This window comes from Neomonachus schauinslandi, chromosome 9, assembly GCF_002201575.2.
Source record: "Neomonachus schauinslandi chromosome 9, ASM220157v2, whole genome shotgun sequence".
NCBI classification, from domain to species: Eukaryota; Metazoa; Chordata; class Mammalia; order Carnivora; family Phocidae; genus Neomonachus; species Neomonachus schauinslandi.
The window spans coordinates 68483258-68771615 of record NC_058411.1 but is presented as its reverse complement, the minus strand read 5'-3'; the positions used below and the strand labels follow the sequence as shown (position 1 = coordinate 68771615).

Genomic DNA, 288358 nt, shown 5'->3' with positions numbered 1-288358 from the left:
AAATTGTAGGACACTCAGCTGGTGTTGGGATATTGCTTGTTGGTGTGGGGAAATTCCACACACACACACACACACACACACACACACACATACACACATCCATACAAACACCCACATGTTGGAATTGGTGACCAGAGCCTTTAATGTATAAATATAGAGAGTGTGTATTTATATATATTTGCATAAAGTATTTTGCTTTCTTGAAAAATTGTTCTGAAGCTATATGTTATGTTCATTTATATTTATTGATAAGAAAGATATTTCTGATCTTATTTCTATTATATAATTTTATGTTGTTGACCTTTTATAGAATTTTAAGGACACTTAAAATCCTGGTCTCCTTTCTTATTTTATTTTTTATGTGTAGTTCTGGTAGTGATGAAGGTTTGTCCTTTCTTTCTAATCATTATTTCATAATTATGACTTAACATGATTCCCTAATTATCTATGTCTTTTGACATAATTATCCCTACTTTGAACAATGATAAAATAGTGTTCCATTTTATTTCTTCTTCTCTACTTCCTGATTTTTGTTGATAACATTAACTGTATTCAATATTTATGTTTATATTTTTAAATACATCTATAATTACATTACTGGTTTTTCAGCTTTGAATGATTTAACTCCTAGCTAATAGAGCACCTTTATAATCAGTGATCTTATGTTTCATGTTGTTTCCTCCTTTCCAATTTTAGTTAGCTGTCTCATTTCTACATATATAGGCATATAACTTTCACATTCTGTTCTGTCACCATAAACCCCACGTTTGTTTGAGTCCTGGTTTTATAGTTACATATGTTCAATACTCAACAAAATAATGTCATGAATTCTTTTGCCACAATTGCCCCAGCTCATCTCTTGGTTTAAATTAATTTTCCAGTGGTTTTTCTCAAGAAAGGCTCATGGGAAAATATTCCTTGGTTTCTTACATATTCAAACTTGTTTATCTGAAGTCTTTATACTTGAAGAACATCTCGGTTGAATAAAAAAATCCTTGGCTCACAATTTCTTCCCTTGAGTATTTTGTAGCTCTTCCCCTCTGTCTGTTGCTGTGGAGAAATCTATGGATGGCTAGATTTTTTTTTTTCCCCCTTACAAGTGTCTTGTTCTTTTTATACCCCTGCCCAAAAGATTCCTTCTTTATCTTTAGAGTCCAAGTAATTTACTTGTCCATGTCCTAATATTAAGTTTCTGGTCAGGGTTTTTTTTTCCCCCTGCATGAGATGTGCCCTTGCACTATATAGATTTGAGTGTTGTTTTATTTTGTTTTTCAAATCTCAAGAAAGCTTTTTTGAATTGTATCTTGAAGTTGTCTTCTGTTCCTTTGTTTTGATTTTATTTTTCAGATACTGCAGCTATGCATCATGCAGATATCTATTTCCTGTCTTCTAGAATGTCTTTTTCTCTATAAACTTTTAAAATTCTTTCTTTAATTTTGCATGATTTTGTTCCTCTTTGCTCAGCTATTTTGGGAAGCTTTTATATGTGTTTCCATGTTTATGAATTATATGTGTCCCTAGTTTTAATGAAGATAGAGAATGTGGGTCCTTTTTTCATTTAAAAAAACTGCTGTTAATTTTGAGCAATTTCCAAAGAGAGATGGTGTCTTATGAAACCACGTTTATATAAGAAGGCCCTCTAAGTATTTAAATTAAAATCAGTAACAATCTATAACCACTGTTATTTAAAGTTTTACTATACAGATCTCGGTACACAGTAAAGAATGAGAAAAAATGTCACAAAGATTGAAAAGGAAAAAATAAATGGTCATTATTCACAAATGTATGACTTTCTACATAGAAAACCCAAACTAACTTGCTTATAAATTACTAAAATTAATGAAAGTTTAAAAGAAGCTAGATAAAATATAAAAAAATATATTCAATTTCATGTCTGTGCCACAAAAACAAACAGTACAAAAATGCAATTCAAAAAGTTTACAATAGCAACAAAATTTATAAGGTACCTACAAACAAGTCTTAAAAAATATAAAGAGGCCAAAGACCTATATGGAGAAAATCATAAACTCTATAGAACAACAGTAAAGAGACCTCAGTAAAAGGAAGTCATATGCTCTTCATGGTTAAGTTGGCTCAATATAAAGAGGTCAAACCTGCCCACATTGAGCCAAAGGTTTAATAATATTAAAGTCATAAGCATGGCTGGATCTTATAAGGAGCTTGGTAAATTAATACTAAAATGCATACGGAGTCCTGAAGAAGAAGAAAAAGGGGAAGGTCCTTGCCCTACAAATTATCAAGACATTATGCATTTACAGTAATAGTACAGTGTGATATTGGCATAGGGATAGATAAATATCCAACAGAGAGTCTGGAAACATGCCTACGTATACAAATTTGTTATGTGACAGAGGTTGCATTGCAAATCAGTGGGTAAACGAGGGCTGCTTAATGAATGGTGCTGATATAATTGATTGTCCATATGGAAAACAAGTCTATTGTACTCCTACTTCAATTCCAGACAGATTAAGACTTACATGTGAAAGTACACCTCTTTCAAAATAATACAGAAGATTATCTGTATGACTGTAGAATAAAGAATGATTTCCTAAATAAGACACCAAAACTATTAACTATAAAAGAAAAGATAATAAATACAACCACGTTAAAATTGTAAAACCTCCATTCATCAAATGTCATCATTCAAAGAGTAAAACAATAAGCCACAAAACAGGAGAAGATATTGCAACACATTTAGCCAATAAGGGTTTTTTTTCCAATAAGTCAATAGAAATAGAACAATCCATATAACAACATGGAAAAAGCAAATCACAGAAGACTACACACAGTATATAAGCATTTTTGGTAAAGCTCTAAAACAAGGAAAAGAAAATAAATCCTGTTTAGGATTACAGAGGTTCGGGATACAACATTTTTTTTTTTCAAGAAAAGGAAAATCAATAAAAAATGCAAATCAATATAGCAGTTACCTCTAAGAAGAGGAGATAGAAATGGATAAAAGTGGGAGCATATAGTTAAGTAAATTCAATGGTATTGATCATTTTTAAGTTATTTGGATAATGCTTCCTGGTACTTCTAAGAGTTTAAAGAAATCCTTAAAGATTTTTTTGTATGCCTTATCTCTTAAATATATATTACTTATATCCTTCTTAAAATCAACTGTGTTTTTGAATTATAATATATACACAGAAAAATGCATAAATCATAAAGTATATAGGTCAATGAATTATCACAAAGTGGTCACATCCATGTAACTACCACCCAGGTTAAGAAATAGAACATTATCACCACAAACCAAAAGCCCCCCTTCTCATTACCCTTAACTTCCTCCCCCAATAACCAATTTCAAATATTCTTTTGTATGTATGCAATTGTATATAAAAATATCATGAAGAATGTTAAGCAAGGAGAGCATGTTTCTGCTGAAATCAACTATTTCTAGGAAAATTTTCATTTTCAACCAGGTAAGAAATTTTATATAATAAAGAAGAAAGAGGACATCTGCCCTGCTCACAAATCAAACTACTATACCCTATTTGTCAAAGGGATGGTAAAAGATAATAGTTAGAGTCCGCTAATATTTCCTGAGAAACTACTATCATAGTTTGGTCTCAAGAAAATTCTGAGATTAGGTCTAAAGCCTTTTCTGCTTGAGAGTTCATCAATGTTTGAACACAACTATACTATGTCCCCAAATCTCTTTTCTGAGCTACTGATGCTCTAGTTTCTTTAGCCATTCTTTATGCAAGTTCCATTTTTATCGACCCTTACCATCTGGGTGTTTTCCTCTGGGCATATGGCAATTAGAAAACGCCTGTCTTAAAAACATGATGCCAAGAACTAAATCCAATATATCAGCTGTGCCCATTGCAGAATCCACAGGCACTATTACCTTCTTGGTATTATGTAGTATTAATGTAGCATAAACTCATATTAACCATATTTTTTATACCAGTCATTCTTATATCCATGCTTGGCCTTGTCTTGTCCATCTTGGACAGTCATCTCCTAGTGTTTCTGTCTGGGAGATTAATTGACATTGAATCCTAAATGTATATGGTGACTGCTTTCCAATATAAAAAAAATAATAATAATCACATGTGCTATTTTGTTTTCACAAAGTCACCTGAGAAAGGACAAAGGACTCTTATTTCCATTCAAAAATCAGAGAAACTAAAAATCAGGAACATAGGCAACTTGCCCCAAATCAGGTTTATTAAGTGGTAGATCCCATTCTTGAGCCAATATATTTTGGATCTAGGGTTCTTTTCACTGAAAGACACTCTCTTTCTTAGGCTACATTATTTTAGACTAATTAAACTTATCTTTTAAAAACTCATTAACTATAAAAGACCTAGAATGGAAAAATGTATCCTGAGAAGAATCCCAAAATCAATCCCTTTCATAAGTAAGTGCTAACAATATTAGTGACCTCCAGATCATGCAGAGAGAATTACACCAGACATTTTGATAGCAAAAGTCACACAACACACATGTCACGGAAAATAATTAGATCATCTTGGCTTCAATTTAGGAAATTGTTAAAGTTTTCACAACCCTCTTAACTTGTAATGCAACTCACATGCTGATGTTTCTATCCATTGCAAGAAATAAAGCAGACTGAGATTGGGCAATCTAGTTTGGGTTTACTGGCAGAAAGCCTGAAAAGTCAGGCAACAGATTCCTCAGAGGCAGTTTTATGAGGAAATGCGGGACAGGAGCAGCGCTCTAGAGCTTGTTTAAAGGGCAAGTCTGTGTACAACAAAGTAGATGTTTTGTATATCTCAATTTGGCACCTTTCCAATAGATAGGCCGTGAAAGATGGCAATGATCTTTGTGACTTTACCAGTCATTAGGGAACTAAAGGTGATTGGTGGTTCTTCAAATTAAAGAAATTTAGACTTGAAAACTAAATAGTACTCATTGAAAAGAAGCATAATGTACTAGGATGGACAATGAATAGAAACTAGGGTGTGCCCTTGGTCAAGTCATTTCCCTATTCTAGAACTTTATTTAGCATCTGTAAATTAAAGTGTAAAAAACTCAGCAGAACTTTTTTCAAAGCAAAACCGCAAAGAACGTCCCAATATACTCAGATAAAACTGATGTAATGAGAGAATGGAAAACCAATGGAATCCTAAGGTCCAGGAAACAAACAAACAAAAAACAAAAACACACTGGAATGGTTCCATGTAGCACCGAGCTCTAAGTCCCAATAGCACTAATACATCACACTGTCCTCGTGAATCAAAAATGAGTCTATGGAGTCAGTACTATAAGCATGATATAATTGGGTAAGAACTGGCATAAACAGTCATGGATGATACCAGATTTGTACTCAGAAGGTGACTTCTGGCAGCTATGTATATGTTGAAAGAACAAACAACCGGAGGCCTTTGGAAACTTTCGTCTCAGCGAGACTGACCAGAACCTGACCAAGGAAACAGCCCGTCCTGGGAGACCTTTGCAGCAGCATCATTCACTGCAATTCTCCTCTTCCGGATTTTTTTTCCTAGTACTATCAGCAAATCTATAAGCCAGATTTACAAGTTCATAATTTCTTTTCTAAAAACCTTAAGAGGCTCAACAGAGATAATAACCTATGTTGTCTTAACCCGAACCTCCTCCAGTAAACACAATGGCTAAATATAAAATTAGACTTCAGACTCGATCAAATCTAGCTTCACCAAACACATCTGACATTTTGCTCCTAGGAAAATGGATTACTTCATTTCTTTTTTTTACATTTTTTAAATTATCAGAAAAAAGCAGAACCAGAAATATTTTGACTAGCTCCCTGAAACCCCGAATTTTCAGTTAATGAAAATATTCTCATTCTAATGGCTACAAAGAGTGATAAAAAGAACAAGAATACAAGTTTGGATGTGTCAGCTCCATTCACATTGAGTTTCCTACCTGGTTTGAAACATAAATACACTCCAACTTATTAACTCAAGCCCTCCCTGTACGTGCTTTCATATGCCTAGAGGAAACAAGCAGAGCCAGGATTCAGCCAGGACTTACATCTGTGAGGTCTGAGCAATTCACATACACCAAGCATTCAGAAAAGGCCTAGGGATCTATTTCCCCATCAATGCCAGGGGCATTGGCAGATTCTGCTTAGCACCAGTAGGACCACCTGGACCCCTGAGAAGTCCCACGTAATTAAGACATTAGGTCCTAACGTACCGAAGAAAGCTTCCTAAATTCATATGCGTTGAGAGTGAAATGAAGATTTCCTCATTGAGACATGCTGAAATCCACTTTCAACTCCGTTTTGTGTACAGCAACCTGCACTGCGTCAAGTGTCAGCCCGGCCTCGATAACTCGGTTAGAGGGAGGGCCAATAACAACACTCAGCTGATTATAAAAGAAAGGGGAAAGACTGAACGATTATAGAATTCTTATAATGTGCATAGTGTTATTATGGCACTCTGCCCAGGGCTCATCAAAGATAAATGAGGTTTGAAGAGTGGAATTTTTTTATGTTAAACTTAATAGACATTCCCTTTTCTTTCTTTCTTTTCTTTTCCTTTTTTTTTTTTTTTAAACTGGCAAGGGAATGGAAAAGACATCAAAGCAGTTTTCCTATAAATCTATACGAAAATGAATTTCAGAGTCAACTTTTCTGCTTTTATTACTTACGGTGTTTTTACTTTTTTGGAAGCTGAAAGGGAACATAATTCAGTGTCTTTCAAATTGCTTTGGAGAAATATAATAAATCCAATATATATGGAAAAGTTTATAGGGTTGGGGTTTTATTTTTTTTTTTTTTTGCTAAATATATACAACTCTGAGATCTTTCTCTGATATTAAGATTGTTTCCAAAAAAATTTCTTCCAAGTTTTTTCATACATATTTCACTAGATTTCCTAGACAGTTGTTTATAATTCTGAAGCCCAATGACAGGAGACAAGGTTTAATATTTTGACTATGTGAAGCTGTTGTCTTTTCTAAGCTGCTACTCCTAAAATCCTCATCCAGGCTTTAAAATACAATAGCAATCTCACATTTTAGTTTCTATGGCTAAGAATTTTGATGGAAATAGGAAGGGGGAGAGTGTCCATTAATATTGCAACATCAGCCTCTGAATGTGCTCCTTGTGTGTGAAATTATATTTTTATGACACTTCTCTGGTTTTGTTTGAATCAGCTCAATTGAAAATCATCTTGAACCCAATTTTTATCCAGTAACTGCCTCTCAATACACATTACTCTTGTAACTGTTAAAGATTTGTTGGTTCAGCTTTTTAGGCAAGGCTATTTGAATGCACAAGAGGGTTGCCAGAGTGTTCTTATGGCTATGTCAAAGTTAAACAAATCCAAAGTCACAGAGTTCCATCAGTGGCTAAATCTCCGTTACAAAACCAGTACTTTAAGAGGAAGTTCAAAGTCCACCGAAAAAAAGGAACTTAGCGCTAGTAACATAGTGTTAAATCCAAATTAGTAAGTCATAGTACCCATGAATTTGAAGAAAAGTTTCTTTGAGCGGAGGGTAGCTTCAGAGCCTAGATAAATCCTTCTGAATCCCAGGTAAGGATCCTAATGTTTCTCTGACTGTCTGAACACTGGGTTCATCATTTTATAAATGGCCCACCATGTATAAAAATAAATACCAGTTACCAGACACATATGATTAATACCAGAAACCATCAGCTTTCCTTTATCTATTGGACCCAAGAGGATGGTGTCTGTACTGCTTGGAAGAACCATGGGTCAGAGACAAACATTTCCCCAAGTTTTCTTCATTCACCTAAATTGCACTTGCCTTATTGAGCGGGAGGCAGGAATTAATAGACATGGGTAAGAACATACTAAAGAACTCTAGTGCTTTCTATCAGACTCCAAATCATTAGCACAGCAAAGAAAACTTTAAATAGATGTTAAGGAATTGAAAAACATTTACCCTTTTGAAAGTCTACCTTTATTAAGTGTGCAGAACAAAGTTGGCAGCCATTCAGCGTGCGAATGGTAGTGCAGCTCTCCCAGAGTTAGAACAGTACTGCATAGATGGTTCGCAGGATCCTTCCTAGTGGACTAGACCAGTGTTTCTCAACTCTGGCTAAACATTACAATAGCCTAGGGACCCTGCAACTCAAAGTGTTCAGAGCTGGAGAGGGGTGTGTTTTTAAAGCTCTCCTGTACAAAGCACCAAACAGATTGGAAATAGTAGAGAAGAATTTCAAACTTTTGACATTTAAAATACAATGTATGCAGGGTCTTACCACTTCACCGCACGAAACAGCATCCCTCTCAAAGAAGGAATAGTTTTCCAAAATGCATGGAAAGAAAATGATTGCAGTAGTAATCTGGTAAAGAGTAGGATAATTTCTCCTTTTCATATAATCTCCACTGCGTGTATCAGTGTTATAAAATTTGCTACACTAAGTTAGATACACAGAGAAGATATATTGCCTTGATTGTGTCTATAGCTTCCTTCAGGACAACATCCTCTGGTTAACAGGAAAAACTATGTATTTACGAGACGTTTAAGCTTAGTTTGATTCAGTAATCAAAGTAGTTCTCTTAGTATTGTCTTTCTTGAACAAAAACAAGAAAAGCTTAATTTCACAGATGTCCTCCTCATTCCCTACTTCTTTTCCCAAGATGCTAATTGAACATATATGGTGTCAGCCTGTGTCTTACTGACATCAGACAAGGGTGGAGGGAAACTCTAGTATCTTATAGGTCCCAGGAGTACATGGATAGCATCATCTGACCTCTGGCAGGATGGCCCAGGTCTACTGTTCATTAGATACCGTACTTGCTTTTTGCTCACCTCTGCGAGTGAATACTTTGATGGGCTTCAGTCAACTCCCTCATGCTGACTTGGCCTTTTTCCATCCTTAATTTCTGCAGGCTCTTTGGCATCTGCAGCATGGCCCATCCAACCTTCCAGCTTCATAATCCAACCCTATTGTTCTCTCCTGTAGGTTCAACTTACCCTGCCATACTTTTTAGAAGACAGCACTCCTTCCATCTCTTCATTTTCTTCCTGGAAATTATGATTATTGGATATTAAAGAGATGTGGAATAAAATAGAATAACATTCAAATATACTCAACACTTGGAAGACTCCAATTTCATTACTTTACTGCAAGCTTCCCTCACTCATTGCTCATGTTTTCCTGTCTTACCTTTTTTTTTTTAACTTCTATTTTCTCTTTTCTTTCCCTAGAAATTTGAGAATATAAAAGCTGTTTAGAGTTTATCCTATTGTTTAGGTAAAGAGGTAAAAACACATTGCATCAGTTCTTATTTTTCCTAGTTCAAGGGTCAAAGCACTGTGTCAGGACAAACCCAAAAAAGATTTGTCTGCTTGAGACCCCAGTCAATGACAAGAGGAGAGACAGCTTTTTGAAGGAAAGTGTATGAAGTTAGAGATACAGAAGTTACTATGTATTTGACACATGTGGATATTTTAAATTATCTATTTAGACATGGGGGTGAAGGTTGATAGTTATTTTCTGAAAATACTATTTTGGGGGGAAGCAGAATTTGTAAAATTGCACACTAAAATTAAATGGCTATTAGAATTTTCAAGGCTATATTTCCTAAAATGCTAAAGAGCAGGGAAAAAAAAACCCATGTTCCTATGGTTGCTTATTTATGTAATTTAAAATTGCAGTTTTCTAAAAATATCATAATCAGTCTTTCAGAGAACATAACACTTTTGGCAGAAATGCATTTAAAATTTTAGTAATATGAGTATATAATAAAGGGTGTGTGTGTGTGTGTGTGTGTGTGTGAGTGTGTGTGTGTGGTATTTGTAAAGAAAGAGAAGGAATTAATCCTGGCTGAAAATACGGAAGTTAGACTACAAAATCACTCAATGAGTCAACATCACGGTGCAAATGAAAACTCTTTACGTATTTGCTTATTTAAAATCACCCCAGGGTGCAGACTCAAGTAGTAAGAATTAATTAGACTACACAAAATAGAACACCAATGACCAAGAACAATTCATATCAACTAAAGATGAATTTTTAAATATCCCTCATTTGTTATCCTAAAAATTTGTATACAGTGCATCTATCCAACCAGCATAAGCAACTAATGTCTTTCATTGTACAAGTTCTATAGCCCATTTTTTGTGGCTCTGGTCTATGCTTCAATTTCTCCAGCTATAATTTAGAAATCCTAAGAAAATACTTTCTCCCTAGCTCCGTCACTGAACCCACAGTATGGAATTGTATTGATAAGGCTAATACACTATTTGCCTTTGATGTTTTGCTGATAAAAATCATTATACATATAGGGGTGCCTGGGTGGCTCCATCGGTTAAGCGTCTGCCTTCCACTCAGGTCATGATACCAAGGTCTTGGGATCGAGCAGGGAGTCTGCTTCTCCTTCTGCCACTCCCCCTGCTTGTGCTCTCTCTCTCTCTCTTTATCAAATAAATAAAATCTTTAAAAAAATCATTATATATAAAAGCATTATATATATATAATCATTATATATGATATATAGAACATTATATATATATATATGTAATGTGGATGTTATATATATATATATATAACATCCACATCTTTTCTTAAATGGCCTGAGTTTGTGAACCTCATAAAGTAGTTTCTAAATGCCAAGAGTTTGCTTAACTACATGACAAGTTCTGGTTTATTTATAGCTCTATGCTAAAAATATATTTTTTAAAAATATGTAACGGGCTACAAAAATCTCATGAAGCTACCAAATGTCTCTGTTTATCACTGATAGTGACGTGTATGAAGAATAACTTGTGTTCATTGTAAGACTGTCTTTTGATGTATCCAGCTTCTCTATTATTCATCAGAAACCAACCTTAAGGAAAAGGAGTCTGAGGGGGAAAAAAAAAACAAGAACACATAACCGTAAGATGTACTATTTCCAAATGATTCCATGGAGTTTTTGGAGTGCGCCGTCATTTGCCTTGTTCACTAAAAAAGGTGCAAAACTATCTATCTACCACCAAAAAGGAGATTTAAGTTCAACGTTGTGATAAATGATTCAATCATCAAGATGGTAAAGCAGAGGAGGACCTGAGGGGGAGGTGGATGCAGCTTCTCCATCCTAAGAGATTAAGTTGGTTTAAGTACATTGAAAGAATGTATTTGGGGATTTGGATGGATCAGATGTTCCCCCAGAGCAGGAGGGAGTGTGAAGACAAGGCCCTGAGGTTCTTTCAACAACTATTTCCCACTATTTTTATTATCTCATCAATTCTGCTAATTTCCTTATGAGGCTGGTATGTGGTATTATTAGATCTATTTTACTGAAGGAAAAACCCCAGGAAAGATGAAATGAAATGATGTGTTTATGGTCATATGAGTCATCAGCCAGGCCTGGAATGAGCCACCTATGCACCTTTCACACTAATTTTAGTGTCTGTGGTCTCTCTGATAACAGAAGTTGCAGGATGATTGATCTCTAGACCCAGTTTTCTCCAAGTTGATCTATTTTTTTTTTCAAAAATGCTAATGTATTAGAAATTAGTCACAAATGAGCAAACATCATGCATGGCTCCCTAAACCAATTAACATGTCAGGTCTAATTTACTGTTAGACAAATAATTTGAAATATTTGCAAAAGAGCAGCATGAGAATTTATTCTCTGCAATTAGGCAGAGATTTCAGTAAATTCTTGATCTTCCTTGAGGGAGCTCACGACCAAGAAAGAACCACCATGTTTTGCTGCCTCAGGTTGTGTGAGGAGAGGGACAACGCTGGGAATCTCCACAGATTCCAAATCCTAATATTAGGAAAGAAACATGACATTGGTTTGATAAGGAAACTAGCCAATCAAGAGAAGTACCTAATGTGGTCATAAAGCTCAACAGAGAGAGAAGGTGAAAATCCTTGTAGGTTCCAGAGATGGCATAATGTTTTCCTTGGGTCTTAAATAAATTTCTTCTACTACAGCTACAGCCTATTTCTTTGAATCCTATGAAATGGAATAACTATGGGATCTATAATTTCACATTCAGTTCCTAAAAATATTAACCTAATTGCTCCTAGCATAAATAATCTCAAACTCTTTTCACTTCCTTCACCAAGGGTATTTACCAATCATTTTATCATTTTGATGACAGAAAATCTGGAGATACATTGTAGTCTATATCTGTATGATTATAGGCTATAGTCTTTCTTTTGTTGACCTATATGGTTTCCTGGCCTGAACAGGTGGTCAGCTAAAGGTCAGATTTAAAAGGAAGTGAAAGGACAATCATATAAACAGACCTCTTTCTTACTATTCTCTTATATTCTAAAACAGCCATCCTATTTATTTTGGGTAAGGTATGAGAGTATCTTGTTAAAATGAAAATACTATCTAGAATGAGTTAAAGGCTCAGCTATTACCCAGAAATTATCTATTATTTGGTTAATTAGTTAAAAGACTTCTATGATTTAGAGGTTTGTTTTTTTTTTACACCATTTAATTAACTCATCACATTTTGGGCTCTGAAAGTCTGGACACTGAATAAGTATATTTTAAGGGAAGTTGAAGAAGATTCAGCACAGCCACATGGAAATTGCCAGGAGGCTTGAATGAGTGCCACTGTACCTACTAGGACTGCACCCAAAGGGAGACTGAAGACCAATGAAAGAGGAATAGAAAGTTTTTGAGAATAATCTCACTTTATACCTTTGCCTGAAGTTGGTCATAGGTGTTATATACCCTTAACTGAAAGAGCGAATTACACATTGTATACAGCGAAGATGGAATTCATTGTTCTCTGCAGTTTTCTTCACTTTAGTTCCAAGGTTTTTAAAATTGTACAGGTAAAGCAAAGGGAGCCTAATGCTTTCCCCATTTATTTCTCTCTTCATCCATTTCCTCCATCCCAATGATTTCCTGTTGTCTCCACTTCCAAATCCACACGCTTTTTATAATTTTATTTCTCTGACACAGGTTAGTCTAGGAGATTTACATTTATTGTCAGAAAAATAGGGTGATACTGTGAGACTCTACCAACTTCAAAACATGAAGTACAGAGGAGCAAGATGGTGCAGGAGTAGGAGACCTAAATTTCATCTGGTCCCAGGAATTCAGCTAGATAGGGATCAAAAAATTCTGAACACCTACAGATTCAACAGGAGATTGAAGAAAAGAATAGCAGCAACTCTCTGAACCAAAAAGCAACCACTTTCTGGAAGGTAGGATGTGCGGAGAAGTGAATCCAAGGCGATATTCGGGAAGATAGGTGGTGTGGAGGGGGCCTCTGTCAGCTGCTATTGGCAAGTGATAAAACCGCGGAGCACAAAATCAGAACTTCTAAAAGTCTGCTCGGCTGAGGGACATCGCTCCAGTGGCTAAGCAGGGGGTGGAACCCCCACTGGGAGAGTGTGGTCTCAGGACCCTCAGAGTCACAGAAAGACCGGAGGTGCCTGAGTGCAGCAGAGCTCCCAGGTATTGGAGCAGGGAAGCTGGCTGCAGAGACAGAACCAAGGAGCGGGATCTCAGCGCGGGGTTGCAAAAAACCATGATCAGCGGCACAGTTGGGCCACTGCTCTTCCAGTAGGGACCCAATAAGCGGCAGATCCGGGGAGACTCCCCTTCCTCCCCTGGGAGGAGCGGCGCGGGAGCGCACCACAGGGATCTGCTGGGTTTGGAGACTCCACACAGAGTCGGGTGCCAGAGATAGAAACGCGCGGTCACAGGCCAGGTGAGCATGGAGTGCGGCCGGAGACGGGGGAGACGGGAGTGATTGACTGCTTTTCTCTGGGGGCGCACTGAGGAGCGGGGCCCCAAGTTCTCAGCTTCTCTGGGGTGGAGATTGGGAGGCTGCCATTTTCACTCTCGGCCTCCAAAGCTGTACGGAAAGCTTGCAGGGAACAAAAGCCCCGGAAAGCAAACCCGAGCAGATTACTTAGCCCAGACCAGCAAGGGCGGGGCAATTCCGCCTCCGGAAAAGACATTTGAGAACCATGGCAACAGGCCCCTCCCCCAGATCAGCAAGAACAGCCAGCCAAGATCAAGTTTACCGATCAATGAGAACGGCAGAACTCCAGCGCTAGGGGAATACTGCACATAGAATTCATGGCTTTTTTCCCCCTGATTCTTCAGTCTTTCAAAGTTAATTTTTTTAATTTTTTTTTTCTTTTTGGATTTTTCTTTTTCCCTTTTTCAACCAACATCTTATCAATCTGTTTTATAAAAAATCTTTTTTATTTTTCATTTTTAGAGTCATATTCTATACCTTCATAGTAGTTAACCTTATTTTTGGTATATATATATATATAAGTTGTTCTCTCTTTAAAATTTTGGGATACAGTTTCTTCTTTTTTTTTTTTAAAGATTTATTTATTTATTTATTTATTTGAGAGAGAGAATGAGACAGAGAGAGAGAGCATGAGAGGGGGGAGGGTCAGGGGGAGAAGCAGACTCTCTGCTGAGCAGGGAACCCGATGCGGGACTCGATCCCGGGACTCCAGGATCATGACCTGAGCCGAAGGCAGTCACCTAACCAACTGAGCCACCCAGGCGCCCTTTTTTTTTTTTTTAAGATTTTTTAGGGATACAGTTTCTTCTAACAGACCAAAATATACCCTAAATCTCTAGTGTATGGCTTTGTTCTTTTTTTTTTTTTTTTTAAGATTTTATTTATTTATTTGAGACAGAGAGAATGAGAGAGAGAGAGAGAGCACATGAGAGGGGGGAGGGTCAGAGGGAGAAGCAGGCTCTCTGCCGAGCAGGGAGCCTGATGCGGGACTCGATCCCAGGACTCCAGGATCATGACCTGAGCCGAAGGCAGTCGCTTAACCAACTGAGCCACCCAGGCGCCCAGTGTATGGCTTTGTTCTATTCTCCTTCCTGATTACATTCTCTCCCTTTTTTTTAATTCCTCTTCTTTCTTTTTTCAACCAACTTCTTATCTTATCAATTCCTTTTATAATTTTCATCTTTACAGTCATATTCCATTCCTTCATCATATTTACCCTTATTTTTGTACATATATAAGTTTTTCTTTTGGGAGGCACTTTCTTCTAATACACCAAAATATGCCCAAAATCTAGTGTGTGGCACTGATCTGTATACCAGCCTGATCATATTTGATCATATTCTGGGTTTTTTTTTAATCTTTTTCTTTTTCTTTTTCTTTTTTCTTCCTTTCCGTTTCTATTCCCCCAGTTTCAGGTCTCTTCTGATTTGTTTAGTGTATATTTTTCTGGGGTCATTGTTACCCTGTTAGTATTTTGCTCTCTCATTCATCTATTCTCCTCTGGACAAAATTACAAGGTGGAAAAAAAATCACCTCAAAAAAAAGAAAAAGAGGCAGTACCAACTGCCATGGACCTAATCAATACAGACATTAGTAATATTTCAGAACTAGAGATCAGAATGATGATTTAAAGATACTAGCTGGGCTTGAAAAAAGCATGGAAGATATTAGAGAAACCCTTTCTGGAGAAATAAAAGAACTAAAATCTAACCCAGTCGAAATCAAGAAGGCTATTAATGAGGTAGAATCAAAAACAGAGGCTCTAACTGCTAGGATAAATGAGGCAGAAGAGAGAATCAGTAATATAGAAGACCAAATGATGGAAAATAAAGAAGCTGAGAAAAAGAGAGATAAACAACTACTGGATCATGAGGGCAGAATTCGAGAGATAAGGGATACCATAAGATGAAACAATATTAGAATAATTGGGATCCCAGAAGAAGAAGAAGGAGAGAGAGGGGCAGAAGGTATATTGGAGCAAATTATAGCAGAGAACTTCCCTAATTTGGGGAAGGAAACGGGCATCAAAATCCAGGAGGCACAGAGAACCCCCCTCAAAATCAATAAAAATAGGTCAACACCCCGACATCTAATAGTAAAACTTACGAGTCTCAGAGACAAAGAGAAAATCCTGAAAGCAGCTCAGGAGGAGAGATCTGTAACCTACAATGGTAGAAACATTAGATTGGCAACAGACCTATCCACAGAGACTGGGCAGGCCAGAAAGGACTGGCATGATATATTCAGAGCATTAAATGAGAAAAATATGCAGCCAAGAATACTATATCCAGCTAGGCTGCCACTGAAAATAGAAGGAGAGATAAAAAGCTTCCAGGACAAACAAAAACTAAAGGAATTTGCAAACATGAAACCAGCCCTGCAAGAAATATTGAAAGGGGTCCTCTAAGCAAAGAGAGAGCCTAAAAGTAACATAGACCAGAAAGGAACACAGACAATATTCAGTAACAGTCACCTTACAGGCAATACAATGGCACTAAATTCATATCTTTCAATACTTACCCTGAAGATAAAAGGGCTAAATGCCCCAATCAAAAGACACAGGGTATCAGATTGGATAAAAAAAACAAGACCCATCGATATGCTGTCTGCAAGAGACTCATTTTAGACCCAAAGACACCGCCAGATTGAAAGTGAGGGGGTGGAGGGTATTATGCTCAGTGAAATAAGTCAATCAGAGAAAGACATGTATCATATGATCTCACTGATATGAGGAATTCTTAATCCCAGGAAACAAACTGAGGGTTGCTGGAGTGGTGGGGGGTGGGGGGGATGGGGTGGCTGGGTGATAGACATTGGGGAGGGTATGTGCTATGGTGAGCACCATGAATTGTGTAAGACTGTTGAATCACAGACCTGTACCTCTGAAACAAATAATACATTATATGTTAAAAAAAAAAAAAGAAGATAGTAGGAAGGGAAAAATGAAGGGGGGAATTAGGGGGGAGACGAACCATGAGAGACTATGCACTCTGGGAAACAAACTGAGGGTCCTAGAGATGAGGGGGGTGGGGGATGGGTTAACCTGTTGATGGGTATTAAAAAGGGCACATACTGAATGGAGCACTGGGTGTTATGCACAAACAATGAATCATGGAACACCACATCAAAAATGAATGTTGTAATGTATGGTGATTAACATAACATAATAAAATAAAATAAAATAAATTAAAAAAATTTTAAAAAGCATGAAGTCCAAGTCCCCACACTGAAGAAAAAGATACACACTTAAAAAAAAAGAACAGTATAAGTTGTCATCACTCTAGTTAAACTTCATCTTTTATGTTCTTACTCTTTTCTTATTGACAGCCCTAAATAGTTACCAAGAACAGGGCTTCTAGAATAATTTGGACCATAAAACCAGCAGTTTTGAAGGTAAAGGAAGGAACATTTCAAGGTAAATACAGTGAGCTCCCTGTTTCCTATTCTTCCAGCCATTTAAGACAATGAGCCTGGGGTTCTAGGCCCAGCCACGTGCTTAACCCAATGTCCTATTATTGTGTACTGAGCAGGGCCACTCATTAACCAGCCTTCTCCTGACCTTGTATGGGGAAGGCACTGAGGCTGACACTTCTCAGTTCCTTGTTCCTTGATGAAATTTCACCTCAGGCACTTCGTTAACTACTCCAAAGAATAACACATGAACAATGATCAGGTATACTCAGAAAAAAAGCCAAATATAATATGTTCTAAATAATGTTAGACTATTGATGTCAACATTACCCTGAATTTGCTGAGCTCACAGTGAGTGCTTATGATACTTTCTCCACTGTCTTCTATGCATTATTTATACTTTATCAAGCATCAAGGCAGTGCTAGCTATGAGTAGACCTTTACAGGGAATTATGTGGCAGCCATGTAAGGAACTGACATAATTATAGCATGAAAATATTTGACAACTCAGTTAATGGCTAATAAAGGAAAGCATAGATAAAACAAATAAATCATATTACATTGAAAGATGAGCTTTTAAACGACCATTTTTCATTAGTTTTCTTTCACATCAGGGCTTATCATAAATTTAATGGGAAAAAAAAAGGAGGGAAAAAAAAGAAGCCCAGTGACCATCACCAACTTAGTGGATGCCTAATAATGAGAAAAAAATTATCAAAAGCAGTAGGCCACTGTTCCTTCCCCTGTGTCTAAGTGTCCAGTAAAAACAGTTTAAGTATGGACATTCTATACTCCCATTTGTTCTGCCCAAAAGCATGGAATCATTTTTTAACTTTTCCTCTCAGGCCAGATCCAGTTCATCAAGAGATTCTGTTGGCTCCATCTTTAGAATATACCTGTAATGTGGATATAATATGGATATATTGTGGATATAAATATGTTATATCCATGTATGGTTACATATGCATAGATATGTGTGGATATAATGTGGTTATATTCTGAAGCTGGATTCCTATTTAATATAATTGACTGCCTTTGTAAAAACATTATTCTGAGAAATAGTCCACAGGCTTCACCAGATGGCCCAAGAGATCGACAACACAAAACTTTTTAAGATCCTCTGATTTAGAAGATCTGGAGTCAGTGTCTATCTTGGACCCTACAGAAAGCTAATGTTCAGACAATAATGATCACCACCTTAACTGTGAAGAAAGGCCTTTGTTTTATTAGGATAGGAGTCTTACATTTTAATTCAAATAATCTCATTATCTATTTCACCTCTTCCCTAAGACTTTCTTTCTTTGCTCTACATTCTTAAATATTCTTAAAATCATTTCTCATTCTGGATGTTTTCTGGGGTACTATTCATTTTTAATATAGTTACGACCCTAATCTCAGAACATGCCTAAGAACCTGGAACAAACTTTGAATCCAATGCAACTACTTACATAAAAGGAAAGTAGACATACAATCCCAAGCAGAGAAGACTACCCATAGGTCCCTAATGCTCATAGCTCTAAAGTTGGAAAGAAAATTAAAGTGATTTTGTATATTTTTTGCAGGGTGCCAGTCACCAGATTTACTTTGTGTGTGTGTGTGTGTGTGTGTGTGTGTGTGTGTGTGAGAGAGAGAGAGAGAGAACCTTCTGCAAGTGGTGCCTGACCACTCACTGTAGCTACATAGAATACTGTTAGCATTCCTTACCAGACATGAACTTCCCATGGCCCTTCAATATTCAAAGAAGCCTGAAATTTCCTTCAGAAATTTTTGTAAGGCTACAAAGACCAGGGCCTGTTTTCTGCATGTGTGTGTGTATGTGTGTTTTCTGTTAACCTTTTTCAGTCCTAGCTTGATTTTCCACAAAAGCTCATTTCTCTCATCCCCGCCATCCTTTTTAATTCTGATGGTATATTTTTTGCAGCTTGCTTCCTTACAATTGCTTAAATGGTCTATCAGTTCAATCTCTTCAGTTTATTGGTAACATGTGTTTTCTACATTTAACTCTTTCCCATATTTTTTGAGCAGCATGCAGCAGGATGTGTGTTTACGTGTGTACATTTGTATGTATGAGCTATAAGTGACTAAGATCTCTGAATAACCTAGGAATCACACACAGTTTAGATGCTACATCTTAGAAAATCCTTTCTTGGTACCCTACAGTGTGTGAGCAGGAAGACTGGTGCTTTATCTTTTCTATCAAGTTTCAGTACCGCTAGGTAGCTTTGATTTTAAGTAGCTCCAGTTTAGGCATGCATAGATGTGACATATGTTAATGGAACAAATTAAATGGAAAATTTAAGTAGAGGCTGTGGCCACATCTATGATGAAGATGGCCAAAATTTTTCATTCTAACCTTTTGTGTTCAGTTAATGTCGAACTCTATAAAAAGCTCTAACTTGAAGAAAGATCTTCCTTGTCCTTTTCTTGGCTAAAGATGATGACATTTTGAAAAAATTGATAAAAATTAGTTCAGCAAGTATTATAACTGAAAAGAAGCAAAAGCCGATCTTCTGATAGTAAACTCAAGAGCCGGTCAAATGTCAACTGACCAAAACGGCTGAAAATCAAATGTCAGAATTGGTAGCCCTTGCTGAGAACATGGCACAGGAACAGAACTCTTAGGAGTGACCGTGGACATTCTGGGTACAAGAAAGTGCTCTCCAGAAATCAGAGAAGTAGATGTGCATTTCTCCTTCTGCAAAGGAGAGACTTATTCAAAAACCACATATCTCTGGGCCCCTTGCTTTCCTCCTTAGAATGGACCATCTTCAGGGCCCATCAATATGGCAAGCTCCCTGTCATCAAGAGTGTGTGCTGCAGACTCTGAACACCCAACACCCGTACCAAACACACACACACACACACACACGTACACAGGTCTCCACCCCCACCCCACAGCCAGCATATGCTCTTGTTACTAACTAGATGCAACTTGTTAACTTGTCCATGGACTGTTTTTCTTATTTTTCTCTGAGGACATTTAGTGTCTTTGGCTCTTGTGTAGTTCAAGTTCAGACTTTCCTTGCTGGACCCAAAACCCATTTGTTAATTCAAGGCTGAACAGCTCTCTTCGCAGGTCCTCTCCAAAGTCAACTCTGTTTTTCTCTCAATTCTTGATTCCCTTGATTCTCCCTCAACCAATTTTAATCAAGTTTCCCTGCTCTGATTTTTTTTAATAATATCTCAAATAGTAACACTCTGTGGCAAATCTGGCAGAGTAATCTAGTTTGTCCTAGGATAATTCTTTGCTCTTCTTATTTCTACCTTAAAAAAAGCAAAACAAAACAAAAGTCATGTTAAAATCAATTGGTTCTGAAAAGAATATTAATCTCTTTCTTCTAGAGCCACGTTTTCACTTTCCCTATATCTTATTTTGGTTTTACATTTTTTGTAAAAAAGACCAAATACAGATTTCTCAGCTTCATTCTCTTTAAAGCCCAATTAAATTACTGTTATTTTTCTCATACCTAAAGAGTGTTACATTTAACTCACCTAGAATAAGGGCCAAGGTGTTCATCAGGCTGCACTACATATGTTCTTAGAAGTTGAAAATGCGCTTACAGTTTTGAAAACTAGTCACAGTGCACTTAAAAAACTCATCAAAGCTGCTTATAATTTGAATTTTACCACATAATTTATCTTCATTGTGAATACTAATATTAATACACTTGATTATTATAAAGCAAGGCCCAGCTGTACTTAATTTATAGGTACTTTGTGACACTAAAGATAAAGGCATCACTTCCTACTTCGACTCTGCTCTGCTCACTTTATAAGCTAAGGATTCCCAAACGTTTTGGTCTCAGGATTTCCTAAAATTCTGAAAAATTATGGAGGATCCCAAAGACCTTTTCTTAAAACTCAAAAAATTTAAGAACATTTATTTATTAATAGCTTAAAATAACAATAAACCCATCACATGCTAACACAAACATACTTTATGAAATACCCCTATATTTTCCAAAAGAAAAAAATTAGTAAGAAGATGAGCACTGTTTTACATTTTTTACAAATTTCTTAATTTCTTTAATGTCTGTTAATAAAAGACAGCTGGAACCTCATATCTGCTTCTGAATTTATCTGTTAAATTAATAAATTAATTAAAATTATTAACTCATTAAAATCAATTTTAAAAATCTGTGAAACCCTTTATGTTGCTTATGGAAAATTCTACTGCACATTAGTGAGAGAATAAGAGTAGAAAAGACAAATAACATTACAAAAGCATAGGTTTGACCATGAGGACCTCCTCCCTTGGGAGAGCCCCCAGACCACGCTTTGAAATCTGCTGCTTTTTGTTCTAATTAGAAGTAAAAGCTAAATAGAGTAGGGAGAGTTAGTTGAGACTGTCATTACAGAACAGCTTACTGTAGCTAACTGAGAGAAGACAAAGTTTTGTTAGGGATGGAACAAATTCCATTAACTGGCAGAGTCATGCTGAGATATTTTTCTTGGTCTCAGTTATAAACAGGGTTGGAAGACTTATTTGATGTAAGGGATAGGTGGTATGGGGTGGTGGAATGCTCTAGGAAGTTTAAGTCTGTCCTTTCTTGTTTCTCTGCATTTCTGTGAGGAATGATCACCACCTTCTACTGGCAAAGGCCATCCTGTCTGAAAGAGTTCCATTTTACCAGATCATAGTAATAGGTTATTTTCTTAAGGATATGATTATACTTGTCTCTCAGCGCCAAGCACCACTCTGCCCCTTTGTTCCAGACCAGAGTGGGGAGAAATACTTCCCTTGCAAAGTAAACACAAAAATCAAAGTAACAACACAAAGTGAAGCAAGCGAGCAACACACTGACACAGAAAGCCCTTTTATAACCTTCTTGTAGAAGAGAAAACTCTGGAGCATCATTAAGTTTCATTAATTTCCATTCAACAAATTCCAACTTGACATCATAATTTTCTATTGCCTTATTTCTCCAGTTGCTGCTTTGTTTTTCACTATGGAAACAGAAAACACCTAAATAAGCCTACCCGCAACAGAAATCAGATGTTTTCCTGCGAAGATGTACCATGGCCTTTCCCTCACCCTTTGATCTTTCTCCTTGTAGGCTTCTGATTTCAGGGAGGACAATGCCAGTGGGGAGAGTGATACTTTCCAAATTTGGAGATGAAGGGAGGGCCCCAGTTGTAAAGTGGGTCCTACTTTGGGTAAATGGGTACAGCTCTTCCCACAGCTACTGAAAAGTCATAGGAAACGTAGGACTTGCCCTACAAAGTCCACTCGCTGGGCCTGGTTTTTTAATAATGTATTTAGAAATGAGTTTCTCCACTGACACAATGATTACACAAATTTTTTCCTATAGTCCTCATAAAATGAGGAGCAGTAGTTACTTAAAATTTTTAATTATTAAAATCATGTGTGTGTGTGTGGGGGGGGGGGGGCGTGTGGTGTGTGTGAAGAAAAAAAGAGAAAGAGAAGAAAGAAGGTTGATTTTGTTGCCAGGATTAAGAGGCTATGTCAAAAAAGATTGATTGGACTAACTTACCAAGGTCATATATGGCTTGAGCTAAGAAAAGCCAATCTTTTGTTGAATCACCTAATGTAATAAATTGCATTTGGAGGGCTTCAGATTTCCGTACAAACTTTTCAACCAGATCTAATTGGAAGTGCTACTCACATAGCCAGGGGCATTCTGAAAAAGACAGCGCAGTGGATTAACACCATTTTTAAAAGTCAGGAAGTCTTTTCTCCGCATTATCTTCAACTGCCAAACATTATAAAGAAGGTCTCCATCTCTCTCTTTCTCCCTTGATCCTATAGTCTTTCTCCTTCTTTCTACCCTTCCCTCCCTCCCCTCTTCCCCTCTCCTCCTTTCTCCATCCCTGCCAGTCCTCCACCCCACCCAAGCCATGAGTGAGTGCTGGATTGGAAGCAGGATATAGTAAATGCCTTATCAATCAGCTGTGTCCTAGATATTGTTGATGAAGGAAGCAGGGATTTGAGAACTAAACTGGGTCCCAGTTGAATAATAAAATGTTCAAATATGTGTTTGAAGCTTTTGTTAAACTAGATAGTTAGAGGGAAGGATTACAATATATACGATTGCAAAAACATCTTTTCATCCTTTTTCCTAACCTACAAACTTTTCTTACGTAGCAACACTGGATTTGCCAATCTATCTCACTAATCTGAATAATTAGCCAGGTAGACATAACCACACTCAAAATGACCACCTTAGAAAGAGATATTTAAATGAGGACAGCAAAAACTTCTCCAAACCTTCTTCTTATTCTCTCTCATTCCCACGCACCACTACATTGTCTCCAGATACTGCAGTGGATCCAACAAGTGTCTTATGATAATAAGAGCCAGGGTAAGATATCAGCAGTTTCAAGTTAGCAAAGTAAAGTTTGAAAATGAGAAGTAATACATAAAAGTGAAAGTCTGTCTTCCAGCATTTTGTGTTTTCTCTTCACAATATTTGCATCGTGTGCAGAGGATTTGCAACATAGAAACCTGAATATTTTGATTAATCACAGAAAATATAAGAGATGGCAGAGCTTGCCAGAGGAAAACTGAATACATGAAACATTCAAAATGTGTGACCAAAAACCCCAAATATTGATGTATCCTCAATATTCTTAGCACGTATCGATTTTGAATGAACATTTTATTTTCTTGTCAGTGATTCAGAATTTCCACTGCTTCTGTTGAGCAATGAGGGAAAATCATGCCAACCGGGAGAAAGCTTTATTTTAAGGTTGAAGGCATGAAATAAGCACTAAGAAGACAATTGTACACCTGTTTTCAAGAGTAAAAAGGCATCTCAAATCTGCTTTGCTTTTGAAAATTTGGCCAAGGAGTGTATTTCAAAGGCCCAATAGCCCATAACATTATTCCCAGGGCTCTATGCTCTCTGCCTAATTGGGAGTCTACACATTTGCATAAGCATGATACTTCATGATTAATGCATAAGACCCAGCATGAAGCCCAGTATCAATCCGTCTGTGGAGGCTTTTCCCCCCACTGAAAACAATCATTGTTCCTAAAATATAATCCATCAAATTTGTAGATATGACTGCATTGTAGAATATCAGGCTACTTCAATGCCATGACAAAACCTTTACAGAATTGTAAACCTCCTCTGTGTAAGAAAGATGTTTTATTTTAAGATGCCCATGACACAGCTGCCTTGGGACCATCATTGTTGCCAGAAAAGGTGTATTTGCAAAATGAAGTGTCAAGCCCACAGATTTTTTCCTCTTTGGCCCAGGCACCGAATATAAAGGGAAGACTATTAAAACAAACACCTTATGATTACTTTTGGACTGCAAAATAAACGATAGTTCTTCCCCTTGGTAGCTTCAAACACTAACCAACAGCAGTGATGACTTCTAGTGTGAGGACTCCACGACGATGAGGGAAAACTTAGTCAACAATGCTAGAAGGCATTGCAGTTCAAGAATGAAGTCAATTCTCTTTGAGACGGACTGCCCCCCCCAGTTAAGGAGTACAACTCTCAGGGTGCACCCAGGTATTCCAAATGGTGTTGCCTGTACCTTCCCTGCAGTCTGGGTTGCTTAATTAAGCAGGAATCCATTCCCACAGGAGGAAGTGGGAATGTGAAGTTCGCCAACAGATCCCAATGGGCTATGGGAACCAATGTAAAAGAACTTTTGAGAGACTGCTTTCTACAAACATGTGAGATGGAGTTTCTTAATTACTAAAAATTAATATATGATTATGAGAAAAAATAAACCATTTAGAATTCTATGAAATAAAGAGAAACAGTCTGACATCTCCCTCTTTTTCCAGGCAACTTCCCAACAATGATCTCTTGAATGAAGTATATATTCTTCTAGATGTTTTAGTTTATAGGCACATGAATGTGTTTGTGTGTATGTCTGTCTTTGTGTGTGTGTGTGTGTGTGTGTGTATCTTTACAAACTTTGGAATAACACTGTACTTGCATACTTAATGTGACTTGTTTTTCTGTTTTCACAATAGTTCACGAACTTTCCCGAAAAGTACATTCATGCTTATCTCATTCCCTTTAATAATTTCATGGTATCGTGTTGTATGGATTACCAACACACAAAGATTCTCCTAACATCAAGTTTGTTTTTTTAAATCACTACAAGCAATGCCACATTTTAGATAGCAGATATCTTACAGGCAAAGACCATCTTGGTCACTGCTGTATCCCTGGTATTGAACACAGAGAACAACACATAGTAAATGTTCAATAAATATGTGCTTAATATATAAATGAAATACTCAGGGAAATCTCTAGTCTTCCTTTATAGGATATATGAATTTAAAGTTTGTATTGAAACTGCCTATTTACCTCCAAAAAGATTATACCATTTTATACTTAGACCAAGTGTATTGTCACTGTATTCTATTTTACCAACAATGGGATTATAGACTCGTTTCACTTTTCCTGATGTGATTTAATAAGAAAGTGTGTTTCATTATTTTCAATCACATTTCACTAATTTTGAAGAATGTTAGGACTATTCCTAAGGTTATTAACCACATATTTTTCCCTTTGACTATTTGTTCATATCCTTTGACCATTTTTCTATGGATCATTTGTTAATCTTTTTCACATTGATTTTGATGTGCTCTTCTGTCTGTTGAAAGATTCAATCCTTTTGCTTGATACATTTTATAAATATTTTTTGCTCTGTGAAAAAAAAATTGTCATTTGATTCTATTCATCCATCCATCCATCCCTCCATCTTACCTAACAGAAATTTTTTAATATTTATGTTCAAAATCTATCAGTTATGTTCCTTTATAGTTGCTGGGTTTATTCTTAAAAGAGCTTTCTTCACTTAAAGTATAAAAATGAATTTACTCATGTGCCCTTTTAATATTTATAATTTTAACTTCTACATTTTTTTAAACTAATTTGGAATTTATTTGGTTAAAATGAGAGAAGGAGGGATCTGGATTTATTTAAATTTGTGTCATACAAGTAGCTAATTATCCTATTACTGTATGTTAAGAACTGTATATTTTCAAAGATTTGAAAGGTCAACTGCATCATAGGCAAATTCTCCTAGGTACATGAGTTTATTTTGGACTTCCTGCTCTGGTTCATGGTCAGCCGGTTTAGGTACATGAGCTTATTTTGGACTTCCTGCTAGGTACATGAGTTTATTTTGGACTTCCTGCTCTGGTTCATGGTCAGCCAGTTTATTCCTGCATCAGTGCCATACTGTTTTAATTACTGTTGCATTCATGTTACATTTTATTCTTGGATATAGTTAGACCACCCACATTACTTTTCTTTTTTGTTCTCAGTATTCACCCAAATTTGTATTTTAGAATTATTTTGTCAGAATCAAAAAATGAAAAATAAAATTAAACATTTCGGTATTTTGATGAAAATGTACGTATGGTTTTAGCAGATTAATTTACAAAGGATTGATATCTTTGCAATGTGAAGCTTGCCAACCAAAAAATAAGATACGTCTTTTCATGTCTTCAGTCTGCTTTCTAGCCCTGGTCGGTGTTCTAAAGTTCTCTTCATGCAGGTTTGCACATTTTCAAAAACTTTTCTCTGGCTTTATTTTTCTCCTTTCTTTTGTGACGAAGATATTTTCTTTCATATCAGTTATTGTTTTTAAAAGAAAAAGCTAATTATTTTGTAACCAGGCACTTTATTAAATATTCATATTGTGTCTAATAGCTTTTCAGCTGATTCTTTGGGGCTATATAAGTACATTACCATAAGAAACAAATTTGTCTCCCTCTTTGGAAAATTTACACCTGTTATTTCATTCCCTTGTCCTCCTTTGACATATTGATATGATAAATGACTTTGAGATGAGCCCCAGTTACTCATGATTTATTACTTACAAAAGTATTCATTAAGTTCTGTTTTTATTTTAGTATTTTATATAACATTTTATTTAGAAGTTTTGCACTGACATTCATTAATAAAACCAGTTTGACATTTCCTTTTTATGCTGTGTTTGTCAAATTATGGGATCAATTTGAGCAGGCTTTATAAAAACAACTCAAATGCTTACCTTCTGTATCCATCAGATTCCAATAAGAAGCACAGAAAGCATTCAGGATATGTCAAGCAGAGAGGGAGTTAAAATAGGAAATTCAGTCTCAAGACATTTGGTAGGGCTGGAAGAGCAAGATCTCACCCTGAGATCAGGACCTACAGGAAGCAGCTGCAGGCCCAGAAGAACCATCCACATAGTGGTTGTGGCCACTGCTGCCTTTGAACCCCCCACCCCTATCACTGCTACTCTGGAGCCTGCTCACACCAGCCCTGGACCTACCACCACTGCCAGAAGGAGAACTTGGCTTCTCCATTCCTCTCCCTTCCTAATCTTACATTAGTGCCTCCAATTGGCAGAATTAACCGGAACCCTGCTAGCAAAAGCCCTGCTTCCAGATCCTCGAAATACAGAAGAGAATACAGATGGTCAGAAAAGAGGCTGGATACCAATAAATAATAGCTGGCACACCCTTTTCTCAATTTTCTGGGACTGTGTAGATAACATTGGATATTATCTATTTCTTGAAGGTTTGAAAAAATCAACTGTGAAACCATTTGGACTGGTGCTTTTGTAGGAAATTTGATATTCTTAATTTGCTTCCATAGAGGGATTTTTTTTCCTGCCTCTTTTCATGATAAATTTAGTAAATTACATTTTCTTACAAAATCATCCATTTCAGTAGGTTTTCACACTTATTTGCATAGATTTGTGCCTTATAATTTATGTTGTGTTTTTCTGCATCAGGGGTTATTTCTCCTTCCTTATTTTTTTATAGTAGGCAGATGAACGCCCTCTCTGCCGCCATGCCCTAAGCCCCAGAATTTTTTAATATGTTATGGTACATGCAGATAAGATAAAGCTAGAGACCTTGAGAAGGGGAGTTTTTCTTGGATTATCCTGGTGGACACAATCAAAGCACAGAAACCCTTAAAAGCAGATAACTTTCTCTGACTGGAGTCAGAAAATATGGCAGAAGGAATGTGGCAGGAAGAACATGAGCGAGATTAGAAGTGTGAGAAGGATTTGACGCACAACTGCTGGTTTGAAGGAGTTGAGAGAGGCTCCCCGCTGAAAGCCAGCAAGGAAACAGTAACTTCAGCCCTACAACCACAAGGAGGTTAATTTTGCCAATGCTTAAATGAGCTTGGAAGCAGGCTCTTCCCCAGAGCCTCAGAATGAGAGCCCAGGTTGACTGACACCTTCATTTCATCCTTTTGAGCCCTGGGCCAGAGGAACCAGATGATCATCTAAGCCCACCTATACTTCTGACCTACAGAACTGTGGGATAATAAGTTTGTGTTGTTTTCAACCACTTTGTGGTAATTTGGGGCACCTGCGTGGCTCAGGCGGTTAAGCGTCTACCTTTGGCTCAGGTCATGATCCCAGGGTCCTGGGATCAAGACCTGCATCAGGCTCCTTGCTCAGCAGGAAGTCTGCTTCTCCCTCTCCCTCTGCTGCTTCTCTCTCTCTCTCTCTGTCAAATAAATAAATAAATCTAAAAGCAAAAAACAAAAAAGCCAGTTTGTGGTAATTTGAAAAAACAGCAATCAAAAACAGATACATTTTTAATTGTATATATATTTGTGTTTCTTCTATTTTGTTTCTTGATTACTCTAGACAGCTTTATCTAGTTTATGGTTTGGTTTTGATTTTTCAAAGATGCAACTCTGATATTTATTCATTGATTTTGCCACTATTTTTTCCAGCTCAATAATTTCTGAGATACTGTTTCAAACTTTGCTTTGCATACAAATAGAATCATATCCTATGTATCTTGCCATGATTTGCTTTGTTCCCCTCAAAGTTATGTTCCTGAGATTTTTCCATGTTCTTATACTAGAGGCAGTTTCTTCCTTTACACAGGTTTCTGGCATTCATGGAATGCATCCACAAAGAATTCATTCATTCTATACCCAAGTGGTATTTGGGTATTTCCAGTGTCTGTGTGCCCGTTTGTTTTTACTTCTGGAAAACGTACTGCTACAAACATTCTCATACTATGTTCTGGGGCTCATGTACATCATTTTCTCTAGGGCGTATCAAGGAAGCAGGGTAGCTGGGATTATTTATGAGATAATACAAACTGTTTTCCAAGATGGCTGTACAAATTTATATTTCCCCCAGCAATGCCGAAGAGTTCTGATTGCTGTAAACCTTTGCCAACACTATCTATAAAGTGTCTTTTGATAAACAGAAGTCCCTGGTTTTACTTGAGTCAAATTTATCCAAGTTTTTCCCTTTATGTTGTACCCTTTTTTTATGTCTTAAGAACTCCTTCTTTACCTAAGATATTAGAGTTTTTTTCTTTTTAAAATGTAATAAATTTATCATTATATATGTAGGTCTTAAAGCCACTTGAAATTTATTTTGGCATAAGCATAAGGCTGGAGTCCAGTTTCTTTCCTTTTCCATGTCTAACCAATTATCCTAGCACACTTCAAAAGTCCATACCAGCAGAGATTGAAAAGTCCATTCCTCATTACTGACCTGCAGACCAACTCTGTCATAAATCAAGTTTCATTATAGAAGTTGATATGTTTAGGGATCATCTACTATATATTTTTTTAAAGATTTTATTTATTTATTTGAGAGTGAGAGAATGAGAGAGAGCACATGAGAGGGGGGAGGGTCAGAGGGAGAAGCAGACTCCCCGCCGAGCAGGTAGCCCGATGCGGGACTCGATCCAGGGACTCCAGGATCATGACCTGAGCCGAAGGCAGTCGCTTAACCAACTGAGCCACCCAGGCGCCCGGGATCCTCTACTATATTACACTTGTATATTTCTTCCTCCTGTGCCAATGTCACATCGTCACAATTATTCTAGAAAATTGTAGCTCTGGAAGGCAAGTCTCTTCCATCTTGTTCTTCAGGAGCCTTTGGCTATTATTTGCCCTTTGTGCTTTGGTATGAATTTTAAATTCCTTGTCAAGTTCCATATATAAATGAGTGTGCACACACATATGTGTGCACAAACCCATTCATGCAAACTTCAAATTTTTAGTAGAATAACATTAAATCTATGGATCAGATTGATTATTTATCCTTGAGGGAGATTTCCACTTTCTGAATTTAAAACCAAGGATTTTTTTTTTTTTTTTTTTTTGTAGGGGAAGGGGCTTGAAATTCAATAATCTTTCCCAGGATGTGTGTTTGCATGTTTTTTGAGAACGGTTTTTCCTGGTATAGGGTAACACATTTTTGATGTATAGGATTATATTGCCTTTCATTTCAAGGGAGTCTTCTATCACATCTTTGAAAATAGACCATTTTCTTCCTACATTATTCTCTACTTCAGGGAACACCAATTATTGACACATATAATCTCCATTTTCTGGCTCCATATGTATTATAGCCTCTTTTGATATCATTTCTTTATCTTCTCTCCTCTATTTCATCTCATTTTCCTAGGAATTTTCCCATGTTATTGATTTGATTGGTACCCATGTTGATTCTATACTGCTCTATTTCTAATTTATAAATTAATCCAGTAATGTAGCTATTTTTACTCAAGGCCTTTTTTTTTTTAATTGGCTTAGCAATATCCTCTTCTAATTTACACTATCTTCCAAATTGTTAATCTTTTTACTCTTCACCCTCGTGTATTTAATCACCTTAAATTTAACAGTTCCCAGCATTTGCTGTGGAAAATTCTCTTGTTTTCTGTAACACATGTTCTTCTGGGATGGTCACTTTACCTGCAATAATTATATATTTTCTCTTTTCTCTAGGCTTTTTAAAAAGATTTTATTTATTTATTTGAGAGACAGCATGAGCAGCGGGGGGGGCGGAGAAGGGGAGGGGAGGAAGGGCAGAGGGAGAAGCAGACTCCCTGCTGAGTGGGGAGCCCAACATGGGGCTGATCCCAGGACCCTGGTGATCATGACCTGAGCCCTGGGCGGCAGGAAGACCCTTAACCAACTGAGCCACCCAGGTACCCCGGCTTTTTCTTTTTTTTATAGTTGCATGTTTCTTTCACCATGCACATATTTATTCAAAGCTTCCATAATAGCTGTTGTTGTGCCTCCCCAACACCTCTTACCCTGCTTTTGAAATGTGTAGTGCTCTGCTCCGGGAGGGGGCTGTGATTATTTTAGACCAGTTAGAGCCTTCCCATTTCATCTGTCAGAGTTATTGGTCACAGGCATATGTCCGGTAATTGACATTGAACCCAATTTGTGCCAATTAGTTCTGAGAAAAATGTTTCCTGGAGGTTTCATATCTAGAATGTTTCTCATAATTATGAGAAAGCTACTAGTCCACAGCCATCTCCTTTCTTCTAAAGAATTGTGTGTATGTGAAGTCTGGAATTACTGCAGCCATTTTGCTGCTATGAGGGAAGATTTATGGCTGACACTCTAAAAGCAAAGCTGTCTTGGATGACAGAGTGGAACCCCAAAATCAAATCCAGAAACCTAGCCCATCATCTCTGGACTTTTCAGCTAATAAGTCAATAATTATTTTGATTGTTTTAGTCTGTTAGAAATAGGGTTTCTGCCATTTACAACACAAAGTGTCCAAACTGATGTAATTGGTCCCTGTAGTGATGTGGGTAAATTGTCTTCACGGCGATCCCCACCTTCTCTTGGTCCTGTCTGTATGCTGCTATTATCGGTTAAACTCAAGGGCTCTAAATGATGGTTTGTGTCCTATACTCTACTTTGTACTGTGTTCTTTAAAAATTCTGTATGTGTGCATGCATGTTTTTATTGAACATTATATATCCTGTATGAAAATGTGTACAGTCTTGAGATAATATCATTTGTCATCTTCCCCACTCAGCTAGAGAAAAAACAAAATGCCTTCATCTAATCCACAACTGAGCTGAGCTGAGACTGGATTTCAGTTTTAGTAAGCTTCAATTTACCTCTCTTCCCTCTGCCCCCACCGTCCTGGAGTATAGCCTCCTAGAGATCCTGACTGAAAGCCTGGCATTAGGGCCCTTCTTCAACATATTCTGAACCCTATTTTCTTTCCTCTCCTTGAGGCTATGAAGCTGCCAACAACTCCACATTATTTTTCAGCACATTTTTGTTTTGCTTCTTAAGTTCTAACCCTGAGCAGCTTGAGAATTTAGCATGTTCTGGGGGCGCCTGCATAGCTCAGTCAGTTAAGCATCCAACTCTTGGTTTCTGCTCAGGTCATGATCTCAAAGTCAGGAAATCTGGCCCTGAGTCAGGCTCCATGCTCAGTGGGGAGTCTGCTTGAGATTCTCTTTCTCTCCCTCTACCTCTGCCCCTCCCCCTGCTCGTGCTCTCTCTCTCAAATAAATAAATCTTTTTTTTTTTCCTTTAAGAATTTAGCATGTTCCACAAACAGACAAAAACCTGAGAGTCAGGCTTACTTCTTTGTGCTTTTCTTTACTTCAGGAACTTGGACCTTCAGGTCCTGGCTGCTTTGACAGCCCTGAAATCTGAATTTGTCTCTCTAGCCCCATATGATTGCCAAAGTTTCACCAGCTCCTATGTCTCTTAGTAAGAGCTACCCCAGATTCTCAAGCACAAAACTCACACCAAGAATCAGCTAACTTCCAGAAGAGACAAATGAAGCACAAGATGATGTTCCCTTCTCTCTGTAATCATGGTCCCTCAAATACTGGCTGGTTCTCGCTTCCTCCTTCAAACAATTGTTTATTATATTATATCTGATTTTCTAGTTATTCTCAGTGGGAATGTTTGGTTGATGCCAGCTACTCTGTCACATCCAGAAGTGCAAGTCCGAACTCTGAACTTCTCAGAACCTCTACTTTTTTGCCTCATTTATTTTTCTAGGCTTATCTCCCACTACTCTTGCCTTCAGCAGCGCATCTAAAAATTGTAGAACACGTAGTCATACAAGTTTAGAACTAAAAGATAAGATTATCTGACTCGAGTGTCTTATTTTCCAAATGAGGAAACTGAGACCCCAAAAGATTATGTGTCTCATCTCAGACCACATAGCACAACTGGAACTCAAGCCCAAGGACACTTGTCCCTGTACAGGAGCTAGCAGAGCAAGGTAAAGAGCAAAGCAGAATTGAGAATGGCAAGCTTATCTTCATGCTTCACATCAAGAAGAAATATTTCAATTCCTTTCCCCAGTGAGTCAGATCTGTTGCTTTCTAACACACACCTCTACTGACACCACACTTGTCTTCTAGCATAAACTATGATTTTCCCCAGTTATTAATTATAACTGTCATTCCTGAGCACAGAGCCAGAGGTAATCATCATGCTGAAAACTAAGCTGCTTTTTACACCAAGAATGAGGGAACCTGGGAAGACATCTATAAACCACCTTCCAACCTATTTTAGTCAAAGAAAACTGTATCTCTCATATTTGATAGCCAAGCCTGTAGGGATACCAGCAGGATGGTCATATAATTTATTGTCTAAATGGGATATTTTTGAGAGTGATAGAGGATGCTATTAATAATTACTCCAGAACAACAGGCATATACCTGTACCAACCTGGGCACCCTAGTCACCAGATAATTAATCTCTGACTTGCAAAACCAGTTCTTTTCTTTTTTTTTTTAATTTTATTTATTTATTTACTTTAGAGAGGGGGAGAGAGAGAGAGTGGGGGGGGGCAGCACAGGGAGATGGAGATAGAGAATCTCAAGATTCCCTGCTGAGCATGGAGCCCATCATGGGGCTCAATCTTATAACCCTGAGATCATGACCTGAGCTGAAATCAAGAGTTGGATGCTTAACCCACTGAGCCACCCAGGCACCCCAAAACCAGTTCTTTTCCAACACTGGCTTCTAATAATTCCTTCAGGGTTCTAATCACTTTCATATGTGGAAAAGAAGTATGCATTGTCAGAGAATGCATTCCTTTAAATTAATAGACTTTATTTTTTAGAGACATTTTATGTTATAGAAAAAAATGAGCAGAAAGTACACAGAGTTCCCATACACTCCCTGATCCTCCAATTTGTTTTCCCCTATTATTAACATCACACATCAGTGTGGTGCATTTATTATCATTGTTGAACCAATAAGGATACATTTTTAACTAAAGTCCAGAGTTGACATTATAATTTATTGCTTGGGTTTGTACATTCTATGAGTTTTGATAAATGTATAATGTCATGCATCAAGCATTACAGTACCATATAGAATAGTTTCACTGACCTAAAAATCCCCTATATTCCATCTATTTCTCCTTCCTCCCTCCCTCCCTCCCCCTAAGCCCCTGGCAACCCCTGATGTCTTTACTGTCTCCATAGCTTTGCTTTTTCCAGAATGTCATATAGTTGAATCATATAGTATGTAGCCTTTTCAAACTGGCTTCATTCCAATCATTTGTTTTTAAAATTTTAAATCTTCGGTGTTAAGTGGAATCTCATCATAATGAAGAAAGTAGAGGGTATTTCAAATGAGACCATAGGATTTAAAGATTTCTGTGCAAAAACTTAGGGAGAGCAGAAGTATTTTATAAACAAAGAATAAAAATGTATATAAGAAAATAAATGAAATAAAAAGACAAGCCACAAATTAGAAGGTATTTATAATCCTTACATCTAAAAACAGATTATAATTCAGAATATATAAAACTTCCATGAATCAATAAGGAAAAGACAAGTAACCCAATAGAAAAAAAAAATGGGCAAAGGTATTAGGAAATACACACAAAAAAGCACGACTTGTTGATAAAATATTTAAAATTTTTCAACTTCACTAAAAATCAAGGACATAAACATTCAACAATGAAACACTATTTCATACCCATTAGGTTAACAGAATGAATAGCCTAGTATACTATGAAAATAAGCACATTGGAATATGGAAATTTTGGTGAGAGTGAAATTTGGTACCACCATGTTGGTAAGCAATTTGGAATTCCCTTGGAAGGAGTATTGGTGCACATACCTTAAGACCCAGATATTACTCTTCTTACATATCTACCTTAAAGTCTCTCAAATGTATGGAAAAGGAGACATATAAAGGCTGCTTACTGTAGCAACGTTTGTGACAGAAAAAAGCATAAACACTCAAGTTGTCTCAGTTAGGAAATGCAATGTGGCTTATTTATGCAATGAAATACTAAATAAGAGTATAAATGAATGAGTTAAATCTTCACATCATGATGTTGAAATGAAAAAAAAAAAAACAAGTTGCCAATTAAAACACATGGCATAATACCCCTGCTCCCAACACAGACTTACATACATAAGTTTTTAAACCCAAATAATATATTTATTATAGAAGACATTAAAGGTATAAATACATTTGGGAATAATATAATACAACTTCAGAATAATTCTGGAATAAGAAAAAAAAAGGAATGAAACCGAAAACCTTAGACATAAATATTCCATAATATTAATTGATGTATTTAAAGATGGAGACGTGAAATGAATTTTGCAAAATATTAAGTTATTTAAATTGATGGTTGATATAGAGACATCTATTATATTATTTTCTGTACATTATTTTTTGTTAATTTCGAATGTCTCATATTTAAAGGATTGTGAAAGGTCTAACCTCTTTTTCCTCTATACTCCCTGCTAGAGCTTCTAATTAAGGAAAAAATGCATTATACAATGGAATACACAAAGAGAACACAGAATATTATTCGGAAAAAAAAAAAACAGTCATGAGATTTCAAGTCCTAGCTCTTATACTTGCTGGACATGAAGCCCTCGAGCAAGTCACTCCACAGTTAACTTCCTCATCTGTAAGATGGGGACATAATACTATTAATAATATTAATATCTACTTTAGAATGTTGGCAGAATCAAATAAAAAGATAAATGTGAAAACATTTTAAAAAAGTCAAACATAAACATTGATTTTCATTATTGCTGTTGTAAGACAGAATTAAATTGCTGGGTTGCACCTTTTTATTTCTTCTGCCTGGATTCTGGTGTAGACGTTTATGATTGAAGAAGTGACAAAAATAAATAACAGAATAAAGAAAAATGAAATTAAAAAAGGGATATGTAATTCACAAACTATAAATATAACATGAATATATGTTACATATGTTATACATAATATCTAATATGGCATATGTAATATAATAGGTATATATATAATATAAATAAAATTATCAAGGGCCTATTTTATTCTAAAGTTTCAGACAAGCTTAAGATTCTCTTACACTTACCCTGTAAAAATTGCCAAGTATTGTCAATATGTAACATACAAAAGTAACACACTTTTTTAGATCTTTGGAAAAGAAACACAAAACATTTTCTGTGTTTAACTTAGTTCTTTTTATTTTTTAATTTAAAATAGTACTGCAAAAATTTTATTTCTGAATTTTTTTCAGCTATGATTAGATTTTCCTTGTTTATACCTCACAATGCATGCCATGGTATAACATTTTGAAAATTCACATAAATACAAATTTAAAAAGTACAATAACCTAAAATTACAATTATGCCTTGCAGTATTTCAGATATAAGTTGTGGACCAAAATAAGAGTTGTAGTGGTAGAAATTAAAAAAAAAAACAAAAACAAAAATTCAGTTGATTCAACAAGGATCGTTGAGAGAGCCACATTCACTTGCTTTTACCTCATATATTTTTCTTCACATCTCCCCTTCCACTGCTTCCTTTTGGCGCCCTCCAGGGCAACTGACATCAAAAAGTAGGCTTGTAGACTCCAGGGATTCCTATGCTGATTCCCTGGGGTGTGGGAAGAAAATACTAGATTGTTCTATTTTTTGCCTAAAGCTAGAGAAAAGATTGAGTTCTACTTTTATGTAATATACAAATTTATTCTGTACCCTTTCTTGGTTTGCACATCAGATGTTCACACATCATGTCAGATTGGCAAAGGAATCTTGCAGAAAGAGTGAGAGTTCTACAACACGGAAGGGCTGGCGTTGCCCTACTGACATTTTTATTTACTTTCAACTTATCCCAAGCAACATAGTACTCAACAAGTGGATTTCCATATCATATTATCTCATTTTAACAAAAGCAGGTCTCACTGCATGACACAGGACTTAAAAAGGATTACTGCAGAAAACAAAAATGGACATAAATTAGGAGTAATCCCAAAAATGCAGGCAGAAGCAAACCTCAAGCAAATGGAAGCACAAACCATTCCCTATTTCCAGAACAAGGTCTTTGTCAGCTGCTTTAGGAGTTATAAACGATGGACATCTAGTCACACCTGACAAAAATTCAGAAAGTTTCAAAATTATAAAGACTCTCTGAAATAAGGATTTACACCCATATCTTCCCAAGGTATGTATTACGCTTTGAGATCCTGGTTGGTTATAGTAGAAGAAAGCATGACAGAAAAATATTGTGGGTTGTTTTTTTTGTTGTTGTTGTTTCTTCAATTTTATGGCATCCTTTCTTATTTCTGTTTTTGTGTATGTTTTATGATGTATACAGTACATGAACCCAGCATACCACATTTATGACATGAGTCATAAACTGCCATGTTTGGGGGGCGGGGGTGTGAAGTCAAGAGTTTTATTCTGCTGTGGTATGATCAAAAGTTTTTCAAGACAATTACACTTAACTAGTCCTCTTGACTTAACATTTTTCCAACAACTCATCCTGCACACTGCAAAGAGGGTGGTTTTTAAAATCAAAATAAATGAATTATCTGTCGAGTGCCCATCATATGCCAGACCCTGTGGTGATGGGTAATCAAAAACATTGACTGCAGGGAGGAATAAATGAATTGGCAGTGAGGGAGGTGAGAGGTGAAGAGCTAGATGACTTTTGGAGTCTCAGTAATTTGCATATTGGTTCTAGCAATAAGCAAAAATGGGTCTCAATAACATCAGCCTAGTGAAAATTAAATAAATGTTTATTTTTAATCCATTTTAAATTGGGGCATTATTTGAGTTAGACTTGCTGATTTTGGAGTGAAAATGGAAATCTATAAAGCAGTCAATAAACATTTATTGGGAACCCACTGTATAGAAGTGGACCCAAAGCACAAGAAGAGTAAGATTTTAAAATATAGATTTAAAAGAATATATTTTCCTTCCTACATTGCCCTATTCTTTTCTTCCTACTCTCCAGATAAATTAGCTGGTCTGACTCATAACAATAACGCAGTATTTCCTACTTATCCCCTACTTCACTGTTGTTTCTCTTGTTTTGGCCTGCCAATTCATTTATTATTCATTCAATAGTGGTTTAAGAAAGAAGAAAACAAATAATATCTTCCTGTTACTGAGCTTAAAATCCTGTTGTTTAGATGATAGTCATTAGAGATAATAAAGTTGAAACCGAGTGTTGTAACTGCCTTGATCTTAAAAGGGGATCAGAACCATGTCAAAGGAAACTTTATTCAGCAATTATACATTATTTCCTTTAATCTGTTGGTGTTCACTTAGCCATTGGCTCAGCAAATATAGACAGAGTACTTGTTTTGTGTCTAAACTGCTTAGACACTAGAGACAAGGCAATGAGCAGAACAAGGCCTCATCCTCATGGACACTACCTTCTGGTGGGGAAGCAGGCAAACTTTGTCAGGAGATATGATTGGGAGGTAAATACTCTTACCATTCTCTAAGTTTATTTTCTTCTTTGTTTTTAATTGATCTGTCTTCTAACCATATTCTGCTCTATGTTTTTCCCATTCTCTACCAATTAACTATTAAAAGATTTGCTGATAACAATTGTAACTATTCCTAATTTTATTTGCTTTTTATAAAGCCTCTTATGCAATAAAAACTACAAAAGGTAGAAATTTCAGGCACTACTGTCTGGCCCTAGGGATACTTTAATGTATTTGGTTCTGTCAGAGTTGTTTTCCCAGAGCCCTGCAATCCACAAGAGGCTGGTTGCAGACTGGCCAGTTATTTTATTTTATTTTTTTTAAAGATTTTATTTATTTATTTGACAGAGAAAGAGACAGAGAGAGAGCACAAGTAGGCAGAGTGACAGGGAGATGGAGAGGGAGAAACAGGCTCTCCGCTGAGCAGGGAGCCGGATGCGGGGCTCGATCCCAAGACCCCAGGATCATGACCTGAGCCGAAAGCAGCCGCTTAACGGACTGAGCCACCCAGGCGCCCCAAGTTATTTTAAGAGAATAACCATTGCATGATAGAGTTTGGGTTCCTTGGTCAACAGCTCCTAAAGTCTGGCAGATTACCATGGAATCTTTCAAATATGGGTGACTATACATTTACCTGGTTCTCTTTTTTTTTTTTTTATTTTAACCAATTATGAGGAAAATCACTCAGTGTCACTCAAAACATTGTGTCCAAATCCATCTGAAAACACAGCATACACTTTTGACTTATTTCTCTTTCATTTGACGCATTTAGGGTTTTACATCAGGTCTCACACATCTACTTCAACACATCTACTATATTTGACAGAGGGACAGAAAGCTGGAAGCTAAGACAGTTTCTACATCTGCTCTGAAAAGGTTTATTTATCATCAGAGAAGCCATTAGAGTCTTAGGGTCACGAGATATCTAAAATATGAAAAACGCTATTCAACCTTGCTATCCTTCATATTGCTTAGGTTGAAATCCCAGCCCTATAGCTTACTAGCAGCATGACTTGGGCAAGTCACTTTCCTCAACTTCCTCATCTGCAATATGAGGCAGATAATAGTATCCACCTATAAGTATTGAATAAAACCAGTGCATGTAAAGGGCTATGAAAAGTGCCTGTTATGTAGTGATTGTAGTGTAAACATTACCTCATTGACCAAAATGCATGAGCTGTGAGGGCAAAGGTTTTTATTTGCACTTTTTTCACTGATTATCTCCAATACTACAACAGTGCCTGGCACAGAATAGAAGTTCCATCTGTTGAGAATAAATGAATGGCAAAACATAATGCAATTAGACATGTGGACAGATTTATCTGATGTATGGAGTTGTAAACTGAATTGTGATTGTGTCTCTCAGATCTAAGTGAGGGCTGCTCAGTGTGACAGCTGAGAACTCCCAAGGCAGAGAGGAAAACAGCAGACAGGAAAGTGTGAAGGCTAAAGGGAAACACTGAGTCTCTCTCCTTCCCAGTTCTCTTAGAACAGTGAAATAAGTGCCTTGGGACACTGGGAAGTAGAGAGACCAGGAGAACAGAATCTAACTCCCCACATAGCGAGCCTATGCCTATTCTTGCCAGGAGCCCAAAACAAACATTGGCGATGACCTAAACTGACATCGGTTTCCTGCAAGATAAGAAGTGTGTCAGGAGAAGGCTTGATGGCAGATTTAGCCCAAGAAAGTCATACTGATAATCAGCATTTTGGTGCTGTCCCACCTCCCCTTTGAGCACCAAGCTTCTCCATCCACCAGTACCTGTGCTCCTCAGCACCTGACTACGGTTCTTTTCTTTGATGAACTCAAGACCCTCCTGTGTTCTACCACTCTACACAATGAAAATCCACGGGCCCTGCATCTTATTATACTGAGTTTTTCTCAGCTTTCTGATCCATTCAGAGAATTTCACGAGCTACCAGAGTAAAGTAGACATGAGTAATAACAAGTTTCTGTTAATTGCAAAGGAATCAATCACTGCTGGGTTGGCTCACACCAGTGGTGAAAGGCTGGCAGTGAGGTCCTCCATGTTAAGGGAGTCCTTACTAGACTCTCAAAGCATACTGCACTGCCAATAATCCAGCCTTCTTAAATCATACCAGCCTGCTTCTAAGTACAATCAAATGAGAAAAGGAGAAAGATGAGCCTGGACAGTCCTGGAATACAGTTCAGATGAGGCCTGCTGAAGAGCAGAGAGTACAGCACACATGTTTAAAGTGGACCTATTAGAAATAAGGGCACACCATCTGAGAAAGTTTGTCCTACTATGGAGGGGAAAATGTACCACTACATCAGTTTTTTGAGCAGAAATTATACGGAATCTGGTGATTACAAGTTAGCTCTCTCAGTTGCATTTGTATTGGTGATAGAAAATACAGCTAAACTATTTGCTGCAACTCCTAATCCTAAGGGCAAATACTGTTGCTGAGATGTTCATCCCCACATCCAGAATGGATTAGGTACATGTGCCTGGAAATAAGAACACTCTCAGCCTAAGGCAGGATTCTGGCTCAAAAATAGGAAGGCCTAGTAGATGGGAGAGTCACCACAACCATATACTAAAAAGGTCAGACTCACTAGAAACCATTTCTAATCCTCAGAAGACCCCCTGGGAACTATTTTCATCCCCATTTTTCAGAGGAAGAAATGGAGGCTCCAAAAGTTAACTTACTGCTAATTGAACCCACATCTTGCTAGCTCAGTGCACAGTCACATCACAAACATCCGTCCTACCTAACTCAGATGATGTGAGGATAAAGCAAGATAACACCGGTAAAAACACTTGGAAAATTAAACTGCTATATACCCATGAGAAGCATTATTATGTACAAACTTTTCTTGGATGGGAATAGACATTAAAATCTTGGCCATGTGCAAAATTGTTCTTAATTTAGGAAGTTGTTCAACTCTGTTTTTAGCCCCAGGATTCTATGCTTCTATGTATGAGGAGGAAAATGAAATATAGTCATGCAAGAGGCTATTTCTTTAATTTTCTGGATTGTCACATTCATTCAGCATGAAATTTTCTACGGAAAGTCAATTTTGGAAAGTTCCAAACTTAATTAGATCTTGCAGTTGTGATCTTCATTATAATTATCAAATACTGAAGAGCTAATAAAGGATCAACCTCTGGGCTGCAGAATAACCTAATCTATTCATACCTCAGTGACATCCTGAATTAGAACTGGGGGCTGATGAACTCCAGTGCACCAGCCAACCAACCATAGTTAGCAGATTACAATACACAACTGAGCCTTGATCAGACCAAGATGAACACATGATATGTAAAATAATCCAATAGTTTATCAATAATACATGGGCAATTCAGGTGAGACATACAGTGGTGTAGCAAGTCTAATTAAGAGCATTTCTATGATAAACTGAAGCCCTATCTCCTGCTATCATGCAATTATTCATTTGAGTCTATTGTTGCTAGAACAATGAGCAGTGAGCATCTTCCTTATTAGTGATCCTTCTTCCTGATACTGGCAATTTAACCAAATAATACATAGCACCCTTTTAATATTCCAAAGTGTATTTCAATACCCAGACATTTTCCTTAATGTAGATTCTGTAGGAGACAGAGTGGTGAATTCCGGATCATTTGTTTTGTTTTTTTGTTCTATTTTGTCTTTTTTTTTTTTTTAAGACTGCTGCAGATACTTCTCAGAAGCATCTCTGTAACTTTTCTTGGCTAAAAATATCTTATAAATAAATTTTACCACAACAGAGCTCTGATTCTAGCAGTACCACAAACTTCATTAACTCCTTCAGGTTCTTAGCACCTTTGATTTTTGATTTAGTATCACCTCTGCAGTTATCTCCCAGACTCTTTTTTTTTTTTCAGATTCTTAATGTTTAAGAGCCAAGGAAGTAACCCAAAAATTGCATAGGAAACATTCTAATTTGACTAAATGTAAGAATGTATATTAGTGGAAACTTAGATTCTAATTTGGGGGAAAACTTTGAAGATTGGAAAAGGGCTGGGGAAAAAGCCACAATCATTTTAAAAATTTACCTTTTCTCCTTTAGAGGTATAAACTTCACATTTGGAAAAACTAAGCCCTTTGAATAAGCCATTGAGTTGTGTATATACTAAACGTTTTTCTAACTATAAAACAAATAAACTGAATTATCTCTAATATAGGTGGACTAAGATGGTCAAGCCAGGAGCAACTCCTTAATATTTTACCCTTCTGAGAGGTGAGTAGGAAGAAGAGGTTACACATTCTTAGGGGAAAGGGTCATGGTACTTTCTTTGTATATGGATAGAAAAAATATTGTGTCTGAACTGTTGTCTGATTCTATGCAACACATATGGTTTGTTTTATGTTGCTTGCATTTGTCTGTCTGCTTGTTTTATGTTGTTTGCATTTGTCTGTATTCTTTTTTGTTTGGGAAAATCATTGAAAAGTTGCTTGCAGGAGCTAAAGAGAGAAAAAAATACTGAAAAGGCTTTGTGAAAAAATTTCAGATGTTCAACAACAGTATTACTTTGGGTCCAAGAAACAAAGTGTGCCCCAGATCCAGGTGGAAGACTGTTCTCCCATCTCCATACAAAATCCAATATATATACTACCCTGAGGAGTGGCAGCTTTGAAAGAGAGGAATAAAGCATCCTTGGCATGGACACTGGCAATCTCATGAAAGCTGTATCAGAAATGGCTAAATAAATAAATAAAACTGCTTCTGCTACTTTGGGGGAAGATGACTTTGGCCAAGGGCAGATTTAGTAGGAGTGGAAGAACATGGCAGATCCCTAAGATGACAGTCAGCCATGTTGGCTTATAAGCAAACATGAAGGGCTAATATGGGAACTTATCTAAATGAAAAGGTGAGATTTTATTGGTAGGAGATACTAGAATCAGGTAATACATCTACTTGGGTTTGAAGTGATTGTAACTGGGCCCTAAAAGTTGGTTGTAATCGTAATGGATTATCATAGGTGGGTTTCATCAATGATTCCAAACCAGATTTTCTAGCCAATCTTTATGTGTATTTCTGAGTAAATTCCAAAAGATGGCTAATCTATTAAGACAAAACATTTTTTTATCCAGCATCAATTTCTCCCAAATTGTGAATTCCAAACTATAGTTTAAGTGCCTTCTCAGAGAATGTGCCTTTCATTAGTTTAAAGGTATTTTACTCTTCCTATAAATAGGCCATGAAAACAATTATGTTGTTGTATTCAACCAAACTGATCTGCTTGCAATTCCTTGAACTGAACTAACATTTTTTACTCTTGCTGGAAAGAATGTTTTTCCTTTTCTTCCCTGTATATCCAAGCCTATTACCTCACTTTAAAATTTGACCCACTCAATAAAAAACCCAGGACCAACTGATGATAAATTCCTTCTGTCTCCTCACAACTCATTCATTTATTCATTCAGTATATATTTTAGTGAGGATGACAATGTGCCAAGAGTTCATTAGAGTTCACTTATGCTTTTGAATTGTCAGTTATCTTGTTATATGTCTGATTTTGTCCCTTTAAACTAGATTATAACCTATCAGGAAAAGGGACAGCGTTTCACCTATCTTTGCTCACTGTTTTAGTGCTTAACTTCTCAGACACAGGAGCCATTCAACAAAGTATGATAGATTTAACTCAGATTTCAGTCTTTAAAGAAAATGGCAACTTAATTATATTTCTTTAACAAGAATTAGAAGACAATAGTTACCATTGATTGAGTGCCTCTTGTGTATCAAGGTCTTTTCATAAGTGATCTCTAATCTTTACGGCAGTCCACCAAGATAAAATTTTGCTAGCCCCAATGTGTCTACGAGGGAAGAGATACTAGGAGAAAAGACATTACCTTGGGTTTCTCTTCTGGCCAGTTATAGAACTGATTCTGGAATCCAGGCCTAGATGATTCTTTTTTTTTTTTTTTTTTAAAGATTTTATTTATTTATTTGAGAGAGCGAGAATGAGAGAGAGTACATGAGAGGGGGGAGGGTCAGAGAGAGAAGCAGGCTCCTCGCCGAGCAGGGAGCCCGATGTGGGACTCGATTCCGGGACTCCAGGATCATGACCCGAGCTGAAGGCAGTCGCTTAACCAACTGAGCCACCCAGGCGCCCCAGGCCTAGATGATTCTTAAAAACCAAGAGGAATTCTCAACTAGGGTGAGATTCTGTCTCTGCAGTTGTCACCATGACAGTTTCCTTTATAGATGAGCCAAGAGAAATACATCTTAATATCATTTGGAAAATGTCAAATTTGTCCAGTTCTTTCTGTTCTTTTGTCTTTTTATATTTCCTTAGTTAAGATTCCAATGAGATGTATCCTTTTTAGAAAACCGAAAGCCATGAAACAATATGTATAATTCTCAGGCTGTAAAATAAAACCACTGAGTAAAAGAAAAAAATGTTAATAAAAAAACACTTTCTTTAATCAGTGAATACATGCTAAATAATCGAGTGTTTTCTATATTTCTATATTACGCTTTGGTATAAATTTATTCAAGATAACCATACATATCAAAATATTGTATCTAGGTTATAATGACTGGGTTTATTATAATTGTTTTGAAACTGTGAAAACATAGGAAAGCATTTTATATAATCAAGATGTATACATTGAAAAGAAGTGAGATGCTAAATTGATTTTCAAAGTAGCTGCTGCTCTTCATATACAATAACAGAGTAATAAGATGGAGATTAAAGATTAAGAATTTTACCAATTTAAAATAATTCTTAATTATCTTAAAATAATTCTTAATTATGGAGCATTTATAATTATAGATCATTGTTTTTAATGAATTTCTTTATAAATGGAAATTTTTCAGATGATTTCTATAGCTGTTGCCAATATCTGCAGAAAGTTGACCATAAGGGCTTCAATGCTTCAAAAGATCCAAGAAGAATAACATAACTGATAAAGGATTAGTATCCAAATCTATAAAGAATTTATCAAACTCAACACCCAAAAAAAAACCCAAATAATCCAGTTAAGAAATGGGTAGAAGGCACGAATAGACATTTTTCCAAAGAAGACATACAGTTGATGAACAGACACATGAAAAGATGCTCAACATCACTCATAATCAAGGAAATACAATCAAAACCACAGTGAGATACCACCTCACACCATCAGAATGGCTAAATTTAACAACACAGAAAACAGCAGATGTTGGTGAGGATGTGGAAAAGGGGGGAATGCAAACTGGTACAACCACTCTGGAAAACAGTATGGAGGTTCCTCAAAAAGTTTAAGATAAAACAACCCTATGACCCAGCAGTTGTACTACTAAGTATTTACCCAGAAGATACAAAAATACTGACTCAGGGGCGCCTGGGTGGCTCAGTTGTTAAGCGTCTGCCTTCAGCTCAGGTCATGATCCCAGGGTCCTGGGATTAAGCCCCGCATCGGGCTCCCAGCTCAGCGGGAAGCCTGCTTCTCCCTCTCCCGCTCCCCCTGCTTGTGTTCCCTCTCTCGCTGTGTCTCTCTCTGTCAAATAAATAAATAAAATCTTAAAAAAAAAAAATACTGACTCAAAGGGGCACATGCACCCTGAGGTGCCAAATTATGGAAAGAATCCAAATGTCCATCAACTGGTGAATGGAAAATGGTGTGTATATAATGGAATATTACTCAGCCATCAAAAAGAATGAAATCTTGCCATCTGCAACGACGTGGATGGAGCTAGAGTGTATTATGCTAAGCAAATTAAGCCAGTCAAAGAAAGTCAAATATCATATGATTTCACTCATATGTGGAATTTAAGAAATAAAACAGATGAGCATAGGAGAAGGGGAAAAAAGAGAGAGAGAGAGAGGGAGGCAAACCATAGGAGACTCTTAACTATAGAGAACAAGCTGAGGGTTGCTGGAGGGGGGGTGGGTGGAGGGTGGGCTAAATGGGTAATAGGTATTAAGGAGGGCACTTGGGATGAGCACTGGGTGTTATATGTAAGTGATGAATCATTAAATTGTACTCCTGAAACCAATATTATGCAATATGTCAACTAACTAGAATTTAAATAAAAACTTGAAACAAACAAAAAAATCCAAGAAGAGATGGGCTCTATTGGGTATATGCTTGGTGAGGGGAAGAGGAAAATGATCTGCAGTCCCCAATCACAGCATCTAGAAAGGCACAGAGAACTTGGCTCTATTTGAATAATTCAGGTTTTGCTACTCAAGGACTCTGACTTAGTGGGTAAAACTAGGAAATAAGTACCTCAAGGTCAATGATTCCAAAATGAAAGAAGAAGTCAGTGGCATATTAGAAATACCTGGGGATACTGGGGGCATTTTACTAAACTATTCTTAGTTCTCCAGAGATTTTGGTACACCCACTCCCCTGCCAGTAGCTATTCATCAGTAGCTATTTATTGTCATAGTGATTCACTATTCTTAACACTCTGGTATGTTAGAGATGAAAAAGTTATAGCTGATAATTACTAGTCTAGTCACTAGGGAAATGTGTAGCCAAATGAGTGCTATGAGTAATAGCATCCACGTTGCAGAAAATGATGCTGATTTGAGGCAGGTCTATATCCTTAGTCCATCCCCTACGAAGGAAGGGTTGACAAAAATAACAAGACACTGGACCCAGAATGAGAGGGCTCAGGCAAGGATCAATTGCCAGCAGTTTGTGTCTCAGGAAACAAAAGGTTTTGGAAGAAAGACTGAGGGTCAGAGGCTTTCACCACAGACTCAGGACAATATGTAATTCCCAATTCACCAAATGTTGGAAAGGGGCCCTGTAATATATTTCTGGACTTGGTTGTAGAAAATTAAATATAACTGATTCTGTAAATTGGGATAGTTGAGAAGGTCCGGGAGGGGGAGAAACTTAGAGATAAACAATATAAAGCCTTGATCATGATCATTACTATGATAACACAAAATCTCTAGTCAGCAAAATATTATTGTAAAAATGTATGATAGGCGAGAAAATAATGTTTGCTGCCACTACTTCTATATAAATCTTCCCTGGAGGTCCCAGGCACTGCAGAAAGATAAGGTAAAATAGAAATAATTATCAGAATTCAAAGGAAAAACAAAATTATTCTTTACAGGCAATATGATTTTCTATATAGCAAATCAGACTCTGGAGATAAATGGTGAGAACTAATAAGAGAATTCAACAATGATACTAGATGCAAGATAAACACACAAAGAACAGCTGTGTCCCTGAATGCCTGCAACAACCAATAAGAAATATTCCATTCATTAAAGACACAATAACCATTAGGTATGTAAAGGAAAAAATAACAAAAAAATGTGGAAACATGTATGGAGGAAATTAATTCAAGAAGACAGACCTAAATAAATGGAGCTATTTACATATACTATCATAAACATGCCAACTCCTCCCAAATTAATCTCAAAATTCAACCAAAAATTCCAAAAAGGGACATCATAGATTTTGAAGAGCACAGAAAAGCCAAAAAATGTTTGAAGAATAATATTAGAGAGAGCTGAGGGCTCATTCTACCATATGTAAAGACTTACCATTACGCCACAATAATTTGATAAGGTGGTTTGGGCACAGATGTAGATTAAATAAGCTAACAACACAGAACTTGCAGCAAAACAATCAAACTGTACAGAATTGAATAGTGCTCCCCCAAGAACTTCAGAATATAAGCTTATTTGGTTTCCGTAGTGTAGTGGTTATCACGTTCGCCTAACAGAATATAAACTTATCTGGAAATAGCTGGCAGATGTAAATAGTCAAAATGAGGGCATACTGGACTGGGCTGGGCCCTAAGCCAATGACTAGTGTTCCTATCAGAAGGTCATGTGAGGACAGGAATCAGTCAGGAGAGAATGTCATGTGATGATGGAGGCAGAGATTGCAGTGACTCATCTACAAGAAATGCCAAGTTTGCTGGCTACCACCAGAAGCTAGGAAGAAGCAAGGAAGTGTCTTCCCCCAGGACCTTCAGAGAGAACATGGCCCTACCAACACCTTGATTTAGGACTTCTAACCCCCGCAACTGAGACAATATATTTCTGTTGTTTTAAGCCATGCAGTTTGTGGTAATTTGTTTTGGCAACACTAGGAAACTAATACACAAGCAATCATATATAGCAGAGATTTATACAGGGCTGCCACATTCCATATAGCTCCAGGGGACACCATTTACATTATATTCTACATGCTCTAAGATTGTGCCATTCACATAGACTATGATATGAATGGTGCCCCCTGGAGTTGTGCAGAACAACCCCTCTCTTTATGTATGACAGAGGAGGCACTACAAATTATTGTGGAAAAGGCTAACTTTTGAATGATATGTGCCAGAACTGAGGGCTAGTCACGCGAAAAAAGATAAAGTCGGAACCTGGTCTCACTCTATACCAAAAAAAAAAAAAAAAATTCTAGACAGATTGATGGTCTGTCTAGACCTTATCCTTGATAAGGAAAGAAAAAAGGTAAATTTTAAAAGAAAATGTTAAAATAGCTTTACAGCATCAGGGTTGAAAATTATTTCTTAAACAAAACACAAGAAACCCAAAACATTGTTTTGATAAGTTTGAGTATATTGAAATTAAAAATTTCTGTATAACAAATGACATCATGAACAAAGTGAAAATACAAGCAACAGAACAGAAGACATTTGCATTATGTAGTCCTTATCAAAGAGTATATCCAAAATATTTAAAGGACTCATAAATCAATAAGAAAAGGTAAGTAAGGTAAATAAGCCGAAAGAAAAAAAAAAATCAGCAAAATGTATGAACAGGTAAGTGGAGAAAAGACACCATGTTTATGAAAAAAATGTTAAGCATTTTTTATGTTCAATAGAACTACTCTACGATCCAGTAATCCCACTACTGGCTATTTACCCCAAAAATACAAAAACATTAATTCAAAGGGATACATGCACCCTTATGTTTACTGCAGCACTATCTACAATAGCCAATTATAGATATATAATAAATATATATATATATATAAATATAAAATATTACTCAGCAATAAAAAAGAATGAAATCTTGCCATTTGCAATGACATAGATGGAACCAGAGAGTATAATACTAAACAAAATAAGTCAGAGAAAGACAAACACCATATGATTTCACTCATATGTGGAATTTAGGAAACAAAACAAAAGAGCAAAGGGTGAAAAGAGAGAGAGATAGAGAAAGACAAACCAAAAAACAAACTCTTAACTCTAGAGAACAAACTGATAGTTACCAGAGGGGAGGTGGTGGGGGATGGGTGAAGTAGGTGATGAGGATTCAGGAGCGCACTTGTGATGAGCACAAGGTGATGCATGGAACTGTTGAATCCCTATATTGTACACCTGAAACTAATACAACACTGTATGTTAACTATACTGAAATTAAAATTAAAAAACTTAAAAAAATAAAATAAATTTATAAAACACACTTTTATGTTTAAAGAAACACACGTTTAAATACATGAAATTCTATTTTATATCCTGAAGATTAAGAACAATTAAGAAGTCTGATAATACTAATAATTTGCTAGAATATGGAAACATGCAAATTCTCATACATTGTAGTATATATAAATAGCATTATTTATATCACTACAATGCTTTATAAGGCCATTTGGCAATCTGGTAAAGTTAAAGATGTGCATTGCCTATTATCAACAAATCCACTTTTAGGAGATTCTAGAGGAACTTGAACAGGGACATACAGAATCATGTAGAAGGAATTCACTGTGTGCCACTTGTAGTGGGAAAAGACTGTAAACGATCCAAATGACCATCCATAAGGGAGTAGCTGGCAGTTGGAAATAGCTGGCAGATGTAAATAGTCAAAATGGTGAGATAAATGGTGAGAACTAATAAGAGAATTCAACAATGATACTAGATGCAAGATAAACACACAAAGAACAGCTGTGTCCCTGAATGCCTGCAACAACCAATAAGAAATATCCCATTCATTAAAGACACAATAACCATTAGGTATGTAAAGGAAAAAATAACAAAAAAATAACAAAATAACAAAAAAATAACAAAAAATAAATTATAAATAAATATATAATTGAATATTTATGTATTGTATGATTACATAGGTATTATATATTTATAAATGAACTAGAACTACATTTACATGGAAAAAAATCTCTAAATAATAATAATATTGATTTTTTTAAAGTATACTATAAGACATCCGTACTGTATAGCATCACTGTGTAAAATATTAAATCTTACAAAATAATACTAAACATTGAAAAAATATATCTTGTTTTTGGATAAATACATATGTTTTAACAATATAAAAATGGCCTGGAAGGATTCATACTAACTTCAGGATAATATTCATTTATGAGAAAGATGAGCAAGGAATGAGATGAGGTGCCTTTAATCAGATATATAATATTTTGATTACATTTTTAAAATCTAAAGGAAATATAAAAAATATTAACATTATAAACTCTGGTGTTAGGCAGTACATGGATATCTGATTTATCATTTTCTAATCTTTTAGTATAGTTGAAATATTTGGTAAACAAAATAGAGACAAAGAAAGAAAGGAAAAGGAGAAGGAGAGAGGAGGCAAGAGGAAGAGGAGGGAGGAAAGTGGACATGGTCTTTGGACACAGAGTGCCCTGCAAGCTAATTGTGGCAGGTAGTGTGGTTTAGTGGAAGGAGCTTGGCTATGGGCTCAAGCAGACTTAATTCTAGGTCCTTTCAACTTGGACAAGTTAACTATTCTAGGACTCCATTTACCCACTTCTAAAATGGACAGATTAAAATGTAACTGACCATGTTCTATGAAGACTGTTCGGGGTGGTATGTAAAATGTCCTATGCAGTGTCCACCAGGTACACAGAGTGCTCCATGAATAATACAGCCTCCTCTCTCTTCTTTTTAGCAGTGGGAAACAATAAAGTCTGTGCAGAAATTATACCACCTGAACTCACTGAATGGAACTAAATTCCTCCTTCTGAGGCAGTCTTTTTTTTTTTATCTCAGTAAAAGTAATTTTGAAAAGAGATTAAATGCCTTTGGCATGAACAAAGATGCAGACTATAGAGAAAACCGTAGGGCTTTGGTTTCCACCAAAGCATCCATTATAAAGGTAGGTGAGGAAGTTCCCATGGTTCTGCATTTCAGCTCAAGTCACTTATTTAAGGAGATCACGGCACAGGCCCTTCACCCTTGGTTGTTAATGACCTTACTTTGAAGTACTGAATGGAACATGCAGAAGGGTCAATTGCAGACGCAATGACAAGAATTAAAGCGCAAAGCTCCCTAATGAGATCTGGGCTTATTTCTTGTAGTTCAAGGAACACTGTGGTTAATAGTTTGCAGCCTACAGGGTCAAACCCCTTGCAGAAGCAGAGGTAACTTAGGCAAGTCCTGGGCTGTATAAACAACACTGTCTGTAGTAGAAAGCTTGACCCTCCTTTTCTCATGCCAGGAAATTCTTGGAATGTAGCCACTGTCTGGTATTTATGGTTCCATAAGCGTTTGACTCTGAAAAGTCTCTAATTCTGGAAAATGGCCACTGGTCAGTTGTGAATGCACAAGCAGTAGGGAAAAAGTCACCCGTTAGAAGGAGAGAGAGGACAAAAGGAACAGCTTGTGAGGCTAAAAGTGTGGCAAGAAAGACGTCTACCTACAGAGGAAGGTGTATCTGCATGTTTAATATATACATACCAAAGTCCTAGATGTGTATTTCTACATATAGAAACTAAAATAGTGAAACAAATGCTTAAACATACAAATTTTTTTTAAATTTACCTTTTGTTTGTATAAAAAAATTGTGGTTTATAGTATTTCTTAAAATAGTAGAATAAAATAGTCTAAACTTAGGGCGCCTGGGTGGCTCAGTCATTAAGCGTCTGCCTTCGGCTCAGGTCATGATCCCAGGGTCCTGGGATCGAGCCCCGCATCGTCCTCCCTGCTCCGCGGGAAGCCTGCTTCTCCCTCTCCCGCTCCTCCTGCTTGTGTTCCCTCTCTCGCTGTCTCTCTCTCTGTCAAATAAATAAAATCTTAAAAAAAAAAATAGTCTAAACTTACATAGGCTTCTGTCCCTGTGTAAACTTATTTTCTTGAGCTTTTAGAGCTGAAAGGAACCTTGAGAGGTCCTTTCATGCATTTTTCTCTTCTTTGCACTAACAGGGATCTTCAGGGCAACCCAGACAATTGTTCACCTTACTGTTTAAAAAAAAAGAAAAAAAGACAATTTTTTTTTTTTAAGATTTCATTTATTTATTTGACAGAGAGAGGCACAGCAAGAGAAGGAACACAAGCAGGGGGAGTGGGAGAGGGAGAAGCAGGCTTCCCACTGAGCAGGGAGCCCACTGTGGGGCTGGAGCCCACTGTGGGGCTCGATCCCAGGAACCTGAGATCATGACCTGAGCCGAAGGCAGACGCTTAACGACTGAGCCACCCAGGTGCCCTGAAAAAAAAAACAATTTTTAAAACTTCCTTGGATATACATATCTCCATGTCTAAAAAAAAGAAAAGAAAAAAATCCTCCATTCTGAAATTCATTACCAATCCTTTCTAAAGGATTTTTAAATTAAGCATAGAGAATCACATAAGATACCTAACAACTGAATCAGAGGTAGTGGTTTCATACATTTTCCAAACATCTTGTCTCCAAGGTAACCTGTTCCTTCCTGACAGGCTGGAGGGCTAGAGAGAAGTGAGAAGATGGAAACATGATGAAGTCACATCCAAGGATGAGGTGGCCACTGGCTGATGGATCGATTCCGACAAGAATAAAACAATTCATAGGAATCAATGTCACCGGCCCGCAGATGCATCTCACAATTCCCGCTGCTCTGGAGAGGAGTTGCAAACACTGCTTTCTTTTCTCAGTAACACTAGCATCCAATAGTCAGATACTACCTTTTAAGCCTGAACTCCATAAGGGGGGTGGGGGGTGGAAACCCTGAACTCCGTAATAAAAAGTCACCCAGAGATCTTCAGCAGGTTATTCTGGCCTATAAAATCCAGGCAGGTGATGAAGAAATCAGAGGTACCTCGGCAGAAATGAGTGAGGGACGGGCCGGGCTAGGCAGGGAGAGATAGATAGGGGGCTATGTGATCAGGCTCACAGAAATCCCAAAAATGTGGAGGTGTGGGGAAAACCAGAGATAAGGGAACAAACTGGACCACCTTAATCTGGCCTGTGGGGTGGGTGTCTTTTTTATGATAATCACCTGTGACGAACAAAGAATAACCAGACCCTAAAAAGGAAGCAAGCCCCTGAAGGTGTTATCACTAGTCCTTGCTCAATGGTGATATCAATCGAGATGCTAAAAGGATTTAAGTTCTCTGGTTTGCTTTCTATAAAAGACCAACCCTAAAGGCCCCCAGTGGCAACCCTCTTGGGACCCCTCTGACTCCTGAGAGCTTTTTCTGTATCCTTGTTTAATAAACTTCTATCGCTTTACTCACCCTCCTTTGTCCGCAAGATTCATTCTTCCACTCTGTGAGACAAGAACCTAGCTCTATGGCTTCAAAATAACTGATATCTTGCTAGGAGTTTCTGGTATTATTCAAGGAAATGTGGAATCTCCTTTCCAAGAGTATTTGAAAATATCCAACTGCACAGGGATGTCCTCACCTGGGAAATGGCCCAAGTTTGAACAGTGGAGACTGGTTATTATAGGGCTGTTCGAGGTGGAACCACCCCAAACTTGGCCCGGTGTCATGCATTCTGCACTTTCGGTGGGTTAAAAAACGCAGGCAGTGTTTGTGATAGAAGGAAACTCAGTTCTTGGCCCAGTGGAACCCAGCAATTAATGAATTTATACATGTAGGACCTTTCCTGCTTCAGGTCAGCTTCCACTACAAACCCTGTGTCTGCTTCCTAACACCTACTCCCACCTGCACTACCACCAGCAATGTGAAGACACAGAGCTCCCAGTCTGAGGGAGTTAGGGCATCCTGGAGACAACTGGCCTGCAGAGGCAGAATACTCAATAATACCAGCTCCTGTTTCCTGAGCAGCCACTACATACCTAATACTGGACACTAGGCTGCATGTCAGTATTTTCATAAGATCCTAATGAGGGAGTATTATCATTATCCTTTTCTTTCTTATTTGAGAAAGAGAGCAAGCTCAGGGAAGAGCAGAAGGAGACAAGCAGAGTTTGAGCTGAGTGCAGAGCCCGATGCAGGGCTCAATCCCACGACCTGAGATGATGACCTGAGCTGAAATCAACAGTCGGATGCTTAACCGACTGAGCCACCCAGGCACTCCTATTATTATTTTCATTTTAAGAAGAAGGAAACTGAGGCTTAGAGAAGTTAATTTATTGAAGGATATGCAGTGAGTAAGAAGAGCTGGGAATCCAACCTTGGGAGTATTAACCTTGAAGTTGGTACTCTTAATACCATGTTCTACTGCCTAAATTTAGTAAGACTTTCCTACCAGCTAGATGTGGAAAGTTGGGCCAAAATCTATCTGAATCTTGACCTTTTTATGCACAAAACGTCTCTTCCTTTTTTCAAAAGAATTTTAAGAAGTCTATGTTAAGACACCCGGGCTACTTACTGGAATTAATAAGTGAACAAGGAGGGAGGGGGAAAGGTAGACTTAAGAAAGAAAGATGAGAGATAAGAGTGTGAGGGTGATAAAGATGCCTTTGTTATGTTAATGAGGAGGCTGGGAAAGCCCCTAGATCACCTAAGTGTGGAGGCTGGTCATCAGAAGAACCAACTAAGTGATTAGAAGGTTGGAAGTTTCAGTCCCATTCCCCCCCACCCCACCCCTGAAGAAGGAGACAGGGCGGGAGGTTAAATCAATTGCCGATAGCCAATGATTTGATCAATCTTGCCTGTCATGAAGCTTTCATAAAATCCCAAAAGGACAGGGTTCAGAAAGCTTCTGGCCGGGGAACAGGTAGAGGTGCTAGGAGAATGGCCCGCCTGGAAAGGGCATGGAAACTCTGAGCCCTTTCCCCACACCTTGCCCTGTGCATCTCTCCCATCTGGCTGTTTCTAAGTTAAAGCCTTTCATAATAAACCATAAACCAACATTCTAGTAAGTAAAATGATTATCTTAGTTCTGAGAGCTGCTCTAGCAAGTTAATCAAATCCAAGTTGGGGCCATTGGAACCTCTAATCTATAGTGGTCAGTGAGAACAGACCAGATGACAGCCTGGGCATTTGACTGGCATCTGAAGTGGGGGTGGGGCAGTTTGGAGAGACTGAGCCCTCAACCTGTGGAATCCGATGCTATTTCTGAGTCAGTTGTGTCAGAATTGAGTTGCATTGTAGGAAACCCAGCCGGTGTCCACACAGCATCCCTCATTTATTGGTGTGAGAAAGTGCCTCCCAACCACATGCACACATTGGAATGGGGTTCAAGGAGCATAAAAAAGCCATTCCTAGCAGTGGGGATGCCATATGCAAAACCCCTCAAAACAAGAAGTCAGTGTAACTGGAAATGAATCTCAAGTAGGAAAGTGAGGGGTATGGGCCTGGAGGGTTCTGGAGGTTATTCTGGGGAGTTTGGATTCAAGTCTATCCTATCCTTTAATTCAAAGGATATTGATCTATTGCCTAAACTTAACCAATACAAACAAGATTCCTGGAAACAGTAATGAAAAGTATCTGATGTAGAAACCTAGAGATGTAGAAATCGATTGAGGGTGAGTGTGAAAATGCTTTTGGAAAGCTAAAGTTTTAAACCAGTTTAGAGGCACCTGGATGGCTCAGTTGGTTAAGCATCTGCCTTCGGCTCAGGTCATAATCCCAGGGTCCTGGGATCAAGCCCCAAGTCGGGCTCCCTGCTCAGCGGGAAGCCTGCTTCTCCTTCTTCCTCTGTGCTCTCTCTCTCTCTCTCAAGTAAATAAATAAAACCTTAAAAAATAATAATAAAATAAAAAAAATAAACCAGTTTAAGTTATTACTGTGAGTGTTTTTGGGGGAAGGAGGGGTGTTTGTTTTCCTTTTGTTTTGTTTTGCTCTTGCCCTTCTCTCTGTCACTGGAGGAAATACACAAACTGAGGTGGCTGGCGGTAAGGCACATTATTCTAAGAAGCCCTGAAGGTGTTGTGGGGCTCTGATGCCAGGCTACTAAAACCTTCATTAATTCATCTGACAAAGCTTTATTAAATGTGTGGCAGTCACTGACACCAACTGGCCTTGGGTTCCTTGCTCATAGTACCCTGTTATTTTGTGACATTGTATTCTCTGCCCCCAACAGTGTGCTCAATTGCACAATTCCCCAGCTTCCTTCCCAGGTAGGGAAAACCGTTATGACCCAGTTCTGGAGAGCAAGATGTAAACGAAAGGTTTCTGGGGAAAAGGAGGGCTTACCTAATATTAAAGTGCCTTGCAGACCTCCAACTATAGGGGACATAACTGACTGAGGCCCCATCTGCTGCACTCTGAAATTTATCTCGATGTTTCCCAGGAGTCCATGCTATCCCTGGCTGCTTCCAGATCACAATCCAGTGCATCAGCAACATTCCTGGAAGACCGGAGATTACTGATGGGTGACTCTGGCCAAGGGCTCCTTGACACTTTTGCCAGACTGGATTACAGTCTAGGACATACCCAACTTGCCTTCTGTCTCACATTTGGAAGCAGACTTGTATTGTGATCTGACAACGCTCTTACAAACCTTTTCCCACTTTCTCTTACAGGCGTTTCGTGGTGAATACTGTCTTGGCATCTGCTTCTCACAAGACCCAGACTAACACAGAAAATATGTAATGTATGATATGTTATAAGAAAATCTCCAGGATATATTGTTAAGTGAAAAAAAAAATCAAGTTTCAGAACAGTATGTAAAATGTGCTACCTCCTGTGTTAAAATGAAGGCGAAATAAGAATAATATGAATGTGTATTTGTTTTTGTATGCAAATACAGTGGTTATTTATGATGGTGGGTTAGAGTAGGACCTGGAAAACAGATGGAAAATGGAGAGGAGGAGAAATTCTCTTTCTATCCATTTTTGGTTTTTAACTAAGTGAAGATACTATATGTACATTTTTTTAAAGATAAAAGAGTCAATGTCTTAAGAAACTAATACAGATTTTCAGGGTTCTGGTTGCTCTGGAACATGTGACACATATTCTTAATAAGGCAATTTAAGAGTTGGAAAAGCTTTTTGTAAGCTATAAGAAGACATCAATTACTCAACGCAGTTGCATGCTAGAGCCCCAAAGCAGCAACACTCCTTGAGAAGCTGAGAAAACTATTTAACACCCTTCTAACAGGATTCTGCCACCACTCACAGTACACACAGCCACATCAACAGAGCCTCTATTCAGAATCTGAAGCTAATGTCTTCTGAATCGATTCCTGCTTAAGTTTAAATATGTGGCCATATAACCTTCCATTCTAATCCACAAATCCTAAAGATGGCAAGTCTCATGATGACCTGGATTAATTTCCAGTCAAGGAGGTGGTTGCTTAATGGGAAGCAATGCTGTTCCCCTGCTGGGCACATCATCAGGAGCTGTAAGATGGGCTTTCTCATCTACCTCAAACCAGTTTGCAAGACTATGATACTTGTAAGAATGGATGTCAAATTATAGATAAAAATGCTTTACTAATAGGCCTGATAAAAGTTTTATTAAGGCTTGATAAATATTCAGTGGTAGACAGTTTTGGAGAAAAAAGTGTTTATGGTCTTTCGTGCATTTCGCATTAGGGGAGAAATTATTTGATTGGGGGAGAGAGGGTGGGTAACTTATACTGTCAAGCTTAAATCTTTCAAAATTTTAGTAATTCATCTAATATATTTGGGAAAAGAGACTGCAGATGGTTTTAAGAGTAATGGTATAGGAAATTTAGGCTATACAATTACTCTTTTTTCCAACCGTCTAAAAATTATCTGTCATGTCTCCAAAGATGAATCCTGTGTATTATAAAGTAGCTGTGTTCTGTAAAGAAAATTTTACCATCTGGAGCCCATTTCCCTATTAACTCTGGTGAGAACTTTAGAGGTTTTTTTGAGGATGGTATTGGGAATAAGGGCTACTCTTTATTGAGCTCCTACCACGTTCTAGGCCCTATGTTAGAAACGTTACATATATTATGTCCAAATTTCATAACTATGAAACACTATGAGCTAGGTATTATTTTTCCTTTTTCTGCAGATGAAATCAAGTGACCTAGATGGGGCAGAACAAGATTCGAACTCAGGGCAATGTGGCTGCAAAGCCCACACTCTTTCCCCGTATGAATTGCCTTACGGCACAGACAAGGGGCATATACCCCTCACGGTATCTGCCACAAAACAGACAACTGGAAATTTTTAGTTTCCTTGGTATTTGTGCTTTATTCTCTAGGCACGGAATTCACCCATTTATCCAGAAGTTGTCCTGATGATTGTATTTCTGTCCACCCCAGTTGGATTTGTAGTGGATCCAGGGAAGCCCAGCAGGTGAATGCACTCTTCCATGTCATTTGGGTCATATTTTCCAGCCAGATTGGAACCAGTACCACTGAGTCTCACTCTTTGAGGTGAGGCCTCCACATTGTAGGGAAGACAGAGCCAGAAGTAGCTCTGCAGGAAGACTTTCTCCATCAACATCAGAAAATGAATGTTCCATAGACAAGGTTGTTCAGCACACCTCAAGGGCATCACCATGGCCCAGCTCTAGTTACCACCCGCCAGGCCTCCAAGGAAACCTGAGTTCATGGGATGTTAATAAGAGCCCTGGGGAGTTAAAAACATAGGAATGAAATACCTCAGAATTCCTACTTTTGGACACTGGGTACCATTATATGGTATGTTATTTAAAATTTTATTTTACTACATAACACCTTGCTACATGGCAATAAAAAAGAAAACATAATCCGGGAGGTGTGTTCAAAATGAAAAGTAAACACATTATTAATTATTTTTTGCATATCCTTCTATCTTAAACTTTGTAATCACATATAAAGACATATCCTTCATACGATACTCATTATTCTGCATCTTTTCACTAAATGATCTTTGAGATTTTGCTATATATATAAGGACGTAAAAATTGCACCAGTCAAGGTTGCCAGTTGTAAGCAACAGAAATCTGTCTGGTTGAAACAGATGATGTTTATAGAAGTTAAAATGGATACTTGAAGAATTGAGAAGGCCTGAGCCCCAGGCACAGAATCCTCCCCACAGGGGCCATTCTGAAACTTCAGGGTGAAGCTGGTCTGCTCAAGGCGCCACTGCTGGGTGTCTGGGGCCACTGGGACTTCCTCAGTTGCCATCTCTGAGACTGCCTGAGCCCTATGCCTCCTCCTGAAACATTGCCTCTGCTGCCCCTGCAGGAAGAATGAGCTCCCACCTCTATCACCAGCCTCGTCAGAATGGACTCCTCAGCCCCACTTCTTTGCCTCACAAGCTTCCACTTGAAAGCCTGTGGTAGTTTGTTCTGAAGGGGAGAGTCTAAGACCATCACAGTGAAGGGAGGCTCTCCAGAAACCACAAAAAGCCACAGCGCCTTACCGGTGAGGATCTTTCCTCCAAATTAAGTCAGTGGGAGTAAGGGACAGGTGGGGCTAGGTAGGGAGAGATAGATAGGGGGCTATGTGATCAGGCTCACAGAAATCCCAAAAATGTGGAGGTGTGGGGAAAACCAGAGATAAGGGAACAAACTGGACCACCCTGCCCTAGGCGGGGGGGGGGGGGGGGTCCTGATAATCACCTGTGACGAACAAAGAATAACCAGACCCTAAAAAGGAAGCAAGCCCCTGAAGGTGTTATCATTAGTCCTTGCTCAGTGGTGATATCAATCGAGATGCTAAAAGGATTTAAGTTCCCTGGTTAGCTTTCTATAAAAGACCAACCCTAAAGGCCCCCAGTGGCAACCCTCTTGGGACCCCTCTGACTCCTGAGAGCTTTTTCTGTATCCTTGTTTAATAAACTTCTATCGCTTTACTCACCCTCCTTTGTCCGCAAGATTCATTCTTCCACTCTGTGAGACAAGAACCTAGCTCTCTCGCATCAAGTGTCACCTGGAACATACTGATTTCAAGTCAGGGATCACCTGTATCTGTTAAAGGCTGGGTTCCTGGAGAATAGTTGGGGAAAGAAGGAAAAAGAGACTTCTTTTGTTGAGTCTAATATTTAGCCTTACGATGAGAGTAATGCTGCATAAAAGTGTCTCCCTTATAAAAGCTCTCCAATAATTATCACAATTTTATCTCCTTCCCACCTTCTAAAGTGGGGCGATGAGGAGACACAAGACCACACCAGCTCAACAGCACTACCTTTAATTTAGCATTTCTCATCATGCAAGACATCAACAAAACCTGTGAAGTTGGGCAAGTAGAAAGAGGTGACGTTGCTTGTTTAAGGTGGAGTTGTGTTTGCAACATGCATGCAAGCATCCAGATTGGGTGCAGACAAGTCATAGATGGGTGTGCTCAAAGTGGGGTCCCAGGGCCAGCAGCATAAACATCACCTGGCAACTTCATAGAAATGCAAATTCTTGAGGCCCACCCTAGACTTTCAGAATCTGAAGTTTGGGGGGTGGGGAGCAGGTCCCAACAATCCCCTTTTTAAATTTATTTATTTATTTATTTATTTATTTATTTATTTATTTATTTATTTTTAAGATTTATTTATTTGAGAGAGAGAGCACAAGTGAGGGAAGGGGCAGAGGGGGAGGGAGAGGGAAAGAATCTCAAGCAGGCTCCCCGCTGAGTGCAGAGCCCGACTTGGGGCTTGATCCCACATCCCTGAGATCACGACCTGAGCCAAAACCAAGAGTCCCACACTCCGCCGACTGAGCCACCCAGGTGCCCCCAACAATCCACTCCGAAGAGACTTGAGGTGATTCTAATATAGGTTACTGTTGAAGAAGTGCACTGTGTAGAAAAAAGCTGCCAGACTTCAGCTTTTATCCCTCCAATGGCAGTCCCTGTGTGCACGTGGCCTTGAAGAAGAAGACAGAAGAGGACTCACTGTCCCCCAAAGCAGCCACAGATAGTGCCCTGGCCAAGCTCGCCCTGCCCAGGACTCATGGTAAACTGCCAAAGCAGATACCTGGAGCGAATTTGACTTTCACCCAAGCTCTTGCAAGTTTTGCTGTGACTTTAACTCTGACATACCTATTTAAGAAAGAGGTGTTCAAGGCATGTCTATTTACACATCCACATACATAACTGTGTCCATCAGTAAAACCACCTGCAGCGTATAGCTGTCCAAGGGAAGTGAAAGATTTGCCTCCATTAAGTTTGCTCACTGTGTTGCAACTATATTTTTGGACTTCCCTTATCACAGCGTGACGTCCATTTGCACAACCGCATTTTTCCAGTGACTGAAAAGTGATCGCCGCAGCTTGGCAGCCTACACTGCAGCACAATCATTTATTTCTCACAGCACTCCATCCTGGACGTTCCCATTGAGCACAGAGCCTTTGAAGTCCATGGTGCATATAATTCAGCTGACAGTGGATTGGATTGGAGTCCATCTAAATAAAGCCCAAGCCTGAGCCGGCATCAAAATATCTCCCCGCATAATTGGCAAGCACTATTATTCTACTGAACTATTTTTTTTTTTTAAAGAGAGACATTTTCTTGGCTACATATTTTATCGACTTTTGCTATAATGAATTTCTCTTTACTTTTAAAGGTGTTTTAGTTTTTTTCTGAGTCAAAATCTTCTTCCACTCTAACAAGCTCTCAAACTTTGCCTCGGTTTATGTTTACTGATCTGCCCACTGGAAAAAACAAGGGAATATTTTAAATAATTTCTCAGGCTTTTTGACCTATGAAGAGCACTTTGGTGTCCCTGGAGCTTTTCCATCTAATTTGCTTAAATCCTTTTTAAACTGGGGTTCATTTACTTAATGTTTGATGTCTGCATTGACTTCCTAAAGCTAATTTCAGAAGACAGGGGCGGTTCCAGGAGAGAGCTTCTTCTCTGAATGGCCCTATAAAAATGAGAGAGGATGGGAGGGAAATTTGGAAACACGGAGACCAGGGATGCTAAAGACCAGGGATGCTAATTTATTGTAGTGGTAATGTGGTAAACACGGAAATAGTCACAACAATAACCCATAGCTTTCTACTTCTTCCCCTCATGGACCCTAAGTTAGGATATGAAACATTCTGCCTATGTTGGTATGTTTAACTCTGTGTTGCAATATAAGTAAACCTAGCCTAAGAAACACCTGGGGTAATTTAATAATAAAGCAGGACACAGAGGATGCTAACAGTTGGCACTAGGGCATAAAAACACAGAGAATATAAAATGTAATAGCAATTTCAAAATGTAATACAATTGCATGAAAATGCAATTAAATCAGGTTGGATAAATAGCTTCCAGGATATAATAGCAAGAAGAGAGAGTTCATTTCAATGAAGTGAAAATGGCAAAAAACTGAATAAATAATTTAAAGCTGGAAATGAAAAAAGTTCCGTGTGGAGTTTGGGAGACAATTGAGCTCATCTGACCTTGTGCAAGTCGGTTAACCTCCTGAGGCTTTACTTTCCTTATTAGGAGAAGGAGGGGACAGGAGGGAGGGTTAGACTACATGATCTCAAAGGTCTATTCAAGTTCTAAATTCCTCTCCTGGGCATGGAAGAGAATGGAAATGTAGGGCATCAACACAACAACATTAATGGCTCTGGAAAAAAAAATGCACTTACACAAACTGTGAATTTGGGTTTCATATGAAGCATTGATTTTATCTGCTGGGATCTCCTGTTATTCTTTATAAATATAAAAGATAAGAGCAAATGCCTGCAATGGCCGAATTTCCCTGTTTCCATCTTAGTCTGGCTACAGTTTTCCCTTATCTGGGGTTACAAAAAGGCAGTCTGCATACAGATAAAACAGTCCATGTGGATAATGCTAAGTGGAAGTTTTGGGCTCAATCACTCTCTTTCCTTTCTGCCCTTCTGCCACTTTTCATTCACCTGATCCTCCAGAGTAGGAAAGTTAGCTGGGTGCTAATCAGTGAGTAGGGAAAGGGGAAGCCTGCGTTATTGCAACCCAAATGGATCATGGATCATGGGTCAAGCAAGCAAGGACTCCAGTGAGAGTTGTTAGAGATTTAATTCATTTAACTACAAAGACATGGTGAGGGAAATGAATGCCCTCACGCAACACATATAGACACCAGTCAATCACAGACCGAGGGGCAAATACTGCATTTATAATGGTTATTTATAGTGGAGGATATTCGGAAGAAAGGCAGGCAGGGGCAAGGGGCCCCCATCCTAAGAGGAAACTACCCTTAAAAGGAAAAAGATGCCATCCTGTTATTCTACACCACCCTAGAAGGAGCCCTGATAGGTAGATGAGTGCATGGACAAAAACCTGATTGGGTGACATGCTCACGGAGGGTTAATCAGATTAAAACAGCCTGCCAACATTCTCATAAAAACTCCTAGATTTAGAAACTCCTGTGGCAACCCTCTGGGGTACCCTCCCTCTTCAGGAGCTTTGTACCGTCGCCCAATAAACTTTGCTTTGCTGGCCACCACTGCTCGTCTAGTCTACCTCTTCATTCTTCGAAACGGCGGACCAAGAACCATGGGCACTAAAAGAAAAGAAATCCTGAAACATTCATAAATCCACAGGATCTTGAGAAAAAACAAAGAGGTGTCTTTTTGGCCCACATTATGTTTTAATAGAAATAAAAAAAACTAATCAGTACTCTGGTCTTCATTGTCATTTGAGGATCTATTTTCTACGCTTCTCTACTCCCAAGTAACTAATCAACAAACATGAAATTTAAACCCAAACTCTGTAAATGAAAGGCTGTTGACTACGCCCAATGGTTTAATACTTCAATTCCTGATTGAAAATGCATCTATTTGCCAGTTATGTGCTGCTTCTAACAGTTGGAAGATGATTTAATAGCATTATTAGTTTCTCCTTAGTTGAAGAAAGACAGAGGGTGTTCTGGAGATGTATATCACCGCAACGCGATCGCCAAGAGACCGGGTGATGAATCCTGACATCGGACTACCCAGGTTTGAATCTGGGTCTGTCACCAGCTACATCCCAAGACCTGACTTGTACTGCCCACGTGTCTGTACTCACCCACCTTTGTCCCACATTTTTTCTTAAACTCTTCTTTCCAGATTATCTCTTAACTCAGGCAAATGGAGAGTGAAGCCATCCCTTGAGCAGTAATGACTGCCCTCATACGACCTCGAGCCACCCCAGACTACCCAGACCAGTTTGAGCTTAACCTGTGACTCTCACCTGCACAGATGGACCATAGAATGACTTCTAGAATGACCGACAACTACCTTTACCTCATTATAATACTAAAATCTCTGCCCCAGAAGGAGCACAAGCCTCATTTACATAACATACAATGTGTACGTAGGCGTGTTTCCTGAAGGCACACGCGTGACCTTATACCCACCTCTACACACGATGACAAGGCTTCCCTCTCTAAATATTCATCCTAAGCCTAAATAAAAGGTACCCATCCACCCTTGCTCTGGAATTCATGGCTTTGGAAGTTATTCCCTGTGATCTCCTTACTTGCTGCAAGTAAAGTTTTCTTTGTGCCACAACTCAACCAAGGAGAGAACTCACTTTGGTTCTGATATAGGTTCCTTCCTAGCTATGTGACCCAGGCAACATACCTAGGTATTAGTGTCCACAAATGTAAAGTAGGTAATATTAACAATAAGCACCTTTCTCATAAATGTATTATGGTGATTAAATGAGCTACTAGAGGGTAGATGTTTGGAACAGTGCCTGGAATATAGTTAAGTACCCTGTGTGAGCAATTATCACAAGAAAGAGGTTTTGGGAGAGCCAACAGTAGCAATAGCAATAGTCCCATATCTTAATTTCAGGACTCAAATAGTTCTGAATTATGTGCAAAAGTCACAATTACAGAATATCTGTCTAATATCTTGTCCTTCTAGATAAATATTCCCCATCCCCAGTTGTATTATAGATTATTTGCAAAGGAGTTTGAAAAGGAATCCTGTGAGCATATACTACGAGCTATTGTTGGTGTTTTGCTTATGGGAGCCAGACTGGGGAAATTATAGTACATTCCCAACAGAGACACTTGAGCTTGCCTGGTTCTCTTCAGGATTCAATAACATTCTCAGGTTACCAAGGATAAGACGAGTTAATCTTACAGGAATATAAGGAATAAATGTAGCTCAGGAAGATGTCTAGCTTTAGAAAACAGCTTATGAAGAACCAAATTATCATTCAGAATAGAACCACAGTCTAGAAGTTTCCTTTTCTCATGACTCGGCTTCTCCAGCTCCAATTTCTCTTTCCACTTGTTTCCACTACTTGAAAATTCCCACAAAATATGATCAGTTTGGTTAGGTTTTGTGTTTTATTTGTGTGCTTTGTTTTTGTAGGAGAAAATGCATCCATTCGACAGAGTTTCTAATCCAAAGCCTCCAAAAGGTCCCCCTCTACCTTATTCATAGTCTTAAATTCAGGCACCGATCCCTGGTCTAATTGGTTGTGTTCAGTAAAAGAATCTTGCAGTATAAAGCACAGCAAATCATATGCAAGGAATGGCTTCTTTGTTGTATTGTTCAGAAGGTGGAGGCTGTGGGTGTGGCAGATATTCATAATGTCATAAACATCTTTCTAGTGAGACCCACAAGATCTTTGAGAGGTTAGACTCAGATTAGGAGCCACATCTTGCTTTATTGATCATGATAGGCTAAAAGGCAAATGTAACTAGCCTATAAATTATCTCTAATTCCCCACTATTTTTTGATTTTTCCAAGGCCACAACTAACAAGTAGGTGTCTTAGCACTAAAACTAACAATGAAAAAAAAAAAAAATCCTAATAGCAGCAGCAGGAAAACTTCGATGCTGATGAGTTATACAGGATTTTACAAAATGTATAAACCAAGATAAGCTAAGTTACTAAACCAAAAATAGCTCAATTACTCCTAAGTACAAATAAATATTATTATGAAGAAGGTTCTTTTCAAAAGAAAGAATTCTGCCTCTCAAATAAGTTGAAACTTTGAAGTATAGAAAAGGCCAAAACAGACAAATGAACAGGTGCAGCCTGTGGCCATATTACTAATAAGACTTTACCTTTCCAGGTTTCACTTGTGCTCATCTCAGAACCAAGTTTCACAGGGCTTCAAAATATGCAAAACACATGAGATTTGTTCCACTTGGAAAGCCAAAAATTTACACACATGAAGATACTGAGTATTATTACATTGAATTTGTAATTTGTAATTATATTGAGTAAGTACATCAATGACATGGTTTGCGAATTCTCTAGGACAGTGGTTTTCAGTCCTGACTCTAGCTTAGACCCACCTGAAAGCTTTTAAACCATATAATGGCAAGAATATATGATTTAATTGATGTGAGGTAGTTCCACACATTGGTATTTTTATTAAATGGGAGTATTTATCAAAGTGCCCAGGATTCTTATATGCAACCAGGACTCAATGAGGTAGAGGGGATTCCTGTGAGCCAGAAGAGTCTGATAAGACTGTGAGAAAAGGTTTTAGAAAAGACCCTTAAAGGATTCTATGGATGTAAGAGAGGCAAAGTCTATTCTAAGACGAGGAAAGTTTGAGCAAAATTGAGAATCATATTGTGATAAGTGATTTGTTTTGTGACTATGTGAGGTAGTTATGGTGGAGCAGGAGTACAGAGAAATACAAACAACAAATTGAGGATTTGGAGCTTAACAAACAAACCAGGGAGACTAAAGGAGGAACAGCAGAGGCCTTCAAAGGAAAAGCCAACAGGACTCTGGAACTGATTAGATATAGCTGTTGAAGGACTGGGACATCATCAGTTCTCTATTGCTTTGAAAATATGAAACATTTTTTCATTCTGAGGGATTCTCTGATTCCACTCAAAGCTCAAAAAATATATATCAATTTAATGTTTGTATGCCTAGAGTATCTAGTTAATGCTTGGCCACAGTGTCACCTCTGGCTGGGGGGTTCTACTCTGAAACAGGATATAACCAGTCTATGAAGTCTTTAATATTGGGGAGTCAGGAAATAAAAAATAAATTATAGTTATTTCCTATTTTTCAAGTTCATATTACTCCAATGAGTAATATCTGTACTATACATCATGTACAAGGACATATTCTTTCTTGAAGCTTTCTGTATCATTTAAAATTGAACTTCTAGTTGGGTGGCTTTTGGTCTAGGTGCAATATCAGAAGACAGCAATCTCATCTTTATGAAAACCTTGAAATTATATGATAGAGGGAAAGTAGCAATGGATTTAAATCAAGTTCTCTCACCAAATAACTGTCTAGACCCTGAGCCAGTCAGTTAACCTTTTGGGACTTCAATTTCCTCATCTGTGAAATCAGGAAAGTGACCCGGATGAAGTCTAACATTCTTTCTAACTCTAAAATTCTATGATCCATTTGCTCCCTTAAATTCTCTTTCACTGGGTGGTTAAAGGTTTTGAAAATAAATATTCTTAGGCTTAACGACTTCTCTTAAGATCTTTTTTTTTTTTTAGTCTCCCAGAATTTGTTTTCTTTCTATTTAACATATGTTAAAGCAAATATTGAATGAGTTTACTCAGTGTACTCAATGGACAGGGTGAGATGGGAGTTGATCTCAAAACTTTCCAAGTAAATAGCCAATTGTGTTGCCACCACCATTGCCCAATCTCATCAATATCTCCTTTTCTGGTACAGTCAGAAGCTAAGAATAGATGTTCTAGAAATGCCATACCCTCTAATTTTCCTGTAAGGATTTCCCTCTGTGTTCCTTCCCTGCCAAGCATTTTCAGGGCTCCATGAAAACAAAAATGTTGCCTTCATTCAAATAGAAGGAATTTTTGATACTCATTGCCTGGATTGTGATCATGAAAAGGATAAAAGGCAGAGACTAGAGTTGACAGGACAGAGTGCAGAGATCATTCAGAAATGTTTACCATGACCCTAATATAGTATAGTTAAAAACAGCATTCTTACGGTATAACTGCCAAAGTGACTTGGGCCAATGAAAGTGTAATAGTGTGATATTGTAATTTTCAATAAGAAATATATGTTTGACAGAGCTCTTAAAACCCCTGGAATTGGGCACCTGGGTGGCTCAGTTGGTTAAGCGACTGCCTTTGGCTCAGGTCATGATCCTGGAGTCCCGGGATCGAGTCCCACATTGGGCTCCCTGCTTAGCAGGGAGTCTGCTTCTCTCTCTGACCCTCCCCCTTCTTGTGCTCTCTCTCTCTCTCATTCTCTCTCTCAAATAAATAAATAAAATCTTTAAAAAACAAAACGAAACAAAAAACCCTGGAATTTCCTAAGTGATATGAGTGATAAAGGTGCTTTTTGTTATGTTAATGAGGTGCCTTTTGGCCTGCAGCCTGAGGATGGGGGAAGAGGGGGCTTGTTGCCAGAAGAACCACCAGGTGATTAGAGGGTTGGAAGTTTCAGTCCCACTTCCCACCTTCACCTCCCCACCCTTAAACCCTGGGAAAGGAGGGGAGAAAGACTAGAGATTGAGTTCAACCAGCAGTGGCCAATGATTTAATCAATCATGCCTATGTAATGAAGCCTCCATAAAAACCCAAAGGACAGTGTTTGGACAGCTTCCAGGTTGGCAAATGCAGAGATTTGTGTAGAGTGGTGTCCTGGAGAGGGCATGGAAGCTCCAAGCCCTGTCTATGAACCTCAACCTATTTACATTTTCATCTGGATGTTGATTCATATCCTTCCATATCCTTTGTAATAATCCAGTAAATCAAATGTTTATCTGAATTCCATGAGCTACTCTAGCAAATTAATTGAACCCAAAGGGGGACTGTCTTGAGAACCTCCAGTCTGTAGCCAGTCGGTGAGAAGCACAAGTGATAACCTAGGCTTGCAATTGGCATCTGAATCGGAGGGCAATTTTGTGGGATTGAGCCTTTAACCCATGGAATTTGATACTACCTCCTGGTAGATAGTGTCAGAATTGAGTTGAATTGTAGGACACCCAGCTGGTGTCTGGAGAATTGCTGGGTGTGTGGAAAACCTTACACACACACACACACACACACACACACACACACATGCATACATGCTGAAATAGGTGATCAGAACCATTATAAGTAGTAATGACAAGTTAGGTCATGCAGTAAGCAACCCCATAATCAACAACAGTTTTTTTTCTTGCTCAATCTACATAGACTCTGCATATCATTTGCATCTGAACACCCAGGCCAACAAAGTAGCTCCTATACCAAATGGTTACTGCCAGTGTGCCAGAGCAGACCAAGACCCTCAGGTCTTGAAGCAGCAAATAAATTCTCAGCTCCAAAGTGACACACAGCATTTCCCTTTACAATACATTTTCCAGAACTAGTCACATGGCCCCTATAGCCACAAGGGCCCAGGAAAGGCAATCCTACAGTGTGTTTAGGAGGCAAAGAGCTGGAAATAATCAGGGAGTGGCACCAATGACTACTCTAGAATGTAACCTTAGAGATAATATTTACATACTAATCTCCTAGCGGAATCTGAAGTTTTGAATCACTGGAAGTCCTACCCTGGTGCCTAGGAGAATTCCTATATGTCAAATAAATGAATTTTAATAGACTAAAGATCTTAGGCTCTATCTCCTTAAGAATCATTTGTGTTTATCATTATATTATCATGTCCATGGATAAGAGGCCCTGAATAAAACTGAGTGAGGCCAGATGGTAAAGGATTGACTTCAGCCAGTATCACAAAAAAAAAAAAAAATTCCAAGTTCTTTACCCACCCTGCAAATGTATTATCCAGTTAGCATTTCTACATACACATTTGAATTGCCTCCCTTTTAGAATAAATCCATGCAAAAATTCATTAGGAAAAAGAAAAAAGGTACTACCTTGGTAGGCATTGTTTCTTTGTTATTTCACACATCCTATGACCCAGAGTTTATATTTTGTAGAATGGAAAAGAAGCAAGATGTGAAACCTCACATTCTGAGCTGGTCTCAAATATGAGAAAATATGGAAAATTGTCTGTCTTCTGCATTTAACCCACAACTCACAAGGACTCAAGATATTTGTTGTTTCATTTAATGTTAAAAAAGTAAAAGTTGAAGGGTAGCCATGAAAGTGATTCAATCAATATGATTAATATGGAGATGCATGCTATTTCAAACTTTTAAAATCCATATTGTAATCGCAATTTAGCTGGACTAAGTTTCTTCATTGATTAACTGTAGATTAATTGCCCCTTCTCTTTTTCATTTTGTATGGTCTTAGAAGTACGATTCTGGTTAAAGAGCAAATTCCTTTTCCCTGTAAGGAAATGGCCCAGGCTAGAAGAAACTACAGGAATGGTTGTCTCCAGTGCTTTCTCTTTAGAACTCCCTGTCTTCTATCTGGTCTGTTGCTCTTCTTGTCCTCTTTTTCCTTGAGTCTGATGGGGCCCCAGGGATTCCAACTGGCTTCAGAGAAAGGTGATTTCTGACAAGGAGTACTGAGCTCTAGACACTCTATTCATCTTCAATTCAACATGCAGTCAAAGACAGAAGCCCAGGCTAACACTGGAGTAGTTCACAAGCTTATACAGATTTCTAAATTTAAACAATCCTGGGTCAAATCATGAGACTCCAGGGGCTGGGATCCTTAGTCCCTTTTAGAATCTGTCTCATTTCCTTCTCTTCCTACCCACTTCCTTTCCCCCATTCACTTTAACCTTTCTCTTTGTAAAAATATTTTGTTACAATTGATACATGCACATAATATATGCAATGTAAATATATAATTAAGCAAAATAATGAAATAAATAGTCATGAATCCAACACCATAATTAAAAGTAGAATGTTATCAATCTCACTATGCTACCTGTGGGTTCCTCCCCCCACAATCCCATTTTCTGCCATTCACCACCTTCATGCATTTTGTGTTTATTGTTTTATTGCTTTTATTTATAGTTTCACCACATACATAAATATCCCTAAATCAATGGTTTTCCAACTGCAGGTTATAACTATGAAATCAAAATAATGGGTCACTACCAGAATTTGGTTTTCGTGATATACAATACAGTGGAATGGAAATTGCCACAGTACACTGGGCATGGTGAGGGTAAGTAATATGTGTGCTTGTGTGTGCTTGTGTGTGTGTGTGTGATTGTTTCCTACAGTGGTCCATGGATCATAGTGTAAAATGGATTTCTTCCTTTGGCCAATTGTCAAATAGTTTTTAAAAATACTGCCCTAAATACTACATTACCAATTCTGTTTATTTTGAGCTTTATAAAAATTGAAAATGCTGTATGTATATATTCTTTAGTGACTTGTTCTTTTTGGTCTAAGTTTCATTTATGTTGATTTATTTTTACTGCCAAATTATATTCTATTGTAGGACTATAATGCAATCAATTTATACAGTCTTCTGTCACTCATCATTTGGGTTGTTGCCAATATTTCATTATGACAAAAAGTGCTGTTGTGAATATTCTTGTGATCTCCTGATGTACTTGTATAATTGTTTCTGTAGAGAATATATCTAGAAGTGGAGTTGTTAGATCTTAGGGTATGTGCATGATGTTACATATGATAATACAAAAATATCTTCTAAAATGATACCTTCCTTTGTGTACCTTTTCCTCTTCTACTCCCATAGGCACCCAGAAAATACCATCATGGTCTAGAATTCACAGCTCTGCACTAGTACTCTGAAGCTACACTGACCCTAAAAAATTTTTTCCTAGTGCCTTCTCTGCCACACATGCAAGGCATTTTCCTACCTGAGCTATGAAACACTTTCTTTGAGATGGATTCTTTTGTAATTCTGATAGAGGCCTGAGCAGCTCTGGGCCCCTGAGAAGTCTCTCCCTTATCCATGATCTGTTTGATTCTCAGGAAGAGTATCATACAACTAGCTGCCATTAAGTCAAGCCCTGTCCCTAAATTTAACTTGAGTTCCCTAGTATTTGTCGAGAACTGCGAAGGGTCTGAGATTTTACCTGACTTGCAAAATAAGATACTCCGCCATAATTTCACGGATTGCTGGCAGAAGACAGGAGAATTCCGGGTCATAAACAAAGATGTTTATTACTCACAAAATAGCAGTAGCCCAAATATCAGCATTTTTTTGCCCAGGTCCCCTAGCCCCAATATCCACAGGGCAACATGAAGAGGGCCAGGTAACACCTGCACAGGCAGTGGGTTGTATTACAGAAGAGGAACTCTCAGGTTAGGGAACCTGAAATTCTTACACTGGATATAATACAGAGTCGCTGTCCATTGTTCCAGAGTGATACACTTATCTATTATCTTCCAAGGCTGAAAGTAACCCTACCCTTTGCTGCAGAGAGGGACACTATTTCTATTTTCCAAGGATGTTTGCTATACAAACATCCCTAAAAAGAGACTACAGGAAAAGGCAATCAGTTCCTCTGATCAGAAGACAGGCAGACATACGGGAGATCCACGGAGGATTACCTCTCAATAGGAGAATTCAGATCTAAATGTCCTTGGAGAAAGACATCAACTTACCTGCATTAAATTACTGTCATCCGATTTTAAGAAGGACATTTCTATTTCATTGTTTTTTTTCTAAATCTTCTCTATATTAGGATAATCTAGATTATGCTGCAATAACAAACACCTCCCCAAATTTCAGAAGTTTAATATAAGGCTTTTTATTTCTCACATTAGTCTGCACAAGGCTCTGTCCCATACTGTCACCTAAACCGATAGAACACTACCCTCTTATAGATGCAACATGTACAGCGTCATCGCTTCAGTTGCCCTGACATCAGAAGAGAGAAAGACTCATGCATAGGCTTTTCACTGCCTTATTCTGGAAGTGACACATGTCACATTTTGTTAGTCCAGACTGTTGACATGACCATGTCTAATAGCTAGGGTGCTGGAAAATGTGGGCAAATTGATGGAATACTGAGTGAACACTCCTCTCTCAGCCACACTCTATTTGGACCTCCCAAACATTTTCCTATTTTCTGTCTTATGGGCAATTCTAATCCACTTCTTACCTTAGATTACCAGATCTGCTTTGTCCAGGTTCTATAGAAATCTTTTTGATGATATGTTTAGTCCTCCAGAACATGAAATCACAATCCTATCCCTATGCATTTTTTATTAAATGGGCTTTATGTTGGTCATTCTTTACCAATTCTTTACAAAAATATACTTTCCACCAAAGGGAAAGGAAGTTTACCCTATCAGAATCTGAGTTTCTTCTTGGTTTGATCTACTGTATGCCAGATATTAAGCTAGACTTCAGGAATAAAGAGATTTAAAAACAGGTGAAAACCAGGATTCTAAGAGTCCACAGGAGCAGTGAGAGACACATGTAAGCCAATACGGTCAAACAACAGTGTGGGATATTTGCTTTAACTGAGGTGTGCATAGGGTCCTGTGGGACCTCAAAGCAGAAGGTATTATAGCCCAGATCAGGGAGTTTTGAGAAGATCTTCTGATTCTCCAGGACACAACTGCAGTGAATGTTGAAGGACAAGTAACAGTCAGTTATGCTTACCAAAAAAAAAGTCAAGGTGGCTGGAAATTCGGTCTAGAGGTAGAAAATAATTGGACCAAGGGCAGAGGCAAGTACTTTGGTATAACTGGGAGCAGGTGAGTATTAGGTGAGTATTAGGTTATAAGAGATGCAAATGGACAGAAGAGGCCAAATAGATTCTGCATGAAAACAATGGGGAACTATTGAAGGATTTTAAGCATGATGGGAATTTTGTATTAGAAAGATCACTCCGACAGTAAGCTGAGGGATTAGAAGTAAGTGAGACTGAGTCGGTAGAAGTGATAGGAGGATTTTACAATATCTGGGATATTGTAAATAGAGAGGTTGAAGTGGATATCTATGATGTTAAATAGACACAATATCAGAACATGGTAATTAAATGGAGGTTGGGGATGTGAAAGAGAGAAGACTTAAGTATAACTCCAAATTTCCAAGATTAGAAGAAGAAATACAAATTCCAGTTTGAAAATAGAGTTTGCTCTTTGATTGGCAGCTATAGAACATCACGGCATATATTCTCGTGTGGAGCTCAGCTGAGGCCGTGGATGCTGACATCAACCCGGGCCAGGCAGATGAAGAGAGAAGAAAAAGCGGAGATCAGGGACATGACAGCATCCTAACTGAGGAAAACCACAGTAAGACTGTGTCTACCAATAGTATGTACAAGCTCCTTGTGCACTTACGAGTTAAACACTATAAAAATTTTTTAAAAGAATCACCAAAATACTTTTGAGATGTTTTGCCTCGCCAACTTTCACCTCCTAAGCGCATTCGGCATGAGCTCCATGATGAAGAAACTCAGAAACTTACAGGACGTGGCAAATTGGAAGCACTGTTAGTCACCGGCTAACACTAAATATATTTTATACTTCCAAAGCTCTTGTCTTCTCTGGTGCACTGCTGGAATAATCATGATAAACCTCACAGAAGTCCCAGGAGGTAGGAACCGAGCGTGGCAGTACTCTGTAGCATTCTTGTAAATAAGAACAGATGCTCATCCATCCATAAAACCATTCTGTGCCAGACTGCCTTAGGTCGTAGGGTGGTTGAACAAAGGAAATCCCAGTTTTCTACCTGTCCCGGCTCAAAGACATTGGCATTAGATGTAACTGCTGTTGAGCCAACTGGAGTTGGGAAATCTTGCACAGAGTAACACCTTGGGATATTTGAACCCTGCCAAGGAGCTCAAAGCACATCTGAGTCATTGATTCACAATACCGGGGAGTCCTTGTGGGATAGGAAATGGTTTTGTATACAATTTTAAAAGATCTGAAGCCTTAAAGTCAGCAAGTTAGTGGCCAAGCCTAAATCCCAGTAAAGTCCCTTTTTTTCCTAAACCCAAATACTTGGCACTATCAGAGAAGTGCCTAGAGGGATCTTGGAAAGTGCATGCTTTAAAAACTCCCCTGATGAGCTCCGTCACATCCCCAATTTGCTTGCTACAAAGCCATTTGACTCACCATCTAAAAGCTCTCAGAGAGGTGACCCCATCGTTGGCACTACGCCGCCCTTTCTTCTATCCTCTCCTGAACTGCGGCTACTCCTTTCAGCCTGGTTCCAAGCCAGAGACCCTGCTGTTTTTACTGGATGCAGAAAATGAGTAAGGAAGACTGACAATTCCCATCAACAAGTACGCTGGGACGTTCACATGTTGCTTTGCCATGGCACCTCACGACATTCTGAGCTCTCACTTCTCTCCAATGGGGATTATGATCACACTGTCCTGCCTCCAAGGCATATTCTGTGGTTACTTAAAGACTAATCTAAAAGCATTTAAGCTCAATTGCCTCATATAGTTTACAACTTTTGATAGAATAGAACATTCTCAAAAATATGCCTTTCAAATAAAAAAGAAAGAAAGAAAGAAAGAAAGAAAGAAAGAAAGAAAGAAAGAAAAAGAAAGAAAGAAAGAAAAAGAAAGAAACATCACTTCTTTAAAAACAGGAGAGTGGAAATTGCATCAGTCATTATCCATTCTACTCAGGGCTGAACTGTTCTTGCGAGAATCTTTTTCCATGGTGCTTTTACATATTGTATTATGCGACATCAAATCCTGTTTTAATGCAACATATTGATTCTCTTATAGGCTAGGGTATTATCGTCTTAAAGAGAGTCAAAGTAAATGATTAAATATAGTTTATGCATTGCAGTCACCAGCAATTTGGCATTCTCTTCTGACTGGTATGTTTAATGGCAGGCACTTTATACTCATGGCTAAGAAAGGAAAATAACAGACACCCCAAAGCCTCTTGCTGTTCCCACCCCACACCTTTTCACAAAAAGCTAACTGCATTAGTTTTAGATATACCATAGGCTTAGTTCCTTCAGGGTAGATTTATTTCACCACTATAGGTAGAGCTGAGAAAGCAAAGAGGAGAAAGTGAAAACATCCTTTATTTCCTCGATGAAACTTTTGTGACAATGGCTAGGGTTATGCTGATGTTCAGCAACCTTCAACATGCTTTCAGTCAAAGCACACTCGCTCCGTCGTTTTAGAAAGCACGGCTCTGAGGGAAAGCACCGTGGTCAGAATAGGATTTCCATACTGGTAGCAACGTATAAAATGCAGGCTGTGTTTGTATCACAGAAAAATGCTGACTGGAGAAGATCTGGGAGGACAGAAGAGATCAGAAGCACTGCTCACTGACTAATTTGGAAAGAGTGGTCTGAAAGCACCCTTACATGAATGGCACGGTCGCCTGTCTTCTGAAGGATACAAAATCCAAAGGGAGCAGCTCCCTGTGGAAATGGTTGGAGACTGCTTGCCTAGGATGGGTCCTTGAGAGCAACTATGTAATTCAGCTGGATTTGAGCTTTCTTCATGCCAGTCACTCCTGGGCCACCAGCATCTATCAGATTTGCCAGAAAGCGCAGTAATGGAGAAAGAAGTAGAATCAATATCATAGGGGTTATAAAAGTTGAAAATCAGAAGACATCACCACATAGAAGACAAAGAGGATGTTGGAAAGAGGCGTTTTCTTTAGGGCAGGAGTGTTTAACTTTTTGACTCATTTGGAGCTATCCCAAAGTTGGTATCCCAGGAGGGGACACTTCCTAAGGGTGCACCGTGTCCCTTCCAAGGATGATTCTTGAGAGATTGTCTAACTCAGCTTCTCAGTTTATGTTGAGAAACATAAGGTTTTGATCAGTTGCAATTTGGCCAAACTCGCTCAGTGGGTCCTTTGCAGAGCTGGGGCCAAGCCCCAAGCTGACCATGCAGTGAACCTCCCCTTTCATACTGACATTTCTATTTCAGCCCTCTGCTTTTTGGCTGAAGGACAATCTCTGTTTTTCAAAATATGCAGCCCATTTTAGGTGTCTTGAGGTAAACATAAGCACAAAATCAGAATGGCAAAGTGAAGGAGATAAAGGATAGTTCCAAAGGACTGTTCCTAAATTAGCAGGGGATTTAAGAGTTTGGGGTAAGGAGGGTCAACCATTTCTAAGAAAGAGATATGCCCTTTGGTGGGCAGAGTGGGATCTGTGACAGAGTGAGGAGAATAGTAAAGAATAAGTTAGCATATGACAGCCCAACACAGCAAATGAGGCTTTCCTGCTTTAAGATGGGTGTGTTGTTCAATGGGCATTTGGGATGAGAACTCTAAGGAAGAAGGAGAACATGATAATTTCTTGAAGTAAGCATTCTGGAGAAGCCTGACTAGCTTTAGAAAAGGGCTATCTAATTTTAAATGTAGGTTTTGTTATTATTCAGGTACGGTAAGGCCTACACATCAGGAGATGGGTGCCTTTGAAAAGACAGTTTGTTACTTACAGTTCCCATGAGGCTGAACTGGGGACAGTCACACCAGGATGCACCAGGGTCAGTCAGCAGACAGAGTAAGCAAGGAGAAAGCATGGGCATGAGCCTTTATTGTGGTTTCTGAGGGAAGAAATGGGCAAGGTAGGGTAAGCCGGTTGAGGATCGGGTAGTTTGATGAATTTTAGTGGGCTCTGGGGTGTAGGGTTTGTCTCTAGTTGTCTGGTCCATGGTCCTGCAGTGCCTGGAGTGGGGAATAGTGGCCTGTAGTGTAAAAACCTGGTTAAGAGGTAGGGGAGAAAGGCCCTCTAGCAGGTGAGTCGTTTACTAGCTCTAGGAATAGGCTACCGAGTTAGCTAAGCCCCGGATGTCCAAGCATCAGAAAGAAAATAAAAAAAAATTATTGAAGGGTGATGTCCCTAATTTAAAGAAGGAAAGAGATTTCTGGTGACATACCAATAAGTGGTGTCCCTGTGGAAAGAAAGTGCTTGATCTAATTGGACATATTTTGAGGGGTGATAGTATCTGAGAGTGGGAAGGCAATCCTGAGAATGAAAGAGGTTGCCCCAGGTCGGGTAGGAACGGTCAACTGTAGGAGAATGTCCCCCCAAAAGGAGTCCATGGATATTCTGCTGAGCGTCATGAGCGCAGAGGGAAACGGACCCACGGCAGGACATGACAAGCCATACACGAAATTGTAGCTCAGACAGTAAGCGGCCACCCTGTACAAGAAGCACCTTTGAGTGCTGGCTTGGTACGGGTCGGATCACCACCGCCCCATTCTCCCTGCTGTTACAGCCACAGAAGCGGAGTCTCCGAGGGCAATCTTGCTGGTTGGGGAAGGCGGCATCTGCTCGAGCCACACGACGGGGCTGCCTACAACTCAGCTTGTACTGTTGGGGTTATAGCAGTATTCTCTGGGCCCTGTCCAAGGAATTTTACTTGTACAGTGTTGAGCTGTTAAGGAAAATTGACTTTTCTATTTATTATTTGAGAAAATAGTGAGAAGCAGCTCAGGGGGAGGGAGTATATGAAAATAAATAAGGCTTAACCAAAAAAAAAAAAAAAGAAAGAAGAAGAAGTATTCTCTCTGCTCCTCCTCTCCAATGCATGTTTCAAACAGGAACGCTCCCTTGGAGAGTCTGTGGCAATAGGGATCCCTCCGGATGCAAATCTGGATGTGAACACTTGAGTGTCGTAGTTGGGAAAGTGGCTTTCAACCACCTGGTGAGTAAGAAGTGGCAGCCAAGGAAACACAACCATGAGTCTACTCCCAAATCAGGAAAATGACTGACTTCTCATTTATTATTTTAGTGGCTTGGGGAAAGTACAAACTACAAAGTGATTTGCAATCAGATTTCCACTGTACCTCTAGCAGTTACAGTGACGTAAGGGAGGGCAACACTTGATCTTGGTAGGCAGGTTTTAAGGCTGCATGGGGAGAGGAAGGCAGGGGTAAGCAGAGAGCCTGGGGATGGAGTGACGGACTTTGAGTCCTGGTCCATCCACCTCAATCCCCCCCCACACACCTGGAACGCCCCCTCCCCCACTAGAAAAATCCTCCCCGGAACTGCAGTATGGCTACACTATACAGATAATGCAGCCACTGGATACTAAGAACCACTAGGTGGCATTTGTGATTTATTACTTTCGAAGCTGAGATTTTAAAATGTCTCTGCTGATCCTTTGCTTAGACTGAACGAGACATTTAACATTCCAAAGCATTTCATTCAAGAAATGCATAGTTCATTCTCTTTATCGCGCTCAGAAGGGATGGGGGGCAGGGTGACTGGTTTGAGAAGCTGGATTTCAGATCATCTACATTCTTCTGCAGGTCCTCTCTGACCCCACACCATCAGCTTACATAAGTAATTACTTGTGTACAATTAAGCTGTAAATAATGCAATCACTCCATTCTTGTCCCGTCACTCCAGTCCCAACCACAACAAATAGTGCTAATCACATACTTATTCAAGTGTGTAATTATTCACAGTTAAACTTCTGTCACTTTCACCCTGTTTGGAAACAGCAGAACACAACCTGTAATTAGCAAATGTGGCTCCAGGCACTTTTGCTTGGGAGTACGCCAGGGATTCAGCACCTAGGTGCTCCTTTGATCTGGAAGCTGGCAAGGCGCCTCACCCTGAGGCCAGAGTGCTATGAGCACTCTGCAAGTCACCGAGATCAATGAATATGTCAAAGGCATCTATCCCAAATCACATATTACTTCTCTTTCTCACTGTGGTTTCTGCCTTTAGTATATATTTCATAGACTCTCCTTTTCTTTTTGAACCCTTTGACTTCAGTTTAAAGGGTTACCAATAAGGTCTTCAAGTCCCTGTGTTTTCAACTCAGGTTAAAAACGAAAGTCCCAGAAGTCCTGCTTGATGGTCCCGTTCTTTCTTAACTTGGGAGTTTCCTTGAACACAAGCACAATGGAGAAAGGACGAATTTTGCTGCCTCGCCTGGACCACAGGAAGGGGAAACCACAGATTTTGTCCAGTCCCACTTTTCCCCAAGCCCCAGCTAAACCATCCAGCACGCGGGTATCCTGGATAGAAGGGAGACCAGAAGTTTCAGAGCAAACCCCCTGTATTTTGTCCGAGGAACAACTCAGCATCACAGACCCTTCCCAAGAAGGGCTAATAGTGTCCTGCTAGGTAGAAAACAGGACTCGGTAGCCAGCTTCTTTCTCTATAAGAAATTGAGATCTGAGGTATCCCTTGAGATATCAGGTTGTGCTTTGCATAAAAGTATATTGGGCCCATAGAAAGGAACAGTGAGGCATAAAGGTTCAGTATGTACACCCATGAATTAGACTTTTGTTTACATGTTATATTAAGAGTGATCATTTGCTTGTTTGAGGAAAGTCATTAAGACTCCAGCGCCAATTACCTAATGAAAACAAGTTTGCATATCTAGCCTGGGGACATCTTCCTTTCCTGACATACCCAATTAGGACAGAGGTTTTTCACTTCAACCAAACATGAATACTCTTCACAGTAGAAGGGTAAACAGAATTGCAGTTCAGTTCCTTGTATGTAAACACTAGTCAGCCTTTGGTTCTAACCATGACAAAGCCAGTTTCATTTTTATTTATTTATTTATTTATTTTTAAAGATTTTATTTATTTATTTGAGAGGGAGAGAGAGCATGAGTGGGGGAAGGGGAAGAGGGAGAAGGGGAGGGAGAATGAGAAGGAGAGGATAAGGGAGAGGGGAAAGCCGACTCCCTTCTGAGCAGGGAGCCCGACATGGGACTCGATCCCAGGACCCTGGGATCATGACCTGAGCTGAAGGCAAATGCTTAACCCACTGAGCCACCCAAGTGCCTCATAAAGCCAGTTTTAAAAATACTATTTAGAGGTGTCAGTGAGAAGAACACCTATGTGAGCCCCTCTATCAGAGAAGATTGTCCTCACAACTGCTCCCGAGAGTAGAAGATGGAGTGTGAACAATGTAGGGGTGCTGCCTGGCCAGCTAACTTAACCAAATGAGCCAAATTAGCCCTGGCAAACAGTGTGGTGACAGATGTGTGAGCCAGATTGCCATGATGTTTTTATTTTATAATTTTTTAAAGATGAAATACTATGAGTGCTTCTATGTGAGCAAAGTGGAACGCTACTGAGTAGTTAGTTACCTGATGATTTTGATTAATCCAGACTGACAAGCAATCTGGAGGATTAGTTTAAACACAAGCCAAAAGGACTCCTATTTTCTCCAATGGCAGTGGTCTGTAGCAGAGCCTCACTGAAAATAATACTGAGGATTCTAGAAGCTCCACTTAATTTAGCCCACATAGGCACAAACAAGACTCTCATTGTTATTTTCAGTTAATTTTTAAAAGATCTTAACATACAGTACACTCACATAGTAATAGTGTGACAAAAAACACCAGCACTGTGGATTTGGAAAATGCGTGCTAGATGTCTTATCAGCACTGCTCTGTTCTGCTTCCTGTAAGGACTAAGAAACTTTTTACAAACTCATTTCCATCCTGACTTCAGGGCACAATTATGGCATTTAGTTAAGAAACTGGTTTCTGGGGCGCCTGGGTGGCTCAGTCGGTTAAGCATCTGCCTTCGGCTCAGGTCATGGTCTCAGGGTCCTGGGATCGAGCCCCGCATCGGGCTCCCTGTTCGACGGGGAGTCTGCTTCTCCCTCTCCCTCTGCTGCTCCCCCTGTTTGTGCTGTCCCTCTCTCTCTGTCAAATAAATAAATAAAATTAAAAAAAAAAACTGGTTTCTGCTTTTATGCAGGTATGTATGTGTAACTCAGCAGAGAAGCAGAGAACATAGGCGTGTTCAGCCCCCAACCAGAACACATTGCTAGTCAATCTGCTTTCTTCCATTCCCACAGCCACCATCGTAGCCCAGACCACTGTCATCTCTCAGCCAGTCTCTTCAACTGGTCTCTCCATTTGGACTTTAGTACTCTGTCTAGTGCTTACTCACCAAAACAGGGACAGTGATTTTTTTTTTATTTAATTTAATTTTATTATGTTATGTTAGTCACCGTACAATACATCATTAGTTTTTGATGTAGCGATCCACGATTCATTGTTTTCGTATAACATCCAGTGCTCCATGCAGTACGTGCCCTCCTTAATACCCATCACTGGGCTAACCCATCCCCCACCCCTGCCCCTCTAAAACCCTCAGTTTGTTTCTCGGAGTCCATAATCTCTCATAGTTCGTCTCCCCCTCAGATATCCCCCCCCTTCATTTTTCCCTTCCTTCTAATACAGGGACAGTGATTTTAAAACATAAATCTGATCACATCATACTCTGATTTTAAAGTTCTCCAGTGCCTTCCCATTGCATTAGAATAAGATTCCTTGCAATGAGTTATGAGGCCCCACTGATCCTGTTCCTATCTGATTCTCCATCTTCCTTTTGTATTCTACTCCCTTGTCAGTCTCACTAGTCTTTCAGCTGTTTGAGGATGGCCAGAGTCATGCACATCTCATACCTTCCACTGGACTGCTCTTCTTTTAGCTCTCCAAAGAGCCTCAGCTTACAGGGCTGGCCCTCTGTGACCATCCTCTGTAAGATGGGTTGTCCCATCTTACAGCCCTGTGGTTGATTCTTTTCATGACATCATCATTTGTAATTAATCTATTTATCTGCTCATTAAATACTGGTACCTACTAGAATGTGAGCTCCATGGGCAGAGTCTACAACTATCCCATTCACTACTGGATATCCAGTGCCTAGCCTAGTGCCCACCGTAGAGCAGAACCCCCACCCCACCCAATTCTTTGTCAAATAAATGATAAATAGAATTTAATCAATCTAAAGACCAAAGCATGTAATGTAGAAACTGCCTTTTGAGAGTTCTTTGAGTAACTGCAAGTGAACTGAAGCAGTAACACTTTTTCCCCTTACATTTTATTTTGAAAAATTTCAAACATACACATGAAAGAACTTTATAGTGATCACCCTCCAGATTCTACCATTCACACTTCATTATGCTTACTTTATCACATAGGTCTTGTTTTAGCAATTGTTCTATCTATACTTATAACCACCAGATTTTTTTCACCTTTCAAAGCAAATTGCAGATAGCAATACACTTCCTCCAAACATTTCAGCATGCTTATTATTAACTAAAATTCTGTATTTGTTTAAAGTTTTTCTTTTGGTATAAAGTTCATTGTTCGTGAAATGTATAACTTTTAAGAGACTTTCATGAATTTTTAATAAATGTACACATTGCCCAAATTGCTATCCAGATAAAAATAGTTAATTCCCAGCTCCGATAACTATTATAGTATTTTCTTTCTTTTTTTTTTAAGATTTTACTTATTTATTTGAGAGAGAGAGCAAGTGAGAGAGAGAGCAGGAGCAGATGGTAAGGGGTAGGGGGCAGAAGCACAGGGAGAGGGAGAAGCAGATTCCCCGCTGAGCAGGGAGCCCTACGAGGCACTCAATCCCAGGACCCTGGGATCATGACTTGAGCCAAAGGCAGACGCTTAACCGACTGAGCCACCCAGGCACACCTATTATAGTATTTTTCTACCATAGATTAATTTTACCTATTCCAGAATTTCATGTGAATGAAATCATACAGTATTTTTCTTTTGTGTATGGCTTCTTCCCCTCAAAATAATGTTTTTGAGATTCACTGATGTTGTTGCATATACCAGTTATTATCTCTTTTTCCTACTGAGTAGTATTCCATTGTGTGAATACATCATAGTTTGTTTATCCATTCTCCTGTTGATAGCTACCCAGGTTAGTCCCAATTTGGGGCTATTATGAATAAAACTTCCATGAACATTTTTGTACAAGTATTTTTGTGAACATACTTTTCATTTCTCTTAGGGGAATACCCAGGCATGGACTCATGGGTTATGGGTAATGTTGGACATATGTTCAGTGGTATGTGAAATTTACAGAAATTCTACCAAAGTGATTACACAATTTTCCTACCAACAATATATGCATTCCTTTATAGCTTTACCAACACTTGCTGCCATTGGTGTTTTCAATTTTAGCCATTCTCATGGTTACTAAACAAGTATCTCATTGTGGCTTTAATTTTTATTTCCCTGATGACTAATCATGTTGAGCACTTTTTAATGTGCTTATGGGCCACTTGTATATCTTCTTTTGACAAGTTTTCAAATATTCTGTTTATTTTCTATTGAGCTGTTGGTGTTTTTATTATTGAGGTGTATAAATTCTCTATATACCCTGGATAGTCCTTTGTCAGATATGTTTTGCAAACATTTTCTCCCTGTCTGTGACTTACCTATTTATTTCTTAAACGAATTTTTTAATAAGCAGATGAGAAGTTAATTTTGATGTAATCAAATGTACCCACTTTTTACCCTATTTTCTGTGACCTAAGAAACCTTTTTTTATCCCCAACTCATGAAGATATTCTCCTGTGTTTCCTCTAAAAGCTCTTACCCTTAGATATGTTCCATTTTGAATTAATCTTTGTGTATGGTGTAAGGTAGGGATGGGGCTCATGGGTTTTTGTTTGTTTTTCCATATGGATATCCAATTGTTCCAGCAACATTTATTAAAAAGACTTTCCTTTTCCAATTGGCTTGCTTTGACATCTTTGTCAAAAATAAGATGACTATCTAAGTATGGGTTAATTCGTGGGTGCTCTATTCTGTGCTATTGATCTACATGTTGATGCCAGTGCTATTCTTGATTACTGTAGCTTTATAGTAAATCTTGAAATCAGACAATTTAAGTCTCACTTTGCTCTTTTTTTTCCTTGAGAATGTTTTGATTATTCTAGGTCATTTGCATTTCCATATCAATTTTAGAGTCAGTTTGTCAATTTCTACAAAAATTCTGCAGGGATTTTGATTGGAATTACACTGAATTGTGCATAACACCTCTTTGATGTATTCGTAAGGTCCCTGAAAGACATCCCCTTGACCAGTCCTCTCTTGCACATGGGAAGGTGGGTCCAGTCAATTCTCCATTAGAATTTATTTGTTTGGATTAAGATGCTGTGTCATTGGATTTCCTCTGCTACAAATAATAACCACTATTTTTAAGTGCACTTAAGAGTATTATATTCATAATCTTATTAAATCCACACATACCAAAAAGCCCCCCCAAGTGAGAAATTATTTTCTCCAAATTACATGTGAGATGCCTGAGGCTCAAGCAGTTTAAATAATATGACCAAGATCAGACAGCTAGTAAAGGAGGCTTTGAATTCAGATGCCTCTTACTCTGAAGCTTAAATGTTCCAGGAAACTGAATTTTACTATCCTTTCTTACCCATTATCATATGAGTGTGGGTGTTTTGTATCAGCTGGGATCCAAATACTAAATGATAGGAAGGTGAGACAAGGTCATTTCTTGATAGTGCAAAAAGCAGAGATCTTGTGGGACAGAGTCCGTGTGCTTTGTCTTGGGATTTCCAGGGTCAGAGGATACCATTGGAGGCTGGGATCCTAGAGCTAGCAGGACCTTGAGGAGACTGAAGGCAGACAGCCTCTCTCCCAGATTGGCCAAGGGAGGCCCAGACTAGAGGTAACCATCTAAAAAAAGCCTGTTCCAATGCCTTTAGCTGCCTGGGAATATTTATATCTTGAGAAACTCACATGTGATACACTTGGCAATAGCTGCGGGGCATGGGTCCCTCCTCCTTCCCTCAGACGCTCTCAGGGCAGCAGAGACAACATAGAGATTCACAAATGAGCTTTCTTTGTAGGGCACTGGCTGCTTTGAAATTCTTCATTAAATCTTTTTCACAAATAAATTGCCCAATGTCCATGGGGAATATTTCCATCTTTTAATCATATGCAGTTTGAATTGACTCTAGAGGTGCAGTGCGCGGGGGCTGGTAGGAAGGGCCTTGGCAGGGGTGGGGGGTGCAGACCCTCAGAAGCCCAGCCCTGGTGATTTCTTTTGAACGTAAGTAACAAAAGGAGGGGCCTCGAGGGGAGCAACTGGGGGTGAGCTTATATTTCGTGATAGGTTTAGTACCTGTCGCAACTATGGATTTCTGAAACTGTGAAAGTTAATTATGCACCTTACCTATTGGTTTGGTATTGGTTCCAGAAGTGAAGTCGTAGGTTTTGACTCTCCTCTCATAGGCTGGCGAGCCATTCTAGATTAATAGTTTAAATAAAATGTCAAGTATCTGATTGCCATGGAAACATTAATGCAAAGTGAACCCTGTAGCACGTCGTGCTGGAGAATTACAATGATATGAATTACCTCAGTCTCGAGACACCTTCTGAAATGGCCAGAGCTGCATCACTGAAAAATGAGTCATTCATGCACAAAGCAAGAAATAGTGTGAAATGCTCCCACTCAGTCATGTCACCACGCACAAAGTTATGAGCTGGACAAATAAATGTCAGTTTCTTTCAAAGGAAAGAAACAGGTAATAGAGGCAGAACTTACTGTGGTGTGGTCGTTGCTTATTAGGGAGGCACCTGTGAGGACAGGGTGCCGGCTCTAGGGGTCTTCAATCCTCGAGAGAGGGAGCATCTCAAGGGGGTGCGCCAGTCCCCTGGGGTCAAGCTCAGGAACGTGCAGCAGGCACTTTGGGGTCTGCTCCAGGACCTCTCCATGGAACACATGTTCCGACTGCCTCCCCCAGCCCGATTATCAGAGCACTGCTGATTATGTTATGCAAATTATGGGAGATGGATTTCACATTTCCCCCAGCCAGGCTTCACACAGCTTTGCATTTATTATCCCCCTTTAAAAATACAGAGTCCTCAGAGAAGGGGAATGGCTCATTTTTATTTGTTCGCCAGCAGAGTTGGCACAGACCTGTCAAGCAATCATCCTGGGCTGTGATCTGCAAAGCTGCCCTTTGTTGTTCCATTCCTCCACCCCCTCGATTGTTTACAAGACACACACAGACATCTGCACGCCTCAAAACAAGTTATTTCCTGATTCGGCAAAACTTGTCAGCCTGGGTGATGAAAATGTTACAGCATTTGCTGACAAGCCATCAGATAAACCTAGAGTTACGTCCCCAGCACCTTGTCCTCATTCACATCTCAGGATGGTAAACACTTAGCAGGTCCTGGTTCTAGATGATTGTGCAATCAACCATCTGCCCCTAAGCACTTCTGATACTGCTTTCCACTCATAGGTGCTGGTCCATCACCAGGAAAACAGTGACTGCATTTCCCTCCTTTTGAAAACGGAAGATTAAGCTTGTTTTTGCTATATTACTAGTAAGATCTAAAAACCAAAGTTGGGTCTCTTGATTTTTAGATGAAAGTCTAGCCTCCCTAGTGGAAATATATCTGAACCACATATATCCATGGTAAGATGTTTCCCTCTATTCTTACTGTAGCTGCGAAAACCAGGAAAACATAGTATTGCTTTCCATTAACTCTCCTCCCTCCCACACTCTCCCTCATTCTGCCTTCAGCTCCCACCCCAGGGAGGAACTAATATAATCTGTGTAAAATGAGCAACTGGAAATTAATGGGGCAGAGATCAGCTGACATATCCAATTCCTCCAGAAGAATTTGTATGATGATTTCCCCTGATTTACAAGATAGAGCCCACCCATAGTATGAGCTCATCAAAGTGGGGAAAAATAGCCTCTTGTCACAAGTTGGTAAGAGCTCCACAGATCTTCGTCGAGTGGGAATAAAACTCTGTGGCACTAGAAAGGTTTATTAAATCAGAGATTTATAATGCAGCTTTGCAAATAGCTACTCGCCACCTACCTCTGGTGAATCATGACTCATTCCAGACATGTGGTACAGAATACTTACAGGTGTGTGTATACGTGCACACACACATCATAGATGTACATGTACATATATATGTGTGTGTGTTTTTAAAAATCATTGCTGACAACTGCATTGCCCATAAATGTGTAAAGCACTAGGACTTGTAGATTAGTCTAAATTGATAGCTGATGATAACAGCAGCTAATATTGGTTGAACCCCTCATGAGCCAGGAGATGTATAGATATCTTATTGTTATATAAACTCTGCAAAATTGATGTTATCTCCATTTTTCAGATGGGAAAATCAGAACAGAGACTCTGAGTTTACCTGACTATTCAGATTATAATGGGATGCAGTCAAGATTCAAATACAGGTCCATGCTGACTCATAGTCCATGCTGTACACATCAATAAGGAGCCTTGTTTTCAGTGGCAGCAAACCCAATGCAAAATGGCTCAAACAATAAAGAGAATTTATTGTCTCATATACTGAAAAAGCCAGAGGTTGGCTTCAGTGGAAGCTTGCTCCTGCAGTTTAAATGATATCACCAAAAGCATTTCTTGCAGTCTGTCCACCCTTATCTTTCATAAAGGGTTCCATTGGGCATAGCAGCTCTATCTCTTCCACAGGATGCCAAAATGCCTCCCCAGTGGTTGTAGACAGCACGTCTTCAACGTGCCAACCAGAAAAGAAAGACTGATTCTTACCCTCAGAGAAGAGAGAAACTCCTTTTTCCTGAATCCCAACAAATATCTTCTATTAACTCCTTGAGTATGGTAAGATTACATTCCCATCCTTGAGCCAATCCCTTGGCCAAGGGAAGTGGACCAAACAGAGCACACATCTGGAGTTGGGGGTGGGTCAATCTCACCCAAACCACCAGGACAAGAATGAGGAAGACAGATGTTTTGTCCCCAAAACTAGTTCAGAAGAGCAATAGCAACAACAAATTTCTTGCTAGTATATCAATTAAGGAAGATGTGATAGAGATAAGGAAGCAAAAGATACACCTGTGTAATGGATTTAAGAGCACACACAAGGCAGGGGCACCTGGGTTGCTCAGTGGGTTAAGTGTCTGCCTTCCCCCGGGTCATGATCTCAGGGTCCTGGGATGGAGCCCTGTGCATGTCCAGCCCCGCCTCCAGCCCCCCCTCCAGCCCTGCCCTCAGTGCAGAGTCTGCTTGTCCCTCTCCCTCTGTCCCTCCCCCTGCTCATGTGCTCTCTCTCTCACTCAAATATATAAATAAAAAAATATTTAAAAAAAAAGCACACACAAGGCAGCCTTCAAACAGGGATAGTAAGCAAAATTTATTTGTCAGATAAGAAATAAACAATGGTAGAATCCCAGGACAGAAAGTTTGAGCAGTTTTCTTATTCCTGTTGTTAGTTTGTTATATTTTGTTTTTTAGTAGGAAATAGCTCAGAATTGGAAGAGAAAAGTTAAAGTGTAAAAGCAGAGACATCAATCATCTGGGGGTGGAATGGGGGAGATGGAACCACGTGCATAGTCTTTTGGGTATAGCAGTAAGGAGTTTTTTGGTGAGATTAAGTGATAGCAAAAGACTGAGCAACATGGGCATTCTGGTAATATAAAGTATCAAACTACTGCAGACTTTTAGACTGAGAATTAACAGGGGAAAATGCTTTTGAGGAATCTTCCATTCTGTATACCATTGGGTTAGAGAGGAAAAATGATCAATGTAAGGAGAAGACAAGAGGAAGGAAGTCAAGCCAGCGCCCAGGATGTGAGGACATCATCTCAAAAAAACATGTTGAACACATACTAGACCATGTGTCGGGCTGTGCACTAGGTGTGTGTATATGTGCACACACACGTCATAGATGTACATGTACATATATATATGTACATATATATATATATATGTACATGTACATACAAAACTAAGAGAGAGGACACAATAATGAATTAGGTGTAGAACCTATCTTCAAGGAGTTCACAGTCTTAAAATGTAGGTAAATATGTAGATACCAATTACAATCCAAACTGGTAGATAGTATATGGAGATAAGAGAAAAATATCCATGGGTGCACAAGAGCAACTGACTCAACCTAGAGAAATTTGAGGAGTCCACACTTGGGCTGGTTCTTATAGAGGTGACAATAGCCTAAGTTAGCATGGTGGCCTCAGAATGTGAGCAGTATGTCCTAGTGAAGCTATGTTGCAGGGAAGGCAAGTTGATTTTCTGAAGAGGAAGAAGAAGGAGGAGGAGAGAAGGAAGGAAGGAAGGAAGGAAGGAAGGAAGGAAGGAAGGAAGGAAGGAAGGAAGGAAGGAAGGAAGGAAGAAAGGAAGGGAGGGAGAAGGGGAGGAAGAGAAGGAAATAGAATTTTTTTCTTGCTTGATTACACTCGTTTGTCTTATGGCTTAACAGTCCAAACCTTTTCTTTTTCTGTTTTTAAACTTTTCAGTAGGCTCGGCCTTAAAATGTCACCAACGGGAGCAGAAAATGGTAAGGAATAAAATAATATTTACAGTTAAAGTTAGCAAGAGTTGATTCAGGGTATTGTAATAGAATTTAGTTTGTACCCATTTCATATTTTTCAAACCTCAATCTGTGCCATATGGTAATTCTTTTTTTAAATTTTTTATTTAAATTCAATTTAGTTCACATATAGTGTATTATTAGTTTCAGGGGTAGAATTTAGTGATTCATCAACTGCATATAACACCCAGTGCTCATTACATCATGTGCCCTCCTTAATGCCCTTCACCCAGTTACCCCATCCCTCCATCTCCCTCCCCTCCAGCAACCCTCAGTTTGCTTCTTATAGTTAAGAGTCTCTTATGGTTTGTCTCCCTCTCTGTTTTTACTTTATATTATTTTTGCCATATGGTAATCCTTGATATAATGTGTGATAGCACCTAGAAAAAAGGGATGCTTTTTTAAAGCTGAAACATTGATTTGGCACTAGGGAGGGAAGGCACAGATCAATTAATGATATTATTTTTCCACTAATTGATACTCTGCCAAGACACTAATGTATGCATATTAGACAGAGAAAGGGAGGATGACAAACTGTTGTTTTGACCTTGTTAAAAAAAATTATAGAGAAACAATTACAGACATCAATAGTTTCAACTGAGAATTTTTCTCTGTTATGACTGAGAAATGTCACTCTGTCAGAAATTCTGGAAAGTGGATCAGAGGTGAGGAGTAGAAGGCCAGCAACAATTTTGCCTGAACCTGAGATGTGTCATTCCCTAGCTCTGGAGTTCCTTGTATTCCTACAAAAATTCACTCACTGTAAGGTATTACTAAGAAGCACATATGCTGCGTTTATATCCTACTGAACCCATCACTTATTAATATAGCATTAAAACAGTGCCAATTATACTGTTTCATCTTGCATTTTGTGGTTGGCAATGCAAACTTTCTGTTCCCTTTCTTCCACAACTCATTTTTGTTCAATTATTCATTGAAATAGACTCCCCAGAAATTTGGGAGAAATTAAATGCTATATCCACATTCATACCAAATTAATTAATCATGATTAATGTTCCTACAATGAATACAAAAGGAATTAATCAGGATTAGCAAAATATTGAAATGTGCAACTCAGAATTTGAAGTTTCCCCTGCTCAGTAGTTACTGTAGAAGCCTTGAGAGGGCCTTCATAAGTTTCTGCTTCTTTGTAGCTGTTCTAAATTCTTGACTAAGGCTTGAGGAAGAGTGTGTCAATAAATAAAAGTGGATGGTGAGTTTTTTTGCTCCTGGGATTCAGGAGTAACTAACTCTTTTATAAAAATGGCAATCATAAGCCATTAGACTAGGAATCAGCACACGATGGCCTGTGAGCCAAATCTGGTCCTCTGTCTGTCTTTGTCTGTCATTTATGTATTGTCTGCGGCTGCTTAGGTACCACTGTGGCAGAGTAGAGTGATTGTAACAAAGAGACACCATATGGCCTACAAAGCTGAAAATATTTACTCTGGTTCTTTACAGAAAAAATCAACAACTTGCCAACCCCTGCGTTAGATGGGCATCAGGGAATAGGTAGACAGATTTCTTACTTATGGTTTTTTTTTTTATTATCTCAACTATTTGAGGGTAAGGACATTTAAGTGATTCTAACTGAAACTTTCTTGAATATGGTGACTCTGAATTTGCCTTCCATACGCAGTGGGTAGCATAGCGCCTGGCACATAACAGGCCCTCACTATGTTGTGTTTGAGTGAGTGAGTGAATGAATGAATGAATGAATGAATGCTTTACCCTATAGATTTTGAGTAAGGACTTCATTCTATTTTAATGCCTGACTTTCATCCCTATGAAAAAAGGGAGAGGTTTTTGTTGTTGTTGTAATTTATAGCATGTTTTGAGATTAGATACAATTATATAAGATGCTATACAGTTCTGCAGCATTCATTTCTGCATTAGCTATATAGTAAACACATGTAATGACAACCATGTGCTGAGCATATGTGCTTGGCAAATATTAAGTCATTTAAATTTCATGCAACCCTTGGCTATAGAGTTTCAGATAAGAAAAGTGAAGTATAGAGATGGGAAGTGATGCCGTCAAAGTCACACAGGTATTAAGTGGCAGAACCAAAATTTGGACCCTAGTGAGCTAGCTTCAGAATCTGGCTTTTCTCCACTGTGCAAAGCTGTGTTGCATTTTGTGTAAGAAGATGCATTACTTTTTTAATGACTGGGCCCTCTTCTTTGAGTAATGAAGCAAATGCTTTGATCTCATCTGGTTTCCTTTGTCTCTTCTCATTTAGAAAGGCCCTACTGAGGCTGATATGTTAGTGCTTGGTGCCCCCAAATCTCCAAAAGTACATATGGATGCAATAGCTCCTTTTTATAAGCTGGCCAATCCTGGTCAAAAGAAATCTTCCAGAAAATATTTAATCCTTCAGGACACTCATTATATTCTATTAATTCCTGATGTGAAGATTTCAAAATTAGATAAGTAGAATTTCAGATGTTCATTCAACTTATCCATGTGATTCACGTTAATATCAGTTTGAAGGGTTGAATTAAATGAAGAAAACCTAAAAATATGTGATTCCCTATATCAGCCAATGCTCAGTTGTAAGCATCAGGGAGTAACAAAATTCAGTAGGAAAGAAAGTTCCTGAGAGGATAGTAGATGGTTTACAGACTTGACTCCTGAGAAACCAGGCTCTGGTAATGAGTAGGAGTCTGAGCATCAGGGACAGGCTAATTTCATAATATCATAGCTATCTGGGTAGGAATACCATCTCAGACTCTACTATTCCTAGCCACTCCCCATTGCCCTGACTCATAGGAATATTACTGCCATTTGCTTGCTGTAAATATTTTCTCAATTATCCATGTGTTTTTACATCATTCTCTCAAGAATTAAAGACCTAGAGGGTCTTGGGGATAAACTCATCGATACACTAGAAGCCTAATTCAAACTTTTAGTGAAGAATTTAAAAACTGCTTTCCAAGTATGTCTCTGACTTTACTTTTTGCATTTATAATTGGACTATATATCCCTATTTCTTCTTTCATTTATTCAACAAAAATTCATTGAGCTTCTGCTAAGTGCCAAGTATTGTGCAGACAGAGCATCTACTAGTGGCCACATGATGGAATTAGAAAGCAACACTTCCAAAAAATTTGTTTTATAGAATGCATTTTATTTTGATCAAATACGTGATTCAGAAATATTGTAGATTGTTAGGATAATGATCCCTAATTATAATGGTTGTTGTTGCTTCTTCCATCAAGAGGGGAGGGAGGTAGGAGGAAAGAGGAAATGGGTGAAGGGGGTTAAGGGGCTAAAAAAGAGGTAGGATCTATTTAACAACTCCTTAAATCTGAACCAAACATGTTATTTTCATTGATCAGAAAGTGGCAGAAATGATGAAGTACAAATTCTGGAGTTCAGATCTTGATAGGCCCTACTACTTCCTCTTTCACCGTCTTGGAACCCAAAGACTGTACCAAGCTGTGAAGAAGACAAGTTTAGCCCACTTGGAGGCCAAATGACATGCCCCGACCAACAGCCAGCACCAACTGCCAGACCTGTGAGAGAGGCCATCTTGGACCTTCCAGCCCCAGTGAAGCTGCCAAATGACTGCAGCCATGTGAGTGAGACAATTGTGAGAAATAATGAAATATTGTTGTCTTCAGTCGCTAAGTATGTGGATGGTTTGTTGAGCAGCAATAGATAACTGGAAGGAGAGGTATTTATTAAATAACCATTAGCCCTAAATTTGCCATTCTTAGATTCAGATTCTCTGACCAGATCTAATTTCCTCATTTGTTTTGTTTTGTTTTGCTTTTTAAGATTTTTTTTATTTATTTGAGAGATAGAGAGAGAGTGCGAGCATGCATGCAAGTGCACACAGGAGCAGGGAGGAGGGACAGAGGGAGAGGGAGAAGCAGACTCCCAGGTGAGCAGGAGCCCTATGATTGATGATGATGATGATGTAGGGCTCCATCCCAGGACCCTGGGATCATGACCCGAGCCGAAGGCAGACACTTGACCGACTGAGCCACCCAGATGCCCCAGATCTGATTTCTTCATATTCATCTATTGGCCATTTCCCAAAATTGGGTAGAATTCACTTACCTGATAAAAATTAACTATTTCTGATTAAGATGATACTGAAAATTCCTGTTTTCTCTTTCTGTATTTACCCGTTTTCCTTGGAAAATAATTGTAGATTTTTACACAGTCTCTTATAGATATTTAGAAAAAAATTATATGTTCACTTTTCCTAATTACCTACAATCGTGATTCAAGGGAAGAAAGAATATAGACAGAGATGGAATTGGACAAAATCTTAAGAATGACATTATTATAATTTCAAATGTTACTCGGAAAGAATATTTGTGAGTCTCCGTGCCAGGTCCTGTTTCTATCAATGTGAAGTCTGCCTGTATAACCATGTTTATACCTTACCCAACACAAGTCACAAATACCCATAAAAAACTGGGATTTTAATAAAAGCTAAAAAGTTTGTTTAACAAAGAAGGGTTTTTATGACCTGCTAAATGATTTGCATGACAACCACACACAAATACAAAAGAAAAAAATTAAAAATACAAGCCCCCCCCCCCACAAAAACAAAAAACACTTTTCTGTGTATGTCCTTCAAAATATGCATACATATGCTCAGGCCCAGGAAATCCCAATAACTGTCCCTGTCTCCAAAGCAGGGAAACAAAACTGGCTTCTGGGACAACATCTCTAACCCTTTCGACCTGAGTTTATGCCAGAAATGAATGTGTACATTTTGGAGCACTTGGCAGAGTGGATGTGAGCATGAAAAAGCATCAGAACTATGCCTTTCCATGGTGAAGCAAAAACTGTTTTTTTACCTGTAGGTAAAACATTGGAGACTTCTTTCCTGTTTATGTCTTTTTTTCTTTTTTCTTTTTTTTTAAAGATTTTATTTATGTATTTGACAGAGAGAGACACAGCGAGAGAGAGAACACAAGCAGGGGGAGTGGGAGAGGGAGAAGTAGGCTTCCCGACGAGAAGCGATCCTGATGTGGGGCTCGATCCCAGGATCCTGGGATCATGACCTGAGCCGAAGGCAGACGCTTAACGACTGAGCCACCCAGGCCCCCGTTTATGTCTTTTTTCATTTTGAAGCTGAATCATTGTTGCCTTCTGCTCTGCCCTGGAAAGAAGAGTAGGACATCTATACAAACCTAAGCTCTTATAGTCAGTGAGGTATATGTGAAGTGTGTTCCTTACTGTCATTGCATGGGGCAAGCCAAAAATAGCAATCCCCCCTGCACTTATGTATGACAGGTAAGCCTATTAAACAGTGCCTCAAATTGTCTCATGGAAATTAAGCTCATTTTTCTAAAATTGAAAAGATCCACCCAATCTTGCCTTAATTACGTAGCAAATTGATAGGCATATTGAGATCACACTTTTTCTTTTTCAGCTGTGAACACCTAAAGTTCATCACATTTTTAGGTAGTGATTATTAGAAATCTGCAAGACAATAAAAATAATTTGAAAAATTATATTATAAAAAGAGAACATCAATTTTAAGCACGATCTTTTAGAATTTGAACTGTTGACTTGAATTGCATCTCAGAATTTAATACATCCAGCCCCAAGGTAAATACTGTTAAGCAAGCTTGAACTAAGCTTAACAGAGTTTAACATGCTCAGTTATAATGTTTACTTAAGAAGAATTATTTCTAGCTCTTCTTACAGATATGCATTTGCTACAACTCTTTAGAGCTTTGCTTTCCAGATGCAATCCCTATGCTTGAATAAAATGTTCATTACTTTATCTGGGAGGGAGTGTGTGTGCTTTTGCCTTTATTATCAGGATAACTGGGCAAATATTTTGTCTCAGACTGTGTGAATCGTATGTAATAGAATAAGTTCATCTTTCAAAGTGTAAGTATTTATGATAAGCTACAGCTTGTTGGATCCATCCAAGCAATAGTAACTTATGGTCGCAGTATGTATCAAAATGACCAGAAGGAAACTTTGAGTTATCTCCAAGTACATAATATGTCATTCTATCGGTAATATCTCCATCTTCTCCGAGGACAGAGTACTGTGCAATGGGTTTACACTCTTTTAAAGGAATCCAACTTAGATTTTCCTCCTGATGACTTGTGGTATATTAGAATTAATTGATGAGGGAAACTAACTATATGGTCTCCATAACAGGATGTAAAATACTACTCTCTCTCTTACTCTTTCTCTGTCTGCCTATTTAATCTTATGGCTCAATGATATTCAAAAATTCAGTTGAGGGAGACACTGCTTACGAAGGCTTGCCTACAGAATGTGAAGTTCATTATGAAGAAATTCTTCCAGATTATCCAGTTTCCTTAGGATCGAATAGGATTTGAAAGGAGCTAGGTACTTGAAGCATAGGCAGTTGCCACCACCTTCTGTCCCTATAGAATTATTTTACTAAATTATACTTTGGTGTGCTGCTATCACGCTGCATCAGAAATTGGTCTCACAGTAATGTCCATGGCAAAGATGCTGTCAAGATAATTGTTTTCTGCTCTACACAGTCTACTCTTTATGAGGGTCCCTCAGAGAAATGACTCCCAAGTCTTAGTAACCAGGGTGGTTCCACCTTCTGTAATGATTACTGTTTGTTGAATAAGCACAGTGATTGTGTAAATCCCATTTTATGGTGACAACTAGAAAACCTAGATCCAGTTTTGTGGTATATCCACGGGCAGACACTGTAAATACATTTCAGCAAATTTCCAAGCTTAGTTTTATATCTCCATCCATATTGTTCTTTATTTTTTTATCCCTGCTTTTAAATTGTACCATTTTATAATAATAATAGTATTTATTATAATAACAACTTCCATTTATTGTGTGCTTACTACCTGTAAGGATATATGTTAAGAGCACAATATATAGCACTAATTTAATTCTTACAAAATACTAGTAATAATCGTCACCCTTTTTATATATAAGGGAACAGAAGGTCAGTATCTATTAGTATTTCCTGTAGCTATTAGGGGAGGAATTGACATTTCTTTAAAGATGGGCTTTCAATAGTAAAAACAAACATGTGGAGGGCAGAGTCTAAGTACCAATCATTGTAATAAGTGCCTTATATGGGTTATCTTAATTAAAATGAGGAAAACCCTATGTCATAGCTGCTATAAGAAATACTTGTGTCAGTACTACTTATTAATAATAAAGACTGTTATCTTCATTATACTGATGAGGAAACTGATGCATAGAGAGTAAGTCACTTTCTGAGGTCTGAGGTCAGGGTAGAGCTAGGATATGAGCCCAGGTAGTTCAACTCCACACTCTAACAGGATAACTGTGACATCATCATGCTTATATTTTATATATCCTTGTGAACCACTCAAATGCATTCTGGAAGAGGTGAGGGGTATTCATATTTAAGTATCTGTGTACGTGCATTTACGCACACACACGTATGTGCCCTTTTCATCTTTCCTCTGTGGAAGTGATCTTACTCAGTGCTGAGGTAAAAAGGGTTTCTCTACATAATGGAATAAGTAGTTCTGCCTGCAGTCTGGGGGAAGGGCTAGGTAACTCTTAAAAGTTCCTTTCTGCCCCAGTTCAACTGGGTTAAATGCTCCTTGAGGGCAGAGACTATGCAAATGTGCTTTGAGCAGTGATAAGCCTAAGCTGCTTTTTCCCCACTTGTTCGTGCCCCTTGGCTTTTCATGGGTCCCAAAGCTGGACAATTTTCATGTTCCTGACGTGCCTCTTCATTAACCAAGAATGACTTCATTTCCTTTGTAATGAACTCTGCTCTGCTCTTAGGCCACACCCATCTGAATCATCACGGTGTGAGGGCTGCCTCTGAACAGCTCTGTCTTCAGGTTCTGAACTTTTACCCTGTAGATGAAGCTTTTGGCCCAAGAATGCACTAAGGCACCTGGTTCTTGTTGACTGGAATGACGTGTGTTGGATTATCTTCTTGCAAATCTGGGCCAGGTCAAGACAGTGACGTCAGTAAGTCAAGTCTGAATTAATTAGTACTTTGGGTTGCAAGTAAATCCCAACCAGGTTAAGACAAAAATGGAATATATTATAAATCCACCAATATCATGGGACATCCAAAGTGAATGAATTAGGGTTTTTTGTGATTTCATTCCCAAGTTTTTCTGCCTTTCTTACAAACTTAACCAGATACTCAGCAAAACACAATGGACCAGAGTCACTTATCAAAAGAGAGGGGGTGGATTTTGCTTTAGGTTTGTTTGTTTGTTTACTTTTTTGTATGAAAAATAAAATAGAAGTTAACAAATCAAGTTAACAACAGTGCTTTTAGGATGCAAGTATTGGGCTAGAATAGAAATGGCTCCCTTAAGGGTAAACTATTATGATTTGATCCTGATTCCAGGGAATCTGCCACATCACAAGTAAATAAAATGTTTAATTTAATTTGCCTTTGGTGGATATTTCCTCTTTATCATCTGCAGGGATACAGTCAAGAAAAGTGTTTTGGAAGTGGTCAGTATTTCTCAACCCTGGAGAAGGAGCTGGCTCTTCTGGAAAATCCGCAATTCTCTGCAAGCATTGGCTCTCCATTAAATGAGGAAGTCAAGAAGTGCATGTTCTACCAGCACCTAGGCTGCATTTCTCTAAGGCGACTGATCCACTAACTGTGAGCCATGTGCTTTACAACTGTAAGGAAAAAGATTGTTCCTCAGCGCTCAGCTCTCTGTGAAATAATTGATAATGCCTATTCATGCCACCACATAAAGCTTATAAGATCACATTGGGATGACTATTTACCATGAAGGGCAGTAAAATATATATGGTACAGGGGTTAACAGCAGGGACGGTGGACTGAGACGGCCTGGGTTCAGCTCTTAGCTCTGTTGCTAACTACCTGTGTGATCTTGGCAGATTTTCTAAGCCCTTTGTACCTCTCTTTCCTCCTAACAGCGTTCACCTCACAGAGATAAGAGAATTACATCTGTATAGCGTGCATAAAATACTTAGAAGTGTAGTAAGTGCCACGTTTGTGTTAGCTGTTACTATAATCAGTAAGTCTTCACACAAACATCCTTTGAGTGCTGACCTCATTTCCATTCTCACTGCTTTTACCTCCTGTGGATCCTCATCACCTCACCTATCCGTCTAGGATAATTGCTTCAAAACTGGTCTCTCTTTCCCTCCTCCTTTTGAATCAATCTTCCACGCAGATTTCTTATTAATCTTTTTTAAATGCTGCTTTCCACTTCTTTCAATGAAAAATCACTTTCTCCAGGGTAGAGTTTACTTGTCTTTGCCTGATACTTGAGACACTCTCCAGTTTTCCCCTGGCCTCATTGTCAACTTCTGTTTGCAATGATTCTATCCTTTTACTGAACCATAGAAGTGGCTGTGTCTTTTGTGGTGGAGGTAGGGACAGGGAGAGATCCAGCTGAAAGGAAGAGGCACAAAATAGATATTCCTAATTTCTATTTAATAAATCAGTGCCTATGAGGCTTGTTCTAAATAAGGCCTGTCTGCATTAATATTAAAGCCTGAGGCCGGGCCACTCCCTATGCAACGGAAGAAGTCTCTGTGGACAGTGGGGCCCCAGTCACCTTGTGACACCTACAGTGCTCCTAAACCACCCTGGGTCATGAAAAGTTGGGCTGAATGGCGTGTGATGCCTCAGCAGCTTTTCTGAGTGCTTTCTTGCACAGTGAGAGGTAACCACATTAGCTGCAGTTATAACCTGGCCTGTACGTTTCATTAATGTAATACAATTTTATAGCTTTAAGAAATATTAAACAGGAATGAAGGCAAGCACTGCATTCCTAATGGGTTTACAACATCTCTTTTTCTTACTCCTCCTTCTCTCTGCCTACCTGAAGTCAAAATTATTTTCTCTCTTTTTTGGGGGAAGCATTTCCAACCTGTATTCTGCTATAGTTTCTGATGGAATCTGTGCATTGGGAGAGGCAAAAATACTGATATTATATTGATCTCATTTCTCATCTGCAAAATGTGTGAGTGCTGTGTATTGCATCTCTGTGTGTGTTTCAGTTACGTTTTAGAAATTTTCATAGTTGGCAGGGGCTCCTCGCTATGCTTCTTGCTTGTCTTATTATGCTCCCCATGAAACTGATCAGGTTGCCAAGTTCTTACTGACATCAAAGCAGGCTCTGGGCTCAGATCATCTCTGTGGGATGCAGAGGAAGAGGAGAAATAGCTCTTGCCCAGAGAACATTTCTCTGACCAAATTCTTAGTAAATTCTGGAGCTTATCTGACAGTTTTTTCACTGGCCAGGCTCCTAGTGAGGTCAAATATTACAGCTGACGTCAATCGGCTTGTGGCCAGGTGCTGGGCTATGCTGGGCAAAATCTCAGGGCAACAGATCCACCCCCTTGGATCTTGATTTTTATAGTTCCGTTTTGCATGTTTTTTGAAATAGCAATAAAAACAGTAAACAGATTACAAAGTGCAAGCCACCCATGCGTACATTCCTTTCTCCTGAACCCAAATGAATATGATGCCAACCCTAACAAAGGTTAATTAATAGCACAACAGAGATTCTGGTAAAAAAAAAAAAAAAAATCCTTCTTCCCACAGGCTGCAGAACTGGGTGCCTGCCAGTCCTGTGTTTCTTAGCCGCGTATTTCTTTGCACTTATTCTTCACATCTGTGCAAAGACGCTTGATTACTTTCATGCCTTCCATTCAGAGATAGATGCAAATCTGAGGCTGGTGAAACTGAAGCGAGTGACCTTAATTTCTGTGTCCAGGATTTCCCCACATGTGGATACATTCCTATGCATTTTGGATTTCTCCCTTATGTTGCTCAGGAGCCCACTGGCACGTGCTGTCCCCTGATTTTTCTAGGCCCACTAGTGAGAAACAACAGAGCCTTGTGCTGCTAAACGTATCTTTCAAAATCACCAAAATCTGTATGATTTCTCATCCCCACAGATCCTTACCAATTGATGGGTCATCATTGGTGATGATGAGTTTGTGTTTAAGGAGAGCTACTTGGGAAAACATCTTCTATGTGAGACATACTTTGTGGACTGGAGAGATATTTCTGGTTCCTAGTTTTAAGCAGGGGACACAGTAAAACACACAAAGACAGGAAAGTCACCTTTGGGCCTAATGCAACCCGTGTATATACAACCATTCACAGTGGGCAAAATAATCTAGAACCTTGCAGGATTTGGATTTCCTTTGAGAGCAATCAGGCATTTATCTGAAGTCTACTCATGACTTGGTGTGTTTTTTCCTTTCGGGTGGAAGCAGAGAGCTCACCACCCCTGGAAACTCTGCTTAGAGTTTTTCCATCATGGATGTTCTCTTGACTATGTTGTAGAGATGAAAAAAAATAGAAATTTTTACCTTGTTTACTTGGCAGACCCTCTGGTGTCTGTTTTTGGTATGAACAGCCCATCAATAATGCTTTAAAATATTAGAAAAACCATTAAGTGATATCATCTCATGGTTTTAGATTTTTATAGTATCTCAGGGACCACCTATTCAGCCTGTTTATTTTACAGCTTAGAGAAATATGAGCCAGTTAGTAGAAAAGCAAGCCTAGAACCAAGATCTGTTCAGTCCCTGTATCACACTCACTTTAGGAAAATTATGAATACAAGTTATTCTTGTGAAAATTTTCATAAGCCCCCCAAGTTATTTTTAACCCTTTGAATAGAAAGTTCTGTGCAATTTAATGTTGTATAACTCACGAATTTATTTCTCTAAAATGTTTCTCATACATTTTAGAAAATAGTGTGAGTAAAATAAAGCAAAGGAATGTAGCCAGTTACTGTAGTTGACAACAGAAATGTAATCATGCCCTTTACGATTTCATCGTTAATGCTTTATCCTTCGTCTTTCAAATGTGCCATGGCTATTACATGCATAAAATTGAAAAACTGCCTTATTCTTTTCAACATGAACTGATATGTTAAAGACTACCTAGATACTATGTAACGTGGCTCAACTTTTATGTGAGAAATAATGTACATAATTACAGCTAGTCCTAAATACTTTATTCTTATTAGCTATCTTTCTGTTCTACCCTACCCCCAAACTAACCCAATTGGGTTACTCTTCTCACTGTCCCACATTCACTTCTGGTGCTAAGATCAAGGTTATGTGGTCTTTTTGAACTGTCTTTCTTTTCCTGACCCCTAAGTTGTATGTAACGTCAAGTTCAAGATCAAACTCTACCTCTCTCCCATTAATTCTTCTCTCTAGAAGTTATGCTTTTCTTTCCTTTAATTTAGACCCTTAAGAACATACAATCTATATCACAAAATTCCATGCTTAATTATATCCAATCTGATATAAATTGCTGATTTATGTTCATCTAGCTAAAATTTGCACTTAGATTGTGAAAATTTTCATGCAAAGATTATACGTCTTCTCTATCACTACAATAGCCAGCACAATAAAGAATAAATAAATGCCCAGTGTTTGCTTTTGATTAGCCTATGACTGAATAAGTGGTTATGTGACACGAAGCACAGACCTTGCTACTCAAAGTGCAGTCCACAGACCAATAGCCTCAGCATCCCCTGGGAGCTTGTTAGAAATTCAGAATCTTAGACCCCGTTTTGGACCTGCTGATTTAAAAAATTCCATGATTTGTAAAGTTTGAAGAGCAACAGTTTAGAGAGAAGGACTTCCCACTGTGTTCTGGCCAACATGATGCAGCCGCATCTCTCTTCTGACTACTGATACATGCTCACAGAGGGAAGTGATTCTTCAAAATTTGTGGTCCTCAGCTCCTTGGAGAATCTGGTGAAAGCTTCAGACACTCTTTCAAGAAAGTGAATATAAATACACACACATAATATTTTACATGTATTTTCGTGAGCTTAAGAACACATTATGCTTACAAAGAGACTCTTTAAGGTACAACTGATATGGCTATGAGTCCGTTTGAGGAGTATAGTATATGAAGGATAAGGATCATTTATCTGTCTGCTCAAGTATGTGGTTGTGTGTTGTATATTTACTGTTGGAAAACAAGGAGGATCTAATTGGCTTTCCTCTAAGGGGGACAGTCTGGTATTTGCACTAAGTGTTTGGATAACAATAATAATCACATGTAATGTTGTTCCTGCAGGTGGCATGATCAGTATTAGTGCATAAAAGCTAATTTAACCATGAAAGAGGACTTCATGTAATAGATTTCATTCATCTCAGTAACACAGTAAGCTTTGATTTAAGTAATCAAGATTGTCTTTCTACCTAATTGTGTACCTAATTTTTAAAAAAAATTTCTCTTTTTGTCTTTCTTTTAATCCAAGCAAAGAACTATATGCTTTTCATGTATTTTTAAAAGTCCTTTGGGGTGATGATCTGAATTGCTCTTAATTATCAATTAAATTTTCTCCAAGTAGATTGTTAAAAGTTTAGGTGAGCCCAATTAGTGAGAACCTCACTCTATCAGCAAGAGTGAAGTTGGTTATTTTAAGTCTTTATTACATAAAAAGAAAGGATCAGACATCTCAGATCAATGTTAAGTGGGGATTATGGAAATGGATGCTAAAATAAAAGACATAAATTAAAAAGGTATGACCAGGAAAGTCAAAGAAGTGGACTCTCTTTTTGATATTGAGTCTTGACAGATTCTAATAATATTAGTTTGAAAATATGCCCCAATTTATGCTAAAGGGAGTGACAAATTTATGGCTATATTTATATTTAAAAACTATACTGTTCAATATTCCTTACTAGTGATTTTTTCTTGAGAGAAATAATATCTAAACCTGTATTAAAGGAAATTTATATTTGTCAGCCAGAAATGTATAAAATTGGGGGTATGCTTTTATTTCTCCAGGGCGTCTGTGGACACGCTCAGAAGATATACAGCCTGATATTCTCCTATCGGTGAAATCCTAAAAGCAGTGTCAAAGAAAACTTGGAGAACTGTAAAGTACACAGAGTTTCTCAGAATAGATTATGCCTCAGGGAGAACTAATAGTTGAATAAAGAAGAGAGTTCTCACTAGCCATAGAAGAAATTTTGGAGTTAGTACCAAGGGTTGGCTAGCAATGATTATTCAACTCTGAAGCAAGTTTTAGACTATTTCACATTCTTTGTTATTGAGGTATTGGGTGAAAATCAGGGCTGAAAAGAAACAAAAACTGAAGTCCACTTAATTGGATTCAATTGTATACATTTATAGAATACAAGATATACGTCAGGCACACTTCTTGGTTAGTGGAGGAAAAGAGAATGAGCAAAAGAAAGGGTCAGGGCTTGGTACAATTAATGAGACATGTTCTCTATGCTTAAGAATGTTGCTCTCTAGTTGGGCAACATATATACATGCAGGATTAAATAACTGACAACGTCTAGAATTGTTAACCATTGGGAGACCAAGGAAAGTGAAGAAAGGAGGCTGCATTATTGTTCTATTTCAATTCTTTATGCCTTTTATTTCATATTCTCTCCTTATTTCACTGTATTTTTATAAGGATAACACTCATTAAAGAAGTGAAACTCCATACAATATCAGCAAGGGCTATACATAAGAGGGGCTGAGGTATCTTTTGAATGGCTGGTTTCCATGGAGCCCCTGAGATCATGTCGCTCAGGCAGTCACATCTTCAATAATAATCATGGAAGCCTTAGTAAAATGAGTGAGACCGGAAGGCAGATCAACAGCTTGGGGTGTGAATTCTAAAGATGGCTTTTGAGATGGTTTTGGAGAAACTCAACCAAGACTGACCTTGGTGCATTTCTGAATCAGATGAAGTCTAAATTTGGTGTGTTCCCAAAGGTAGTCCTGTTCAAAAATCCAGTTAGTACAATTAGAAGGGAAAGGAGGAGAATGATGTGTTAATAAAATTCTTTTCATGCTTTTTATTTTTTTTCTTAATTTGCCTAATGCTTTAAAATCGGGAAGCACTTACATGAAACTTAATACAGATCAATTCCATTTCTTGTTGCTCTTTCCTTAGTGGAAAGAGAGCAGTTGTATACTGTCATGTTCAGATACTTAAGAAAGCATCTGGGTTAAGTCTTACAAGTGGGATAATGTGACCTGACTTGTTTGGGAAGAGGTCATTTTTTCACATTTGTATCATTGCAGCTTAAGGACAGTTCCATGCCAAAACCAAAGGCAAATGATTATTTGATTTCCCACTCATTTTTCAGAAGGCAGTTGGTTCCCACGAAGGGAATTATATTACAAGAAAAGAGCCCTGGCTCTTGCCTAAGCTGGAAAATATCTTCTTAGACATCAATGAAAATAAAGCGGGATTTGCAGACAGTAATGACCACAGTGATGATGGTGGTGATGATATCTATGATGATGATAAGGCTTACTACTTTGAAGTTAATTATCAATGAAACAGAATTATAACAGTATAACCTCTGAAATATGAATTCTCAATTGTTTATATCTCTGGGACATGCTATTACTAAAAGCAATGACCCTACCGGCAGAAGCCCTGATAAATATTAGGACCAAAGTAATAAAAATTTGCTAGTAGAAATTCACTATATTCCAGCTCTTCTTTTACTTACCGTTGGGAAACTAGGCTTGGAATCAAGAAAGGAGGGGAAATTCAAGGGTGAAGTAGATAAATGATAGACCACTTCATCTAAGACTGGAATGCCAGAAAGAGAGCTGTGAACAGCTCAATGGTAAATTTGGACTACAGATGAATTAGTGACAAATTTACATGACGAAATCTAAAACGAAGAGAAAAGGCTAGTCATTTTTGGTAACTCTATGTAAATCTGTAGGTAAGCATTATGGCCTCAAAGTTAATTTCTATAACTAAAACATGAAATGCTGTCTAGAGCTGGAAGGCATCTTAGAAATCATTTAGACTCTCTCATTTTATAGAGTCCAGGCTTTGAAAGCTCGGAAAAGTTAAATAACTTGACGACTGTCATGTGGTCACTGGCTGAGTTGAGGCAGGAATATATGCCTAATTTCATTCTGACAGCTTTGAGAGGAAAGTGGGTTTTCACAGAGGCTTCCACTCTGTGAACAGATTAAGCGGAATGTGACAGATGGACTGTGTTTATTGCTGTTCCCATCAACATGTACAATTATTGAGATGTTACATGGTGTAAGATTTAACATTTACTTGTCGACATCTATTTTTTTTTTCTCCTTGTTTATTGTGTTGCTTGGAGAATGCTAAGCATTTTGTAAACAATACAATTTATTTTCCTGAAAGGTTATGTAATCAAGTAAAACCACTAACGAGTTTGAAACTGCAGTTAAACTTTATTTTAAAAGCAAATTACTTTCTCTTTTTGGGTGACTTGCTTTTTATAAGCCACATATAGGGGTGGAAAAAAAAATCTGTTGTCCCATTGTGGTTTTTGTTTGGGTTCTGTTAGTCCAGCATGAATTCTGAAACTTGGATCTGTCTCCTCCCCCACACTGGAAGATTCTAATGTAGTTAGTGTGAATCTGAATATTTTAATTTCTCTTTTGAGATGACATAATTGACTTCAATGCCTTTAAACTTGTGTTTTTGTTTCTAGGGTTTTGTCTTTTTTGTTTCTAAACATACTCATTCTTTTCGTTGTATCCTCCATGCCCTTGGCCATAGAACAAAATAACCGCCATTGCTGTCAGGCCAATTAGCCATCTGGTCTTTTTTGTTCTTTTTTTTTTTTTTTTTATTCTTTTTTAAACCCCCAGTAAATAAGTTTTATTTGCTCGTTCATTCATTCATTCACTCATTTATTCATTCAATTGATTGTTTAATTTACTAATTTAAGCATTAGACCACTGTTATTTCTGGGGCTAGGAAGATGAATGCGATAGGGTATCCTACCTGAGGGTGTTCAAAAGTTGGTGGCCAAAAGGTCATTTCAAGGGAGTGTGTAATTGCTTTTTATATGATTTACCTCATAAGGTCTGACATAGATTATAAGCACTCTTAGCATCTCTTCATCATTAGGATTTATCAATCATGTTTTTTGCTCAGACTTCTTAACTTATTTTTATTTCTAGGCTGTAATCCTAGGAATAGAGGCTCTTCCATAAGTTTACTACTTAGCCCAAGAAAAATATATCTATATTTTCTCATAAAAAGATCCCAAGGTCCACAGAGCACTGGTCCCAGGTCTTTCATGCATGAGAAGAAAATATATGATACTAATTTGACTACATTTGAAGGTCTTATTTGGTGAAACTTCCCTTAACTTCTTTTGGTATGGTGTTAATACATGCATGATGTTGTCTGGATAAGAAATCCATTTTGCTGAAAAAGGACATTAAAAAATTAGCTGTTTTTTTTTAAAAATCCCAGTTCATTCTTTATACTAGATCTGAACCAGACAAAACTGAGGGGCTCAAGGGTAGAGAGGGGTAACAATTAACTCATAACAAGTGTTGCTGCTCTGTGAGATTCTACGTCTCGTTTGAGATGTGCCGTCCTGACAATGTATGTATAGTGAGAAGGAATTTTCCTTTGATTGAAATACTATGGCAACTAAAGATTGCCAAACAGACAACCAACCAGATAAATTAGTTGTTATCCACAATGAAGTTTGCATTTCTTTTCTGTATTCATGAGAGGACAGAAAAAGGAATAATTCCTACAACACTTGGTCAGTTTTTTATGTTTGTTCTTACAATGTTATTCTTACAACATTTCTTTTTTTTTTTTTTAAGATTTTATTTATTTATTTGACAGAGAGAGACACAGTGAGAGCAGGATCACAAGCAGGGGTAGAGGGAGAAACAGGCTTCCCGCAGAGCAGGGAGCCCAATGTGGGGCTCGATCCCAGGACCCTGGGATCATGACCTGAGCTGAAGGCAGATGCTTAATGACTGAGCCACACAGGCGCCCCTCTTACAACATTTCTTAATAATTAAATTCAGAATCTAATGGATTAAAGTGATGGGCAATACACTAAGGTTTAATAATAATTTATATTCTAAATAAAATTGAGGAGATTCAGGAATTAAGGTTTTGAGGGAAGAAACTTGTTATCAAGGGATTTACAATTTTAAGGAGGCAGGGAGTGAAATGAGAGACATGTATTTCGTTATGTAAAATGTACTTTGGCTTGAAATTCAATGACTATAAAAGGAGTTTAAACATACAATTTTTGTGTATGATTGATTCCACAGCAAATAAGTATATATGTAGGTATATATATATATATATATATATATGTATATATATTTCATATATATACATATATATGTACACACATATGCACCAAAACTTGGATCCTGCACTCTGTACCATGCATTCTAGACAAGACAGTATGATTGTAAAGGTAATGAATTATAATACTAAGAAGTGGAATCTCTCTTGGGAAGCAAAAAATGCATCAGGAGACCTCTTAGTTTCATGCATTAGCAAAGTAGAGCCTATAAGTGGTCTTTGGCAGGAGTTTACATAAGCTAATGAATAAGGAAAATGAAATTTTATACTCCATTAGGCTGACAAGAAATCAATCACATATGATGAACCAGTAAGTTAGATTTAAATGCTAGGGAGTTCCCTACGAGTACCCAAATCTGATCCACTTTTGTGCATAGGTCAGACAGGTACCTGTAGTTAGTACTCACAATGTCAGTGCCTTGGAGTTCATGGAAAAGCACATTCAGAAACAGCCTATTCACTCTTTTGAAAATCTGTGTGTGCACATCTTGGCCATTCTTTGAATTGTTTATAGCAGCAGCTTAATTGCTGCCAGGCTTCTTGGGCTCTATTACTATCAGTTGCAAGAAAATGTATCCTCCTAAACACAATGTAAAGAGAAATAGAACATGTTAAAGGCAAACGCAACATTATACAACATTGGATTAGCTGTCGTTTTGTCTCCCTGGCCTCTTCACAACTAGCACAGATTAAATATTTCTAATTTTACCTCACTTATTTTGGTGATATCTCTGAAAGGCAGTTAATTGTATACATTATCTTTCATTTTAAGATAAATCAAAACTTAGGTGACTTCTTCCAGTAACATATAAGAAGGGGCTGTCCTGAAGTTTTTTTTCTCAGTTCTATGAGCCAAGCTATATAATAGAAATTGGATATCAAGTTTGGACAAAATAGTATGGTAGGAAGAACAACCAGCATATGTATCAAACCCTAGTCCAAAGGTAATCTGTCTTTTTTCTACTTCTAGAACAAGTCGTGTCATCTTGGGCAAATTATTTTATCTCAAACTGTTATCAGTTTCCTCATCTGCAAAGTCATTCACTCCTTTGATATATGTTCTTGTTTGTTTTTTTGTGGTTTCTTTTGACATAAGTTCTTTTAACAATATGTTTTTAAAATGTTTTTCTCTGACTCTAAAATTTTGTGGCTCTATATCATTACATTATTTTTCTAACTAAAAAAAATTTTTTTTTAAATATAAGAATGGTAACTTAAGGACCAGGAAAACCTCGATGTGAGAGATGAAGAGTATACTGTTGTACTTATTAGCAATACTAAAATAGTGAGCCTGAATTCTTCCATGGTGTTTGTCAAGAATTTTAAGATTATATAATTAGAACACTAAAAAACCATGGTCATACCTGATTCCAGGATTATTTGTGCTTTAAGTAGAGGATTTGTTGTGAATATAAATGAATTATTATAATAAGAGGTATAAGCCAACAAGAAATGTCAACTGTAAAATATCCTCATGTGGATAAACTTAATCCAAGATTATAAAACACACAATGGATCTAATCTGTCCTAGGATGAATATCCCTCTTTTCTCCTTCCTAGATACATCTTCACACTTCTCAACACTTTATTCATTAAATATTAATAGAATACTTATTATGTGCAAGACTAAGAAGAGACACAGATGCTGTCTTTAAGGAGAAATATTGCTATATTTATGCGCTCACTAGAGTTTGCTGACTGATAGACTGATGGTTGGAAATAATCCTCTAGAATAATAAAACTTGTTTGGAAGTGACTACTTGAAGATACTTTAGTTTCTTAATTTTGTGTTAAGTTCAATATGAGGAGACTTTGAAAAATTATCAGGGTGCCAGAAAATCTGCTTGAGAATAAAATTTAGAAAGCCACTACACCATTTTGCTGCCATGGAAAAATCTGTCCTTATGATAACTCAGAAGAAAATATGACTGCTATATTCTTAAAATATTCCACAAGAAGTCATTTATGATAAAATATCATAATACTGCATATTTCTGAGTGAATCAGTTTCCTTGACCAGGTAACTTCGTTTTAAAATTTAAGACTATTCTAATTTGTTCCATTCTATGAGAAATAGAATACAATTGCTTAGGAACTCACCTGTCATGGTCTTCTACTCTTTTTTTTTTTTTAAGATTTTATTTATTTATTTGACAGAGAGAGACACAGCGAGAGAGGGAACACAAGCAGGGGGAGTGGGAGAGGGAGAAGCAGGCTTCCCACTGAGCAGGGAGCTGCATGCGGGGCTCGATGCAGGGCTTGATGCGGGGTTCAATGCTGGGCTTGATCCCAGGACCCTGGGATCATGACCTGAGCTGAAGGTAGACGCTTAACGACTGAGCCACCCAAGCACCCCCTGCCATGGCCTTCTAAAGTTATTGTCAGCCGTCTCTCCTCCAACCTAAGTCTCTCTACCTTTCCTCACTAGGACTTTAATTCTGTATTATAGCTAATTTTAACGAAGAATCTCTTTAGAACTTTCCTACATCACATTTCAATGCTGATGAGTTTTTTCAAAAAACATGTTATTTTTTTAAAGATCTATTTATTTATTTTAGAGAGAGAGAGAGAGAAGGAGAGAGAGCACATGAATAGGAGGGTCAGAGGGAGAGGGAGAGAGAATCTCAAGCAGACTCCCCGCTGAGTGCAGATCCTCACCTGGGGCTCCATCTCAGGACTCTGAGATCACAACCTGAGCCAAAACCAATAGTCTAACGCTTAACTGATTGTGCCCCCCAGGTGCCCCCCAAAACATGTTATTTGAAGACAAAATAAACAAATAAGGGCGGGTGAGGGCAGTAGTACAAAAAAAAAGGCCATTCACTCACATGATGTTCCAGACATAAGTGTTAGAAGAGATTGGGTGTACCACTGGAATGGCTGGACCTGAGGCAGTTCAAGAAGATAGCTGGAACCACTGGGCCCACGCGTGCTGGAAATTTAGTCTAGGTTCTAGAGGCTGTGTATAGGCTCCTCACTATGAGTAAATTCCTTTGGCATGTCTCACCACCACACTCACAACAGTAACTCAGTGGGGTGGGAATATATTTTTGCATTGGGTTTCCTCATCAATTTTTCCAAAGTCAACAGGAATGCAGTAAAATGGAACAGTGTAGAATTCTAACTTAAATTCTTTCTGTTCCCAAATATGAATATTCACTGTAATTTAAGTCAAATGGATGCTGGAAGGGGGTTCCTTCATTTAGGATTTATTTATCAAAACAATCAACATCATCTAAAAAACCCAGAACCTGACAGTTTTTACATTTGGAGATGTTCTTATGAAGTGGATATATTTCCTATCAGTGTTTTTAAGATTTACTTGTTTAAATCTTTATACTATTATGAAATACTATTTCAAAAAGGAAACTGTTGTTACCACAATAAAGAGAAGGCAAGCATTTTCTCTCAGTTCTTTTACTTGACCTCAGTGGTCTGTTTTATATTCTCAGGCCTTCAGTTTGGTGACTAGCATGGTTGTCTCTTTTGTCACTGTGAGTGTGATTCAAAGCTGACTCTTGGCAGCTACTGGCTAGTGTGACTGTATATTGTATGTTCCAGTTTACTAGGAAACCCTGGTTATGTGTTTTGTAACACTGTTAATTATTAATAGCTCACCTTTGACTTGTGGTCTGGTGTGGAAAATAAATTATATAGTCACTGATTAATATAGTTTCTTTCTTCCTCCCAACTGTGATGGCCTCTTGTGTGAAGCCAGATTTATTACTGAGAAATGAGGGGAAGGTTCATTATAGACGGTTTCATTATTTGAGTAGGTTCTGACTGGTGACCAGCATTGCCCTCCGCTTTGCCAGTCATCAGGCTAAGCTGAGTTCTGATACAGGACACCCACATGGGATTGGATCTTTTCACTGGCAATGTTCTTGATTGAAGAGAGTGGAAAGAGATAAAGTAAGAACAGAAATATGGTAAACAGGAAGTAGGAGAGTGGGAAAGAGCAGATGAGGGAAAGATTTGGAAGAAGGAAATGAAGTAAGAACAGAGCACTCAAGAAATACATAAGTAGGCATCCTATGAAGAAAGTGAACAGTACTGTTGCTTTTCCAATATCTTTCACTGCTCTTTCTCTAATGGCATTCCATCCTCTCATTTCCCCAATCAGATATAAATGGATTATCACCTGCCCCAACATTTTGTTTTTCCTTTGCAAGATCCTGGTTTTGGCACTAGTGGGCTTGTTTACTTTTTGGTCATTTCTCTTGGTTTAAATTCTTCAGATTCTATTTATTCAAATCTCTGCCTTCATTAGGGTCAATAGAATAAATTAATTCCCATAATAATGAGAATGACTTAATATGCCTTTTCTAATAAACTTGCATTAACAGAAACCTTCAATGACATTTTAACCTACCCAAGAGTGTGTTATGTGGGGGGGTCTGTGATAGAAAAAAAGGAGGAAAAGGTATTTTGGATCAGTAGACTATTGATTCTTTAATTCATACCCAAAGGCCTCTGCCTACTTCATATACTCATAAAAGAAGCTCTTACTTAAGGTCCCTGCTAGGTCCAAGTCTGTGTTTAATTGTTCACAGTCTTATGGCTGATGCTTCATGGTATTGTTGGCTTTTGAAAGTAGGACGTTTCTTTCTAAAAACATAGATAATTTAAATTGTTACTATCTGCTTCAATGTGTAAAAGCCACTCCCACTCCCTATTCTATCTAGCTTTAGAAAATGCAATTATTCTTCTCAATGTGTACCTGGGTTTCATGAATTTTAGAACAGAGTACGGATCAGTTTATGCCACTATAAGGCTGATTGTGGAAATACCTTAAATGTAGTAGTTTATATATTAATGTACAGGAAGTTTTTCTTTTTTAATTCTGGTCTCAACATAAGAACATTAAATTTTTCTTTTCAGATTCTTTTTCAGTCATTTCTGGATTGTAATATGCCTTAATAAATGTTAAAAACAGGCTCCCTTTTATAGAGGCATTATATCAACATGAACTTTTCCACAATTAGATTTATGGATGTGGAATGGATTACTAAGAAGCAAATTTGGCTGAGGAACAGAAAACCTGATTTCAATTCACAACTCTGTCATGTGTTTGCCCATGTGATCACTAATCTGTGATAAATAAATGAAATGAAATGAAATAATATAAAATAAAAGTCTACTTTACCCGGTCACTTCTCCACCTACTAGCGTCACTTCCTTTTGTGTCTTCCTATGCATTTTGTAATGATCCTATCAGAAACTTCTATTGTATCGAGTGCTATAGTGTACTATAATCTTTGGTTTCCCTTTATGTTTCCTCCAAAGTCAGGGCAAGATCCGTTTCTTTTTCATCTTAATAAACCCAAGACTTATCTCAATTCCAGGCATATTACAAACACATAATGTTTGTTGAATTAAAGAATGAAGATCACAGATAAAATAAGCAGTCTCTGCTATGCATTTCTGTGCTCATCTAAAGATAGGGAATAATTTAACCTCCTCTGGCTCTTTCTAACTCACAAGGCAGATTGAATGACTCCATAAAGGAGGTCTTGCCTTCTTCAATTGGCCTTCTCCAACTCCCCTGTCTAAAGTTATCCCTCTTCCACCTCTCTCCCATGTGATTTTCTCTTCCTTTACCCTGTTTTATTATCTTCATGGTTTGGTTTTTTACTTCTCCGCTGAAATGCTAGCTCTATCAGGTAGGTACTTATCTGTCTTGTTCCACCTAGAATCTGTTGTGCCTTATAGAGAGACACACAGTAGGTGCTCAATAAATACTTGAGTGAATAATGGACTTCCATATGTGACACTGGGGAGACTCACTCAACAAATGTAAATGCCCTATATTTTTATGTGACAAAATTGTTATGAAAATGCAAGCTGCTTTTATTATCATTAACCTACTCTGAGACTTCACCTTCTTTATACAAGAGAATATATGCTAAAGGAAAAAAAATCTTATTTGGTGCTAATTTGTATCTTACTTAGGTTTGTAGCTATCTTTTTTTTTTTTTGAAAACATAAATATAATGAGCCTTTTAAAATGCAACTTCTTATTTTCTTGAAATTTCTGAATCCTTTTCAGGGAACTAAGGGATATTTCTCGAATCCTTAAGTCTTTTTTCAAAGTTGGAAGATAGTATTTAATATGAGAAAAATATAAGTCCTTGTTTCAGGAACTAAACATACGTTCATTTTTATTTGGTATGAGGAATTCAACTTGATAACTCAATTGTAATATTGGTTTGTGGTCTGAAGGTGACTTCAGAAATAACACACAGGTGAAGGTGATTTCATGTTTCTTTAGGGTTGGTTTTTTGAATTTGAATCTGAATGTGGATGCTTACATAATTTGTAGAATCAAAATTGTGTAGTTTCGTCCTAGAAGCAGATTTTTAGTATTGGGCTTTTGTGTCCTGTGTGTTTTAATAACGTTAGTGTAAAAACTTACCATCATAGATGTGCATTTGTTTGATGCTGCCATCAAGTAGTGTTTGACCCAGTCATTTCTCATTTTATTTTCACATCTAATCAATGACGATGTTGAGAAACATATGAACATGAATATCACAATTATATTCACATAGTTTTATAAGACAGTTGATCATCTTCATGCTTAGGAAGAGAAACACCATATCTGTTTGTGCATAATGTGGACTTTGAACTATGTCTACAGGGTGAAGGAGTTTTGTATTTGTGGCATTGTTTAATTTGATAGTCATTTTATAGTCTATAAGCAATAAGCAATCTCCAGTGTCTCCTCCCCTGAAAATAAGAGCGCGTAGAAAGCTTTTAAGTATAAAGTTGATTAGCAGCCAGTTGCTTTATATCCAGCCAGGAGATTTCATCCTACCGTGCTTCACCATATCATTCAGCAGGAAAAACATTTAAGATCAAAGTGGGGAAAAAAGGGTGGAGCCGGCCTCAACCAGTCATACTTCTTGGAGTCAGCTGCCATGGCCCCAAATCTGGGCTTGTTTAATGCAAAAAGGAAAAAAATCTTAAAAGAGATATAATAAAAGATTGTACAGTGGGTACTACACAGCCCATTTCCCACTTTCTATGTCTTAATTTACTTAATTGTTCTATATGAAATATATAACATCAAACGGCCATTTAAAATTTTAGTATGCCAATGGTGGATATTTACTCATTGCTTGGAATCAGGTCTCTATAATGAACAATAATTTAGGACATAAAGAGTATTATCCAAGCACACCTTAACTTACCTTCTCAGACTCTGGATTATTTTTGAGAGCTGCTGATCTAAGTAGGCACCAAACAGGTTAAAATTTTAATACAGTACACATTTAAATATTATTATTGCCACTGTTGCTGAATAATGTGTCATACTCTTCATGCACACTAAAAGTTAATGGACCCTCAAAGATTTGTCTTTAATTGTCAAGTATTCAGCATATGTATTGTCAGAACTTTAGGTAAATATATATGTAAAGATTCATATTTAAGATTAGTTTTTTTTTGTCTTTAAGAGAAATACAAGGAAAATTATACTTGAGTGATACTATACACTACAATGTAAGGGTATATGTAGGAATCAGTATATTTTAAATTAGTTGATATTCACATTAAGAATTTACACAAAGTAATTTTTGTTTTTACTTTTTATTTCAAAATCAATCAAACAAAATTTATGACATTTTATAAAAGATAAAAGTGGTAAAAGCAGTTTTTTCTTAGTTTTTATTATTATATTTCTTGGTTATGCTGAAAGCCGGGACACAAAAATTCCAAATATGTAGAACCTGAAATAACTTTATCAATTTAGAAATGAAATTTGTGAATAGGTCAAGAGAAATATTCTTTGTTCAAAAATTTGGAATGATAAAAGTAAAACAAGCTTACCTAATACTCCTCGAATTTCATCAGTATACAACCCATTCTAGGCTTACATGTTGAGGGGAAGGGTGCTATTTGGGATTGTTTGTGTTTATTTTTCAGGTACTTTCTTCGATCTTTATACTAAGGGAAGAGGCTAGCCTGCGTAAAGCATTCCTATCTGTTAACTTTGTTCCTCTGATATTTTAAGTTCAATAGTACTAAAGTCAAGGCATATTATAAACAGAAGAATATTTCATTATTTTCTTATTGGAGGTTTTTCTGAAAAGGTTCCTCTAAAAACAGTGTAAAACTGATGACAGTGCATAAATTTGAGAGAACCCAATTTATGGGCTAGATTTTGAAAGTTTAATTTTTTTGTTTGATGCTTTAAAAAATCTACGATGTGTGATGTACACTTTAAATTTTCATATTGTTTAATTAAAGTGAATTTTGCTAAAATTTTAAAGGAGTGTTATGAGAGATCAAATGAGATAACAGCATTTCCTGGAGTAAAATGCAAATGTAAGGTGATACTGTCATCTTCATCTTTGTTTTATGCATCCTGAAGATCATCTTCAGTCTTCTCACTGCCCACAGTGTAGAACTGCTGTTTCTCTAAATATGCCAGGCCCATATTTCATATTTTTCATGTATTTGCAATTTTCCCTAGTGAATGTTCTTACCATGTTCAGACAGAGAAGTCAGAGAATACTAACAGCAAGAAAAATAAGTTGGATCATTCTTTTCATGTACATTTCTATGCTATGGCTCTTCTAACAATAATAATTGTAATAAATTGTAATAAAATAATAAATAATAAATAAATAATAAAATAAAAAATAAAAAAATTGTAATAAAAGTTTCCTTCTATTGTGTAGTAAACAACTTGACATATAACTTTAATAGATTTGGTAAATGAAAATTTTTTTAAAATCCTCTAATTAGATCAGTAAACATAGGTCTTTGGATTGAAATGCTATTATCTTCTTATGTCTTTGAAGGAAAAAATATTTCTGGTGAATCAAAGAAAGTGTCTCTAGGCTTTACATTGAGAATTTCCATTTGAAATACCCAAAGACTGAGATTGCAAAGGGTTCTGAGTCACAAATAAGGAGATTCTTCAAATTCACCTCCCCCTTTTAAAATCATGGTTAAAATTTTGCAGAGTTAAAAAATATATTTTCCTTTCAAAGTTACCTCTTAAAAATATTTGGTATGATAATCCTTTATTTGAGTGACTATTTGTAATTCATTTTTACTGTACTTATTGTAGACTGTTTAGAATCCATATTCTATTACATAAATCACTTTTGAAACTAGGTTATGTTCTAGAACTATCTGTTGGCAATGATAAGAATTGGTCACTATATTACATTCATGACATTAAGAAATAATTTTTGAAGTGTTGATTTTTATATATCTAGGTTGTAGAATATTCATTTTCTTTTTCTATCTTCTTAATGAATATAATCACCTACCCAAAATGATTAAGATGATTACCATTGCTTCTTACATACCAGAAAGAGTAATAAGCTTAAATAAGCTAGGCTTCATAGTTTAATTTGAGAATAATTCATTTCATTTTTTGCTCCATTAACTGTATATTCATAGACTTGTTTTATTCAGAGACCCTTTCGTACCATTTGAAAAACAGTGCATTTTGAACATTTATCACAATATTCAATTTAATGCTTTTAAGACCATTGCAAGGAAAATTCCCTGAGATTACTATTGCCTGTATTTCGATTTAATGAGAATGAAAAACTACTTAACTATTAAAATCTTGTTGTTTTCAAATATTAAGAGTTATTAACAATGCCTTGCTTATGTTTGGATATACATCCTGTCCTTTTATCATGTTCCTAATGTTTGCTTCTTTCCCATTACCATTGGTCTTAGGAAACATTTTAATGGCAGCAAATATACTTTACTTTTACCCAGGAGAGCTAGGCTCTTATGTAATAAGTTATGCTGAAAATCATTTTGGTTAACCTCTATATAGTGCTTGATACATCATCCTTTACAGTGAATAATTCTTGCCCAGAGTGGAAAAGCAATTCTGTGTCCTTGAGTTTCCATTTTGTAAGTTTTTCAAAAACATTTTTACATCATGTAAATTTTGTAATCAGATTTCTACAAAACTAGTAACATATTATGTCCATAATAAAACAACACATTTTAGCGGAAAAAAAGCACTGAACCATGTTTTAAATCTTTGCCTGTATATCAAATCATACGCATAATGATGATTGCTTCTTATCCAAATATGGTAACTAAACTTAAGAGCCAATTTCAGCAAAGGTATTGATTGTTTAAATTAGATGGGGCAATGAGTGTTTTAAAAATATGTTTTCATTAGAGTTTTAAATATTCGACAACCAGTAGCTATCACTAAAATGATGGATATTTTGAGGATTTATAAGCCCGCTTAATACTAATTGAAGTGCCAATTTTTCCTGTGGGATTGTTCAAATTACTTTTCACTTTCTGTTTTTATGCTGGTGAAGAACCTGACCATAATTTTTAAATTCTAATATGGGATTTTTAACTGCCCAAGAGCTACCTTTGAATACCTCAACATGCAATGTGGTGTGTGTTAAAATTCCCTCAGTGAATAAACAGTTATGTCTACTCTGCCTTTCTCCCCATTATTGAAATTGGGTAAATTATTATCATAGCTTAAGGAAAGAAGATTAAGCTTGATACTGGTTCTGCCATTTTCAAGAAATTATTGTAAAGAAAAAAAATTAAAATTGATTCAGTGTCAAAGCACTTTGTAAATTTTAGGGTACAGTTATTATATTATTGTAAAAGTGTAGGAATCTGTTGGCTTATTAAAACCTTAAATGATCTATGTAAGCAGTAAATAAACTCTGTGGAATGCAGTATGGATAAAATTATTCCACAAACTATACCCTACAAAGACTGCCAAAAATTCCTCTCATTTTCCTTGTTGTGTAACTTACCTTTGGCCGCTTGCAATCTTTTAATGACTTGATTTTTATCTGCTATCTTACAATTCTTCCATTAAGGAAGAGAGACATACCTCAGAATCCTTTCATTAGCTTTCAGTTCTTTCTTAGAAGTAGGTACTTATTATCTTAAAAATTTTCTCAATCAAATTTCCTTTTACTTTTAGTAAGGCATGTGCACTAGACATTTTAAATTAAAGGTCCATGGTGTTTTTTATTTTATTGTATACTAAGTTCACTAAAGATAAAATAATAAATAAATAAATAAATAAATAATTTACGGGGAAATTATTTATTTGAAATGTAAAACACTAAGTACTAAGCACACAAAACTTGTTGAAATATTACTAGTCAGATTTTATTAATGTTAAATATAGTACAATTATTGATGAATTTCTAGCTCTTTATTATTCATTCTTTTATTTACATGACATGATAAAGCAGCAGTGTGGGGGTTTTTTTGGGGGGAGAGGTTTATGAAAGTTTTAAATTAAAATAAGACTATTAATAAACAATTTGATAAACTTGTCAGTTCACTGAACTTACTGTCTCAGATAAAATCATTCATTGCCAGTGTTCATTTCATTTCAGCAGGTCTTTTTATCAAGTGTAAGTTTTTTCTATAATAAACTTTTAGAATATTACAAGAGTTCAATTTCTCTCATTAACTCATTGAAGTCTATGCATAGGCAAAGAAAAATAAGTTAAAAAGTGTTTTCCTTGAGTGTTCAAAAACATTCCCTTGTACCTGTAATTAGGATTCTAATTTTATTGAATTAATAAACCAGGATCAAAAATCTACATCTTTATATAATCAGTTTTTCCTACTCCGATTAATTTAGGACATTGCAGCTGGGTTTTTTTAGTCAATATGAGCATTTCTATTAATGATTTAATAAAATCTGTTGTAATATGTATATGGGATCATCCAGATGGAAGTATAATAAATAAATGGGTATGAGAAAATATTTAATGACTCTTTTGTGTTTGTATTGTATGTAGGTATTTTTCTATGAGATCTAAGTTTTCAAATTTAGGTCTTCATCTTAGGTTCCTTCATGCTCATATATTTTGTAAAGTGTATTCACAAACTGTACCAGGCTCTGATTCAAATTTTACTACCTTATAAATTTGTTCCCCTTTAGTTTTAGAAGGAATTGATATTTATCGATTGTCTTGTCTCCTTGAGGTTGAATTTAGGTATTGAGAATTAGGTATTTAAAGCAAATATCTCATTTAGTTTTTATATCCTGAGGTAATTGTGATCTCCATGTTCTATACATGATATTGGCATCTACAAAATGTTCAGTAACAGTAGGAGTGAAACTAAGGTTCAAATCCCTATTTGCCTACTCTAAGACCATTTTCCTCTATATCAAGTTCTGTTGGATTTATATTCTCTAGCTGATGTTCTTTAGTTAAAACTTCTGATAATAAAAACTTAACTTCTTAAGAAGAGTCACAAAACTTTTTCCTAATTATGAAAATAAGCACACTGACATTCATTGTTTTTATTTTGAGATTATAGATACCATATCTGTAACTCTTAAATTCTTAACCATGTTTCATTTTGGATATCAGTTATTCTAGAGAATTAATTTCAATTCATACTAGGATAGACCAACTATACTTCTTGCCTAGGACAGTACAGATTCTGCTTTAGGGTAGACTAAAAATTGGAAGATCTAATAAATGATTTATCTGACTTTTCATTTGGAGAGCCATATGCAGGAAATAATTGTTTTGAGATTTAAATAATTATGATCTTCCTAGTAGGACATGCTATTGATTAATAATTACTATTTTAGAGAAAAGAATAATTATCCATTTACAGAACGGCCACACTAATCCTAAAGTTTTTGCTATCACTCTAAAGTGTAAGGCAAACAGAATGTTTTATAAGGAACATTTTCAGTGATTATATACTTTTGCTTTTCATGAAGACCTATGAAAATGCACATAACTATATTTTTAATAGTGAATATACAAAGGTTGCTTCCTAACTGGAAAACAGCATCATCATCCAATGAAAAATTAGGAAATTTTTTTTTATTCCTTTAATACTAATGGAATGTGTGAACAAAATAATCCTTTTAAAACAATTCAGCTACTTCTAGGACTTCAAATTTTAAGTGTACTTATTCTACAAAGAAATAAGTATCTCTGGATGTGTTAAATGTGATGATAAAATTGTCTATGACAGAGTTAATTTGATTCTCATAACTATTTTGATAATCAAATAAATAAGGAAAGATGAAATATATAAAGAATGCATTTGACCATTAAGGATACTAGAAAAAAAATGATCAGTTTACACCAGCTATGGAGATTGCCACATATTTTTAACTTTCCTACCTCTCAGAAAGAGAAAGGAAAACAAATGATAGACCAAGAATTATTATTCCAAAATTTAAAAAAAAATTTCTTTAGATCTTACTCATATTTTAAAACTAGTCTCTCATAAAATGTCATTTCTGAATTTTTTATAACACTTAACTTTATAAGAACACATTAATAATATATTTTTATACAATAATCTTTATAATTTAGTATGCAAGAATTTAATAAATGAAAAAATATGACAAAATGCTTCTTATAAATGAATACTTGAAAGTATAGATTCCTGGGGCACCTGGGTGGCTCAGGTGGTTAGGGGACTGCTTTCAGCTCAGGTCATGACCTCAGGGGCCTGGGATCGAGCCCCGCATCAGGCTCCCTGCTCCTCGGGAAGCCCGCTTCTCCCTTTCCCTCTGCCTGCTGCTCCCCCTGCTTGTGCTCTCTCTCTCTCTCTCTGTCAAATAAATAAATAAAATCTTTAAGAAAAAAATAAATGTTAAAAAAAAAAAGAAAGAAAATATAGATTCCTGACAGAATTGTCAAGAAACCGGTACTCTCATGTATCTTGAAAGAAATTGAGATATAACTTCCATATGAGGTTATTTATTTTTCCAAACACGTGCTATTTATTCAATTTAATATTAATGTTATTTATCTATTAATTATTTATAATTGACATTGATATATCATTATGTTGATAATATCAATTAATATTAATGTTAATAAAATTAATATTAATCCTTTTGGCTTTAAAATGTGTACTTCCTAAATAAATTAAAACACTTTCTGAGTATGTATTTACTCACCTTCCTTCCCACAGGTTTAGAAGATAAACTATCCATGTAAATGTTATTAAATTTTCCATCATTTGATTCTTCTGTATCAAGTGCATTCTTTGGTAGTTTTAAATAATTTATATTTCTTTTTTTAAAAAGATTTTATTTATTTGACAAAAAGAGAGACAGTGAGAGAGGGAACACAAGCAGAGGAGTGGGAGAGGGAGAAGCAGGCTTCCCGCTAAGCAGGGAGCCCAATGAGGGGCTCGATCCCAGTACCCTGGGATCATGACCTGAGCTGAAGGCAGACGCTCAATGACTGAGTCACCCAGGTGCTCCATAATTTATATTTCTTAATTGAAAAAATACACTAAGTGAAAAAACTTTTTAAAAAAACTTCTAAGAACAAAGTTGACCAACAATAGTACTTAGAAATAGCTTTGAAACTCTGTAGTAAATTGCATCTTGTGAGCACTCAAAATGAAATAATATAAATTTTCTCTAGGGCCACAAAAGTAATCATGCATTAGACAGATGAAGAGATACACATTTATCCCAAATAATTCCATATATCCCTACGATGTTATTCCAATTGCTTAAATGTGTTATTCCCATAAAATGCTTTAGTTCTCATAAAGCTTATGGCTTTATTTCTCTACTTTTAAAGTACTCCAAAGAGGTAACATATACTGTGACAGCCCTGAAGGTACAATTTAAATGGAAATACTAGAGTATTTTGCTTTTTATGAAAGATATGGTTCTGAAAGTTTCAGACTATTGAAACTTTTTGGAAACAAAAACACAACTTGTGTTAAAGTTACTATTTTTTTTTAATTTAAATTCAATTAGCCAACATATAGTACATCATTAGTTTTTGATGTAGTGTTCAATGATTTTCTAATACATTTTCTTTATAATTTTAATTTATAAATTCGAAATCTTTATGTTCTCAGTAAAATGGGATAAATCCTCAATTTATTAATTTTATCTTAGTGTCTTGAGACTCAGCAGTTTATATTATTCCACTTTCAAAGATATAGGGATAAGATTAATATCTATACCTTACAATATTGTGAGAATAAAAAATAATAATATGTATATGACAGAAGATAATATAAACATCAGTTATTATAATCTCACCACATATGGAAATCATTTGTGAAAATACTTGTCCTAATAATACTTGTGAGAAAAATTCTTGTCTCCTTTTTATTTAATTTTAGAAGTTCAACCTTAAATATACTTAAGGGCTAATGGCAATAGAGTTTGTGCTAATAAGGAAAATATCATAACTAATATTATGTTTTAACTGTAACTTTGTCTTAAACACTTGAAATGATATAAAGAGGCATGATAAGCTTAATTATACCACTCTTACTATTTTACCACAGACAAGTGATGGCATTCTTATTGTTAGCGAAAATAATGTACTCTCAAAATCAGAATCAGTATATACAGAGTATATAATCACAATTGTTATATTTTACTATTCAGAAAAATAGTAATTTTGTATCTGCACTTTTTATTATCAATTTTGTGCTCTTAAGTATAATACTGTGCTTTAGATTTAAAAATTGGTGTAGGTCTCTCTTCTCCATGATTGCCTCATGTCAGGATAAAAAGTGATGCAAGTATGAATGAAGAAAGAAAATAATCCAAAAATGTGTGTAAATCTGTAAATATTTTTGATATAATGAAGATACCTGGGCAGTACTACAAATATAATGTAATAACATGTTTTTTCAGTATCCTTACATTCCACATGCCACTTCATTGGTAATTTAATTAGTGTTTATCTTTACTTTTCACTATAGTAATGCTTTGAAAATAATACTCAAGATATAACAAACCCACAAAATACGAAAATGCATAACAGAGATAACCTCACATTGTCATCAACCTCTGTATGCCTAAGCAATGTCAAGGTCTCAGAATGAGGTATCCTTGGTTGGCTCGGGTCTCTGATTTGATTATTCTGCCACTCTTCAAAAAGACTGGTTCTCCAGTGCTTTGCCTTCTTATACCAGTTCCCCCATTTTTGTCTGAGTTAGGTATTTAGAATACTTGACTTCGTTTACAGTGAAAAAATCCACATGAAAACTAATGCCTAAAAGATTCAATGTTCGTTAGCATACCAATGGTGACTGGATCCATCAGTATCTATTTTCTTTCCAGAAAGCTCCAAAAAGGTACACCATTATAATCATCTATCCAACCTTCAAATATCTTTAATAGCTAGAGAAAACTATTCTAAATAATAAAAGTTAATGTATAAACTAAAAACTGAGATGCCAATGAAAGAAATGTGTGATTTTTTTTAAAGCTATTAAATTAAATTATCTTTAATGAAGTAGTTCCTAAATAGGACAGATGACAAGAAAATTTTTAAAAAGTCCTAAAAAAAGGCTTTAAAATTTCACTGAGTTTTTTATGTTCAAAAGTAACTACATCGGTGATTAAAGCTTTGAAATTATAAGCATGTTCTTAAGACAATGAACAATGGTTATATTTAGCTATCTGCTAGAATGTGTAAAATGCCTCATGAGTTTAATATAAAAATGAATTTTATAAAGTTCTCTAATTTAAATTAAGCCTTTGTAGTGTATACAGAAGTAACATTTTCTAGAATCCATGAAGTCAAACTTCAGAGGAAGTTTAACCTCAAAAGTTTTTCTCTACTGGCAAAGCAATGGGGAAATCGCACTGAAACTAGCTAATTGAGAATTTGGCCTTCCAAGTGATTTTTTTGTAAAACAAGTAGTTTGAATGTAAACAGTTCTGATAATTGCTTTTATCCTCTATCTGCCTATGTATAAACAGTCCCCTTCCCCCAGAAAAGAAACCCAAGATATAATCTTGATGTAAGATAGAAATGTTAAAAAAATTCTAAGAGCTGTGTCACCTAAGTGGTAAATTTATGAACAAAATACTTTTTACTAAGGACTTGAATACCACAAAATACATCTTGTACAGAACTGGGGAGAGTTTTTACTTTTTATTCTAAGATATTTTGGAAAATATGATGGTTAGGCTTTGATTTATTGGACTCAAAATTGTTTGGTTTTCTTTTTATTTTTTAAAATGATAGTTTAATTTGTACCTTGCTAATATTTTTTAAAATTACAATTAGATTCTTGTCTCTGCTTTAAACCCTAAAAGTAATGGTTTATTTTACAATAAACAATTTCAGCATGGATTGGTCTCACTACAAGTATATGGGTTTCCTGTAATCAGAAACTTTTTCAGCACTTATATTGTAAAATAGGCAATGTAAAATATATAAATAACATAAAAGGATAAAATCTATCCAAGATGTTTTGGTAAATATATTGAAATATTGTTAATACATTATCTATTAAAGATTTGATATGTATTAGTATTTTTAAAAAATGACATTACATTAAAAGTGTGGAAATTTTGAGAAGTCATTTTGAAATTTAGTTTACGATAATTTCTTACAAGAAAAAAAAGATATAATTACCCACCACCTTAAATATTGACAGAAACACTATTTTTGTTATTGATCAAAAGCTATAAAATTGGATAAGCCAATGAATGACAATCGTAGAAAATGCCTTAAGTTTTCATAAGCCAGATCTCCTAAAACATTTTATTACTAATAAAATTAATTTGGTAAAGTCAAAGACTTCATTATAATTTGAATGCTCTTTGTCATTTAAACAGTATTGGAATACTCAATTGAGTTCTTAATCAAAAGCTTAGCATTTCTGCTCAAGCAGAATAACAATTAAAAAATATATATATAGTATATATGTACATATATACTATATATATATGTATATATATAGTATATTTATCTTCCACAAGACAGTTTTTAAAAAATGGGGACTCTACATGATTTAAAACAGAAATAGAGACTATATTTTACCCTAAAACATTTTCAACATAAATTATTATAAGGTCACAATTCAAGGGAAATATATGTAATTTATATAACAATTTCAATCATAATATGTAAATCACATTAAAGAAGATTGAGGCACTGCAGTTCAGAAGAGTTCAAATTTCTTCATTGCTATATGTAAAGAAGTCAGTTATCTATATCAAATAATCTTCTTATTATCAACCATTCGAACATGTGATTTCACTTATTTTTTGCTGTTTTCTTTGATATGGAATTAAAGCTGATACAAATTGGCCTTTTATTTTTTGGGAGTGGCCAAACTGATGTGATTGGGGAGGGGTTGAGAAGTGTTTTTTGTAAAAATTCTTTCTTTAATCATTTCATAGAGGTAAACATACTTGAATGCTAAATACCTGACCTTTTCAAATAAATGCAGACCTACCTTGATTTTCACAATAAGCCTCTATTAATTTCCATGAGACAATGTTTTCACAAATGTAAGGCAAAACAGATGTTAAATTACTTAAGAGAACTCATAATTTAAATAATTAAAACTAATTTGTGTTTAAAGCTATTTGCAGATTTATTAGAGAAACAAATACAAATATGCATTTCTACAGAACTGTTTTTTTTTTTTCCAAAATGAGCTTAAAACTTGTTCCACAGTTTTTACTTGTTTATATATCTATGGTAACCCAAGTATTGGCTTCTGTACCACTTGTAATGAGACAATTGCCCTTCCATTGCAATTATAAAAAACTATTTAAAAAAAAATTCGGCACATACACGTTAAATATTTTTCCTTAAAAAAATAATCTAATCAAAATATTGAATACTTTAGATTTAAACAATATTTTATTTACAAATCTGTTTTGATTACTTTATTAATTACACAAGGTAATGCTTCAATTTTCAAGAACAGTTTTTTTTTTTAATATATAGACCAGTGGAATGACATCCTATCTAGTAATATGTACTACACTTCATTTTTTTCAAAATTAACATGACAAGTTTTCTAATACTTTCATTTTTTTTTGGAAAAAATGTTATTTTATTGGGGCACATATCTGATGAAACAAAAAATAACATGCAGAATTCCAAAAATAATCTGTTAAAGTAATATGATACTTACCCTTTATGTAATAAGACATCTATGAACAACAGTGCATAACAATATTATGTATTCATGTTTATGAGAAACCAAGCAGGAGGCAAAATGAGTTCATTCTGCTTTCTAATCATGTGCAATTTCATATGGCTGTTTGCATCATTTAAATAAAGTGTGTACATTAAATTTCTAAGACTGCATTGCACCCAAAATTATTATGGATAGCCATGCTTGCCCTGTATTTAATGAGTGATGAATTTCTCCTACTAACAGAGTAACTGGTCTCAAATCGTGTCTGTGATGTAAAAGGGTATTAAATTATATTTTCATCTCTTTTCAATTGCTGCCTTGGAAAGCAAGAATTCCCTTCTTGGAGAAGACTTACAGTAAGTAAAATTTACTTAAGGACTCAGTGAGGAATCAGCATGTGAATCAAGAATGTAATATAAGAATGGATTAAAAAAATGTGATTATCAGTACCTTTGTTGAAATCTATTACCACCATTAAAATTTCCAAGGAAAGATAGGGCCTGTAACATAGGGGTTCCACTCATTGTTAAATTACTAAAATCTACCAATTTAATGCTTTCATACTGTTTATTTTTTTCCAATAGAAAAATAAATCTCATACATTAGAAGTGGTACACAAAAAACTGGGATAAAATTTATCAGATTCTTGATAGCACCATTTACACATTCTTAAAGTAAACATTAATATGCACTTTCTTAGAAAGCGATATAAATATATAATACAGGACTTGCTAACCTCTGTTAACCATCTGAATACGATGGAATAATCTATCTCTACTGTGCAGGTAGGCTGTGCATGGTGGTGTGGCAATATAATTTTAAAAGTTTGTTACAGATGTGATGGGAAGCTGGAAGGAGTCGAATAAGCAGAAAAAAGAGCTTAGATCTATTGTAAGCAATGAGTCGAAATGAGCCGTTACAGGTTAGAATTTATCTTTGTTTCTGATCATTCAATGAGAAAATGACTTCCACAGAAATAGATACATTTAACTGTTTCAGGAGTGGGGTGGGTGAGGTGAAGTAGGATTGAAAGTCCTACAGGTAATAGCAATAACTGGAAGTGCAGACGAAATTGGTCTTCAGTGCAAAGAGGAAGGCAGCCGTTTAAAAAGTCTAGGTGCAATGTTGTGGTGCTGAAAGAAAAGCTCCCAGTGATAAAGGAAAAAAAAAAACTGCAATGCAACTTCAAGCAGTAATTTTGTGGTGCTGAAAGGACAGCTCCCAGTGTTGAGGAAAAGATCTTGGATCTAGAATGAGGTGTCCAATCTGTATGATAAACAGCACACTGTGTCTCAGAGCGCCCATTCAATCTCAGTAAGTAAATGAAATATTGATTGAAAGTGACCCTGAAACAGAATGCATTAAAAAGACATAGAAAGCTGCAGAACTGAGGTAATTCGTATTCAGCATGTTCACCAGCCTCCCTATAGCAAAACAAGTCTATAAATAGTTGCATTTCATAAGATGTTTGGCCCTTGTATCATCAGTTTTCTCCATTTTGGATCAGTATAGCTGAACAGCCATTGTTACATGCCTACCTGTGGCAGTTTGAAGCCATACTAATTTTCTTCCAGTAAATTAAAGCATCACATCACAAATCAATTCTACATGGTCTATAAATTTCAGAGAATAAGTTTTTAGACAGCATGAAGCTGATTTACACATAATGCACACAAACCCTTATCTGTTACCATAAATTAAAATGTAAATATCTTCAATTTAGCTTTCAGATTTAACTAACATATAACCATGCCAACTAGCAAAAGTTTAAAATTCCCATTTACAATTAAAATTGAACTGAGTGCATTTTCAGCAATACTAGCTAATAAAATACACATAATTGTTTAAATGGTTTGGCTTCAAAGTAACATTAAATTCCAGATGAAATGCATGGGCTCCACAGTGGACTACTGGAATTTTGAAATAAAAGGTTGAAGATTTGCTAAGACTGAACAAAACATTTTAAAGACCCAACATTTGAAATGCTTCTAATACACATCCTAGATTACTTCCTTTCTCTTTTTCAACTAAGTGGGGCCCCAATCTTTGCCTTTGTTCACTGCTGACTCTGAGACAGCATGGTGAAAGAAATTTACATAGATATTATTTACTGTTAATGTATTATAAATGATCTGAGACTTGTGACATGCAAGGAAAAAATGAGACGGGAGACAAGTGATGCTACATGATGAACTAAGCACATTTATAATGATAAAATGAGTAAATATAATAGCGGCAATGCTAACCACTGATTCCACGAGATACACTATTTGTCAAAACTTACACAGCTACAGAGTATCGACGATAAATAGTCATTACCAATTAACACAGTTTACTACAGCTTTTCTCTTTCATTTAAACAAGCATATCATTCCCTTTTAAAATCATTCTCTAAATAAATATTTAGAGATAGAGAACTCTAAATGAAATAACAGTCCAATGTTAAAAACTAAAAAAAAAATGAATCTACTCTTACAGTTTGACAGAAATGAATTATTAATAGTGGAAGGGGAAGGGATCAGGAAATAATTTCAAGTTCTCAATGTCCAAAAGTAAATTGCACAGTAAATCAATATGAAATGAAGAGTCCATATAGTTCAATGAACAAAAGGGAAAGTTCATGAGGACAAAGATCACAGTTCAGAGAGAGGCTGGACGAAATTCAGACATGGAGCATCACACTCATTGTTCTTTAATTGGTTGCACAGAAAGGAGCAGCTGGGATGCCATTTAGCTTGCTAGGATGGACGTAATCAATGGGTTGAAGTTGAGATGGAAGTAATTCTCTTTTGTAATTCAGTTGCTCAGCCAGATGATCCAGAGGTAGCCAGCATTTTATTTTTGTCCATTGAATTTAAGACTGCATGCACAGCATGAGGAGGTGCTTGGGGATGGATGCCCCTATGAGTGGCCTTGAGTGGGCAAACTCAGAGGTTAACAGATGGTGTGTCAAATGGCCTGGACAGTTGGCACTCAGGAGAGGTACAGAAGAGGGTGACAGTTGTTGGGTCTTGGGAACAAAGGCTTACTTTGAAATGACCTGTCAAAAAGCCTGACAAAGGTAGATCACACTACCTCTCAAGATAAACTGCCTCTTCTAAATAAGCATGCAGGAAATACTGTCTGGTTGGTGACATAAAAATGCTCCACAAAACATGCAAATTACCGAGTATTAGAAACTGCATTGGCTGCTAGCGCCATGCTGCAAAGACTCCATCATGGGAGCAAACAGCTAAATCACAGATAGCTTCACAGTAAAATCTACATTCACAATACTAATAGGTTTCTAGTGTTAACAAATTATACACAATTATAAGCTCTTAAAATGCAACATACTTATCAAGCAGTTGCAGATAATGAAACATTATCAGCTATCAATAATTTGTTGGCACTTTCACTTTTGTTTATAAAATTTCCAATACACTGTACCACAGTTATGTGTCTAAACAGTGAGGATGTTAATGGAGTAATGACTGTTCTACTGGCCAGGCGATGGGATCAGTAGTGAATTCAGTGCTTAAAAACAAATGTACAAACCTCTGAAGAGGTGGGACTCCATGTGAGAACTTTTGTTGAACTTACAAATGATGAAGAATGGGCCATGGCCAGCATGCAGCATTATTTCCATTGTCTAGTTCAGATGGAGAACAGGTGCTTTTATTGATCTGTAAACTTACCAATATAATTTTCCACAGTTTTAACCTTTTAAATATTTTACAGTGCTTTTATGCAACTATATTGCTTTTTGATCATTTTAAATTTAAAACTTATTTTCAAAATATTGTCTCCTACTTCACTGTGCCCTAAGCAGGAAGTAAGACTTACATGACAGTGCTTTGGCCTCACTCCATTTTAGGTCACTGACCCCACCATACTCAACCTAACAGTAGTTAATTTAGTGTTATCTAGAACTAATACTGAAAACTATACGCATATCCCTGTCTACATTCAATCATTAAACTACAATAATGCTGGTAAAATGGCAGGCTTAAATCTTACACTAGAAACACCTCTGACAAATATACACAAGCAAAGTATAGAGAACAAAACAGATCAAGAAAAAATTCTTTCTATGAAACATCTGGTAAAACACATATTATTTACATATACACATTGTCAACATAGTCGCATTCATTTGCATAATTATATATTAATAACAGAAAAACTTCACTTCTGCAAAGTACAGTACATCCTTCTTGAAAATGGGGTAAAGGAGGGGTTAAAACAATCTGATGTATAATTGGGGCACTCAACCCACTTTCTGAGGATTGGCAGCCCGCACTCCTTGCTCATATGTGATCCTTTGTGTAATTAAATACTGAGCAGCCTGTGTTGCAGCTGGTGTTCCAGTAATGGTTACCTTCCGATTCCTTGTGCCAGGTACGAATTCTCCTTTTTTGGAGATCTGTATCCTTGCACCAGTCAACTCCTGGTATTCCACTAATGTTTTCCCTCCTTTGCCAAGTATTGCACCAACTAAGTTTTCTGGCACTGCTATTTCAACTACATCCTTTGATCCATCTGTGGATTTTTCTGTTCCTAGAATGGCACTGGCAGCTAGGGGAGAAGCAGCTCCAAAATATCCATTGGTTGCAGCAGTAGCAGCAGCCAGGCTACCTAATGCAAATGTCCCCGCCGTGCCACCAGCTGTGCTGCCACTGGCTGAGGCTTCACTGGCATAGGTGGCCAACAAATTGGCTGCTGCTGCTGCTGGGTTGGCACTGGCAGCTGCTGCAGCCAAGGCCCCTGTTGCTGCTGCTTGGCTGAGACCTAAACCTAATGTGTTGAGATTATATCCGTAGCTGGCTAAAGTATTAAGTGCAGAGGTGATGGCCACCAGGTCATTGCCTGTGAAGCCCGATAAAACTGCTGGAAAGGCTGCAACGCCAGCAAGGTTAGCGTGTCCTAATAGCCCTGCGGCGGCGGCAGCAGTTGGTAACACTTCAGCAGTGTTTGCATAAGGAGATCCGGTTGGATTGGAATTTGCCACTGGACCTGTAACATTGGCATAACTGATATTGAGACAGCTGCCACTCTGTGGATCCTCTTGTATCTTCTGGATGATAAGTTCAACAGCTTTTCGGTTTTGTTCAGGTTCTCCACTCACAGTGACAACCCTCTCTTGCAAGTTGATCCCATCAGGTTTCTGGGAAAGCTGCACCCAAGCCCCTGACTGCTCCATTATAGCCTTCACAGTAGCACCTCCCTTCCCTATTATCAGACCTGCTGTGCTGTTGGGAACTATAATCTTTACCTGTAATTAAAAAAAATACGTATAAATAATACTTCTGTTCTGCGCATACATATTATATTACTTTGCTATCCTAGAAAAAGTAAAATAATAAATTGAAAATTAGTTTAAACATAATTTATGGACGATAGAAATATCACAACTTCTAAAGCGACTTTTGCTGCATTTTAATACAATTATCTTGTAAAATCAGAATTTCCAAAAGAAAAAGCAATTTTCAGTTTAAAATCATTAAAAATTTTCCCAGAGTCTTTGTGCATTGCAGAAGTTATAAGAAATTAGTATGTTCTAAAAAATGGGTATCAATATACATCAATGGTAACATTTTTATATAGCGCCAAAATAAAAATAACTGTTGATATTCTTCACCTCTTGTAGCTTTAAGAATACCTTTGGTCTAAAACATACAAAAGCAAAGAGTGCAGGATTAGGATGCAAAGTTAGTAAAGATAAAAGCAGTAAAGTTTTAGCTTGAGTCCCTTCAGAAAATTAATTTCATGTTCCTTATCACCTAGCAATTTTTGTGTTATTCAAACCTTATTTGTTTCATGACTAATATTTTCAGAGGTCAACAAAATTATTACTAGTGGTATTTTGATTTTTCAATTAAACTGACACACAACATATAACTTTATCAAAATAACAGACATTTCTAAATAGTTAAGATAAAAAATTTCAATCACTTTAGGGAGGTGAGGAATGATATTTGAGTATATTACCCAGATGTTCTACTTAAATTTGTAAAATGACTATTTTAATTACATAGATAATTCTCTTTTTTGGCAGCCGTAGCTACATTTTAAAAAATAGGGCTTACAACCATATTATCAAAGGTTACTGAAAATTTACTGAAGTCACAGGAATAATTACAACAATACGATGTGACCATATGAATAGAGGCATTTTCGTTAATTTGTATAGAAACATCCATCCACAAAACCTAGCCTATTTGGATTTATTTAATTACAATCAAGTACTATTATAAAAAGGATAAAATCAGGAAGGTATTTTTTCTACCCCCTGAAATTAAAATATAAATATTAAAAATTTTATTTTGGTAGCACAAAGATATGCGTGGCACTGTTTTGTGACTCACTGGGAAGATCAAAAACTGGGAGTGTTGTGTCACTGACAAAGCACTAAAGTAATTGCTTTCCTTGTTCTAGATATTAAAACAGGCAGGTTGAAGTGACTTGTTGAAATCTGAGCAGGAATTTAGTTGAGATAGTCTATGAAATATTTCATTAGCTAGTTTTCAGCCAATATTGCCATGCTATATTTAAAACACAGATTTGGGTAAAAATATTTTAAAGAAATACAGCCATGCCTTTCTGGCAATTTTGCTCTTGAAGGAATCAAGCAGCAAAAATATAAATTCGAATTCTAGTCTGGGTCACCTCATAAGATATGTTTACATGTATTAACACACATGTACACACACACACAACTTTTTTTCCCACACATATAATTTATAGGAATGGGATTTTGTTTCATTCCAATTTGTCTATAAAATAATTTCATTTTATTGAAAACAATCTAAATTTTCTAGAAACATTTCTTAGGAATGTCAAATATATCCTTCATATTCCTCCTGATTAAGTGCATTCAGTTCCAAGAAGTAGGCTGAGAAATAATTTTTTAAAACATGTTAATTTGTTAATTTTGTTCACAGACTTTTTTGTAGAAAATTATTTGTCTGAAATGCTGCAGTATGTTAAAGTATTATAATTAGGAAGTTAAACCATGATTACTTCTTACACTAATTATAAAGATGAATTAGAATCATCCTTACATTTTATCCTGTGCACATGAAGTACTGAGAAAATTTACTTTTAAGGATTTAAATATCTGAATGTTAAATATGATTATATTTTATAAATAAGTACTTCTTTTTAAAATCAGAACATTTTTTATATAGTTGAAAACATTTATATACTGGCAAACTATAGTTTTTAACATAATTTTTATGTTTTAACATAATTTTTATGAATAAAAATACATTAGTTAACCAAAACTGTCATAAGAACTGTTCTTAAATTATTTTAAATTTTAATATCACTATTGTTTTGCCCAATGTAATGATTACCTGCATGATTATAACCCAAGAAGAGAAGAGCACATGAAAGGTCAACTATGGGAACTGTCCTACTGACTGTCAGTAAAAAGCAATGAAATATATAAATTTATAACATCCATTCTAAAATCACCTTAAGCTTCTATGAGATGTGTGAAGATGACATTAATTTATACTACACCACACACCAGTCTCATACTATATTTACTGCATCCACAGCTTTTTTGGTAAAAACTCTTGTACTAGTTCTATTCTTCCAAAAGAACTTGCTGATGTGTGCACAACACTGCCATTATTACACATTAGTTTGTCCTTTATTTTCTTGTTTTCTCCTTTCCTCATTTTTCTTTCTTTTCAATATTCAAAAAAAAATCTGAAACAACGTATAGTTCAGAAATGGTGTGTGAACTTCTCATAACCATAAACATCTTCTAAAAAATCTGTCTCTTTGGAAATGGAAAACGACACCATGCCATCTATCTTTATATTAAAGATGTCCTTATAATTTGAATTACTGTCAGACCACAAAAAAAAAAAGAACAGAAAACAAACTTCATGTAATAAGTACTCTTCCCTGGATTTTAGTTTTAACTATTTGAAATAATCTTATATAAATTACTGTCAGCCATAATTGCTATTTTATCAAATACTGATGTGGTTCCCAATTTTTGTTTGTAGAATTTACATTTGTCCATATATAACTACATAAAGGTGGGTTATGATTTAAGAGAAAACATTAATGATTGCATATTAATATTTATAGTAGCACTATTTAACTTTAGATAGTAGTAATTCTGCATAAGGTCCCTGATCTCAGATATTAAATTAAAAATTAAAGAAAATATCAGTATAAAAAGTTACTAAATTACAAATTTTTTAAAATGTAAATACTTAATAGCCTAGCCAAGGGAACATGTCACCTAACTTTTATTTTTGACCCAAAGAAATGAAAAACCTCTAAGATTTATACTTTTTTCCTTGAAGACTTAAAAAAAATGTTATCTATTTGCACACTTAATCTAATATGGACACAAAGAGGAAACAAACTCTGAAAAAAAGAAGCTGAGGCAAAAAGAAAAATTGCATAATATCTTAGAAAAAGTAGTATTCTATTTCCATCTTATGTGTCAGGTCAGAGCCAAGAAGTGAGGCACCAGTGTGAAAGCTTGGAAATAGTGGGCTACTGAATACTGGGTGGGGTAGGGGAGAGAAAGGGAGGGTGGAAAATTATGTAAGATGGCTACTTGTTTACTTCTTAGACACAGGAATACAGCATTTACCGAAGAAAAAGTCTGTGCACTGATAGTGTTTGCTTCCCCAATGAGATGATAAATAGCAAATTTTAATTATATGTATGGCTTCATTTTCATTGGTGAAGTCTGTCCACATACTGACTCACATAAGTATAGATGTACTTATTCTAAAGAATTGAGAGGAATTAAAAAAAAAACAAAAACCAAAAAACTGGATCCTAAACAGCATAGAAATTATTTGGTGTAACATACACTAACTAAATCAGATAAGCTGTTGACAGCTACAAATCAGTTTTCAGAACTATTCTATAGTTGCTATCATCAATTCAATCATTAATGGAATGCTTACTGAGTGGTCCAGGCCATGTGTTGGGAGCTAGAAATAAAGGATATATATGACACTGCTCCTGCCTTTAAGGAACTTTTAGATTACTTGTGGAAAAAGATGTATAAATGTAACAGTGCAGTGAAGTCTTAAAAGTGCTGGTATATAAATACATGAAGAGTACAAAGTAGACACAAAGCCTAACTGGAAGGAGAAGGGGTAAGAAAATCTTTGAGAGACAATGATTATTATGTATCTAAATGTCTTTCACATTTTGTGTTCTAGAAGTATCCTGTTCTTTATCAGACATTCCTGTAAGGTTGACCAGTTAGTTATCTCTATGTTGGAGAGGTTCCATTCACACCTAAACCTATTTTAATAGTGATCATGTGCTTAAGTATTGTTTTTAAAGAAAAAAATACTTAAATTTTCCCTGTTCCTAGATTTATAATTATATATTATCAAAATATTATAAGATTAACAATATAATTATGCTAATTTTACTAGTATCAACTGCTTTTCAGAAAAAATAAAATGACTATTTCTCTATTTGCAGCCAAAGAAGAACCTCTATGGGAATCCTATAAAAAGTATTAAAAATACCAAATAGGTAGGTTTTAATGTTGATATGTTTCAATTAAAAATAAATATTAAGCAAAACAAATTTACTCCTTTGCCAAATAAGAACTAAAACTCATTATGGTCTTATAAAACAATGAAAGTGTCTGTAAACATAATTCTTCATCATCATGGCAGGAAAATTAATTATTTCATAAAGCCATATTTTCATATAAATTCAAAACAAGCTCCATTATAATTTAGGATACCTCAATTAATAGTATGGACTACTTAAGGGCTGCCATATTATATACCATATATGCATGGACTTATATCTATAAAGCAATGCCTATCAATAGTGGATACCTTTCTTTTATTCTTTCATTCAGCCATGCTGATCTTCCTTTTTCTGGCAACAGGCCCTAATCTTCCTTTGGGAAATACCCTCTCTCACTCTTAGTGCATGTGCTTCAGGTAAGGCTGACAACCTTCCAATGCTCTAGGAGTGGAAACATAACAGAGCCTGACACATCACAATTTCCATACCCCTGGCAGTTACTGATTTGGGATTGAGCATGTGGCCCAGGATGGTCCAATGAGTTAACCTGAGAATTTGGTAAAACCACTGAGACAGAGATACCTGTGTTTCTAATCTAGTAGAGCACAAGCCTGACATTACTAGTGACTATCTTGCCACCATATGGAAAAAGGAAGAACCTGACTGAAAATAAAGTTAACCTGGATAAAAGGAGTCTACAGAAATGGAGAGAGAAAAATTTCTGACAGCATTTTTGGCATCTCAATCTAATCATGTCTAAAGCTAGCACAGATCAATATAACTCCCTTTTTAAGTCACTTTGCGTTGGATTTCTATAATTTATAACCAGGCAAGTAGAATATTAGAAAACGTTTTTACATTCTTGTTATATCATATATTATTTGCCTATCCAAAGGAAATACTGACATTTTGTTGTATCTCTTGATGCTCTAAAAGTCAAAACATTATAGCTCTGGTGAAGAAACACAAGTGGATTACTTAATTTACCTTTTACCAAGATATACCCTACATGATCTAACAGAATAAATCTCTAATATTTCCCCAATGTATTACACCTCAGGCTACTGAGGCAACATTTCGTAGTGTCCAATGAAGATGCATGTGTCATTTTGGGGATCTATATTGAACTGCAGACCAAAGTAAATTGAAAACCTCATATCTTTTCTTTTGATTATAGATTTTATACACATAAATAACTGCCATCCTGAAAAGTACTGATTTGACAAAATATGTACAGGATGGCTACATGAATACAAGTATCCAAATAGTACAAAAAAGCCGCTCTTCTAACTCTCTACTAGTCTGTTTAATCTACTCCACTTTTGATAATCAAATCAAAGGCAACACAGTTGTCATAAGCATGCATAATATTATTGTAAAATACCATGCTGTTTTTTCTTATATATCTTCACCAGTCCTTCCCTCACCACTGCCAACACCAGGTTTCAAACCTGGGAGCCATCTGTGACTTTTCTTGCTCCATGGATCTCTACATCTTGTTATGTACAGTTTTATTTTTTTTTCTCCCTAAAATGCTTCTTGCCCAGACCTACTGCTTTATCCTATCTAAAGAAATGTGTGGTATTATAAAGATAATCTAGAGTAGGCAGTTTGAAGGTACAGGCTCTCACCCTGGCTCTGCTGTGTGACCTTTGTCAAATCACTTCAGTTTCATCATCTATAAAATCAGAAAACTTGGTAAGATTATGGATGAAGAGTTTTTATTTTAGCATTATAAAAAACGCTACTCAACAGCTGTCAGTGACGACTCCCCCATTCAGTTACCTACTGAATTATCTAGAATCCGTATTCTCTGTATCCTGTCCCTGACTTGTCTTCCCAGCTTCATCTTTTAAAACTGGTATACCGTGCTGAATCCAAACTTTACCTTCTAGTTCTTGGATATACTCTATATTAGTCATTTTTCCATGTCTTTGCTTATTACTTACTCATTTGGTCCAACTGACTCAAATGTTATCTACCTATATTCCCACACTGTTCTTTCCCTGAAAATGTATACATTTTTGCCTCCTGAAATCTTATATGTCCTGCAAGAACAGTTCAAATGCAATATAGTTTGTAAACTCAATCCTGGTTCCCTAAAACCAAAATATTTTTCTGTATTTCTTATTATGTTACTTATCCAATGCTGGCTTATATTAGCATACAACAGATATTTACTTCTCTTACAGAATTTTATCTTCCTGAAGGCCATTATCTTATTTAATTTTGTCTTTATTATTTGCACTTAGTTGATGTTATCAATTGGATAACTGTTTAAAAAATAAAACCAAAAATATAGATTAATAAGAACTAAATAATAAACTATTTAAAAGATTCCATCATGGCTATACAGTCATGTATATGTGCATGTGTGTAAAAAATATGACACTGGGTTCTTAAAACAAGAATAGCTTAAAACAAGAATAACGTTATCATCTCTAAAATCTAAATTCAAAGACTATCCTTTTGGCCAGAGCCACCATCTTCCAGTAATTTGCCAAAATGACCAACACAAAGGGAAGAAGGAGAGGTACCCGCTATATGTTCTCTGGTCCTTTTAGAAAACAAGGAGTTGATCCTTTGGCCTCATAACATGTGAATCTACAAGAAAGGTGATATTGTGGACATCAAGGGAATGGGCGTTGTTCAAAAAGGAATGCCCCACAAATGTTACCATGGCAAAACTGGAAGAGTCTACAGTGTTACTCAGCCTGCTGTGGGCATTGTCGTAAACAAACAAGGGCAGGACTCTTGCCAAGAGAATTAATGTAAGTATTGAGCATATTAAGCACTCAAAGGGCCGAAATAGCTTCCTGAAGCATGTGAAGGAAAATGATCAGAAAAAGAGGGAAGCCAAAGAGAAAGGTACTTGGGTTCAAGTGAAGTGCCAGCCTGCCTCATCCAGAGAAGCACATTTCATGAGAACCAGTCGAAAGGAGCCTGAGCTGCTGGATCCCATTCCCTGTGAATTCATGGCATGATAAATGTAAAAAAAAAATAGAAGACCTCAAGACCGTAAAAAAATAACTCAAAGATTATATTGCAACCATGCTGAAATACACAAAAGATAAATGTATAGATATTTTAATCTTATCATAAAATTACTGAAACTAGTAACACTCACAGATTTATGGTCATTTAAAAAACTACTAACATTAAGAATGGATGTTGTCCTTTTTAAAATGTTTTTTCTGCATCTATTGAAAATGATATGGTTCTTATCCTTTCTTTTATTAATGTGGTGTATCATTTTGATTGATCTGTGAATATTGAATCACCGTTGCAACCCAGAAATAAATCCCACTTGATCATGGTGAATGGTTTTTTTTAATGTATTGTTGGATTTGGTTTCTAGTATTTTGGTGAGGATTTTTGCATCTATGTTCATCAGAGATATTGGCCTTTAGTTCTCTTTTTTAGTGGAGTCGTTATCTGGTTTTGGTATAAGGGTGATACTGGCCTCATAGAATGAATTTGGAAGTTTTCCTTCCTTTTCTATTTTTTTGAATAGTTTGAGAAGAACAGGTACTAACTCTTCTTTAAATGCTTGGTAGAATTCACCTGTGAAGCCGTCTGGCCCTAGACTTTTGTTTGTTGGGAGTTTTTTGACTACTGATTAAATTTCTTTGCTGGTTATTGATCTGTTCAAGTTTTCTATTTCTTCCTGTTTCAGTTTTGGTAGTTTATACAAATGGTGTTGGGAAAACTGGACAGCAACATGAAAAGAATGAAACTAAACCACTTTCTTAAATCATACACAAAAATAAATTAAAAATGGATTAAATACCTAAATGTGAGACATGAAACCATAAAAATCCTAAAGGAGAACACAGGCGGTAACCTCTTTGACATCCGCCACAGCAACTTCTTTCTAGATATATCTCTTGAGGCAAGGGGAACAAAAGCAAAAATAAACTACAAAATAAAAAGCTTCTGCACAGCAAAGGAAATGACAAAACTAAAAGACAACCTACAGAATGGGAGAAGATATTTGCAAATGAAATATCTGATAAAGGGCTAGTATCCCAAAATCTATAAAGAACTTATCAAACTCAAAACCTAAAAAACAAATAATCCAATTATAAGATGGGCAGAAGACATGAACAGACATTTTTCCAAAGAAAACACACAGATGAACAGACACATGAAAAGATGCTCAACATCACTGATCATCAGGGAAATACAAATCAAAACTATAATGAGATAACACCTCACACCTGTCAGAATGGCTAAAATTAACCACAGAAGAAAAAACAGGTGCTGGGAAGGATGTGGAGAAGGGGGAACTCTCTTGTACTGTTGGTGGGAATGCAAACTGGGGCAGCCACTGTGGAAAACAGTATGAAGATTCCTCAAAAGGTTAAAAATAGAACAGCACTATGATCCAGCAATTGCACTAGTAGATATTTACCCAAAGAATACAAAAATACGAATTCAAAAGGATTCATGCACCTTGATGTTTATAGAAGCATTATCTACAATGGCCAAATTATGGAACCAGCCCATGTGTCCATCAACTGATGAACGGATAAAGAAGAAGTGGTATAGATATACAATGGAATATTATTCAGCCATAAAAAAGAAATTTTGTCATTTGCAATGATGTGGATGGAGCCAGAGTGAAGCAAAATAAAACTAGTTAGAGAAAGACAAATCTGATCTCCCTCATATGTGGAATTTAAGAAACAAAACAAACAAGCAAAGGGGGAAAAAAAGAGAGAGGCAGGCAAACCAAGAAACAGACTCTTAACTATAGAGAATAAACTGATGGTTACCAGAGGGGAAGTGGCTAGGTGCAGGGGGGATGAGTAAAATAGGCAATGGGGATTAAGGAGTGCACTTGCTGTGATAAGAAAGTTGTATGGGTGAATCATGGAACACTTCATCTAAAACTAATGATGTAATGTATGGGGATTAACATAAGAATAAATAAATAAATAAATAAATAAATAAATAAATAAATAAATAAAATTCTTTTAATAAATACTTTTTTAAATTAAAAAAAAAGAAAGTTGTATGGGTATGTTGATCACTATACTGCACACCTGAAACTAATATTACACTGTATGTTAACTAACTGGAATTTAAATAAATTGTGAAACATTAAAAACATACAAGAAAAAAGATATACTTTGAAAGTAGTAAAAAAACGAGAAAAAATCACTAACATTATAATAGTTAAATATTAAATATGCACTATATCCTTTTTCTTAAATTTTCACTGATGTATTGCTTTTCCTGTGATATTTTTTAGTTTCTTACTAAGGCTTTATGACTACTCTTAGCCATAAAAAATGTAGCCAAGTTGGTTATAAAAGTCCAGAATACAAATATATCAGTGTTTACTTGATTAAGTGATGAACATGACTCAAATGATAGTTTCTTACTGAGTCATAATCACAATTTATAAGTGGTGCAATTACCTCCTATCCCTTTCCTTGCTTCAAACAATTGCATTTTTACCTCAGAATAATTAACTCCAAAAGTTTTGTGGAGGTTGTACTTCATTTTATGTCTTTTTTCAAAGAACCTTACTTTACTTGCCCCTCTGGCTGCTAGATATGAGAGAGAATGACAGAGAGAGTACACCTCTTTTTTCGTGTCTCTTTGGAAGAAGACAGAAAATGAATGATAATCCCCATGAAGTTTCTAAAGGCAAGTAAAGTTCAACTTGACTATTTTTTACTTAATACATTATTTCATGTTGCCCCTTCAAGTATTATTAAAAGTTTTTTTTTTCTTTTGATCACTGCTGCATATTTTAAAGGCATATCACATCACATTCCAGAGAGGGATACACTTAGGTATAAGAAAAATAGGAAAAATCAATTTTTTATAGGTAAGAACAAGGAAAAGAGAAGCACTTTAAACTACTTCTGTTATGTTGAGATGCTAAGCACTCTAGACATAATTATGTCAAAAAAAGAAAAAATACTAGAAATCAAATAATTATAAAGAAAACACAAGGGTTGTAAATGATAAAACATTTTAGGGCAGCCTATTATTTACAAATGAAAATAATTTCGAGCACTGTCATCTTAATGCTTACTAAACTATATTTTACTAAAATGAGGTTAAATTTCTGGAAGTCCTATTTGTCATCATTGTCCATGTGTCAAATTATCAAAAGTCTCTTAGAAATCATTATTATTATTGCTGTTATTATTTTAAAGCATCTCTTCTTTGACCAGCTCTTTCAGAGTATATATAATAAGATAAATGTTTAGTGCTCTTAATTCTGATTAGTGAAAAAATGTATTTGAAATATTTGGGGTTTTAATATGAAAACTAATGTTTTTAATTTAATATCTTAAAAGGCTATAATGTCAATTTAAAAAGTAAAAAATGTAGGGGCTGTGTTCATGGAAGCGGATGATGAAAAGTGATGAGAGATAAGGATAGAGGAAATCAAGAATTCTATTTTGGATATTTTAAGTTTGAAATCCCCATCAGACATCTAAGTGTTGATACCGAGCAGGTGATTGGCTATGGGTCTGGAGATCAAAGGAAATTTGAAAGTTAACATAGAGATAGTTATTTTATTTTATTTATTTATTTATTTTATTTTTTTAAAGATTTTATTTATTTATTTAATTGACACAGAGAGAGAGAGAGAGACACAGCGTGAGGGGGAACACAAGTAGGGGGAGTGGGAGAGGGAGAAGCAGGCTTCTGGCTGAGCAGGGAGCCCGATGCGGGGCTCGATCCCAGGACCCCAGGATCATGACCTGAGCCGAAGGCAGTCGCTTAACCAACTGAGCCACCCAGGCGCCCCGAGATAGCTATTTTAAAGCAACAGGAATGGATAGGGTAGTCTAGGGGACCACAAAAGTGAATAAACAATTCATTAAATAGTGAACAGTAAAGAACTGTGTTTGACAAGAAAATATTAAACTGCTAAAATCAATCAAAGATATTCAAGGTAATCAGCAAAATTAATCACTAAAAAGAAGTGAACCGGGAACGGTCTATTAATCTCTTTCTTTTAAAAAATGTGTGCCAGTATACACTGCTTTTGGAAATCACACTGTAGTATACATTAAGTTATAAAATGAGCATAATCTTTACCTTAGTTTCTCTCCTTTTGTGATCCTTCTGGGAAATAACCCAAAACACAGAAAATATATACACAGAACAGTGCTTAGGCACTACATGCAATTATAAAGGAGTGTGTAAAATAGAGGCGCCTGGGTGGCTCAGTCATTAAGCGCCTGCCTTCGGCTTGGGTCATGACCCCGGGGTCCTGGGATAGAGCCCCGCATCAGGCTCTTTGCTCGGCGGGAGCCTGCTTCTCCCTCTCCCTCTGCCTGCCACTCCCCCTGCTTGTGCTCTCTCTCTTTGTCAAATACATAAATAAAATTTTAAAAAATAACTGTGTGGAAAATAACACAAAATTCTAAAATATATATAAATATGTATGTAGATTTTGGATTAAGTAGTGTAAAATTATATGCAGGTAAAACTGAAATGAAGGGAATAATAAAAAGATCGAATTTCAGGTGAGCTTTTTTTTCCCTTACCATATAAACTTTGTCTTATTTTAATATTTTAAAAGCAGTGTAACAAAAGGAAATAAAAAAATTACTCCCAAATTAGGCACTGAATAAATAAATCGTGCAAAAGCAGAATAATTTGTTTAAAATAGTTTTAGTACATTTCCGGTATTTACTACATAATTATTTATTTAGTGCCTATTGTGTGCCAAGCACTGTTCCAGATGTTGGGAATTTTATAGAAGTAAATAAAACGGATAAGATCTCACTTTATGAAGCTTACAGTCAGGTGGTATCATAAGGACTACTAATTATTTAAATTTATATTATAAAATTAGTTGAGAAATGACATGAGATTTAAAATATACTTTTAAATTTTAAAATAAGGAAATTTAAAATTATAGTTTTAAATAAGAATCATGTAATTAAAATAAATGCCTGTTTATGAAAACTACAAAGGTAATTTTGGAATTTAAAGCATTTTAAAATTCTGAGTTTATTCATAGATTGACTTGATACTCTACAACGTAACCAAACTAATTAGATATTTTTAGAAGTAAATGTCTCAACTATGTTTGAAAATCAATCTCTACTTAAACTTACGTAACTAGATAATTAACTATAAAGAAACCTTTCACAATTTGGGTTTTAAATTTTGTTTTTACAAATTTTTGATTAAGCCATTTTTACCCTTAAAATTAAATACTGTTACTTAATTGAAAAGATTGATGTGCCATATTTTTACATGACTTAAGATATTATTGAAGCAAATATAGGTGCTTGTAGGCATTTTAGATTTACTAATCAAGCTCATACAACATTTCTTATATTTAATTTTACCAACAATTTTTCTGAAGCCAATACTTTTTTTAAAATAATACATGTTTGCATTTCAGTATCTTACTAGTAAAGTTTGATAATTTACTATCACAAATGACCATTGTTAAGAAAATGAAAATTTCATAAATTATTCGTATTTAATTAACACGGGATAAACAAACAGATATTAACTAAATAAAAGGCTACAGAAGAATGTCTGTAATTTAACAAACTGTATTATTAGTCACAAAGCTAATCTTTTTCCCTATATATGGATTGAAGTAGTTCACTTCTAATATTTAATGAACCATAAATAAAGATACATTAATTTTATAATTTCTATTATTTTGCTAGAAACAATTTGCAGTTAATGAAATAGAACATTTCCTTTTCCAAAAATATTTTTAAAGAGTAACTTAAAAAACTGTATCATCTAATTGAAGAAAAAAAAACAGCTAAACAAACACTTAAAAAATGAATTGTAAAGATACTAGGTTTAGAAGAAAAGATGTAAAAGATCAACTTATTATCTCCTAGAATGTTCCCTAATCACAGACAAAAAAAAATTAGAAAAGTCAACAATGAGAAACAATTTTTTATTCTATAGTGAGCAGGAGTCAAATTCTCTCAACCGGTAAAACTACTCTTATCTTAAAGAAAATGCAAAGACATTCATTACTACTTCTAAGCATTTTAAAAAGAAAATAAAAAGGTTGAAAATAAACTTGATAACTACCCCTTTTATTTGAAAGATTAGAAAAAATTCTATTGAACTGTACACTCCCCTCCCCCCCACACACACAGAGCAAGAAGACTAATACATGTCTGGAGCAAAGAGCATTCAGGGTTTTGGTTATATAAACACATGTATAATGTTCTGTCTTGAGAACATACTGTGGTATAAGAACTACTACAGCCACTGCAAGGAAAACGTTGATGAAATACACAAACCACCTTTACCTAGTAGGTAGTCCGGAAAGACCAGAGTATTGCAAGTCTGCCTATTTAGGAGCCAATGCCTGATTTATTTATGGTATGTAAAATAAGCAACGTTACAGAGTGACTATTTCATTCTTTTTCCCTGTAGATTACCACTTTCTTCAATCAAAATAACTGAAAAGCCCTAGACTTTCCATAAACATTAATATATCTTCATATGAAATCATACCTTCAAAGGGGACTTTAAGGTCATATAATCTGGTATTTACCATATGGTGCATTATGAAAATATAAATTATGTCCTTTCAGCAGCAATTTTTGTCCTCAGGCAGATCCTCTGATTCCCATCACTGGGTAAAAACACACTATCTACAGCATAGCAAACTAACAAACTTAGAAGTTGGCAATGGAATGAATATGGTCAGGAAACACTCATTTAACCCTTTTCCATAATTTTGGGCATGAATATTATTGCTAAATAATCTTAAAAAATACTACTGTAATCTGTATATAAAAATCTCCAAGGTAAGAGAACTCCCGACCATACCTGGGAATTGTCAAAGACTACTAATGCTATCTGAAAAGATAATCATCCTTTATAATAATGACCTTTCACAGATTTAAATTGTACTAGTTAGTAAACTCTACTGTTCTCAATGCTAAACCGAACACCTACCCTTCAACTTCTGCACAAATCAAATATTTTTCTTTAATATTTTTTCAAATAAAGTGTGTTATCTCATGACAGAAGTTTTGATAAATTAAAGTTCGAGAGAAGAAACAGTGTTAATATAGTACACAATCATCATCATTTTAGTCAACTAATTTGCAGTTTTCATATAGTAAACAGCCTCAGAAAACATTTCTCTATTCTTTAAATATACATGTCCAATCTTGTGCTAGACCTATTAAATAAATACCCCCATAGGTGATTTTGATGTGAAGCTAGGAATGAGAACCTTTGATGGATTAATTAAGAAAGAATGAAGAAAAATATTACAAATATTACACAATTTAATTTGACATAACTTTAAAATATGAAACAGTTGTCATTTCCTTTGCTAGTTAATAAGTGCCTTCTCTAGGCCTGAAACTTCTCTCTTGTGACCCTTCTTGAAACTCCTCAATAAAGCATTCCACGACTATAAAAAGGAGGAGCCCAGTAGCTCAAATAAATATATAATGTCAAAGACGGTCCAATCTTCCTCTTGGGAAATTCCCTCTTTATACCACAACTGAAGCCATTATTTTCTCCATCTTGTTTTACATTCTCTTAGTTAACATTTTAAAAACAAAGTAGAGAGATAAACAAAATAAGTTGATAATGTCTTGTCATCACCCTGATGATACATGAACACAAGATGTTTTTTGACTATTAAACATAGGGCCATATGTTTCTTACCAACTTCATATTCTTTAGATAATATATTATGAACACTATTCTAGGCCATTTTATGGGGCTCTAACTCATTATTTTTAATAGCTTCACCACATAATATTCTGCAATACTATAATTTATTCACTCTCCTGTTAAAGAGGTCAGGCTGTTTCCTAACTTTTGCCATTGCAAATAATATTGTGATATACACCCTTTGTCCCTATATTCCTGTGTATTGGTGCATTAAGTTTTACCGGATAGAATCTCAAAAGCTGCAATTTTATAGCATTTCTTTCATCAACATTGTATAAGAATGATTATTTTCTATATCTGTGCCAGCACTTTTTTTTTTTAAGATTTTATTTATTTATTAGACAGAGAGAGAGAGAAAGCACAAGCAGCGGGAGTGGCAGGCAGAGGGAGAAGCAGGCTCCCTGCTGAGCAAGGAGCCTGATGCAGGACTCGATCCCAGGACCCTGGGATTATGACCTGAGCCGAAGGCAGACGCTTAACGGACTGAGCCACCCAGGCGTCCCATGTGCTAGCACTTTTAAATTTATAAATACATATGCACACACATACACACATATTTTTGTGTTCCCAAAATATGTGTATTAGTAACACACATAGAATTTTATCTATTTGTTAAAAAAAAAAAGTATAATGTTGTGATGTTGATTCATATTTCCCTGATGCCTAGTATGTTCATTGGATATCTCCATTTCTTTTTCCGTAAAGTGCTTTTTCATAAACTTGGCCTGTTTTTCTCCTTTTTTTCCCCCTATATAGGAGTTCTCTGTAGAGTTACTAATTCATTGTCATGTGTGCAATGTATATTTTTTCAAGGATACTGTCATTTTTGCTTATTAATGGTGTATTCTGCTATACCAAAAATATAAAGTATTTATATTCCAAATCTTAACCTATTCCTTTGTTTTGTGTTTTCTTCTTGCTTAAGAAAGTCATCCTCAACTTAATTTCACACACTTTAATTTACAGTTTCAATCTTGAATGCATTGAGATTTATTTTTGCATATTGTACAGGGTGGAGGTCTAAATTTATTTTCTTTCAGGTGAGTAGTCAAGTGTACCAGCACCATTTATTAAATAAAACATCCTTTTCTAAAATGAATTAAAATGACACTTAAATATTACTCTGGACCAGGCAGCGTTCTAAACACTTTTCATGTATTCATTCATTTAAGAATCATGCAACCCTATGAGCTAGGCACTATTATTATTCACATTTTGCATTGAGAAACACACATGGCAAAGTTAAGAATGTTTCCTCAAATCAGAAAATTAGGAAGTGGCAAAGATTTGATTTGAAGCCAGGAATAATGACTCCAGATCACAGTTCTCTTAACGCCTAAGTGATACTACCTTTCTTAATGTATAATAAAATAAATTTTCATATATACTTGGATTTCTGAAATCTCTATTATGTTTCACTGACTATATCTGTTTGTGTTAGTACCACATTCCTTTTATTATGATAGCTTTATAGTAAATTTTAATACTGAGTGAAGTATGTCATCCCACAAAATATTATTTTTCTTGATACTCTTATTAATAGCCTTACGGTAATTCTTAGGCACTTATTTTTCATATGGATATTAAAATCACTTGCCTTTGTTTCTCTCTCAAAACCAAAAAAATTTGGGAGAAAATTAAAACTACATTTGCGTTTTAATTTAAAAGTATTGATATTTCTATATTAAACTGTCTCTTCCAAAATTATTTTAAGTCTTCATTAAGGAAGTGTTTTATGTACTTATCTGAAAATTGTACATTCCCTTGATAGGGATTCTACGCTTTTTTGGTTCAGTTTATTCTTGGGAAGTCTTGAAGATTTTGATATGTATATGACATTCACTAAGAAACTGCACTCAAATATTAGCTATTTTTTAATATTAGCATTTCATAAGGCTCTTCCTAGTAGTAAGCAAATTACATAAACTCTCAGGTATATAATAAAATCAATACGTTCACTTAAAAAGGACATTTGGATTTCACTATTTTTCTAGAACTTTCTTAAATACACTTCTAAAGAACACTATCTTGACATCTCACACACATACACACACATGCTGAAGGAAATGAAATTAATTTTGATATTTTGGTGGAGAACTGTAATTCTTGAGACAAGAGATAAGAGCTTGACTGGCTTTCACACTGTGTTCTGAGTAAAACAAGTCTAATGAAGAAGGCTATATCCCTTTAACTTAACCTTTTTATTCAATACAGAAACACATAAATACAGAGAACAAACTGGTGTTGCCAGAAAGGAAGGGAGGAAGGATAGGTGAAATAGGTGGAGAGGATAAAGAGTTACAGACTTCCAGTTATAAAATAAATAAGTCACAGAGATGAAAAGTACAGCATAGGGAATAGGGTCAATAATATTATAATAACGGTATGTGGTGACAGAAAGTAACTACACTTTTCATAGAATTGTTGAATCACCATGTTGCACACCTAAAACTAATTTAACATTGTATGTCAACCAAACTTAATTAATAAGAATTTAAAAAAAAAAAAACCTTTATCCAGTTGGTTTATATTTTTAGAGAACTTATGTTCAAAATTTCATTTGAAGAGATTTTCAAAAATAAAGTTTTAAACATACAGGCTGTAAGCCTATTCTTCCTCCTAATACTAGTCATTCAACAAATATTTATTGAGAACTTATTATGTTCCAGATTACTGCTTCTGATAGATGAGAGAATAAAACAAAGATCCTTGTAATCATGCAACTTACTTTCTAGGAAAGTGAGAGAGACGACACACAGTAAATATGACAATACACAAAGTATATGGTATTCTATGAGGTGATGGAAAAAAAAAAACAGGAATACTGGGAGCAGGGGGAGGTCAGTTTGCAGTATTATATGGGGTAGTCAGGTAGGCCTTATAGAGAAGGTTTAATCTGAACTAAAACTTGAGGGCTATTAAGGTGTTAGTCAAGTAGATCTCAGAGATAAAATAATTTCATGCAGAAAGAAAAGCAAGAGCTAAATACTGAGGCGAGAGCATGTCTAATGCCTGCAATGAAAAGCAAGCAGGTCAATTTGGCTGGGGCGGAATGAGTAGGGAGGTGAGGTAGGAAATGAAGTGAAAGAGGTAATGTGGCGAGGGCCAGATCTTGCATGTTAATGGGTGTCACTTTGGGGATTTTGGTTTTTACTGAGTGAAATGGGAAATGATTATAGGTACAGGCAAAGGAAAAAAAATCTGACACATTTTAAAAGAAATACAGACTTTATGGAGAACAGACTTTTGGAGAGCAAGGGTAGAAAGGCAGGAAACCCTATATGGAAGCTGTTGCAATAATTCAGACTTGGCTAGGGTAGCAGCAGATGTAATGAGAAGTGATTAAGATTCTACATCCTTTAGTAAAGGTAGAGTCACAATTGTTTCTTATAGGAACTGGACTTGGAATACAAAAGAAAAGAGATGAGGGTGAATCCAAGATTTCTGTTCTGAGCAAGTGGATGTACGGTGCTGTCTTCTACTGAGATGGTAAAGGCTGATATAGATGGAACAGGTTTGGGGTAGTTTTTTGGATTGTTGAATCTGAGAGGTCTATTAGATATGCAAATGGAAACTGCTGCACAGGAAACTGAATATAGTCTATAGTTTCACTGTCAAATCTGGATTAGAGATAAGTATGAACCCAAGTTATGTGGAACCTGAATCATACAATTTTAAGGGATATCTTTGGGAAATACATTCAAAATTATGAACATAAAATTAGGTACAGTGTCTTGTAGTAAGCTTGAGGTGAGAAATCTTAAGGCTTAAGCTTCATTGGTTCATAGCAAACCTGTCTCACACTAAAGACATAAATTTTGCAGATTGTCAGCATATGAAAGACATGGTATTAGATAAGGAGAAAGAAAAGTATAAATCCAGAAGTCATTTCAAGTATTAAGATGTGGAGCACTCCAGACATTAAGTGGGATGAGGGAAGGAACTAGCAAAGGATTTTGAGACAAAGCACATGGTATGATGCAGAAGACAAATCATGAGTGTGCAGTATCCTGGACGCCAAGTAAAGAAGACATACCAAGGAAATGGAAGTGATAAATTATGACAAATACTGCTGATAGGCCAAGTAACATGTGCACTGAGAACAGACAACTGGAATTAGCAATGTGGTCATCACTGATGTCCTTGGCAAACACAGTGTTGGTGGAATGGTGGAGGAAAAAATCTTGCTGGAGTGGATTTAGAAAGAATGGGAAGAGAGATATTAGAAAACAGTAGAGAAAATTTATGAATTTTGCTACAGAGGAGTATAAGGAGGGGGCAATGTACTGTATAGTGACTAACATGACATAATAAAAAAATATAATAAAATAAAATCCATCAAGCTAAGCACAACTAAGCAAGCCACAAAAAAAAAAAAAAAAAAAAGGAGAGGGGCATTAGTTGATGTCAGGAGTGGGATTGAAAGAAGTTTTGTTTTGTCTTTTAAGATGGGAGAAAAAACAGATATATGTATGCTGGTGGGAATGATTCCACAGAGACAAAAAACTTGAAAGATAAAGGAGAAAAAAGGAACTGCTGAAGGGATGCCCTTGAGTAAAGGAAGAAGGATGAGATCTAATGTATAACTGAAATTACTGGCTTTAGGTTGGAGAAGGTAAGATAACAGAAGAAAATGTAGAATATGTGGGTAAAATACTGGCTCAGTGAAGTAGGAAGTAAGGTCATCAGTTGGGAGTGAGGAGGGAATAAGAGATATTGGAGGGTTTGATCTCTGCCTCCTTGATGCTACTTTTTGTGCAATTCTCTCCATTTGAATGTGGGTGAAAATTGTGACTTGATTCTAATCAACAGAATGTGTCAAAAAGATGGAATGTCAGTACTGTGATTAAGTTATGTTGTATGGCAAAGGAGGTGAGAAGTCGCTTCTATGATTAGGTTCAATATATAAGACTCCATCTTGCTAGCACACACTGGAGAAAGATTCTCCTGCTGGCTTTGCAAGATGCAAAAAGCCATCGTGCAAAGTGCCCACTGGAGAGAGAGTCATACTGCCTGGAACTTGGGCAGCCTCTAGAATCTGATGGTTGCCTCTTGCCAACAGACAGTTAAGAAGTCAGCACCCTCAGCCATACAACTGCAAGGAACTGAATGCTGCCATCAACCTGGATCCCCTTAGAAGGGGATTAGGCTCCAGTCAAGTTTCTAGATGAGAATGCACTCCATCCGATACTTTGATTGCAGTTTTGTGAGACCACGAACAGAGAACCTGGTGAAGCAGTGCCTGGATTCTTGACTACGGAAAGTGTAAGATAATAAATGGGTGCTGTTTGAACCACTGCGTAATTTGTTACACAGCAAAAGAAAACTAATACAGGGGTTGAAAGAAGAGAACTTATGAAATAGCCATCTAGAAAGTAAAAAAGTGAAAGGGCTTATGACTGGAAGAATTAAAGGTCCATTTGAGATCTACAGCCATGAATTTAAAGAAAGACCAGCTGAGTTTTACCTGTGTTTTCCTGTAACCACAGCAAGGGTGCTATATATGAGTTACCTATTTTCATGTTTTATTATATTTTGGTATATAATTTCAAATTCATCAGTCAGTAAGTAAATGTCTATAAAGCACATATTTCTGCAATCATTATTTTTCCTTTTTCTCTTCATGAAATTTGAGAAGAATCCCAGGAGAGGTAAGAACCAGGAACCTAAAATTAAAGCTGGAATTTAATTTTTGGCACCATTGACTGATTAACAAAACCATTTTGTTGAATTTTGAAGTAACTGAAAAATTTAGTATCAATAACTTAGAACTGATGACCAAACCCAACTAATTGTTTTTTATTTTGTGTTTTAAGGGTTTTGAAAACACATTGCTTAAAGAATCTAATTATATTTATTATATCTTTATATTTGCTTCATAGTTAAAATTCCACATGTAAGAAATTTCAAAGTTGCACCTTGCAATATGCGACACATGCAAAAAACAGTCCAAGTTGGAAAACTATTAGCCCTACTAACTTTTCTTTCTCATTAGGGAAATAACAGCAATTTGCTTTATCATTACACAACATACAACTTAGTACTCTCACTAGTGAAGAAAATAACTGTAGAGTAGTTTAAACTATCTAGAAAAAGAATAGAGAGACTTCGATTACAGAAATATTTTGGAGTTAAAAAAGCAGCAAGCAACACTAGTATCTTAGAATTCTTAGAATTCTTCAGTTTCAAAAGCTCTATGCTATGCTATTTACCATCTTAAAGAATATTCTTTCTTTTTCATATCACTTGGAAGATACTTCAGAACAAAATAAATTAAATAAACAGAACCTAACACTTATGGTTAACATTACATTCTAGATACTGTACTGTTCAAGAACAATGAATTTATTTCATTCTTTAACCCTATGAGATGCTACTATTTGGATTTCATAAAAGGGAAAACTGAAACCCCATTTACTCAGCAAGTAAGTGCCAGAACAAGGATTTGATCATAGGCAATTTGGCACCAGTCTTGACTTATAACCACCATTCCTTAGGACTTCTCATATGATAGTCCTTCAATTTTCAGGGGGAAATTATTATAGACCAACAACACTGTAGATATAGTCTGCCTCTCTGACCTGTGGAAATAGTCTGGCCTGTAGAAACATGAGGGTAGAAAAAGTAAAATTTAGTATGTACTGAAACACGTAATCATTTTTAAAAGAATAGAACAAGTTTTTAATGTTGAAACTGCAATAAAACTTACTCCTTGGTGTATTTTCTGTGCTTCTTACTTTTGGGTTTTCTGAATATTAATAGTCCCTTAGCCCTTTTTATCACATTAATGTGATAATGTGACATCACTGTAACATAGATAAACTATTCTGGAAATGGAACTCAATCATAACTCCTTTAACTGTTATTGATGAAAATAACACAAACAGTTGTCTGGGCATATTTTATATTGGTTTATAAAAGTTCACAAGGAGAAAGTTTATAGTTTTAACAGCAGAGGGTATCATATTAGCTGTAACACATGAAAATGATTCTCTTATAGGTTTAAAAGTTCATTTTAATTATGGAGATTTTAATATGATCATATTAGAACCCTTTTTTCTATCTTGGTTACCCTTACAGATCTAAGCTAATATAGAGTGAATTTGAATTCACTGGGAAATACGGAGGGAATAAAATGATCACAAAATACTAATAACATAAGGATGGATGATGACTACAATTCCTTTAATAAACTTAAAAATCTTGTTTTGTTCTTCTTGTATATCTTGCCTCATGTTATCCAGGAGATATTATGCTTGTTTGTATAAAAACAGAAGAAACCAGAATATAAATAAAATATATTTAACAACTATAACTGAGTATAGTGGACAAAGTACAAAACCACAAAGATTTATTATTTCAAATATTAGAAAAAGAATTGGTAGAAGTGGATATAGTAACATATCTAGAGGGCAAAAATATTACCAGACTTCAACATATAAACTAGCCTTTTTAAGAAATCATTTAATAAAAATTCACATGTTCATATGAAATAAATAAAAGAAAATACAAATCTAACTTCAAAGACAAAATTACTGAGATAGTTTTTCTTTCCAGATCCAAGATTTTTTACATTGTTCGTTGAGAAAAATCATTAGTTTTGTTTTTATTGCTGCTGCACTCATTTGTCTTGTTTTTGTTTGGAAAGGAAAGAATGATAAAGTACAAGAGAAATATTTAAAAAATAAAGTTAGTTGTTGTCCCAATAGTTTTCTATATCATGTGGCTAAAGTTCACTTAAGAGATAAGGTATATAGAGTAAAAATGTATAAACACTTTTTTTAACCTCATGCATTAATATTACAAGCTTTGTTCCCACTTTATGTCATACCATTTCCTTCAACGAGAGGTGCTGGGATTCATCACTAGAGATATATGTAGTATTTTAACCAAGTTATTGGGACTAAAATGTGAATATTACAGTTTTGTCTAAAGGGAATGCTACTGCATAAAATGAAAATCAAGCTCCTACTATAGAATAACATCGTACCCTATGTTAGTTTTGCTTCCAGTTATTATTTTAACATTTTTCCTGAGGTTGCAAAAGTATTAGACTCAATAACTAAGCGAAATAATTCTGACAGCCTTATATTAGATTACATGCAAAAGGCACATTTAATATAGTTAGCAAATATAGTTCAAAGTTAATAATTTATTGGTCAACTATATGAAAAATATATTAAAAAGATAAGCTTTTGTTTAATAATTGAATAATCCCATAAGGCCTTGTATTAGTGGAAAAGTAGAAATATTAAAGAAAATAACATCTCTCACCTAAATGAAGCTCAACTCAGACAAAATGAAAATGTGTTTAATCATTTTAATGAATATATTTTCAACATTTGTCAAGTACAGTATGGCTCTGTTTTACATAAGATATTTTAGATGAATTATTTAAATGTGCCAAAAATAACTACATTTGAAAAATGACCTACAAATATTCAGTACCAAAACAATCATCAAATCAAACTAATATATATCTAATTGCAAAGTCTGCCACTCCACTAAAGAAAATGGTCATATTAAATTAGAAGACTATACCATTTCCTAAGTTGTAAAACAGAAATAAAATTATCACAAACACCAATTTTCAGTTACTTTTAGATTGCTAGAAATGTTTTTCATTGAAAGTTGAAAATTGTTTACACAGTAAGGTATGTCTGAAATAAAAAATGAATGAAAATGCATTCACTTTTAAAGATATACCTTTGCTCAATAAATCATATTTATACATTTTTTTACATATATGATATTCTTAACTTATATACCAATAATCCTAGGAAGAACCAATAATGGAGATTATAAACAATGACTCAATAAATAACACGCAGAGCTCCAGAAAGTCATAATTTTAAGGGAAAAACCCCAAATTCGAGGCATCTACCATCTGAATATATTTTTGTTATCTAAAGTTAAAAAACTGCATATAAATATTCAGGAATAATCAATCTTTCTTTCTCAGGTTATTTGGAATCTGACCATGGTGCACATATGTGAATGAACGAATACATCCTTAACCCACCATTATCCTTCTCTCCAGTGTGCAGGCAATCACCCGTGAAAAGTATGGTGTAGATGACAGGATGATACTGTACCTGATTAGCTCTGGAGGTGGTCATGGGGTCAGATGGAGAGGACTTGGTGGTAGTTGGGGAAGATGGCAATGTCTGGGAACAAAGCAGTTCAGGAGCAAATCAACCTTTAAAAGCCTTAAACTGATCATTTAAATAAAACAAAATAAAATAAAATGTAATATAACGAGAACAAAATCCTAGGAACAAATTTTTCTCCTACTCATTCAAATTTAATGGAATTTAAGATCAACTAAGTAACTAATGCATGTAAATATGCATGCATAAGCATGTAAAAATAAATTCATGACTTGAAATCATGATGGTGACAGATACAAAATCCACATGAGCATTAAAGGCATCCTGACCATATTCATGAATAGTAGTCTCTTTTCTTTCCCTCTTGTTTGCTTGGGGGAAAAGAGATGTCAAACAAAAATTCAAGAAATTCAATGAGTAAGACTGAAAGAGTCCTTTTCCTATCAATGAATACAGCCGGGGATTGGAAGAAGTGGTGAAATGAAGTTTACTTTGGTATAAAAGCATCCACCTACTTAATATGTTGAACATCACCAACAAGTTGATTCCACATGAATTTAGGGATCCATACTTAAAAGCAACTAAATTTGCAGTTCTGAGTTCTTAAATCACATTATCTTCTAAAATATTAATTTTTAACAAATTTAGAGCCCGTCTGAAAATGTAAACATTAACCTCATATTAATAAACAAGTAACTAATACATTTTAACAAATTGCCATAATATTTTTATCATTTCTGTTGAAGACTAAAAATTTAATATAGATGTATTGTAGCATTATCAGCCTGTGTTGAATATAAGCACAAAAATATTAGGAATCATATTTATTGTTCACTTCATTCCGAAATGCTTCTACATACTATATATAAAATATGTTGTATGAGACCATAATATACTTGTTGAATAATCCATTAATATATTTTAAAAACTTCTCAAGTCTAATAGAATAACCTTGAAGTGTAAGATGTTAAACTTTTCTCTTTTTAAAAAAATATATTTTCACTTAGCAAACAGCATTGCTTAAGTAGCTCTCTCAATAGATAATATTTCCTAATAGGTGAAATGGGGTAGTTTTATAATAAGACACAATTCTATGTGGACATTTTGTTTTATATTAATAAATATGCATGAAAATTACTCAGATATGAGCAAAAGCATAACTTTAAAGGTTCAGCAGTGTCAGGAAAAGCAGATAAAATTACTTCATAAAATCACATTTCTTCATTTGAGATTTCAAAAGTTCTGATTTGGGTGGAACAAAGCAGTTAAGCATAAAAGAAAGGATAGGAAATTCACAGGCTTCTACTTAACTTACTGTTCTCCAGTAACAAAGTACGATTGGTTCTAACATCAAATCATGTTATAAATAGTCCACTCCTCAAGTGATTCCTGGTTCTTCTAAGTTAAAACCTAAAATACTTTGAGGAAAACTACACTTCATGTTGAGTTATACCAAGGTTTTTGTTCAATCATATTTAAAAAGGGGGCAGGAGCTACATTCAGAAGTAAAACCTCATAAAAGAAGAAACAAAATCTTCAAATCCTTTGTTTTCTGTTTTCACTCTTTGTAATAAATTCCGCCATTTCTCCAGAGAGACTTTCATTTTCAGTTATTAAAAATTGCTCTAATATTTTCTTTTCATGCAATTCTATGCTGGAACATATATTATTGACTTCAGGTTACTATATGATGAATAGTAAAGATTTTATTTTCCCACCTCTGGTTATGATTGTTATTACAGAGAATTCCTGGGAGTAGTTAACATACATTTAAAAATCTGTTCTGTACTTATCTCAGATTATGAGGTTGCTGATGAACAGACGTGAAATAAATATAGAGGTCATTTCTCCCCAAATAGGTTAGAATTTAAGTTCATTAAACTACAGAAGCACTAAGTATGTGTTGGAGTCTTGTATTTCCATCAGGGTAAAATCAACCTGAAGTACCACAGGTTCACAAGGACATCCACCTTGCCCTGGATATGAATTCTCAATAAGGTACCAAAACACTGCAAAGAATGATGTGGAAAAAGTAGTAATATCAAGTGGCTCAGAATTTGTAGTCACTTAGATTAATATTATCTTCTGTTAGTTTATTCAATCCCTTTCTTTTTGCTTGGCATATATATGAAATATTGGACATGTATTATTAGTAACTGATACAACTCATAGTTACATCATTGCCCTTAATAATTCTGATGCTATTTATTTCTCACAGAAACAAAAAACAGTAACTTTAAACTTCAGGAAAAATATTAATGTGTCTAAATCATTAAAATTTGCTTATCAAATATCATAATCTGATAAGAAATTAAAGTTTAATATTTCAAATAAACTGGTGAAAATCATATAAATTTGAGCTTCAAGGGATAAGATTATCAAAATATCACAATAAATTGTTTCTAAATATATTTTCTTCATTTAAATTCCTAGAATAATGAGTACATAATGAAATAAACACATAATGAGTTTTGTAGCTATTATTCACATAGATAGTTTAAACACAAAATGTCTCCTCCCTTTGCCAACTTAAGTTATAACAATAAAAAGATTCCAGAAAGTTTTCATTTTGGTTGATTTCGTAAAGTACTAGCTACAAAAAATTGTTCTAACAAATAGATAAATGTAAATATATTAAAATAATGCCTTTAATTAAAAATGTTTATTAATTAGATTAATGAAACAGCTTTGGTAGTTTTCTTAACAACAGAAATAGAACCAAAGAATCCATAAGAAATATTTCAATGTACAATGTAAGTGTATGATATGTTTGTTTCCCTATATTTTATAAACAAAACATTTACTTCTACTTACTACACAGATTTAAAATTTAGTGGTTTCAAGTTAAAAATCATTTAGTAAAATTTCTGTTACACATCATGAAGATGTAACTGACTGAATATCCATATAAGCAACAGTATATTAAAATATTTATTATAAAAAACATGAACAAAGGACACTCTCCTCTAAAAATGCTTTCTTTACATTTATGAAATAGTGATTGTGAAGGACAGTCATTTTTTAAGCACAATTTTATCTTTCAAATGGAAAGGTATAATATGTTTTTATTTACACGAATTGACTAGCTGTTTAAGAATTCTGCTTTAAAGATTGAAGGCTGAATTACTTGTTGCAGAAAAATTTAAAGTATTTTACAATTTCAAAATAGTGGGTCCTTTGAAATAGTTTTAAAATATTCATGATTTAACAATAGACATTTAGTTAAAATGTAGATATAATTAGGCTTCTGGGAATAAGAACTAGAAAGTAATTACAAATTGTAAAATGCATTCTTGTTAACAAGTGACAGTTTTGCTGGACCAGAAAATATTACTATAAATAAACTCTAATATACATAGCTTATCTCCAAGCAAATCTACAGTAACAGAGTGTCAAGAACCTCTGATATTTATAGATATAGTGAGAACAGCAGTAAACAACAAATCTCAATTGTAATTCAAAATCTATTACTAGCTGAGTAATATTACTCAAGTAATCTCCTTCCCAAACCTGTGTTTTGAGTTCTGTTAAATAAATCTGTATAGTGCTCTATTAAAAAAGAAAAGATAAAATATGTGAATATGTAACTGTCATCTTTGGTTTTTCATTGTGACAAGTATCCTCCCCTTCTTCCAATGTCTGAACTACCTGGAACCCCTCAGCACTAATATAAACTCATGTTGTCCAATTTACACAGGTCTTTCAGAATTTATTCTTATTCCATAGCTTATTTTCCTCATAATTGCTGTCCTGTACCTTTATCCTTTTCTTCAATCCTTCAATCCCATGTGTTTTATCTACTTTTCAACTGATAGTCTTCATTACCTGAAAGAAATCATGATTTTTCAGAATGAACTTCCTTACTACAATTGACTACATTTGAACTTTTTCCATTTTCCAAACTACCTTTTTTCTCCATCTTCTTATTCTTTTCATTATAGACAAAACTGTATACTCAGACCTCCCATCCTTCATAAGTTAGGACCTTAACACCCTAAATATTAACTTTCTACCACTCCTGAGACATCTTGTACCCTCACAGTAATCTCATTTCTAATTTCTCTGCCATTTCAAGCTCCTTTTTATTCTTTAACACAAGCCACTCCCTCTTGAGTGGCAGGGGTTATGTGAGCCTCCCTTATCTAACTTGTATTTTACTCCTTTGTATATCCAAAATTCCAAATCAGCATTTCTACCCTTCATACCATTTTTTCTCCTTACCTAACTGGACTGTTAACTTTTAGGAAATAATATTAGTAGGAAATAATGACTTTGCTTTCACCATGTGATTAACACTAGCTTTTAAATCACCAATAATTTTCTATTTAAAAAAATTTTTCTTGTATTTTTCTCTGGGTATTTGATCCTTTTTAGCAACTTAAACTTTCCCTCCTTATTTTATCACAGGGAGTATTACTGATTTCCTTTTTATCTTTATGATTAATAAAGAGCACTTGCTAAGAACCAGGTATAGTTCTACTCAGTTAATACGATATCCCTATGAAATAGATTATTACTAGTCCCATGTTATAGGTAAAGAAGTTGAGGTACAGAGAAGCAAAACAACTCACTCAAAGGTACGTAGCTGGTCAAAAAAAGAGCCAGGAATTGAACCTGGGCAGTCCTGCTCCAGATCCTATGCACTTAACTATACTATACTATAATGCCTATGACATACTTTTTTCTGGTAACTGCTTCTTTATCTCATTTTTTGCTTTCTTTCTCTTCTCCTACTATGAAGATGGTAAGTGAAATTATCGCCTTGAATGTAATTAAGGATCTGTATTTTCAGTTTTACATTCTCACCTGTACTTCTATAAAAGACTACTTCAAGAGAAAAGCATACTAACTTACAACTTATTCAATCTGTCTGCAACACATGAAAATATTATCTCAAACAGGCACCTAACTAAAATTCACTTACTGCTTTCTAGGCTTCACCATTCTGCTTGGCTCAAAGCCATATATAATAATTTTTCATTCTTTTCTCACCATTTTGGAACTACAATAAATCAGTCTCAAAGCCTTACAGATTTTACTTCGAAATATCTTTCAACTTCAGGTATTTGTCTCAACTTCACTACCAAAAGAGATTAGGTGTTTGTCATCTTCTTAAAATATTGCATAGTCTCTTAACTTTACCCTGACCCAAGACATTCTATTTTAAATGAGGTTCTCTTCTTGGATAAACTTATTCCAGACACTGAAAAGTCCGCAAAGAGAGACATCTATTGGATTTCGTTTTATCAGCATTGCTCAAAATTGGAGGCCATATAGCCCAGCGTTAAGATCAATTACCAGTTACATTTCCTTGGGTAAGTTACTCAATTCCTTTAAACATCAGCTTCCATAAGTATAACATGGATTCTGTACTCTTTCCCTGCTTCATAGGTTTTTGTGAAGATGGATAAAACGTGAGACTACATGTAAAGTGCATAGCACAACGGCTGGCACAGAAACAATAAACACCGTAGATAGCATTATTATAATATTACTCATCCTTCATTCTTGACCACCAAACCTTTATTTATTTAGCCTGACAAAGCTTAACATTCCTTAGATTTGTGAGTGTTACATGAAAGAAGTTTAGAAAATATTAACTTACAAACTTTCAAACCTAAAGATCTGCATAGGAGATCACTCAGCTAATTGTCATAGTTCTCTTCTCCAACCAATAGTTGAACCTACAGGCAGCCTAAGAGTCGGTCTGGATTTTTATCACAGAAGGTAACAAAATGCAGAGGTGCCTCCTTTTGTTCTAACTTTCCAGAGAAATTAAAAGAGCTCTTTTGGGAAATATTAGGAAGTATCCATAGTCTACAGAATGCCCCTCGACCAGACACCCAAGGCTCTTTATTATCTGGTCCCACCCTATCTAACATTAATTTCCTCTAAACTCCAACCCAAATGTTTCATTTCCATCACAAAAGTCTCCTTACTATTCAACCATTATATCTTTCTCCTCAAATCCATATTGTTTCACATGCCTAAAATAACTTTTTCTTTCTTCTCCTTTAATTAGGAAATTCCTATATACTCTTCAAGGCCCAGTTCAAATCTTCGCCCATTTTATAAGACCAAATGTCACTCCTGCCTACATTTGTTTCACACGACTCTGAACTTTTATAGTACATTGTTTATATTGTACTTTAGGTATATAATACGGTTTGACATTTTTATAAGTTATTTTAATCATTTATGATCTCTCCCAAACTAGTTTTAGAGAGCAAGGGCTATAATTTAATATATCCCGCAATTCAGGAAGAAGGAATTTAATAAATTCATGACAGAATGGATGAATAGTGAACACATTATGTGCTATTTTTGCCAATTTTTCATGACAGAAGTAAAATTTTTTGACGGAGTTAAGATTTCTTATATCTTCATTTGATTTTTTTAAATATAAGAGAATGCTCTAAATGCCTATAATTGCTTTGCTCTTAATGTGGCTTTTCTTAAAAATACATTTGAGCCAAAAGGGAAAAAAAACTGCTGAAAATCTGTAACAGACAAAAGAAGTTAACAAATGCTAACTATATTACTGGTTTGCAGTTCCTACCTTGTTTTAGGGTTTATTGTATTGACTCATTATGTACAGACAACTATATTTAGAGAAGGATTTGAGGGACTTAAAAGAAGAAAAGTTTCAATAATCCTAGGAGGGGAAAAAAGTATCATGCTCAAAATACAAAAAGGTGGAAATGGGTAAATGTGTATTAAATAATCTGGGCTAAAGACGTGCTCCAGAAATGAGTTCAGAACTTCTACAAACAGGGTTTAAATTATTTGAAGATCACTGAATGTCTCTGTTATTTGTGTGTCCTAAAGATAAAAAATAGTATGTTCCATGCTATAATTAATGTTTAACTTTGGTTTATTGGCTCTTGCTGTATATCAATTTCTTAGTATACTGACTTGTAAAATAAGCACAGTGATATTAGGTACTTAATAATCATAATAATAATCTTAATAATCCTAATAAGGTTATAGAACAAAGACTACAATATTTTGATTATTCAATACTGTTAATTATTATTACTATTATCATTTGAATATATAAAGTATTGGAATCCCTCTATTAGCAAATAAATATTTTTAAAATAAAACAATAACAACGAAAAACATTTGAGAGGGAACAACATCTAATATCTGAAGTTGGATGTAAGGCTGTCATGCTAGATTTCATCATTCCACTATATGAAAGACCTGCAAGATCAGTTTGCACTATTTTCCTAAGAAACTATATTTGTTTGAGCACTCATTCACTCAATAAGGATAGGTTTCATTTGGGCAGAATATTCTGGTTCATGCAATTTATTCAGTTACCAACGGTACCTAGATTACATAATTCAGAATATAATATTCTGTTAGAGGTCCATGACATATGGTTTGAAATTAGAACTTTTAAAGCAACTTTTATTTGTTTAGAACTAACTTTGATTTCCTATTTTAAGTCCAAGTTACATACAAATTATACATTTTTAGGAGGCAAGACCTTAAAATTATCAATCATAACAATAGACATGCAGTAATAAACATTAAGAAAATCTATAATTTCATATTCAATATGAATTCATTTCTATGCAGAAGTTATATTTTCTAGCTCTCTCATTTTTTAAAATCCTAATTTTATTCTTTGTACAATTTAACTAAAGGAAATTCTAAAAAGATGTTTTAAAGAAATTGTTTTTAAAATTAACTTCAGGACTAAATAAAGCCCAAAGCAGAGATTAATGTTATCAGTTAAAGGAAAGACCACCATTTAAAAGAAATCTTACTGTGATTCTATGTATTATAATCTACAACATATATAAATATCATATGAAATGTTTTTATATATTCTAGAGCAGTTTATTTTGGACATATTATTTGATAATGGATAACCAGCATTTTCAGAAATAAAATTGTGGTCATTTAAATTTATATGCTTTACTTATTATTTGCAGAATAACCCAACAAAAAATCTTACATTGTTAAAATAGTAAACTTAGAACATAAAAAACTCTGTTGATCAATAATATTTTGGAAATATTTTTGATCTTTTTTCCAGATTTTTCAAGTAAAATTTTCAATTTTTACATTTACAATGAAAGGGTTTAAGGGTTAAATATATTGTCCTACTGGATTTAGTGTACCTGTCTGATAATTTTTTAAAATGATACTCTAATTGCATACATTATTGATTACATGAAAATATTAAAATCAACAATAATTTTAATTCCATCAATATCTACAAGGCTTACAAATGAATGCAAATACACAAAAGTCAATCAATCACTATTTTTTTTAACACTTATCTTGAATTTAAATAACATTATCTGAACAAAGCAAGTAAAAATAAACCAAACATTTTCAAATTCTGGTTTTCATCAATCTATAATGGTACTAGATATGTGGTAGCCTTCAAATTTCATATTGCATAGAGAAAATCAAAATTTTAACAATGATTCATATTCCATTATTTGATGGTACTACCTATTATAAAAATAATAAATAATAATTCATATCATTGTCCTAAATATACCAATGATATCATACTACTCAAACTACATTGTATATTTTACTTTTTAAAAAATCAAGATGTTCACTCATCTCTAAATTTTTGAAGGTTTCTCACAGAAGTTATAAAAGAAAAGAGAGAAGTAATAGGCTGGAGGAAGGCAGAAAGTCAATAAATCCTACACTTTAGGGCCAATTCTGTAAGTTCTTAGCCCTGGGTGATTTTAACCCAGAAGTCTTTAACTAAACTCATAGTTTTAGAATCTGACCACCTCTAGAGTCCTGGGGTCAGTTTTAAAAATATTTCTTGTATTCACTTAGCATAGATAAACTAAACATTTCAAAACTATAAATGGCTGTGAAGAATAAAAAAATCTATTGATGTTTAGAGCTGTAAATTATTTACATTCTGCCATGCATAAATTAAAATATACTTCCTTGAAAAGTTGTAAAGGGTATACAAATTGAACCATTTGACAGTGACAAAGAGTATAAAATGGAATGATTTTATATGGAATAACAGCTACCTGATGTAAACATGGAAAAAAATTTTTAATGGTAATTAATAGAAAATTGAATGTTAGCCTGTAATTTGAAAATATATTACCTAATTATTAATTCCTATGTTTGCGTATGATTAGCAGGCTTATTTTTATCTATATGTTGGTAAAATTATAATATATTCATAACACTGTTTAGTATAAAATTTTTTCTCAATTCAGAAACATGAAATTAATAAGATTTTGAGCTACATTTCAAATTTATTACAATGAATATAAAATTCTGTAAATTAAATATTCTGTGAATTAATGAAGAATAATACATTTCTTTTGAAGCATAGTTTACTGATAATATGATCACAAATGAAGTAGCTGATTATAAAAGGGCAAATGCAGAAACAATAATCATAATCATAAGGCATTAAAAAATTTTGAGAATTTAAGAGTTTATGGGGAAGAATTCATCTAATTTAACATTAAAGAATGTCATTTTTCTCCTACATCATGTCAGCCATTATTCAACCTTAAAAACTCACACTTTTATCAAGTAAAATTTTTGTTACAGAAAAATCTCACACATTAAAAATGAACATTGGCCCTTCATAACATATATATAAATACTACATGTTATACAGAACATAAGAGCTGTTTTCTAACAAAGGACTATTTGCTAGGTATAAAAATCTACTTATACATATTTGTTTATAAAAAAATGTTGAGTATAACAGATTAACAAAACAGGAGTTTATATGCATAATAACTATACTAAAGACTACAAATATCATTAAAATATGGTATTTGAAATTTTGAGGATATAGTTTCATTTCAATTTGTATACTTTATTTAAAAATTGAATGTAATTTTAAATAGATTAAATTCCTATAAATCAATCATATTTGTGCCTATAAATTTTTTAAAAGGCAATCACAAAAGAAATGAGCCACATAATTGCTCCTCAGTGTAACATGTTTTAGTGTTAGTCATTTTTTAATGAGATATTCAATTAATCAATAAATCAACTGATCAATCTAAGGAAGAGACTCTGATAGTCTTTAAGTAAATAAAATGACAACTTTGTTATGTATTAAGCATGCTTAGGAAAAGAAAAACTTTATATGCTAAGATGTTAAAGCTTCTTTTATAAGGAATTCATACTATGCTGTGGATATTTCTCTTTGATTTCCCAACTAAACACTCACTTGTTTGATGCGATCTGGATTAACGGTGGTTTGGGGTTGTAGAATGCTGACTGGTTCTGTCTTGGCCACATTTTGGGGCATTTCTCGAATTTTTTCTGCAATGAATCCATGAACTGCATTCAGTGCTTCAACTGTTCCCTGGATCAAGCATACTCGTTCAGTAGTACCTGTGGATAAAAGATTAATTTTCAGAAAACTTTCCTTCTTATTTTATTATTTTTTTCAAAAAAGCTATGAAATAGGATGATACAGTAAGGCCAATAAAATAATGTAAGATGTAGAACTCTTAATTAATTAGAAATGTTCATTTGAACCAAACAGAGTGAATGCATACATAAATGTTCCTTTCTACCATTTTTTAACCCATTCTTTTCTAATTGTCTCAAAAAGGGCCTTGGGTTTTCCAGTAGAGCCAGAGATCTTAAGAAGTTCTGAGCATATCATTCATTCATTTGACATAAAAAATACTTGCTGAGCACTTATAAAAGGGCTTAGGGTTAAACACTGGTAATACATAGATGAAGATCGATGGATCCAGCTTTCGGAGAGGATATCTTATGGGCGAAAAACTAAACTAACATCAGGCCAGACAATTATACAATTGTATGAAATGAAAAATAATGGACATACCTATATGGATGGCACAAATGGATGATCTAGAGTGAAGAGAGCATTTAAATTGGTGGGTAGAGGAGGTCTTGGAAAGATTACATAGTAGGTAAATTTCTTCATTTCTACCACCCTCTATTCACTTTCCCAGTTCTTCTTTTAATCATAGCAACAACACTACCCGATATTTTATATTTGTTAATTTTTAACTTTGTCACTAGAATGCAAGCTCTCAAAGGATAGTAAATTAGCTTGTTTTGTTTTGTGCTGTAGTTTCCCCAAAGGCTTTAACAGTCCCTGGTACATAACAGGTGCACAATAAATATTTATTAGATAAATGAGTCAACACTGTCTTTATTATGTAATTTTAATAATAAGACAGAATATCAGAGTTAAGAACAAAATTTTAAAAAGCTTATGGGGTGCCTGGGTGATTCAGTTAAGCATCTGACTCGATTTTGGCTCAGGTCATGACCTCAGGGTCATTAAATCAAGTCCCGTGTCAGGCTCCATGCTCAGCGTGGAGTCTGAGTGTCCCTCTCCCTCTCTCTCTCAAATAAATAAATAAATAAATAAAATCTTAAAAAATAGTTCATGAAATTTGAAATTTATGGATAATTGATAAAGATTAATTAATAGTGTTCATTTCACATCTAGTAAATAAAATGTAGATATATGTGAGATATGACTAAAATGAAATTGGTTGGGTCTAATACACAGGTCCTATAACTCATTTTATACACTCTAGATAAACTTTAAGGCAAAAAAAAAAAAAGATTAGTTTTCAGACTATTCTGAGCCTCATTACAGCAGCTTGATATTAAATTCAACATCCCAACATAACACATAATCTTACTTCTCAGAAGTATTTCTTTACTAAACAGTTATAAAAAAACCCAAAATGATTATTTTTAAATTTATAAAATATTTGTTTTTTAATTAATATGAAAACTCCCAAATATTTAACACATTTCTTTTTGGTATTACAGTTTAAAAATTCTAAGCTACTCTATAAAACATTTTTAAAGTACATTTGGAAGGAAAAATTTGCGAAGCTACAAACATTAAAAAGATCATAAGGAGTTTATATTGCTTTAAGGATTAACTGCCTCAATAAACTATTTTTCTAGTAGTTTATAATTTTTAAAAGAACAGTAAAAGATTATCATTCTTACTTCTACAAAAAAGACTTAGATCACAAGAATTTAAAGAGTAATATTATATGGATACACCTAAATTCAATCTTCATATTTTAAACAATGAAGATTCAAGTCAATGAAAAACTAAGTTTCTTAAGTTGTACAAAATATTTCAGTAGAGAGCAAGTATGTCTTTCATCTGTAAAGATGAAGAGAATCTGAAAAATATAATGCGAGTTTGAAGGTTTAATATTTCCTGTTTCTCCTAATCAGCTTTTCTTCATCCTTGTCTACCTTGATGTATCTCTGTGGTTCTTGGGTAAAATGATCTAGTTTATAGGGATATTCTGGGGAAGTCTTTACAAGGTTGTATTAATTGTCCAATAAATGACAAGAAAGTATAATAATAATTGATCAATGTAGCTCATTGCAATATGTTCTCATCTAAGTCAGGAAACAAAATAAAACAGATCAGATTACATTCCTGCTTTTGGAGACAAACACAGAGTGCTCTTTTGGGGATGCCAAAACAGGAAATCAGCTCAACCTCAATAGGGATTGTGAAACAACAACAACAACATGACACTAAGTAACTGAAGAGATTATATAATCCACGTTGCTTTTAAAATTCTAATTTAATTCAGTACATATCATGTCAGACAAAGTAACCCCAACAGAGTGACAACACTCTTTAGAGTATATAGACCAACAGGTAGTAAATGGAAACCACTGAGCCATAAAGAAATACGATTGTCTAAAACTGAATTTCATAGAGCATATAGGAGATAATTTGGAGATAGTTTATAGGTTCAGACTTGCAGTATGTATTCTTTGAGAATTAAATTATATCACTATCATTAGAACTACTCCCACAAAAAAAAAAAAAAAAAGGGAAAAAAGGAGATTGTACATCCACCAATGGGAATTGCTGCAATCCTCAGAAGAGATGCTGTCAAATTCTTCTACTGAACTCTAATGGCCTTTTCCCTCAGATAACACAAAACTATAATTTTTAGGAGAAAGTCACAAAGAGAGAAAACTGTCAGGTATATGACCAAACTATGTAACAAAAATGCACCTATAAATCATAAAAGTTGCTGTTTTTGTCATTTTAAAGCCTTTTAGGCTCCATTAGTGTCTAAACTAAACTGCCAGTTATTTATCATTTTATTTGTTTAGCAGTAGCATTTACTTCTCTTTGAAACAGACTAGCAACAAAAGCTGAAAAACAATTACATAAAAGTATATGCCCACATTTTTTATAATGTAAAGATACAGATGTATAAGACACATTAATTTAAAAATGCACTTTTGAGGAAGAAATTAGAAAAACTCTAACAAGTAGGGTCAATGTCAAATACAGAAAGTGAAACTTAAAATGGCTTCAGTTTTGATTTCACATACAATATCAAATATTGAAAATGCATGCTTCTAAAATTAGGTTTAATTATCAAACAGATTCTATAGCAAAATTCTGATAGAAATTTAATAAAATATATTCACTCTGTGCTACTCTAACCTTGAATAAGTAAGTCACTTAGACTGTTCCTGCTCCTACCTGAGGTATTCTAATCACTTATGCAGTGGACTCTATTCCTTCTTATCTACCAAGTTTGCCATTTCTCCATGTATTGGAGTTCTTTCTTACATCATAATTTTTCCTTTTCTATTAGATCATCTCCATCAGCAGAAATGTTATAATTTATTCAATTTTTAAAGACCCCCCCCCCTTTATGGCAGAACTAAAAAATTACCCTTTGGCAAAGTAAATGAAATAACTGATTTAGGCAAAGACCATCAAATCATAAGATGAAAAGTTAATGGATAATTTTCAATGGAAACATGAGGCAGTCACCAATTGACTTCCCTGATCACCATTAGCATAAGTAAGAATACAGAAGTGAACCATGTGCCTCTTGATGTGATGAAATATGACACACAGGGCACTGATTATGAAGTATGTTTCCCAAAGTAGATGAAGCTAAATCTAATCAAACATTTACACTACATTATAGTTTGAAATAATATTGAAAACAGAAAAATAAATGAAATGACACCATGAGGAAGCTAAGATACAAATCAAGAATGTAAGACAGTCTACAGGTCAATTGATCTAGCTTCCTCAATAAAAGAAGGACCATTCTCTATCAAATGTAAATTAGAATTTGACTGGATCTAGAATCAAAAAACTTTTACTTTAAATAATTATAGCAGTATGATAAGAACTAGGTATTAGTATCAAGGAATTACTGTTAATTTTAACAGGTGTGATTATGGCATCAGGTTGCATAAAAAACTATTTTTTTCCTTTTTTTTAGCTGCATACTGAAATATATACAGCTAAAATGACTGGGATTCACTTCAAGATATTTCTACAGCAACAACAAAAATGAGTAAATAAAATAAGTCAACAAAAATCTTGATATTGCTGATATATGTGAAGGGCATAAGGGGGTTCACTGTACTATTCTTTTATTGTATGTTTGGAATTTTTAAAATATAAGAAAAACATCTCAAAAGCTTCCTTGGCCTCATACCCTTCTCTCCAGTTACAGCTCAATTTCTTTATCCCTCAAAATTCCTTGAATGAGTTTTATATATCTATCTATAGATATATTCTCTTTCTACTTCTTCACCACTTTCTTTTTTCTTGAATCTACTCTAATATGGCTTTCATTCCTCACCCCATGCAAACCATTCATAACAGCTGTACCTGGGTAAATCCAATCTTCATGTCTGTATGTTGTTTGACCCATCAGCAGCATTTGACACAGTTGACCATTTGGTTCTAAAAACATTTCACTTAGCTTTCAGGATATCACACACTCCTTGTCCTCATTTCATTCAATTCATTCATTCATTTGACAAAAACCTATTAAGTCCCTACTTAAAGTTAGGTACTGTACTAGAAGCTGAGTGACCAGACAAATCTTCCTTTTTTCATGGGAGTTCATATTCTAGTTCCTGTAGATACTATACATAAAACAAAATATATAGAGAGAATACAAAATGAATTCATGCTATGGAGAAAATTTGAGAACAATAACAGCATGAGCAAAGATAAAAATTGAAGTAAAATATGAAAGGGACCTTGTGTGTATGTTCACTACTGTATCCTCAAGTATCTAGAATAGTGCCCGGTATACTGCAGATGTTTAAGAAGTATTTTTTGAATAAATGAAAAAGTGACTCTAAATGTTCTTATCTGTAGATTGAAAACATATGTGATTGATTTTAAGAACTATTTATTCATAAAATGTCTATCAAACCAGTTACCTTCTTTGGGTTTATAAGATCAGTCAATGTGTATAAAACAGATATATCTGGGGAAATAATTTCAAAAAATACAGTAAGTTATAAATTATCATATCCATTAGAATGAATCTAGTCTAGAATAATGGGCATATACTAGTGATTTGATCCACATATTTCCAATTGTCAACTATAATGAAAATTAGTGAACATTTTGTTTGGGTGTAAGAAAATCCATTAGTTTATAGTCTTATGGAGAATATAACCTAGTATCTTATGATAAGAATGCAAATATATAATTCTTTAGGAAATAACAGTATCAATCTAAAGTAAGGGATCTCGTTGGATGAATGACAGTGAAACATCTCAAAATGAAAAATCAATATAAAATAAAGTAGAATATTAGTAATTCTAGGATAGCCTATTGACAATGATTTTGGCCTTGAAAAGGACTGAGAAAGTGGAAGTGCCAGTTAACTTTGCAATAGGCAAAAACTGAGATTTAGAACAAAACATGACATATTTTGATAATTTTTACAGTAAGATAACAGCTTCTTATTAGCACTGAGAAATTACTTATTCTGGGCAGCATATATTCTGAATAAAGATTCATTTTTTCAATATAACATTAGTTTCTACCATTTTAAGAAGTATCTCCCAATTTATTATATATTTTCAAATATATTTAACATTTCCATAATAACTTGGACTCAACTATATAGTTCTGGGCAGTAATAAAGTGGTAATCCCAAGATTTATGTAAGTCAATTTATCTTAAATGAACAACAAAAAATATTTTAGAAAGGCAAAAACAGACTCATAAATACAGAAAACAAACTGATGGTTGCCAGAGGGGTATGGGGTGGGGAATGGGTGAAATAGGTGAAGGGGCTTAAAAGTTACAAACTTCCAGTTATAAAATAAATAAATCATAGAGATGAAATGTATAACATAGGGAACATGGTCAATACTATTATAATAACACTGTATGTGACAGAGGGTGACTACAATTATTGGGATGAGCACTGGGTATTGAACAGAATTGTTGAATCACTATGTTGTACACTTGAAACTAATATAACATATTATGTCATCTATACTTCAATAATGAAACTGAAACAGAGAGTATCATTTTTTTGAATGAATAAAGCCATGAGAGACTATGGACTCTGAGAAACAAACTGAGGGTTCTAGAGGGGAGGTGTGTGGGGGGATGGGTTAGCCTGGTGATGGGTATTAAAGAGGGCATGTACTGCATGGAGGACCAGGTGTTATACGCAAACAATGAATCATGGAACACTACATCAAAAACTAATGATGTAATGTATGGTGATTAACATAACATAATAAAAAAAACTAATGATGTAATGTATGGTGATTAGCATAATAATAAAAAAGAAAAAATAAATGAATAAAGCCATTTTCAAGAAGTATTTCACTATTCTCAATCTATAATCATGGTAATTTAATTACTCGCATGTTTTTGTGGTTTAAAAAAAGCAGAAGCATTAGCTCGTTAGCTTTCCTTCAGTTTAACTATTAAAAATATACTACAGATTACCCATCATTTGTAATAACATGCTATACAAATTTCAGGTTAGACAGAACAAAATGTAAATTATTTTAAAAGATGAAAATAACAGTAATAGTAATGATAAATTTAACAGATTAAAACTGTTGAAAGATTTTAATACTTGAAAATACATGCTTTTAATATACTACCTTTCAACAGATAATGTTACCATGTCTTTAATATGTATCCTCTACAATGATCCATTTATAAGAAACATCTATTCCTATTAATGCCTTTATAAATAGTTGATTTACACACATTCCATATTTATTGCTGTAATTATATCAGGAAAAGTCCCATTTAAGGGTATTTAAGGTAATTACACCAGCAAAAGCCCCATTTAAGGATATTTAAGGCCTGGTAGGTGTAGAAATATGGTATTACATTCTTTCAGGGGAAAATATATACTCTAGTCATTTCAAGAAATGAAGCCATTCAAAGGTCTCCTCTGAAGTTCACAACCATACATCTTTTCCTTTGGCTTGCTTTCTTTTCCATGTCCCTATTACTCATTGGGAAGAGCTAACTTAAAATTTTAAGCAATTTTACAATACGTATCTCAGAATATCATTGTAAGCTGAGTGCTTTAAATGTTGATTATACTTAGTTAAATTAACAAACCATCTTATGATTTATATAAAATATGTATGTCATAATACATGCATTTAATATATTATTAATATAATTGTACATTATGTGTTATATACTATCTCATTTAATACTCACAATAACCAGGGCAAATATTATCTTGAAGCAGTTGGGCCAAGGACACATAACTAACAAATGCAGAGAGATGCAGGTTTTGTCAAATACTATATTCTTTCCATTACAACATATACCTTCTGAAAATGTAATGTTAGCTAGCTACCAAATTACATCCGTTTAAGAAAGTCACATGTTTCAGCTTGATGATGGAAAAATAATTTTCACCCAAGTCTGATAATTTTTTTATATACACTGAGTTAGTATCACTTCACAGATTTATTCCAAATCTGGCATAAAATGAAAGAAAGGATTGACCTTTCTTACAGAGAACAGACAACCACAGGAGATGGTTAACAATTGTGTGGACTGTTAGCAAATTTTTTAAAACAAGTTTTCAAATCAACAAAAGCACTTAGGGAAATTTCTATAAAAAGTAAGTTCAATTTGTAATTGCAGCTTTTATTACCACTGTACAGTTATGCACATTTGATAATATTTCCTCCTACCTTACAATTTCTAAGGAAAAAATATACCATTTCAAGAAGAGGCTTTTTTTAAAAAGGAAATCATAGGAGTTGATATCTTATGCTACAAAGTAATTGCTTTTCTTCTCCAGGTAATTAACTCTCCACACAATTATGTCTCTACTTCTAAGCTGTAAAAATTTGAAAAGGGCCATTATAACAAGCTTTAGTCACAAGGTAGCAAAGCCTTGATTCTGTTTACAGAGCATGCTTTAACACTGATATATACACTGATATATACTCAGTCAAGCCAAATAATGAAAGTATACTTTTAAGAAAAATCTGAAAATACTCATTCTTCAAAGAATTTAAGATGAGAGAATGAATGGGAATTAGAGTACATGTCCAGCTTCTTATTTACTCATTCTCTGTCCCATCCATGCAAATGGCATGGTCATTTACTTTTAAATAGCCATTCCCATAAAGTAGCATCGGGAGCATAGGAGATCCTAACTTTTGAAGAACCCCAAGGTTTGAAAGCAGACATCTGAAAATTCTAAGTAACAATTGCAATTGTTTTCATATATATTGTAATTCATTTGCAGTTTTTAAATTCTGAGGCCATGCAAAAGGTCCTACCAACAGTTATAATGATGACTAGTTGTTCATTCAACCCACAATCCTAGTTTGGTCAGTATTATTACCTTTTAACTTCCATCACAGATTATAGGAATATAAAACTGCCATGACTAAGTTTTATTAAAAGTTTAATTATGTTTTTATATGTATATGTAAAATAGACTTCCTGACTTTCCTTCCACTACCAATTACTGTTACCATTTTTGACACTGATTTTTGTATTCTTAAATTTTTGCTGTCAGACAAATTGCACTTAGAATTTTTCTAGTTATTCCTTACGTACTAACAGGAATTCACTTGCAGAAGTCTGCAGACCATATTTGGAAGCTGGAAAAACAGCTTGCAACAAACATGTGATATCAAACTAAGCGTAGAAACTCAGAAGTGTAACCAGTGGGAGCATGCATAGCTAATCAAAGTCATCTGAAGGTAAGGAAAGAAACATACCACTGGATATGCAGCATCCTAAAAAATCTGAGAAGTGCTGCTGATGTAAGCTGAGAGCAACAAGATGAACATCTCTGTTGACAGTCCTGTTCCTAACATATAAATTATCACTTTGAGGTCCAATATAGATTAATGCATTACCAAAGTATAAGCAGAGACTTTATTCCATATTTTCTTTAAAAATAGAGTTATTTTGAAAAAGACTCCCATCTTTATCAGGAGCTTATAAATCAAATACAAAGACAAGGCCCACATTTGCATAGGTTTTAAGAGGTAGCAAATTATTCAAGTTAGTGAAAGATAACAAATGTCACACTGTTGCTCACATGCACTATATCAAATGAATGTAGAGGAAGGAGAAAGAATTGTGACCCATTAACTTGCTGGGGGGAGGAATATGGGAAGGTAAATTTGTAAAGTTTGGGAAAATGATAAAAATTTCAGGAGTATATGGAATCTTCATTAAAGAGGATTATTTTCTTAAAAAGGTATTAATTTTGAGCACAGTTTTAACTTGTGTTGAGATGATACAAAACAGCAAAATATTTTACAATTGTGGTAAATTACATATAACATAAAATTTGCCATTGAAACCACTTTTAATTATGCAATTCAGTGGCATTAATTATATTCACAAGGTTGTACAAATATCTCCATGTATTTCCAAATTTTTTTATCATTTCAAACAGAAAGTGTGTAACCATTAAGAAATAAATCCCCATCTCTTCCTCCCCACATTCCTTTGTAACCTCTAATCTACTTTCTGTTTTTATGAATTTGCCTATTCTAAATATTTCATATAAGTAGAATCATACAGTATTTGCCCTTTCCTATCTTCCTTTTTTCACTTCACATATTTTTTTTTTCAGTTATGTTGTAGCATATATCAAAACTTCATTCCTTTCTATGGCTAAATAATTTTCCCATGTGTCTATATATCACATTGTTCATCCGTTCATCTGTTGATGGACACTTGGGCTGTTTCCATCTTTTGACCACTGTGAATAATGCTGCAATTAACATTAAGGTACAGGTATCTGCTTGGGTCTATGTCTTCAGTTCTTTCGGGTATATATCTAGGAGTGGAATTGCTGGGCAATATGGTAATTCTATATGTAGATTTTTGAGAAAGAGCTTAATCCACAAGTGCTGCACCATTTTACATTCCCACCATCAATGTATAAGGACTCTGATTTCTCCATCTCCTCACTAACACCTATTCTTCCTTTATTTTTAGTAACTAGCCATCACTTGTATAATTGATTTGCATTCCCCTAATGATTAATAATGTTGAGTATGTTTTCATTGCTTATTGACAATTTGTATATTCTCTGTGGAGATATGTCTATTCATCCCCTCTCCCCATAATTTGGTTTTTGTCTTTTTGTTGTAGAGTTTTAGTTCTTTATATATCCTAGAAACCTTTATATTTGATTTACAAATACCTTCATGTATATAGGTTTATTTCTGGACTGTCAATTACATTCCATTGGTCTTTATGTCTATCCCTATGTAAGCATCACAATGTTCTGATTACTGTAGCTTTGTAGTAATGTTTGAAATTGGGAAAAGTGAATCCCCAACTTCGTACTTTTTCAAGATTGTTTTAGATATTCAAGGCCCCTTGAAATTCCACATGAATTTGAAGACTGTGTTTTCCATTTGTGTAAAAAAAGGCTGTTGGAATTTTAATAGAGAGTTAATTGAATTTGTAGATTGCTTTGGGTAGTATTGGCATCTTAATATTAAGTTTTTGTACCAATGAACACTGGATGGTTTTCCACTTATTTAGGTCTTTGGTCTTTCATCTCCTTGGTTAAACTTATTCCTAGGTATTTTATTCTTTTAGATGCTGTTGCACATGAAATTGCTTTTTTAATTTCCTTTTGGGATTGCTCATTGCTGGTGTACACAAATACATTGATTTTTGTGTGCTGATCTTTACACCCTATAAATCTGCTGTATTTGTTTATTAGTTCTGGTAGTTTTTTATAGATTCTTTGGAGTTCCTATATATATAATATATATGCATATATATTATATACATAGGATCATGTCATCTGTGAAAGAGATAGTTTTACTTCCTCCTTTCCAATATGGATGCCTTTTAAAATCTTTCCCTGTTCATTCTGGCTAGAACTACCAGTACAGTGTTGAATAACAGTGATGAAAGCAGGTATCCTTGTCTTGTTCTTGATCTTAGGATTAAAGGTTTCAGAATTTCACTATTAGATGTAATGTTAGCTGTGGATTCCACAAATGCCTTTTATCATGTTGAAAAAAATGGCCATATTTTATTAAGAAAGAAAATACAAACTTACCAGTAAGACATCCTGCCAATCTATACTCTCTCACCGTGCATGATAGTTTTGCTATGACCATAATTTTGAGAATAAGTAGAAAAATCTATTTAAATAAATGACGCAGCATGCCACAGCCTCCACATATTTGGAGGCTGAAGGTGAGGCTCAGAAGTTTTTCAAAGCTTTTCACTCAATTGCTAAAAATTACTTTTGTATTCTCTGTTGTGAAAAGACAATGGAGTATGTTGTCAATTCATTTTTTCAGCAGAGTATTAAAGAATTATAAACTAAAGAATATCAGAATTTATTAGAATTACAAGGACTAAAGATGAGATATGAAAATAGATAATACATCTAACACCAGTTTGACTAGCTCAAAACAGGTAGCTACTGTTCTGATGAGTTTCTGTGATATCATGAAATAAAATTAATTGACTTACCTATTATATTCTTAGTTTCAAAAATATGTCCTAGAAAATGGCAAAACTGTTTTTCTATAAGAATAATTTTCTGTAATTCCAATTCCTGTTTCATATAAGCCTGTCTCGTACCTTTGTCTCTGTTACTCTGAACTACTATAAGGTTACAAATAAGGTCTGTCAACTGGAGAAATCTCAGGCTAGATATTACCTGCATGTAACAGAGTGATTCCTTGTCAAGATATATTCATGCACTATCATAGGAATACATAAGTCTCCATAGACTTAAACCTCCTGACCCTTTGGATAGTCCTCTTGACTTCTAATCCACTTGAAGACAGATCCTTGGACTCCCAGTCACCCACTGGCTTCTGATCCATGTGAGGACAGATGACTGGCTTTCTTTCCTCTGGCCTCCTTTCTTTTAGAAGGGGTTCAGGTCTTTGGTTTCCTGTTCACTTTCTATGTAGTTTCTGGCCTCCTGCTTTTACTCATTAACCTGCCCCTGTAAATAAGTCCTGGAGTTTCCTTCAGTTAGTTCATTTGAGTCAACTGTTCCCCTGTCCAGTGGTTACCACACCTCAGTATCTCACTACCCCTGCTCCTCTCCCATTAAAGAACACTACATCATTTAAGGAGCAGAAAAGAATGGTCAGTGGTATCAGACCTTTCAAATAATAAACAGGACTAAACTTTAACTGTTCGTCTTCCTATAAGAGATTTCCATTCCTCATATTCCTATATATCCACATTACCAGCAGAAGTCTCTCTAGTCATCACATCAGATTTTTATGTTAATAGTCTTCTCTATGTCTCTAAATTTGACCCAATTCCCTACCTTTCTCTGTCCCCTAAACCTCTTTATTGTGCCCTCTGTTACTTCAGTTTCAACACATGCTCCATATCCAAAACCTCTTTTATGAATGTTCCTTTTAGTTTCACCCCTTCATTATATTTGTCTGTTCCTTTAGTTCTTTATGTACCACGGAACACTCTCAACTGGGGCAGTTTTTATTCTGTCATAACCCAGGTTACTCGGGGTCACAAACTATTTAGATATTTTCCTTGCTTCACTTGGCCACTCCCTTGCCGTCTTTACCATTATATTTTCTCTCAAAGTTTTTGGAAACAAAGGCTGAACAGGAGTACAGGTATAGAGGTAGATAGTAAATCAGACGCTAAAGTTTTCAGTCAATAAGGCAGAATGATAGGGATGTTGGTAAATTACAGCAATGAAGACAAATAATAACTGGTATAGTATTATGGTATTTTATCTTTTCTCTCCATACCGTAGCCTCAGTTAACCATTTCTGCCTTATGCAAACACTTTCTTCCTTTGGCTTTCTGGCTGCTATACTCTTGCTACATTAACTACTTAGTTCCATGGTTGTAAACATCATAAAAATATATTACGAATTTACTCTCTACTGACACCTCCCTAGTCCAAGCCATCATTGTCTCTAAACAGGACAGGCTGCTTCACTTCTTGCATCTCTATAAATCCACTCCTTGTTCAAAATAATTTCTTGAATATGCCAATTATATGTAATTTACCAGTTTAAAATCAGTGTATTCTCATCTTAGAGTTAAATCCAAATTTTACTCTGGCTTTCAAAACCCATCATGATTTGGCCTCCACTTAGTTCTCACTCCTCATCTCATATTACTCTCCCTCTCTTTTTCTTCACTCCAGGGAGTTGGGTCTTTTTTAGTCACTGGAACATGCCAAGGCTTGTTCTTGCTTAGGCCTTTTTTTCCTACTGACTTCTACCTTAGGAGCATAATTCTCTGTCTTTTCTTACATTGGCCCCTTTCTCACAGTAAGACCATGGTTCAGTGACACCTCATCAGAGAGGTCTCACTTAACAACCACACAATAGCTCACTCTCATTCACTTTAAGTTCTTTACTTTCTCCATGATTCTTACCACTTTCTGAAATTCTTGTTTGTTGTAATTTGTTTACTTCATTGTTGCCTCTCTCAATTAGAACAAAAAAGGTCAAAGAGAACAGAAACCCTGACTGTTTTGTTCTCAGATATATCCCCAGCTCAAAACTTAGCAGATTGTTAATAAAGAATTATTCATTTAATGAGTTAAAGTTATGGCCTTGGATAAACCACATTACAGTAAGATTTTATTGATCCATATTGATTACATTAAACTCTATTATAAATACCAAAAGAAGAGGGAAAATGTATATAGAGAGAAGTATTAAACAAATGAACTACCAACAGAACCATGTACAACAAAGGACCATTATTAGACGATTTTCTATTTACTAAGGGTCATTATCATACATGATATCCTACTAAAATCTACAAATGAATATATCCACCATACATTTCTATTTCAAAAGATATGTTCTTTCTAACCATTCTTTTAGAAACATCAGTGGATCAATGGATAGGAACTCAGCTCAATGTCTTATGATTATTCCTTCTAAGGTACACCCATTTCCACAGAATAATTTTATAAAGGGTTTTCCCAAGGAAAAAAATCCAAGTAAACCAATTCTCAGTGAACCAATCAAACCTAATAATTGTAATGATAAAATATCAAATCCTGACCACAAATTAAGGCTTATAATACTGCTACATATCAAAGGGTGACATTTTAAGTTTGGCACCTACTAGAATACCAAAACTACCCACTGCTAGGAAAAAAAAAATAAATGTCTTTTTCAATTAAATTATCTGACCAAAGTCTGCTAGTTTATATTAGAGCTAAATCAAAGTTTTAATGTATTGATCATGACCACTTCTATGTAAAAATTTGAGAACATCTGACTTTAAATAAGAGTTCATTTCTATTTAATAAATGAAAAAGAAAGTGGTATTATGGGATATTTCTAAAGGGCATAAAAACATTATTTATTTATTCAATGAGTCTCTAACAGATCCAATGGAACCATTATTTTGTAAGCATCTATAATCAACTCAAATATTTTGAAAATAAAATAAATGCCCACTTATTAACCTTAATAGTAAAATAATTTTATTAGAGTAGAACTATCTTTAGTCTTTTTCTTTTGTTGAATCAAAATTATAGGCATCTGCATATGTTATAAGCAAATACAGTGTATTACACCAAGGTGAAATATCACAGAAACACAAATGAACACAACACAAACTTGACATTAGGAGTAAATTTGTCTGAATACTTTATAAAGAGCCTTATTTCTGAATAAGACCTATAAAAGAGCCCTGACGGGTTAAACCTGGGAATATTGTTAAGAAATTTTCTGTGAACTGATTTAAAAGGAATAAACATTTTGGAAATTTACCCACAGTCTTCTTATAAATTGTTCTGGCGTATTTAAAATTAGAGACCAACAACCTAGAACTATACATAAAACAATGTGAATGTGCTAGACATAACAGACTGGTTTTTCTTCTGTGTCCAATTTCTAATAACATAGGGGACAAAGTCCCTACTGATAGGAAACTTTGAAGCTATAGGCTACTATTCTTTTTTTTTTTTTTTTTAAAGATTTATTTGACAGAGAGAGACACAGCGAGAGAGGGAACACAAGCAGGGGGAGTAGGAGAGGGAGAAGCAGGCTCCCCACTGAGCAGGGAGCCCGACGCGGGGCTCGATCCCAGGACCCTGAGATCATGACCTAAGCCGAAGGCAGATGCTTAACGACTGAGCCACCCAGGCACCCCTATAGGCTACTATTCTTTACCTGTAATTCAAAAAAAGGAAAATAACAAAGTGATATAGAAACTTCATGGGTACAATAGTATGTAGCTGCAAAAAAATTTACAAAGACTTTGAGTACACTTAGTCTGGAGAAAATATACATGACTTTATGCACTCCTTTGTTCCTCAGATACCATTTTAGCATAAGAGGTGTACACAACTAATCTATTCCAAGCTTGTTGAAAATTTGCTCTTTTATGAAAATCCAGTTAGGGCTTCCTTTCTATTATATAGTTGTATGGCTATGGTATAGAGAAACAAATTCAATATGTGTGACTTATAAAATGTTACAAACATAGTAGAATACTACCTTATTAGTCACAGTCAATTCCAACATGGTCTCAAAGTTCAGACCTAGAGTTTTCAAAGCCACAGTATTTGGTAATATTATAGTACTATGGTTAATACTATGTAACAACTACACCACATAATTATCAATGTCTGCTTGACTATTTCCCTAGTAATTTCATGTATTTTCAAGTAAGTACATCTCTGTTTTTAACTTTTTTCTTAGATGTTCTGCTTGCAGTCATCCTTTTACCTCAGTAAGCCCTATTTCTCTCTTAAATCTCTGACCAGTTATCAGTTTCCCAAAGTGTTACTGCGTTTCCATAGTCTAGGTTAAGTGCTCTCCTTATGTGTATCCACAGGACTCTGTACTTGCCCAAAGTAGCAATTATCATGGATTATTATAGTTGCCTATTCACTTGTCTGTCCAGCCCATTGAGAATGTGAGCTCTTTGTTGATACGTTTATATTGTTCACCCTTACACCCAAAGCATCCAGGCATACATGTATGTGTGTCAAATACTTAATAAATATTCATGATCTAATAAGTGACTAAATGGAGGTATAAATAGATGGCAGGTATTAGCTCAGTAAAGCTTTACTGAGTGGGTCTCAATCTGAGTTCTAAGTCATATGAAGGAAGAGTTCACCAGCAGATACGAAATAAGAAAGGCCCATTCTAGGAAGAGAGAACTACATGTGTTAAGGTAAGGAAGTTTGAGAACAAAAGGTTTGTCAGAACCATGATGTCCCATGTAAGTAGCTCCACAGAGTTGGGAAAAACGTTCAAGTGAAATATGAAAAGAGATGAAGACGGAAAGAAATGAAGAACCCAGATCATACAAAGTATTTATAAGAAAAACAGATATTATTATGAGTTGAGTAATATGACTGCATTGGTAAAAGTTTTGAAGTTGCCACCTCAAGAAAATTCAGGAATTGTGAGAAGTAGTTCTTAAAAGAAAAAAAACATAATTGTGTTATATAATCACCTTTTTAAAAGATAAGTTGAAGAAGGAGATCAAGATTTTTTAAAGCATTAAAACCCCCAAATGCTAGTCTAGCACTTCTCTAAGTAAATTTTATATAACACTTATGCTCCATGAAAAAAAGGAATTTCTGGTCCAATACTTTTGAAGGGAAAAACTGAATATAATAACCTCCTCTCTGAATGATTCATAATACATATTAGCATATTAAAAAATATGAAGTCCTACAATAAGGAAACCCATTTAACTTTTTATAAATAAATTTATTTATCCATGACAGCTTTTTGCATGTAACACCTGTTAACATCCTCCCCAAGCAAGCAATATTTTGCAGATGTTACAAATCAAATTCATATTTGAAGGGCTCACCTTATAATTTTAAAAGTAGCCATCCACTATTATTTGTAAAACATAAAGCCAAGATGTTAAAAAAGGAAGGTATAATATCATCTTAAGATTGGAAATAATTTCCATTACCACTGTCCAGATATTGCTAAGATAATATTATTTTGCTAGTATATCTAGGGCCAGAGAAAATAAAGAGGCTGCATAATGACATCTAGCTGTACAAGTGCTAGGAAAGAAGGGCTACATGTTGGTTTAATTGCATATGAACAGGTATACAAATCCCATATGCAAATACATGTATGTGTACAACACAATATTAAGGGCTGATGAATGCCAACTGTTAAGATTATTATTATTTTTTTTTTAAAGATTTTATTTATTTATTTGACAGAGAGACAGAAGAGCACAAGCAGAGGGAGTGGCAGAGGGAGAGGGAGAAGCAGGCTCTGCACTGAGCAGGGAACCCAATGCGGGACTCGATCCCAGGACCCTGAGATCATGACCTGAGCCGAAGGCAGACGCTTAACCATCTGAGCCACCCAGGCGCCCTGTTAAGATTATTTTAATGAAAAATTTACTGGAAGTATGTCTAACTGAAGTGATCAATAGATTTGTTTTGAATTTTGACATAATTTTTAAGTATAGGGAAAGAATGGTCAGATTAGTGTAGCTTCTTGTTAATACAGCTAGGAAATTCATTTTTAATTATTATCGTACTAAGAAAAAGACACAGGTATTGGTAAACAATCAGGTACTATCTCTTTTTGTATTGAGAGTTCTTCATTCTCATTTTCAGTAAACTTCGAGCAAAACTGATACTATATTTGATACAACAGATTTTAAAGTTTAGTAATTATTTGAGCAGAACAAAATATTCACTATGCTGTTATAAAAATTTCGTCTATTAAAATAACCAAATCTTAACTTGAACTGTTTATTTATTATGAATTCAAAGTTTTCAGTCATTCTTTTCTCATTTATAAAAATGAAAATAAGGGAAAAACTCACATGGCCTAGAAGTTTATATCATTAAGTTTTACAAGAGCTATGTGAAAATATTTCAGATTACAACAAAATGAGAAATTTCAAATAATTGTATTAGTTGCTCAGAGTAATAGTATCAACTAAATCAACTTCATCAATACTGCTAATATGATGAAAATGGTTTGTTTTTACTGTTATTCAACTTTAACAGAAACCAACTAGTTTCTTCTTTCTTTTTTTCTCTTTCATCATTTCCTATTTCTCTTATATAGCCTGCTGTTCATCTGAATTTTATTTGCTTTGCTAATCATGGATATTATATGAATTGTGTTCCATCTTAGAACATGAGCCTTTCTATATTTGTAAGTTTCTTGCTAACATGTCATGGAATGTAAAACCTATGGGACTTTGGGACCCTAATTTAAGCCTGTGGTGCTAAAGATGCAGCTGTTCATTTGCAAGTAATCATCCCTGCTATTAAAGCCATAGTAGAGCAAAAAAAAAATAATTCATTCTATACCACTTTTCATTGTATTTACAAGTACACAACAATCAGCACTACATAGTATTAGATTTTTTTAACTTGCTAAGACCATATTTTCAAAAGAAGACAGTAATTTAAAATATCATTTACCCAAGTATAAATTTTATTACAAGCTATGCATATAATTGATTTTGAAAGTAATATGTTTCTAGAAATTAAAAAAAATGACATGTACAGTTAACTATATTGCAGAAACTGGAGAGTTAAAAATTTAAAAATTTACTGTGCAGCAAAGTTCAAATATAAGCAATTATATTTCGTTAATTAAATGGTTCTGACAACTATACTTTCCTAGTAAATTCTAAAAAATCTCATCATTTCACCTTACTTGAAATATGATATATACAATGATAATACTGTCTTCAAGTTTTGTGTTACTGTTCTTACAATGACATTTTAGAATTAGAGATACATCATTTAGTTCATGTTCTTCCTAGCAGTTATTCCCCTTAACTGAACATCAATCAAGGATTATAAATCGTATTTCTTGCCATGTCTGCTTAGTCTCCCTTAGTGTCTCATCAACAATGTATAAACAGTTTAACATATAATTTAATACTTCTGTAGACATGAAACAAAATTAGAAGTCTAAGATCAAACTGGGGGAATCTGCAACATATGTGATAAATATTGGATTGATATCTGGTACTAATTCCTTAATATATGAAGTATTTTGAAAATCCTTAGGAAAAGATAAATATCAACCAGAAAAAAATGAACAAAGTACATAAATGGCCATTTCATTTACTCTCTTGTAACACACACACATACATATGCACGCACACTCAGACATACGCAAATATATCCTCCTATCGTGATCACGCCACAGAAAGGGAAGCCACAGGAAGGAGTGAGGAAAGTCTGATTTGCTAATCAAATGAAAAAATATTCAGTTCACTGTATTCAAAAAAGCAAATCAATCACATCCTACTATATAGCTCTAATTGGCAAATAATTATAAAGGTTTGGTATGGATATGTAGAAATGGGTACTCTAGCATAAATAATACTGCTGGAATTAGAGGTTGGTACACTCTTTCTGGAAGGCAGTTTAGCAACATGAATCAAGAGTATTAAAAGCTAGTAATCTCATTTACAAATTTTTAAATTTACATGTAACAACTGGAAAACTACACAGATGCAAATACAAAGTTGTTCATGACAACATTTTTCTTTTTTTTTTTTCTTTTTTTTAAAGATTTTATTTATTTATTTGAGAGAGAGAAACTGAGAGACAGAGAGCATGAGAGGGAGGAGGGTCAGAGGGAGAAGCAGACTCCCCGCCGAGCAGGGAGCCCTATGCGGGACTCGATCCTGTGACTCCAGGATCATGACCTGAGCCGAAGGCAGTCGCCCAACCAACTGAGCCACCCAGGCGCCCTATGACAACATTTTTCTAATGGCAAGAAAATTAAAGTTCAACAACAGAAATTTGGTTAAATAAATTGTGATTAATCATGATAAACCATAATTAAATTTATAATGAAGATATTTATTTACTGGTATGGAAAGAGGTTCAAGATGAATTAAATGAGAAAAAATAAATCAGACAACATAATAGCAGGGGCAAACCAAAACATGGAGTGCCCTGGGCATGTTTGGTACCTCTTTAATAACATGTTTTAAATAGTTGTTCAATGTTTAGTGAGAGTAATCTTTATAATGGAATTAAGGGATTGTATAACATGAAATTTTCTATACCAGAACTTTTTGGAAGGCATACTAGCCATTTAATACCTAGATAAAAGTGTAAGTTAATCATTACTATAAACAACTCACATACTATGCATAACTCACTTGTAGAATGTCAGCTGGCTTTTCTAATGTCAGGTCAATGTCAACTAACTACCTCATGGTCCATAACACAGCCTATAACTGTACCACGCAGCTTACATGTGGACATTATAAAAATATTCAAAAGATTTTATTTCCATTAAATAGGTATCTATTTTAGTGGTAGTGTACTGCTTACAGTTTTTATACACATTATTTATATACACATATGGAAACCCAAGTTAACAAAAAACTTATTTCTAATTTTTTTCAGTGATGTTTGCCTATTAAACAACGGTAGATGTAGCTTAAGGAGAAACACTTCAGCATCCTGTTCTTCCTAGTCTCATAATCATAGAAAGTTATCTTATTGGACCAGAGTTTATGAAAAATTCCTAAGTAAGGAAGATGGCCATTCTTACTAAAGCAGGTCCTCTTCATCATATGTACATACACCTTTTCACTCTAGTACTACATTGTTTTTGTAAAATACTTATGCTATTCATTATTTGTTCAATTCTTTCTTTTCCCTTAAGGACAATGGTCTTGTATGACTTTTTACTGCTGTATCTCCAGTGCTTTGAAGTGTGCCCTATACACACAGTCAGTATCCAACAAATAACTGCCCAATGAGCAAATGACAATGAATGGAGTAGAAAAAGTAAAACACATTCCCAAACTCACAGAAAACAGAAGCTATTCAAACTCTTAGGCAGCAAAGAGAAGGGAGGGTTAGTAGAGTAAGAGCTAGCATAGTTCTTTGAAATATGTGTAGGAGGGAATTAATCCCTTGCATTCTCTCTTCCTCTCCTTGTCCCAAGTAGTAGAAAAATGGGCTTCTGATCCTAGGTGGTAACAGTGACTACAGAAACTGTGGATGGAGAGGCAGGGAGTGCTTGACTAGACATACTCAAGTAAAACAGATGACATACTGAAGGAAGGTCTGCAGTAAGTCCTATTCAGAGAGGCTAACACGCAAGCTCATATGTGAAGTATAGAACCTAGACATCACTACATATTTGAGAAAAATAACAGCTGAACAGTGTTTATACAAAATTTATGAATGAGCTGAACAGTAAACTGAACATAGCTTTAATTCACTTCTACCAAGCACAATCTCATTTTATTAAAAAAATATATAAAATACACACATATATATGCATGAGAAAAAGTATGAAATAATACACTGGATACCAAATTTAAAAGTAATTATCTCTGAACAGTATGATTTGGTTTAATTTTTTCTTATTTTACTCAACTGCATTTTTAAAATTTCCTATAATATTCATGTCTTTTTGAGATTCATAATACATATTAATAAAATGACACAATTGTAAATAATTAAAACATACTGTTAGAAATATTTTATTCAATTTTATAGTTTATAATTCATTTAGAAAAATAATCAAGTTTAAACAACCTTTTAAAAATCTTTTTCCTTGTTTCATTTGTATTAAAATATTTTTTAAAATCTTAAAAATTGTAGACATCTGGTGAAATTCAAAAAAAATTTTTAAATCAGTTGTACATAAAAATAGATGCCCATCTAAAACATACTAGCCCGGGTAATCAAATAATATTAATAAATATTAATAAAAATCAATAACACTATCAGGATAAAATACGTTAGAGAGAAAATAATGTTTACATTACAGTAATTACAGCCTTCTAAAAAATGCCAAGTTACTTATCATTTCTCAGAAAACAAATTATCATTCTTAGAAATCTCATTCTCGGGCTAATGCTGTGTTACTAATACCTGAATAAACTCTACTCTTTCATTAGCTACACATTTTTCCAGGTCAGGAATTTATGGTATTTTTGAATTAGTCTAGGTAATCTCTGAGAGCTTAAAACGACTTCAGTATGCCTTAGAAGAATAATTTGGATCTGGAGTTCATAAAGGGAAGTAAATTCAACATCAGTAAGATAGACTTGGGGAAGAAATTTCCTTTAAGAAATCCAAGAACTTTTCATGTTAGCCTAAGGAAGGTCACTACATTGCTGAATTTTTTTTATTTTTATTTTTTTAAAGATTTTATTTATTTGACAGAGACACAGCGAGAAAGAGAACACAAGCAGGGGGAGTGGGAGAGGGAGAAGCAGGCAGGGGGCCCGATGCAGGGCTTCATTGCTGAATTTACATCATAGTCCCCTTTCATCTCTCATGAGTCCTCTAGTCGTCACTGATAAAAAAAAAAAAAAATCTTGACCCGTTGCTGACCTTGAACCTGAATGGTCTCTGCAGATAGATAAGCAACTGTCCTTTAAGGACTGTCAACATATCATATTTGGTATTAGACAGATATTAGATATCAAATAAAATAAAAATCTGGTATATGTTAATCAGTCAATAGTTATCTGAAATTTCCTGAATTTCATTTTTTCCTAATCCAAAGATTGTTCATATAAAAAGATTACTTTTAGATTAGATTTACATCACCCATCATCAGGGAAATACAAATCAAAACCATGATGAGATATCACCTCACACCTGTCAGAATGGCTAAAATAACAACACAAGAGGGGCACCTGGGTGGCTCAGTTGGTTAAGCATCTGACTCCTGATTTCCGCTCAGGTCATGATCCCAGGGTTCTGAGATGGAGCCCCATGTTGGACTCAGCACTGGGCTTGGAGCCTGCTTGGGATTCTCTCACTCCTTCTCCCTCTGCCCCATCCCAACCCTTCTCCCTCTCTTAAAAAAAAAAAAATTAACAACACAAGAAACAACAGGTCTTGGCAAGGACGTGGAGAAAGGGGAACCCTCTTACATTGTTGGTGGGAATGCAAACCTGTGTAGCCACTCTGGAGAACAGTTTGGAGGTTCCTCAAGGTTAAAAGTAGAACTACTCTACAATCCAGCAATTGCGCTACTAGGTATTTACCCAAGGATACAAAAATACAGAAGGGGTACATGCACTCCAATGTTTATAGCAGCATTATCAACAATAGCCAAGCTATGGAGAGACAACAACAGAGACAACAAATATGTCCATCGACTGATGAATAAAGATGTGATATATATACACAATGGAATATTATTCAGCCGTCAAAAAGAATGAAATCTTGCCATTTGCAAGGACATGGATGGAGCTGGACTTTATTTTGCTAAGTGAAATCAGTCAGAGAAAGAAAAATACCATATGATCTCACTCATACGTGGAATTTGAGAAAGAAAACAGATGAACATATCGTAAGAGGGAAAGAAAAAAAGGAGAGAGGGAAACAAACAATGAGACAAACTGAGGATTGATGGAGGAAGGTGGGTGGGGGATAGATTAGATGGGTGATGGGTATTAAGGAGTACATTTATTGTGATGAGGACTGGGTGTTGTAAGTGATGAATCACTGAATTCTACTCCAGAAACCAATATTGCACTGTATGTTAACAAAATTTAAATAAAAAAACCCCGAAAACCAAAATTCTACATGCAAAAAAAAAAAGATTACTTGACATGTTGCAAGACATTATCTGTATATATCAGTGATATGTGAGGCCTTAGAGTTCCAAGTTAGTGTTGTGACGAACGTCTGAACTAGCAGTTCCCAATGTCTTAACTGAAGGACATCCTGATTGCTATGTGATAAAGTGAATACCATTAGACATGTGAAATCCCTTAAATATTGATTTATCATAAGTTATATCTGTTTTAATGTTATAATAAACAAGAGCTTAGCACAATTTCCAAACTTTAAGAAACCTATTTAACACTCAAATAAGGGGCACACCTACTTAACTGGGATGACTGCAAAAGAATACCTCAGTGGAATATACATATTTTATCAACTTGAAAAAATAGATTAATGGCAAAACTAAGCTCTAAAAGGCATGTCTGATGATTTCTGAAAATCTTGTCAGAGTGGTTAACAGATCTGAATTGCTAACTGAAGCGTTTCCTGCTATGCGGTCTTTTGTTCACATTAGGCTGCTACTTTTTAAAGTATTGTGGGTAAAGAGAGCCATCCCAGCTTGATTCAAATTTTTAAAGAGCGTTTTTTATGAAGTTGTCCAAAATAAATTTTGAAAGTAATAGTAAAATAACAGATGCTACAAAAATCTTTGATTAACCATCATATTTCATTATTTTTATTGAATTTCATGAATTCTATCCTTTGGAAACATACATTTTTAAGCAGCTTTGATTCACCTCATAGTAAAATCACACTATATTCTTTGCTTTGTCAGGTCAAACTAATATTCTAAATAATCATGCAACATATTCAACAAGAATATGTTTTCTGCTGTTTTCCATTACACTATGGCCACATGGGCATCATGCTAACCTCTACAGAAGACCTAGAAATAAAACCAACACATAAATGTGTACTACCATAAATGTACTACCTTAACAATACCACACAAAACATCTGCGATGAAAATCCATTCCTTTGATGAAGGAATTCCTAGTGAAAGGAATAAAATTCTATGCAAAACAAGACCAAATAGCTATGTGTTCATATTTAATAATACATTAATTAATAACTAATAGGGTACTGACTGGCAAGAAATAAGGTTACTGTTTGGTTTCTCTTACAAAGATGAATATAGCATTCTTACCTTCTTTCTAAAAATAATATTTTACTTTTCTTAATTGAACATAAAGTGAAATATTCTTAAGGACTTAGTATATAATTGTCCTAAGTATTTACAAATTGTGTGTATGTTACAAAAATTGCTGTTTAATCTTGGTGCTCATCAAACACAAGTAGGATATAGGATTATTATAGTCTTAGATCAAACCAGCAATTCGAGCCTTTCTAACCACAAATCTTTTCACATCATTGTGAATATTTATTCCTCGGATACAAGGAAACTTCTGAAAGATCTCAGTTAATAATATAAAATTATCTATGCATGCAAATAAAAAATGAAGAGTAAAGTGAACTAATAATAAAAGGAAAGTTAAAAATTATAGAGGCCAAAGACACATATTTTCTTTTAAAAAGCTCCCACATACTTGGCAGAAAGAAATAAAAAATATTGGAAGAGAGGATGAGTAGTATTTAAAAGAAAAAATGAATTAAGGATAAAGTGAAAATATCTAAATCAAGAGTCAGCCTGAAGAAAGTCTTCCACTGCTTTATCTGAACATGAACAAACTAATGGCAAAATGGTGGACATAAAGGTTTCAAACACATTTCACTAAAAGTCTTTCTTGCTGCTCAATTAAACATAAAATATAAGACTAGATGTCAGTTACAGATTTATTTCACATTTTCATTAATAAGATTGTAAATCATTTTGACAAACTTACAGTTTAATTTTTTTACTACTTATAATATATGAAGTATAGTTGACATACAATATTATATTAATTTCAGGCACACAACATAATGATTCAACAATTCATACATTACTCAATGCTCACCATGATAAGTGTATTTTTTAAATAAATGTAATTTTCAGACAGCATTTCACACTGATATATAATTATAAATAGGACAAACCACATTATCATTGGTTCAGTGATTAAACAGATTATATAAGGAAATAATATTTTCAGAATAGAAAGTCTATAAGAAAACATCATACTATGTTGTACATGTACTTTTAATTAAGTTGATAATGTCCTCTTTAAGAAAAAAGTCTCAAGAAACTAGCATCCAGCATGGTATCTGGCACATTTAAAATGTTCAACCAGTACTGTTAAATAAATCAAAAAGTAAAGAAAATTTCTCACTAGGATTTTTTATCTAACAGAAATTTTTTTTAAAGATTTTATTTATTTATTTGACAGAGAGAGAGAGCACAAGCAGGGGGAGTGGCAGGCAGAGGGAGAGGGAGAAGCAGACTCCTCGAGGAGCAGGACCCCAGGATCATGACCTGAGCCGGAGGCAGACGCTTGCTTAACTGACTGAGCCACCTCCTAGGTGCCCTACCAGAATGTTTTCTAATACCAAAAATTCTGAGCAACATGCATAGCTAAGTTCCCCAGATGTACAGAAAGTATGGTAAACTAGTATCCTTAATACTCAAAAAAAGGTTATTTTACATTATTTGATGAAGTCGTAGAAAATAAACTTAGGAAACAAATACACATCTATTTGTATACTTTCTTAGTCACATAAAAATCAATAACTGAAACATAATAAATCTATTCTGATTACACCTTCAAGTACATCTTATATTTTAATTCATTCATACTGAGTTTATAGATAGGGTATTAATCTATTTAAACAAGAGTGTCCCAAATTATACTGATAGGTTTTTTAAGTGTGTGTGGGAGAGAGAAAGGAGGAAAGGAAGTAGATAAAGACTGAGAGTTTTACTGACAGAAGCTTTCATGGTTTAGCAGTGTAGTAAATATGGGACAGGTGTAAACATCATTAAACAGAATTGTTTATTGGCTTTCTGTACATTTAACTCAGTAATGCACATCATGAATTCTCGGGGGAAATACAATACTAGCATTTTTCAAACTTGCTTGACTAAAGAACACCTTTCCATGGAGGATTTCATTCTGTTCCAACTTCTGTTCCACAGACTATATTCTTGGCTATATAATGTAAAGTCATTTAAAAAAGAATACACTGGGGGCGCCTGGGTGGCTCAGTTGGTTAAGCATCCAATTCTTGATTTCAGCTCAGGTCATGATCTCAAGGTCGTGAGATCAAGCCCTGTGTCAGGGAGCCTGCTTAAGATTCAATTTCTCTCTCTCTCAAAAAAAAAAAAAAAAAGAATACACTGAACTTTAAACCTGAATATATACTTTACTTCATAACATTGGGAAACTACTTATTCCAGAATTCCACAAAATATTTAGTTAAGACTTAAGGTCAAGGTTATGAGCTAATAAGCAAAGTCAGTTCTATTATTTGTGTTATTTAGGAATGCTTTTCATACTTTTTCATAGAAGTACTTCTAACTATAAAGGAGCAAAAAGCAAAAACTGGGATACTGGGGGAGAAAGTGATTCTGAGGAAAAACAGTCTAAATTAGAGGTCAGCGGACTGTAGCCTGCAGGCCAAATTCAGCTCACTGCCTGTTTTTTTTGAATAAAGATTAACTGAGACAGAATTACATTCATTTCTAGTTACCTTTGACAGTTGTAATGTGATATTAAAATATCTGATTTTCTATTGGTACTGATATTACAGTTACCACTAATAATACTGTGGCTTGTGGTCTAAATTTATAATTGACAGAAATCCTAAATTTCAGATAGAGGTCAATGAAAATAAAGATGCATTTTTTTTTACAGACCAGGTTAAAAAACCTTTGTTTTAGAAGGTTGTGAAAAGATAGATGACACTTTGACTAGGACATCAAAACAGCAAGAAAAATGTAAAGCTACAAAATAAAATATGCCCACTTTTAAAAATAAAAACTAAAATAAAAAAATAAAAACAGAGATTTAAAATCAAATGGTATTTTGCACAAAATTTATGAGATGATGTATAGCCATTAGTGCAAGTTCTAAGATTTCTCACTCTGCAATATTCCCTTAAATTTAAATAAAGCTAGTACTTTGTGTGCAACAATTGATTGATTCTTCCAATTGCAAATGACTGATTTGTGCTCAGAAGTCATGGAAAATTTGCACGAGGCAATGCAAATTTTGCTTGCCACCATATCTCATTCACCATAACCGCTATCAGATGAGCAAAATAAATATAGGCAGTTAGTATACCTTGACATATAAGCATTATGAATGTTTATGCAGGGGATAAACTACATAGATAATGACATTTTCGAAAGTGAAAATAAATAGCATGTATTAAGAAATTAAATTATTAAATTCCCAGTGTTTTAAATTATGTAATATTAATTACATAAAATGATACCATAGTCAAACATCATACTGCTTAACTAAATGTATTAAAAGCTTTCAAGATTATAAAGAGCTATAGTATGCACACAATATGACATAATAATAAATGTATTTATCCAATAGCAAAGTTCTTAAAATTGTGGTTTTACTTTTTCTAGATATGTCATGATTTATGAAGCAGAATAATATGTATGTGTAGTTCTCGTCAGCAGATTTTATTTGAAAAGCATCAAATACACTCTTTACTTCCAATTTACAAACTATTAGATGATAATTGAAATTTTAAATACAAAATAATTTATACTTTCTCCTTCCAGGATGATTTTACCTACAACTAATTTTCAAGTGCATAAAAATACTTTTAAAATGTCTAATATTTAATGTAATGTCTACCAGTCAGTGAAGTCTACTGCTTTCTACATCCAGAAAAGTATATACAAAGGCTAAACATTACAGATTGGTCTAAACTTTCCATCTGTAAAACCAAAAAAGGACACTGGGAACTTTATATAATATCGTGTTGCACTTTGCCTTCTGTATTTTAACAATTAACAGAAACTGATCCTATATGCTCTTACAAGAGTGATTTAGCATTTAGTAAGAAGGACATTTTACTTTTACGTTTTAAAACACAATAGATTCAAATTACTTCTGGTGAAGTCTAATGAAAGATGTTCGATTTAAAGATTTTATTTAAGGAATTTGCTAGAAAACTAACACAGAGCAAGTAATTTTCTAGAAATAAGACAGTATAAAAAGGTCTCAAATATTACCATTGGCATTATTTTTTTTGGAACAAAGCAGAACACACTTGATTAACCATTTGACAAAACTTTAAAAAAATTATTAACATATTAAAATAAGGAATCTGATTTTTAAAAATCATCTGGAAATATGCATGAGAAAACCTGTTGTCATGGGAACAGCCAGTGTAAATGGCAATAAATCCAGAAGAAAATGTCAGTGCTTCTGAACAATGAATGAACACAAAATGCTGCTTGTGAAATAAAACACCAACAATGGAAGAAAAGTACACTGTTATTTAAGATATTTTAGAATTTTCATCTCCTTTCTATAAATGTTACTTGTTAATAGGAAGTCAGGTAAAAATACTGATACTCATACTGAAACAAATGAAAAGTATTCTCAAACATTAATTGGGGAACCAGAAATGACACTATTATTAAAAGAAACTACAAATTCATCAGTTCTTGTGCTTGATAAGTTCAAATCTGAAACTATGAGACTGTTCATAATATGTCAATATATAAATTACACTTAAGTTTCACTTAATATAGACACAACAGAAAGCATTTGCCACTTGTAAATCTTTTGGAAGAGCTAATGCCATTACTGAAATAGTATAATATGATATCATTGCATTGCTTTAAGCCAAAATATCCTAATAATTTATTAATGTAATATTCAATACAGAATTAAAATGTTTAAAAGATAGCTCTAAATTAATATTAACATCAATCATTTATTTTTAAAATTCTAAGCAAAATAGCTTTGAACTTAAAAATTCATGGAATCAGGATCAGTTACACATTAAATACCTAAACAAATTATATTATACCAAAATCATATAGCTACAAGTTTATGTCATCAGTTTAAACATAGGCAAAAACATATAGATCTGGCTCTCACATTATCTGAATTTTGTCACTATTAAGATAAATAAATACAAGTTTTATATATCACCTCTTTAAACACAGTTTTTCATGCATGATATCCATGAGGGAAAACTGGTATATATGTTCACAGTTATGATGTACATGTACTCTCACAGATGAATATTTTACATAAGTACAACAAAATATTTAGGTCAAATAAAATAATGTAATTCTCCAACAGACAAGCATTGACTTGCTAATATAATATTAAAGAGTTAAAATGCTTAAAATTATGACATTATATATTTATAAATAGATAATGTTTAAGATTCATTCTTTCATTCTGAATAAAGGAAATGTGTGTATTCTTGTGACTGCTGGCGTTAAGTAGTACCTTGCCTTTTTCTTTCAAAAGAGTATCAAATCATGAGCACTGGGTGACAAATCAGATTGCTGAATCACTGTATCATACACTTGAAACTAATATAACCCTGTATGTTAACTAACTGGAATTTATATTAAAACTTAAAAAAAGACTATCAAATTAAAATCAAAGTTTCCATGTTACTAATCCTTCTACTTATATCTAATAACTTCCCCCTTTATCTTTACCATCTACTTAACTCTTCTTTCCAATGTCTCTACAAACTTAAATAAAAGCTTATTTAAAAGATTTATTCATTTGTTTATTTAAACGATTTATTTATTTTAGAGAGAGAGAGAGAGACAGCACATGCTGATGCACAGTGGGGAGGGGCAGAGGGAGAGGGAGAAACTCGAGCAAACTCTGCGCTGAGCACAGAGCCAGATGCCTCCTTGGTCTCACCACCCGGAGATCAGGACCTGAGCCAAAAACAAGAGCCAGGCATTTTATGCACTGGGCCACTCAGGCGCCCACCTCCCCCTTTTAAAGATTTATTTATTTACAAACTTTTAAATAGTACTCTTCAAATGGCCAATGAAGAGTAAAAATGGACAATATTTGTTACCTTCAAGCTATGAAAACAATCTCAAGAGAAACTCATTTTATTCCTCATGTCGGTGTTAGGTATTATTTTGAAAACTGGCTGGTTCACAGGGCCTCTCATTAGGGTTCCAGTTCACACAGACTACGTATGATGTGTTAACTGGAACTATGTATTGTAAGGTCTGAGCTTGTATTTATTTAAAGTAAAAATTGTCCAAGTCTAAATGTTGCTAAAATCAGATGTTGCTCCTCAAGAAATTTCCTGAAACACTGACTACAGAGAGTATTTCTTTATTATATGTACATTACTCAAAGTTGATGATAATTGCACATTATCTACTTTCTCTCCTATGTTTGTTAGATGAAGCCAATTGCCAGGCAAACTCAATTTTTTATAATTTACTCATCAAATCTGTAAACAGAAACCCTAAGTTGCTACCTAACAAATGATTGGGCTCAAAGATTAGGCATACAAACTTTTATGTTACTAATCTATATAGTTATCAGTATGTATTTATACTTCAATCACAGTTATTTTACATTTTTATAATAATATGAGATCACGAACATGCATCTTCTATTAAAAGCATGATAAAGAATGAATGACAAAAGAAAAAACAAGTGTTGGTTAAGTTATTTACTTTCCGATAATTATTGCAATGCTTTATCTGTAAAGAAAAACAGATCATGGCTGTTCTTTGGAACACTTTACAAAGTCTGTGTATTTCTCTTCTCACATTTATAAATGTCTACAAGTTATATTATTTGCTATTTTAACGCTTAGAGATATGTATATATGTGTACATAAAATGAAAAGCCATCGGTGTATATCTTAAATTTTCAAAAATGTATCCATGTAACCAGCATCCGGACCAAGAAATAGAGCATTAAAAGTTGTCCCACTGCTCCCTGTTCCAGCAGTACTTGCCCTCCCCCAAACTAACCATTGACTATCCCTGACTGCTATTATCAGAGATTAGTTGTTTGATTTTGAGCTATATATAATTGGAATCATATAGCATTAACTCTTTTATGCCTGGTTCCTTTGTCTCAATATTGCATTTGTAAGATTCAGTCACATTGCATTTGTAGTTAACTCATTCTTACTGCTCTATGTATCCCACTGTGTGAGTTTAATAGAATATATTTTTACACTCTACTGTTGATGAACATTTAAGTACTTACTTTCTAGTTCAGGGCTATTGCTAATAGTGTTATTGTGAATGTTTTTGTATATTTTTTGGTGAACATAGGTACACATTTCTGTTGGTATGTTGTAGGAATGGAATTGCTAGGTCATATTATAAGTCTACGTTCAGCTTTATGAGATACTCTCATGATTTTCCAACGTGTTGTACCAACTGACACAGTTTATGAGACTTATAGTTAATTCATAAGCTTGTCAGTCTTTTTCACCTTAGTCACTCTGGTGGGTGTACAGTGGTATCATAACTAATGGATTTGTCCTCTTTTAAGGAGTTTATTGACCATTAGGATATTCTCTTTTATGAAATTCCTATTCAATAGTTTGGCCCATTTTTTACTAGGTTATAGCTTTTTCTTTTTGATTTAAAAGCATTTTATGCATACTCTAAATATAAGTCCTCATCAGATATATGTATTGCAAATATATGTCCTCCTTTTTTGGCTTGTCTGTTTATTCTGTTAATGATATCTATTGATGAACAGAAATTCTTAATTTTAGTAATGGTCCAAATATATCATTTTCTCCTTTATGGTTAGAGCTTATGTCCTACTTCAGAAACAGTTACATACTTTAAGGTCATAAAGATGTCCTGTGTTTTTTCCCAACACCCTTATTTTCTTATCATTGACATTTCTATTACCAATCTATTTGTAATTGATTTTTGACAATAGTGTGAGGTGGGAGCCAACATATATATTTTTTCGTATTTGGTTACTCAGTTAACCTAGACTATATTTTCACAACTGCACTACAGGGTCACCTTTGTCACAAATGTACTATATATAACTATATAGTTGGAGTTTGTACCTGGTCTCTTTATTGAACGGATTTTTCTATTCTATTGGGCCATCCCTGCAGCAATACCACACTGTCTCAATGGGTCTGGGTATCTGGCAATGTAAGTCATTTAACTGTGTCTGTCTTTATTATGTTTTGAAAAAATGAAGCCCACATCATTTTCCTGGTCAGAGTCCTTGTGTATTTAGAATAAAATCCAAACTCCTTACTAGGGCTTACAGTGCCACCCATGTTCTGGCCACTGCCTACTTTTCTGATTTTATATCCTATATCTTAACCTCCCCTCTGCCGCGCCCCCTACCCCGCACCGTTTGCCCCATATGCTGCAGCTACACTGGCCTTCTTGCAAACCCTAGCTTTTTTTTGCTAGAATGCTCCTTCCCCAACACCATCATCTTTGTATGGCTTATTTCTTCACAAATACCAGTCCTGAGACAGACCTTTGCTATCCAGTTTACCTACAAAGCTTCCTTCTCCTTCTCAAATAACGTTAGTAATTTAGTTGTTTATTGGTTTTCTTGGCCATTAGAATGTAAGTTTCATAGGAGCAGGGATTTTCACAGGACCTGTTTTTTTTTTTGTTTTTGTTTTTGTTTTGCTTTTAACGATTTTATTTATTTATTTTTGCAAGAGAGAGCAAGAATGAGGGGTGGGAGAGGCAGAGGGAGAAGCAGACTCCCTGATGAGCAGGGAGCCCAATGCAGGACTTAATCCCAGGACCTTGGGATCATGACCAAAGCCGAAGGCAGATGCTTAACTGACTGAGCCACCCAGGTGCCCTATAGGTCCTGTTTTTTTTTGCTTCATTTCAAGTACCTGGGTATGTAAGTGCTCATTAAATATTTGTTTAATGTAAGAATTAATAAAGGCTGTATACTATGGTTGAAAGAAAACAAAATTATAAGTTGAAAAGACTAAATGGAATATGTACCTCAGAATACTGATTAAAATAATTTAACAATTGTAATTAATTTTATTATAAATACCAAATTTACTGCTTGTCACTTTCCAGCTAAAATTGAAAGGCTACTTTTACCATTAATAATACATGTCTGAAAAATGTACTCATAAATAGGTTATATATACCATCTTGTATAGTTGTTTGTAAATCACTAGTCCATTTCAACAGGTATATCCTTTGAACTCAAATAAGTTTACAAACTATTAACAGTTTCCTCTTCCTCAATTTCAGAATAAAGATACTATGCATTTTTTTTTTAATTCTCAGGAAATGTCTGTTGAAACAAATATGCAAAATCTGAGCTGCAAACAGGACTGGAAAAACACCCACTATTCTGATGAAATGCCACTTATAAATGAGACTATACAGTTAAATGCACTCCCAGGTTTTAATTGCTATCATAAACAAAGCATAAATCCAATGCTGTATTTATGTTAAATAACTTATTTCAAAGTAATAATAAATCATAATATTTTGTAATGAAATATTCTTAAACATGCTTATTCTAAAGTGAAGAAATATTTTATAGAAAGATATTTTACTTCTGAAAAGATTTTTCATTAGTGTATCACTTTAGTTGTAGTGAATAGAGTAAGAATTTTTGAAAACTCCATACTAGTTATTTAACTAAATGTGGACATTTACAAAATCTTAAAATAGTACCACAAATAAAATTATAATTTTCCCAAATAACAAATACCATAAATGATAACAAACATTAAAAATCATTAATGATGTTTTGTGAAATAAAATAATTGGTAGTTTTTTAAAATGTTTTTATGATAAAAATTAAGTAACTGAGTTTTTCTTTGTAATTTCAAATTCTAACTGCAAAATATAGTCTAAAAGTTCTAAAACATAGATACCTAAATCCAAATCCACAAGTATTAGCTGAAAATAAAATTTAAAAATAATTGAGTCAGGTAGAAACCATACCTCTCCAAAAATAACTTTCAATAAATAATAATTAGACAAGAAATATAATGTATAATCTATAAAAAAATACCTATAAAGTTGTATTATTATCCTAGGCAGAAAGACTAAATTCCATTAAACTTAGAAATTAAAAAAAAAAAATTCCTACTGGAGCTGATTTTGGAAACTGAAAGGTGATTTTAATGCTAATTAAGAAATAAGGCATAATTTCATATTTTTTGAAAAGGGACACAGAAAAGAGTATACATTATCCTGTCAAGTCTAAATCTATAATTAGAATATTTTGTTATTTACCTACCACCATCACTACCAACATAAATGGGTCAGAAGAAAAAAGGCCTGAAACATACTCTGGAAAATAAATTGTGTATATAATAAGGTGTTATAAACAAATGGGAACTCAGATTATTCCTGTAAAAATGAAACTGGAAAAGCTATTTGAGAAAGAAAAAAAGTGGATTTGCAACTTATACCACAGAAAACCTTACATTCCAGGTATATTCAAGAGCTAAAAGTCTGCCTTTTTAGAAAATTATTTGACAATACAAGTTAGGAGCTTTAAGTTTTCATAGTATTTGGCTCTCTAATCCTTCTTATGAGAATCTCTACAAAGAAATATTCAGAAATGCAAATGTTTATGGGGGAAGGAGTTCATAAGCAATGTAACAAAATATTCTGAACAACTTTAATTTTCAACAATAGGTCAATAGTTGAAAAATTAATATAATGCAGCTTATGAAATGTGAATAAAAAAAGTAATTTCCTTTGAGAATCACAATTATTTACAGAGAAAAGGATAAAAAGAGAATGTTTCTGACACACACACACAAAAAACAGTTAAAACTTTACCAGTATTTGTGTATTATAGATTTTTGCTTTCCTTTCTATAGTCTTCTGTTGTCCAAAGTGTCTATAAATAAGTACACTTACAAAGGACTATAATAATTATGGTAAAGACATTTTAAATTAAAGGAGCTGCCATTATTCTTATAAATTAGATTGCAGATGTCAGCTTATTTTACACAGCTCTCTCTCATTAATAACCACCTGTTTTTACCACTTTTTGACATAACAAATTATCTGAAATTTCACTATATTTCTTGCTTTAGAGTAAACATACTGGTATAAAAAGATTAAATCTCATCTTTTTAATTATATTTGGAAATAAGGACTTCTGCTAAGATTTCTCAGTTGTAAAATGTGAGTACTAGATTTCATATTTTTTCATATTCTATTGAAATCTAACATTTTGTATTTTTAGAGTTGTCTATGGAAAGAAACAGGTATGTTCAATACTGAAATAATTACTATCAAAATTTTGTAATAGATAAATTAACAACAAGAAAACATTTTCTCCCTTAAAGATATTACCTTATTTTTAAACTAAATGATTTACTCATCTTTTCATGTAAAGTATTCTAATACTGTATTTAGAGCATAATATAGTTCATCCAACATAACTATATAATGTAGAATTTAAAAAGTAAAAGATATTGTCAAGGCCTAAGCCATCAGATAAGAATTTTTAAGTTACATTCCTACATGAACTAATCATATTACAATCTGTGAACCTTCTGAAGGATCAGAAAAGACAGCATGAATGAAAGCAGATGCGAGTATAGAGAGCAAGTGAAGATAAACAGTGAGAAGATCATTAAGACAGTAGCAAATGATGTGCATTACAGAATAAATAGGACAGATCAAGGATAGGTAGAATAGGATGAGTTTATAAGGGGCTCTGAAATTCAGACAAAGGATTTTGGATTTGATGTATGAGTTCTGAGATCAATGATGCCATTCAGATTTGTTTTAGAAAAATTAGGCTGTTAACATATATGCAAAAAAAAAAAAAAAAGGAAAAACAAGGCCAAATAACTAAATGAGGATGAGGAATCATAACAAACTCCCAAAATGATGGACTAAAATAAGATATGTCTTCCTTATAGGTACTTTGAATTGTTTTTCTAGTGATGGTAACAGATTTGTATGACTCAGTTTCTCTCCCCCTGGATTCCTAGAGAATAATGAGATGTAATGGTAAAACCACAGCCAGTATTAGAGAATCATCCTATGGCTAAGAAAAACAAAACTATATGACCTTGAGAGGAACAAATAATTATCTGGAAAACAACACAGGAAAACATATTTTCTAAAACAAGTAACAGAAGGGGAAATGTTTTTCTTAATTTACATCCCCATCAGCATGATCTTGGAAAGAAAAATATTATGGTAAACCTTATGAATTAATGAATGGGTTAAATTTCTCTTAATATGCATATGTAGTCAATTCTCACTATTTGCTGTAGTTATTATCCACACAGTCACCACAAACATTAAACTAGCAAACAATGAACTAGAACTGTTCAGGCAAATACAGGCTTAGGTTTCTGAGAGCCTCTGGTCACACATTTTCATCAACCTTCAATATATAACTGTGTTTTATCGGTGTTTCTGCTTAGGAAAACTTATTTAGTATATATTGTTGATTCATAAACATTGAACTTGGAGCCAATGGCCCTGTAAGTCATGCCTGAATAAAGATTACCCATCACACGTATTTTTTCTGCAAAGCACATCGCAGCGCTCTTGCACTGAGAAACACTAGACAGTTTAGACAGCACTCAGCACCATGCTTGAGGACATTTTAAACAGTGTAATCACCAGCAAAAGCACAAAATTGTGAAAGGCATAGCACTAAACTGTGAAAAGTACACTTGTTTAGAATATGAGAGCTGAAACAAGAAGGCAAAGCATTGCCTTGTTTGACGTAAGCTGTGAATGTGCGTGCCAGGTGACCTAAATTTTTCAGCACTCCATGCAAGTCTGCAAATGATATTGAAAGCCCTGTGAGTATTAATACTGGGTTTACAAATAAATTTAACAGGTGGGCAAATTTGCAAATATGGAATCCATGAATAAAGAGCATCGACTGTATTTAATGGAATGAGACTTGTCTGACTTGAACTTAATTCTTATTCTTTAAATAATTAGATACATAATCAGGAACAAGAACAAATTTTCTCATCCAAAAAAACAGAAAAGCCTTCCAAATTTATCTCTAGACCCTTCCAGCTCAAACACTGTATAACTCTTTGATGTAAAATTCAATTCCCTTAATGAAATTTTCAAACATGCTCTGCCAATGGCAAGGTTAGAGCTCTCTGGTATAGAACCCTAAAGTCTAACATTAGATTTGGTAAATTTAATGCATATCCAAAATTAAACAAACTGAAGAAAGTTTGATCCCAAAGTAGTTCTGAGAAAAGTAGTCAAAAATACTAATTTTCCAAAGAATAGGATTTGAAATTCAATGTCCATTTGAGATAGTTCAGTGTTTCAGGTCACAAGCTGAAAAATGTGTACAGAAAAAATGACATGCCTTCTAAATTTCCTAGTAGTAGAATTAGTTTCAAAACTGCCAAGATTGTATATTACTTGCCTTATAATCAGTTTACTGGACTTATTATTCTAACACATAAAACCCATAAATTATCCATAAACTCAAAGTAATGTTGTTAGCAAAATTAGTATCAATAAAAAGTAAAAAATGATATAAGGATTTAAAAATTATTTAACCAATTGCTTTTATGGAACAGAAAGAAACAAAACAGACTCATGACCTACCTCTCAAAAGATGTTTTCCTTTGGTTTGGGCTGCACACATTTCATTTTGTTTGTTGGCATTCAATGGTATGAGAGTACTAGTAGATTATTGCTTCTCCATGTGTATCAGATTTGACTGTTTTGTTTTTAAGTAACCAGTGTTTGCATATTTCATTCTTTATAAATTCTGATTTTTCTTTTTATTTTACTCTTTATCATTCTCTTAAAAGGTAAATAATCAAAGATATAGTATGGAAATACTTATTTAAAAAACTAGTAAGTGAAAGTAGGCATGTTAGAGCAGGGATTGGCAAATTTTTTCTGTAATGAGTTAGAGTAAATATTTTAGGCTCTGCAGGCCAAGAGGTAAAATCAAGAATATTATACAGGTACTACATAACCAGAGAGAAAACAGATTTCCACAATTTTGTATTGACAAAATTCAAATTATAACAATATTGCTACTACTAACAACAGCAACAACAGTGGAGAACAACATACAGATATAATAAAATTCTTTGCTGGGAGGGAGGGGAATAACATTTTTCTTAATTAGGTTTAAAGTCAGGGTTCCTATCAAATCACTTGCAAATGTTCATCTGTTAATGTCAATCCAGAATAAGATTTTACATAGTTCATTTTGGAAAATGAAATGCCTTTTCACACAGATAGGTACTGCCAAATACTGATATCAATTCAGTAGCATATGATATTTTGGGGGCATATCCATTACTTAGGCAGCACTTATAGAATTCTAATAGATTTTTCTCTTAAAATTTGCTTTTAGCATGTCTTCAGTTACAGATTAATCATTGCCAATTGAGGATTAAGTGGAAGCTCAACTGCAGTTAAATAGATTTTGAAATATAGAAATCTACTCTACATTGCACTGAGGTCTGAAAGATGTTGCAGGAAGTATGGTTTGAACTCAGAAAATACATCTGCTACAAATCTGTGTGAGAATGAAGATACCACTTCTTATTTTAATTGTTGGTAACACAGAGAAGACATAGTTGTGATCCAAAAACTTAGTTACTGTAGGAATGACTTTACTGCAATTTTATGTCTTGCACAGAAGTGTTGTTTTGCCATGTAATCTTGTGTTGAATTCATTACAAACATTATCAAGTCTACATCAAAAGCTAATTTTCACAGCTTTTTAATGTCAGTAACAGTGGTTGAGGGTCAAGTCATTTTTCTCAGTCAGAAAAATTTCCACATTGGTCTGAACTCAATAAACCTCAATGAACTTTATCACTACTAAGTTATTGAACTGCTCTGTGGTAGGACAAATCAGGATAGTCATCTTTTATGTCTGATAAAAGTTCATAGAATGGACAATGATGAAGTCTATGAGGGTGAAGGAATTCGACCACTGAAATTACTGGCTTGATAGCACATGATAGATTCAGATATATTCTACAAGGTATTTGCTGATTTAATAATATTATGAATAAGCACAGGTTTTCAACACATCTCCACAAGCCTTGTATATTTGTATACATATTTTTACTACCATCAGTAATAATACATCTTATCATATTCCGCTTAAAGTTGTTACGAATTGATGTTATCTCAACTTCTTTGAAAATAGTCTCACAGACTATTAACAGAAGTTTACTCATCAACCACATTAATTCCTTGAATAAAAATTGGAATTAACTCCTTGAATAAAGTTTATTTTCTCTGGACACGTTTTAATTTACTTACCATTGAGAAATGCTTTCTTTGCTTGACTAACAAATCAGCTACTCATAAACTTATTTTGGTTGCAACTTCATTTCATTTTTAATTTTTGTAAATAAGATATTCCATTTAAAATTTTTCTAACTGTTGCTTTTTAGTGTTGGGAATGTTGTAATGAGTGCATAATCCGTTAATGTTGACATTTACTCTTTTAACACAGCTATTGTGTTATTGCATAATAACACAATGCTATGTGACCTAATTTGTAACAAAATAATCCACACCCCATAGTGCCTTAAAAGTACAACCCTTGAAGTTCACATTTCTCTTCTTTTTTTGTTTTGACACTATGGATATGCATCGGTCAAAATAAATAAGTAAAATGCTGTGGTACCACAAACACTGCTGAGTTATTACAGTGTTGCTGTGATTTGTAGTGCATGGAGAAACAGGGAGAAGTGAGGAGAGTGCCGTATGTGTAGCGCGAAAACAGCCACAGACAAGGCAGTGTGGTTATGTTCTAATAAATTTGTATTTAAAACACTGGAATTTGAATTTCATATAATTTTCAAGTTTCTTGAAATACCACTTTAAAATGGTTTTTTGAACCTCTTAAGTTTTGTGGGTTTTTTTTAAGATTTATTTATTTATTTTAGGGGGGGTATGGAGAGGCAGAGGAAGAGGGAGAGTCCCAAGCAGACTCCACGCTCAGTGTGGAGCCCAAGGTGGGGCTTGATCTCTTGACCCTGACGTCATGACCTGAGCCCAAAAGGAGAGTCAGATGCTCAACTGACTGCACCACCCAGCACCCCAACCACTTAAGATTTTAAAACCATTCTTAGCTTGTAGGCTGGGGAAAATAATACGGTGGGCCAGATTTGACTCACAGATCAAAGTCTATCAACCCCTGCTATAAATAAAACAGTCTCCAAAAAAAGGCTTTTTGAAACCTAGTGATCACAGTTTAATTAGTTTGAACATGGTGGAAAGCAATCTGTGGATCTGGTGCCTGTAGGATCAAATATCTCTGGAGAATAAAACAGACTGCTTTTACTGGTGACAAGTCACACTGCAGAAAAGACTTTCACCTGTATTTGTTGGTATTGTTAAAGGGACTTATGAGTTCATATACACTAACATACGTCCATCATAAAAATGACTCAAAGGACATGTGCCACTACGATTTCACTCAACATTAATATTAATAATATTAATCACTCAATATTAAAATGACATCACATATTTCACTTCTGTCAAATCACAGGAAGATGCAGAGGACCTTCTTTGGTCAACCTACTAAAGCAGCCAAAATGACCTAGTAGTCATAGGTCATCTTCTGGAGCAATAATAGAGAATATCTCAGAATATCCAATAAGTTCTTCAAGGTGTATTTAGAACACCTTTTCCCATGCAAAATGTGATGGAATCAGTGAAGTGAAATGTTTTCTTTAATGTGGTTTTGTATATATATGGGAGACCCAAGAAGACATCCAAGAGAATAACTCAAGTAATCATTAATAAAAAGTGAAAATTTGAAGTTAGAGGAAGTATTTAAAAAAAAAACATAAACAGAGAAATGAATCAATATTTTAACAGTGTAGAGGATGTTTCACAATCTTAGTAGTACATTGATAATTATTTTAGCAGAAATATTACTACTGAAAATGTAATAAGCTGGTTAGTCCCATTTGTACTTGAAAGTTTAATGCAAAAATAAAAGAACAACAACAAAAAATCATTTCACATACACATTTTTGGAAAGATAAAATGTTTACATAAGTTAATGCATACTTGATTTCAAAGTAACACATTCATAGGATTCTTGATTTTGTTACAAATTTCAATTCCTTTACCAAAATATATCTGTCCCATGCTATGTAATGAGAAAAACATCTGTCTGTCTTACATTAGCAATTATTGTACTTTTATTATCAGCCAGCTTGCTTTGTATTGGATGTCTCAGCTGCAAACATTAAAACAGATGTGGCCAATTCCTACAAGAGCTTTTTCCTGTAGTCAACAAATAACTTTGCTAACTTTTCTTCCATTTCCCATATAAAAAGGAAGTTTCTTAAGACTCAAATGCCCTACTATTATATTTATAATGAAAAAAAAATAAATGAGATTCAGGAAAGGTCTTGTGACAGTCTTTGTAAAAACACTTCTGTCTTATCACACTTTTATTAAATGACTACGACATACTTCATATTATAGTTATGTCTGAAAGTTATTTGTGAAGTTATTAGAAAATGAAATCACATTCTCCCATCATAGTATCACTTCTGCTCATAATAATAAGTCCTCATAATCATAATAAGTCCTCATCTTCTCTTTCCTTTTCTTACTGCCTTAATGATTTGCATCTATCAGTAAATGTGTATCTGATTAACAATCACCTGGGATCAAAGTATACCTAATTCATAAAACTGTATTTCTCATAAACACCAAAACAAATCATCAATGGGAATATATATGTAAAACAATCAAAAGCTTTTTGTTAAAAAACACAGTTCCATGGGCTTCCACTTGTAGTAATTTCATATTTTTATTACTAGACTAACATGCAGTAAGCAACCTCTAATATTCAAAGCTCTCTCTACAGTTCATTATAACACATTCCTCTTACAAATCCCTCAGCCTTTTCATCTCTTAAATCTGCCTCCTTCTTTGTTTCTGCAGAATTTTTTGCCTCCACTCTTTTTCTGCTTTGTAGCCCATAAAGAAAAATGTTGATGTATTTGTTTTGGGGGGGCACTCAGGATTCATTTGAATATGACAGTATTAATATGCGTTCTTTAAATTCAGATTCTAAAATTCAAAGTGTTACTAAAGAAGTGTAAATTATAAGACAACATTCTTTCCACCTGGTAGTTTTAGTTTACATTGTAATATATATTGGAAGTTATACAATTCTTACTTTTTTTATTGTTTGTTTTTTAAGTTTAAGTTCAGTTTAAAAAAAAAACTGCATGCTGACTAACTTGTGATGTACTCAAAGGAAATCCTTTTAATATGCTAATAAATGAGTTAACTGACAGTATTGAGAAATCAACCCTAATATTGCTCGGTAAACAACTCAAATTTGAGAAATATTCGATATGAGAATATATTTTTAACCCTGCAAACTGGGTGGGGTTTATTGATGACTAACATGGCTCTGTTTTTCATCAATTACTAAATACCAAAAGTGTAACAAATTTGGATGAGTTACTTTTGTATTCAGTCATCCTTCTTACAATTGCAAAGCTGGTGTTGCTTAGAAACCCATATAAACACTCTGTGTCTTTTCAAGGGAGGAAATAAAAAAATTCTTGGCATAATTTTTAAACTGAGATAACTATAGAACTAGACCAAAAACACCTATATTTATTTAAAAATTCTAGTATGATTTACAAAATTCTTAGAGAAATAAAAAAATATTTTCATTATTTAAAAATTTGTTACATTTTTTTTCCAGTCAGCACTTACTGAGCATTTACTGCCTACACCATACTAAGAGCTTTATAGTCATGGATTTCTTTAGCCCTTGTGATAGTCCCACAAAGTTAATTTGTATCTGTCCCTCTCATAGTGAGGAGGGAAAAATTTGTTACATTTTTAAATTAGAAAATATGTATATGCTTACTCACTTTATTAGCAAATGAACCATATGTAGTTACTCATATTCCTCCGTAATTAGCTACATTGTATCTGAAACACTAATATTAAATGGTGAAAATTGTACGTTTAAGGTTTGCCCTGAATTTAGAATCTAGAGGAAGAGAACTAAAAGCTACTTGTCTTTATTTTCTAACAATACCTTCTGTCTTCAAAAGACCTAAAATAATTTATGGATAAACCTACTTTCAAGACAGTGCTCTTGCAAATGCATAACATAGAGTTTATGTTACTAAAGAAAAATCAGACAAATACCATATGATTTCACTCATATGTGGAATTTAAGAAACAAAACAAATGAGTAAAGGGAAAAGATGAGAGAGAGAGAAACTAAAAATGAGACTTAACTATAGAGAATGAACTAATGGTTACCAGAGGGAAGTGGGTGGGGGGATGAATAAAATAGGTGGTGGGGATTAAGGAGTGCACTTGTGATGAGCACTGAGTGATGTATAGAATTGTTGAAACACTGTATTGTATACCTGAAACTAATATAACACTGTATGTTAACTATACTAGAATTAAAATAAAATAAAAAATTATTTGTTTGCCTTAAAAAAATAAAGAAAATCAGACATACCAGCTACATAAAGTGGCTAGTCATGCCTAGTATGCGGCTATCCCAGATGCAGAGTCTGTATTAGAGCCTGAGAGATCTTGGGAAGGCTTCAGTGCTTTGAGGTTCCTAAGGATGCCTAGATCTGGTTCACACAGAAATCAGGTAATGTTAAAATCCAATGGAGGATACTGAGTGTTGCCAACTGTGCAGTCCTATAGAAAATTATTTAAAACTCAGCATGGAAAAGGGAATTCTGTTCACTGGGTAAAGACATGAGCTGTGATGCTTACCCTAGAAAACAGCCATCAATGTTTGTAACATTTTCAATGGCTCTGGGGTCTGGCAGTGGGACAATTAGATAATCAAATCCCAGTCTGTGTGGAGTTCAATAATATGGTTGCAGATTGTACAAGACCTACACTTCCTGTTCATGATCTATGAGGATGCCCTTGGGAAAGAACCCTTTGAGAAGGAACATTAATAAAATCAACAAGCTGATCAGATCTGCACTGTCCAGGTAAGAAACACAGCCACCTGGATATACCACTGTCCAGAGCATAGTAATTCATCTACAATTGAAAACAGGTCCAAAACACAAAGCCTCGTGAATCTAGCACATGAGACTAAGGAAGCCTGGCAAATACGTCCAGACAGACAGGTTCACAGTCAAGTAGAAAAGGGAATTTTAATGCATACAGCCAGGGGCACCAGACCTGTCTAATCCTGCCAAGTGGGCTACATAGGTCTCCTCTCCTATTGAGGATACTGTAGAGCACTGACTGTATTAGACACCTTTATGGTGAGTCACCTACAGTTGAATCTAGACCTTACAGTGTGAGTAAGAAAAACGGTGAAGTGATGGCTGAAGAGACCAGTCATGCTGCAGAGACTGAATCACACGGCTGTGGAAGGAAAGCAACAACCTTTGATATGGAAAAGTGAACGATTTAGACAGCAGTGGTCCAGGGGTAGAGAGAAGAAATAATTTCCCTCAGCTCTTATCCATAGAGCACGCACTTTCATGGCCACCACTTTCAACTTCACCACTGTAGAACATTATGAACTCTCAGAAATTTCCCAGAAGCTACTGACTTCAGGAGTGAACAGGGAGTAGAATAAGATTAACTTTCTGGACACTATTATGACTCTAGTTAGCCTAATTCTATTACGTTGGTAACTTGTGGTCTCCTCTGCTACTCAAAAGACAAAAACCCTTTTGCATGTTTCTCAGATTATAGCTGATTATTCTAAACTCTCTGGGCCAAGTGGGATTGAAAGTTGCAGTGCCCTGGACTCCCTGCTGGCCAAAGTGGGGTATGTATGATTGCCAACACTTCTTGCTGCACTGGGATTAATGACATATTTAACCGGCTTGACTATGGATGAGGAGCCTGGCTGAGGTCTATCCTCCAAAAAGTGCTGATTACCCAGTTGGAAGTCATATTTGATCTAATCCCCTACAAGGACAATTAAGTGAAGTGTCTGATGAAGTGGCTAATGCTCTTGAGATTTGTTATCTGAATATGGAAAGGTTGGGGGCAGGAGTTGTAGGGGAATGGCTCCATCATAATGCCCTGGAATCTGTGAATGTAACCTTACAGGCCACACAGGCAATGTTTTTAAATGCAGCTAATGTGCATCTTCCTAGAAAGTGTTGTGATTTTTTTGGAACACAGAAAATGAGAGGCTTAGGAGGAGCTGCTATGAGGCCATCCCCAACTCACCTCCCTATCCATGAGGAATGCTATCATGAAAAAGTTTCTCATAGCTTCAGAGGTTCTGATGAGCTAGCTATAAGGTTTCCTACCTTACCCTGCCTGACCCTCAACCCCTTAGGGTATAGTTGCAGTCTAGAACTGGCTCCTCAGTAATGGGATATCCCATTACTCATATTGCAGTCATCCAGCATCTTTTGTTTTCATGTTGTCCTTTTATTGTGTGGGACAAGGACCTCGGAATGTAGTACCTTTGACTTCTCCTCCCCTTGTTGTCTATGTTAGTAATAAACTGGATCTAAAATTAGCTCATCTTGGGACACCTGGGTGGCTCAGTCGGTTAAGCATCTGCCTTTGGCTCAGGTCATGAACCCAGAGTCCTGGGATAGAGCCATGTGTTGGGCTCTTTGCTCATTGGTGAGCTTCTCCCTCTGCCCCTCCCCCTGCTTGTGCTCTCTCTCTCTCTCTGTCAAGTAAATAAATAAAATCTTAAAAAAAAATAAAATAAAATATAAAATAAAAGTAGGTCATTTTATGTTTACCAGTCGATTTTGTCAGTCAGGTGTTGGCCTTGCCCTTATCTGTCTGCTGCATGCTTGAAAGAAATATAAACTATGGTATATTCATTCTGTTAAATACTATACAGAAGTAAAAATGAGTGAAGTATCAACATGGAAAGATTTATCAGACATGCTGCTAAGATTTAAAAAAAAGCAAGTATAACATGTTTATTTCAGCTTTATATTTTAAAAAACCTTACAAATGCATATACCTATGTAATGTATTTGTTAGTAAAAGTATATTTAAAAATAACCAAAAAAAAAAAATACATCGAATCTTTAACAGTTATCTCTGGGAGAAGACCAAAGGAGTAGGTAAGACGGTATTGTCACTATTTATTCTACATAAATATTATTTGAACTTTTCAGAACAAAGTATTCATGAATTACCTATTTAATTAAAAGAGATGATTAAAATGATTCCGAGTATATATTTATTGGTACCCATTAAAAATTAAGCTCTCTGTTGGGGGGCAGAGGTACAAAAATATAAAACATAAAAAAGAATGACCATTATGTGTTAAGTAAATAAACATTAGAATCCACACCTACCTCATCTAAATATCATCCTCTCTAAACTTCCTTAAGTTTGAATATAATAACAATATTAGCAATAACAGCACCAACATTTACTGAATATTTTATCATTGACAAGAACAATGATAAGGTATTTAAATGTACAAATTCATTCAAGACAGAAGAAGCATCCTTTCATTTGTTGGATCGGTATAGCAGCTAGAATAGTATTTCTTACACAAACCAATATCAAATCTAACTTTAAAAAAATCTGTTTACTCATTTCTCTATATTCAAAGCCCATTAAATGTGTGGAGATAATGCTTTCAGCCTTCTATTAAATATACTTATTGATCAAATTTGTTTTCATACCATGGTTAACTATTAAAACAGATCTCTAAAAAGTTAAATGGTAAGACTTCTAGGAGAAAACACAGACGGAACTTGACATTTGCAAAAGTTTCTTAAGACACAAAAAGCAATAAATATAAAAGACATTTATAAACTGAACTTTATGAAAATTAAAAGTTTCTGCTCCTTGAAGGGCACAAATAAGTAAATGAAAAGATAAGCCATAACGTGGAAGAATATATTCATGGGCAAAAGAATTGAATAGACAACTGACAAAAGAAAATATATCAAAGGTCAATGAGCACAAGAAAACCTACTAGGGAAGTGCAAATTAAGACCACAATGTGATATAACTATGTACAACTTATAATGGCTAAAATTTTAAAAGACTGACACTACCATGTACTGGTGAGGATATGGACCAACTGAAATGCTCATATATTGGCGGTAGGAATATAAAATGGCACAACCTCTTTAGAATACTGCCAGTTTCTTATGAAGTTTAATATTCCATACAACCCAGATATTTTATTCTTAAGTATTTACTCAAGAGAAATGAAAACATCTGTCTGCACAAAGACTTGAACTCAAATGTTCATAGCAATTTTATTCTAATAGTCAAAAACTGAAAGCAATTTAAATGTCCATCAACAGGTGAATGAAAAAAAAAACCCCACTACATATTCAGACAATAACTACTCCTCAACAATAAGAAGGAATAAATTATTTACGCATGCAATAGGAATGAATTTCAAAAATATTATGCAGAACAAAAGCAGACACAAGGCTACATAATGTAAGATTCAAGTTAAAACCCTAGCAAAGTCAAATAAATCTACAGTAACAGAAAATAGATCAGTGAGTATCAGTGGCAGGAGTGGGTGTAGGTGTGAGAGGGGTTGAGGCGGTGGGAAAGGGGAGGATGGTCTGGCAAGGGACACAATGACATTTTGGGCATGATGGAAATATACCATATTTTGACAGAGGTGGTAGTTACAAGGACTTATATTACTTATATAAATAAGGCACACAGGCAGAGACTTTTAAAACATGTCTTACAAGCCTTTCATATCTTTTGAGGCAGAAGATATTTCATTTTGATGTCCATATCTCATGTGTGTATAGGTATCTGCTGAGAAATTACTTCAAACAAATTTTAATATTATATTTAAACTCCCTCACTATAGAATTCTTTATTTCATTTTTCTAGATAAAGATTTACAAAAAATATTACTAAATAAAATATGATTTTTTTAGATCACCCTTCATGCTATACTGTTCAGAAATCTTAGGATGTCTATTTCTTTTCTCCTGGTTAACTACTGTATATACTGTTTGTAGTGGATAACTTTGGTTTCTAACAAAATATGTATGATTCAGACATTGATTTTCCTATTCTAACTTTTCACACTAGTGACAGCCTACCAACAATATAAGAAGCCTTTCAAATGAAATCAGAGCTACAGCTTCTGAAATAAAGATAAAGCAAACATTTTCTTCAACGCCAAATATACTTGGCAAAAGTTGAGTGCAGTTTTAACTTTTCTCTCATCTACTGTATGCAACCAGTAAGCAAGTCTTTGGTGATTCTATTCTATTAGCATTTTTCATCTATATTCTTTCCTTCCTTTCCCTCTCAACTTACATCACTATTTCAGGAAGCACTTGTTTCTTTTGTGGTAATGTAATGGCTAACCTGTTTGTAACCAACCACTGGCTTCAGCAAAGTCCTCCATGTTGCCAGTGGACTAATCTTTTAAAAACATGAATCTGTTGATGAAAAACCCAGAATTAACATTAACAGACTATAGGAAAAAGTACAAAATCAAGAATAATTTACAATATATATCCTAATTCCTATCCATTATTCCTTCCTGGCCAGACCTAAATTCTAGCTGTAATGATCTATTTGCAATTCTCTCAATCCTTCCTGTAGTCCCCTCTTTGTGGCCTTGGTTCCTGCTACCTGCGTTCTTGATGAAATCTTTATCAGAAGTTCTGTTTAAGTGTTAATTTCTTCTTTTTGATGTCTTTTGCTTCCTCCTAGCAAAATTAACTTTCTTCTCACTTCAGGATATGCTTCCTGAAATTAAGAATCCTATATTCTTTATTTTTGCATGTACAGAATCTAGCACAATGCTTAACACATAGTAAGAATGACTTTAAATGTTCCTTTAAAATCTTGGAAGAATGGACAACTCACTGGGAACCATGTAAATTTTCAAAATTGACTCCCAACAAAAATTAAATAACCAAAGAAACTTAGAAGTCTGTCAAAGAATTATAATCAAGTAAGCTCTGAGCTCAGATTGCTTTATGTGATCTTTCAAGCTTTAAATGATTTTCAAACTTTTTTCATGCTACTTCAAACAATTTTCATGCTATAAAAACTATTCTAGTCAATAGAGAAAAATAGAACACCTTTAAATTAATTTTATTAAGTAGCATAACCCTGATATTCCAAATGGAAAAGCAAGTCAGACACAAAACCAACCACACATAAAATGAATCACATTTATTAATATAAACATTTAAAAAATCATAAAGTACTGGTAAATTAGATCCAGCATTATTGAAAAACTGATATACTATAGTCAAATATACATTAATCCAGAAATGCAAGTGTGGGTTAATATTTGGCTGTACCTAAATATAACATGAATATGTCAAAAGAGCAGGGAGCGGGGAGATAATGAACAATGAACAAATTATTGTCCTATGTTAAAAAAATACCTATCCTAAACCAACAGAAAATATGATAACTAAAAGGCAAGTATCTTGGGCATTTGCATTAAAAATTGAAAGTAGCAATAAGACAGAAATAGAAATAAGAGGCATAAAGTTACTACTGTAAAACAGAAAGTTATGATTACTTATGATTTTAAGACTGTTCAGAAAATGAACTAAATGCAACCATTCTTAATGTAATAGTTCAATAAAATAGAAAAAAGCAAAATAGGATTGAAATTTAATAATTTTCCTATATGTGGCAGGCTGAATAATGGCCTCTCAAATAATATCCATATACTAATTCCTAGAACCTGTGAATGTTCTCTTACTTGCAGATGTAATTCAATTAAAGATCTTCAAATGGGGAGATTATCCTAGATTTTATCCAAGAGGGCTGTAAATATAAGCAAAAGGGTCCTTATATGGGGGGGTGGACAAGAAGGTCAAAGGAGGAAGTAGATGTGATGACAGAAGCCAAGACTTTATAGCGATTCAAGGAAGGGGTCACAAGCCAAGGAAAACAGGCAGCCTCCAGAAGCTAGAACAAGCAAAGAACGGGATTCTCCCCTACAGCCTCCAAAAGGAACCAGCCCTGTCAACACTTTAACTTTAGCCCAGTAAAACTGATTTTGGATTTTTGGCATCTAAAACTGTAAGAGAACAAATCTGTGTTGGTTTAAGAAACAAAATTTGTGGTAATTGTCACATGACCACAGAAAACTAATACACTAACTACAATAACAGTTGAAAGAAAGAAAGAGAAAGAAAGAAAAAGAAAACAGCAAATAGGAATGACTTTAAATTAAATAACTAAGAATGATCTTAAATGAAGTGTGTTGGACATCTACATAGAAAAAGCTTTCCTGAGACAGAAAAGAAAAAATAATATCAGTTCATATGTGAAATCCCAGATACTATACGACTATCTTGTGCAAATAAGTTAATAGTTTTTTCTTTGTTTGTTCATTTTGTTTTTAACCAGTTAATAGTTTTAACACAATTTCACTAACACAGAAAACAGGAATACCTTATTTGGAAAGGATATTTGGCAAAATGATTTTAAATTCATAAGTAAAAAGAAATGGAATAATATACTAGAGTAGTTGTTAAAATAAAGAATAGAATCAGGGAATTATTACCCTAGTAGATAACTCAAAATAAAAAGATACTACAAAGCATTGATGAGTAACATAAGAATTAATATAACAATGGACAAGAATAAATAACCCTTTCCCCCAAATCCCAGCAATACATAACAATTTAGCATGAAAACAGTATATGTGATTACTTATAATTTATATGGCTGGCATAGCTGGATTACTATTTAGAGAAATTACAGTGAGAACTTTTCCTCTCAAATATCTTAAAATAAATTCTATATAAATTAGAGAATCACAAAGTAAAAAATTAGATCAAACCATAAGTAATCATATATATTACCTCAGAATGAAGAAAGTTACTTTAAGTACAGACATGAAAAGGGAAAATATGATAGATTTGATCATAAAAAAAATACTTAATTTTGTATGTGAAAAACAGCATAATTATTTTACATAACTTTTTGGGGGGGGCACAGATGGGGAGGAATGGGCCAAGATTTTAAATGCACATAATTACTGGGAACCGGAAAACTGGGATGAAAAAGACACACCCATACACTACTACTAGGAGTGTAAACTTATTTAAATTTTCTTAAGTAAAATTTGGCACTGAATCTTTAGTTTTTTTTCTAATTTTTTAAAAAGATTTTATTTATTTATGGGGGATAGGGGCAGAGGGAGAAGAAGAAGCAGACTCCCCACTGAGCAGAAAGCCTGATTGGCGGGGGGGGGGGGGGGGGGGGGGGGGGGCCTGAATCCCAAGACCCTGAGATCATGACCTGAGCCAAAGGCAGATGTTTAACTGACTGAACCACCCAGGCGCCCCCTGAATCTTTAAATGTCTTAAAATACTGCATGTACTCCTATGACCCAGTAAATCCATTATTCTGTGTTTAATAATTTATAAGAGAATAATCATAAATGAACACAAAAACTTAAATACAAGACTATGTATTGTTATTTATATCAAAAAAGATTGAAACAAGTATAAGAGACTGATTAAATATATTATAACAAATGCCTAAGATGGACTATTCTACAGACCTTAAAAAAATTACACTTGTGAACAATGAAGAATATGTATCATCTAAATAATGCATAGGGTACAATATTAAGTGAAAAAAGATGAAAAGCTCTCTATATAGTATGATCTTTATTTTATAATTAGATGTGCAATAAGATTAGAAGAAAGCACAGAAACACACTTATAAGACCTATTTTTATCTTATTTTCCTTAATTCATGAAAATAAATGATAACTTTATATTCAGAAACATTTTAATTAGAATACAGGAAAATGGAATATCTCCAGATTGGAAAGTTTTTCTTTTCCTTCTAAGAGTAATGAAAAGGTCATATACAAAAAAAAAAAAAAAACTTCATTGATTTGACTCTGTGAAAATAGAAAATTCTTTATATAAAAAGCGCCATGAACAAGAATGAAGGCAATTGACAAAAGGAGGAAATCACACGCATATAGGACAAACACCTAATATACTTATATCATCCACATGACAATATATATTAATTACGTACTAATGCCCAACAATATTCTAGCCTCAGAGGGCACAGCAGTAAACGATTAAGAGTAGACACTTGCCCTCATGAATCTTTCATTCTCATTGGAAAGAACAGGTAATAAGTAAGTAAGGAATAACTTCAGACTAAGTTAAGTGGTAAGTGCTATGAAGACTAAAAAGCCTGGGGGGGGGGGGGGGAACAAACCCAACAGAGGCAGTAATGTGGCAGAATGTGAAAGGTGTGAGAAGGTATGTTATGTCAGGAACAGCTCCTCTAAGGATGTAACATTTGAGCTGAAACATGAATGACAAGACAGTCAACCGTGTGAAGACTGGCTGAAGAGGGATTCAGAAAATGGAGAATCACAAGTACAAATTCCATGAGGCAAGAAAGAGGTTAGCTTGTTTGAGAAATAGCTGAAGTGTCTAGAGCATAAGGGACATGGGTGAGACTAACATAAGATAAATTTAAAACTCTCAAGGCCAAATAAAGTTGGGATGTTTAGACCTCTATAGTTAATGTGACCTTTCAAATCAATAAGGAAAATAACATCTCAAAATAAACAAGGCTAGAAACAATTCACAATTGGAAAAACACAACCTGTTAATATACACATAAAATTTCAATCTAGCTAGTAAGAAAGATATAATTTTCTACCTTTCAAATTGACACGCCATCACAAATCATTATTTATATACAATGACAGTGAGGTGAAAAAATGATGAAACATTAATGTTATTTATGCTAGCAAAAAGTAAGGAAAATAGTCAAAAATAGAGTGTAATTTAAGCAAATTATGGTACATATTTACCATGGAAAAGTCTAAGTCCATTAAATTATATCTTCAAAAAATATTTCATGTTCAATTATGTCTGGTATTGTTGATTACAACATTTCTAATCCATTCACAAATTCTGTCTCCTCTAAAACATCCTCCCTGTCATTATTTCTACTGCCAAAAGCCCTAATCCTAGACACCATAATTTCTGGGACTACTGCAATAAACTTCCTAATAATTACTTCTCCTAGACCCTAACTCTTTTTCCCTGTTTATCTTCCACACAACAAGAAGAGTGATGTCCTCGGTGCTAATCATCATAAAACTCCAGTATCCAATGTGTTCACGTTGTAACTATAATACAATTCCAACTTCCTACCTTGGCCCACTTGATCTGGTCCCTGAATTATTTCAAAGACCTCACCTCCTGCCACACTCTCACCCACCTCCCCGCCCAACAACGTTCAACACACACAGCATTTCTTTTTGTTCTTTCAACATGCCAAACTCACTCAGATCCAAAGACCTTTGTCCTTGCTATTCCTGATGCTTGGAATGTGATTTTCTTCCTCCTAATCATTTAGAGTTCAACTCAATACCCATCTTTGATGTTTCCTCTCACTATCCTAGCTAAAGTATACTCCACCTCAACATTTCTTGTCATATGCATTTATTTCCTTCCCAGTACTTATGTTTATCTAAAATTATGTATTTATTCAGTGTTTCTCTGCCTCTTCAGCAACAAGAATAAAAGCTCCATAAGAGCAAAGACTTTCTGCATTCCCACATGTAGAACAGTGCCTAGCACATAGTATCACTAAAAAAACACTTACTAAATGAAGAGTAAAAATAACGGAATATTATACAAATAACAGAATGTTAATTATATTTAACTTACTAAGTGACATGCAAACCATGAATACCATATAATATATAGGGTATAAAAGCAACATATGCTATAATCAATATACATATAAATCTGGAAAATAGATAAAAAATCTATGTAGGCTTCAAATTTTATTTTTACATAGCAAAAATAAAATTAAACTGATTTGAAAATTTATCGTTTCAAAGGAATAATTGAGATATGAGAATATAAAAAGGTGAATTTATAAAATTTAAAGTTCTTATGTACACACGTGTATGTGTAACGATAGATGATAGATCTGGATAAAGGTATATATATATATATACACACACACACACATACTAAAAGAAATAGGAGAGGAATGAGGAAAAAAACAGGAACATATTGATCAAAATAATCAAAATTATAAACTGAAAATAGTATTTTTGAGAACACATTTAAAAGGTTATCTTATTTCTGTATAAGACTAACATTCACTCCAATAATTTTGCAAAACACTCTAAAAAATCAGAATAAGCATATATTCAAATTCAATAAAATCCGAAATGACAGCACCTTCATAGTGTAAATTTCCAGAAACCAGTGATTATCTTCAAAGACTACAATGAGAAGAGGCAAAAGGGAAAAATAAGTTCTCTAGCACAGGAAACACTAAAATAGCCTGTAACAGAGTTATTCCTCTTAGGAGGCCACTGTAGCCTCTCACTAGGATAAATCAGATCCACCTGTGGGACTAGTAGTTAGGTTGAAGACTTTTGCAAGATTGCAAAAGAAGCTTACTTCCCATTTGCATTATATACCTCTAAAAGAGCTACAAAGGGACTAATGTAAAAAGCGAAGTAACCAAGACTTTGGTTAAAATTACATTCTCAAGATGGCATATTACCATATCTTTTAAATGGGACCAGAGAGAAAAAAGACTGAACTTTGTACAGTTATAGCAAGAGCCTACAAACCATTATATATACTAGCATACTGCCAGGAAAATCTGTTTTCCACATAATTAGGACCAAGCCAAGTGTTCTTAATAGATTATTCAGAATTCACTTAAAGCACTTTTCCCGGTAGTGTTAACACTAATAGGAGTATCATCAAGTTGGACTAATGTGTGATTAATTTTAACTGTGGCATTGCTCTCTGTTTTAGCAATCCATTCAAAAATTTTAAGGCTTAAATACAAGGAATCAACTACTTCACAATTAATTGACTGAACCTAGAAAGGATTTACTGAGACTGTACTCCATGGAAAGCAGAAAGGTGAATAAAATGTGGTTCCCATCTTCAAGAAAAATTTCATATAAACAGAAAACAAATCTAGTACACGAATCTTGGCAAGTGATAATGAACTAGAGTTTATCAATGGATATAGAATGAAGTATACTGATTCCAGATACATATTAAAAGCAAAATAATTAAGATCTCGAAATAAATAGGATGACATTCAAATCAAAGGAGAGGAGAGAGTGGTATTATTTTGACCCTGGGTGAAAAGGTATATGGTGAAGTTCTAAGCAAGAATGATTGAATTGGGAGGCAGAATGAGAATTGAGAATTAAAGATTTATTTTGTTTTCAGACATGCTGAATCTGTCATAACCTGCAGCACAGGGGAAAAACGTGGAGCTAGAATTTCAGAGAGAAGCATAAAAAAGAAATATCAATTAATGACCAATTTCCATTGCTTAAAGATTTATGTATTTATTCCAGAGAGAAAGCGAGAGAGAGGGGCAGAGAGAGAATCTCAAGCAGACTCCCTGAGGCTGAGCAAAGAGCCTGATGCCCACACCGGGCTGAATCCCAGGACCCTGAGCCAAAATCACAAGTCAGCCATTTAACCAACTGAGCCACCCAGGTGTCCCTGGCCAATTTCCTTATTATGTGCATCTATATCTATAATATAAGGTATTTTGCATAGGAACACTACCTAGGTTTAAAAGTATAAAATGAAGAACTAGGTTTTAAAGGATTTTACTGTTTATAATATTTATTTATTTATTCTTAAAGATTTTATTTATTTATTTGACAGAGAGACACAGTGAGAGAGGGAACACAAGCAGGGGGAGGGGGAGAAGCAGGCTTCCCACGGAGCAGGGAGCCCGATGTGGGGCTCGATCCCAGGACCCTGGGATCATGGCCTGAGCCGAAGGCAGACGCTTAATGACTGAGCCACCCAGACGCCCCTATAATATTTTTTTTTAACATTTTACTTGACCCACTAAAAGAGGGTACAAAAAATAAAAAGTCCTATACAAAACCACAATTGAAAAATAGAAAAGCCACTTAACAGGAAAAGAAAATGGAATAGCAAATATTTAAAAGCGAGCTACATTTAAGATGGTATATTTTGAAAAACTGTATTTTTTAACATTAATTTTCCTATTTGATAACTGGTCCATACCAGATGCTTCCTGAAAATTCTCCTGGATTTTAAGTTTTCCCAAGTATGCTCACAAAAACTTAGAAAAATAGAACTTTGTTCTTCCTAATATCAAACTTCTGTCATATAGCAATATTCACCTTAAACTAAGTGAAAAATACAATAATAATTAATTTTACTAATTTGGTAAGGTAAATAGAGTATCTGAATAACTACAGTGGTTAGGGAGTGGGGTAACTAACAGGAATAAACCGTGTTTCTTGATACCTAAAACTGAGAATCAATCACTTGGCCATCTTTTATAGTTTGTTCCTTCTTATGAAAACATGCACAAAAATCTACTGGTAAAAGCAATATGACTTCAGACAAATAATCACACAGATTACAATTCCTGGCATCCATACTTCTTGAAATTCAACTAATTCTGAAATCTGCCATATTTACTTTTTTTTTTTTTTCAACCTGAACCTGCTTGGAATACCTGGCTATCCTTACTTACCATAGTTATATCCATCAACTGTAATAAAACAAGGAAGAAAAATAAAGAATGCAGGGAGAAACAGAGAAAATTGAGCCAAAAACAGAACTAAAACCTAAAATGAACATGTCTAAGAATAGGTAAAGAGCAATGCCACCAGGATGAAAAAAAAAATCAGAGGCATAAAATATAATTCTTGCCCCCCTCAAATACTTTTTGAAATATGGACAGGAATAATTAAGAATGTAAGTATTAATTATTCAACAATAATTTTACAAACTTCAATCTCAGTGTTTGGGGGATTTATTCATTTAGCAAATAATGCATGGAGCACATAATAGAGACTAGGTGGTAAGGGGTCACCAATAAGTCAGTGGCTGTCTCAAAAATGCTCACAATCTAGTAAGAGTGACAAATGTCTAGGTAATACAATAACAATTTACACAAAGTATTTGTGAGAACACAGTAGAGAGGTATTTATTCTAACTGCAAAGAGCAATAAAGACTTCACCTAAATTGGGCATCAAAGACTGGGAAGGATTCCACCATGAGGAAAAAGTATAAAGGACATTCCAAACTTACAGAATAGCCTAACACAGGCGTGGAAATACAGAAATGGATGAACATTCATAGAAATTTATAGAAATGCAAGCCGCCATTATGGCCTCAGTTTAGGTGGTGTTAACAGGATATTGAAATGGGAATTTTCTTGTTTTCTCTGTTTCAGTTAGGACCCAAAGCTGAGAACAACACGTTCCAAGGACTAGACACGTTCCAAGTACTAGAACTGAGGTAACAGATCATCTATGCAACATTTGGAAAAATGTGGCCAAAAATTGCTCAGGCATTGTTTGGTCCATATTCACATAAAAAAATAGAAGTATATATTGGAGGACAGGAGCTTATATTGTTTGAGGAAGAAATAAAGAGTGATTCACTCAGAGTTTGCCCTATGTCCTTTAGAATACAGGACATTTAAGGAATGACACAGGAACTGGACTTTGGCCTAAAAATAAACTAAAGGCAAGAGGTTAAGATGCCTTTAGTCTGGGACTATTACCTTAGAAATGGCCAACACTTCTGATTTTATGAAGTAAAGAATTATATTTTCCAATGGGACAGGTAAGAACTCCTGGGAAAGGAACTAGCATTGAACCATTTTTAAAGGAATTCTACAAAGACTGCAAAGGAAACAAGGTAATTCCAGAAGAAAGAGGTTCAAAGCAGTCTAGAAAGTCAGAAACTAAGGACAGTGTCAAAAGAAGACAAGCAAAGGAAGTATCAACTGCATCCAGGAATTACAACTGGGGAGTCTTTGATAAACTCAGAAAAGCAAAAGAACGTTAGATTTCCAACATACCCTTACTACCAATTAGTTCTCTATTTCTAACCTCAGACTTTGGAAGACCCAGGAGTAGTACAAGGAATAGGAGAAAAACTAAGGCAAAAAGAAATTAATACAAATGTCTACTACTTGACATGCCCCCACTCAGGCTTTTAAGCCTTCTTTGAACAAAGTTGACATAAGAAAAAAATTTCACATTGGGTGAGAGTTTGGAATTTTAATTTCTTAGCCTTTTTTTTAAAATTTACCTGAAAAGTAAGTGTGTTTTGAAATGCCAGGGAGTGAGCAAAGAAAGAATTAAAGGGAGAATGCAAAGAACAAGAGAGAGAGAAGAGGAAGAGGAAGAAGAGCAAGAGCAGAGAAGAGAAAAAAACACTTGAGCAGCATGTATCAAGGGGCAGAAAAGAAAATACTCAGGGTGGGATTTCAGGTACAGAGACAGGGAAGAATAAAGTAACTTTCCACTTGTACCCTAGTGAGTTCACCTCCTAATAAATGCATTAGGAGTGATAAATGGTGAGCAAAGTAGTCGATTATAAAAGGTCATAATTTTTTTAAAAAGATTTACTTATTTTAGAGAGAGAGTGGGGGGAGGGACGGAGGGAGAGAGAGAATCTCAAGCAGACTCCCCACTGAGTGCTGAGCCCCATGTAGGGCTCCATCTCACTGCCCTGGGATCATGACCTGAGCCGAAATCGGGAGTCTGATCCTTAACTGACTAAGCCATAATTTTGATGTGATTATTGTGGAGTTTAAAATCTTTTCTATAAATATAGAAGAATTAAAGATATTTTTTAGGGAGTACAAATCATATGTTGTGAATTTGTTTAGGGGGACCTTAACATCTATTTGTAAAATGTTCACTGTTTCCTCCTGAGTTGCAGAAACTCTGTTAAGTACTGGGTAAAAGAAGTTGAAGGCAGACTCCACTCTCAACAAGTTTACAAAGGAAACAGGCACAAAGGCAGTTACAATACATGAGATATCTGCTAGAACAGGAATAAGCAAAGCCTATAGGACCATATAGAAGTGTCATCTAACAGAAGTATAAGGGATAAAGGAGGAGTAAGAAACATTTTAGTTAAGGAGAAATCTAAAAAGTGAGACCTGAAGGATGAGGTTGAATTATACAGATGATAGCGACCTATGGATAAAGGGGTGTGTGAGTGGTTGGAAAGACTGATGCAGGCAGGCAAAGGCCCAAAGGAAGCGTGATATATTCTGGGAATGGCAAAGCGTTGAGTATCACTTAATCAGTACAGGCAGTTTGCAAGGAAAGAAATGAGGTTGAGGACATAAGTGAGGAGCCAGATCACATGTGCAGAATTTAGATTTTTATCATAAGATAAAAATGAGGTCCACTGAGGTTTTAGTAACACTCATTTTTTATATCCTGCATATCGGGCATATGCAAAGCACTCTTTCACATATGTTTTATTGGTTTTCCTCACAACAACCCTGTGAGGTAGGTGTAATGATTCCTTATTAACAGATTTAAAAAAACCCTTACAGCTGTTAAGCAATTTATACCTTATTAAATAGCTACAAAGTGGCAGTCAGGATTCCAGGCCATGCTTCAGAAAATATGTTAGGAACATTACACACACACACACACACACTCACTTTACCTACACACATAGAAATTTCAGAGTTAAAGGCAAATTTTAAGTAATAAATGTTTGTTAACTTAGTATTAAAGATAAAGAGATTTGTGGCATAAGTAGTCCTTTATACACACTTACACTTAAAATTTTAAACTAATTTTATATAGGAAATATCTGCAGAATTCATAAAAAAATGGCAAGAATTAGTTCATATATAAAACAAGAATAACAAACATTGAGGTAATTACATGAATATCTCATCTTCATATAACTGGCCTGAGGTTATTTGAAAAAAAACTTCACATTTATTTAAATTCAAACTGCAAATATTGTTCTATGGATATAAATTATGTTTTGGATGATAGAAAATAACATCTGAATACTAAAGTTTATTAAATAAAGTAACTCGAATATTAACCATTTAGTATAAAAAGAATTGTCCACCTAATGTTAAATTGCAAAATCATCTCCCCATTATTCACAATAAAACATATGAAAGTGTTTCATTTCCCTATCACATGATAAGAATCTGTTCAGACAAATCTGACAAGACAAATAGTTTTTAAGAAATCTGTTTGGGATGAATATAGAAATATGCCCCAAATTGAAAAGATAAGAGTGTATATTTTATAAAACTAAGAAGAGTAATTGAAAATTTTAAAATATGGATTGAAAGTCTATATGAAAATGTATGTTCTTTAAAATAGTTTAAATTAAGTAAAATCTACCCCTAAAATACATTCCCTTATATTTTATTTTCTCATCAATTTCACTATTTCTTCAGTTGGTGCTACATTTCTTTTTAAAGTCTCCAACTGAAAGCTAGATGTTGCCAGAACATTACTGCTAGAGGACTAAGTACACACTATTAAGTACTAAAAATTCATTTTATCTATGTATTTGTTTCATTTTTCCTATTTCAGACAGAAGATTATACTAGGGGAAGATGAAAAAATACAGATTTCAGATTTAATTACTCTTGATCTAGTATTTCTGAATTCCAAAATTATTAAATGAATATAAATTATATAATAAGCCCAACCACAATTCTGGTCCTCCAGAATAAGATGGAGAGCCCTCCCTGAGAATACAACCAAATAGAGATATTAAGTATCTATAAGATACTTTATGCAATGAAGATAATTTCTAAATAAACTAAAGAAATGCTCCAAATATACAGTTTAAATGACATACCAACATTTTCCTTTATTTTTGACTATACAAGTAGTACATGTTCATTAAATTCATATAATACACAAGTATACTCAATAAAAATGAAGTTTCCATCTAATTCCTTTTTCCAAATAACATACGTTGGAAGTATATTAAATATAAGATTCATATGGTTAAAAATTGAATCTATAAGTTGTTAAACTTACATCACCCACAAAAGGTCTAATATGTAACAATTCTGTATAACTGAAAAATATATACTCAGATATGCACAACAGGTATGTTTTGCACTTTTTCATCAAAACAGTATATAAAGCATATGGTCTATTCTGTCAAATATAATAACTTCAGTTAATAAGATAGATGGATTAAGCAATACTTACAATTACACTGTTTGTAGAAAATGCAAAAGAACCAATTATAGCAAATCAAATATTACATATACTGATAAAATACCTTCTTGCTAGATATACATAAGTAGATTATGTCTAAACTATAGTCTTTAAAATATCAAAGTTTACTTCTTCAGTGCTTTAACTGCTGAATGGAGTATCGAGTCTAAGTAAGGAGGAAAATCTCATTAAAAAGTTAGATTTTGGTAATATTTAACTGTATTCCACTTTGAATGTAAATAAAGCCTAGTTTTTAAAAAATTTATCAGATGAATAGGATATTGAGAATTTTATTTATTCTCAAAAAAATTTATTTCAAAACAGTAGGGTAACTCCACTATAAAATTAGAGATAGTTAAAAATCTTGGTAGGAAATCAGACCTCTTCTTTTGACTCTAAAATACCATCACTCGGCATTTAATTAACACAAGTAATATTCTAACCAGAACAAAGTTACTTGCACCAAAATATCTTTTACATAATGTAAGGTACAATTCTGAATACACAGAATTCTGCCTCTGAGTTAAACAGAAAACACATAAAGAAAGGGTCTGTAGAAATAATTTCTTCCACCCACCTCATTTTACAAGTAAGTAAACTGTGGCCCAGAGAGGCTTTTATCTGCTTTCACTGAGAATCTATAGGCATAGAGATGTACACAAATATCATTCAAATTATGATATAATTTAAAGTTACCTAAAACAAATGACACTGTATTCATATAATTAAGACTGTGAAGACTAGGAGATCCTAATTTCTTGCCATAGAAATGTCTACAGATGCACACACACACACACACACACACACACAAAAGGATAGTGAGTCATACTATTGACTAGAAAAGCAAAACAATGAAATATAACAATCCATATAATATTGTTTAACAATAGACAACAGCAGTTTCTAATGTTATTTTCCTATTCTGTAAGGCATAAACATGCCAAACTGTTACTAAAGATAGCACTCTATAAAATGCTTTTACAAAGGGAAAAAGAAAATCATTAAAAAATGAAATGGGAGAGAAGACTAAAATATATTAAGTGAAAGTTCAAATATTTACTGTTTCTTCTCTCCCAAGTTTTGTTTCAATATGTTTAAAAAAATTCTTTTCTTTAGTGCTTCTAAAACAAAGAATCAAAACCAGGTTCATTATAAATTGGTTTTGTTGCAAAGCTTTCACCCAAGAATGAAAGTATTAAGGCTAAGACATAAAACACTGTAAGCAAAGCTAATTAGGATGTTCCTATTGAATTTTAAGTTGATTTGCTACTTTAAGAACACAGCTTTAAAATCTTAGATAATACTGGTTTGATTATTTGAAAGTATTTAAAAATAAACTGATTATTTTAAGCTTCATTAAAAGTGAAGTATTTATAAAAGCACTTTAGTTTCATATGCTTTTAAAATAAAATATTGCCAAGGAGTGCATCCATTTGTTTGTTATTCAATTCAGTACCAATCACAAATTAGATGATCTTAAAATAAAATTTAGAGCCAGGGAGAGCAGCACTAAGTTTAACTGACCTCAATACATTTTTTAAATGATGCTTCCCAGTTATTTGTTATTCTCTTATTGGGTTTTCCAGTCTAGGACGGATACACAAGAAACTTACAGTCTATGTAGTACTCCTAGTCAGTTTCACTCTGCAGATGGCACAGTGGAGAAATACCTTCTGTACAGGACCATGTACAATTTCTTCTGCAGCTGTCAGCACCTAGGGGAAAGGGCGCTGTTAAACAGTTGCTGCGTTCCACCTCAGAAGTGGCTGCAATTCGGTGGTGGGTGAAGTGACTCCTGTACATATATACAGGGATGAAAAGTACTATAGAAAATGAAAATATTTAACAACAAAAGTGGCTGTCCAAAAACTGTGCCACAGCAAAACAGAATACATCATTCAGTCACAAGAGCCCTACACAGATGGGCTACCATTCATTTAAAAATTCGATGCTAAGAATGATTGAAGAAAAAAGTAGAAATACAGTGTTCAATTCACAATGTAACTATAAGTCAGTGTTAAAACACATACGTTGAAAAATTAACCCCAAACATTGTCTACTGATTTATAACATTATTTCTACAGTAATTTACCTAATAAAACCAGGCAAATATATACAATAAGATTCTTCACTATGGTCAGCTAATTTAATGTTTTTTTTTAGATGACGATTCAAAGGGGGAAAAAACAATATAGGTGAGGTATCAGAACTGAAGCATAAGTGACATGAAATATCTTAAAAATGTAAGGAAACCCATTCTGAAATTCTGAATTACTTTATATAAAAAAAATTTTATGAAATAACTAGTCTTCCAACAACTAGCAATGGTTAAATTTATTTTTCATATACTGGAGCCTTAAAAGTGAACTCATACAAAATGACACCTTTTCTTCTCCAGAGTCACACAGAGTTATAATCTAAACACAGTCTTCATCCTTAACCCATATATTAATGAGTTAACTAAGTAGACAATAACTTGAATTCATTAATACAGAAAAATATTACCATCTTACTTTTACTACAACACCCTTTGTACATAATTTGTATTTGATGGAATTAGAAGATCAAATTAAAAAATTATTCTCTGAGAAATATCACTGAATCAATCACAAGGCTGGAAGGCACTATCTTTCTAATTTTTTTTTTATCTTGAGGCTCAGCTATTATGTTTATACTATTCCAAAGAAGTAACAGTTTACATTACTTCAAAATATTCACATTTAGATTCCTGAAACAGATTGAGGGTGCTTTGAAGCAAAGCCCAACAAATCTGACAATTAAAAAGCATCCCATCCATCAAACTTCTGAATCTCACTTGCCATAACAGAATTTATGTATTTATTTTAGCATATACTCAGTAGAGTTAGAGATAGTTGACAATTTCCTTTCAGCTTCCTTAAATTCTTTCTAGAATAAGGCATAGTGTAAATAAATATTACTTCCCTTAAGTGACAAGCAGTAGTAGAGGAAGAAAAAAGTATAGCATCTGTCAGTCTCTTTATTAAAAGAAGACATAGATCAGAGATTCCTAATCCAGAGTGCAAGTACGGGATTTAGGTAATCTAGGAATTCTGCAAAACTGCATGCTAAAATAAAGACGTCTTATATGGGTCCACAGGCACATTTTTCTAGGGCAAGTGGGCCATAAACTTTTGTGAGGTTCTCAAAAGGTTCTGTGACTTCCCTCCAAAATTTAAGAACTACTGATAAGTGAAATGAAGACACCCAACTGAGTAGGCAGCAGTAATCATTTAAATTAAATGTCTAACTCTGAGCAGCTGTTTCTTCTTTTGTACTATGAGTAACAGATACAGGGATATTTCAACAACTAAATGAAATAATCCACATAAATACATGGTATAAAACCTGACCTATTATTATCAGTAATAGTAATAATTGTTCAAAAAAGCTATCTCAAACAACTAAAACTTCCTTATAGGGTCCCCTCTTTGTTTATTGCTACGTAACTTCATATTAGTTTTATTTAGCTGTGTCTTCTACTTTTATTTAGCTCTATCTTCTAAAAGAGACCAATATCATAAGCTATATATTTCTATATTATTTTAGATACAAAAATGCTAAATACAAGTTTTGGAACACTGCTATGTATTCCTATAGTCTACATTTCCCACAAAGTCACACTGGTCCCTTCTATGACTTTGTACTTACTTTGAACAGGCTCAGATAAGGAAAACATTTAGCTCCAATTGTTTATATGAAATAATTTCATTTCCTTTATCAGTCTCTCCTCTCATTCTCACAATATACAAACGGGGCGCCTGGTGGCTTAGTCGGTTAAGTATCTGCCTTCAGCTCAGGTCATGATCCCAGAGTCCTGGGATAGAGCCCTGCATAGGGTTCCTTGCTCAGTGGGGAGCCTGCTTCTCCCTCTGCCTGCTGCTCCCCCAGCTTTGCTCTCTCTCTTGCTCTCTCTGTCAAATAAATAAATAAAATATTAAAACAAAAAACAAAAAAAACTAAATCTGACGAACCTATCAAGGGATCACATTTTCTGAAGAGGTTCTACAAGTAATACTCTCACTTTCATAAATCATTTTCCCTATTCCTTTCAGTGTGTCTTTCTGAGGGTAAATGATTCAATATACATTCATACATGTATATCCTTTAAAAAGAATCTGTGAGTTATGACATCTGTAGGTTATCCATACCCTTAAAATAAATTCACAATATTATAAAGAGCATTACAAAATAGTGTTTATGGTGCTCTTCAAGATTGTGGCAACTTTTAAATACTCATCAAAAATGACAAATGAACTTTTACCACGAATTAAAGATTCTCAGTGAAGAAATTGAAAGGTTTGCTTATGTATTTACAAATTAGCAGGATACAATGCAACTAAGTAGTTAGTTCCCAATCATTTCAAATGGAAAAAACCTTTTCTAGAGTCTTCTCACATAGGAGTTAGATTTTATGTATTCACACACTAATAAAATATATAGCAGTAAGACAAAAAGGAAAAAGCCTTTAAATAAAGGTATAGGAGTAAGAGAGAAGCATATTAAAGCATTCAGGGCAACACAAAGAATAGGAGTAGAATATACAGTATATGTAGAGATCAGTGAGAAGGACAATAGGCACAGGCCCAATTAGGCTAAAGAATTTTAGAATATTTTATTCCAAAGGGTGGCATCTTCAGAAGCATTTTACAAAAATCACGCTAGCAGCAGCATGGAAGATGAACTGAGGTATAGATGGTTCAACTGGGATGACAACAATGGGAATATATAATTAGGAATAACAAAAATATATATATATATATAAAACAAAAGTGTGCTACTATGTAAAAACACTGGAAGAGTAAAAATTGGAGGATAAGTCCAAGCTATTTCTTAAGTTTGAGTATAGAAACTAGCATTCCTTCATTCCTTTATTCACTCAACAAAAAAAATTGTCTACTAGGAGTCAGGTTCTATTTAAGACAGTAAGTAAAGCACTGAACAAAGGAGTCAATAACTTGCCCTTTCAAAGATTACTTGCTAATGAAGGAGACAGATGATAAATAAACTATTAGATTATAATAAAATGTATGGAAATGCTTCAGGTATAAACCAAAAAAAAAAAAAACAAAAACAAAACCAAGTAATAGGAACAGACTGACAAACTATTTTAACAGAGTAGTCAGAGATAACCTAAGGAAGCAGCATTATGTGAACAAAGAATGAAATGACATGAGTCCACAGACTGTCTGGGATAAGAACACTACACAGAAAAGAACAATTAGAGCAAAGTTCTGAGACAGGAACAAGTGATCAAAATTTTAACCTGTGTCAGATCATATAGAACCTTGTAGGCCATACATAAGGCCTTTGGACTGTTAGGAGGAAAAAAAAAAAGCTCTTACAGAAAGTGACTGTAGTATTTTGACTGGGGGAGTGATAGAACCTGTTTAATCTTTTTTTTTTTTTTTAAGATTTTATTCATTTATTTGAGAGAGAGAGAGCACATGAGAAGGGGGAGGGTCACAGGGAGAAGCAGACTCCCCGCCGAGCGGGGAGCCCGATGCGGGACTCAATCCCGGGACTCCAGGATCATGACCTGAGCCGAAGGCAGTCGCTTAACCAACTGAGCCACCCAGGCGCCCAGAACCTGTTTAATCTTTTGTAAGGATCATAGGAGCTGCAGTGGTGGAACTGATGGTAGCCCGCAAGAATGGAAATGCACAGTGCCCTCTTATCCACAGTTTCACTTTCTGCAGTTTCAAGTACCCTTGGTCAACTGCTGTCCAGAAGCATATGATCCTTCTTCCAACATATCAGAAAGTTAACAGGAGCCTAACGCTACATCACGATGCCTGTCACTAACCTTATCTCGTCACAGAGGTGTTTTATCATCTCACATCACAAGAGGGTTGAGCTCAGTACAATAAAATATTTTGAGACAGACCACATTCACATAATTTTTATTACAGTACACCATTTTAATTGCGCAATTTTATTATTAGTTATTGTTGTTAATCTCTTACTGTGTCTAATTTCTAAATTAAACCTTGTCATAGCTGTGTATGTATAGGAAAAAGCAGTATACATAGGGTTCAGTTACTATCTGCGGTTGCAGGCATCCACTAGGGGTCATGGAAGATATTCTCCTTGTTGGTACTACTGTACTAGCAAGACTATGGTAAAATTTACATAACAATATGAGGTGGGATTGGTAATTAGAACTCAAGACTAAGTACAAAAAAATCATCAATCACATACTTAACATTCAGAACTCAGACCAAACATGTGAGAACCAACTACTCCTCCATAACTGAAACGTTTACTTTCCTCAGTTCCTTTTTACCCCAGAACCGCCTACCCTTGTCTCATTTTGAGTGAGTCAACCAACTTGAGAGTTTGCTTCACTGTCTGAATGTAGCTGGACTGCGTTGTTGTCAAAAAATCCAAATCTAGTAAGAGGAGGTCCAAAAGACTGGCAAGAGGGAAGACTTCTGCTTGCATTTACACTTGCTTACCATCCCATGCCCACTCCCTTTCCCCAGGTTTATTTGAGGAGAGGGGAGAGAAAAACCCTCAAATTTGGAAAGCAGGGTAGAGCAAACCAGAGTCACTATCTGTAATAGCAAAGAGTGTCATGACTGTGAAAGTAGCTGAGCTTGAGCCTCCAGACAATGGGGATCCCAGCAGACAGAAGCTGTGAGTACACTGGAGATGTAGAAACTGAGAAAGAGTAGAAGACAAGCCAGAACTGGATAGTGTGACGCTCCAAAGATATCTTACCCCCAAAGCAAGTTTTACACATGTGCTGCATCAGAAAGCGAGGCTTTGTCTCTTTTTCCCCATAGAAGGCATACGGTCTAGTCAGTGTTCAGCAGAGGGGCAGAAATAGAAAAATAGAAAAACAAAAGTTCTCCCCTTTCCATCTCTCTCCTCTAGTATCAGAACCCAGGAGGATAAAAAGGAATTTAAATGAAAAAGCAGATTACTCTCCACTCACTGGAGTGAACAGACTGAATGACTAGATATAACTCTTTCTATACTCCAATCTCCCAGAAAAGCCTAAGTGGCACTGAGTAGAAGGGGGGAAAAGCTGAGTTTTAAACTGGGCTATGAGGTTAAAATTCAAACTAGTCAGATGAAACTGACTTCAGCAGATTAAAGTCAGATTAAACTGATTTTCTAAAGTGTCCAAAAAGCTATGACATTTTCTTGAGATGAGTAAAGAAACAAAGTGACTTGACCAATCATAAACAAAGGTGCTACTGGAGAAAAATCAAACAGTTCCATGTTTCCATCCCCACTTAATTCTCCATCTCAATTCATATTGTATTATGAAATGCTTAGCACCAATGAGCTAGTAAGTGATTTTGACTTTTTAGTTCTCTAAAATATCTGCCAATATCAGGCTAAATGACTGCATTATCAGTCCTACTTCTTATTCTTAAGAACACCTGGTAATGACATAACTATAGGCATTTTATAAGGACTTCCTTAGATTTTCCCCTTATATAAAAGTTAAATACTTCGAACATTTATAAATAATTTTAGATCTTATTACAAAAACTAACAAATACTAGGTTGTATAGAAGCTAAAAAGTAAACTCTCCTAAATAAGACCCCAAATTTAAAAGCTTGGAGAACAAAAAGGCTCTAGTGAAGGAAAAAGCAAAAAACAAAAGAAAAAAAACAAATTAGAATGTTTATTGTTGTAAAGGAATGCTTTCAACATTCACAGTGGAGTAATCTAAAACACAAGTTTAGAGAATATTCTGTTCTGACTCATAGCTTAATAACTTAGGACTTCCCCTCAAACTGAATCATGTTCTTTCCAGTCATTTAGTATTTAATATATAATGGGAATTCCCTAAAAACTCAGATATATCCTTTAAAATTAAGGAGTATGAGCATTTTACATGACTAAATTATACATAACCTCATCTCTGTTTAAATTTCACATTTTTAGAGAATTCAGGATCCTATTACATTGATGTTATTTTATAACACTTTATGTAAAGTTCCCATTTATTTTATAGTCATTCATCATCCTAAATTATGCCATGTATATTCAACATATATTTTATCAGTCAGTCCTTCTCAGAGATACAACATAATGAAAAGAAAATAATGTGAGTCAAAATTACAAAACTAAGTTGTATATTTGTACCTTTTTTCTAGTTTATTTTTTAACAGGATATAAGAATAAATATTGTTATAAATTAAATTGCAAAGTAAGGAAAATCATATAAACTCAAGTCATCCAAACTCACACGTTAATTCACTGTTAGTAAATATTAGCCAGACTGTCAACACAATATTAAGGGGGAAGAACATAGTTGGAAGACTGATACTACCTAACTTCAAGACTTACTAAAAAGCCACAGTAATCAGGACCGTGTGGTCAAAGAAGAAAAAGAAAAAAAAAAAAAAAAAAAAAAAAAAAAAAAAAGAACAAATGGATCAATGGAAGAGAACAGAAATAAATGCAAACAAATATAATCAACTGATCTTTGACAAAGGAGAAAACAAAATTCAATGAAGAAAGGATAACATTTTCAACAAAGGATGCTGGCACACCTGGACACACACAGGCAAAAAAAAGATTCTGGATGTAGATAATAAAACTTTCATAAAATTAGCTCAAAGTGAATCAAGACAAAGCAATAAAACTCCTAGAATATAACATAGGAGAAAATCTTGGTGACTTTGGGATTGACAATGACTTTTTAGATACAACACCAAAACCATAATCCATAGAAGAAAAAAACTAAATTGGAATTCATTAAAAACTTCTTCTCTGCAAAAAAAAACCAGTTAACAGAATTAAAAAACAAGCCACAGGTGGGAAGGGAGTGTGCAAAACACACATCCAAATATACAAAAAAACAAATATACAAAGAACTTTTAAAATCCACCAATGAGTAAACAACAAAAAAATGGGCAAAAGATCTTAACAGATATCTCACCAAAGATATCTTACATATGGCATGTAAGCATATGAAAAGATGTTAAACATCGGATGTATATTAGCTTGTTAGGGCTGCCATAACAATGTACCAGAAACCGGATGGCTTAAGCAATAGAAATTAATTGTCTCATAATTTTGGAGGCTAGAAGTCCAAAATCAAGGTGTTAGCAGGATTAGTTCCTTCTAAGGGCTGTGAGGGAAGGATCAGATTCCAGGCCTCTTTTATAGATGGCAGTCTTCATATTTCCATGGAATTCTTCCTTTATGCTTATCTCTGCATCCAAATTTTCCCTTTTTATAAGGACACCAGACATACTGGATTAGGACCCACGGCAATAACTTCACTTTAACTTTATTAATTCTGTGAAGACCCTATCTCCAAATAAGATCACATTTCAAGGTACTGGGGTTCAGGACTTCAAAATATGAATTTGGGTTGGGGGACATAATTCAGCTCAGAACAGTATGTCATTAGGGAATTACAAATTAAAAAAAACAATGAGATACTACTACACACCTATTAGAATGGCTAAAATCCGAAACACAGATATCAGCAAATGCTAACAAGGATGTAGAGCAACAGAAATTCTTATTCATTGCTAGTGGAATGAAAAGTGGTTCAGTCATTTTGGAAAACATTTGGCAGTTTCTTTCAAACTAAACATACTCTTAGCACATGAGCTAGCAATCACACTCTTTGGTATTTACACAAATGGGTTAAAAACTCAGGTCCACACAAAAATCTACACACAAATATTTATAGCAGCTTTCTTCATAATTGCCAAAGCTTAGAAGCAACCAAGATGTTCTTCAACAGGTGAATGAATTAACAAACTGTGGTATATCCATATTACAGAACATAATTCAGTGATATAAAGAAATGAGCTATCATAGCATCAAAAGACATAAAAAAAAATCTTAAATGCATATTGCAAAATGAAAAAAAGCCAATCTGTATGATTTCAAATATATGACATTCTGGAAAAGGCAAAACTATAAAAGCCAGTAAAACAATCAGTGATTGCCAGAAATGCATGGGGAGGGAGGGATGAATAGGTGGAACACAGAGGGTATTTAGGACAGTTAAATTGTTCTGTATGATACTGTAATAGTGGATACATATCACTATACATTTGTAAAAACACAAAGTGAATTCTAATGAAAACTATGGACTTCAGTTACTAATGTATCAATACTGGTACATAAATTGTAACAACTGTATCCCATTAATGTAAGCTGTTAATAATAGGAGAAACAGTATTCTGGGGGTACAGGAAAGGTAGGGGCAAAGAAGGGTAAATGGCAACTCCTTGGACTTTCTACTCAATATTCTGCAAACCTAAAACTGCTCTAAAATATGAAGTCTGATAATTAAAAAAAGAAAAGTGGCTGTTATATTAAGACGATTTAGAAGTGAAAGGTTTAGGATAATTACATGGAAATAGAAATAGGCCTAAAAATCTATCATGCAAATGATGACAATATTATTTTTTCAGCAATTGTCATGAAAGTAAATTATGCAAGAGATACATTATATCTAATTTTAAAATATGTGACGAGTGCAATGCAGGTAGAGAAACAATGGTAACATTGTTATGATGGCTGATATGCAAATGAGCTTATCAAGGTAAAACTTTTTTGTTCCTCATTTTTCCACTGACATTCTTTTGTAAGGCTATTTTTTTATAGTCTTACCAAAAAAACATTCTCATTCTGAAGCTTCTTTTTCAAGTTACTGCACTTGAAATGAAGCACAGTGAAGGAGCATAATAAGCATTTCATGTATTTAAAGTAAGAAATAAATTTAAACATACGGCTAACCAAACTTGCTTTCATCACATGCAAGTAACATTTCCAGTTTGTAGGATCTCCGCACATATTAAGCTATATGTTTATAAAGGTAACTTATGCCACAAAACTCAATAGAATTGTAATCTATATATAGGAAAGCTGTATCTGGGAAACAAGGTTTAAATAGGCCAAGACATTTTGTTAGATTTAATGTGCTATTTTAATTTCAGAAACCCAGATAATGCCATGGATATAACAGTATCAAGAGTTTGAGGTTATATTTTTAAAAATATCCATGCTATACTTACTTTAATCATTCTAAAATTTCCTAGCTTACCTGATGATACGAGGATGAAACTAGGTGATATTGTCTCAGCAAATTGAAATAGAAAACTTCTGACTAAAAGAATGCAAGAATAAGTTTTTCCTCCCTGCCTACATATTTCACGTCTTACTTGGACACAAGAGAAAATTTATATGGACAAGGGAATTTTAAATTAACTGTGACATGAATTTTCACCAAGAGGGAATTAGTTCTCTACCCTTTAATTTTTTTTTTAAAAAGTTATTTTTCTAAAGTGTATAGATCTGTAGATCTATCTATACCTCTATGCAATCATTATTCTATTTATTTTTAAATACTCTTCAGTAACATATGACTCTAATGCATCTTTCATAAAATGAGAAATAACCATCAAGTTTAGGAAAATATAAAATATGCTGGTAGCTGTATTAAAGAGAATAATTAGATAAAATTTGGTTTGGATCCAACAATGTGGAATTAATCTTACTCTCATCATTTATTAAATACTCTACTGGTTCCCATAATTCTGGGAAGGATACTGAATACCCATTTTTAAAAATATGGGATAACTATAAATTTTAATACCATTTTTATATGATGTAAACAGGTTTAGATTTGAGGCTGTCTTATTATCAATTGCTATTGACATTTCCAAATCTAAAAATCCATGAATGATATTCAAGAGAGATCATATACCAAATGTATACTTTATAGTCATACTAAAAAGGAATATACACTTTATCATGACTCTAAGACCATCCCCTAATTTAAAGATGCCAAAAATGTACATGAATCTCTCAGAACTCCTTATATGTCTATAATGTGTTTTATCATATTTAATAATACATGTCCTTAAATAATAATGTCCTCAAATAAAAAAGAATGAATATTAGTTTCCTTTATCACAAAGTTATAGGAATATAATATTGAAATCATTCATTGTGATAATTAGTAAAACTTTATTGAAGAATAAATTTGTTATCTATGCCAGATAAAGACACAGCACAGAGACTATCAACAAAGTGATAATCTATAACTTCCTGAGGTTTTTGGAGATAAAAATCAAGCAATAGCAGTATTTACCCAATTCATAGAAAAATGAGAATAAGGGATAAAATTGCCTCATTTTGAGATTTTATCTAATTTTTAGTACTTGGTAACTCTCTGCTAGTTGCCTATCCTAGAATATTCTATTAGTATAACATGGTAGTTATGAGAAACCTTTGGGGCAGACTGTGAGCAAATCCCATCTCTGCCTCTAGTTTTACAGGCAAAATATATATAAATATATTTGCACATGTATGTATATATTTACATATGTATACACACCTTTCAAGTATATATGTATATATTAAGTAATATAATTAATGGGTCTCTATATATTTATGGATATGTATATATGCACACACACACACATAAACTTATATATGTTCCATACATACATATATGCTTTGGGCAAATCACTTTATCTCACAGGATTACTATATGAACTAATTCAGTTGATACACAGAAAGCATGCAGTTATAACTGTCCCTGGCTCGCAGTAAGTTCATATAATTATTAGCTATTATTTATTATCATTGCTGCTGCTCTACTAATGTTAAGTTTAATATCCCAGTGTTCCCAATGTTCTAAAGACTATGATTTACACATATTACATCACTCAAACAAGGTAAGTAAGTTTGGAGACTACTGCCACTAAAACAGAAAAAAAGCATGGACTTTTGAAATATACTTGGGATTTTTAGACGGAGTAAAGGAAGAATTGCGAGCAGGGAGTATCTCTTGTCACAAAATACTCTGAACTCCCTTAATTTTAAAATCTATTTGCATGTCATATGAGATTTGTGAGTAGAGATAATAGAATTGCATCCTACCCCAAACCTTCTTTATTCTTTAACAGCAGCAGCCGACACAGGAGAATAATTTCCTGCTTTGCTGTGCTGACGGTACATCGCTAGATTCAGAAATTATATCCTCAGCAGGAAGGCAATAGGTTTCTGTCTATACTGAAGAAATAGAAGGATAGAAAAATTACACAAATAGAAATGATTTATTATTATTATAAAAGAAAAACCAAACTATATTTTATTTTTAGCTGGTGACACTCTAAGTAGAATTAAGTTTATTTCAAAGTTCAAGTGTTTGACCATAATATTCTTTAAAAATAAAAGTTTTATTTATTCATAATCTTTAAATCCTGCAAACAAACATATTTCTACTTTTCCTGAAATTTTTAAACAAAGAAAAAGTTTTAATACAATCAACTTAAACTTCTTGGTCCTCTGATTTTATTTAGTTATACCTAGTGTGTAGAACACTGTGTCCTAGTTCAGACAGTAAATTTAAAAAAAATTTTTTAAAAATACCTCAGAAAAATGGTGGTAAATGATAATAGTTTATATTAATTTTGTGTCACCAGAAAAATTACTCTTCATTCAATAAGTAACTTCTATATGTACATTTGTGAGTGTATCTATATGCAGCATGTATATAAACTAAGTTTTCCTCTAAATAGTCCAGTGACTTGCCTTATTTAAAGTGATTTTTAGGATGTATGTTAGTTTCAGTAACTCTAAATGTCATGAAGTCTACAGTAGTGTAGACTTCTGGTCTATAACGATAAAGTAGCAGTCTCAGTTTCTAGAAGTAAGTTCCCAGATTTAAATCTTTCTGCCATTTACTAGTCATGTGGTATTAGGCAAATTACTTATCATTTTGTCCCCTCATCTATAAAATGAGGATAATAATAGTATCTTTCTAATGGGATTTGTTTGAAGATTAAATGAAAATCTACATTAAAATACTTAGAACAAGTCTAGCACATTGTAAAGCATTTGATAAACACTAGTTGTTATTATTAATAATAATATTACTATTATGGTTAAATATGGCAGACTCAGCACACTCCCTTCTGAAATTCCATTAACAAAAAAAAGTGCAAAACAAAAGGACAAAGAAAAAGGCAGAGAAGACAACAGCAAACAAGAAATTAAACATGCTTCCGAAAAATGAAAACCTCAGGCAGGAGACTAGTGATTCAGCACAGGAGAGGAAGCTGAAAACTAAGTGGCAGAAAAAGAGGATAATACAATCAAGATAATTTGCCTAATGGAACCCCAGAAAGGCAGAGGTAATTTTAGCAGTGATGAATACTGAGGGATTCTCTAGAAGTCTATACAGAGAACATTTTCACACACAGGCTAACTACCCTATTCCACATGTCTTTCACTTCTTCAATAGGATCAGAGGGTTGAATGCTTGGAACAGAGATGTTCCTGACTTAGAACTAACAAGCACAACATAGATAAGAATCAAGAAACAAGGGTCAACTGGATCTGAACTGGTTCCTACATGTTAGTAGGTAGATGTAAACCATCCAGAAAGAATATTTACAGATTCACTGGGGAACATTTAAGACCCCAGAGAATAGACATATAGATACCACAATCTGGTATCTCCAAGAAAAATTCTGGCTCTTTGCTTAATCATCCTCATGAAGCCATCTAGGCAACAATTCTTGTCCCCAGACACACAGCTTCCAACCAAATCTGCAGTACCTCATTAAGGCAAGCCTTTCAAAGAAAAGTCTGCAACATCAAAGACTAAAATCAATATAAATAAAATACTCAAAGGAAATACAATACAAAGAGCAAAAGAACTCTTAAAAAAATATTATCCTCATAGACATAAAAAATGATAATTACAGCCACAAAATAAGAACAATGTGCTATGTAAAAAAAAAAAGAAAAGAAAAAGAATAATCAGAGAAACAGTAACATTTAGAAAATAAAAATAACTGAAATAAAATATTCAATTAAACAGAATGTCTAGAAAATGTCCTACTAAGTAGAATATAAAGAAATGAGAAAACAAAAAAGGAGAAAAGAGAATGGGAGCAATGCCTTCATAATTCTAAGGAAAAATTATTTTTCAGACGACAATTATTTACATAAGCTAATATCCAATCAAAAATGATGACGGGATGAAGATATTTGCAAGTAAGCAAACTTCTGTGGCTCCTTTATCAGGAAGCACCTGAAAAATAAAACATACTTCTGTAAAAAAAAAAAAAAAGAGAGAGAGAGAGAGAGGAAAAAGGGGGAGGAGGAGCATGGGATTGAGGAAATAAAGGATCTAGCACCGGAGAACAGCTAGAGAAAGTCTCAAGACGTTCACTATGTACTAGGAGTAGAAAGCAACCAATCTAGATTGAGAACATACCATTATGTAAAGAAAGGACTCCACCAAAAAAAAGACAAATTTGATATAATCATATTTGAGCATTGAAAGAAATTACTGATATGCATAAAACATGTTGAAACATTTAGGGGGAAAATAGTAAGTACACAAAAAATGATCAAATAAAAACAACATTAACTACTAACTGCAGAAAAAAGAAAAAGTTGTAGGAGAAAGGAGACAATTATAATGCATCACTTCACTCAAAAAGGAGCAATATTTATAATATAATAGTGCTAATTTCATGCAAAATTATTGGGTAAGTATGTTGAGAAAATGGAGTGATTACTGTGTAAGTATATGAGAGAATGAAGTGACATAAATGTAAGAATAATCTCCAAATAATCAAAAGGGAAGTTAATACCAAAAAAATTTGGTAATCAATAAAGAACAGTTTAAAAGTATTATTTAAAAATATGGAAATGCCATAAGAAACAGCTCCAAGAGTGCAAAGTGACTGTCTCTGGGGCATATGATTGTGGAAGGTGGCAATCAGTGAAACAGGGGAGTGCATTACCTGGTTTCAAGTCTTTTAATACTATTGTACTTTTTAACTTTGTGCACATATTGTTTCTGTTTTTAAAATCAACATAAGAAAGTAAATTAGATAAACTGCCTATTACAAAGTGGAATAATATAGGATTGATGGCAATTTCTAAGTTTTAACATAGTAGTATCTAAATTATCCAGCACCAGCACAGTTTCACATAAAAAAAATCCAGACATGAATTGAAGCTTATACCTTCAAGTGACAAAACTTTCCTTTTTTTCACAATTTGCTAAAGGGATTTTTTTTAAAAATTACCACACATATTCTTGAGTGATCAAGTATCATTCCTCACCTTCTTGATGATTAGGTGTTATTGTGCATACCAATTATCATACTTGCACCAGGACCTCTAGGGTAGACAGAATACTCTGTCCTGCATTAAACAGCCCCAGGTCTGTCTTCTTTATAATTTTAAAATAAGAGTTTAAAAAAAAATAAAAGAGAATAAAATATAGAATAATGATTCTAGTTAATAAAATTGATTAGAACTTAAAAAAATACTTAGAATGCAAAATCAAATTATCATAAAAAATTAGCAAGCACATTGTACTTACTAACTGCCAATGTCCTAAGCACTTTTCTATACATTTCAACTCTGTGAGGTAGGAAGTATTAATTTCCCCATTTTACAGATATGAAAATGAAGGCACAGAGAGGCAAAGTGACTTGAGAAGTTAATAAGTGAATGAGTTGAGATTTGAATCGAGGCAATTTGATCCCAGAGGCTGTTATCATTACTGCTATGTTCTAACTTAGCATTATAAATCTATTGAACACAATATATTGTCTTTGACTATTTGGAAAACACTTCAGAATTTTGTAAGCTCTAAAGAATATAACTATAAACTATTATTATGAACATATTAGAGATATATGAAAGTGTGTTCAAAATGAATATAATGCCTGGGGTGCCTGGCTGCCTCAGTCAGAAGAGCATGCAGCTCTTGATCTCAGGGTCGTAAGTTCAAGCCCCACATTGGGTTCAGAGATTACTAAAAAAAATAAATAAATAAACTTAAAAAACTAATGTAATGCCAGATACCAAAAATATTCACCTTATAAATTTAAAATAAAAATTTCACCCACAAAATTTTTAAATTGACAAAACAATATATGTAAACTAAATATTTCCATCCATTGTTTGTCATTTGCTATTTTGCCCCTAAAAATAGTAGTACCACTATTATATTTGGTAAAGTCAATGAAATATAAGCAGTATAACACAGAAGAAGAAAAACATTACCTTTAAAAGAATCACAATATGAAAAGCTTATTAAATTTACCTATCTAATAGCAATATTATAATGCATTGATTCTGAGACACATTTTCTTCCACATTTGTTTTCTTTCTTGGTACATAAAGTAATGGTTTATCTTACAAGCAGTGGTACTTTAGACCTAATTAAATATGGTAACTAACATTACAATACGTCAAGCACTATTCCAATTGCTTTATAAGTATTTACTAATGTAATCCTCACAACAATTCGGGAGGTAGGTATTACTACTATTCCTATTTTACATATGAGAAAACACAAACCCATATTAAGTAAATTGTTGGAGCTTACACCGGCTAATGAATGGAAGACAGAAAATTCCAAATTCAGTAGGAAATCCAGTTCCAGAGACTAGGTTTTTAAAATATTTAATAGTACTGTCACATCACTATACATAATTTGTCCCTTTCTCTAAGACCTGCTAACTTCTAATGCTTTTTTCTTCTCTAAAATTGCAACTGCTTTTAAGTAGAGCACTTTCTGTAAACAGAACCTACTGTTTCTTTGGTTGTGTAAGAATAAAGACTAAAATTAAAAGTAGAACTATTTGGTTGCCAGTGAATGAGGAGCATAAATGGGACAATTAGTCAGCATTCATTCTTCACTTCCCTGCTCAGCTGCTTCTCACCCTTTCTGTTGTAATCCCTTGGGATATAAACCCTCAATATACTTTCAGTTCTGATGGAAGATGTTTAAGCAGTGAACTGGCATACATGTGATGTAGAATAATAATTCTTTTCTAAAAACAAAAGTTCCAAAGTTTTCCCTACACAATTTCAAATTCATGCCTGAAGAAATGATATACTATAGCTACTTTATTTAATAGAGTATTGAAGGAGGAAATGTCACAAAATTTTAATTACAATTAACTTTACCAATAATTTTTATGTGGATCCAAATCATTCTTTTTGGTAAATAAGGAGAATCTCAAGCACTACTAATTAAGGTAAAAATCAAGAAGCCATTCTTACACAATTTCATAACCATTTGCTGCTTTATACTAAGACAATACCAGTTACTGAGGGCTTAGACTGCATTCTGATAAAGGTTTTACATACACCATCACTCAGTATAGCTCCGTGCAACAATACTACCATATTCATGTATATACTGGAAACTGTAAAACAGAGAGATCAAGCAACTTTCTCAAAGATCATAGAGTTGGCAAATGATAAGGCAGAAATTCACACTCACTTCTGCCTTATTTCAAAGCCTTTGTTACTTCACATACTGAATAAGTAAGTTACTTAAATGGGTGAAAATTGTAACAAAAAACTGACAGTAACTTATCCTATTAGTATGCAATAATATTAACAATATGGTAAAAGATTATTTTAGTTATTAAAATATGTCCAACATGTATGGTTTAGTGTTTCTGTCAGATAAGAATGTTAAACCTTTCATACACATAATGTTATATGTCATTTACACCTCAACAAAAAAATTACATTAATGCACAATATGTATTTATGTATCGAAGCCCTTTTTGACAGAGTTATTTAAAAACCCTCACAATGAAATCTACTTGAAGGTTTTTGCATTACACATGAGATATGCAAGGTTGATTTCAGGCAGCGACTGTGTTTTTTTCATCACAGTATTTTAAAAAAAGTTAAACCTGGGGCGCCTGGGTGGCTCAGTCGTTAAGCGTCTGCCTTCGGCTCAGGTCAGGATCCCAGGGTCCTGGCATCGAGCCCCACATCGGGCTCCCTGCTCGGCGGGAAGCCTGCTTCTCCTTCTCCCACTCCCCCTGCTTGTGTTCCCTCTCTCGCTGTGTCTCTCTGTCAAATAAATAAATAAAATCTTTAAAAAAAATTAAAAAAAAAGTTAAATCTTTAAGTCCTATACCTGAATTTTAAATACATTTATGGAAAATTTTCTTTTTTTTTTTTTAAAGATTATTTATTTATTTATTTGACAGAGAGAGACCAGCGAGAGAGGGAACACAGGGGTAGAGTGGGGGAGAGGGAGAAGCAGGCTCCCCACAGAGCAGGGAGCCCGATGTGGGGCTAGATCCCAGGACCCTGGGATCATGACCTGAGCCAAAGGCAGACGCTTAACGACTGAGCCACCCAGGCGCCCCATTATATGGAAAATTTTCTAAAACATATCACACATATCCCTAACTTCTTAAAATGTGAGGTACACAATTTAAACATTTCCTGATGCATTAGGGTCATCACTGTGAGCGTCAGTAATTATACTGTGTGGCAAAGTAGTTAGTGTAAATAGTAAAAAATAAAACTTAAAAGCTACTAAAATCAGTTGGAGTTCTGCAACTCTGTTAAGAAGTCCATGCTGAGAGAATTCACTTCTGTCTTTGGTCTCTCTGTTTTGAAAAAAACACAACAGTTGTTTGACTTTGCTCTCCATCCATACCAATTGTACCTAAACTCGTACTTTTGTAATAATGGAATGTTATCCTTTTTAATATCTAGGTTGCTATTTAACTTATCCTCTACCCCCAAAGCAGATGATGTGCAACTGTCCTGTGACTGGGAGTTTTACTACTTTATAGTGCTACCCTTGAAGTCTGTTAAGCACCCTTCCCCCTTCCAGGATTACAAAGACATTCTATTTTCTGTCCTCCAGTGGCTTCATTCTGTGCTGCTGTATCTGCTGTTGTCCTAGCACAATAGTGATTGCATACCAGCTCCCATAGTCCACCACTCTCTCCGCTCTTCCTTTCCCCCACCTTTTTTTTTTCCTTGTCTACCTATTCGATATTTATCTTATTACTTCTTGGCTTCCACATATAAAAGACCAAAAATTCAGTGTGATATGAGCCCAAGACATGATAAGAGACTGGATAGACAGGAAAGAGAAAAGGCAGATCATGCTCATTCATTCTTGTAATCTAGCACTGAATACTCTTTATAGTAAGGACCAAATGACATTGTGTAGAAATAAACTAACTACATAATAAAAACAAATCACTAACAAATGAAATTAATTAACTTAGAACCAGGACCACCACATTATCTCTTTTACTAGTTTTCTTTTTACTCTTATTTAATCCCTGATTGGTGCTGAAAATTTGACAGAAGAAAAAAGGAGTGTAACAATGCAAACTGAGGGTAAAGATCTTAAATAAAGACATTACAAAATGGGCATCCATATAGAAAAAAAAAAACATAACTCAGAAAATGATCTATGATTGTTATAGGGCATTTAAATGAGAAGAAAGGAAATGGGATACAACTGAAAAACTGGTAAAAAAAACATGTTGCATGGTGGATAAACATACAGATAAAAATATAATTTGAATAAAACTACATGAATTACATGAATGGCAAAACATTGTTTCAGAGTCATTGTGAAATAAAAACTAAAAATGTTATAAGGAGTACATAAAACAGCTTAGCAAAATCTTAAAAATACCATGATTAAGGAATTTAAACAGAGCTTAAGGTTAGACACAGGGTACATAACAGATTTGCAATTTCTAAGAAAATATCATACCTATTTTGAAGGCTCTTAACAGAACTATTCTATATTATCAGCTTCAAATTCCAGGTCTAACTCATTGTCATCAGAATGAGAATTACCAATAAAATCAACTATATGCAGAGTGCTATATACCTGTGCTATCTAGTCTGGCTCCAATGGTGATAACTAACTACCCAGGGAAAGTGATTTAACTTTTGTGCTTCCATTCTCTATTTATAAGAATAGACCCTACTTCATAAAGTTATTGGGCAGAACAAATAATATATACATAGTGTGTTGAATATGGCCTTGTAAATAGTAAATGTTCAATGAATGTCAGCTATATTATTACTATTGTTATTATTTTGCTATACTTTGTCCTTATCATCTAATATTTCTCCTCTTAACTAATAAGAAAGTTAATCCCATAATATAACCAATACTATGGAAATAAAAATTATAGTACTGAAAGTAAAAAACAGATACTGAGAAAGAGGACCCACCGTATTTACTCTTTCTTACTCAGTATTTCTTATTGACGCTAGTAATTTCCATTATCAATAAAAATTATAAGAAAATAGAAATTATAATAATAAGAGATGAGAAAAGCGAAAAGAATAAACCCATTTACATACTTTTTTTAAAGGGCTAAATGCTACTTTTAAAAATCTTCCCTAAGAGGGGCGCCTGGGTGGCTCAGTCGTTAAGCATCTGCCTTTGGCTCAGGTTGTGATCCCAGGGTCCTGGGATCGAGCCCCACATCGGGCTCCCTGCACCGCGGGGAAGCCTGCTTCTCCCTCTCCTACTCCCCCTGCTTGTGTTCTCTCTTTCGCTATGTCTCTCTTTGTCAAATAAATAAATAAAATCTTTAAAAAAAAAAATCTTCCCTAAGAAACCAATCCAATCCTTAGATAAATATCCTATTTGTCTTTTCCCTCTCCCAAAAGTAGAACCTGGTATATATCTTCAACAGTACTTAGAAATATCTCTCACATAGGATGAGCTCAATAACTAGGAAATGAAAAAAAAATCTGTTTAATTTCCTATAAAAACACTTCCCTTCAATTCAGTTCACTTCTAATAAACTTCACAAAAGATGCTAAGTTATTATTTAAAAACCAATATATTAAAGTCTATATATTTTTTATTTAAATTTTAAAATCTAATTTAAAATAATATACAGAATAATCAATTTAAATATAACTTATAAAGAATGCCTTCAGTAAAATTTATTTACAGTTTCTCTTATTTGGATTATCCTATGACATTCATAGGTCTTGCTTGATTTGAATAGTTTGCTAGTGGTTAGAGTAACCTAATCCAGGCTACTGTTAATGGGATCACTTCTATTTTGTAGATGGTTATTTTATACCTGTTTCATTTCCACTCTTCTGCTTCATTAACTTTCCATTTTCTCAAATCTATTAAATCTGAAGTAGCTACCTCAAAATGCAAAACATCTGATAGCATTTTAAGCAATTTTTTTCTTGCTCAGGATGAACTAGTAATGCTTTCTTTTTATTTAAGTTTTCCATTTGATAATCAATACAGCTCTCTGCACTACTGTGTATTTAATGAGAAAAGCTTAACAAATACTGTATTATGTTTATTTCTGCCGGTATGTGTAACACCCGAAAAGTTTCTTGATATTTACTATGTGACACATCTTAACAAAAATACTCATAGGACTGCTAAAGGAGAAAGTCAAGGAAAATGTGGCAAAAAGGAAAGGATCTGCTGGGATGTCAGAAAAAAACTAAGCAGATAATACTGAAATAACGGGAGAGTTTTAGGGAAAATAGAACAGATTCCTTTTTTTTTTTTTTTTTGGTAAGGGAATCACAGTGCACTATACCTGTTTTTGACACATACTGCTAACTCTGCAGTACAGTAACTGTTATATTTTCTTTCTCAAATCCCTTGCAGATAATAATTCAGGATTCCATTTCCTCATATACGACACCAATGATCAACAAAATAAATGTTATTTAGAACAAATATTTGTAGGTGAAGAATTTACATGTAGGCAGTGCTGTACAAGGTAGAGCATGGACTCTGGAGTCAGACCAATCAATCTGTGTACAGAGTAATCTTCTTCAGTTACCAGTTGCTTGACTTAGGGCAGGCAACCTCATTTCTGAAATGGTTATAATACACGTAGACTACCAGAGTACCTGGGAGAAACAGGTAAGATAATCTTGTAAAAAAAAAAAAAATCTAGCATACTTTTGTTTGGCTATATAATACGTTAGATAACCAGACCAGTCTTTCTGCCTGAAACATCTAAATATATTGGGAAAAAATATTAACACATTATTCAATGGCATTTGTTAGCTGGCAAGAAAGTAATAAATATTGAAGTCAAGAACTAAATGAATGCAGGAACCCAGAGGAATAAGTAGAGCATTTGAGAGAATATTTACCTTGAATACATTTGATGAACCAATGTAATCTGAGCTTCTGTTTTTTTTTTTTTTTTTATCTTCCTGAATATAAAGATTAGGATAAAAAGCATAGAGTATGTTCAAGGTGGGCAGCCTACTAAGAGGGTCCCCAATAACCCTGACACCAATGTGCCATGCCATCATTGTAAGTGTTAAACAGAAACATCTTTTCACTATGACAACTCCCCCAACATACACACTTGGAAAGAGGGAAATAAAAATCTCTAGGAATTCATAACTACAAGTCCACCCTCAAGCAGGTTTTCAGCCTGAATTTATACCTTACAAGCAAGTTTCCGTCTGAATTCAGTTTCAAGTTGTTCCAACTAGCAGTGACCACAGGATCTTATAAAAATACATTGTGTACATTCAGCCACTCTGAAGGGTACCACCTTTATCCAAGTTTTCAAAAAATTCCCAGATAAACGGTTAAGAAAAATTAACAACAAAAAATTCACAAAGTGCACAAGGAAGCATGGTTACATGAGAGAGAATCAGCAGAAACAAGAGACAGCAGAATTATCACAGAGAATTTAAAATAAGTATTCAGTCTTGCAAACGTATCAGCAAAGAGATCTGAAAAAGAATCAAACAGCCCTTCTCAAAATGAAAAATAACTGAAGTTAAAGAACTGAGCAAAGTATTTTACATATAGAATATCATACAACATTTTAATTCATTTCTTCTCCATTTTCTGCCCCAAAATACAAACATTTTGATTAAATGAGCAAGAAATCTGAATTATTTAAAAGCCTGAATTATAGTTTGCATTTGCATGCAGTTTATTAAATCACATTTCTTGACAACAAACCAGATGATTAAAATATTAACAAAGACCGAGAAGTGGATAAGAATGATATATTTGAGTGTTAAAGAATATTTCCAATGTAATTTCTAAAAATTCCATGTGCCTCGCAATCTTACTTGCTTTATCTAGAAAATTCTGTTTATCATGGAAAGTAACTGAATAAGCCTCAGATCTAGATATACAAACTATCAGAAAGTTCAAAGTGACAAAAATGAAGATGTAAAACTTGCCCATTATTAATAACAAATAATTACCACACCCAATTTCAATTACTGTAATACTTGGGAGCATAGCCTGAAGCAATTTTCTAGTTGAAAAGAATTAGTCCCAGATTGTTTCAAATCTTTCCTTTTTTAATAGTATACTATTTCTTTGTGTGGATCTTCCCTTTCAACATATAAGCCCAAATAATTTTGAAGTTCTGATTCAATACATACTTAAACAAGAGTCCAGTGTTTTCATTACTTAATGACTTTATACCTTCCATTCTTGGTTCTTCACCTTAAAGGATCTACAGAAGTAAATGCCAGAAAAGATAACAGGAGGAAATACTTTTCTACCTCACTAAAATATACAAATTATTCTTTCTTTTTTTTTTTAAGATTTTATTTATTTATTTGAGAGAGAGAGTAAAAGAGAGCACAAGTGGGAAGGAGAGGAGAAGCAACTCCCCGCTGAGCAAGAAGCCTGATACGGAACACGATCCCAGGACCCTGGGATCATGATCTGGGCCAAGAGTAGACACTTAACCGACCGAGCTACCCAGGTGCCCCTCAATGTATCATTTATGTTCTCCCTTGTTTAATCCTCCTAAATTCTATGAAATTGTTCCTTTCACAGATTATAAATATGCATAACAAAAGTATTGTGTACTATCCACCTATATGTAGAACTGGATGGGTCACAGAATTTGTTATCTCCCTTCCTCTCTACCAACCCACAGACTTGACTTACAGACTGGTGAAGCAGAAAGCAATGACTAGTGATGTGTTATTTTGGTTTAGAGACCAATATGGATAAAAGCTTTTGGTACATATGTAATAGAATGATTAGTGATACCTTTCCTATTGCCTGCGATTTGGAAACTAGGACTCCAAGAAGGGAACAAGGAGGAAATAAGTATCCTTCCATTCTAAAGAGATAGAAAACAACTGAGGTCAAACAGTTTCTCTTTTGGGAATACCCTGCCTCTGTGGTGTTGCAAAACAAGGGAATAATCTCTACATACTGAGGGTACTCAAAAGAAGAGACTACCTTTTCACTTAAGAACCCATGTTAAAATATTAGGGATAAACTGTAAATAAAGATGATATGATCTTCATTGTCATTGAGCTAGTAGTCTACAGTGCTAGACAAGATTTGCAATTACAATGAATATAGAGAAGTACAGAATGCTTCATGAGCACAAAAGAAGGGTCCCTTAACTAGATTTACATGGTCAGGAAAGACTTCCTAGATGATGAAATATACAAGTTGGAACCTTAATGGTACATAGTAATACTGGTGTGTTTGAGTGTGTGTGTGTGTGTGTGTGTTTCATTTAATATAAAGGGATTAATACAGAAAGAAAACCAACCATCTCTGGAAAGAAGAGTAAAAGGCCAAATCATATGAACCATATTAAGGAACTTGTATGTTGAGGATAAGGTAATTTATAGAAAGATTTTAAATAAGGTTTAAATAACCAGATTTGTTTTGAAATACACGAAATTTATGATGAGAGTTCTATAAATAAAAGTTCAAAACATTTTGAGCTAACCATATGGACTTAAGAACGAACTAAATGAAAGTTATAATTAAAGTCAGAGGCATCTATGGGGGCAAGGGCAAAATCTAATGTAACTACTATATTGATGGGATGATTTAAAAGAGAAACTCATTGGGGCGCCTGGGTGGTTCAGTTGTTTAAGCGTCTGCCTTCGGCTCAGGTCATGATCCCAGGGTCCTGGGATCGAGCCCCCCACATTGGGCTCCCTGCTCCGCGGGAAGCCTGCTTCTCCCTCTCCCACTCCCCCTTCTTGTGTTCCCTCTCTCGCTGTGTCCCGCTCTGTCAAATAAATAAATAAAATCTTTAAAAAAAAAAAAGGAAAACTCATCAAAATGCTTAAGAAGGTACAGTTAGAAGGAAAAAAGAGAAATGAGATCTTACAATGTCAAGAAAGTCAAAGGAAGAAAAGTAAAGAGAGAGTGCTTATCAACATGGAATGCTCCAGAAAATTAAGAGGATGACTAGATGACTGAAAAAATTAGTCCAGTGAGTTTAAGAGCCAAGAGATAACAAAACTTTAAGAGAACTGAGTAACTTCAGGAGTAGAAGAATGCTGAGAAAATTGAAACTCAACATACAGATTATGCTTTCAAGAAATCTGCAGAGGGGAGGGAAGCAGTAACCGTAAGAGAATTATCAGAATCAAAGAAAGGATTTAGTCTTTTGTAATTTAAGATAAATAAGAACTGAACATATTCCTAAGCCAAAAAGAAGGATCTAATGAAAAAATAAAAAGATCCGAAGAATGAGATAATATAACAAGAGTCTAAAAAGGGTAAAAAGAAACAAGATAAAATATAGCCTCAAAAGATGAAGAGAATTTCCTCTCAAGAGATAAATGTAGGCAAAGATTAAAGGCAAAGTTATAGAGTTATATGAAGTATAAAAGAATTTGATGGAGGTCCTTGAAGATGATCTAAGGAACCTGAAGCAAGTTCATTTACAGAGTATGAAGGTGTTGGGGTGAATTTCTAGGTTGACAAAGATGAAAAGTTTGAAAAGTAGGCACAGGATAGAAAGCTAAACAGAGAGAGCTGAAAGGATAAAAACAAGAGTTGGCTCAATTGGAAATATATGTTAGACTGAATGGCAGAAACAACTGGTCCAATTTTAGTCTTTTATGCAGGGATGCTCAGCAACTCCAGAGCAAAAGTACATAAAGTGGATGACAATAAAAGTGTGAGGCTGAGCGACATCACTTATATCTTAAATACTGACAGTTCAAGAAAACAAGGATTGCACATTTTTAAAGATTTTCAAGAACAGAAATGGATACCATAAAATTGGAAAAGGTAAAACAGCAATGATATGATTTGTGTAGAGTGTAGCACATTCATTGCTTCCTTGGAAATGTCATCCAGTTTTAATTTCAAATGATTTCATTCTGTTAGTTTCCACACACATCCTTCTCTTTAACAGAGTCTTAATATAAAACTATATTTTGCAGCAAATAACTTTGGGTTACAGCTTTAAACAGAGCCACAGGAATAAGTGGTTACTTAAAACTGAAAAATATTATCAGAAAATAGTTACTTAATAACTTCAAAATTTTTAAGTTAACCAGCTACTCCAAACATAATGGCTTTTTATATTAAAAAATCCTAACTGTATTGTCAAATATCTTCTAGGTAAATTCTAACTAAATATTTCTCTGAAAACTACAAATACCCCCTACCATTTTAGAGTTCTGATCATCCATGTAGGTTTGAATATATAATAACTAGTGATTTAGAAAGTTGTTTTAACATATTGTAAATGTAATCTGATTTAAAATAAATAAAAGTCCAAATTATTTGACATAGACAAAATGCCCTCTAGCCCTTGCCTGACACTCCAGCTTCATGGTTTATCTTCTCTCTTAAGAAGAGATTTGGTCTTAAATATCTCTGTACATAGCAAAATGCCCACTACATAACCCACACTTAATAAATACTTGCTAGCTAAATACATGGATAAATAAATAAATCTTTACTTTAGATCTTTAACTTAGTTAACACCAAATTTAAAGAAATAACATGAAAAATTATGATATAGGAATTACGTTAAGATTCCAAAGTTATATTTCCTACTTATATGTAACTTACTAAATATAACCATAACCATAGTTTAAATATGCTTTATTTGCAAACCTTAAAACTATTTTGCAAGGATGAAAATTAAAAGCATGATTTGAGTATGTTGAAACCAATCATGTAATAACACTTTAAAAATAAAATTTCAATTAAAAAAACTTTAAAAACTAGTCAATTATGGGAAAATTGTTTTCACTGAAAGGATTTTTTGACATCATAATAGGATATGGTAAAAAGAAAATGGGATTTTGAATCAGAAAAATCTGTATAAAATCTCTATCAGCTGTGTGAAAATAGTATAATATAGATATTTCCAAAAGGTGTGTAAGAATGATGTGCAAACTCACATCTCACATAAATGAACACTAATACTAAGGGCTGATTTAAGAAAGAAACATGTAATTAATAAGCATGCAGAAATAAAATGTTTTAAGTCACAAAACTTAAGGCATAATTTTGAGTCACAGAATTAAATTTCAATGTTAAACTTCAAAATGAAATCAAATTCATACACACGTTCTTGCCCCTTGTAATCCAGGAGGCCACAACCACCAGCTTTCCTTTCTTATGATAGTGACTAAACGAACTTCCTCTATTGAATATATATTGACAGGTATCCAGATTGATTTTGTCTTATTTTGGCAGATTATTTCCAGAGATCAAATATATTTTGCCAGTAAGACATACCAATGAAATGTATAATTAGAAAATAAGTCAAAATTATTATGTAATTCTTTATTAAAAATATATTGGTGCTATAAAAACTCAATTATTTTTTCTCCTTGTGTGTGAAATAATGCAATTTCCTTTAATAACTTAGTTCAGAATGAAAAACATAAAATAGTAAAGTAAAAACTAATTGATTTAAATTAGTAAGAGAAATGAAGTCCACTAACTAGAATAATTTTTCATGGACGGTAAAATGAGGAAATTCCTAGTTGAGAAGCATAAAAGTATCTCAAAATATTTTATAGGAAAACAATTACCACTCAGATTATTTTTTTAGGTGTGTAACGTCTTTAAGGTATAACCCTCAAAGGAGATGAAGTTTTGATTTAGCACAATATTCCAAGTAGTTCAGTATACATTCACAACGTGTATATATATCACCTAACAGTTTGCATTTTAAGCTAACTGTGCCCTCAAGGATCAATACATTTCAATCTGATACAATCCAATGAACTGGAATTAAGAGTTTTCTTAATTCTACTGGTTCATATTTATTCTTTGAAAATTAATTCTTGCAGGTATATAAAATATTTATGTTACTATAATGGATATACTGATACTGATATTCCTTAGAATACAGATTCTTTCCTACAGACTTCCTTATAACATAAAATTAAACATGAATCTAGATTTCCCATTGCTTTATCTTTTGAAATTATAAACAATTTGAGTCTGGTCAATCCAGTAACTAGGACAAGCTACATTCTGCCACTCTCCAGAGTTTTAACAATGAATCCATAGCCAACCACATCTTTAGTTGATTCTGTACCTGGCTAATCAGAGCAGAATGCATTTTTTCAACATTTATTTGTTTTTAATATGTGCTTTTCGCTTTCATATATTGAACAAAATTAGAATCACGATGGATTAAATGTAAAGTTTGATAGAAAGAGAGAAAGTAAGGATGACTCCAAGATTTTTGGCCTTAGAATCTGTAAGGATGAAGTTGCAATTAAGATGGAGAAGATCGTGGGAGAAGTAGATTTAGGTATTTGAAAGACCATAATATTTAATTCTAACATATTTATTAGACATACAAGTGATATCAAGTAGGTAACTGCATCATTAGTCTACAGATCAGGTGAAAGGTCCAGAATGGATATAAACATTTGGTAGTCACGGAAAAACAGATGGTTATTTAATGCCATGACACTGAATAGGATCACCAAGGGAGTAAATATGTATAGAAAAAAGTAGAGAGCAATCCAAGGACTGAGCTCAGGAAAATAAGAAACCAGCCAAGGAAACTTGAGGCTGCAATCAGTGAGGCAGAGGTGTGCTGGAAGCAAAATGAAATGCTTCAGAGAAGACAGTGATCACTGTCAACTGCTGTTGACTGGTAAAGTGATAATGTAAGAAAGAAAAGAAAGAATTGCTAAAACATTCTGAGTAGCTAAGAGGGAATGAAATCTAGAATAAAAGTGAAGGATTAGGCTTTTCTAGGAGCAGGGACAGTTTATCAGAATAAGAGAAAATACAGACTACGAAGGTACTGATATAGTTAGGTAGATAGATCTGGTGGTAGGAGCTCATGAAATTTCTTTTAATTACCTTTATTTTCTCAGTTACACAGGACATCAGATCATCAATCAGGATGACAGAGGAAGTTTTAGAATTAATACTTAAATTCATCATATATTGTGTAGCCTGCTACCTTAGTTCCAAAGAAGAGTGAAAATGTTCTAAGTGACAAGGAAGTTGGGGCTATTTTCAGCTTTCACAAACTATCTCAAATTTCTCTAATTCCTAAAACCATACCCTAATATAATCAGAGATAAGCCTCAGTCATCTCTACCCTAGACTAATTCAGCTTCCTCTTCTATGAACTGCCAACTTTCAGTATTACTCTCAATCTAATCAGACTTCAAACACTCTGAATATCTCTACATGTCCTAAGTATCTAAGAATAAATCCATCCCTATAAAGATTAGGCCCACAATATTTAATTATTCTGGAATTAAATGACCTTTAATAAAGTTTCTCACTTTATTTTTTCCTAGAACATTTTATATTCTTACATATTCAAAGGTGTAATATTCTAAATATATAATTGAATTTACTCTAGATATTCACTAAGATATTATATTTTCCACAAAGCAATAAGAATCAATCTAATTTTAATTACATTTATTGTCCTCAAATGCACATTACACTCAAAAAAAATCATATCTACAGTTGTTCTTGCTATGGCATTAAATAAACCTTAAATTTTTAATACATATATAATATTTAATATAAGGCATTTGAATACATTAAGTTTATACACTAATTATAATAAAATAAACATATCATAAAAAAACTTTCACCATAATGGTAATCAAGAATTTTTGTGATGAGTCATGAATACTTGTTAAGGAATGGAAAGTAATAAACCATGACCCCAAAACATACTCTTAGTTTACCACTAAATTTTATTGGATCTTTCAAGGAAGTTGCAGGAACATGAACTAAAGTGTTTTACAGAAACAAAAAAAATTTTAAGCTTAAAAAAAGCTGAAAAATAAGTCTTATGAATTATTACCTATATTAAACATCTAGTTTCATCATTTAATACACTATGACTTTCTTTTTGACTAATGGGAAAGGATTTTCTGAAGTCTTCGTATCTTGAAAAAATCGTGACAGAAGTATTTAATATTCTATACGCCACCTGATTTCTTATTAAAGCTCTGATCAATATTTTTAATGTTTTATATTTGAATGTACAAAGATGAAGAAAGATTAATAAATTATGTTAATTTTCAAGAGCCTTAAATACAAAGAAGCCCATATGCTTCATATGAGATTATAATATGCTTCAATATTATAAATTCATATCCCTAGTTTTCAGGTTGATGATATGGGCAAAAAACAAACAATAAAGCTCTGTATATCTTCAGGGGTATGACAGAACACATTTTTAAGCTATACACATAAAAATATTCACATAAAATACCTACATAGTTGCAACTGGAAGGACACCTTAGAGAATTAAGAAGTTCTACATTCCATTAATCAACAGAAATGATGTGTTAAAAACTCATTCCTATATGTAACATTGAATATCACTTGTAATTATCTATTAAAATATGAATATTGTGTGAAAATTGAACATATATAAAAATTGAACTGAATATATAAAATATAAAAAGTCATAAATGAATATATACCAAGTTATTTATATTAATTATCTTAAAGGGGTGGAATGAGAAATTAGCTTTAACTTTCTCTGTATTGCCTGAATTTTAATAACAATCAGTTATTATGAAAAAACATTTTTTTGAAAGAAAAAATCCTTATAGCAATGTTTTCCTTTTTAGGGCCATATTTTTGTAATTTATTTTACATTAAAATGTCTGCTGTATATTTAATGTTATTAAATGTAACAAACATGGGAAGGAGGAGATTTAAAAAGATAGTGTCATAAAATGCTTATTATTATGTCAAGTATTATGTGACGTACTTTTATATCTTCCCTTTTGTGGTGCCTGGACCAACAACTTATAACCATGTGAGGGGTACTAATATCTCCATCACACAGATGAGAAAATTAGAGAAAATTATAGGTCCAAGAAGATTAAATGATTTGACAAAAATCATACAGCTATTAAGTGTCAGAGACCAGATTCAAACTCTGCTCTGCTACCACATGTTCCCTCGGGGTCTCTATCCTATATACCCAGAACGCATTAAAAAACACTGAACTGATTGGAAAATTTTTTAATAAACTTCACTATGTAATGCCCACAACATATTTTCCTCACAAAAATTTTGATTATAGTAACTATTGTCATAGTTATTTGACTACGCCTTCCTAACCTTGTGTATAATTTAACAAATCTCTAGATTGGTTATGTGATTTGAAAAGTGAAAGCAAAATTGTACAATGCTTAACTAAGAATATTTAAATAACTTCACATAAATAATCTCATAAAATGAAATTTCAAACTATCTTAGAGATCTTATATCAATACAAAGATGGAAAAGTACATAAAATTCAATGTTTACAGAGGTCTGGTCAGGACAGAAAACTTGTTTTTATGTCTCCATTTTGCTTGATTACTATAGTTTTTCTTTTGATGGCAAATTCAAATTTGTAAGATTTCCCTATTAGATGAATAGGGAAAAAATTATTAAGCCATCAAAAATATGTTATTTCCAGTGATGGACCAATGTGGCAGTTGGGTGAATCTTACTTAAATTTTGAATACTGTATTTCTTAACTCTTTACGTCATAAGTAATATGACGTAAAGAGTTATAGAATAATAGTAAACAAACAGGTTCATCATTAACTTGTTATCAAATCACTTTGACTTTCACTGTCTTATTTTTCCTGAACTGTAAAACAGAGATAAAAATTCTTGCTAAAAACAAGAACCTACCCTGAGATTTTAAGAATTGAAATAAGTGATAGAATGAAGTCTAACTAAGCCATGATTAATAAACTACTTTTATGTACTACTTACTTTTATTAAGTAAGTTTTAGTTATATGGGTTTAGACTTTTAAAAACAAGACCATCATTTTCCCATTAACGATAATAGAGATAGTTTAAATACTCACATAAAGAAATTCAGAGCCAGGCTCTTTAAAAGATACTGCATTTAGATAACTGTTACTTGAAACATTTCCACAATTCCAAATTTCTTCAAAATTTTCCTCAAGCAGAATTGCATTTGTTCTGCATATTTTGAGTGACCAAAAAAAGTACATATTCCTTACCTATATTATTTATCCCTTAAATTACCTAAATTATCCCCATCACATTGCATTTTCTACTTACTTTTATTTTTTATTATTTTTTTTTACTTTCTACTTATTTTTAATGCAGTCTGCTAAGTTATTTGAAGGCCCTTCAGAAATATCTTTGATAAAATCAATATTTAAAAAAATAAAAACATCATGCTCAGAAAAGCTGGAATATGATTTCAAAGTTGAGTATTTTGTCATAAAGGGGCAATATTTATTGCAGTTTGCTTCAAATGGCTTCACTGCCAAGACTCTAGAGAACCTCAAAGCTTTTCCTATCAACATATGTACATTTCCTAAAAATAAAAACACTGTTTTTGATTCTTAACTATTCACTAAACCATTTTTGTCATATAAATATATTAGCATTATTACTCTTTAACAAAAATACAACATAAGGATTGCTATTCACATTCATAATCATTTGCCAAACTACATAATATTTGCAATATTTTCATTAACTTTCACAAACCTCAGAGAGTAGGTTACTAACACAGATCCCATGTAGATCATTTCAACAGTGAAAAGATTTTTACAAGGGCTGAAAACAGGGATTTACAAAGTAAAGAGTCTGTCAGCATCCTAAGCCCACCAGCATGAAACTATGTAATAAAAGTAGCAGCCTTCCACTGTAAAATTACTAATCTTAGTAATACAGTACATTAAACATGCCATTGAGATATATGCCAACCTAAACTGCCACATATGGCATATCTAGCTTATTATCACAGTTTGTGTTTTCATATCCAGAGTCATTCTAGTTCTTAAACAAGATGTCAAATACACCAGTGTAGCTAAAAATGTGATAAAGCTTTCAGAGGAACATACCTTTCCTTAAACAAAATAGGTATATTCTTCAGAAGAAATTTAAAATATTACTGTAAAGAAAATCTGGCTGGAAATTTCTAGTTTAGAAGATATGCGCAAATACAAAATAGAACATCATTTTAAAGGCAGAACTCATAAAAGATGTGAAATTTAAATAAATGTTACTTTGAAACAATTCACAAACCCAAAATTTCTTCAAAATTTTTCTCAAAGAATATTGTACTGTCTCTGCAAAAAAATGTGTGCAGTTGTCTTACCTATATTATTTATCTCTTTTAAGAACAAGTCATGTCATACCATGATATGGTATCAGTTTGAAGGCAATGAGACTTTGCTTGTGCTTCCTTTTTGTATTGAATTCAACTTTGAGTTATACAACTGGTATTATTGAATTATGAATAGCACTTAAATAAAGATTACACAGTGAATATTTTTATTTCAAATTCCCATCTGGTGCTTAATGTCACTTCAGCTGTTCAATTTTTTAATGTTTCTCTACACAACTAGCCAATAATTTCACAGATCAGTATAAAATGCTAGATAGATTTTTAATCTCATTTTCTAAATGGAAAAACAGTGCCATACTTTTCAGTCTTTTTTTAATTAATCTGATTTTGATAGAGTACTGACTAAGACTGATTCCTATATGAAATAAATATTTATCAGTGATGGAGAATCCTGCTGAATCTCAATAATCAAATGAAATTCCAAATAAAATAATTATATAACAGATAAACCACTAACAATGAATAAGAAGTTTCCATTTTCATTTTCATTGACCTAATGCATACCAATATCTCTTATGATATTTAGTGTTCAAATGACATCAAATTCACACATAAAGAAAGTATACATTGTATAAATCACAAATTTTCATCAAACTAAAACTGAATATATCTGTTCACATGCCAAGAGAGCTAAGAAGGCCTACATATTCATGTAATTTAAGAAATGACAAAAGTTTTATCAGATATAGGATTCTAAACAGCTATGATTCCAAAGCAAACCAGTAAAAGAAACTATTCAAGTCACTAACTTTAAATGCACCTGCAGAGACATATCAAAGTGAACAAATGTCAAAAACAGATCTCTATCCATACTGGTCCTGAATACAGCAACATTCTTCACTGGCAGTTGTCCTTCACTAGGTCCCCATACCTTTTTTCTTCTACCTTTGGAACATAATTGCTTCATAAAAGAAAACCATCATATTTCTTTTTGTTTTTTAAAGATTTTATTTATTTATTTGACAGAGAGAGACACAGCAAGAGAGGGAACACAAGCAGGGGGAGAGGGAGAAGCAGGCTTTCCGCTGAGCAGGGAGCCCGATGCGGGGCTCGATTCCAGGACCCTGGGATCATGACCGGAGCCGAAGGCAGACGCTTAACTGACTGAGCCACCCAGGCGCCCCAACCATCATATTTCTTAACAACTCTTTTTTCTGAATTCCTGCTTGCCTCACCTTTCCCTTAGTCTTTTCCTTCCTAAAAAATTAGTCTTCTTTTTAATTCTACTTATATTGCCTAAGCAGAAAGTCACATTTCTCAAGCTATTGCTCAGATAATTAAGATAATCCTCCAAAGTACAAGAATCACTATTTACATTTAAACAAATAGGTACATAAATTTTAATTACAGTATATGTTAAGAAAAAAAAAAGAAGATAGCAGGAGGGGAAGAATGAAGGGGGGAATCAGAGGGGTAGACAAACCATGAGAGATGATGGACTCTGAAAAACAAACTGAGGGTTCTAGAGGGGAGGGGGGTGGGAGGATGGGTTAGCCTGGTGGTGGGTATTGAGGAGGGCACGTTCTGCATGGAGCACTGGGTGTTATGCACAAACAATGAATCATGGAACACTACATCTAAAACTAATGATGTAATGTATGGGGATTAACATAACAATAAAAAATTTAAAAAAAAAAAAGAAAAAATTTAATTACAGTACCACTGCCAGTCATTTTATAGATGCAACACATATTTCTTCTTTAAAATAATTCTTGCTAATAAATGTATCCAAGATTAGTATTTTTCAAACTTTTATCTTTTTCACATGTAATACCTTTTCTCTTATCTGTACAAATATCTATAGTATCTCCTTATCCCCATTCCCCCGCCCCCAGCAATATCCACTTTTTATCCCAGTAATACCAAACTACTTTTGGACCCCTGAATATAACAGAAATTTTTCATATCTACATGGATATATATTTTGTCTCTCAGCCTCAAATGACCTTCCACTCTTGTCCATCCAGCCAGTTACAATTCAACCCTCAAAACCCCCCTCCTCTTTGAAGTCTTTTTTGAAGTCCACCCTCTCCTCTGAAGATCTGGTCACAGACAGACATAGTTTCAACTTCTAGACATAATTCTATCATTATACATTTATTAAACTTTATTATAACCAGGTATTTATGTTTCTTGTTTCTTATTGCTTCCTTGCTTGAGATTAAGATCTTCAGGGCATTGTACACCTAGTTCTAACCACAAAAGAAGCACATAAACATTCATCAGAATGTCAAAATCTGGCCATGGTAGTAGCAGGGGAAGCAGCCAGGTAAAGAAACACTACAGTAGAATTATTTTAACTATTCTCCACCAGCTTTTAAAAAAATAGAATTTATAGGGGCGCCTGGGTGGCTCAGTCGTTAAGCGTCTGCCTTCGGCTCGGGTCATGATCCCAGGGTCCTGGGATCGAGTCCCACATTGGGCTCCCTGCTCCGTGGGAAGCCTGCTTTCCCCCTCTCCCACTCCCCCTGCTTGTGTTCCCTCTCTCGCTGTGTCTCTCTCTCTCAAATAATAAAATCTTTAAAAAATAAAAAAAATAAAAAATAAAAAAATACAATTTATAAAAATGTAGGGGGCTAAGCATAAGACTAAATAGATTTATCTACCAAATCTTAGATGTTTTCATTGGTTTATTGTAGCAGAACTCAATGTACTAATACAAGAAAAAACATTAGTATTTTGTGCATTTCTCTAAATTTTAACTGTTTAAAAAGTATTTAAAGGGGCACCTGGTGGCTCAGTTGTTAAGCATCTGCCTTCGGCTCAGGTCATGATCCCAGGTCCTGGGATCAAGCCCCGCATCGGGCTCTCTGCTCAGCGAGGAGCCCGCTTCTCCCTCTCCCTCTGCCTGCCTGCCTGCCTACTTGTGATCTCTTTCTCTCTGTCAAATAAATAAATAAAATCTTAAAAAAAAAAAATTAAGGGCGCCTGGGTGGCTCAGTCGTTAAGCATCTGCCTTCGGCTCAGGTCATGATCCCGGGGTCCTGGGATCGAGGCCCGCATCGGGCTCCCTGCTCTGCAGAAAGCCTGCTTCTCCCTCTCCACTCCCCCTGCTTGTGTTCCCTCTCTCGTTGTGTCTCTCTCTGCCAAATAAATAAATAAAATATTTTTTAGAAAAAGTATTTAAAGACTAAAGAAGCCTGAATTTAGTAACTTTCCTAAAATTTTAGTTTCAAATAAAGTAACACATACTAACACCTTGATATTAAAGTCAGTCCAACTCTAAATGACTATGTAGCTGGTATATACTTCTTCCCTTCACTAATAAGAAAACTAAAATAGTCCAGCTTCTAAAATCATAATGTATTTATACATATTAACTTCACCACTATAGGTGGTGAAAAAGACATTAAAATACATTAAAAATAAAACATTTATTAATCATATTTTTTAAAATGTAACTTTAGTTACATTTATTCTGACTTAAGCAACATGAGCTTAATTAATATTTATTAATAAAAGCAATTCAAAATACCTACATTATAAGATTTTACAGTTATGTCACATTATAGTTTATTTACTGCCACATGGCTACTTGTGCAAGTAAGGAACAGTCTTCTGGCTGATGACTTTTCTTGAGATACCCTGAAAATCAAAGATTACTAAATATCAATTAAGCTCAAGTTGCTTAAGTCAGAATATTTTAAAAGTTATCCTCATTTTTGGAGATGGCTTGAAGTATCCTCCACAATACTGGATTTTGAGTTTCCCTCACCCAGGACGCCATGCTCAATACAAAGCAAAATTCCCTTCTCACACTCCCCTCTTCTTCCTTAATACCTGGCCCATACTTGTTTCAACACTTTTATGACCATTTCTGGTTTGTTTCAATATCTGAACTCATTAGTTCACTTATCTAAAATATAAACGTTATATACACACACCACCCCCCAATCAAGGTAAATTAGAAATATAATGAAAAACTAAAGATAAAACGCCTTCTCCGTCCATTGTATGGATATTGCATGAGCACGTCACAGAAGAAGCCTCAAATCAGTCATTTATTCACTCATACATACATTCATTTAAATTTATACCACCTATGTTTACAGCACTGAGCTGTACACTGAACATTTAACAACAGGCATGAAGGATGACATAAATTCTTTCATACCAATGGAGCTTAATTTAATTACTCAATGTAAGTAAAGACCATCACAAAAGATTTTTTGTTTTAGTTTAAAGCTGTGAAAAAAAAAGTATCCTCAGAAATCACTTTAAGTACTTTTATAATTATGTTAGAAAGTAGTCCTTAAGCTTACAATAAATACAATGCAAACATCATCAGAACTCTAATTAACTGAGAAGCAGACCAATTTAACGAAATGGATGCAAAAGAGAAAATAGTGACGTTTTAAAATTAGTAACTATTGTATAGTATATCTTCATTTTTACTTAGATTGCCTTACAACTAGCCTGTTGCTTATTTTTAGCCATAGTATTTTGTGCTTTTTAAACCAACTGTTATGAATACCCAGCCAAATATGTAATACTTAAGGAAATTTTTATAAAAGTCATAAAAATATGGAAAATACATATATCCTTGAAAACAGAATTTGAATTAGAACATCTACACATTTTTTTTTAAAATCAAGGTCAATAATCTGTTAAACCAAAATAAAGAAATTTAAAAGAACTGAGCTAAGGAACAATGAAAGCAAGCAAAAAAAAAAAAAAAAGAAAAAAGAAAACAAACTTTGCAAATGAAGAAAAATAACGAAGTGTAGAAATCAAATCACCCTGAAAGTATTGACATCTTCAAACTATAATTACGGAAAAACAGAAAATGACCAGGCTATATTCTAACCAAATATAATCATCTCTCTCTCTCTTTTTTTTAATGTGTGGTAATGCTAAAGAGAACTTGTCTTTGGCCCTTCGGTACAGCAAATCAACAACAACAAAAAATTGTCCTAAAATACGTAATGTGCTCTCAACTTAATTTTCAAAATGGGGGAGGGGCACACGCATTTTAAAACTAGGAAAGAGAAAAAAGTAAAGATCTATTTCCTCCGAGGGTCATATCCAAAAATGGGGGAAGGGAAAAAAAAAAGTGGAGCAAAACAAGAAAAGAATGAAGTACCTACTAAACTTGACCACAAATTCAGAATACATATTTAAAAGTACAGGATTAAGTTACATCACTTAATCTGCGGGTATCTTGGTTCTTGGTTTTCTCAACAGTTACAGATTCTGGAAGAGATCAGATCTAAGATCCATTCCTTTCATCTAGTTCCACAATTCCATGATTTTTCCAATCTCTTCAAATGGAAAGCCTCTTTGCTACTTTTAAGTGTCCTCATTAAGTCTTTGACAGAGATGCCATTTAACGGGAAAAAACTTAAAACTTAAGACAGCAACAATTAAAGCACAACTTTTTAGGGAAAAGTAAAACATGCCCATATTCCTTTAACAAAGAAAAAGATGCTTTGTAATACCTCTAAGTCTTGGTGACCAAAGAGCTGCTTACACCTGGGCTCATAGGAAGCATCTGATAAATACACATAATAATTAACAAGAGAAAAGCTTCCAGACAGATTTCACACTAGGTTTTTTTTTAAAAAGCACTTCCATGATTTTTTTTAAAAAACCTAAATTAGTCTTAGAAAAATAAAAACAGTTATACAAAGAATAATTAAGACTAAACACGTGAATGAACAGTCTCCAAGTAAACTCATTGCTTCCAATACTAACCTCTTCAAAAATAAATTATTTCAAGAATGAATACAACCAAAATTGAGAAGTTACAATTGTTCTAAAATATTGAGTAATATATAACAAAAACGTGTACCACATTCCCACTATGTTCAGTGTTAACAAAATGTATCCAATTCCTTTCTTTCTGCCCTTCCCCCCAAACTACTGGATCTTAAAAAAGTCACTGAATCTAATTCCTGGAGCAGCAAATTATTAACAATTTAAATGAAAACAACTTTCTTCTTTAAGATAAGAATGATTTTTAAAAATTGAATCAACTGAGAGTCAGCATTTATTATATCCTAGAGGGAATGCAGGATTTGAAGACTTATTTATTTAATAAGTACATTATGTGAAAATTTCTCCTGCAAAGGAATTACGGAGTCTTCAGTGGAAAAGTCATCTCAAAAACCTTTAAAACAGAAACATTATTCTTCAAAACTTCAAAAAGTGGTTCAGTTTCACAAGGAGAGTAAAAAACACTACAGTCTAAAATTTAAAAATCACTGAGTTCAGAATAAAATTCATTGTAAATTACAAATCCACTGAACATCAGTAGGACATAGAATAGGTCTTGAAATGAGAAAAAATATATGAATTTTAAATATCAAGTATTAAATAAAATTAGTTTAAGAATGGTAAAAAAAAAATGGTTTATTTTCCACACCAAATAATCTTACCTGAATCATTTTGCTGTTAAAAAACTCAAGATACTGATTTCATTTTTCATCTGGTCCTGTCAACGATGCTATCTATGACAGGCCCTGCAGGAAGCAGCAAAAGATCAATGATGGAGTGTAGCTATGATGTGTTTTCATGATCAAGTTTTGTTATGGAAAAGGATATCCATATAGTAGCTTGAAAGTCAGGGAATATTGAAAATATCTCAAAAACTTTGTCAGTGTAAATAATATTCCTTTTTTGTACTTTGTAGTCCTAAATGTTTATATTCAATTATCTTCTTTATCAAAAATTTAAAAATGATGGTACAGTATATATGTGAAATTTTAAAGAATCATCTCTATATTGATAAGAAAACAATTATCCAAGGTGTCAAAAATGAAAAATGTTTAAGAGTGTGGGAATGATTCTCTTAACTTCTAGAGATGTTTATTTTAATCTTATTTCCCATGAGTACTATAATTATAAATTATTAACTATTCATAATTTAATTAAAATAAACTTTAACAGACTTCTTGCAAACAGTAACTTCAGAATCAAATAGTTACTGGCAATACTGGTAAAAATTCTTTCAAGAAAAGCATATAGGTTACAAAAAAATCTGTACAAACTCCAAAACTTAAGTACTCTTTGGTAATTGACAGGTTATATTCAATAAAGACCAAAAAATTCAAATTAGTAAAACTAATAGAAAAGTCAAAACTACAAAACTCCTTCACAAGATTCCAAATGATATTTTTAAATCAGAATTGTTTTAAAATTGTATAGCAATTTACCAGATTTAATTTAAAGACATTTTTTACCTTAGGAATTAGTTTCCTTTCAAGGGCAATTAATAAAACAGCAATGTGATAAGACCCCTACAATAAGTAGAAACACTATTAGAAGACAAGAAACTTCTATGTATGTCTTGGAAGCATTCTGAAGTCAGTCTTCCAATAGATTAAGAAATTTAAAATAAGAGAAATAAATGACAGATTAAATTTTTTAGAGTTTTTATGCTATACCTGTTTTATTTGTTAAAACACTTCAAAGCATTGGGCAGAGTTTGCTTGCTAAAGCCTCTAACATGCTAAAAAGATACAACTTAATTTTACATGGGTTATTTCTCCTATAAGAATAAATAAATGTTAAGCTAAGGTAATACTAATAAAAAAATTACAATGTACCTCCACTCATTTTTGCTCACTCCTGATTTGAAAATGTACTTGTGGAACAGGGAAATTTAAATACTTCCGACTTGTTTGGTTTTCCTACTTCTATGCAACATCTCTCTCTTTTTTTTTTTTTTTTTTTTTGCGGGTTCTATCAGATTCATAGAAATCATTTTAGTTTTAAATATCTCCATATAAAAAAGTGGAAAGCCGATGCCATCTTTTAAGAACAAGATGAAGAAAATGGAAATTTTACCAACCCAAGCATTAGGAAGTACTGAAAAGTACTGCTTCATTTCTTGCATGTTGTGTTTTATACCATGACACTTCAGTCTCTGAGGGTCAGGTTAATTAAGCTCCACAGCAGCTGCAGTGCAATGTGAGACACACACTGCTGTGGTTCCCACCAGTCCAGTCCAATTACCTGTAGTATTCCAGTACTGGACAAGTGACAACCAACCTCTTCTCTCTAGTCACTTGCTCCCACTGGCCTACTGATAAATGTTAGAACAAACTAACCTCTTTTTGGAAAGGACTGCAAGCTGAATGCACCTGCTGCGGGCTGCAATGATGAGTCCCAGAGAGATGTTTGTCAGTCAGATCTCTGCAGATGTTGTTTAACTTTATGCTAGAGATGTATCCAAAGATGGAAACGAGATGGCAATCAAGCACAAATCTCCCACCCTTGTCCCCCCAATTTTATTTTGAAAAGCTGCACTTGCTCATAAAAGTGGCTTAAAACAACTCTGCTAAACTGAAAACAACCAAGACTAAATTCTATGGTTAAAAAATAGTTTATTAGGTACTGAATTTTAGGTAACAAGTGGCATAACTGTGTTCAGTAGTGTTATTCGTGTTATTGAAAAGCTTAAAAATTCTCTTAAGCCAGAGCAAAGCAAAACAGAACAAAATAGCTAAAAAATAGACAAGTTTTCAAGATGGGTGGTTTATTGGTCAGGTTTTTAGTGATACCACATACTCCTTAGAGTTCCCAAGATGCAGATTGTTCTTCCTCTTGTATATTAGACAAAACATCTTCCATACATAAATACTGAACTATTTCACCAATTGTGTTCACTATTTCTAAACTAGTCCTGAAATCTTTTGGGGATGATATTTGCAAGGCGATGTTGTTAGATGTAATGGATTTCCTTACAATGTCACAAATTTAAATGAGCTATTTTTCTAAAATCCAGAAGGCTTCAAATAGCAAATATCAAAGTGACATTATACATTATAATTCATGAAAACACCAACAGTGTAAATGATGTTCCACAACTTACTAAATCAGTGATAGAAGACATAACATCAGAATGAAATAAAAAAGAATCAAATAAATTGAATACCTAAGATTTCTAATGCTAATTCAATTTTTCTAAAAATCCCATGCTACAAAATATTTGCTTACATGATTAAGTATCAAAATTGTATCTTTTGGACTTTACAATTTTAACATATATTGTGCTACGCCAGTAACATTCCTTCATATGTTAAGATTTTCTATTGCTTAAAATGAGAAACAAAATATTAAATATACAGCAAATTTTCGGAGACATTAATGTCTAAGTGAAAGATTATGGTTCCTCCTCCAACTAAGGGTATAGAGAGACAAAATATAAAGTAACCCACAAAACAGGTAATATGACAAATATTACAAGTTTAAGATTTAAAGAAAAACACATTATGTGTCAGAAACTCTTTGATCACACTAAAATCAAAGGTATAGCATAGTGTAATGATAACCATCATATTAAACTCAACAATCCTAGAAATTACGCTACTTTATTTTTCCTTTTTACAACTCTATTTACCTACTAATTTTGCCTTGAAATATGTATCAATAAATTTCTAAGGTGCTTTGCATCTAGATCAAAGTGTTTAGACTGCAATTTTTAAAAGCTGTAACTAAAATATTCCCGTTATACTACCAATATAATACTCTTCCTTCAACAATGTAAACAAAAGAAGTGATCTATTTTAAAACTTTATCAACTCATCTGATTTCCAAAAAATGATCATTCTTATGCTATACAGTCCCGATCCTGGACGTTAAATTGGCCATTGAATTCTTCCCAGGTCAAAATTAAGGTAGTATTGGGTATTTCCTTCACTAAAAGAAAAATTCAGTCACAGTCTGCTTTTTCATGAGCTTTAAAATTTTAACATATAAATGGCTTGTGATTTAAAAAAACAAAACAAAAAACATCACCTAAGTTGGACAATGCTAAGATTATGATAAATCTAGGAATATAAGTTCAAATTTTAACTTAAGGACCATAAAAGGAAATACTTCACTGTAATCTTAGCATATATTAGTCTCTATCTTACACTGTTTTCATATTTATGGTTAGAAAACTGGATCACATTTGATGTGAAGTATTTCTGTTTGATTGATATAATGAATATCTCTACTGTCATACAATGGAATAACAATAGGTACATTATGAATTCTAAAATATAAGGCACATATGAAAAAATATATTTTATAAATTCTTTACTATTCCTAACCAATACATATTCAATAAGTTTTTTGGATTATCTACCTGAGCCATGCATTACTTTTAATAAAAAATCAATCTATTTATTAACAAAACTAAATACATCTTCAGATGCCAAATAAAAGAATAAGAGAACACTATCGCCATTCTGAAAATGCATTCAGTAATATATTCCCCAAAATGAGAAAGCTGTTTTTTTACTACAAGGCAACAACTTTAGGTAACCTATTTATAAAAAAGATATATAAATAAATAAGCTGGCTTAATCAAGTAAGAAAAAAAGATATATTCATAAATCACAGGTAATAAGTATTATTCTGTAAGATTTAGATTTTTAAAAAGATAAATGAATTACAAAGCACAGCAAAAAAAAAGCATGTCTACTTGTAGATCTTTTCTTTCTGATTACAGTAATTTAAAAATGCACTTTACAATCCTCATCATACAATTTCCCAAAATTATTTTATTTATTATGACATGCTGAAATACACAATACAATACAGAGTTCTACAAATTCTAAATCATACCAATTAATGTGCATAAAATATTTTCTTGATTTCAACCATAAGTATCAAAAATTACTCAAAAAAGCAAGGTTGCTTAAGATATTTTAAAGACCCAAGCTGAGCAAAAAAACAAACAAAAAAATCCAAAAACGCACAAATATGATAAATATGAGTAGACTATATTGGCTACAATAAAAACAATGGACATACATTTGAGTTGAAATTTGCTAAAATATCCCCAAAGTGTGTCTGTACCCTGCATTATATATCCTAAAGAAAATCTGTCTTAGATACATCAGTATTTTAACTAAACCTTCTGAACACAATTACATTCTGTTTCAAAACTTAGGTGATTTGAGAAAATCCATTAGGTTATACAACTAAAGTACACTTTTCCCCAAATACACTGTCTTACCAAATGAGAAACAGAAAAATTCTTCATGAAATAAACATCAGGCATATTCATTCTAATCAAATAGGAGTCATAAATACATATATGAAACACAAAAATGGGCCTCCAATTAAATTATTGCATAATCCTACAAGAAAGTACTTGTAACACGGCGATATAAATCATAGTTTTATAATTTACTTTGTCTGAGATGAGCAGGTAAGTATCCCTTAAATATATCTGAGTATGAGAAGTTGAAAGTAGCTCAGAGGCTGTTATATTGAAGAATACCAGGACCTCAGATAATTCCACAGGCTGTTGTCAAGTGTGAACAGAAAGACTATTAGAATTGAAGTCTATCAGAAGAAGAGAGATGTATCTGTCTGAACAGGTAATAACCTAGTTAATATCACATTTAAATAAAAAGTGTTCAGAATTAATACAGCTTCTTATTAATTACAAGGCTTTATTTTATCCTTAAAATTGATTCCAGTGTGTGCTTGGTTTCCACCTGTTACAGGCAGAGAGTATATGCCTTCTTTTATCCAGACATTTCAAATCGCATTTGATAGGTTACGTCACTACACACACAAAATTTTGTTCAACGCATTCCAGTTTTCCATTTTTTTCCAACGGATATTCTTGCTCTATATGAATAACGTGTCTCAGAACTATAAATAAAATAAGCAATTTCAATGTAATAAGAAAAATACGCATAACTAAGTGGACTAAAAACAAAAGATCTAATTCTCGGTGCACCCTTTCCAACCCACTGAAAATAAACTATATTCAAATGAAAAGGCATTTAATTTACTATTTAGAATATCCTTGATAAACACCAATTTTCTGTAACATCCCTGCACATCTGATACCACCTCATGTTTAATGCAAAAAAGCTATTTCATTTTCATCTATTGACAGTGAATTTAATTTACCATTGCAGCTCTTTTCCTAGAACTATCACGTTATTAATTCTGCAATCAAGCTCTTTTGAGTGCTTTTATTTGTACTAAGGTTTTCACAATTCCACATTGATTTTTTTATCATAATATATCTTTTAAACATACAAATGTGAATATGTTAGTAAACTTTCTTAATGCATAAGGAAAGTTTCAGAGACAAGGAAAGCCATCTACAAAACTACACTCACAGGAGCAAACTTTCGAAGGACAGAATATCTAATAAATTACATTTTAGTTTAATATTTGTAGTGTTTACCAAATATATTACATTTATCTTATATAACTAAATGATATTGTCAACCATTCTAAAACTTTCTCTAGCATAATGGTCCATTTTCCACCACCAATCAATTGGCTATGAAAAAGAAATCCTCTGTTAAAGAACTCTTACTGAAATTACATCATTGAAAGTAAATAAGCTCTTCTTTTCTACCAGGAAAAAAAAAAAAAGCAGTATCAGTCCCCTCAGCACTGAATAAATATTTTTTATGGCCATAAAGCAAACTAATAAAAAAAAAAAAGGCAGAAGCTACACCTGGGTAAAAGCAAATCAGTTCATGTTTTACCTAAGAGATACACTATTCAATTATGCAGATTTTCCAGTTAAACTTAAAACCCATATACTGAGTAGCAAAATGATACAAAAGAAAAAGATAAAACACGCAGAACTATATGACACTTGAAATAAAAAACACACACTGAAAAGTAAAAAAAAAAAATTATACCACCTAGGAAACTTGTCATTTTCCAGTAGGTTATAGTACCACACAACTGTTAACATATTTTAATCGAATACAGCTCTTCATAACAAATTTTGAAGTATTACTTTCCTTCTTACATAATAATATATTTCCTTGTCACAATTACATTAAAAACGCAGTATTTTAAAAAGCTGAAGAGGCAGCACTTGTCCTCTTTACTTCACTCCAGGGCCAACAAACAAAGCAGTGAAGCAGAAAGAGGTACATAATGGATTTAGAAGTAAATGGTCCATTCTTTAAGAAGCCTTCCTACCCCCTCTTCTGAATTCACTCTAGACTAATTGTCATTACAATGATGTCTGAAAACTTCAAAAGAACCCTATTTCCTGATGCCAGCTGTCCATGTTTCTATCTTTAAATTTTAGAGTTTCTTCCTAATTAGAAAGAAGTATTTAGAAATACCCAAAAGATTCATCTCGTAATTATTCTAAATCAGACACAGTATATCAATTATTGAAACAAAACATAACACCAACAGTAGAAATATACTTTAAAATTTTCCGCAAATACAATAGATAAATAAAGTTTATACTATTAAGAATTTCTTTCCATACAACATACAGCACAGGTAGATCTTCTCTTTCTTTCCTTGGGGATTTATCAAACAATCCCTTCACCATTGCACCTACCTGGGTAAAAATCTTTGGACTTAGACAGCTTGATGGTGGCTCCAGTTTCTTTTTGCAACTGAACAATTGTCTGTCCTCCCTTCCCAATTATAGATCCAGCAGCATAACTAGGTATGAGAACCTTTAGAAAATACTGGCCGTCTTCTGAAAAATGCAAAGAAATATACTTGGTTAACATAATTTTAAACTTTGTATCCCCTCTCCACCCTCAAGAGGGAAAAACAGCAATTAAAACATTGCGCATATAGCTGCAGGAAATATGGGGTTAAATTTTTTTAAAGAACAAAAATAAGCCAATTACAATGAAAAATAAATAGGTACAAAATGTTTCCCATTTTGTAGGATTTATACTTTCAAACTTGGAATTAAAAACTAAACATGTTCTATCATTTTGCAGCACTGTAGAAACTGATGACTAAATTCCAGTTGTTATTCCAAACATGGAAGTCTTCCAATTCTATCTGTGGTTACTATGGTAAAATGAAATGAACTGACCCTTTAACAAAACTTCAGAGATTTATATGATGACAAACCTTCGCTTAACATATTGCAAAATAAATAAGTAAAAGGACTGTAAATAGTGATGAGCTATATTTGTTTGACATTAGCAAACATCTAAGGACTACAATTAGCCATTGCCTATATCCTACTTAAAGTATACAAAACAAACACTTCTCCCACCAAATAATCCACCCAAACTGTAGGGTGTATTCCAAGCCTGCAATAACTGCCAGGAAATAACTCAAAGTGCTGTGAACTGGCAAATCTAACTAATCCTGGTGTATTTCTTTAGCACTTCTTAGTCTACCATGATCTCGTTTAAGCTCATTAGTTAAAGGACGTTAAGAAGAATTCTGCCAATACTAAAAAGCTTAGGAGTCATTTATATCAAATACACTTAAAAGTGACCAAACAGATTATGTTACTTCTCCAAAACAGCCACAATTTTTAAAGCGGAGGGGGTGGATGAACCAAGAAAGAGTGAAATGAAATGTTTTAGAAAATAAAGCCAACTCCATAAACTTTAATTTCCGACAAACTGATCAAGTCTTAAATAGGAAACACCCCGGTAAATCCAGCTTCCTCATGTGAATAAACGTTCCAAATTTTGCGGGTGTGCCATTCGCAAGACTCCCATCCGTCTCTAATGTACATGCTGTAGATAAATTCACCTCTGCCTCGATGCATTGGGTGCATTGTTAAGATGACTCCAGTGCAAATGAAGAAGCGATACCGGTCCCGTTATAACTCATCTTCCCAGGAAGCGCAGGATGTTAAACTAACAAGTCACAGTACCAGACACCCCCACCCTCGTATGCACACCTCTGAAGACAAATCAATGAGATATTTGCAACGACAATATAAGTGCGGTAAGAGCATGCACTCATCAAGATTTTGCATACTACTTGTGGCCCAAAGCAAGGGGATGAAGAGAGAAAAACTCTCCTGTGCCCCAATCATTTGCTATCCGCTACCCAAGTGCCATTTATTTATTTATTTTATCAGACTGTTAAATGCAGCGCGCATCTTCGGGCGGCCATCACCTCACTCGGGGGTCATCCTCCTCCTCTTTAACGGACCCCCTTGCCCAGGTCTAGGATATTTAAATGGTCAGTCTTTAGACCGATTAAATGGAAAGATAGGTCTATTCCGAAAAACCGGTCGCCATTTTGATGAATGATAAACAGAGAAATGGAAATGTGTCCGGGACGGCGAGGTGCGGGGCAGGTGCAGGGGAGGGGGCGCGGGGCAGGGGCGCGGGAGCCGCCGGGTTCCGGCTGGAGGTGTCCGGGCCGCGGGAGGGAGGGAGGCCGGCGGGAGGGAGGGAGGTAGGGGCGGGCGGCGGGGGATGGGGCCAGCGGGGAGGTGGAAGCGATACCCACCGCCCGTATTGGTCCTCTTGGTGCTGCCGGCTTCAGGGGGGGCTTCCAGCGGCCTTTTCCGCGAGTCCGGCGGGTCCAGGTCTATGGGAACCCCAGTGTGGGTCCCGTTCTGCTGGATGGGAGCTGCCGCCATCATGTTTGCAGTTCCTGCCGCTGCTACGGGGAGAAGGTTCTCCCTTTTGTTTTGGCTTTTTTTCTTTTTTTTTGCGTTTGGGGTTTCTTAAGGTTTTTTTGTTGTTGTTGTTGTTTTTTTTTTTTTAAATCGGATCAATAGAAATCTCTTTAGGAAAAAAAAGCAATGTTGCTGGTTTGTTCTCACTGGGGAGGGGGCAGGGCTGAGGAGCAGCTGCAGTGCAGTGTCAGAAAGGAGACAGGGGAATGGAGGGGGTGTGAGAGACGGAGGGTGAAAGAAGGAGAAGAAAGGAGAGAGGGGGAGAGAGTGAAGGGAGAGGGGCGAGTGAATGAGCGGGAGGAGGGGAGCGGGGAGGACTGGCAGAGGGAGTGGGAGAGCGCGAGGGCTGGCGGGGCGCGGGGAGAAGCCGAGGAGGAGGGGAGAGTGAGGGAAAGAGTGAATGAGCAGGAGGAGGGGAAGGAGGTGGATGCGGAGAGAGGAGCGAGCGGCGGAGGAGGGCAGGAGCCGGGAAGGAGCGCGGCGATTCCCGCGCCGCGCTAGCGCTGCGCTCGCTCCCGCTGCTGGTGCTGCCGCCGCCGCTGCTGCCGGTGCGGTTCTGCCGTTGCCTGGGCTGCTCGGCGATGCTGCTGCTGCCGCCCGGTCTCGCTCATTATTTCTCCCGCTTGTAGGGGGGGCTGGCGGGGAGGGAGGGGGATGGCTGCGAGGGGAGGGTAGCGAGGGGTTGAGTTCGTAGACTCCCACACACTTCGCGCTCGGGTCCCTGCCTCTCAGCAGCGCCGCCGCCGCAGCTGCCGCCTCCCAGCGCTGATACCTCAGCCTGCGGGGGCGGAGGGGGCCCCGCCGGAGGCGGGGGAGGGTGTGTGTGTGTGTGTGTGTGTGTGCGCGCGCGTGTGTGTATATGAGTGTGTATGCGCGTGCGTGTGTGAGCGCGGGCTAAGCGCGTACCCGGGGGCGCGCGCCGGCGACGGGGGCGGGGACGGGGGCTGAGGCGCTCCTGTGGGTAGGGAGGGGTGAAAGGTCTCGGGTCCCCGGCAACACGGCTCAGGCAAACTCAAGCGGCTTGTCGCAGAAACCAAGGGGTCTAAGAAACACGCTAGGCTAGAAGGCGGGAAGCAGAGATTACTGACAGCCGTGCCAGCCAATAAAATGGGAATATGAGAAAGGTTCTTCAGGCCCCTTCCCAATCAGGAAACTTAGGTATGAGAGGGAATGAAGGGGCGGGGTGGGATCTCGGTCAAGCCGGGGCTGGAGCGGCGACAGTTGTGACTAGTCTGAGAAGGGCATTCGAGTGACCGTTGACAACGGGTGAGACAGCGTCAAGGCTGAAGGAAGAACCTTAACTTTATGCTTCCAGGACTTCTAGCTAGGTACATTAGTTTTTATTTTTTAAAGAGTTAGGTAAAAGACAGCATCTCAACTCATCGGCGGTTTTCTACGGGTTGTTTCATCAAAAGAGTATTTTTTAGTGGCACTGTGTAACATCGTTAGGGAACTTATAGTGTCACTCGCTGCCTTTAATCCTTTCGGGAACAAGCCAGGATATAAATACATAAAGCTAGGTATATGGGTCTTCCCTTCACGAGGCGCTGATAGGCAGATTAAAGACAGGCAACAGCTGAGTGAGTGTACACAAAACTAATTATTGAAGAAAGTATGAATATAGGAATAAAACTAGTTGCAATGTGCACGGCTTACGATTATACAGATCTTGGATATATAGGGAATCTGAACCTCAAGTGTACAACGCTACAGAAAAAAAAATAACAGCTAACGATAGACTCTGAAAGTCTGAAAAGATTCAGTTTACAGATCAGTAAACTGACTCAGTGAAGTATTTTGCTCAAGGTCATCTACCAAGTTAGTTGTTTAATTAATCAGTGTGCTAGGAATTAGGGATAGTGGAAAAACATGGGCTTTGGAGCCTGAAATCTTGGTTGCAAGTCCTTGCAGTCATGTTCTGAAAGTGTCTTGGGCAAATCCTTTAACATGTTGGCTATTTATTAAGTGCTTACCATGTGCCAAGCAATCCATTTTACATGTGATGCTCTTTACGTGTAGTATATCATACAGTTATTACGGCCCCTATTTTATGAGGCAGTTTAGGTTTAGAGATATTAATAATTCAAAGTCACATAGGTATAAATATTGTCTCAATAATTCAAACTCAGGTCTTCCTGATTCCAAAGTCTGTCCTCTTGAATATTGCAGTACACTAGAGCTTCAGTTCCTTCGCACTTAAAACAGGGACTGAAACTCTACTTCCCATAAGTCTTAGGGTCAAATGAAATAATGTATTGTAAGATGTGAAATGTGTTGTAAGATGTGGAAAGGTATAAACATATTCGCTAGATTTCTAGAACAAAGATGCTTCTTCCTTGTACTTTTCACTATAGCACTTCAACCTGAATGATGGTTTCAGTAAAAGCTAGCATAATAAAGAACTTCACTGTAATTCCATGATATTCTAACCAAGAATACCTGCATATCTGAGGCAATAACCAAAGAGAATAGAATAAAATTTAATTCCTGACAGAGAAGGGAATGGAAAAGAATACTAACCCTTCTCATCGCGTCCTTTATTGCAAGGAACATCTAGGAGGTATTGGGATTTCTGGTGCTTTTTAAATGATGAAAGATAGATTATAGTCCACTGAACAAGGAAAAAAAATAACATTTAGTTTGGGAATAAAAGTTCATCTGGAGTATGAAAAACACTTTGCCTCAAATCAGAGAAGAAGATATGCTGAGACCTCAAAGAAAGGGAAAGCAGGTAAGTTAGTACATATTGGTAAAAGTCTGTGAACCTTTAAAAAGTCCAGAATTTTTATCTGATATATGATGTAATAGGAAACCATGATATGGCCTTCATGACCAAAATAAAGAGGATTTATACACGGAATTGGATTAAAAAAAACACAAGGGAGCTGTGATGAAAGAAAATCAGGGTTTGGAATAAGTATGTGGTAGTCAAGATAGAAAAAGCTGATGGTAGACATTGTGTAATCAAAGTATTCTGTGAAGTGTACCAAAAATATGCAAGGATGTTTTCAAATGAAAAATTAGAAGAGGGCTGGGATTTGCTACTAGATTGTTTTAAAACAGTAAAAGACAGGGGACAAAGATAATTCAAAAATGAAGATAGCTCAAAGCTATATTGTATTAAAGCTTGGACAAAGTATTCAGCATAATGTAGTTTTGAATTGGGGAAAGCCTGAAAAATGGAAACTGATGTTAACAAATTTCTAAAAATAAATAAAATATTTCTAAAATATTTTAGAAAATATCTGTCATTGCCATGTATGTTAAATTGAAAATGAGCTTTCTAAGTTAAATTGCCTTACTGAGACATAAGCTTCCTGAGAGTCATGTCACTGTATTCTTATTTATTTGACCCTTCTCTTATTTCCTTCTTCAGACTTAATATTTAAATACTATCTACCACTCCATGGGGCCTAGGAGTAGAAGGTATGATTTTAAATGTGGAGAGCATGCTTACCAATAATTTATTTAACTCTGATATGCCAGGAATTTCAAAGACTATCCTAAGACCTGGTCAGACATCAAAGGGTCAGTTAGCTATGATCTGATTTGGTCAATGAAGGTTATCAGAGAGTACATTTTATTCTCCATTCCCTATTATGTTTTATTGTTTTTTAAAAAAGCATACTCCATTTCACACTGTGTGTACCTCTATCATTCTGATTAAATAGACATAAACGTTTTAAGTCTTATTCTGCATTTTTACCAGCTAATAAAACTGAAAAAATTTTTAAAAAGCAACTCCCAGTTTATAGTATGCTATACCTCTTATGATACAAATAAACGTTTGAATGAACTTTTTAAAAAATATAATAGAAATATTTGACCTTTTAATTCTCTGAAAAGAAATATTTTTTAATTAACCAAGCAATTGGCAGTGCAAATTTAATATTTTCTAACACCATAAGATACAAGAGAATGTGTGTGCTTTTCCTTACTTAATTAGTTGATGAGTTATGAACATAAGCAACTCCGATAAAAATGATATTAATCTGAAGAACAAAATCCCAGGTCTTTATTGGCTTTCAGTAGAGGTTCTTTTCTTTCCTAAGTTTTAGTCAGAGTAACATGGACATAAGGTAATCTATTTTCAGTAGTAATGATTGGCTTTCTAGGGAAAACACAGATAGTCGATGTCCACAAATATTCCTAAACCCATTTGTCTCCTTCCTCCTGCCTTTCCTACAATGAGTCCTATTAACTATAGAACATAATACTCCCTCTACTTGAGTGTCTCTTCAGCCTATGCTTTAGGAAACTTTTCTGAGTTTGTGTTCTACCAAAATCAGATCCTGGCTTAAGTATTAAAGTGCAAATAGTGTATTTTAGAAAGTGATTTCAGGAAACAGTAGGGATTTGGGGAAGTGAGACAGGGAATGGAAGGAAGGCAATGAAGGGTGAATTACCAAGCAAGTTTCATTGTGAGCAGAGCTTAATCTTACTGGGATTCCTGAGAAACCATTTAAAACAGTAACTTCAGAATTAGCCCACTCAAAGTGTGAGAAGACTGAGGTATATATGCACCAACTCCCTTCAGTTATGGATGGCGTTCTTTTCCTAGGGTGCATTAATTCAATGCATGCATGCTGGCTAGTCTTCCAATTGCCAGAGCTGCATCTTTTTCTGACGACTTTCTCTGACAGCTGGTCTATTCTGCCCCTACACAGGCTGGAAATGCTAGGGAATTAACACTCTGCTATGGACACATCCCCCACCATTGTGAAAAATCAGGCCAGTCTGTTCTGAAATGGTAGGGTAAGGAGAAAAGGGTGGGGCATTAACAGTTTGTTACAAATATCAACATAGTTGTATGAAAAAGGAAAATGAGAATTATAATAATAATTGTTACTGCCAGCTATTGTTGGAAAGATCAAATAAATATGAAAGAATTTGGAAAACCTGAAGTACTAAAAAAATTAAGATTTTATAACTTTCTCAATCCAAATATTGTAACCGTTGATTGTAAGAATAATTTTTTCTGTTTTTTAAAAAACACATTTCTAATTTTTTAAGATATAGACATGAAGAATCAATGTACATATTCTGATTATTTTTTCATCCTATGTGGCACAAAGAAAATAGGAGCAAATATATACCAGAAGAGTTTATCACCTAATCTCACATCTTGGGTTTGTATGACAAGTTCTATAAATAGACATATTGATAAGAAATCTTTTCCAAGATTGCACTTCTTAGAAAAATTTATTAAACTTCTCAAAAATTCAAACAGTTTTTATGTTTATGTATTTAATCACATAAATTCATTGTTGGTGAATATGTTTATGAAACAGTCTATGAAAGCTCACCCTAATTTATATGGAAACATAAATGTGTTATTAGCATTATTCCAAAAAGTTCCCAAGCCTTAATATCCCAGTAGATAAAGAGATATGTTAATATTAGAAAGAATCCTAAATTCTTTGGCACTGAGTATATTTCCTTAGTTTGTAATAGATCAGTGAGTTTTCTAGCATTTTTCTAAATATTATGAAATACATCTTTTGGCACTTACCTTAAAGACAATAAATCTGAACTAACACTTTACACAGTGCAATGAAAAGAAACTTGTGATAATTGGTACATGGTTATGTAAAAAGTAAACATTAGGAGAAGCTGCCTGAGGGGTATAGGGGAATTTTTATCTTTGGAACTCTTCTTTAAGTCTAAATTATTTCAAAATAAAAACTTGAAAGTAAAAAGAACCTTGAACTGATAATCTGGTTGTGACTCTTCTACCTACTAACTTTGTGGCCTAGAATAACTCATTTACCTGCTCTGAGTTTCATTTTCTTAATCTATAAAATGGGAGAGTTGGTAGATGTTCTTTACATATCTAAAAACAAATTTCTATCTCAGTATGCTTATGACCATAGAATCTTACAAAAGAAAATTGTCAACATCAAAGTAAATACTGTATGCATTAACATGTATTTTTAAATCTGTTAATGATACACATTATACACTGTTGGCACAATGGAAAATGATATGCACCATAGGCACAATGGAAAATGATATACCAAGGAAAACAATCTTGATACTGTAAAGAATGTATTTGATATATTTATTCTCTATTTTTGTATTTTGAAAGCAATCATTCGTTGAAATCTATAGTTAAAAATATTTTGTTGGGATGACAATTCAAAATGTGACAGTTTCAGCTTTTAATCCATTTGGATATGAAAAATTGCTGGGGTAAAAACAGTGAATGATAAAGATGATAAAATGATAAAGATAGAGAAAAAATTAAGAAAAAAAGAACTTCAAAAGTAGATTAAAGAAGCTATAATTAACTAGTATTCATATGTTATATCAACTAAGTTGAAATCATTTATCTATTGCATCCATAAAATATCTTCATCTACACATACTTTATTCTGATAATGCCTAAAGTTATCCTGAGTCTCCATTTGGTCTGGTCCTGGCTTAGGCCATATGCCCAGAGCAATTATCAATACCTTCAAAATTGTCCCAATTTGAACAGTAAATTATATGGTCACCCTAATATTACTCAAGAGTCTTGACTTTTGTTTTAGCCTGCCAATTATAAACCATAAAATATTTTTTGTTCATCAGATTCTTTTATATGGCAATTTCCCAATATGTAATAATAGAAATGTTTATTAGTGTTCACTCTTGTATTACATTGTGGTATAATAAATTAGTATGTCCCCACATCCTCTACTCTTCATGATGTTTATTCCCTACCTATACTTTTCTTAGCTAGAGCTAAGCCAAAGCTCAAGAACAGAGGTAGAAAGTAGTAGGATAGAATTTAAAAATTTATTTTTTCACATTTTACTGTGGAAACAATCATTTTGATCAGATGATTCTTCATTACTGTGCCAAGGTGAAGTGAATTGAAGAAATGATAAATGAGACATTATAAATATAATGAAATAGATTTTCAAATGATAAACCATCAGACCCACAAACAGAATCATGGATTATTCAGATTCCTATGTGTTTACTTCCTGCTGTTCAAATAAGCCTCAGTCCTTGGATTCCAGACAAGGTTTTAACGGCTCTAGTCAAGGCTTCTTTCTAATGTAGTCTGCTATTTCCACTGTTTATTACAGGTCAAATAATAAAAAGTTCCATTTGTGTTATAATAATGTTACATGTATTTATAAGTACAAGAAGAAATTGGTATCCTTGTATATTAAAAAAAATACATTACCATACTCTACCTTGCTAGATTCTGCCTTGCTATTTAATCTTTTGGTTTCACTAGGTAAGCATTTCTATGGTAGGTCAGGAGTGTCTAATTGACTTCATGTAATTCTAAATTATTTTATCCATGTTTCATTTCATATAATTGAGAATGTATAGGGCTTACTTATTAAAACCTACATTTTTCATATGGATGTTTTTATGCATATGGTATAGAAAGAAGAGGGATGTGTGTGTGTATGTGTGTGTGTGATAGAAGGAGATAAGAAGAGACTGGGTATAACAAGTCTACCTAATGTCTGTAGTGGGGGTAGAAACTTTAGTAAATGCATAATTTGCCTTTATTTAACCTTTTCTTCTCAGGGTCAAATATTTGTAGGCTTTAAGAAAAATTTTTTTTTTCTTAAATTTCCATTCTTATAATGGAAAATTCTTATTCAAAAGGAGATAATACAGTATAATGGATCCCAGGTACTGTATACCCACCTTCAATATTGTAAACTCCTGATCAATCTTGTTTCAATTTAACCTCTTTCTCAGAGTAATTTTGAAGAAAATTCTATCAATACATTTTTATTCTGAAAACATTATGGCCTTAAAAAATTCAAAATACCATTATTATATTGAAAATAATTGACAAAAACTCCTTAATATTATCAAATATCTGGTCTGTGTTTACATTTCTCAATGGTCTTTAAATTTTCTCAATGGTCTTATAACATTTTTTACATTTTGTTAAACCTCTACCCAAATAAATACATTACAATGGGTTCATATGTTACTTAAATCTCTTTTAATCTATGTCAGTCAAGCTTCAACCCGAGAAGCAGACCAGTAGGATATATTTTTAAAATTTATATTTTACACACAGACACACAAATATATAGTGATAGTGATATTAAGGGAATTGGCTCACACAACTGTGGCCTCTGGCAAGCAAGTCTAAAGTCCACAGATGGATGCTAGGGGAAGAAAGATACTGGGGGATGGGAGAGCAATTGCAGGCCCAATTGTGCTGTAAGTCTCTGATTTTCAGAGACCTAGTCGCTTTGATGGCTACCACCTGATTAGTAAGCCAGGCCCACCTATGGTAATCTCCCTTTTGGTTAACTGAAAATTGAAACCTTAAATATATCTCCAGAATCCCTTCACATCAGGCCCTAGACTATCGCTTGATTGAATAACTCTGAGAAGTTGTATATATGCTGCAAAGTGGCTGCTGCTTCCTCTCTGTCCTCCAACTCGCACAAAAGAATATCCCTTGTAGACTACCCTAACTAGAAACTTACTAGCAAGGAATTCTGAGAAATGTAGTTCAACCTAACTAGGTCGACACATCACAAAGCCATCACAGCCCACCCTTTTTCTCCTTGACACCCATACACAGCTTCTTAAAGCATTTTCAATCACCAAGGAAATACAATAGCAAAATCATACTTATAATAAAAATAATGATATACAGAATGAACTATGCCACATGAGACTAAAAACATGCTAGCCCTTTCCTCAGGACAGGATACAAAACCTTTGGGTGATGTTTCCACTCCCCCTGTGATATCCTGTAAATTAAATATGGAAATATAATAGTAACTGTTATTAACACATCTTAAATTACATGATAAAAGAGACATATGAGAGTAATTAATATATATACATAATATAAACATTCACATGAAAATAAATATTCGTAACGATTATAGTCTTCACTTCCTCATATGGTCACATCATCACAGTTGGTATTTCTACTCTTCCACAACTTTCATTTCCTTTCCCCCTCTACCTTTTCAGTATTCCCTTTGCCCTCAGCAAGCACCTCACCTGGTTGTGGGTCTTTGCCAAGTGGGATGACCCAAATCTTAATTTCTGAAGGATCTGGGCTATTAGAAATCCTACCTGAATTGAGTTGTAGTTTTCCATTGACTTTAATCAAAGGAACTTGAGAATGAAAGAGATGCCCTAGGGGATCTGTATTTCAAACAGAATCTTTAACCTCATTGTATAATAGCACCCAATTTTCCTTGATAGCCAGGATCAGTCACTGCAGCCAGCTCAGTAACTCCTTTCCCATCCTATTGATTCACAGGCTTGAGCTGCCCAAAGTGGCCAGATGGCAGTCTCAACTTCTAGTTCAATGGAATCTTTATTGTGTTATCTGGTGGATGCATTCCTTGCTTTGAAATTTAAGACCTCTAGACCAAGGGCAATAGTGAGAGGAGCCACTCCCATTTCCAGGCCTTGGATTTATAATTTAAGGATCTATAAATCCTGGTTATGGAAGAAATAGCACTAGATGCTAAGTCTGATTTAGAGCATGGACCATAACCTGGGGGGCGTTGCCCCAGTCTCACAAGGTATTGCCAACTCACTGATACCATGACTGAGTTTTCAAAGGGCAATCCACAGTCCTATCAAGCCTGCTGCTTCAGAGTGATGGAGGACGTAAGACCAGTGAATTCCATGAGTATGAGCTCATTGTCACATGATATAAAAATCTTATAATATAGCAGTAGACTTTCTCAAGGTCTCCTTCTTGGATTTGTAAATTGATTGCCTCAGGTCCAGAATTTGATTGAGGTGCCATGACTCTCTATTTTGGTGGTTCAAGTCAGACTTCTGGTCACTAGACTTAGAATTTCCACCTATATGGATCAAGTGAGAATTCAGTAGGCTTCCCATCTCAGATACTATAGTTTTCATCTCTAGCAATTAAGTTTAGGTCTTTTTTTTATATCTTCCAAGTATCCACTTAATATGTTGAATAAATCCTATAGATTCTTGAACATATGGAAGACAGTTACAATTATTATTTTAATATCTTTGTTTATTTGCTATATTATGTGGCATTTCTGATATGGTTTTGATTGTTTTTTTCTCTTCAATATGAATATATTGTCCTGCTTTTCTACATGTCTGGTAATTTTTATGGGATGTCAGGCATTATTTATTTTACCTTGTATGCTGGGTATTTTTGTGTTACTACAAATATTCTTGAGCTTTGTCCTTGAATGTAGTTGTTGGAAACAGTCCAGTATTTTGTGGTCGTGCTTTATGAGGTGGAATCAGATCATCTAATCTAGTGCTAACCTTGTCCCACAACTGAGGCAAAACCCTCTTAATACTCTAGCTGATGCACAGTGAATTATGAGGTTTTCCATTCTAGGTAGAGGGAGTAGGAACTATTCCTAGCTCTGCGTGAGCACCAGGCACTGTTACCTCATTTCCTTAGGTTGTTCCCTCCAGTGCATCTGCTGATTGGTACTCAGCTGAAGACCCAAGGAAACCCTTTTCTATTTATTTCCAAATGTCTATTTCTGTGGAGTTCTTTTTCTCAGTACTCTGCTACTCTATGAATTTTAGCCACCCTGTTGGGTTGTTCCTCAAAAAGCTAAACAAAGAAATCTCATATGATCCAGATATTCCACTCCTAGATATGTAGTTATCCAAAAGAAAACAGGGCTTAAACAAATACTTTTACATGAGTTCTAATAAAAAGCTAGGAAGTAGAAGCAAACCA

General features: G+C 34.8%; 1 protein-coding gene across 5 annotated transcripts; it reads right to left on the bottom strand.

Moving 5' to 3' along the window:
- Positions 1-126943: 126943 nt before the first annotated feature.
- On the bottom strand, positions 126944-277638 carry NOVA1 (NOVA alternative splicing regulator 1). 5 transcript variants are annotated; one of them, XM_021695457.1, is made up of 5 exons: positions 277503-277638; positions 275620-275763; positions 166711-166877; positions 156498-156569; positions 126944-132472 (listed from the first exon to the last, which is right to left on the bottom strand). In XM_021695457.1, exons 1-5 carry the CDS (start codon positions 277636-277638, stop codon positions 131468-131470), a joined length of 1524 nt encoding a protein of 507 aa, XP_021551132.1. In that variant the 3' UTR covers positions 126944-131467. The 5 variants fall into 5 exon arrangements, with proteins under 5 accessions (XP_021551132.1, XP_044773923.1, XP_044773924.1 ...); XM_044917988.1 differs by having other exon boundaries at positions 275620-275760; XM_044917989.1 differs by lacking the exon at positions 277503-277638 and adding an exon at positions 276792-276816.
- Between the last annotated feature and the right edge of the window lie 10720 nt (positions 277639-288358).

Bases quoted from the DNA above. Each gene is read 5' to 3' on its own strand.
- NOVA1 (XM_021695457.1), bottom strand. From the start codon at position 277,638: ATGATGGCGGCAGCTCCCATCCAGCAGAACGGGACCCACACTGGGGTT. The intron at 166,878-275,619 runs GTAGGTGCAATG...TTTTATCCACAG, and splicing joins GTCCAAAGATTTTTACCCAG to GTACTACTGAACGAGTATGC. The intron at 132,473-156,497 runs GTACAGTATCAT...TTTTAATTACAG, and splicing joins CCACCTCCAGAGCTAATCAG to GTAAAGATTATAGTTCCCAA.